Here is a 260,133-nt window from a genome sequence, read left to right as displayed (position 1 = left end):
TGGAGCAACTCGGGAAGGATTTGATTGGAGGCCAAGGCAGGGCAGGCGTCTAACTGTGTACACATGTGCATGTAAAGTGTTAGTGAGTTACAGATAGAACGAGTCTACAGTGAGTTCAGGATTCACTCTCGATTTGTTCTGCTGTTACTGCCTGTTATTGATGCCTGACACTGAAAAAGTTCTAATTATCATCATCTTTGTCCTGAGACTGCACACTTAGGCTGTTCCTCTCTGTAACATGGGCAATGAATGCAATTGAGCACAGACGTAAACTTCTTCGAATGTTCAAAAACAGCAACACTGTGATTGAAAGCAGTGGAAAAGGTCTGCACACTGAGTTTTAGCAATCAGTGTCAAATTTTTACTGATAGAAAATAAATGCATGTGATTCGACCTTGCCACAGTTCACATAGAAATGATAACAAAAAATAACAACTACTTGCCTTGAGCATAACTTCATCTGGAGTGAACCCCACCTTGTGACCCGAGTTGCCATGAGAAGCTCCAATCTTCTGCAACACTGGGAAAAAGCTGTTGTAAACTAGCGTGTAGTGGGAAATAATTACACATTAGCTAAACTTCTCAAATACTTGTATATTGTAGAAGTTGACAAGAGTACACAGATGGACATTTCCTGTAATATAACACCTAGTTACTTTATTGGGGGTTGAAATGTTTACTTTAATTGTTTACTCATATATTATTAATGTTCCTCTTAATCACGTTGAGCTTTTTTAAAGTTTACTTGAGTCGAGGAGCTTACATGAGTGCAGCTGTAATCTATGTTTTGTTTAGGCTGCACCCATGTGAACTGAAGAGTGCCTCTGATATACAGGCAATTAAAAAGTCACAAGGCAATTTAAGCCTGGTGAGTTGTGGCCGTATTGTTGATTTCATCTCATCTATAGATTAGCCAGATGTTAGGGTGTATGCAAGGTGCACCAACGACGGCACAGCAATATCTGAGAAGAATATATTAGATCATAAAAATAGGCTGTTGTGTTGAGATACAAAGCATGAATATAAGACTTTGAGGTTCAGCAACACTATGTGCCCAAAGAAAGAGATCAGCTGAACATCCTGAATGACCAGGTTATTCCATCAGTGGATTTCTTCTTCCCTGATGACTCGGGTATATTCCAAGATGATGATGCCAAGATTAAACAGGCTCATGTTGCGAAAGAGTGGTTCAGGGAGCATGAGACACCATTTTCACACATTCAGAGTCCAGATTTTAACCACATTGAGAATATTTGGGATGTGTGGTCACAGTGGTCACACTCTCCCTGCACCAATACAAGGTCTTGGTGAAAAATGAATATAACACTGGATCTTTTGACATTGCAGAAGCTTATTGAAACAATGCCATAGCAAATGCATGCTGTGATCAAAGTTAAAGGTGGTCCAACAAAATGTTTTGGTCAGGCAGTGTAATAATGTTGCTAACTCGGGCAGGGTCATATGGCCTAAAATCTATATCACGATATAAAAAAGAAATATCACAATAACAATATATTTGACAATATAATTGACCATGGAAAAATTACTTCAAAATCAAAGCCTTACGCCTATTGGGAAGATTAATTCAGTGATATTTTATTCTTTTTTTTATTAACAGCATGCTAATTTCCTCACAAATAGGATCTCCTAAAGCAGTTTACATCCTTCATTTCATTTGAGTCAGTGTTTATGCTGCTCTGATTGAGCTGAGCGTAACATAAATTATATCGTGTCCACGATATCATCAAAAATTACAACAATATAAAAAAATGATATCGCAATAACGATATGCGATACGACATGGCCCACCCCTACTGCTAACAACATTAGCATAATAAGTTCATTTGAGATATTTTCTTGCTTGTAGTGGACTTTAAATTATCAAAATAATTACAACCATTACAAATACTAGTTGCAACCATTGAATTAGCCAGTACACTTTCTTACACCCATAAAAGCAAGATCATTGTACAATTGATGATATCAGCCTTACACAAATTATGCAGCGGGATGTCAGCACAATCTCGTGACATCAGTCTGACATATTTGGCAAAAAGGGGAATCCCCAATGCTTTATTTAGGCACAAGTGCCAAGTAAAATGACAAGGAGATCTACCAATAGATTTCTTCCCTATTTTGAAGAAAACTCTGTGGTTGAGTAGAGCCACAGAAAATATGCCTGCGAGGCAGCAAACTGAGAAACTTTTTCCAATCTAAAAAGAGGGCGCTGCTCTAATGCATTACAAATACAAATAGGTATCGACCGAAGGAGACGGAGGAGGAGGGGGGAGGGAAGAATGATAAAGGTCGTCTCAGATGTGCTCTGCATTCACTTATACCTTTTGTTAAAGAGGCAAATATACTTTCCCTGCTTAACCACATTACTGCAGAACGGGGGGAGGGCAGAGCGACTGGATGCCATGAGAAACACTTCTGTCTCTTAATGCTGACAAACTATTCCCCAGCCCAAGGACAATCATTACCTAGGGGGAAAGAGGCTGCATATATGTGTGCGAGGGGAAGAGATGCTTACACCGGCGCTGATCTTGAAAGGGCCTGGCCAATCGATCGCATTAAGCTCCCTGCGAACGAGAGAAATCAATATGTTTTTAAAGGCGAAGCAGACAGCATGCGGTGTGTGCGTGTGGCCTTCATTGATACAACCAGACGCGTCCAGAGCCAAGCCGTTCCTGAAAAAGAACCATCACGTTTTGAGGTCAAGCGGTTTCATTTCCAATACTCACCTATAAAATCACCACACTCAGGAGCAATGCGGCGGACGTGTGGCTATTGTGTGGAGCGCACAGCCGCACAGTTTGGCTTCCCATTATCACAGCAGAGAACGTACAGTTAGAGAGGCAGGAATTACATTATGATGTGGGCAGACGATGGTTTTCTGATGGAGAAAGTAGTACAGAAGTTGTGAGGTTTTGAAAGCGGCACAAGCATGACTGAACAGAATAAAGCCAACTAAAGCAGGCCCAGTGACGGGGGGTAATAGCTGCAAGAGGGGCGGGAAAGGCACAAACAAAAAGTATATAGAAACTTGAATAATAGTAAACTGGGTATAAATATAAGTTACAGGTAATTAGAGACCACCATCAATGGGAACAAAATGTATTCAAATGAAGCTTCTAATTGATTCATAAAATTCTATTCCAAAGTTTTGGTCCCTAGAGCAACTCAATACGTCTTGTGGTGTAGTAACAGTTTCTCAGAAATTCTAAATGTTTAACTTTAATAAATTCCATTATAAATGAAATGGATCATCAGTAATGCTATTGTGAACCACTCAATTTCCTTCATGATAGGTGACGAGACTAATTACAGCATTGAGCATTTGTGGAGAAGACAAAAAAGATTGTTTTGGACTTTTGGAGAGCGCACATTCAACATGCTCATCTGAGCTCATCTGACCAAGTTCCTATATGTGCACATCACAGAGAACCTCTCCTAGTCAACAAACACTGATCAAGAAAGGATATCTCTACTTTCTCCATAAACTGAGAAAAGCCCATCATGTGCACCTTCTACGGAGGGAAAATAGAAAGCATCTTGACCAGCTGCATAACTGTGTGGTACGTTAGCCTGGGATCCAGAATAATCTCCGATGTTTTTTAATTAATAAACAGGAGACTAGTCTGGCGACCCTGTCGTAGAAAAGCTACTGCTTGAAGCGGGACTAATGTGGGACAACCGAAGCGCATAGCAGCCAATGAGAACATAGCGGATGTGACGACAGAAACAGCGACAAGAAAGTTGTCGTCATTCGGACATTAACAATGGCGCTACTGCCACACGGAGTTCAGTAAATGACTTCTGTCGTTTATGTCAGAAAGACGTAAGAATACAAGCAAACCGGAGCATTACGGGAAGTGGTTGCTTGTGTTGAAATCTACAAAACAAAGGCGCAACAACGTGACGCCCGTTCAGGGAGCTGCTCTGATTGGTCGGTAGGCTCCATATGGCTGCGTCACTTCCTTTGAAAGCGCGCAATGGAGTGTTGCCAGACCCTCTTCTGTAAAGAAGCGGAGTCTGGTAGGCGAGACTAGTGGTACGTTGCCATCACTGCATCCTGCTATGGGAGCCTTGAGCACATAGTGAGAGCAGCTGAGAGGATCATCGGTGTCCGTCTCCCCTCCATGCAGGACATTTACTCCCCCATCTCACCCGCAAAGACTCCAGATTTCAATTCCATTTCAATTTCTCTCTGACTTGACAATAAAATTATCTTAACCATTAAATACGATATCATAATTATGAAACAACAATTATCACACCACCTTAAAGGGTCAAAAAGTGTCATTATTAGAGGCCACCCCTCCAAAAATGGGAAAGTAAAGAGACAAACAGTCAAACATTGCAAATCAATACACACCACAAGTTGACGCTTCTGACCTCTGTGGTTTGACAGTACATACCTCTGATGTTCTCTCTGCCTTTCCACGGCTCTCATCAGCAAAAGTGGTGAAAATCCATCCTTGTACCTGATGCCGTACTAATGTTGAAGACACATAAAAAGGGTAATCATTGAAAATGTGACAAATTGTAATTCAAAACAGTGACATAAAAAATAAAGTACCTTCATAAAGCTCAAGTACTTACGACATAGTGACACAATGGAGCATAAATAAATATGGCTATGCACATCCAATTGTTTATTAAAAAGGAAAACCATTGCGCCCTCTATTGGTAGCAAATTAATATTGCACTAGAGTTAAATCTTCAAATAGTGTAGTATTCATTTACTGTATTTAAAGTTTTTGCTATTTGGCATTTATATCATAAGAAAAAATCTGGGCAGCAGTTTATTTTGTAAATGTAAAGTCAACATGGAGTGTATTCAAACCATCTATTTAAACTGAATATGCTTATGAAAACATGTTGTATTAATCTCACAGGCTCGTAAATCCTAAACACAAAAGAGAAAAAAAGGATTAATGTAAAGACAGTAGCACTACAGGTCTTGGACAGAGTGAGGGTGTGTTTCAGATGCTGTGAAATGCTGGTATTTATGGTTTCCTTATTGATTGATTGAGACTCTGACTCACTGCTTGTTATGGCTGGACCTCTGCAGCCTCGGTTCATGTCAACCTGGCAAGGCTCTTGCTCAGATCAGAAGAGTATATTACAGCCCGTGAGTCATCTAAGCAGAGAAGTGTTTGTAGGTATAGTCCTACTCTAACTACAGAGAAAAAAAAGTAATTTGTAGACTATACCAATCATCAAATCAATTTCAAATAGATAATATAATTAATATAATAGACAAACCGATTTTGGATTACAGGCTAAATCTAGGCTAGAGCGGGAAGTCCAAACTCCAGTGGTAGAAGCAGTACTCAATATTCTTACTTAAGTAAAAGTACAGATACAGGACCAAAAATGTACTTAATATAAGCAAAAGTATCTGATAAAATGTTAAGTAAAAGTATAAAAGTGCAGGTTTTTTTTTAATGATTTGAATCAAACCAGATCTAAAGGAGTAAACGACTAACTCAGGTCAAAAACAGGAACTAAATCAGTTCTAAACCCAGACTAAGCTAGGTCTAAACCAGGTCTTAACCAGATCTTAACACGGTCTAAAGGAGTAAACCACAAAACCAAGTCTAAACTAAGACTAAATCAGTTCATCGTAGAGAGGACACTGAAAATAAAAAACTTTTTATTTTAACCCAATTTAAAAAGTGGAGTAGAAAGTACAAATACAGGCTCTAAATGTAGTGAGGTAAAAGTAAAAAGCATTCATCATAAAATGTACTTAAGTAAAAGTACCTATCATTTGTACTTTTTACTTTGTTGCTTTCCACCACTGCCAAACTCTAAACAAATGCACCTTTATCTGAAAATAATGAACTACAGTAAGCTAATGTTTACAGATTTCACCTGATTTACATCAGTCTCGCCCTCCACGTGGCCCCAGGGCCCTTGCTAGGAGTTTCATGAAGGCTGTGTTTGGAGCTCAGGTTTCAGTCCTTTAGAAAACCTGTAACCACAGAGAGTCAAGTTAAGATAAATATTGTAAACAATAAAAAATACGACTTAAAAAGTAAGTAAACCGTTGCAAACAGGCAGGCCACTTCCGCAGACATCTCTAAGCAACGTGGTATTGCAGCAAAATTAGCAAGAAACTGGGGAAATTGACGCCCCAAAAAAAAAGGCCCTGAGTTTATGAAAGTTGGCTCTTGGGTTTAATAGCTTTTCAGTTTGCGCTTATTAATTTGATCTATAGCGTAGATGTTTGTAGTTTAATAAAGTTGTCATAATACACAGGTGAAACTACGGTTGCAAATGAACGTGAAACCCCCCACTCAGCTGTTTACCTTGAATGCCCATATATGGTCCGGGCGGGGTGACGCCAGGCTGAGTAAAGGAAGTGACTCACGCTGACGGTAATCGTGAGCGTGTTGCGTCCTCTCCGCTAGAGCGAGCAACTAGAGAGAACAAGGAAGCAACATGTGCTGACCACAATAACTCCAACACAGCAGCGGACACAAGACATTGCAGACGAAACGGGCAGAAGACAAGGACCGTCTCCGACTTTTTGGATACACACTCCACTGGACCACCATAAATCGTGAGTAGATTTGGATTTAAAATGCTTGAATGAGTTATGTCTTTATTTGTGAAAGTTTCGCTTTGAATTGTTTCACTTTGTGTACTGTTATCTGAGTGTATCCTAAGTTCAGTCTTGTGGTACTTCTTGAAAACGAGGTCAAATAAAGACACTTTGTTGCTACATTTTAGTGAAGCAACTTTTACGCACAGGAGAGATTACTTCACCTTTTACGCACTGTTTTCTTCCACTGCTACACTTCCAATGTATCTACTAAAATAAACAAAAGAGGGGACACAAAATACATTCAATATCCTAAAAAAGAAAGAACAATGTATCTATGTGTAATTACTTTTATTGGTATTCGTATGGGTATTCAGTTGGTGTTCCTCCTAACTTTCTGTATTTCCATCGGGGGGTTTCCATGCCGTCAGAGAACCAAAAATCGTTTTTGTTTTCGTTGTGGGTGATCTAGTATCGTTTATCATCACTTTGAAACAACTGCACATCGTTCTTATTTATTTGAACTCTAATTGTCACATTTTGTTCTCAGCAAAGACGAACTTTGCACAAACACGTGTCTTGGGCTTTGTTGGCTCTCCTTTGTCTTAAGCAGGCGTGTAAACAACTAGTTCTCTTTCCCTGGTAGCCTGTAGGCTTACAAGAAACCATGCAACTTAAAGGACCCAAGACTCCAATTAACAATCATAACAACTTTTTGAAGTTAGTGCTGGATAGTGGCACAGTGGCTTCACATTGCACCTCAATAACCTATTGCACATGTCCTTATGTAGCATGAATGGTATGTTCAATGCCTGAGGCGTGTAATACAACCTGTTGGGTTGTTTTCGAATGTTAATAATCAGGCACCAGTCTGCATTTCTTTTCTAATACACAGTTTTACAGTGTGCACGCAGGCTTTAAGGCAGAGGCCCATGTGGTGTTGCTTCTTCAATCAATATTGCCAGATTCGTCATTACTGGCACTGAAAAGTCTGTATGCTCTTTCTGTAGCAAGTCATTCTTGCTTGAGTGTAATGTGAGGCAATGCTGATAGTAGTTACAGTTATCAGAGGACACTGAATTGATAAAATATACTTGCTGTAGCACTGATCTAATCTTTTGGCCATGTACTATTTTCTTACCACACACTGAGGACTATTTGTTCAATACCAGTCTTCACATGATCAAAGTGTACGAATATAACAGTTGTATGATATGTTATCACTATTTTAGCTTTGGCTGTGATTGGGGTCTTGCAAAGACTAAATTGGGTTCAAAACATGCCTTCAGGTTAACCCAGAGAAATGTGACTTTAATGTTTGTGACATTTTCAACTCAGTTTTACGCAATTTTTTAAATGAGGAGAATGTGAGACTGGGGGAATTTCTCCAGAAAAACCTGATTTACTATAAATGTAGCACAGTAAACCTTAGCACTATGTGACAATTTTCTTAGTGATGACAAGCAAAATCATTTCAACAATGGGGACTATTTTGAAGAATGCATTTGCAATTTGACCCCTTTTACTAGATTATGCCTTGTTGCTTATTGCAAACTCTCCAGAAATAAGAAGGCTGCTCAAAATAGAAGTAGCAGAAAAACATTATTCTGAAGGATCAAATGTATGGGCACCTATGTCAAACGAGGTCATGGAAAATTACTATGGTTCATGTCCTTGTTTGTGACATTACAGACATGACAGTAAATGCTGATGCAACAGATGAACACTTTCTTCAACCACAACAACACAAATCAAAATTAAAGGTGTGACTTTCACAAACAGTCATAGTACTGTCAGTGCTTGAGCACAACTGGTTAAGTTGCTTTCCCAAACTCCATATTGCCTTGGCCTCCAGCTAACTCTGATCAGGCTGACATTGGCATCAAACCCAAAAAGAGACACTATCTCAAGATAAATAACACTGAGCTCATTAGATTTGCATGTCAGAAGGTCTTCCATGTGAAAACGGGAACACATTTGCATGTATACAAACTTTAGCCTTTAGTCAGTACAGAGCCAGAGTCCCTGAGGCTTGTATGCACTCAACATGTAGGCTGAACCTCATAAAAATAGAAGGCGTAAAGCCACTACACAGGGAAGTGTTGTTATCGGTATAGCTGAAGTTCCCTCTCCCCCACACGACACGAGTGAAAGGAAGTCATGGTCTGCAAGAGAAAAACACCCTATAAATCTCACTGAGTGAACAACAATAGAGATGGGATGGTTTGAGATAATGTCAGTGTGATAACCTTGGTCTAAAATCCATAGTATCCACATTGTCCTTGCTATTGCAGTTGATGTAACACTGTCTGCTTAACAACTGCTATTTTATTTTACATTGGTTGAAACTTTCAAATAGAAAAAAAAAGCAAAGCCAATAAAACACTTAAATGAGTCATATTTTTTTACTTATTTTGTAGTTATTTCTTACTTTTTTACTTATATTCTATTGACTTCTAAAATGTTAATGTTTTTCTATCATGATTTTGCAGACACCATGTTACGAGAGGTGAAAGCGGGGGTTGACTTCCTCAAGCGCTTGGTTGTGGCTCGTGGCAAACTTGAAGAAAACAAAGCAGGGTTATTTGCCGAGAAGCTCCAGCAGCATTTGTGTGACAGATACGATGACCACTGGTATCCGGAGAGCCCCAGCAAAGGACAGGCTTTCAGGTATTACTACTACTAACCTATACTAAACTACTATATTATCAGTTTTATGTTGATTGTATGTTCCATCTCCTAACCCTTCTTGGGTCAGAAAATGTAAGTATCACTAATGGTGCTGGCTTATCCGAAACCTACAATAATTGAAATAAACATTTATTTCAGTTATTAAAAAAACTTTTTTTTACACATATTATCACACTCACATAAGGATATCCAATTTATGGCATGAATTTCTATAAGATGGTGTCATAAAGGTAATTGAACTAAGAAATAAAATACTCTTTCTGCCTTTCCATAGCTTTGCAAAAATCTATCATTCTACACACCTAAACTGAGCACTTTTAATCTTCCAGGTGCATTCGGATAAACAATGGAGTGTTGTGCGACGAGGCGCTGCTAAAGGCATGTGCCGAGAGCAAGCTGAAACCTTCTGAGCTGGGCCTTCCTCGTGAGCTCACAATATGGATCGACCCGCTGGAGGTGTGCGCACGGTGAGTCACTGTCTGTCCCTGAAGGGACATAGACACCTCCTGTTATCTTTGGGTTACCTGACTAATGTTTTGCCAAGAATCGCCATGACTCATAAGAGTGGCTGCATGATATCACCAAAACATGCCATAGTAGCTGTTATTATGTTTGAATGAAGACAATTCACTACACACTGGGATTTTATGTCATACTTTGACTACATTCTTTTAATCACACTTCCTCGATTCACTTTCATGCATTTTGGGTTTGAATTTTCTAGTCATACAGCTGTTCCAAGCTCTGTAAAACATGTGTTCATTATAGCGATCGTGTAAACTTCCAAATTGAAACAGATCCTCATTAATGTCCTCTCTGCAGATCTGGAGAGAACAGCAGGCCTTTCACTGTAGCCGCCTTCACAGAACAGGAGGAGAGTCTCAAGGCCGACATGGAAGACTCGCTGTCAGATGAGTCTCTCAACCTGGACACCTCCGACTACCACTCTGCTACCTCATCAGACTGTGGCTCCACTGCGTCCAGCGACACAGAGGAGGAGGCGAAAGACGCCGAGGAGAAGGCAGAGCCCAAACAAGAAAAGGAGGCTGTTAAAAAGGATAAGGCAGAAGGAGACGCCTACACGATCGCTATGGTGCCCAGGATTCGGAGACGCCATGGAGAAGAGCTAAATAAAGTCAAATACATCAGCAATATGGTAATTATTTGTACTTCTTGTTACACATTGTAGGTGTGCGTTTATGGATGAATCCCTGGACCCTAACTGATGTATTAGTTACTCCTTTATACCCCCACAAATCTCTGAATCCCATTTATTGACAGTTATTTAAAACATTATCTTTTCTATTAGCAAAAGTTCAGCATAGACTCCTTCAGTAGGTTTCCCCCCTGGTCTTCTTGTTTGAATCAAGACTAGAAAGCCCCAAAAATCTTGCATGTAAAACTAAATATACTGGTGAATATAACAGAACGTCACCCAGTCACATTAAGTGGCTGGATTGTATACACGAGGGCTTGTGTAATAAATACAAACGAAACAACAACTAACAAATACCTATGAACCATTACATCAAATTCTAAGTGTTAATGTTGATATGTCTTTTCTCAGGTTCCTGCCAGTCTTCAGTACTTCTACCAACCGACGCAAGTTTGGCCTTCTTACAAAAAGCCCCCTCCCGTGTTCCTGTGTGCCCCCCCCCCTCCACCGCCGCCTCAGCCCCTCGTCGGATACTACATCCTGCCCCAGCCCTCCCCCCAGTTCATCCTGCCCCAGGCCACTCTGCAGCCGTGGGGGGCAGTGAAGGCCTAAACCTCTCAGGACCTAAAACGGGACGGTGCACTGGATACTCTTTTAACTGAGCCATGTCTTTGTTCAGCTAAACTTGGGCCAAAACTTCCTCTGTATGGCATTCTGTAAATCATTCTTCGCACAGACTGTATTTTCCCAGATTTCTCTATATTTATGGTAATGTGGCACCGATTTATTAAAAGTGGCGGGCGCTTAATTCTGAGTCAGTGTGCTCTGATGATATTTTGTACACATTTAAATGACAGCGATCACTGGGTGCTTGGACTTAACTCAGGAACCTACAGCAATATGTTTGATACCAAATGCTGAAATCAGGTGAAAGTTTTGCTTCTCTTTTTAAAGTTCTCGCTTGGACAGTCAAATGGCTTCTTTTGTAATTGATAATCACAATTATTTGTAAAGTATGATCTGTACCAAAATATTTTTTACTGAACTGCTTGTAAATAATACAGAGCCTGTATATGAATGTTTGAGGAACAATTTTACTTTTTTGTTGTAATTTATTTTTCCTTGCTGGCGCTATAATCACAGCTGATACATTTACAGAAATTGTATTTATTTTTATAAGCATTAACTGTTTTGTGTGCCTCACTGTCTGTTGCTTTGTTACTAGAAGGTGCAATGGTTTTTCACAGTCACAATGCTCTGTGTTCTATTTTACAAAGCTTTTAACACAAATGTCCTGTTTAAGTATGTCTATGCATTTACTATTATTTAATATTTCACTGTTTGATTAACTGGTCATCGACCCATGCATAATTGCTGAAAGCGCGAGTTGTATTTCACTTTAGAGCATTTATTTGTGCTGTCAAAGGCTAATCATGTACATGGAATAATAAACTCTCAGCCCACTGGTGGGGATTTTTTATTTTAATGTAAATAATTGAATTGTTGAAGGAAATACTTTGTTTCTAATAAACCTCAACCTTAAATATATTATTTGAGTCTGAAACTATAGTTCTTAATGCGTAGTAGCACCATAGACATATTACCCCCAAAACTAGTGTTTCCTTTGCACTACCTGAAACTGGTTCCAATTAGTTGGAAATATGTTACACCTTTACACTGGTCACACAACGGGATTAGAAATGAAAAGACCAGAGCGCGGACACAGCTCTCAGTTGACCACAAGAGGTCACTGTTCAGCCGTTTACACCGACATTAATCCATAAAACTAACAGTGCGATTATTAGTCTGGAATAGGCCTAATATTGATAATGATACAATAATAATCGTGCTTCATTTTAACCATACAACTTTATTGAGATGTAGTCCGTAAATAGACCAAACAAATCCTTTTGTGAACTTTAAAACTAGCACTATCACAAATGCTTCAGGACGCGCCATACGGGAGTGAAGCGATAGGCAAACAGCACAGAAAAGTTTTGTTATCAACATGACGCACGGCGCGAAAATAACAACTCATGCACAAAAAGAAACGCACAGATGGCATCAGCGTAACCACAGCGCGCTGGTGAGTAGGAGTGTTATGGTGATGATGTAGATCTACAGTCGAGGAAAACCGCTACTTCCATGAGCGACTCTCAAGAGAAAGGGATGATTCGGCGCGTCGTCCGACTATGCCTTATCCTATCCGGGAGAAGACCCACGTGAGAGCGCACTCACACGGGTGCGAGCACCGAGACAAAGCGCTGGAGTGCGCACTGGAGATGAACATGGTTAACCATAACGCACACAGAGCGTCCAAAATGGATTGTGTGAACTGCGAAGGTCTGATCAGTGGCAGCGGCGAGGATTCCGAGACATCTGTCCCGGTGTCAATCACAGGCAAGCGGACAAGTCCAATGGAGGGAGACGACCTGTACGGACTGCGCGACAGAAAGTTCCTGTTAGAAGACAAAAAGCGACTGTGCGCATTGGCCCTGGCCGCTGCTCTTCTTGGGATACTTCTCATGATCATCCACGCAGAAATGTGCCCTGCTGTCTACCAACCAGTAAGTAACCTATCATTATAGGCCATCTGTACTTTTGGTTTTGCAAATTTGACACTTCATAAAAGTGTCTCTATTCGGTACAAGCCTCATGCAGCCCGATCTATAACGTGTCAACGCTTATTGCATTGGATTCCCACAGACAAAATAGCATATAACATATTTTGTTACATATTCCCTTTATTAGGCTGTGATATAAATTGATCCTTTATAACAATCGGTAAAGATTTGCCATTTGTTGTTGTATTATTATTATTATTATTATTATTATTATTATTATTATTATTATTATTATTATTATTATTATTATTATTATTATGTATTACTATTGTTATTCCTTTTACTTTTTGTTATTATTATCATCGCCCATTTGTACAAATTTGTATCAAAATGTAAAACGGTTATTATTTCCAAGAGAAAATAATCCAAATCATTTACAACCTTTCTGAACAGTGTCCCTGCATCGTAACAACCGGCCCCTTAGCAGCCCCAGCTCAGCCTGCACCTGGGCTCTGACCCCCCCTGACCTGCTGATTACGGAGTCCATTTCCAGACACATTTGGTAGCACAGCCTCATGACATTAACATGCAGATCTCAGTGGATAACAATGCCGAGACCACATAATCAACAAATTATTAACTCCCCCTGACTTTCTACAGTGTGGCGCTTGCACATGTGGAAAAAAGTTCTCATGCATACCGGCAAAACTTCAGACCACCTCCAAGAGTGATTGATTACATTGTCAGGAGCTCAAACTGTCGAACTTGTATTATTTTATTTTTTTAAAGGAAACAAATGAACTTGACCCAGTCTGTTCTCAGGATTTATTGTGAAGAAACACATTTGGAAAAGTAACAGTGCAGACAACCATGACATAAGCGCTAGAGCTTAGAGAGAGCAACCAAGAACAGGTGTTTTCTGTCCGGGCCTTACTACAGGCATCCTGCTTTAGTGTTGTGTGTGGAAACGCTGATGCACTGGAAAAGACGTGGACAATGTTAGTTAGTAGAAGCTGCACTCCTAATTTAACTTTAGTGTGTGTAAAATTGCGTTCCCACTCTGCTGCGCCATATGGTTTTAGTATGACGGGGACTCACATGATGGAAGTGTGCTTGAGGATATTTTCACCTTCCCATAGCTACCTATCAGAGCCAGCCAAGAAAGTGATATTTTAGCATACCTTTTCATGTTTATGCTGGAAAACAAGGCTATTATTGGAACATTTTTCCACATTTCACCCCCTTCCCTTGAGCTAGATTGCTCTGAGTACTGCAGGCTATCTTTCCACATCATGTAGTGGATAATTAGGCTGTTTGCACGGGCTGTCCACCAGCCCTGCCTCATCCAGTTACATGCAGTACAAAAGATGCAGCACAACTTTACGCACTCTCAAAACACAGAATTGCATGAAATAAAAGCTTGGTGTGCTTTGGATTGTTCGGTGTAACCATTGATTTAACTTGTTTAGCTGGTGGCAGATTTGACCCCAGCCTGTTCACACACTGCTGTTCATGCTAACAAGGCTCACCCCAGTCTCACTAACGCTACCCCAACGGCATCAGGCATACAAGATCTACCAAATCACCTTATGTCATTATGTGATGTCATTATGGCTTGTTTATACTCACTACCATTCAAGCAAGTACATCTGTTTCATCCATAGCGTACAACCGGATCATTATAGAGTTGACGGGTAGATAATTTACTCAAAGTTGGACCAATACCAAGACTAAATGACAAAATACAAAGTTACAAAAGTAACCAAGAAAAAGAAGAAGATGAACTTTATTTGTGTAGCGCCTTTCACATAGTCACAAACCAGGTGTGGTACAAGTTGGTGCTTCTTATCTGGACAGTAACATGCTGTGTTTGACCAAGAGACAGGCATTTAGTGCTTCCAAATATTTATTTAATAGGTGTTTCATCTAAGCTGGAGAGCCTGAGATTACCTCACTATCAAACGGACCAACGCAGATTGTAGTGTGAAACTCAGACATCGTTTAACAACCTGCAGCCTCGTTTCTTCCTGTCCATAATTTAATGACAGGATACCTTTGTTTTATTGCTGACCCATAGCACAAGAATCTGTTTAAAAGCAACAAACTACAAAGTCTAATGAAACAAATTGGCAAAGTAAAGTCACATGCAAGACGGCAGTGGTTACTGGCCGCAGGTTTGATTCATGTAAAATGCCATTCAAAGGTTTGTTCTCTGTGTGCTTTCAGACTACTGTTTAGGGTTAACAGCTTAAGGCCCATAGTTGCTGGGATAGGCATAAGCCACAACTTGAAATAAGCAAATGTTGACGAATGGACAAAGCATACATGCAGTGGATTAGAACTTTATTGGTTCTCTTATGTTGTAAATGTGAAAAAGCTGGGATATATTTTGTTATGTTTTTAGATGTACATTTTCTAATCTGTCTGTATCATGTTGTAAATCTGGAGAAATGTTGCATTTTTGTGAGGCTCTAATTAGCTCTTGACACAGTGCAGAGAAGCAGTGGATGCTACGCCTGAGACTCTGGAAAACCAGTATACCTTGCCAACGGACGTCACTCCATACCACCTACACGCTCAAGTTTCCTCCCGTTAGAGAGTTTGTAATTATCTTTTTAACTGCTAACCACATGAAACCGCCTGTCCGTTTTCAAATCTTCCACTGAGGCTGTCAGCGGCTGTAAAACACAGTCTTCCAACCTGCCCAGTGAATGATGCTGGAAAAGACCAATAAGTTCTCAGTTTGTGAAATTATTCCAAGGGTTTCCAGATATAATAAATGTTTATGGTTAGTATGTCGGTCAAAAAGGTTAAGATTACCAAACAAAGGACTAAAGCTGCAATGTAATAGGTTTTACAGCATAATCTGTTTTCTGTTTAGGGCTCAAAAAGTGCATTGTTCATCAACGGTGCCATAAGCCTGTCCACTGGATGCCTTCTCGTCTTAATTATAGCTTTCCATTATAAAGACATTAAGGTGAGTTGTGCTTAGAAATATTGCCTATATAAAGATGTTTTTATTTATCATCTGCCATTGCTCAACATGGTTAACCTCAAATGCACAGTGTTCTAGTGTTCTGTAGTGCAGGGTTTGCAGCTTTTGTATCGTTCAGCATTCACACCAGTGACGAAACACTACATGTTTACAGTTGTGTGCCGCATGTCGGCCTCAGACAGGAGATGTTTCTGCAAATGTCAGATAGAGATAAGCAAGAGCAGAGGGGGCCTAACAACAGCAACAACTGCACTTCATGCTCTCAAGCCAGATATATAAAAAAGTGTTAATGTCATTGTTTATCATCCACAGAAGTGATTAAAGGCCCTTTATGATTTACATTTTAATCTGTTGTTGTGCTGTAGTCCAAACTCATTCATAGTTAACATCTAAAGCACATCTGGCAAGTTAAAGGACACTGACACAAGATTCACAATAAATAAAAAGGCATTATTTAGGTGCATTGAGTTGCCTTCTGTATGAAATGCATGGTATAAATAAAGTTGCCTTGCCATTATGATTAAATGCACAGCGCACAAGCCCTCCCCCACATATTTCTGCTTTAATAAAAAAAGAATATATATATATACACTGCCTGAATAACTTGGAGATATATTATGTTAATTAAAGAACATGAATAGAAGTTTGATTCTGTGGAATTGTTTTACTCATAATGGTCTATGCTTGATATTTAGTTGTGGAATGAATTATTTTTTTTCCATCAGTATAATGTAAAAGCCGACGTTTGAGAAAAAATACCTTTATATCTGACCTGTGTATCTAATCATATATAGCCTTTTGGTCGAGTAGGCCAGTTGTTGTTGATTTGGAGATAGGAAGGAATGAGGTTGGACCACAGCTAATCATTTGAAATGCACTTGCTCTCTGTTTTGCTAATGCTGTACTTTTGTTTATCCTTGACTGTTTGTTTTTATTTGTTTATTTCTTGATTCTGTTGTCCCTGTCAGCTGTTCATCATGGACCATAACCAGGTGGACTGGCGCATCGCTATGACCAGTCACCGGATGTTTGTGATCACCCTGGAGCTGCTGGTGTGTGCGGTGCATCCAGTGGGGGCTTACTGGGAGGTGAGACTGTCCTATAACACCTCGTCTGCAGCCCCTGGCCCTCTGTGTGTGACGGGACACTATGGACGTGCATTCATGAACCTGGAGCTGCTCTTGTCTGTGTTTATGTTCCTGCGTTTGTATCTGGTGCACCGGGCCATACTTCTGCACAGCAAAGTGCTTCTGAGCGCCTCCTACAGGAGCATCGGGTCACTGAACAACATCAACTTCACCTTCCGCTTCGTCCTCAAAGTGCTCATGAACAAGTACCCGGCCCGCACCCTCCTGGTCTTCATTCTGCTTTTCTGGCTCACTGCCTCCTGGATGCTCACCCTCTGTGAAAGGTGAGCTGCACTTGATAGTCACAAATATACACAGCCTGAGCACAGAAACAGTCAATACAAAAAGAGTTACACACTGTAATATTTCACTGGACCTTCTTTTGCTTTGTTTTAAAGAACTTCTGCAATGTTAAAAGATCCAGAGTTGCATTAATTTTTCACCAAGATCTTGATGATGGGAGAGTGTGACCACGGTGTAAAGCTTTCTTCAGCACATCCCAAAGATTCTCAATTAGGTTAATTCTGGATCTGGACTCTGTGGCGGCCAATCCATGTGTGAAAATGATATCTCATGCTCCCTGAACCACTCGTTCACAATATGAGCCGGATTAAACCTGGCATTGTGGGAACAGGGAAGAAGAAATCCACTGTTGGGTTAACCTGGTCATTCAGGATGTTTAGGTTCAGCTGATCTCTTCCTTTGGGCACATTGTGTCTTAGTTACATCCAGGCAGTGTACTACATAGCTCTACTCACATTACCACTTCACTAGACATCAATGGCCATTGTGGGTGAAGTGTTTCGCTTGAAGACACAATGATTGTCAATGACAGCTCTCTTTTGGTTGGACTGTTATTCTTTATTAGGTCAGTCTGTCAGTGAGTTAACACTTAAAAAAGTACAGGCATCGTAAAAACAACGGGCTAGTTAGTGTCTTTCCACGGCCCGGCTGAGGTGAGTACGAAGCTGGATCAGGCTCTCTTAGTTTTCACAGACAGTGCTTGTGTCTGTGACTCTCTGCTGTACGTTGGATTTGATTGTCTTACTACAAATGTCGATTGGTAATTCCTATTCCATCAATCCATTTTATCATTTGACCTACAATGGGCCATGACTAAAGTAAGTTTCTACGAGCCTTCTACTCTTTTTTTTAAATTCTTTTTTCACTTTTTTCTTGTCAGTGGTGTCTCTGTGATTGACGTCCAAATATGTGTTTACTTTCAACATTGTGCTCCATTTATCTGGGCTTGGAAACAGCACAAGATTGAATAAAAAGATCAAATTCGAAAAATATATAAACATATTCGAATTAATGTGTTAAATAGATGTGTGCAATATATCTGCCGGAGCTGATTTTGTCCATCTTCTTCCGCTTATCCCGGGCGCAGCAGGGACTCCATCAGCAGGGACTCCCAGACACTTGCAGTCATGGCCCCTGTGTTTTAAAACTGTGCTGTAGTTGTAATTCCTTTTCAATCCTTGATGGTCAATTTAAGTTTCCGCCTCCGAGTGGATTATAATAACAGTTGATCGTGATTATTTTCTGTTGTGTTTATGTCACAAATTGCTTTTTAATGTGAGCCAGCCCGACGACAGGCTGTTCACTGGGTCTGGCTGTTGAACCGTGTGAGGTCATTGTTCAACCTCTGGTTTGTCCAATTTGCGAAACGCATTTGTCATACAGTGAGTGGAAGGAAAGATCCAATTGTGAGATTAAGCAGCTATTATTTATTGGAGATGGAGGCTATGTTTTATGATTTTCTTCCTTTCGTCGATGGCTGACTCTGAAAAGGTTAAAATACTGTTGCAAACCAATGGTGCAATTGGCTTCAGTTGCCAAACACGGTATTATCTCTGTCATACTTTAAGATCTTGGAAATTTTGTTGCTTTTGTTCCATGAAAACTGGAATAATTTGTGACAGTGTTGCATTTATGAACAACTAGGGCGTGAAATAGTGGAATCACACAGATAAAATAGCAAACACATTAGGCCAAGTACGTTTTCTTAAAGGAACAGGCCACCATTTCTCTGAGATATGTTCTTACCTGAGCTTAGACGAGTTGATACGTACCTGTCTGGTCACAGACCGCAGATGTTGTTAGCATTTAGCCTCTCCTCCCCTCCTCATGGTCCCAAACGGGGGTGAAGTTAGAAGCGAACAAGCTCTTCCATGTTTCCCCTATTGAAACACGGTTACGTGAGTACTTGCACGATACAGTTACACAAAATTAAACATTTCGATTTTCTGTGCAGATAATAAGGGGTACTATATTGTAAGGCGTAATAATACCTTAGGAGCACTTCAACTTTACTACGCGGACATTGAAGTGCTCCTAAGGTATTATTACGCCTTACAATATAGTACCCCTTTTGGAGGCGAGGCTAAATGCTAACAACATCTTTGGTCTTTTTGCGTGACTGAGCGCATGAGTAAAGACCAGACAGGTACGCATCAACTCTGTTGATCAACTGTTCTTTTAAGTTAGTTAGCTTTCTAAATATGTGGTTACATCCCTGTGCCACTCTTTGTGTCGAGCATAAGCATAGTTTAGAAAAAAAAACAATAAACCAAACCTTCTAGATTTGGCTTTGCATCACATTATTCTCCACAGATCCTGTAGGACAATAAAGTGTGTCTTATCTCATATCTTAGGAGACATTTCTATTATCATTAAACAAATGCCAAGTCAGGGTTATGAGCCACACAAACGACTTAAAGGCAGATCATTTGTTGTGAAGGGAGAATAGCACAACAGAGAATATTATACTTTTATTATTTTACATCCTGGTCCTGTTCGACCCTTAAACTGTGTTTGTGCTTCTCAAGGTCTACGGTTTGGCCAAACGCCGTTCCTGTGGCCACTGCAACTTAATAAAGTAACAGAACTCAATGTTATTGCCACACCTTGCTAACACACATTTTAATACAAGAGAAATTATTGTAACATGCCCTTTTGCAGCAATTCAAGCAAGTGTTTCTCCCCTGCTACAGCTTGTCACTGAGATTATTATTTGTCACGTAACAATGTCCCTTTTTCGTGTGGTGTTAATGCCGGACTGTGAGTGTGGCCTAATGCCGTCTATGTCGTCCTGACAGGCAGACGACAGCAGCGGCCAACCACATGAACACGGCTCTGTGGCTCATCGCCATCACCTTCCTCACTGTGGGGTACGGAGACGTCTCCCCAAACACAGGCTGTGGCAAAGTGGTCTGTCTGCTCACCGGAGTCATGGTAACGGCCAAGAGCCAAGTGTATTCACTGTCTTCTGAAGTGTCGCAGTTGTGATGTGATTAGCAACTCATGTTTTATCCTATTATTGTTCCTTTTTTGCACATTTTCCTTGTTGTTTCTTGATTGCAAATTTTTCTGACTGAATGTCTCCGTTGTGAGATCCATATTATCTTATCCTGAATCGAGATTCCCTAGAAAGTCCATTTGAAGTTCATGCAAAGGAGCATTTGAACGAAGACTGAAGTATGAACTGCTAATCGAGTAAAAGAACATTTCAGAGCACGTTTGTATAGAACAACATGTTTGTATAGGTTCAGGCTACAGGGTTAGATTATTATACTGTAGATAATAAGACCCCATGAAGATAATTTGTAGTTTGCACTAACATAATAGCAGTCTTTACAATTTGCCCATTGCAACCATTCAAATTGCGTTTTGGAGGCTGTTTTGGATTTGAAAAATTGTTTAATCAGTTCAGATGAAATTGAAATGCTACACCAGATTCAGAATGGTTCTTTCTTATCTCAAAATTATATTGGTTCAGCAGTTTGTGTCCAAACAATTTGTCCTGTTATGTTCTTAATGTTTTGCGCCAACGCAGACTTTGTTGTTTCCCCTTTTGCTTTTTGAAGCGTGTTCTTCTGTGTGGGACATTGCTTTACTGATCCTTCTTATATTCAATGGCAATAATTATTATTATTATATTAAAACTAAACAACTACAATTACCTCAGATTTGGACACTTAGTTACCAGCATTTTGCGCCATCGTAAAGAATCAACAACTTTTAGCTTAGTTTTGAGAATTCTTAGTTATCAATCACTGTCTGTAGATTGAGGTTCACGGTGCAGTCATGTAGTGGGAGTGGAAGCGAGATAAAAGCAGACCACTCCTGTTTGAAGTTTACAGTATCGATATAAGGCTGGGCTTAAGGAAGCACAATCATGTAAGTCAGTAATACAGGAGCATGGCACATCTCAGTGGGCTGAGCTGCACAAAGTAAGACTTTTCTACCTCCCAATCTCCATCCTGTTTTTATAAGCTTCCCTTTCTTATAATGGGAAACTTTCCACCCAATCCATTTTTAGGTGCCCTATTGCGTTTGGCCGGATTACAAGTGAGGGCAGTGCCAACCTGTGCCCTCATGATGAGAGAAAGAAAGGAAAAAAAGTAACACACAAGCCACCATGAGTGTGGGATGTCCGAACATATAGTTGTCCTATATGATTGATCAGTCTGAGGGTTAGCTCTGTGTGTAGCTGTGTAGACCAGAGTTTCCAGCCTTATTGAGTCACAGGACCATAGTTTACATCAGAAAAATCACAAGGCAAAAAGTATGTTTATGTAATTATTATGAAAACTTACTCGGGGTGAAATCTGAGTCTGTTTTATTGAATACAAAGCTGATATTTTGGGAATTGAAGAAATACATGGCACGAACACAACATGGTAGGAATGTTGTCTGTGATGAACAAACAGGGATCACAATTTAGAAACCATTTTGTGATGCCACACGGTGGAAGGACTGACACCGACAACGCTTCAAACTTATCAGGCAGCGATCCATCACTTTGATTACACTATGGTCTATAGTGGTTAACCTCTGAGCTTAACTGAGCACATTTTCTCCAGTTCAGCTTTACCCACATCTTAAAGCTTCTCAACATGAAAGCTCACAGCTTATTGTTGCTTATTGTCAAGGTCAAGGTCAAATTTATTTATAGAGCACATTTACAAACAGCAGCCACTGCCCCAAAGTGCTGTACAGATTCATAAAATAAAACAATCAACATTTAATACAAATAGAATAATAAAAACAACATGAGAAAAATGCTCAGCTCAGCTCGTGCCGAAGGCCAGTGCAAAAAAAATGAGTCTTCAGCGAGAGCTTGAAACTCTCCAAAGATGTTACAGTTCTAATATGTAAAGGGAGAGAATTCCACATTGTAGTGCTTTTGGTTCCATGTCACATTTTCTTTGCATTTTTGTAACATTTTGGCTGCATTACGTTTTTAGTGTAAAGTAACTGTGACGAAACCACAAAAGTGAGACCAAAACGCAACAAAAATGTGACAAAAACGCAACAGAAATGTGATGAAAACGCAACGAAAACGACTAAAACTTGACCACAAAAAAAGGGAAGAAGCGTAGATGAGTTTTGTAGGCCTTAGCTTTCAAATTAGGCACTACACTGACGTTAGCATGCTACCGGTCCGCATTTAGCTTCAACAGCTCAGCTCTGACCTCTCCAAGAGAAAGCAAAGCCCTGAACCACACTCCAAACATCTTGCCTTGGATACGACATGTGACAGAGGTCAGAGCTGAGCTGTATTTCCTCTGTGTTCATAGATGTGAGGCACACATATGTTTTACTTGTTGAAGCCATTGACAGTTGATTGATGACAGTTGCTAACCAGTAGCATGCTAACATCTTGAGCAGCTTAAACACTGACTCAGACTGAGACTCTGTTGACATGACAAGCTGCAAAAATCACAGAGAAAGGTTTTCAGTTTCCTCTTTGATGTGTTAGTTTAGTCTTCAGAGTGAAGCAGGTCTTTAGTAAATCCTGCTGTAGCTCGACAGACAGAGCTGTTATGTCTGTGCCACATTCGCTGGTTATATCACATAAATGTGCGTCTCTGGGGCTGTGTTTTTACTGTTATCTTCTTGAGCAATGACTACAAGTAAATACCACTGTCAGTGGGCTTTCATTTTCATCCTGAGTAGAGATATTGTTACATGTTGTAGTACTGCGAAACTATGTGTGATGTCATTGGAAACGCATGTATAGGCTGTAAGCTCTCAGGTCAAGAAACTTTAAAATTGGGGTAAAACTGGAGAAAATTAGATTGGTTGGTGTTCAAAGATAAGGATGCAGTGAGCTAGCTTCTTTAGCAGTTTGCTGAACGTCTCTCCCTTCTCACGCTGAGCCGACCTGTCTGATGAAACCAAACATACCAAGAAAGTCTTAAAAACACCCGTGAAGTGTCTATTTATATTACTACTTTTGCTTCCATATCACTTCCTCTGCTATTGCTACGACTTAACCATTTATTATTGCTGCTCAGATTCATTACATCGACAATATTCGATACTATAAAGAACACACTGCAAACTGAGCCTTTTGTATTGCAATAACGGCCATTTTCTGCATTAACACTTTCTCTTCTCTGTTTCTAAAGCTTCACAAAAGGAAACAAGGTACATTAGTGAAGATGTTCTTTGGACAAACTATGTAACAGCCTGTTTTAGTCTGAAAGCTTTGGTGTTGAGTAAAAACAGTGTGTCCTCCTAATTTAGCCGTTGTGTTTCTGTGCTCAGGGCGTAGCTTGCACTGCCATGTTGGTCGCCGTCGTCACCAAGAAGCTGGCTCTAAATAAAGGAGAGAAGCATGTCCACTTTTTCATGCTGGACATACAGATCTCTAAAAGGGTAAGTGGCACTTTTCCTGCACAATGGTTTTCATACTCTGGGCTTCATTTGGTGGCCTTCAGACTATTATTATTGTGAGGAAATATATGACAATGATTTTATTCATGTACTAAGATGAGACCAGTCCTGTTTAGACTTGGCCTACAGCTTGAGGAAAAGGACGACAAATAGGAACGAAAGAAAATGTGTTGATGATCTGTGACTGAGGGTTTTCGGCTATTGTCGAAATCCTAATGTTCCTTTTGATGGCACTTGATCGCAGTTGCTACTCCCTTTGTTATTGTTTTAAACGAGGCTTGCGTGCGCTGATATCGCTGTAATGTCTGTTTGAAGATTTCGGACGGTGATAAGTTTCAGGGGGAAAAAATTATCCAGGAACGGAAGTCAGTTTGTGTCACTTCAGGACAATGGTCTCGGAAGAGATATTCACCAGTATTTGAGCAACAGAGAAAACTCTGAAGCATAGTCTTTAAAAATGTGACCAAGACTAGCTGTAAATTATACTGCAGTGTGTATTCTTGAAGTTGGTGTTATTGCTGTATACACTCACACTCCAACATTATTTAATCCAAGTTAGACAATTAAGGAATCAAAGTTTACATTTTTTTCATACCTAATAGTAAATCTGTTCTTGCTGGGCACAAGAAAGTGACAACAGAGTGTATAACTTTGAGCAGAAAAAAAAGGAAGGTTATTAAAGTTGGAAGAAAAAGCCACAACTAAACATTTATTGTTTGTTTATTTGGTTGGGACAGTGCATGTAATTTAACACTAAGAGGGTTAATCCAGGCTCTTGTCAGATCTTCCCAACTTAGTCCAACTCAAATATTTACCTTTGTACACCCTTAAAGCAATACTAAGTAACTTGTTTACCTTAATAAATCCTTTCCGTGGTCCCTCTGGGGGTAATACAAGTGTTAATGGGATGATTGGGGGGTCTTTTATCTCCCCCTGGTGTCTCTGGCCAGAAAACCACAAGTGCAGCTTTCCCTGTACCGGGTCAGAGCCACTAATACACACTAATCACGAAGAAGAAGCTAACAGGCTAACGGGCAAAGCTAACTGCGGGCTAGCGCCACTTAAACAGTATTTACAGTCAAGTTTGAGTGAAGAAAAAACTATCTCCATTGTGTAATTGGATGTACAATATCCCTCTTTACCTTTGTCTTTTCTGTCAGCATAGTGTTTACTCTCACGGACAATTAAAAAGTAAAAAATCGCAACATGCTACGACACCTGCAGTGGTGCTTATGGCCTCTAGGGGCATGAGGTTTCTTTTTCTTTTAGTAAATGTGCAAACGAACCGGCTTTTGCATTTGAATAGTTTTGGGCAGTTGAATAGAAATGAATGATTTTTTACTTGTCAGAGGAAATATCTTCATTATCAACAACTTTATTTCGATAATGTGTATTTTTAGTCTCCATTCACAAAAAATATTCCGCGACAAAATAAACACTGTCCCAATGCGGTAAAAGTGTGTCATAAAAGATGTAAATACGCAGTTCTTGGGAGGATACAACCGCTTCCCGTCCCTCTGTGGCTGCATCCTGTCCCGAGGAGCATCCTTACGCCTTGTCCCGACCTTGCTGCTCGGGGTCTGTGCATGTGTGTGTGAGGGTCAGCGGGCATCCGATGTTCACACTTACACTGGTGGGAACAGGGGAAGACATCTGGATGGGACTCTGGACAGGGCCCTATGAATAACCTGCAGTGACATCATCAGCAGGACAGTTACAGTGAAGGGGGCAGGAAGGTAAACAGACGCAAATAGAATCAAAGAGCACAGGTGAAGCGAAACTTAAAGGTTTTGTTAGTTTATGGCTTAGACAAATACAAGGCCTAGATATTGACTCAAAAACTTAACGTGTAAGACAGAAACTAAAGTTACTTGTCAAAATATAGACCAGCATCAACCTTACTGATATTGTTTTTCATTGATTGATAAATGGATGACCAATACAAAAAAGGTCAGACCTGATTTCTTAATGCCGTTCTAGGCATAAGCGACAAAGGCGGGTGCCGAGGATGCCATCTACTGGAGGAGGCGCAGAATTGCAAATGTATCTCAATTTTTATCTTCAGTTTAATAGTATTTTTTAATTGCTAGAACTTCAAGCCCCTACGATACAGTATACAGTAACTCAACATTATTCAACTGTTCAACAATGCTCCAGCTTTTAGTTTTATGTGGTTTGGCCCAGTAATTAAATGTGTTCAATGGCCTATGACATATATGACAGCCAAAGCTTTTTACTCTTGTGCAAATAAAGATAAAACGGAAACACTGTCTGTTTCTAATCATGACTTCCTGAAGTGACTGAAGAGATGGTCGGATCGATGTTGTTGTGTAATCAGTAAAAGTTTCCTGTGTTGAACGTGTCATCTGTAGATTCGTCATGCTGCTGCTAATGTGCTTCGAGAGTGCTGGCTGCTGCACCGCACCAACCTGAGCCAGGGCAACCGCAGGGAGCACCGCAGGCACCAGCGCTGTCTCCTGGAGGCCATCCGAGTGTGAGTTATCTACGCAACATCAACACTGTGTGGGGGTCAATAGATGTAAAATTAATTTATAAAATAAAGGATCAAGCACAAAAATAAGATCATGCATGTTTTGATTCAGTAACGTAATAATCATGATTGCAGCGTGAAAAATCAGCTGAAATGATCATCTAACTAAGTTTTCAATGTTTGTCACAACAGGTTTCGCCATTTACGACTCAAACAGAGAAAACTGAGAGACTATGCCAGTGAAATGGTGGATTTACCAAAGGTAACTTTCTGTTAGATTACCGGTAGATGAAAGCTTAAAATTCAATATACAATTTGATTCAGGAGCAAAAGAACTCAGAGCTTTTGAATCTATTATTCATCTTGTGTATGATGACATTTGTTAGTAATAAGATGATTATATAATATAAGTTTAGTGTCACTCACATGTTCTAACAGATGTTCACGGTTGAAGAAAGGCAGCATACTGTGGTACAATTTCTTCTCACTTACAGTATTGTTTTGCAGATGCAAATGATCATGTGTGATCTTAGTGCTAACTGGAATAACTCTTATCGGGAGCTGGAGCAGCGGATCCTGTCCATGGAGCAGAAGTTGGATGAACTCAACCACTGCTTCCAACAGACGTCTGAACTGCTTTCTCTTTTCCTTCGCCAGCGCACACCGGAGATTAGGTAAGCTCATTGTAGGAAATGGAAAGCCGAAAGTCTGTGGTACTGAGTATATTTCTTTAATTTCAGGTGACAGGGGTGACAATGTCTTTGGCAGACTCCACTTACTCTGAGAATGAGTGAGAAAAAGCTCAGCACACGGGCTGTAGACTCTGAACATGCTGAACCACTTGAAAGACTGGCATCACGACCAAAGATCTCATCTTCTGGCCCCGTGTTGAGCACACAGCACCATTACTCACCCCTGTAAAATTACACAGAGAATGATGAAGGAATCATGGGGCATTTGATCAATTTGGTGTGTGTTTTTAATCAGTTGTTCAAAGTTTTTGTGACTAAGCAAAACCTTTGTTGAGAACTGGCCTCTGCCGTCAGTTTTTGAGATTTGGGAAGCTTCAGGCGCCACAAGCGATTCTGTCTCTACCGTATTCCCATGGAATATTACTTTTTTCTTTTCTATTTTTACATTGTACAGAATATTTAACATGTTTGTCTGTTGAACAGTGTTACCAGTTGGGGTCAAGATTCACTTATTAGATCTGTAATGCAGGCAATGCAGAAGGTTAAAAAAATGTCTTAACATTAAACTGTCAAACAGGTCCCGTTTGCATCTGCTCCATTAGTCTGTTTTAGAAGACAAACTGTAGCCTACAGAAAATTAGGCCCACAGTACACTGCACAGTTTTGTCCTGCTTTATTGTGTTCTGCATAAAAGATGTTTTTGCCATTTGAAACACTTCAAACAGACGTATCCACTGGCCTGTGAAGTCAGAACAGAGGAGAACCATCCACAATGGCACCAGTCTCATAGGTGAACATGGGCACTGGATTATACACATTTACCTACATAGGTCTTTTTATTCACAGTCAATGAGCAGGGCCGGTTTCCTTTGGTTGTGTCCGGATAAGCAAGGGGAGGAGTTATTCACCTTTTCAGGGCAGTTGCTAACAGCAGCACGACCGAGGGAGATGGGCCTTATGTTTAAAAAATGTTTATTGGTCATAATGTGAAATGGGAACCTTGGGTTTTTAATAAATCAGGTCTGTTTCATTCATTAAAGAATGAATTGTCTGAGTGACAACAGGGACATCCATTCCAAAACTATTTCTGAGCTAGAGCTCTTCAAGACCCTTTTCTGCACCTTCTTCAAAAGGCTGATATTTTAAATGGCCGATATCCTCCCCCCAATAAACTAGCTACTCAATAAAGCTCCCAGAGATGTGGTGTCTATAGGGATATCTTTAAATGTTTGTAGAAACACAGAATTTGACATTTCACTATGATGTCTTGAACATGGGGTTTCAAGTTTTACTGCAGATGCGTTTTGAAATAACAGGCTCTAAGTTTCTGCATGTTTGTTGAAGAACATACAAACATACAAACGGACATACAAACTCCACACAGAAAGGCTCTGTCCAGGAATTGAACCAGGGACCTTCTTGCTGTGGGGCGCAAGATCTAACTGCTGCGCCACTGCAGATGGATGGAGAATGTGTGTTATCCATGTGTACAGAAAGTGAAACACTTGGAAAGTTGTGCTTCCGGTAGTGGTCAACACCTCTTGGTCTGAAATATGCACCGCACTCTCAACAGGCTGTGCCCTTCCTGTAAGACTTAATTCCTCATCACTGGATTCATTCACATAGAATCTGGAGTGTTCATTAGAAATTACTCAGAAACAACTCAGAAACATATTTCAGCTGATGACAATCTAACGTACTAGTACTAGGTATTTGTAGATAAAGTTACTTTGTGCTTACTTGAGATGGACTACTTAATGCAGGAAATTGTTTACTAATAGTATAAGACTTCACTACTCACTAGAAATTGTAAATAATTTTCAATAAACTTCGCTCAAATTTATTGTAAATGCACAACTGGAAAAGAACAGCGGATGTTATTGTTAAAGGTACATATAGATATTGTTGAACATAGGCTAAACATTTCAGGTATGAATTCAAAGTCATAGAGCACTGCTTTTGTAAGTTGGAGCTCATAGCAGTAATAAATAAACGATTGAAATTTTAAATTGATACATTTATGCAATATGATTTTAGTTCATGTGCTGTTATGTCTGTGTAAGCTCTCAGTCACCCAGGAGTTGTCCATCTTATATGAAAGTTCTTGAGTCATCTTCTGTGCTCTGTAGTTGAAGTGTCAACCTGTGGGTTGAGAGAATAGAAGAACCCCTTCCAGTGGTCTTTATCTAGTTGTGATGGCCAGTCTTTGTTCTTTTTTGTAGAGTAGATTGTAAGTCAAAAAATAGCCCACAAAGCACTCAAGGATCCAGTATGCAGGTTCAAACTATATTTATTGCACAAAGCAAAAGTATTCTCCGTGGTTGACAAATTGGGTTTTCTTTCTTTTAGTTTGGTTACAAAACAGTATCTCCTCTCCTCCTCACCTACTGACACATACAAACTGCCCACAGGTGAGCTGATAAGGCTGCCTGATTAGGAGGGCGGTCGGAAGTTATAAAAACAAAACATATTTAATTCCAAAACAAATAAACTGGCTCCAACTAGTCCGTGAGCTGGAAATTTTAGAGTCGCAGATGAAGCCTAGGATGAGAGGCGAAACGTCCTACACTTTGACAACAGAATACTCTCATATTCATGCTGTTATGTTTATGAAAATGATACAGTTATACAAGTATAGCAATAATGATAAACATGACATATTACATAACATTATATGCCGCAATAGACACACGGCCTGCAGCGCCTTAGCCTGCCAAGCTCATCTTAAAAACACCTATTGGAATAACATCCTCTATCTATGTCACTTCCTGTCAATCCAATAATGAATTGAAACTATAAAACATCACAGAAATGGTCAAACTAAAGAAAGCCAGGAAAATGTTTAGCAAAATCTTAAATATAATTGTATTAACTATGTGTTGACAAAAATTGTGTCTAATGTGTCATATGCACTTTAACAATCAGGGGAAAAAACACACTGGGCTGGGTGACTTTCACTACAACAATAATGCCACGAAGTCAATAAATGTTTTTTTCTTGATGAATTGGTTCCTGACTCTGCGCAACGCTTCAAACAAAGCAGTTCCAGATTAATACAAATTATTATTGGTTAACAACTTGAAATTATGAAGCAAATTAACCAATCCATTCAGTTTTTTTTTTTATGGCAGATAGGAACCATTGATAGCGTGTACACGTTTTCCTCGGTTATTTTAAAATGACGGACCAAATGCGTTTCATTCGTGACAAACGCTGATTTTAGACGGGCGGGGTCAGTTTTAACGAATGCAAAGTCAGTCCCCGCTCAACTGCGCAGTCCCAAGAGGGAAACCAAGTCACCTGAAGATCAGGCAATATTTACATCCTGTGCGAAGAAATAGCCAGTGATCTATGGCTTAAAAACACTGCTAAAACGTTCACTTTTCTCGAGCCCAGTCGTTTTTACGTGAATAGCACCTGTTTGTAGTTTACCATGTCGGAGTCAGGGCACAGTCAGCCCGGGATGTACGGCCCGGGGCGCAGGAGGAGACGTCGCCGTGGAGACAGAGATGTTGGCCCCCCTGGACAAAACCTGTCTGGGCCGAGCCGAGACCGAGAGTATCAACCCAGAGAGCGGAGGGTCAGTCGGTACCACTCAGTTTGAAGTCTGCAAACGCCGTAGATTAATGTTTGTTTGTCCACAGGACGGGAGTGAGGAACCGCCAGGTCCACTTATTCAGAAGACCCCAATTATTCTGGCAAAGCCCCCTGCAGAAAGGGTAAAAAGCACAATATTTCATATCCCATTAATGAATGCGATCAGGAATTGCATGCACTGTTGTACTTGGACAAAATTGTTCTTTTATTGAAAGTTCGGTTAACACAAAGGCTGTTAAAACACAATGTGTCAGTGTTTAATTGAGGAGTTTTGATGAGTCTGAAATTATTTTGGTTACTTTACACAAAATCTTACATCAGATAAGAGATAAATATCTTTTACTGTGTAACTATTGCTGAATGTGAAACATTGCTTCAGTTTGTTTTATTCAATCATTTTCAGGCTAAACCAACACAAAATGTCCCTCCTTCTGGGGGGCCTGTTCTTGAAAAGCCCATCATGCTAATGAAGGCCCGGGACGATGGGGGCAAACCTGGCACCGCTCCAGAAGCCGCAGCTCAGTCTCCTGGGGCAGGACCCTCTAAACTGGAGCGAGAGGGGCAGCGTCCCACTCAGCCTGTGTATCAGATCCAAAACCGAGGAATGGGTGGTTCTGCAACAAGTACTGCTGTAGACCGTGAGCTGAGCTCTTTTGTTACAGATGATAAGTACAAAAAATGTGTATGAAAAATTGAGCCCAATATTTTTTATTATTTTTCTTTTCAAAAGCCTTGGTTGGTCAAGCTAAACTCATTCCTCCTGAGAAGATGAAACACAGCATTAAACTAGTTGATGACCAGATGAACTGGTGCGACAATGCAATGGAGGTGAGGCAGTTGCTTTACCTACTGGAATTAGAAAAGCCTTAATTCTTATTTGACCTTATTGTCATAATGATGTGCCCTGTGTTGCAGTACCTCAGAGACCAGACGGACATGTTGGTGGTTGGAGTCATTGGTCTGCAAGGAACTGGTAAATCTACAATCATGTCCCTGTTGTCTGCAAACACCCCAGAGGAAGACTCAAGGTAAATGTGTCCAGGCATGAATATTATCAGAAACTGACATTGTAGTCACTCTTTATATTTAAACCAGTAGTTTAATGGTATAATGCTTGTCGAACAGGGGGTATGTATTCAGAGCCCAAACCCAGGAAATCAAGGAGAGAGGAGGAAACCAGAGCACAGGGGTGGATTTCTTTATTACACAAGAAAGAGTTATCTTTCTTGACACGCAGGTAAAACTACTACTAATGCTCCTAATATTAGCAGTATTAGTAGCATTGTAATTACTTCTGCTTCTTTACTGGTGTGGTTTTCCATTAGCCCATCCTCAGCCCCTCCATTCTTGACCACCTCATCAACAATGATCGGAAATTACCCCCAGAGTACAACCTTCCTCATACATATGTTGAAATGCAGGTATGTGACTGGCCAGAAGAGGGCAGTAGCGGAACAAACTATATATGCTTTTTTCCTTTAGTCCATCAAAAATGTGTATTTTTTGTCTCTAGTCTTTACAGATTGCGGCCTTTCTATTTACTGTGTGCCATGTTGTGATTGTAGTTCAAGATTGGTTTACGGATATAAACCTTTACCGGTACGTATGCCATAAGAGACGCTGCTGTACTTGAATTTGTTTCTCCGTATTAGGAGTGTTTTTGTGTCTTTGTCTTTAGGTTTTTGCAAAGTGCTGAGATGCTGAAACCTTCCACTCCCTCAGCATGCCATGACAGCTCCGGCTCCTCGGGCAAAGACGACGGGGCTGAATACTACCCACACATAGGTATAACGATCAGTGATCTGGTTTTCCCATGCAAGCAGATGTTTCTCATGTTATCTTATTAAAACAAGCTTTTCCTTTCCAGTATTTGTACAGAATAAGGCAAGACGAGATGATTTTTGCCCCAAAAATATGAAGAATATGCACACAGTGGTGGACAAATTAATGGCACACTCGCATCTAAAATACAAAGGTTTATTAAAACAACATGATTTCATAGTTCTAAACAAGCAATAGTAACAACGGTAAAACTGCTTTTGGTTGTTACCAGGTACATTGTCAATGCTCGACTGCAGTATCTTTCCTGGGTTGCGTCCGGACTATCTAGAAAGTGAAATCAACATGTTTTTACTTCCTATACAAGAGACGGAGGAAGATCATTTGACCAAAGCTGGTGAGTGTTTATATAATTGCATACATTTAATACGGTTTTGTAGCTTTCATCCATCTCATTACGTTGTTCTCATCAACAACATAAGAGCGTGAGTTGTGTTTGGTTTCATTCATTGCAGGTCTGGGAACATACCCGCTCTTCTCTCTACTTCCTGGATACAAAGGGCACCCGACTTTTTCCACAATGGTTTCCAAGCTCCGGAGTCAGATCCTGGCAATGCCTCGCTGTCAGCTGTCACACACTATCCTCACAGAGAAGAACTGGTAAAGGAAATAAATGGATTCTGGATTTGCATTTGTTACGCAGGGACATTAAATAGAATTTTCCACAGACCCAAATTAGCAATATAATTGAGAGCGATGGAATATCTGTGCTGTTTTTGCATTTATTCTGAGTAAATATTGCTTTGTCCTTTAGTTAAAAGCAGATATTTGTGCAAAAAGAAATCTGCGCACTGTGATTTGAATTATGAAGCCATTTCATCCATGGTAAACTGGCAGCTAGTGTTTGATATTACTGTGACAGAATACATTCATGAAAATTGTAAAACGTTTAAAACTCGCAAAAAAGAATTGGTATTTGGAAATTCACTTGCTCCCTTTTATAGGCTAATAAGCTTTTCTCTGTATTTTCGCCACTATTTCAATGGTACGGTAATCAGTGTAGTTTTTTACCAATAAACCTCTTAACCCCCTGAAGCACATTTTCTCCAGTTTGGCTTTACCCAAATCTAAAAGCTTCTTGAAAAGCGACAAAAACGTGACAAAAATTTGATGAAAATGAAACAAAAAAAGCATTAAAAAAGTCATTAAAAAAGTCAAAAGAGCGACAGAAACATGACAAAAAAACTATGAAAGGGTGACAAAAAAAGTGGCAAAAATGTGACAAAAAAAGCAAGCAATAAAAACCCTCTAAAATGCGGCAACAATGCAAGGAAAAAGATCAATTTATATAATTTTTGTATGTCTCAGCTTTCAAATGAGGCATTACACTGGCCTATAGGCCGTAAGCTCCAGGCCAGAAGCTTTTAGATTTAGGAAAAGCTGAACTGGAGAAAATGTGCTTAGTTAAGACGAGGATTAAGAGGTTAAAAGGTAATGTTTATAGTATTGTATTAGATTGAATAGATAAATATGAATCAATTAAAAAGGCATAACTCTTAACCCACTGTATGGACAAGAAATAACCAATTATTCATTTACATAAACACACTCCTGTGTGTGTTGTAGGTTCCATTACGCTGCTCGGATCTGGGACGGAGTGAAGAAGTCGTCTGCTCTTTCTGAATACAGTCGCCTTCTCTGCTAGTGGCTGTACACGTTTGGGACGTCCATTACTGAAAGAGCAGAGCAACATAAAACTGTCTGAAGAGAGGTTTTCTATTATGAAACCAACAGCACCACAGCTAAATGAACCCTATTGCCTAGGCTGATCATGGGACATATGTGACTATACACATGTCCAATCAAAATGACATCAGGTGGAATGCTATGTCAGAATGTGAAGTTTGTGCTGGTCCTTCTCACACTGTCTTTGTTCTGATTAAATGTTTCTTTGTTGAAGTAGTGTTGTTGTAAATTGCCAAGCTTAGGTAAATTCTCCATTGCCTTAAAGAGACTATAGGGAGTTTGTTAAATGAACCCAGACCTGTTCACCACTACTGGCTTCAAAATCCTGCACTGTCACTCGAAAAGCTGTCATTTCAGGTCAGAAGTGCCGTCATGCATGGGCTTAATATAGAAGGTGCAGTTACACATATGGCCTGAGGTGGCAGTAGTGAGCATAAAATGGCCAACTTGCATCCAGCCCCTTTAACTTGATGCATTTTCCCAGGGTTTCCACAGGGCATTAAAAAGTCATTACATTTATTTATCAAAGAATAAGCCTTGAATGTCTTAAAAAAGCATTAAATTAGATTCAAGTCCTCAAGTAAAATGTCACTCATTTTTACTTCTACTTGAGTAAAATTATTGTAAAGTACTGTACTTATTTTGGCTACTCTACCCACCTCTGCCACCAGTATACTGTCCTTGTTCCCTTGGGCATGACATTTCTCCTGCCTCCTTCAAGCATTCTGCAATCACTGTACACTTTAAAATTGTGTTAAATTTTAATATTGTTATGTAACAGCGACTCCCCGCAAAAAATCATCATGGGTTGGAAGAGTTATCGTTGCAGTCTTGCAGGAATCTGTGATGGGACCCAGAATTGCGATGGGGAAGAGAGTTCCTGCGCAGACAATGTAAACTGCCCTGAGCCATGTTTCTGTCTGCAGCACATTTCTTTTCATTAGAGCCAAGAATGTGATTGCAAAAATATGTATGGTATTTCAATTTTTTCAGCGAGGTTGTACGTACAAGGGATGTGCCAACAGGGCGAGCGTGTCCATCACTTTTATCAGCTGAAACACACAGGATGTGACGTGCTGAGGGGGACTGCTGTAACGGGGACAGCAACAAACACAGCAGCATCATTTAGGTGCCAGCTCAGTTCTTCTGCCACTGACCGTCTCATCTGCTAATCTTACTGTTTTTCTCAGTGAAACAAAAGCAGGGGAGTGCCCAGACGTTTTGTGGAGGCGACACATGAGGGGCCGTTGTATTTGCAAGATGGGCACCAGGGGTCATGTCTTTAGGACTTGAAGCAATAATGAACATTTACATTTCAACATTCTGGTAAAACTTTCAATATTTTTAACCAATTTTCTTACATTTGCTGTTAGTAAAATTGAATTGAACCTGTCATTGACCCAAAATTGAACTGTTATTGACTACCACAGCTCGTACGAGTGCTGGCCAATCAGATTGAGTGGCCTGTGCGACCTGTAGACCAGGGGTATCAATGTCAGACCCAGGGGCCAAATCCGGCCCTCCAGCATTGAACCTCTTTTCCCTCCATATTATTTTTGAGAAACATTATAATTAATTACAAATCAGACAGTACTTGGACATTTTTAGAGTTAAAGTTCTCTAAAAATGTGAGACATACTATCAATTACTTCAAAATGTCCAAAGAGAACACTCATTTAGGTGATTTTTTAAGATTAGCAGGTTCGGCCCTTGGTTTTATCACAATGAAGAAAATCAGCCATAATCTGCCTCCTCCTTTGATGCAGACTCCTGAACAAAAGGCATTACTACTGTATATGCTTAACATTTCACACTTTAAACTGCCTCTTCTTAAAGGCCTTTGTCCAAAAGGGCAATTTCTCAGAGAAATGTGAAAACGCATAACCTGTCCTGCACACTGCAGACTTTTTTCCAATAATATCAACTTAGCAAATATTTTGTGTTGACCCCGTACAATTTCTTGTTATTGTGGTTTAATCTACTTTTGTGAGTCAGTGTAAGGGCCAGACTTTGTGGAGCTGTTGCTTATTGGTAAAGGTTGTGTAATTTGTCTAAAACATGAAGTACTACATAGAGGAATTACAACTATAAACATAGAGGTTTAATGAATATCAATATGTGATCTAGCCAAGCATTGGAGAAATATTAAAATCACAAACATCTAATATTTCTGGTGAATTGGTAGACCAAATAAAAAGGCTAAACAGTCAAGTGGCCTTATAATTACTTGATACTTTTTGTGCTTCCTGAGTAGATAATACAGTTGGTGTTACGAAAAGATATTTAATAGAGTCGAATGTTTAATAGGTCACTTTCTACTTTCGGTTTAAATTAAACAATTTTTGTGCAACATTTGACAGAGACTGCGCATTCAGCAGTCTAAAGCCACAGCAATTTTGCAAGTTCCCTACAAATGTGCTTTTTGATTCGTTTCTGAAGAAAAGCAATTTCCCCGACCTCCAAAAACATACTGGTAAAACCTGAACACTATTTCATTCGTAAAGCAGTTACTTACTTACAATTGTTTCTCACAAAGCAACAGGTTGAAAAAGGGAGTGGTCTAAAGTTCATAAAATCATCCATCACAGACAGAGCGAGTGCACTGAAAACTTCACTTGTCTCCAACATGATGCTTCTGTATCCGCTGATCACTGGGATTCTACTTTTTCCACAAGGTAGGACTAACTTTTTGTATAATTGAAAATGGGAGCTGGTTAAACACTTTAAAGCCTTGGGAATTAAAACAACAAGACTGAGAAAGTCAGATTGCAGAAATGTCTTTTTACTGGTTTATTACAGAATCTTGATTTTCCTTATTGTATTGTCCAGGTATAGCACATTCTTGATTATTGTAACATTCCTGAACAAAAAAAAAAAAGACTTAACATATACAGTGCTCATTCAGCCGGTTTGCCCTGGTTTAGACCTGTCTTAGTCTTGCTCTGTGCATTTAACCCTTATTTTTTATGTTGTCATGATTCTAGTTTGTCCTTTTTGTGTGTATTTCCACAGCTCACAGTCTGACTTGTTACGAGTGTCCCTGGGGCTCACAAACCTGTCCTCAAAAGCAATGCTCAGCTGAAACAGATCAATGTGGAGCACTAAGATTAATCAACCATCATGGTATAATTTAACCGTCTCCACCTCCTTATCTTAGACAGTAAATTCATATAACGCACGTTCATGTTTTGCAGGAAATTCAAAGGTTGCAGATATTTGGTACAAGTCATGTATGCCATCTCAGGAATGCATGAGAGGTTCAATAAATATTGGAATTGCTAAGACAGTTTTAATGACTGAATGCTGCAGCTCAAACTTGTGCAACAACAACAATGCTCCAGGTATAATCTGTAATACTTTTAGACTCACTGTCTATTACTTTAACAATAATCTAGTCCAAAACATCTGCATTTTGATGTTAAAAGACAAATCTGACCAGTCCTACCTCAACATGGGCTTTTTAGAATGATGTCATGTTAATCATTAGATATACTGTATTATTGCTGTTGCTACTGATATGTGATGACGCTAATTTGTGATTCTAAATGTAAAATGAAGAGCCTCCAAAAGCCAAGCCTAATGGAAAGAAGTGTCACCGCTGCGATGAATCAGGAGACTGCAGTGGAATCCTGAACTGTGAAGGGGACGAGGACCACTGTGTCATAGGATCAGGTAATAACTCACTTATCCTCAGTAACACTATTCATTCAGCACTAAGCATAACGTGTTCTGTGTACTTCTGCTCATTTTGGATTGCATTTTGAAAGATCTAATCCATTTGGGTATTTGAGCCCCACATAACATTTTTCTTTAGGCTTAAAAAAACAAACATACAATTTGTCAAGAAATGTCATCTAATCAAAGTGTTAACATTATAGTGTGACGGTTTTGAGGTTTTCTGTGCTACCTGGGGATCTTTTTTCAGGGGTGCCAGCCAGGTATCCCTCCTGACAACTAGGATATTGTTTTTAGTTTTAGTTGAATGGTTACCGGTCACACAAGGACTCACATCAGCATGTATAAACCCTTTTCTTGTAAGCGAGGTGAATGACATTAAAGTAAACGGTCTGAACAAAGAATATAAAGTGTCCAGAAAGTGTATTTATAACTAGAAAAAGGGTCCACAGCAGTGAAATCTGTCCCCTCCCCCAAAGTTCTGGACAGGCAAACATTCGGTTTACTCCCCCCAAGGGTTGCTCCACAGCCCAAGCTTAGATAAAACATACAGAGATTCGATGAGGCGCTATATACAGGCAGAGCGGCATCACACACAAAGAAAGGTACAAACTCACATGTCACGTGAATATAATGTAAATATCTTTTTCATTCAATCATTTCTTTTAGTGACATTAAAGGAAAACACTGTCACAGTAAAGGGCTGTATCACCAGGAGTGTGTGTTCGTCCGGTAATGCGAGCATCCCGGGCCTCGGCGCCATCTCCTGCTGTGAAGGGAACTACTGCAATGGTGCCGATGGTGCAACTGTGAGTCTTCTGCTACTGGCCACAATGCTGATCTCAAACCTTTTCTTCGCCAACTAATCAGGCCATTATCTGATGTCAAAAGCTACTGATTTATGTGTTGGCTGCAACAACAGCAGCTGCATGTTCAGGCTGTAGATGTGTGTTTTATATAGGCTGCAGTGATAATGTTATCCTGGTGCACTTTGTGGTGCACCTCTGAATTAACCACTTCCTTCTTTGGTTCGAAAAAGTTTTGTTTTGCAACAGCTGCGGAAAGCAGAATTGGTCTTGTAATAAATTAGTATAAAACAATGTTTCTCCTGCTTCATTGTGAGTCTCTACTTGGATGTAACTCTGTGAGCATCATGTGAACGAAAGGGGGATGTCCAGAAAACGATGGTGACAGACAGACATTTTACTAAACATTGACAGATGATATGTATGTATCACAAGAGCAGAAATAACAATAGTGATCAGAAAGGCATGTTGTCTTCTGAAAGGTTTGACACACAGTCACTGGGACTCCTGTAATAGATCAGTATATCACAACCAAACATAGCATAAAAGCAGCAAATATCGAGGCCTTCCTGTGTGGTAATGACTCAGCACATCTCCCTCATGGCATAAGCGTCTCTGCGGCCACTGGTTCAAACATAAGCATTTAAACACAGCAAAAAATAATTATATATTTCACAAGAGACTATATAAACGTACTTTTTAGGTGAAGGACAATATGGTTTAGGTGTGTTTGTCTGCCAGTTTGGGACAGAACTGTGTCTAGAAAGAGATAAAAGAAAAAATTACTCCCACATTTCACTTCATGCTCAGCGTCACTTCATACGAGAGTTTGTAGTTTGTAGATTGAAACTGTAAGGGGCACATTCATAAAATGTTCTTGTAATGTACTTGTGTTCCTCTGTGTCAAAACGCTTAAATCTGCTCTACTCTGAAGAACAGCTCCCACTGAACAGGAAATCCTTAGTTTAACTTTGACTTTAACTTTAAATCAGATTTAATTACACTTAAAAGGCAAATAATGATAAATAAAATGTAATAATCATGATCAAATCTAATTAAAAGCAAGAGCATGATAGTCTTATGTCCCTTTTCTGAGTCAATTTGACTAAATGTTTAATCATAGGTTAATTATGAGATTCTATGTAAACTCTTTAGACTAGATCTGTGGATCTAGTCTAGAGAGAAAATGAGCAGAGAAAATGAGTATATCGCTCTTTTCTTTTATGTGAGCAATTTATTCACACCTACTTTTTTGTTTTCCTTATTTGCCAAGCTGCATGGCCATCTCCTCTTCTACAATGAAACACAACATATTATTGTACATCATGCAAATAAGATTTAGCATACCTGGAGAATCTTTGCCAAAATGATTTCCTTTGTGAAAAACACAACACGTATATAAACCACAGTGACTTTCTATTGTTGCACAAATGGAGAACATGGTTTGTGGTTGTACCGTTTTTCTGGTCTGGGAGGCCTGTCAGGTTCATCTTGGTCTCTAGCCCTAAAATGGAAAGAAACATTGGATAAAAGTATCCAATAAAATGAAACTATATGTCCTACCTGGTCAGTCTTTCAAATAGCGACCTCCTGTGTAGAACAAACAGTTAACAATTCTTTAGAGAGAATATCGATAAGAAAAAGATGAATGTAAACCAGCCTTTTTTCAGGGCGAGGTGGAGGTCTGAGTGAGTCATTGGATTTTCTTCTGTTGGTAAAAAGAATGAAAGAGTAAAACATAATTTCCAAAGCACAAATCAGGCAAAGAAAAAACCTCTACCTCTTTCTGCAAATGACGACTCCAACCACTACAGCAACAATAGCGACAATAAGGACCAGTGAGGCAGGAGCAGCTATTGGAGCAGATTTTCTCATTTGGTGAATCAGAGAACCTGAAGACGCAAAATACAGTGGGTTCAGGAGGTTCTCGTGCTCCTCTATGTCTGTGATATTATGTCGAAGTCTGATACTGAAAAACTAAAATATTTCTGTTAAATACTTGGGTTTATATAGAGGCTGTACCTTTCAGTTTCATGGCTATGGGCAGCATCCCTGATCAAGGGCAATGGAATGGATCAATAATGAAATATGTTTAACCTCTTACCCCCCACCTTAAAGACACACTGCGCAACATTTTAGGTTATACCGTTGTCAGCCACACAAAACATGATCTTAATGACCAGCTAGACACAAAAAAAACACGCTATTTTTGCAGTGGGTAATCAAAGAATGGATTTGGATGACGACCTAACTGATTTAAATCTCATATTTTGACATCTCCATGGAAACGAGCTGGAGACGTCCCCACTCCCAGTGTATTTACATTCAGGTCTTAGGAGACATGAGTCGCTAAAAACAAAAACCCATGTTTCTTGATCATTTCTTAAGCATTTTTCAATGATAAAAACAACTGTAATAAAACAAATGCTTGCATTTTTTTCTGTTATGCGCTGTGGCTTTAACTTAACTTGTCTATTTGTTGTGGGGTTTTGTCGTATTTTCATAGTGTTTTTGTTGCTTTTACACAGGGATTTTTTGTCATGGTTTCGCCACGTTTTTGTCCGATTTTTGTCACACATAAGTGTATTATTGGCGCTTCTCTGGCATGTTTTTGTTGCTTCTTTGTCGCTTTTGTTGTAAGCTTTTTTCAGAATTGTTTTATTGGCCATTGTTACTGAACAGGTTCACAAGTAGGAATGTTATGGGTTCAATTGTGCAACATGAAACATAAAACATAAAAAAAATGTTGTTGCTTTTTTGTTGCGTCTTCATCCTTGTTTTCGTTGCTGTTTTGATGCTTTTTTGAAAAGAAGCTTTTAAATTTGGGTAAAGTCAAACTGCAGAAAATGTGCTCGGTTCCGGTAGGGGTTAAGAAGTTAAAGTAAGACCCCCATGAGCACAATCAAGTTGTCGCTTTTCTTCCTGGAGTCCAACAAGATCTATCTCAATCTAAGATAATGTTTTTTAATCCAAAAGAAAATATGTTGCTTTCATGAGAGCACCAGACTCCTACATAATAATAATTAAAAAATGTTGAGGTGCAGTATACACACTATGGGGGTCATTTATCAAAGCAGTTACTAAATAGCGGATGCAAGCTGGAAAGTATTCTACTTGTTGCACTTAATGTACCATTTGATGTTGCCCATATTATAGTTTCAGGGCCCCAAATCTGATACGTAAATGAGAGAATGCTACGTGGGTAAAAGAAATGCATAACTGACTCTGTGCTGATCCACTTTTGCACGTGGTACTCACTTTGCACATGAGGAAATGTTTAGTAAATGACCCCCTAAGTCAATATTGTGAATAACCTTTAATGCTGAAATAGCTTGTGCTGGATTCATGTTTCTCCCGCCAGAAGTTGGCCGTACACGTCACACTGCTGGGCCCGTCTCCCTCAGGAACACTGAAGGAGATGTTGGAGGTGGTTTCCCAGAGTCCTACTGTGAGTGCGGCGTGAGTAACTTTATTGCTCAGAGTTGCGATGCTCCACACAAACTCTGGGGGGCGTGTTGGACACGTGTGCGTCACTGAGCAGGACACGGTTAGAACGGATCCAGCCTCGGCCTCTGAAGAGATGTTTGTCATCACAGGTTTGTCTGGCAATGCTAGAAACAAAATAGGAAAAATATGTGCAATTCAGTAAATCACATTGTTTTATCTATCTTCTAAAGGTATAAAATTACTGGGCTGTGAGCAGAGGTGGGTAGTGCTCAGTTACATTTACTCAAGTATATGCGCCTAAACCTTTTGAAGTAACTGTACTTTTGCAGTAGTTTTTTCATACAGTACATTTTACTTCTACTTGAGCAATATTGAGAAGTATCTGCTCTCTTACTTGAGTAGAAAATTCTTCATAATGATTTCTTTTATAAAGTTTTAGTTTTTTTCTCTGAAAATATTAAATTTATAATATTCCATGTTTTGTTTCTCATAGTTTATGTCACTATTGAAACATAATTCAGACTTTTACCCTCAAACATTTACTCAGTACTCACACCACTCAAGTCACATTTTCTCCAAGTACAGTTTTACTCTGACTTGAGTAAATATTTGGGCCACTGCTTTTAACTCTTGCCCCTAGAGGCCATAAGCGCAACTGCAGGTGTCGTAGCAAGATGCGATTTTTTAACTTATTAATTGTCCGTGAGAGTAAATTGTACGCTGACAGAAAAGGGAGAGAGGGATATTCTACATCCAATGACACAATGGATTTTTTTTTTCACTCAAACTTGGCTGTAAATACTGTTTAAGCAGCGTTAGCCCACAGTTAGCTTTGCCCGTTAGTCTGCTAGCTTCTTCTTCGTGATTCCATTAGTGTGTATTGGTTGCTCCGGTCCGGTGGCAGTCAAGTTGCAATTGACTCTGTGCATAACTTCAAATCGATCCAGCACGCCAAAATAAAAGCACACAGCTCGTCTTATTGATTAGTTGAGCAGGTACTTGCACCATTACAAGAAAATAATTAAATACACACATTTTTAGTGTTTTGTCTGTTAATAGTTGGGCAGAAAGAAAGTTGAACTAATTAATTTCTGAACTAATGAATAAGAAGATGGTGCTTTTATTTTGGTGTGCTGGACTGAAACAAGAAGTCACTTCTTGGGCACCATTATGACTTGACAAAGTCAAGGCCAAAGACACCAAGGGGAGATGAAAGACCCTCCAATCATCCCATTAACACTTGTATTACCCCCAGAGGGACTACGGAAAGGATTTAAGGTAAATACGCTACTTAGTATTGCTTTAAGCAATTTTTTTTTAAAGTAACGTTAGTCTTACTTGAGTATATACTGTGGCTACTAAACCTACCTCAAGTCAAATAAGCAGAGGCAGGTGGTTCTCCGTGACATTTGCTTGAACAACATATTGAAGTGCTTTATTTGTCATTGTACAATTGCGGTTATAGTTTTGTCACCCACACTTTTTTTTCACTTCTGCTTGATTAATATTATCTCAAAGTAATGGTAAAGCATTTGGTTATTATTTCTACTGTGATTATATATGTATATGTATAGGCCTAAGTGACTAAAGCTTCATGTTGACTTTTTATGGTGTACAGGTAATCTTTGGAAGTATCTTTACTTTTCATTGATTTTGTTTCAAGTAATCTTTTGGATGAGTTCTTTTTACCTCTACTTGAGAAAAAATATTTCACATCTACAGGGTAAAAAAAAAAAGCTGAAGCTCAATCTATAATTAAGAGCATATGTTGTAGTATATGATTGTAGTTGTATGTTGTAGTCCTACCCTTCATGAGCACAAATGCACAGCTGTTGTTGAATCTATATCTGGTGCTTCCTCTTTCCGCCGTGAAGCAAAACGGCCCGTTGTCAAAGGGTTTGATGTCGTCGATTTCCAGAGAGCAGTCTCCGTCGTGGAGATCGCCCACCATTCGAGTGCGGCCCCTGAAATGATCCAGGACGTGGCTGCGCCCGTTGTGATACACCACGCCCCCGGACTGTTTGGCCCAGATGCCCCGAGTTAGGAGTAGGTCGTGGGGGTTTTCATAGCTGCAAGGGATGACCACACAAGATCGGGACAGGGCGCTGACTCTGAATGGGACACTCGCAGGCAAGACTGCAACTGAAGACACATATATTTTACATTTCCATAATGGTGCTACACTAGATTTGAACATTCACAGACTTACAGTTTTCTTCAAAGGAGTTTTCTGGTTTCTCATATCCTTTAAAATGTTTTAAAAAAAAGTGGCGATAAATTGCAAGTGAGGCTACACACAATGTTGATTTCTTCATCAGCTAAACTCACTTGTTATACAGAGGGTTTCTGAGTCAGACGTCTTCCCTCCAGCAAAGTGAGCGGTGCAGGTGAGAGGTTTACCATGGTCACCCAGAGACCCAATGAAGGTGATGTTTGAGACGGTCTGGTAAGTATCTTTGGACAGCTGCTTTGTGTCTGTTTTGCTCTGCATATTTCCAAAGTTCCATGCAATATCGGGAGTATTTTTCTTGCACTTGTAGGAAACCGAACACGCGACATAAGTGGCCATCCCTTCGGTGAGATTCCCCGGCCTCTCAACCATTGTGATCTCTTCATGTGGACCTGTACAACACAGAGCGACCCGGCCCATTTTAGTTTGACCATTTGAAAACAAATGTAGGTTGAGATCAGAAGCAGGTTATATAGACTCAAGTGCATTTAATTTTTGGAGCATTCTGTTTTCACACTGTGACGTTAGGTGATAAAGCTTCATGTTGATATTTTAAAGTCTATAAAATGTTGTTTTTTATCTTTTATCTTAAGACCAAATTATTTTAATTACTTTGTATGGTGTATATCAGCGTTTCCCAACCAGTGGTACGGGACCCCTGGGGGGACTTGAGCAGTTAGCTGGGGGTACTTGGAATGACCTCAGATTTAAAGAGTGGAAGAGAGTGGGATTTCTATATCACTGTCAAAGGAAAGTTAGTTTAATGTTGTTTTTCTGTAAAACAAAAAGTTCAATTCGAGAGTGATTATTTTGGCTTTTTTATTTTTAAGACTTAAATATTTTGAAATGTTTTTAGCTGGTCACTGTGTAAAAATATTACCAGGATCTTTGAGGTCGGGGGTACTCTTGAGTGTAAATGAATGAGTCAAGGGGTACATGAGACAAAAAAGGTTGGGAACCACTGGTGTATATAAGGGTAAAAATACAAGGCAAAAGTTTCTAAGTATTCAAATATATCCACCAATTACTTTTACCTTGACTTGAGTAATCCTTTGGGTGACAATGGTTTACTCCTGCCAGAATGAATTGATAAAATGCAAAAGTTTTGACGACTCTGCCTGCCTCTGGTTGAGATATACAGGTACTTACATTCAGTGTTCAGTTCCGTCTCACTGGTGGCTTTCTGACCCCCAGGATAAGACACTGTGCAGCTCACTCTCCGATCGTGCTCTGACACCGTCCAAACTCGTTCCACTCGTTGCTCCCAGATCCCATCAGACAACATGGTGTGCTGAGTCTCATCCTCCCCATTTACCCCCGTCACAGTCAGTGCTGGAGGGGCAGAGATACAGGCGTGCTGCACACTGCAGGACACTCTGCTCTGCGCTCCAACCGTGGGGATGCCAGTGATGCTCAGCTGTGGTTCTTTTGCATAATCTGTGGCAATAAAATTCCAAGATGTAATTCACATAAAAGTGTGCGCATTGAAAGCGTATTTCTCACCTGAAACAATAATCTGAGTGGTTTTGTCATAAAATGAGTGCCCTATGGTGTGGTAGGATGTTATTGGGCTCTCGTCCACCCATGGGTACACTCTGTCCTCGTTGTGTGACATCTCCAGTCGCTCGATTTTGAGGCTACAGTTCCCATCATTCACAGATCCCATCAAACTGGCTCTGTTATTGTATTTAGTGAGCACCCCTTGTTTAGAGCCATAAACAGCTGGGTATCCTTTGCTGTCATACAAGTACCATATGACAGTTGGGTGCACTCGTCGGGGCGGAGTGTAAGTAAAAGAACAGGGGACAATGACACAGGAGCCAGCCATCCCTGACACACTGCGGGGGGCGCTGAAGGCCCAGCCTCGGGACAACATGTTTCCTGTCCAGAAACAGAGACAGTCATTAGTCATTGGACATGCTGCTTCACGCATTCTCAATACTTACTTTTAATATTCAGTGGAATGCTTGCTTCCTGCTTTTGGCCCCCTGTGAAGCGCGCATAGCATGTGAGAGATTTCCCCTGATCCTTAGCGGTAGATATGAATTTCACTGTAGATGTGGTCTCCCACTGAGCCTGTCCACTTCTGCGTGTGTCTGTGGAGGCCTCCATGGTGCCATAGTTCCATGTCAGAGTAGGTATGTGCTGGGCACAGGTGTACGACGCCGTGCATTTCACTTTGCTGGGAACTCCCTCCAGGAACTCAACAGCCGGGGGTGCGATGGACAGAGGTGAGAAAGAGCCTGGAACATAACAGCAATAATATACAGCAAGAGACTGAATACAAGTCTTGAAGAAGGAAACACTATGAAAAGCGTATTTTCATGTGATTTTAGGTTCGAAAGTGAACATAGGCTGCAACTGATTTGTTCTTACTTTAAATTACTTTGTTCTAACTTATTTCCTATAAACATATAGGAAAAAATCAGTTGTTTTGTTTGATTTGTATATTCGAGTTTATTATCAAAATTGAACTCAAATTGCCTGTAAGCTGGTCTTGCTGATTTAGTCCCTGACATTATTGTTGCTTCTTTAGGTCTATATTTGATAACATTATTTTCCAATACCTACACTTTGCATTGAGAGTCAGCGTCGCCGTCGCAGTAGCGCCCCCTGTGTGTCTAACCTCGCACTGCACGGTCTGCAGATCCCGCTCCACAAACATGACAGTGGAGAGCGTGGTTTTGGATGTGCCGTCGGTCAGGCTGCTGTGGCGCAGAGTGTGTCCTTTCAGCGGGATGTTGAGGCTCAGAGCGGGAGGGAAGGAGGGGCACGTGTGATACACGCTGCACTGCACCGTCACGGACCGGCCCACCTTCATATCCCCGGTCACCATCAGGTTTGGCTTTTGTGCACTTTCTAAACATGTAGGAATGTGAGTAGAAACAAACAAAAAACATAATAAACTGTACAGAAGAAATTAAATCATAGGTATCACCACATTATTCAAAGTGTCTTTTGACGAAAATGTCATTTAGTTTTAGTACAATAATTGTGCGTGAATTTAGTCAACTAAATCTTAGATGAATTTAGTCAGATTTGCATTTATAATATTTATTATAATCATATTTATATATCAAGGTCTTCTGCTTCTCCCTCATAAACAAAGCACAGAGCTGTTCCTTTGGTAGTGAATTGAAATTATATGAGGCTCTTTCAAACTGTCATTGGAAGTTTTGATGATTATTAGTCTTTTCTTATTCATTTTTATCTAGTCTTATTTTAGTCGACAGAAATATCTAGACATTTTCCTCATAGTTTTAGTCTCATTAACAATTTTTAGTTTCGTTTATTACTCTTTATTATTTATTACTATAACAAACACAGAGACACAAGAACAGAATTAACTGTATTTGTAAGAAGCAGTTTTTGTGTGTGTGTTTTAGTGAAAATCTCAAGGGGTTCCCGCGGGCCTAGTGACCCCTGGTCAATCTGAAGTTTGTGTAAGCTCTCAGTAGTACAGTGGCAGGGCAAGACGTTTTGCTTGAATCACCACACCCCTGTTTTCCATCGTAGACACAGGTTCATTATCATCACTCTGACTCTGTTGTTTTGCCTCTCTAAGCTCTAAGCAGCTCTTCTTCTTAGATGAGAGGCTAAACGTCCAGCACTTAAACTGCCGAGTACAGATGATGACTTAAGAGCCTTCACGTTAGACCATGTGCAACTTCAAGAGTAATGATTTTTCTGAACTGTCCGCAACAACAACAAAACATAACTATAAGCATAATGACTAAGCCAGTCCTTACCTTTAACCTCGACTGTGACGGTTGTATCATAGAAAGCAAAGGTGCCTTTGCCCACATTCTCAGGGTCGACCCAGGGGTAGAGCTTCTGTCTGTGGTGGGACCAAGTGACAGGGTAGATCAGCAGGGTGCAGCTTCTTCCATAAGTGGAGACTTGTGTCTTCCCTTTAAAGATACTGATAACACTGTCGGGGTGCAAGTCATCGTAGACCAGAGGATATCCACGTGACACATATTGGTACCACACTACTCGGTCTGGTTTGGCAGGGGGATTCTGGTAATAGTCAAATCTACACGGGATGACCAGACAGGAGCCTTTCAGAGCAACAATGTGACTGGGCATTTGCACATGCCATGCCAAGCAACTGATGCAGAGGCATCCTGAAAGAAGAGTGTTAGAATGAAACAGATGGAGAGATGCTAGTCAAAGCTAAATGGTGATAAAAGTGCCCCCTACCTGTGATACAAAGTGTCAGGAGAAAGTGGCCAAGCATCATTGTATGATAGCAACTAAAAATGAATAAAAATAATTGTCATTAGAATTTGGGATGAGTTAGTCAGCCTTATGTCACATTATTATTACAAGAGTTTGCAAAAATGCAGCAATGTCCATTGTCCAATAAATGTCAATCTGTAAATGTCTGTGCCACAATTGAAATAAAATAATAATAATAATTTAGAAGTTTAATTGAAAACGTTGAATTTAATTAGTTCTCACAGTGATGCTCGGATTATGATGAATTAAATAAAGGGTTTCACGTTGAAGTGTCACAATAATCATAACTCTAAAATCACATAGTGGAATACCCAATCACTTTTGTATTATTGTAAAATGTGAAAATTACAGTTGAACAGGATCAAATGAAGAGTTCATTTGCAAAAGCAGATATCTCCATTTTGGATATGTGTTACTTTACTCTACAGATCCCACTTTTGAAACTAAAGTTGCGTAAATGTGATTAAGAACTAGTGACTTTATATTTTTATGGCACTGAAACAGACCCAAAGCTATGTAAAGAGAAACTTGCAAACATCCGTATTTATACATAATCCACATTTATTCTAAAAGATATAAAAAATATATATAAAATTGTAAACTATAAGTAAATTAATGGAATAAAACTCACCTAATTCCTGGAAGACTTTAAGATGTCTGGGTTACTGCAGCGATAATGCACAGATGTGTTCACGCAGCATGACTCCTGTTTTCTATTTCTTTCTTTTAATAGACACTCCCCTCACACTATTATGACTTATGTTTTCCCATTGTTTGATCATTTAAGACCACGACAACGCTGTCAAAAAACCCCACACACTTTTTAGATTTATTCATCATTTAATTTCTTAGTTCACACAAGATCAGTTCTATCAAAACACAACATAATCAATCACATAATACAGTATGCACTCAAATTCCTTCAGCAATGTTTCCTGAAAGTTAAAAAAAAATCTGAATGTGGATATTAAAAGCTGGTTCAAGCTAACGGTTATATCAAGGAATAATCGCTTTCTGCTGCCTATATATGATCAAATAAAACACATCCTTTATTCTTAGAGATTTCCATAGACGTTCAGATCAGCTGTATTCATGTAGTCGTCACCATCGTCCTGCAACAGAAATGAAGTATTATGTAGAAGGAGACTAGACACATATCATAATATAACACAGGGAAGTTATGAGAATCATTATACCTCAGTGAAAGCGGATACTCTTGGCTTGCTAATTTCCGTAAAAAACAAAAAAGAAAGACAGAATAGTAATTTGGTTAGAATTCGATTTACAAGTAAACATATTATCTGTGTTGTACCTTTTTGGTGATGGAAAACGAGGTTTTGATATTGCCTTGTCACAGCTGTTTTTCGGCCTGTAGCGATTCATATTAATATTAATATTCACTGTTACATCATGTAGTTTGTGTTGGTTATTTGAATCAGTTTATTACCACAATACAAGTTACATGACAAGCTTATTTTTGTTGAACTTCTCTAAAACATTGATATCTTAAAATCACCATCTGCTCCTCTTTCTACTTCACAAAAATAGAAAGAGAAGTAAAACTCGAGGCAAATGAAAAAAAATGGAAGTTATGAACAAAAATGCAAAAAGGCAAAGGTTGAGGCAGCGAGGTGTGACCCACACGATACGTGCAATTACAAAAAATAAAATACTTTTGGTTTTTATTTCTGATAAGACACATAGCTCTTGTCTTGCCTTGGTCCAGAAGGGTTTTCTCGGGGGCTGCGGATCCTATTGAGAGAATAATATTACATTACAATCAACGGCTGTCTTGTTTACTCTAGGAGTTGACAGAAATGAACTGTTACCTTCGAGAAATCCTGGACAACCGGTTAAACAAGCTAAGCAACAATAAAGAAGATAAAAAGTTATAAAAATAAAATAACTACATCTAATTTTCTGTTTTTACTCACGTGCCGTCCTGACGTTGTAGTTCTTCAATGCGTTTCCTAAAGCAGATAGAACATCTTTAATGCATCCGCAGTGCAGCACTACATCGTTTAATGAGCCCCTAAATACATTACACATGCTTTTATCACAGAGAGATTTACTTCAACTTACAATTCAGTTCTACTTTAACAGCATTGGTTAATATCAGTGGTATAAGTGGGACGAGCTAGAATAGATTTGCCTTACCTGTACTTTTTCACCATGAGGAAACACAGTCCTCCAAAGATGGCTGCTGAACCCAGAGCCACTGCCACCGGGATGATGATGTGGTTGTAGTTTTCCGAGCCTGCAGTCACATAACATTTTATCACGACATAAACTAACTGCAATTTCCTTTTATTTCTGTCTTCTGGAAGCCTCTATATTATACAGGAAGGACACTGACGGTTGACTTGGGGCTGGTGGGGTCAGGCTGCTGGCACTTGTGAATTGTTTTTATGGTTATTATGAATATACAGAGCTGATCATTTATTGGACAGAGAGGAACAGACAGACAAAGCTTTAGTGGTGACTTTAATTCAGACATAATTAAAGTTTAGACCAAGATTAGTGGTACTTGGAGGGTCAAATATTTGTTTAAGGTGGCGCTTACTGTGAAAAGATTGTGAACCATTGTATTAAAGAGATCGTATTGTGTTACGTTTGACATAGAGGGTCATTTTGGAGCTGGACGTCGTCTCCCGTCCGTTGAATAGCGCCGTGCATGTGACCTCCTGGTAGTCGTCCTTTTCCTCAGGGATGAATGTCAGGACTGAACTGACTTCCCACAATCCCCGGTGTATTTCTCTGTGGCTCTCGGTGACATCATCTGCAGATCCCCTGCTCCACGTGACCGTAGGCTTGGCGGTGGGGCAGGTGTGCGTGACGGAGCAGGTGATGGTGAAGGGGCGCCCCTGAATGGGATCTTTGTGAGTCAGAGATGGGGCGTTTGGCTCAGCTGTTGGAAGGGAAGGAACAATCAATAATGCAGTAGATATTTTCAGGTCACACACTTTAGATTAACAATATTGCTAGGTCATATGAGTGCAGACAATAGGACTGTCTCTACTTTACTGATATTAATCCGTATTTGTCCGTGTTACCCATCACTTACACATCATATGCAGCGTGACACAGTCCTCCACAAATGAGAACTTGTCAACCGTTTGGGTGTCTGTCTCGGTCCGGGCCAGCTCGATGCGGAAACAGAAGGGCCCGTTGTCGTGGCTTTTGATGTCAGTCATTTCTAGCGAGCAGTTGCCTTTGCCCAGTTCCCCCAAGAGGCGAGTTCGGCCGCGGAAGTTCTCCAGGACCCGGGTGTTGTCCTCGTAGTAGATGAGTTGGTCTCTGTCTTTTGAACGGTGCCATTGGCCTCTGAGTCGGGCGGTGGGCAGGGTCTCCTTCGGGTGGCTGAAGGAACAGGGCACCACCACACAAGAGTGGACCAGAGCATCCATATTTCTGACCACGCTGGCTGTCCATTCTCCAGCGCCCACTGGAGGACTCACAACTGTTTCAGCGTAAACAGGAAAACATCGATGATTATTACAATTTTTTTTTACCTTTATTTAACCTGGAAAGCCTCACTAAGATCTTTTTCAGGGGATTGTGCACATTTTCTTTTGCAGTGTGGGGGAAGTTGCTTTAAATCTGAATCTGAATCTAAATATATTCTGTATTAGTAGTTACAGCTATAAAAATTTCATATGTAGTATTGCATTACATATTACTGTTTCAAAAATGTAGCTGACTTTTGAGTTATTTTTGGCAAAACGTAAACCAAAAATAGTAATAAGGCTACAGAGCAAAACTGCAGTCAAAGATTTGCCTTTCCTTCTCTTTCCCCATTCTCTCTGTTTCGTTTTGACGAGCCACACGCAACTGCACATCTTATACACCCGTTATTATTTTTTTCCATTCAAACATTTAAATTCATTTGAAACTCAAGTTACTTAAATTGTAATGACTAATATATTCCCGTATTTTGTTAAAGTAATATGTCACTTTCCTTAGTTACTGAAAAACTCTGTAACTCTTTTTTTGTTGTAATTTACCCCAAACACTGTTCTTTTGGTGTATTCAGTCTTCAGACACCTTTTGTTTTAATAGCAATCTCATTATAGAATATCGGATCAGATGCATTAATGAACACAAAAGAGTTGGGAAAACTAAGAAAATTATGAAGACATATATTGACATATTCAAACCCATGTCCATAGAATTTCAGTTTCTGTTCTCCTGCATCAACCTTTTGAGAACGTGAACTAGTAAAGTCATCCTCCTGACAGTGCATCCCAGGGCTGTAGTTTGTTTTATTTAAATTAAACACATCCATTATTACGACCAATTAATCAATCCATCATTTAATCTAGTTGATATATTCACGATGAAAAAGCTAATTTGAACAATAAAAGACAAACAGATGTTAGATTGCTCATATTAAAATATAAATCTAGAGATTGCGTAAAAGCTTGTGGGGACATGAGTGACATTCTCAGAAACAGAAAAGAATCACTTACCTCCCAAAATGAGGAGACAAAGTTTGAGAAAGATTTCGCCAGTCATTTTTCCTGTCGTGTACTATAAAATAAATAAACAATTTGACTCACATGCACATAAACACTTGTAACATGATAATATACTTGTCTCTCTTACTGGTTGATGGGTCTGACATGAAGTGAGAAACTTGATGCTTGAATGAACATATAAGCACTTGCAGATGAGGGAGGGGTCTGTGGTGTGATTGATGCGAAACATTGTGAATGGAATATGATGATGATTTACTGGTCATAATTAATTATACCCTGAAGTAGATTCTTACAGTATATAAGGTGATTTACAATAACCATTATTTTATTCAAAGCTATTTGCATAACATTTCACCCAATAGTATATAGTATATACAGTGCCTCTCGTAAGTATTCATACACCTTGAACTTTTGCACATTTTGTCATGTTTACAACCCTAAACATAAAGATTTTATTTTGATTTTTTTACTGAACGTTCACACACAAGTAACCGACAACTGTGAAGTGAAAGCTAAATGATACATGATTCTGTTATTTTTCAAAAAATAGAAAACTGAAAAGTGGGGCGTGCATAAGTATTCATACAGCATGAATTAATACTTTGTGGAACCCCCTTTTGCTGTAATAACAGCACAAGTCTTTTGGGGTTTGACTCTACAAGATTTGCATATGTAGAGGCTGACATTTTAGCCCATTCATCTTTACAAACCAACCCAAGCTCTGTCACATTAGAAGGAGAACGTTTGTGAACAGCAGTTTTCAGATTATTCCACAGATTTTCAATAGGATTTAGGTCATGACTGTGACTGGGCCATTCTAACACATTAATATGTTTTTATTAAACCATTCCATTGCAGATTTATCTTTGTGTTTAGGGTTATTGTCCTGCTGGAAGGTGAATCTCCGCCCCAGCCTCAGTTCTTTTGCTGACTCCAGCAGGTTTTCCTCTAAAATGTCTCTGTATTTGGCTCCATTCGTCTTCATAACTATTCTCACAATCTCCCCAGTCCCCGCTGAGGAAAAGCAGCCCCACAGCATGATGCCCCCCCCTGTATATTTTAAACTGGGGATGGTGCACTCAGGACGATGAGCAGTGTTAGGTTTGCTCCATACATAACGTTTTGCATTTGGGCCAAAAAGTTAAATTTTTCTCTCATCTGACCAAAGCTGTGTCCTCCATATGACTTCTAGCAAACTTTCTTATGGCCTCCTTTCAATAATGGCTTTCTTCTTCCACTCGTCCATGAAGGCCAGATTTGTGTAGATACGACTTATAGTTGTCCCATGTACAGATTCCCCCAGCTCAGCGGCAGGACTTCACAGCTCCTCCAGAGTTATCTTGGGGCACTTGGTTGTATATCTTACCAGTGTTCTTCTTGTTCGGTCTTTTAGTTTAGGTGAACGACCACGCCTTGGTAAGTTGGCAGTGGTGCTTTACTCTTTCCATTTCTGAATGATGGATTGAACAGTGCTCCGGGAGATGTTTAAATCTTGGGAAGTCTTTGTATAACTTAACGCTGCTTTAAACTTCTCCACAGCTTTATCCCTGACCTCTCTGGTGAGCTCCTTGGCCCTCATGATGTTGTTCAGTGACCAATACACTCCGACCACAGCTCTAAGGGCCTAAAAGAACAGCTGAAATTATACTGAGAGTAGATTACACACAGGTGGCCTCTATTTAACCGTTAGGGGGAGGTGTGAACATTCTGGAGTCATTATGAATGTTTTAAAGGCAATTTAATGCACTCAGAAAATGCTGTATGAATACTAATATAGGGTAAACATGACAAAATGTGCAAAAGTTCAAGGTGTATGAATACTTAGGAGAGGCACTGTGGCATATATATTGTCATAGTCAAGTATCTCGGTTTCCACAACAATCACTGGATCTTCACAACAAAACTGATCGATGATTGTGAAGTTGAAGGATGTCTGGCCTCACTATGGAGAGGAGTTTTGTGGTGAACACAGTCCACAATCTGATTGAGAATTGAGAAGACTCTCAGTGAAAAGTCTATGTCTAACCCAGAAACTGATGCAGACCAATGATGACACCATGAACATCACCCAACCTTACCTGGAATAAATGTGAAGGTGTGAACAGGATGTAGCAGCAGCCTGTGGGTGTTAAAATGCAGACAAAAAACACACCCATCTGCAATCGACTTGTTTAAACCGTGAGACCTATGTCTAATGTCCCTTTTATTTAACATCAGTCAATATGTGTAAATTTTTTAAAAAGCTGCTTGATTATTGAAAAAATAATAATCTCGATTATTTTAGTCATAATTGGAATCACGATTAATGAAATGATTATTTGATCTTTATTTTATTTATTTATTAATCAAAAAACTATGCTGAATATTTTATTTTTTCTGAACAGTCATAAAAGTACAAATGATTTCAAGTATGCCTCGATTGAGAAATCTGAAAAAATTTAATTAAAAAAAATGTAATCTTTTAGTGTAATCATTGAAACTGTAATTGAATTTTGATTAATTTCATAACCCTAGATTGTTGTGTGATTAAAAGAGAGAGAGAGATACAGCATTTCAGACAAAATCTTGTAAGACTAAAATGCTGGTGGTGGAATGTATGATGATGATTTACTGGTCATAATTAATTATACCCTGAAGTACAGCTATAAGGGCCTCTAACAAATGCTCTATTTGGATAACCATATGCCAGAATCAGACAATTTGAAGGAGAATTCAATCTATCTGTGAATTTTAAGAAATAGTGATTACACTAATACAATGTAAAATCAAACAAACTGAGGCACTCCGAAGGTAGAAATATTAAAAAGCCTTTATTTAAACATGGCTAGATAAGGTAAAATTGCCACCGCGTTTCGGCTCTAGGCCTTCCTCAGGGCAAGCTCGAGATGGCTGCCTCTGCACAGCTATAAGCTCACAGCATTGGTCACATGTCACAAGTGGGTTGGTCCAAGGTGGGTGTGTTCATAGTCACCTGGTTTGTAGAATACAAAACATTAAAATATGTACAATACACTGTTCTTTACAAAACCATAGAGAGAAATGCAAATAATTACAAAACCCATACATTTTACAAAAATACAGACAAATCTAATTCTCCATTGAGGCCAGGGTACTCCATAGCTTTGAGGGTATAGATCCAAAAGGATCATTAAAAAAGCTCCTTCAAAGGGAATCCTTTGATTTTTAGCTGAAACTGATCCCTGCACTGAACAGCACCCAAAAGACTAAACTTATACAACTTTTTACATCCGAGTAGCAGTCCATTCTCCCAATTTTTTCAACTAATACAATGTAATCGGCTTTGTAACAATCTGTTGTAACGTGTACCTATGTAGTACAGACTAGGGGTGGGCGATATGACGATATTAGACCGTCTTACGATCGCCAGAGCTGACGGTGTTTTTTTGGGGGGGGATTGTTTAATCACGATTCAAAGCACTTCTGCACAGTTGGCTCATGTCACGGTCAGTAAAGCAAACTCCCGTCCGTCATTGCGCAACGCTAATGCAAGCATTTAGCAGCGAGACGCTCCTCTGAAGTGTACATACACAACCAGGCTCCTCAATCTAGAGCTTTAAACCCAGCGTTCTGTCTCTCAGTGTCTTTCCCCCCTAACGCCACTGTTTCAGATCGTGTGGGTTTAATTTCTCTGGAGATTGTCAACACAGCTGGATTGTCAGCTGTATATAGTGTTGAATGTTGTTGTAAAGTCTGAAAACAGCATTCTAACGTAGGAGTCCTTTGTTTCAAGGTGAGTGAGGGCTGTATGAAGTGCAGTGGAGATGGCATCTTCAGTTGAGCGATTGGACCGATAAGCAAACTGGTATGGGCCCAGGGTGGGAGGGAGAACAGACTTGAGGTGGTTCATGACAAGCCACTCGAAGCACTTTATAAGAATTGGAGTAAGCGTTACTGGCCGGTAGTCGTTAAAGCAGGAAGGTGGTGACTTCTTTGGCATCAGAATGATGGTCTTTGAGGCATATTGGGACAACAGCTGCTGCAGAGACATGTTAAAAATGTCTGTGAAGACTTCAGTAAGTTCATCAGCACAACCTTTCAGTACACGACCTGGTATTATCTGGACCCGGTGCTTCTTGTCACCAGACTTGAAGGCAGCATCCCTGACCTTCATGAGCCTGAGGACTTCACCTGCAATCCAAGGTTTCTGGTTGGACCTGATAATGATGGTCTTAGAGTCTGTAACATCATCAGTGCACTTGGTGATGTAGGCAGTGACAGTCTCTGTATACTCCTAGAGATCAGTGATATTGTTGTGAGTGGCAGCCTGCTTGAACATATCCCAATCCGTTGTGTGAAAGCAGTCCTTGAGTTTCTCTATGGAGTCTTTACCCTGCAATTGAATCTGTTTCCAAACTGGTTTACATTTCTACTCTAGATACAACCTTTATTAGCCATATTTCCATTTTATTCCCTTTATTTAGCAGAAAATGCATTTCCGCCTGATTTTTGTCAGGTTCTATTATGTTTATTACAGTTCTATGACCCCACAGCGTATGATGTAAATATCAGCTATCCTGAAAACAAAGTTCAGTACATGTATAGCACTTGAAGGTGCATTGTAGGGGAATGTTTAATAAGCAATAAAACAAAACAAAAAAACAGGCGAGACAATTTGTTAAAAAAGAACAATCAGGAAACCCCAATAAGTTGCGTTTGATGTTTTTGTCAGAGTCTAACTTTGATGTGCAATGAGATTATTTCTGTTTGGCCTCTGCATCATATCTAAAACATACATATTATCATTATTTGCCTACACTTAATACGTTGAGAAGTTATCTGGACTAAATCTTTTCAGTTCCCTGTCAATATGCGTAAATTTTTCTCAGTTGGTTCCTCCTTTATTTCTAAATGTGAAAGACACAATTCGTACTTCCATATTTTCATATTAAAAACTCAGCTGATATATGTTAAATACGAAATATGCTGAGTCTGTCATAACAGTTAATGAACTTCTCCACCCCAATGTTCCCCAACAATTCTGTAAATGCAACATTTAAAAGGGAAATGAAAATAATTATAATAACCTGCAAGAATATAAGACACACATATATATATAATATATAACTTTAATGGAGTTGATTTTGGCCCTGTTCTCAAGGTCAAACACTGTCAAATCTCACAAAAATGTCTACACAGAGAACTGCACATGTCACATTCAACAGATGTAACCATACATTAATAATGCGCATTACTTAACATTTAGTTCTTTGACAAACTGCAATGGCACAAACTCAAGCTCTTTTACTTCAATGAAACGCGCATTGTTTTAGTCTGTATTAAAATAGCAATAAACATCTTGGATCTTACAGTTACTTGCCGGATTGATGTCAGAGTTGACCAGTCCCACGAAAACATTATGAACGGTGTTTTACGTATTTATATCAATGGGTTTTATTCACCTTATTCTGGAAGTTTGCATGGGCGCCACCATTATTTGTGCCTGCCCGTTCACTCCTAGTAGTTTACAAAGGACTGCACATGTCAAGAGAAAATCGGTTCCTACGGACACGGCCGCCCACAGAAACAGTGACTTGTTGAATCAACATTGGAAATTTTACACAAATCAATGTAAAAAACATTTTCCCTCGTTCTCTGCGTAATGAATGAACTTCGAATTCGCGGTCTACCAGAGGAGTCATGACAGCGGAAGTGGCAAAAAGAGGCTATAGTGGGCAAGCAAATTTCGCAACAAGCGGTAACATTAGCACTAGAACAGTTTATGACACAGTGGTCAGTGCATGATAATCCAAGGACCATTGAACAAACACATGTGCTGTCATCATCACTGCTTTAGTTTGCATAGTTAGGATTCATTCTTTCAGCCAGGACCTCATTTCAATCTGAAAAGACTCAGAGAAACAAAGCGGCATTTGATAAGTTTGAATGAATTGAGAAGTCTTCCCCCTGGAGTCTGGACACTGGTGGTGGTAAAGGATGAGATCTGAGGCAGCCAGTGGATGATGAGCACAGAGTAGAGGAGGGGTGGAGGAGGGTCCCAGCACAGATGGGAAAGAGTGGACGGAGGGGCTGACTTGAATGTGCTTCTGCTGTGATAGGCTGACACAGAGGTGCGGCTTGAGATGAAGTGATGAATTGATTGCTGCAGGTGGGTCTTCCAGATTGAATTTCATGACTCCATTGGCCTCTCTACAAACACTGTTTCCTCACCATGTGTCAGATATAGGTCTCGCTGAACTGTAGGTGGCAGATGGACTCATCGCTGGGGAAACTGGGGCTCTCATCCACGGTCAGATCCACATAACTGACCCTCTGAGGAATGTGAACTTTTTTCACCACAAAACTCGGCCTGCGGACGCTCCAGAGCTCCTCTTCGCGCTTGGTCAAGACATCCTCCAACTTCACAGTGTCATCCTCTGTGCGTTTGAAGAGCACTTTCCTGGACGTCTTCAAACATCTGGATGAAGAGTTTCCCATTTTGGCGTGTCTGAAAAACAAGCGTGATCAAGATTTGACCTAAAACCTTCACATTTAAACGAGTAATACAGACGTAAAAGTTAAATTCTTACCTGCTGGGCTGGACTTCCTTCTTCAGAGTAAGTGCAACTGTTGTATGTCAAGACTCCAGAGATCTCAGGATGCTCCCAGTTTATAAGGAAATGTCCTGGGTGCGGCTAATGGTTGTCATCAAAGCAAATATCTAATCCCATTTCGAAGAGTGAGATTGCAGAGAACGATGAGGAAGTATTCATCAGATGTGATTAAACGATCGAGCCATTGGTCTGAATCAGCTGCTTTCAATGGACTTATAGTGATTAATAACCACTTTCGTCAAATGGTTACTGATTTGACTACTCTCAAAATTATACTTTTCTTACTGGGCTTTGATAATACCTAACTTTACCAGTTACCAAAACTTGTGACGATTAGACTTTTGTTTTATCAGGGACATCTGAAATTAAAAATCTTATACAAGGGAGACCTAGCCCTGCCTCAAATCAATTACCCTCTTTTGTCGTTTTGGTGATGACTGTGATTGGTTTACGGTTTCACACGGACCTGATGTGTACAGGGCTTTAATTATAATGCTCAAATATGATCTCACGCTATGACATTAGCGAAGTGCTTCCCAAACCTTTTATTTGAAGCCGCCCCTGCACATGCACTACTTTCTCAGCCATATGATTGGATTTTTTTTTTTTACAATTTATTTGCTCATATAATATCTCCAATAACTTGAACCACCACCTCACCAGACAAAGCTCCAACTTTAATCATTTCCTTTTATATACTTAGTAAAATCATGTACAGTATATTGTAATAGTCAAATATCTCGGTTTCCACAACAATCACTGGATCTTCACAACAAAACTGATGATTCCCTTAATCATTGATAAATGCCTCCTCATCACTCTCTATAACCCCACTCTTCCTCATCACTCTCTATAACCCCACTCTTCCTGATGGGATTATTTTATTGCTTTGATCACAGGCAGTTGTGGATATAATCAAAGTGCAGGTGTTGTGAATTTATTTTTCAAGTGATGTGCAGTGGATGAATCTAAAGCTGCAGAATCTATAGAAACATCACAAAAATAAGCTTTGAAAACACCAGATATTTAACACAATTCTTTAGAAAAATGACACACATTTAACTATTTCAACAGATTTCAAAGTTTGTGTGGAATACTTTTACTTTTTACTTATAAAGTACATTCGAAAGTGGATACTTTTACAATTTTCATCAGATACTTTTACTCTTAAGCAAATGATATGATCGTTGTATGATCAAGACGTCCAGGAGAGTTTTCTTCAGACGCACAGAGGGAGATATTGTGCTGGACTCAGTATGAAGAGGAGTTTTGTGGTGAACAAAGTCCACAATCTGATTAAGGATGAGACCCTTCGCGAAAAGTCTTTGTCTAACCCAGAAACTGATGCAGACCAAAGACCAAATACATGTGAACGTGTGAACAGGATGTAACAGCAGCCTGTGGGTGTAAAAATACAAACAAAACACCCACATCGGCTTGTTTAAACTGTTAGACCTATGTCTAATGTCCCTTTTACTTACTTACTTATTTTACTTTTACTTACTTACTTATTTTAAAGAAGCCCTTCAGCCAAAATCTTGTGAGACTAAAGTGGTTTTAGGTTGGTTTATTAACAAATTAGTAAATTGGATATTTGGATATTTTTTTAGCAAACAAATGAAAGTTGTGCAGTGTAAAGTTTATAAAAGGCATACCATTTTACCCGCTTAATACAAAAGCTTTTTTTTTTTCATCACAGGTGTTTTTATATGTAAAAAATACCTCTGAAAACATTCCTGTGACCTGACTCTTAGCTTTGCCTGGAATGGGACATCACCAGCTGCTTTTACTTTGACTACAGGTTGTCTTAATTTAAGTTTGATACACTTAGTTTGACAACCTACTACAAACTACACTCTCTGGGTCAATTAGCATTAGGAGCATGTGTGTGTGTGTGTGTGTGTGTGTGTGTGTGCGTGCGTGCGTGTGTGTGTGTGTGTGTTTTTCAGTTTATGACTTTTACATTTAACTTTATACAATAATCTGGAATGTTGGACAGTGTGGCTTTAATTCTGCTCTATCTGCTTTTGGAAATGATGTCTTCTGTTCTGCCAACCACGTGTGAATGAGGCAGCAGCAGTGACAGGGGGTAAAGGATGTTGTTGATGTGTCCTTGTGCAAGGCACTTGTCCCCACTTGCCTCCAGTGTCAAACATGTAGCCCAATTTGTGTGTCTGAGTGAAACATGCTAATAGGACTAAGCACTTTTTTCGCAAATGGAGGTAGATAAGCCCTGCACATTGTTCTATTCAACTATTGATGCCTTTACAAAGCAAAGCGAAACGTCTTGCACTACAGCGTATAGAAGATGACTCAAGAACCTTATTTGAAGATGGACAACTCCTGTACGACTGAGAGCCCACACAGACATTTTACAAAACAGAAACAGAAAAACAGCTGGGCTAAAAAGAAGACAACTATGAATTAACCAACTGAATCTACCACAAGAAAAAGCTATAGCAAGGTGCCCAAACAGTTTACATTTTCTATATCACTGCTTTTCTAAGCATGAATAATCTTAGATATTTTAAGTGTAGCTGTGCTGAGGTGATCAAAATGTGAAGTCTAATAAAAGCAGAATGGAAACTTGGTCTGTCACATCTCACGAAAGGGAAATAACTGTGCCACCACATTCAAGGGGAAACATTTGCATGCTACACGTCCACCTGGCAAGATGTGTCTCTCCAAGTGCACTCTGTTTTTGAATTTCTGTTTATATTGTAAGCTTATTTTCACTATCCCGATTTATATGGCAGATTAACGACTTTAATTGTTGCCTTTTGTGTTTCAGTTTGCCAGTTTGCAGACTCTTTGTGGACGGTAGACCTCCCCGCCTCAGTGAAGGCTCTGGAGGGCTCTTGTGTGGCGATCCCCTGCTCTTTTGACTACCCGCCTCCAGGTGAAGGGGTCACACAGTTTACTGGCATTTGGACGGATGAAGGCGGCCACGTAATCTATCACCCAGACAAGAGGAAAGCCATGGCACAATATCGCAACAGGACAAATCTACTGGGAGACCTCCTCCACAAAGACTGCTCGCTCAAGATCGATCCTGTTCAAGCAAGTGATAAAGGACCCTACCATTTTAGGATAGAGATCGCAGATTTTGAAAAGTATTCTTACAAAGAGAAAACAGTCTCCATTACATCAACTAGTAAGTGCACACACAAGCACAAACAACATGCATTTGTTATTCCGAAAGTTCACCATTGGCTTAATTGTCCAACTTTTCCTTGGTCCGTGAGCCTCTTGAGATCTTTTATCTTCTAAAATGTATCAATTGAAAACGTTTAATAATACTCTTGATCATGATTTCAGCTTTATAGGCTTAGTCAATGCTTAAATGAACAAAAGAAATCTTATAGGAAATGTACTTTTTAGATTAAAACTGCAAAGTTTGATTGGAATGCATTTTCTTATTTGGGTTGTGGCTTGTCATTCTAAGGTGGGTCCCGATGCCATATTATACCAATGAGGAACCACTTTTAGGGACTAAGGGACCTGAGTTTGTGAATGCAAGGGGCAGCGGAGGGAGGGATGGCAGGAAAGCATAGAGTTTAGCTTCTTGATTTATTATTTGCACATACTACACGAATGAGAAATGTATAGAATATTTTATACAGTGAACTTTCCTATTATATTCTAACTCATTTATAAACAGATGATGAGAATTTGATTTCCAATGCCTGTCTCTGCGCTTGAGAATTATTTGTCTTGAATATATATATATATATTTGTATGACCAAAAGTATTTAAAGCTCATGTTAGAGTTACCCCTTTGAACCTGTATCGTTGCTTATTATGCTGTTGTTTGTGATGGCAGTGGATCTGGAGCCCGTCGAGTTTTCGGTGAAAGAGGAAGTGCTCCTGGATGACTCAGTGTCAGCGAAGTGCTCAGTGTCTCACTCTTGTCCTCCCTCACCGCCTCAAATCTCTTGGACTCACTCTGGACACGTGCAGGTCCAGCATCAGGAGATAGGGGGCGCTCTGTGGAAAACGACCTCAACAATCACTTTTCAGCCAACACGCACTGACCACAACAGGGAACTACAGTGCACTGTGACACACAGCGGAGGCAGGAAACAGAGTGCGAGCAAAGTTCTGTCTGTCAAGTGTAAGAGATATGAGTTATACCTTATACTGTATATACACTGCGTACAATGTCTCATACTGTGACAGTGCGTGTTAATGAACATACAGTGCAGGCCAAAAGTTTGGAAACGCTTTTATTATGTATTTGTTTTACCTTTAATTTCTATGGTAGATTCTCACCGAAGCTATTAATTTATGAGTGAACACATACAGAATCGTGTTTTAAACAAAAAGAATGTTGACCTAAATTCTTCCAAATTGCCGCCTGTGGCTTTGATTTCTGCTTTACACTTTCAGCATTTGCTCAGTTAGCTTCATGATGTCGTCACAGAAATGGTTTGGACTTCTCAAACATGTTGAAAACTATCTCAGAAAACGACCTCATGAAACTCATGGAGAAAATGCCAAGAATTAAGGGCGGCAATTTTGAAGAATTTAGAATATAAAACATATTTGGAGTTATTTCACCTGTTTTTGTTTCCTTCATAATCCCATGTGTTCATTCATAGTTTAACGCCTTCATTGAGAGTCGTATTGTGTCAATAATGTTGAAAATTAAGAAAAGCCAAGACATAAAAAGTGTGTCCAAACTTTTGGCCTGTACTGTACATGGACTCATGCAAGTAAATTCGCCACTTACAAACTTTCCACCCTAAATCACCCGCATTCCCATACCCACACACTTTTATAGCCTTCTAAATCTTAGAAAGCTTTTAACTCTTGTTTGTTATACCTCAGTTGCCCCGGAGATTAGAAACGCTTCGTCCTGTTACTACGAGGGCCATCATGTAAGGTGCATGTGCATCGCTGAGTCCAACCCTCCCAGTGACGTCCAGCTGCTGCTCTCCGACAGAGCGCTCCCCACCACCACTGAGCAGTACGGGCGGCTCACAGTCGTAACCCTGCAGACGGATGTAGGATTCTTCAGCTCTGTCAAGTGCACTGCCAACAACACTGTGGGCAAAGCAGACATCGTGCTGTCTTTACCGCTCAGTAAGTTATTATGATCATTTAAGTGTATGCAAAACACATGAACGGAGGATCAAAATAATAATTACTAATATTCTACAGGCAATCTTTATATTTACATTGGGGCCGGCCTTGGAGCAGTTGCACTTATTTTAATAATACTCCTGATCGTCGTAGTGGCAAGAAAATGGTACGTTGAACATAGATTTTATTTTTTTCATATAAATAATAAAAAACAAATTCACAACTATAACCTCCAGTCATGTTGTTATAACAGCTTGCTTAAAAGTGATTATGCTTTTTTCTCAGCTCTGGAAAAAGACATGAAAGCACTTTAGCTTCACATAAACACGACATAGGACTGGAGACTCCACAATATGTCGCAGCAACAAGGTAGAAGGCATAACTTCTTTTTTTGTCTTTTTTTAAAGTATTTTGTTCAGATGTGTGACTTTTTCTGCACTGTCCCAACAACAGGAAGCAACCCGTTGATGCCCATTACCCTGAGTCTTTCACGAGTGATCACACGTATGGTAACACAGAGGTAAGAAAGTCTCCTTTGACGGAGATTTCATATGTTAAGGAGTTCATTTTCTCTTATCTTCTTCACAGACGTTTGATCCTGATTATGATGCGGTGTACGCGAATGTCTAAGAAATCGAGAAGTGGTACAAGATCTTAAGTAAGACGTTTGGTCCAATGGAATGAAACAAACTGGCACAACAAGTGTAATCGAGCTTTGGCACAGACTTAAAGGAGCAGGCCACCGTTTTTCCATACTGAGATATGTTCTTACCTGAGTTTAGACGAGTTGATGTGTACCTGTCTGGTCTTTATGCAAACATGTTGTTAGCATTTAGCCTCTCCTCCTCTCCTCTATGGGGCCAAATGGGGGTGAAGTTAGAAGCGACCAAGCGCTTCCACGTTTTCCATATTTAGATACGGTTACGTGAGTAGTTACACGATCCATGTATAGCTACACAACATTAAACATGTTGATTTTCTAAGCGGATAAAAAGGGGAACTATATTGTAAGGCGTAATAAATAATACCTTAGGAGCACTTCGACTTTACTGCGCGGATGTTGAAGTGCCCCTTACAATATAGTTCCCTTTATATCCGCTTAGAATATCGACATGTTTAATTTTGTGTGACTATACCCATGGAACCCGTATTGAAATAGTGAAAACATGGATGGTCGCTCCTAACTTCACCCCCGTTTGGGTCCATTAGGAGAGGAGGAGAGGCTAAATGCCAACAACGTTCAGTGTTTTTGCATCACGCGTAAAGACCAGACAGGTAAGCATCAACTCGTCTAAGCTCAGGCAAGAACATATCACAAAACAGTGGCCTATTCCTTTAACCATAAAAACTGAGTTGTGACTCCAGGCCACCACAAGAGGGAGCTGTTCTCTGCAGAATCAGACTTGAAGCAGGAGCACTGTCCCCTGCATTGTTGAAGTCCTGGTGCCTTTCATTATTGTAATTCAGATCTAGACCCTGTACCAAAGACGCGATGGGATTGATTATTTACCTTTTTTGTGTGAGCAGAATAAATAAATGGGTAATAAACCTATAATACATCAATGGTAAATGGTCTCAACTTATATGGCGCGTTTCTACCTTCATTAGGCCCAGAGCGCTTTACAGCAAGGAACCAGTCACCCATTCACACTCTCATTCATGTACACTGGAGGCAAGTAGGGGAAAGTGTCTTGCCCAAGGACACAACGACAGTGTGCACCTTCAGGAGATGGGATTCAAACCCCCGACATTCTGATTATGAGACGACCCAAAAGATTTCTTGAGGCAGTGACTTTACTTTAATATTTTTTAATGAGAGAAAACAGAGGAAAATTAACATATATAAAGAAAAAAAACATGGTTGTGATTAAGTAAATGTGGAAAAACTCAAAGCGTAACAAAATAACAAAAATCATTATGCAACAAAGCGCTTATCTGTGAAATTCAGCACGCTCAACGAGATGGATCCAGTTGCTTCATGAGCTGCAGGGTTTCAAAGGGAAAGTGACGCATTTTGCTACATATTTCCAGTGCTAGAACAATGTCTTCCCATTAAAGGTGATACTGTTGCCATCTGTGCTGTTGTTTGGGAGTAGGCAGTCACATGAGGAGTAGCTCATGAGCCATAATCCCCTAATCTCACCCCGTCGGTATGCAGCAGAGTCATGGAAGAGAGGACTTCGTCTTTTCAGTTGGATAATAGACGCTAAGAAAAAATATATGGAAAAAGTTTGCATTTTAGGGCAAAACACAGTGAAAAAGCTCATGGGTTTGAGATAACGAAGGGAAATCATGGGTTTTGTCAATGTTGAGATGATCAATATTACATTTTTTGCTGGGACCAAACATTCTATTCTTTATTCTAAAATTTAAAGACACAGTATGAATGAGCAAGTTACTATTTTGCTGTGGCAATGACGTGTTATATTGCAAGAGTGACTTTAGCAGAAGTTACAAGTGTTGAATTTGTGTAATCAGAAATGCAAAGAACAGCTTACTTTTGACCACATTATTCAGGGTGATGGTCCAGTTTATTTATAAAACACATTTAAAAGTACCGCCTCTGCCCGCAGTGCTGTACACAGGCAAATTTTAACACATTTCAACACAAATCTAGACTTATAACAAACAATTACAAAACTATAGTCACTGTTTTTCGTAGAATGAATGAAAAACCTTGCGAATTACTTCTAATATCACTACTATGAAACTCATTGTAACAGTTTTAAAAGATTAGCTTGTACTGAATCAAAGTATTTTCTTTACACATTGGCGTATATACTCTCGTCTGCTTCCATGGGTGTGCTGAGCTGGCATGACAGCGCCTGTGAATACAAACCATCTTTATTGTAAGTACTTACAAAGCACATAAAGTTTAATATGTATTTATCATGTACCTGTAGGTTGTTGTACACTGGTTCATCATCAGTGACCTTCAATCTTGGATCCTCCCTGATGCCTTGGGCCAGTTCACTATAAATAAATAGATTAGGGCCGGGACATTTATTAATTACATGAGGGTTAATGCGATTGAAATATTAATCTAAATCACAGACACTTTTTCAGTTTCCTATTTTCTTGCAGCTTCGGGACAAACACCGCGTGAAGCCAAAAACAATTTTACTGCCATGTGAATTCACTCATGAGCTTTTTTAAAGAGATCAGTCTCCAATGTCTTTGGGCAGCACAAAAATGAATCAAACTGCTATTGTTGCTAAATGTTTGAAATAATCACACAGGCCTCACATCTCCTCTTAAAATAAGTTAAAATGTAGGATATCGTTTTGGATTAAGATGTTCTCATTAAATATTAATAAGCATTAGTAATCATTTTAGTGTTAGGGTCAGGGTTAAGGTTAAGGGTTGGCTATGAATACGTATTGTTAATGGCCTATTGTTGTTATTATTGTTTACAGTTAAAAGTATAATAAGCAGTGTGTTAATACTTTACAAGCATATTATTAATGCTTAAAAGTGCCTTATTAAAATGTAGCAAGCACACCTTAATATAAAGCGTTACCAAATGCAGGAAAATACAGAAGAAGAATCAAAAATGTACCTCTAAAAATGAATACAACCCCTAAATAAATGAGGCTTAAATGCAATTAATTCATAACAATGGCCATAATTCACTTGATTAAAACGTTTAATCAAGTCCCACCACAAAAACAAGTGAATTATTAATCATTTACCAAAAAAACGTCTTACATATTCAGTCGTCTAGCGTCATAACTAACCTTTTGGTTTGATTCTGCGTTTTTCGGCTATAATTGACATAGTAGCCAGATGAAGTTCTGTTTACAGGCCGCGACCTGTGAAGGAGATTGATTAATGATTTATGCAAAAAAGGAAATACAGCATTTAACATATTTTCAACAACTACATTTTATGAAATGTTTTACATTTTTTATGAATTGTTTTACAAAATGTTTTACATTTTGACCATAAGATGGCACGGTAGCGCAGCGGTTAGCGCCTCCGCTTCACAGCTAGAAGGTCCCGGGTTCAATTCCCACCAGGACGGGGCCTTTACCATGTAAGGTGCACATGCACCTTACATGATGGCACTCTGGATAACTAAGTCTCAATTACCTTCCATATTTTCGGTAGAGGACAAAAGCAGTGACAGAAGCGATCCCCACAATGAAGGTGGCAGCGATGGGAAGAGAGATGACGAGCAGCTGTTTTGTGTTTGACCTATGTGTTGTAGTTGCTGTAAAGAAACGGATGTCTTTATAATTCTCAGATGAGCAGCAGTTTTCACAGACTTCATTCCAGCTTACATTCACTGAGGCTCTCTGTTGTCGCATGGCCTGATGTTGTCATGACTTGAGCAGTGCTGATTTCAGCCACTAAATCAAAAAGCAGAAGAACATGAATATTGTTGTAGTTAAAATAGCATTTACATGTTCAAGTCAAAAAGTCATGAGGGCCAAACATTGTCACACCTTGTTGTGCCTCAACAGTATCTTAACACAAGTGTTAGGGGGTGATTTCTGTTACTTATCTCGTACTAGGTGTCAAAAGCAAGTCAGCTTTGGGCAAAAACTGTCAAAGAGGGAACTTTATAACAACTACACACCATTAAGCCTCTTTAACCCCCACCTTAACCGAATGTATTTTCTCCAGCTCAGCTTTACCCAAATCTAAAAGCGTTTTGACTGAGTTTACAGCCTCATTTGAAATCTAAGACCTACAAAACTGAGACTTTTTTTTGTCATGTTATCACTTTTTGGCATGTTTTCGTCTCTTTTTTTGTTTCGCTTTTGTCGATTTTTTTGGGGGTGCTTTTTCATCGCTTTTTTTCTTTTTTTTTTCCATACATTTCTTTATTAATTACAACAAAAATACAATAAAGGAAACGAGTGTTAAAATACAAATTTGGATTCCGTGGTCATAAGACCGTTGGAAGAGTTAAAAAATTAACTTACTTGGGCACTTTTTTGTTTTATTTGTTATTGTTATTTTTCCATCCATATTTTTGTCACATTTTTGTTGCGTTATTGTTTGCTTTCCTTGCGGCTTTTCCATCACTTTTTGGTTGTGTTTTTGCCGCTTGTTTATTGTGTTATTGCTGCTTTTTTTGTTGCGTTTCCATCCTTGTTTTCAACGTTATTTCCACGCTTTTCTCAAACCGCTTTTAGATTTGGGTACAGCCAAACTGGACAAAATAAGCCCGGTTTAGATGGGGGTTAAGAGGTTAAAGCACACGTAAATTAACAAAGCATTTCTCATCACTTCTTAATAAGTCATACTTGTAGAAGTGAATTATTCTAGAAAATGAGAAAGTATTTGGCCCTTTTAATTTCTATAATTTCTCACTTCTTTGTTGGACAGCACTTTTACTTTTACTTCAACTTTTACTTTGTGCTTCTTGGTTATTACTTTTCAGGTCTGATTTTTCTTTTTAAATGAACATTATACATCCCAAAAGTAATGAAGGCCATACCTGTCGGATTGTTCACTGCTGCTCCATCTTTGGCACCTGCTGATATCAACCATGGGATTAAATATTGCTGCGTGTCATAGATATCTACAATAACGTGAGATCTTACCAATTACTATAATGGAAACAGAGTGTTTGTAGAAACTGAACATGCCTCCCACGACAACTCTCAAATAGAGGTTGGAGTCGTCGTTTGTCATGTTCGTAATTTGAAGAGAGCAACTTCCATTGTTCACATTTCCAACCAGTGTGGTCCTTCCTCTGTAGTTTTCCAAAACTTTCGAAGTGTCCGGATTAAAAATGAATGGGTTTTCTATTTCTCTTCCTTTGCCTCTCTTTGTGCTGACATCCTTTTTCCAGAAAACCTGCACTTGATTTAAGTGGTACCTTGGTGGAAAGGTAAAACGGCATTGGATGAGGACATCTGCGCCAGGGGAAACATTAATGTGTCGCTGAACATCAGCTGTCCATTCCTCGTCTTTATATATATATAAAAAAAAAAAGATTTCAGTTTAGGTTTGTTACTAATCAGCTCAAGAATAAGAAGACTTACCATCAGAACCAGAAGTGATAGTTACTGCGAGTATTAATATAATCCATGTTTGCAGTGTGTCAGCCATTTAACTTTTCACCCTTAAGTGACTAAAAGTTAGTGTTGTCTTGAAGTGGGTGTGCTTTCCTGTTACTTAACTGTGAAAGGAAGTTAGTGTCCAGTAAAGTAGGTGCTACAAACTCCCCGGTAGTGTATGAATAGGTCTAATGTTTCAATTATTTCTCTCTAATGCAGTGGCCTATTTCCAAATTATTGCAGTTATGTAGATCATGGCAAATCAATCTGATCATGAACTTAATGCAAAAAAAATACAACAAGGCCTAGATCAAATTAGGACCAAATCAGGTTTTAAAAGGATCTGAAATAGGCCTAGATTGGACTGGAATTATATCGAATCTGGGTGTTAACCATATTATCCTAATAAAGCATAAATGAAATTATCTGTAGCCTAGTTAAAATGAATAAAGTCTAAATCTACAGATGACCCTGAAATTGCGCTCCTGGGATAAATAAAGTAATCTGAATATGAACTGATGTATTGTAGCCAATGTTTAGGTTGATGTTTTATCTTAAAATGATAAGTAAGGATTAAACAACGAGGAGCCGTGCATTAGACGGTTATAATGCACGACGCGGAGTCGAGAACACCACGACGCGCAGCGGAGTGGTGTTACTTCGCGAGGTGCACGAACTGAAACCCCACGAACGGAAACTTTTATGTTTGACTTTACTAATCCAGCCAAATATGCTTAAATGCTGGGATCATTTTATGTACGCCTGAAAATTATGAATAGTGCCTTAACCGTTTTCAATAGAAATGGAAAGCTCATTTTATTAACAGTAGGCTAACCTAGCTGCTCACTCTCCTCTACTTACCATTTATTAAATGTTTTGTTTTGGCCAAAAACGTTTAAATTAACCACAAAATCCATCTCATACGTTCCTGTCAGTCACTAATTACGCGTTTATCTGATTCAGCTGTGTCATGCGTTGCTATGGCGATGCCCACCACAGCGGAGTGATATCCCAGTGCTAAAAAGAGTGAAAAAATGTTTTTTCCCACTCTTTTTAGCCATTTTCTGGTGGAATATGAACTTATTTACCACAGACAAATAAAGTCAAGTCTAAATCGGGTCCATATGGATATTTTCTCACAGCAGAGTGTGCCATAGAAGTGAAAAAACAGCAGTCACAGCAAGCGCTAGCTAGCATTAGCACGCTGCTAACATGAAGCATTGTGTTAGCATTCTCCTTTATTTATGCATTTATGAGCTGTTGAACCACTTTGCTCCTCCTCTCCATGTCTTTGTATCTTTATTTGGTAGAAAACTATATTCATAATTCAGTATTTGTTAAAGTAGTTTTTGAATAATTAGAGAAAGTTTAGATTCTTCTCAAAATTTCCCCCTCAACTGTTTCAAACATGACCATATATGGGCGATTCCAGAGATGCCGTCTGTATCTATGGTATAAAGCCTAATATTGTGCCTACGACCATGTGTAAATGTACCTACACCATTTACTACACTGTGAAGTGGAGTACATTGTAAGTGGAGTACGGGCATCATAAAGCCGCTAGATGGCGTCAGTGTCTGCATCTGTCCAGAGCTCCACCTGGAATGTGGAGCCTCTAACTCGGATCCCAAGGTGCGGTCATATGACTAACAGCTGCTTCTTTAGCGCTCATCAAAGACACAATTCCTGCTGATAAACTCACAAAGTGTCTTCAGTTTTTAGGGCAGTGAAATCCTTTGAGCTCAGGGTTGTGTTTAACAGAATGTGTGCTTCGGGATAGGAAGTATTATGTGGGTTGGTAAAGGTACCTGTCCGCGCGCACATGGACCCGTCAGACGCAGGTGCGGGACAGGACGATGGAGCGGTCCAGAGCCCGGTGGCGGCGCTCAGCTGTCCGGCTCAGGCCACAGCAAGAATCAGCTTAACAGGAGTCATGGACGCTGAGGGGAGAGTGGACGAGTCAAGACTGAGGATGCATGTTTTCAAAAACGGTACGTGTTATTACGACTTCACTGTGATATTATTACTGTACTGTGTGCGCTACAGCAACAATGTAGGCTATTTCTCAACTTTTTGGGTAAAGTATAAAGTAAAGAAAAACTAAATTTAAAATCCTGTGTGTTCTCTTATAATACGGGTAACCCAAAGCAGTGTTGTGTGGGATAAAACAAGGAATGGTTAGAGAATAATTAACCGCTTAACCCCACCTGAATTGAGCACATTTCTCCAGTTTGGCTTTACCCAAATCTTCTTGAAAAAAAAAACATAAAAATAGCGACACTCAAAAATAATAATAATTAAAAAAAAGCCACAAAAACTTGAGAAAAAAGGCACAAAAAAATGTGACAAAAATGCAACAAATAAAGCCACAAAAGGGCAGCAAAAAAGTGATAAAGGAAGGGGAAAAAAAGACAACACCAAGGAAAAAAGATTTGTTTAGATCAGCTTTGTTGGTCTTAGCTTTCAAATGAAACATTACACGTGGCCAATAATAGCTCAAGAAACTTTTAGATTTGGGTAAGGTCGGCCCAACTGGAGAAAATGCGCTCGGTTCAGGTGGGGGTTAAGATGTTTATGTATGGTTGTGTTTTTCTTTTCTTTCTTATTTAGTTAACATTTTGCTAATTAGTATACACATGTACACGTAAGCAGGTAAATCGTTGTCGGTTTTTGTGGGGTGGGGAAAAAATACAAATATTGTGTTTATTAATGGAAATTTAATTCCATATTCCCTACATATTTGAATTGTAAAACCACACAATAAAGTGATAAAATACTGTATGTTATGGCCATTATTAAATAAACAATAAGTTATTATGGATATACCACCCTGCATGTAAACAAAATAGTCACACACTATTTTTTTTTTTTAGGTGTGCTGGGATTTAGTGTTTTAAACTATAAGAAATTAAGACTTCAATGAACCATACAGGCTTTATTGTGTATGTCCTACAGTAGTTTCCATGCTCAAATGCCAAATGTGAACGACTGCACACACTAGAGCAGGTCAAGTGATGCTTGAAATTCACAGAGCTACAGTGACACTATTCATCTTAAAACCCAACATTTTACCCCAAAACACAGACAGCATTTATGGGTTTGCTAGATTTCTCAGAAGCACAATTAAATCACGAGACTCAAAAGCCCCTCAAGGTGAAAACATGATGCCCATAGTTCATATGACCAGTCTAGTTGAATAGAGGCTCAAAATACACTGCAACTGTTTTTTACACTTATTTGTCACTTGGGTGGGATTATGTTAATGTATTATTCTATAGAAAAATGAAGTACTACCCTAATACCCCTAACCCACTAAATCTTTGTATTGGCCAACTTAATGAGTGCATATGTAACTGGCCTCTTCTTTTTGCCCAGCGGGTGTTCTGCCTCATGAGCGAAGCCTCGTGTGGCGCTTCCTGTTTGGGATGTACCCCTGCAGCTCCACCGCTCTGGAGCGCCCTCTGCTGCAGGAGCAGTTGGTTGTCCGTTACCAGGTCATGAAGGGAAAGTGGCAGCGCTTACTTCCTTCAGCTGTGAACATGCACGTCAATGGAACAGATGGTAATTATGATACTTTTATAACCAGAAATTGTAAGAATTACTCATGACTCATGTAATTATGCTTTGCAGCTTATGGTTTTTAACTGAGATATTTAGATTTTTGTCTTTGTGATTACAGTGGAATTTGTAGCTGCCATTGATCACTTCAACAAGAGACAGGCACAGGTCAAGCAACAGTCCCAGGAGCACAGTGAAGAGGTCAGAGAGAGGCTGGCCTTCTTAGAGCTCCAAGCACAGGTGTGATTTTGAATGGTAAATGGTCTCAACTGATAAAGCGCTTTTCCCCTTACATTAGGCACATTACATTACTCATCCATTCACACACCCACACATGCGGTGAAGTGTCTTGCCCAGGGACACAAAGACAGTGTGCGGGATTTTAACCACCGACCTTACGATCATGAGACGACCCGCTCTACCACCTGCGCCAGTGACACCCCAAGGGAATTGCTACTAAAGAAAACGATCTTATCTCAGTATGTGCCTTTGCTAAGGAATTAATGGCACGGTGGTTGAGTGATTATCGCTCTAGCCTCAAAGCTAGAAAGTCACGAGTTCAAGTCCCAGATCGTGTGGGCCTTTCTGTGTGGAGCTTGTATGTGTCCTCGGGTGCTCCGGTTTCTCCCATCACCCTAAAATCTTTCTGATTCTGGGTCGCCGGGCCCTGCACTGCTCCTAATGGCATTGAAGGATGGGTCAAATGTTGAGGGCAAATTTCCCTACGGGGACAAGAAAGTACACTTTAACGTGTTTCCTTACACTCTCCATCCATCCATTTTCTTCCGCTTTATCCGGGGCCGGGTCGCGGGGGCAGCAGTCTCAGCAGAGATGCCTAGACTTCCCGATCCACACACACCTCCTCCAGCTGGCCAGCTCGGAGAAATAGTCCCACCACCGTGTCCTGGGCCTTCCACGAGGCCTTGTCCCACTAGGACATGCCTGAAACACCTCCCGCGGGAGGCGGGCAGGAGGCATCCAGAACAGATGCCCGAGCCACCTCAGCTGGCTCCTTTCGACGTGAAGGAGCAGCGACTCTACTCCGAGCTCCTCCCGGGTAGCTGAGCTCCTCACCCAATCTCGAAGGGCGCGCCCAGCCACCCTGCGAAGGAAACTCATTTCGGCCGCCTGTATTCGCGATCTTGTCCTTTCGGTCATTACCCAAATCTCATGACCATAGGTGAGAGTGGGAACGTAGATCGATCGGTAAATCGAGAGCTTTGCCCCTGACTCAGCTCCCTCTTCACCACGACAGACCGATACAGCGACCGCATCACTGCTGACGCCGCACCGATCCGTCTATCGATCTCACGCTCCATCCGTCCCTCACTCGTGAACAAGACCCCGAGATACTTGAACTCCTCCACTTGAGGTAAGGACTCCCCACCGACCTGAAGAGGGGAAACCACCTTTTTCCGGTGGAGAACCATGGCCTCAGATTTCCTTAATTCAGGTTCCTTACACTCTTGGACTAGATAATGTATAGCTTCAGGCAGTTAACAGGATCTGCGGGGTCACGTTGACCTAGACTCTTTACTTTTGGTGTGGTGTGATGTTTAGTGTTTACTGTGCACACATTTCAGACTGTTTTCTTTTGTTTGTTTGTTTTCAAAGGTTGTCTTTGTTTTGTTTATGGGGACAGATCTTGTTTGAGCGAGTGACACTGGATCGAGAGGAGCTGCAGGAAGCGACAAGAATAATAGACAAAGATGTGCCGCGAACAAACCGATCCCTGAGCTACTACAAGTGAGTTTTGGGACACACATTCAACTTCCTGGCCCAAACCATTTCCTAACCTTTACTATTCCACGTTTCTAACACCGAAGTGTCCACCCTTATTTCACATGGAGGCTGTAAGTCTAATGGAAGACTTAAGACTTAACACCTTTGGGACCCAAAGTAGCGCTCACTTTTTCATTTTCATAATTTTTGTTTGGAATTAGGTCCTCAAAACCGGTGGCTAAACGTCTGCCCATCTGAAAATTATTACTACTTTTTTTAATGCTATCGTGGGAAGTGAGAAAAATGTTGTCAGAAAAGATATTTTGTCGTGTTGAAAATAATATTTTTATCATAGTATTTTTATCAATCTGCCACATGTGCCCAAGACGGAATTAAGCAGCTGCCAATTAGTTCTTGAAATTTTGCATTAATAATAATTTGTGATATTTGTGCTATGTCAAAATGACAGTTTTGGCCTGGCAAATCTTGTTATGTGTACAGAGATGACTTTGGTTGGATTTATGAATTTGGTCTAATGTGTCTGTGCAGAGGCCAGGGCTCAGGTAATCTCTTGGTTTTAAGAGACATCCTCATCACTTATGCTGCTTTTCATCCAGGTAAAGCTCACAAGTGCTCTCCTGTCCTGTTAGTAACTTGTTATACGCGTTATATAGGCGCATTGAGTTGCCTTGTGTATGAAATGCGTGGTATAAATAAAGTTGCCTTGCCTTATACAATATCTTTTACTTTACAGAAGTGAGTTATGCACAAGGAATGAATGACCTGTGTAGCCGCTTCTTGGAGGTTCTTGACTCTGAAGTGGACACTTTCTGGAGTTTCTCCTGCTACATGGAGAAGTTTTCAAAGGACTTCAGAGCTGACGGGCTGCACAGAAAAATAGGTAATCACATTACAGTTAAATGTTTAATACATTTACTGTGGGTTCAGATAAGAGTGTCCTCTAGTGGTTACCAGCATGAATGTAACATGTGGGACACAATAAACAAAAGGAATGCACTTACATGGGTTCTTTTCAAAGACTAAAGCAAACAATAAAGCGTATTTTTTTAAGCATGTATTTGCAGAAAAAAGATCTTTGTAGAAACACATATTTCACCATAATATTAACAAAAACGTATTGCAACAATTGTTTACTTTTATATATGAACAATTTGATGCAAATCTTCTATGTAATGCAATGTGACTTTGTTTGTTTTGAGAACTGGAAGCAGCCTTGCTAAAGGAGCTGGATCCACATCTCTATAGTCACCTAATGACTGACAACATGGAGAGCTTCACCTTTTGTCACAGGTATCCCCAGAGTGATATGTTTGTACAATAAACAGTGGTCACATGTGAAATGATTGGAGCTTTTTCTTTTCTGTGTAAGATGGCTGCTGCTGGGATTCCAAAGGGAATTTGAACACAACGAGGCCCTTCGGCTGTTTGAGATCCTGAGCTGTGACCACTTGGAACTGGTTTCTCAACAAGTGGAGCGCGCACGTTACCAGGAGAGGCTGGCACAGAGGAGGATCTCAGGTGAGTGCACTGTTCACTGCCTTTTGACAACTATTACATTCATGAGATAGGGATGCTAATGCACAGTTTTTGAGGTTAGTAATAAATGAATTGACATTAATGATAATATTTAAAACGCTTAGTGGAATATTTGCATGACTAAAAGTCTCTCTCCACTGTCCTGTGATGTTCAGACAGTGGCACACAAGAACATCGGCAAAGCATCAACCCAGACTTCACCTTTGAGCTGTTCATCTGCGCAGCGATTCTTCTGGAAAACAGGAGCTTTCTATTTGAGTGTCGCGATGATGTACAGCTTATACAGTTTGCAACAAGGTAAGGCTCTACCCAAGATTCTAGATTCTTAGACACTTACATTGAGGGTATGCACTTACGGTTGTGGAGAAAAAAAGCATCCAATTCATTACATATTTTGGTCCGGTCCAATATTAAAGGAGGGTACAGCACACGTTGTAACTTGCATTTTCTCTTTTCAGCCTTCAAGGAACTCTGGACCTAAACAACACTCTGAAGAAAGCCGAGCAACTGTTCTTTAACTACTGCAAACAGTGTTCATGGGATTATCTGAACAGACGGTGCAATCAGCCTGGCAACAACGAAGACCTTTTCTATCTGCTGCGCAATTTTTTTGTCTTGAAATGACTTTTATGTTTTTTCTGAAAATGTACTTTTTACAGTCAGGGATGTTGAATGCTGCTTTGATGCTACATGGGATTTATATTTATTATTTGTGGACCTTTTTACTGAAAAGTTGCAGTACTAGTCTGAAGAAGCAGTATGTTCACAAGGAAAGCACGTTGCGACACTTCAAATGTGAGGTGTTGCAATGGACTGCACTTCCGTTTACTACAAATATTGGATGTCACAATAAATACTAGGAAGCAGCACTGTACACTCACTATGTTTTATTTGAATACACACACACAGAACAAAACAAAGACGCAGCTCAGCAACACTTGAGTATGAAGAGGGAATGAATAACACATACATTTGTAATTCAAATGGCTCAGAACGCACTACACAAAGTTTTTAAATTATGATTTATCCAGACACATTTCTCTATAAAGGAAAGCAGAAGGGGTTTACAGCATTGTGGGTGGTGGGAGGACATGGCAAAAGAGAATCACATTTAAGTTTAGCCAACTCTGCAATGTGTACATGTTGTGTTCACATTTGATCCCAGATAAAGCCAGTGGGCACTTTACAGTACTAGTCTAGTAATTACATGGGAAGACAGACTTCAATTACTACTGTCTTAGGTGCTACTATTTCAAATGTGACTGTCGATGTCGCATTATCTGATCATTTCTGTGTTTTCTTTGAATTTTCTTTTGTACCCAAGCCAGCAGCTGTGTCTGCAGTGGTTCAGAAAAGACTCGTAAATGACAAAACAAGGTCACAGTTTATGGATATGATAACATTTGAAGATTCCCCCTGTTCAAATGTTGATCATTTGTTGAGCTCAGGAGTTTTAAATGTCTTGGACACCATAGCCCCTGTTAAGGTTAAAATGGTTAAAAATAAGCGCCATGGAGAAATTAAGATTCGGTCAGGGAACATAAAAGGGAGTGCCAGAGGGCAGAACGAGCATGGTACAAGTCAAAGCTCCTGGTTCCTTATGAAATTTACAAAGAAAAGTTATACGTGTTCAACCACACTTTGCAGTATTTCTTGGAAATAATGCTTCAAGAATTGATTTCTACATCTAAGTGCAATGAGTTTGCAACATTTTTTAGTGACAAGGTGCAAGCCATTAAAAACGCTACAAAACCAATAGGGTCCTAGAGCTCACATTTTTTGCATCGGTCACTAATGAAATAGTGGAAGATGTTATTTCTGATCAGAGAGTACATGCTGCCTGGATGAACTACCCTCTAGATTTTTAAAGTCTGTGCTGAGCAGTTTACCACAACTTGCACGTTTAGTTAAAACCTCCCTCCAGACTGGAGTTTTCCCAAAGGCCCTAAAAACAGCTCTCATTAAGCCACTGCTGAAGAAGAATGGTCTTGATTCTCTATTTCAAATCAGCCTTTTATAGGAAAAATCATGGAGAAAGAAGTTTACAGCCAACTTACTGAATTTCTTCTTGTAAATCATGTTTTTGATTTTTTCCAGTCGGGCTTTAGACCCTGTAACAGTACTGAGACAGCCTTCTTCAAGGTGACGAATGACATCAGGCTAAATACTAACGCCGGCAAGGTTACAGTTTTAGTTTTGCTGGATCATAGTTTTGCATTTGGCACAGTGGACCATGGGATTTTACTAGAGAGGTTAAAAACCTGGGTGGGTACCTCTGGAAAGGCTCTTGAGTGGTTCAGATCCTACCTCGAGTACTGAACTTACTATGTTGCGATGGGAAACAGTGTCTCAGACCAAAAAGCATTGACCTGTGGGGTTCCACAGGGGTCGATTCTGGGGCCCCTCTTGTTCAATGTGCACATGCTTCCATTGGGTCAATTAATATCCAGGAAACAATGTGTCCTTTCACAATTATGCAGACGATACTCAGATCTGTGTTTCACTGACAGTGGGTGAACATGGGCCTGTAGATACACTGTGTCGTTGTATCAAATAGATTAGTGTGTGGATGCAAAACAACTGCCTCCAGTCAAATACAGATTAAACTGAGATAATTGTCTTTGGCCCACAAAAACACTTAGAGGTTGTCGTTGGTCATCGTGAAACTCTTTCTCTAGAACAAAAAATCAAGTTAGAAATCTAGGAGTAATCATGGATATTACATATTAACCACTTAACGCCAAGTGTCACTAATTTACAACATACTTCTTCCTGCAATAATTTAGCATCAGCTTGAGAGCAAAAACACATTCAATCTCTGAGTGAGAGATGGGACATGGCCACACTGAAGACCCTCCAGAATATCCTGAAGGACAGTTCCTCTCCTCTGCACACCTTCATAACCAGCTCAGGTACCGAAGACCATATTAGTGGTCCAGTGCTCCGGTTTCTGCACTTCCTGTTGCTCAGAGAATAGAATTTAAAACAGCTCTGCTTGTGTATAAGTCTCTCCAATTCAATTTCACGCATCAAAAGTGTGGAACATCCTCAGAAAGGACGTGAGACCTCAACTCTGACTATGTTTAAGTCCAGGCTGAAAACATGCTCATTTACTGCTCCCTATAGCAACTGATTGTATTTTAACACAGATTTCTTTTTATTGCTTTTAATTGTATTTTTATTGTGATTGTGGGTTTTTGTGTTACAGTGAGGCGCATTGGGTTGTCTTGTGCCTGAAAGGTTTATTTGTTTGTTTTTGTTTGTATACTTTATTGTCCCCGTAGGGAAATTTGTCCTCTGCATTTAACCCATCCATACAACCCAGCCATACAAATAAACTTGCCTTGCCTATTATATGGTAATAAGGACTTGTCATAAGCCTAACCTTTATCCAGTATAAAAATGGAATCTACCCTGAAACGTGAAAAACTTTCTTGATAAAAATATGGAAACATTGCCGCAAAAATAGGTTGGTGGGAATCCCTTGTTATTCCTAGTCCTACTATGCTATTTATATGATATTACCACTTGCAGTTCTATAAGGTAAAGATTGACCAACCAGTATCTTCAGTATGCTACACATGGCTCTCGAAGTTTCTTTTCAGTCACCTGACACCCATGGGGTCCCCAAGTGTGGGCATATACTCTCAGGAACACAGGCAGTCGTCCTCTTAGTCTATCCGCCAGGGGAGAGAGCAGAGCTGGTGAAGAGGGAAGCCAGTGGCCTTGAGTGCTTTAAACCCAGTACAGTCTTGAACATCTGACAACTCAAGGTAACCCCATCTACATTAGGCCTGGCTTCAAGTTCTGTCTTATCTGTTGCTTTTTAATTATCTAGCTGCAAATCTAATTATCTGCATGGTACGCACATAAACAATAAGCTTCACTGAACAACCCATTTAACCATGGATTAAGCGAAGTAATTTCACAAACTAAACCAAATGCACCTGGACTTTGCATGTGGCAAGTATGAACAACAGGCTGAGAAATAATGAAGCAACACTCCTGTGTAAGCGCTATCCTGTGTTACACAACACTCACAAGTGAAAATTCAATAAGCAGTTTGTGTAATGTGTTTGGAAATCTCAAACTGGCAAGAGAATACTTTGGTTGACCCAACTGTACGATCAACACTAACGTGCATATATACACTAGGGGTATTATGACACTCAAGGTATTTTAATCCAGTTCAGAGCCCAATAACAGCAAGCTTATTTCAACATGTTGTTTCAGAAAACCATTGATAAATGCCCTCTGCCACTTCATCCACCTTCCATTCATTGCTGCCTGGCCACAGTAGATCTAATAATAGTCAAAGCACAGGCTATTTGGAGGCAGCTGTTGGAACATAGACAGTGATCTGAGTTTCAGTACATCACGTTACACTGGGATGACAGTGACACACCACACACAGGGGAATCAGACCAGAGCTGGTGAAAAGAGATCTGAGGGCCCCTGTGATATACTGTAGACCAGCTATTTAGCTTTAAGCCTTGTGTGGCGTCTGAACTGAAATAGGCTTGGTACACGTAAGCACATAGACCTGCAGCTATAGAAGCATTACATTCATGACTGACAACACCAGTGTGTCTAAAAACAACAAGGCATTTTAATATACTAAAGACCACCTAATTCTTGCGACTTTGTGTCTACAAGATGTCGAAAGGACCAGCAGTAGGCATTGATCTGGGCACCACATACTCCTGTGTGGGCATCTTCCAGCATGGCAAAGTAGAAATCATTGCCAATGACCAAGGAAACAGGACCACCCCGAGCTACGTGGCCTTCACAGACTCAGAGAGACTCATTGGAGACGCTGCCAAGAACCAAGTCGCCATGAATCCCTCCAACACTGTGTTTGGTAAAGCTTTAGAATCAAACAATCCGTTAACACTGATGTGAATTCTAATACATTACACTGTCTGTGTTTGTCAGATGCCAAGCGCCTCATCGGTCGTAAGTTTGATGATGCGGTGGTGCAGTCCGACATGAAACACTGGCCCTTTAAAATTGTCAATGACTCATCTAAACCCAAAGTAGAGGTTGAATACAAAGGCGAGATCAAGTCGTTCTTCCCTGAAGAGATTTCCTCAATGGTTCTCACCAAAATGAAGGAGATCTCGGAGGCCTATCTGGGCAAGGTAATTCAGAGATTGTACAAACAAAACAACACTGGAATTGAGTAAATATAATGAAATAATGTTAATATAATGTTTTACTTTTTCACAGCCTGTGAATAATGCAGTTGTAACTGTTCCTGCCTACTTCAACGACTCCCAGCGACAGGCGACCAAAGACGCCGGAGCCATTTCTGGCCTCAATGTGCTGCGTATCATCAATGAACCAACTGCAGCAGCCATTGCCTATGGACTGGACAAAAAGGTAGCAACAACAACAATAACAATAACAGTTAAGTAGCATGGCGTAATTCTTAATTTAACAATGATTAAAACTGTGTTTTAGGTTGGGAGTGAAAGAAACGTCCTGATCTTTGACCTTGGAGGTGGCACTTTTGATGTATCTATCTTAACCATTGAAGATGGCATTTTTGAGGTCAAATCCACAGCCGGAGACACTCACTTGGGAGGAGAGGACTTTGACAACCGCATGGTTAATCATTTTATTGCAGAGTTCAAGCGCAAGTTCAAAAAGGAAATCATCGACAACAAAAGAGCAGTGCGTCGCCTGCGCACGGCCTGTGAGCGGGCCAAGCGCACCCTCTCCAGCAGCACCCAGGCCAGCATTGAGATCGACTCGCTGTATGAAGGAGTGGACTTCTACACCTCTATCACAAGAGCCCGCTTTGAAGAACTCAATGCAGACCTTTTCCGTGGCACACTGGAGCCTGTGGAGAAATCCCTGAGGGATGCTAAAATGGACAAAGCCCAAATTCATGACATTGTCCTGGTCGGGGGCTCCACACGTATCCCCAAAATCCAAAAGTTGCTGCAAGACTTCTTCAATGGAAGAGATCTCAATAAGAGCATCAACCCTGACGAGGCAGTGGCCTATGGCGCTGGTAAGTGTTTACACAGGGTTTATCTGTGTACTTTCCCTGGAAACAGACTGACATTGAAAACTCTCCACAGCTGTGCAGGCGGCCATCTTGGCTGGAGATAAGTCTGAGAACGTCCAGGACCTGCTCCTGCTGGATGTCACGCCTCTGTCCCTGGGAATCGAGACTGCTGGAGGAGTCATGACGGTGCTTATCAAGAGGAACACCACAATTCCCACCAAACAAACACAGACCTTCACCACCTACTCTGACAACCAGCCCGGTGTGCTCATTCAGGTACACTGCTCTGGTCTTTAAACATTTATATTTTGATTAAAAGACTCAGGACACTAAACCTAGACGTTTTCAGGTGTATGAAGGCGAGAGAGCCATGACTAAAGACAACAACATCCTTGGAAAGTTTGAACTCACCGGCATTCCCCCTGCCCCAAGAGGTGTCCCCCAGATTGAGGTGACCTTTGACATTGACGCCAATGGTATTCTTAATGTATCAGCAGCGGACAAAAGCACTGGGAAAGAGAACAAGATCACAATCACCAATGATAAAGGTATACCACTTATTGCAAGTGACATTAAGACAAAAAGATACATAAAGACATTCAATTTTGTAACCAAATGTTATGAACCTTTAGGTCGCCTGAGCAAGGAGGATATTGAGCGCATGGTGCAGGAGGCAGAGCAGTTTAAGGCTGAAGACGACGTTCAAAGAGAAAAGGTTACGGCAAAGAACTCCCTCGAGTCTCTGGCATTCAACATGAAGAGCACAGTGGAGGACGAGAAGCTCCAGGATAAAATCAGCCCAGAAGATAAGAAGACCATTGTGGACAAGTGTAACGAGGTTATTGCCTGGCTGGACAAAAACCAGGTACAAATATGTGTCACTCATATGGCAACAGGATTATGGATAATGATCTTCTTATCTTGCATTATCCAATCACACCAAAATATTTCACAGTACAGGACAGTTATTTAACCTCAATGCCTGATTGTCTTACGTGCTTTATTTGCAGACGGCTGAAAAGGAAGAGTATGACCATCAGCAGAAGGAGCTGGAAAAAGTGTGCAACCCCATCATTACTAACCTGTACCAGGGAGCAGGCATGCCCGGCGGGATGCCTGGAGGAATGCCCGGGGGAATGCCGGGCGGCTTCCCTGGTGGAGCCGGGGGTGCAGGCTCCTCCTCTGGCCCAACTATTGAAGAAGTTGACTAGACTACAAATCCCAGCAGACATCCTACAGCAAAATCTACAACTGAACATTTAAGCAGAAAAGTCACTACCCGTTAACTGTAATAGCTTCTTCAAAAAACTCAAATTTAAATTCAATAAAGTGAACTGTTGGGAGTTGTCATGTGTTGTGAGATCTTTTACTTTTTAAATTGACTCTGTGCATAACTTCACATCATAACAACGCCGTCCAAGAAGTGACTTTGTGTTTTGATCGAGCACGCCAAAATAAAAGCACAGAGCTTGTCTCGTTGATTAGTTCTGCAGGTACTTGCAACATTACAAGAATATAATTCAATACACACATTTGAAGCGTTTTGTCTGTTAAAAGTTAGGCAGAAAGAAAGCTGAACTAAAGAATAAGATGGTGCTTCTATTTTGGTGTGCTGGATCGAAACAGGAAGTCACTTCTTGGGCGGCATTGTTTTTATTTGAAGTTATGTTTGATGATACAGAATAGGGTTTTATACATCAGTGTCCTGAAACAAGAAGCCAACATGCTCAAATCAGATTTGGGTTTTACTGATAAAAAAAACAACTGAATTGTTGATTTTTTTTTACAGTTTTTTGGCCAATAAGTTAGCCAATAAGAAATTTGAAAGAGCCCTACACTTAAGGTGCCAGCTCTTATGACTGAAAACAGAATTGAATAAGGGATTCTCTTCTCACTTCAACCAAGTCCGAATTAGTGCTAGTGCAGACTCCAGTAGTTAAAGCTCAGTGACTGAATTCTGTAGCTGAATTAATTGCTTGTGTTTATATAGGCTACTGCCTAAAGCAACCTAATATCCTTTGCAGTCGTCCATTTTAAAATCCAACATTGACAAATATTACCTTTAAATAGACATGGGAGTTACCCCCACTCAATATCATTACTTACAGACATCATAATTTGAAATATATTGCAGATTTCATTTTGGGCTATTTCTATGAAAATGCAATGGAATCAGCAGAAAACAATTGCCTTTTGCGCTTCACAATATAGTACCTGAAAACAACAACATGCTTGGTTACACATGACATCGTAACACTTTTTCACACCAGGCTAAAAAATGGCTTATTTTAAAACAAACTTGTTCCCATAATGTCCTGTAATTGGTGTGTGTGTAAGAGCGTGCAATCTAATGCTTTGAATGAATGAAGTGTGTGTTGTTTTTAATGCTGTTTTAGGGGAAATGTATTATTCTGTATTAGTATTTTTATGACTTTGTTGACATCAGTCTGCCCAGGGACTGCAGGTGGAAATTAGCACAAGTGCTATAACCTGGTACAATGCATCTCTCCCTTTGAGGTTAATGTATATTGTACACTGTCCCTGTCCAAATAAAAAAATAAAAAAATAAAAAATAAAACAAAACTTTCTAGTGGTAATGTGTAGAGTACTTCCCTTATTAAGTAGATTTTCCTTTTAGATATAAGCTTAGTAGTGCATAAAAGGGCTTCATGCCTGCAAGTGTTACATAATGATACTCTTGAATCTGAAAAACAACGGGTCAACAAGGAACTATCGTGCTTGCATCTGCAGCCATCAGCTCTTTAGTGAAAACCACAAACCAAACCATTTTTAATAGTATCTGAGTATCGTTTTTACAAAAAGACATGTTGACAATGACACCGAGATAATAAGTCGGCTACTTAGCTTATACCCCAAAGAGGCAGGAACTAAGTCTGAAAGGTAAGTAACAATGTAAAGTCATGCGCTGTGGCTAAATATATGCCTTTTCATCTGGTGTCCTTATAAATTCTGTCTGCACAGGAGTAAATCCAGTTCAGTGTGGTTTTCAAATTTTGTCATCTCAGGTGCTTATCAAGTTGTTTTCTCCCATTCTTATCAAAGAGAAAACCGGTTTGGGTCATGTGCAATATAAAAAGCCCATGATCCGATGTGAACAGTGGTTCACTTTGAGACACAGTCATGTTCTTGCTCATCAGCTGTTTGGCTCTTATAGCCTCCACTCTGGGTAAGACATTTTATCATGTAGGCTGGGGCTGCAACTAACGATTATTTTGGCAATCGATTAATCTACCGATTATTTTTACGATTAATCAATTAATTGCTTGGCCGTGAAAGGTGCATGGAAATTGTATTTCTTCTTTTTTTTTTATCACATAGAGCTAAAGTGGCGCCGCTTGAGGACATGTTGATGGAGTAAACTTAAAGTAAACATTTGTAGGAGGCTCTTTGTGCTCATTCTGCTTTCTGATTGGACGAGACAAAGCCAGATATTTATGAAATTTATAATGTACAAAACACTACAGACCCTAACTTTAAAAACAAAGTAGGTTTTCATCCAAAATACATAATTGTCATGTCTTTTTTGCTCTATTTTAGTCTGTGTTTCCTAGAAAACGATTAATTGATTACTGAAATAGTTGATAACTATTTTAGTAATCGATTAGTTGTCAATTAATCGATTAGTTGTGTCAGCCCTAATGTAGGCCCTAACTTGATGGTTTCAAGATATTTCACGATATCCAACACTCTTTAATTTAGTCGCAAGGAAGGCAAAGTGGGCTTTACTGGTTGATCCTCGCTTACAAAAAAAAGGGGGGGAAAGGTGATCAGGTAGCATAAGTGAATAAAACAAAAATGTTTATATTTTACAAATGTTTTTCTGGCTTTTAGGGTGTGGAGTTCCCTCCATTAAGCCCCAAGTGAGTGGATATAACAAAATCGTGAATGGAGAGAATGCAGTGTCTGGCTCCTGGCCCTGGCAGGTTTCTCTTCAGGTAAATCTATAGAAAATGCCTTTTTACCCTGACATAAATATTTCAAAACTTTGAAATCAAATCTATACTTAATAAGGACGGCAGTGGATTTCACTTCTGTGGGGGTTCCCTGATTAACCAGAACTGGGTTGTCACCGCTGCTCATTGCCGTGTGTCGTAAGTTTTAAACATACAGACATCGATACTATACATATTCTGTTGCCCAAATCACTTATTTTGGACTTTTCTTTTGTGCAGAACTTGGAATCACCGTGTGATCCTGGGAGAGCATGATCGCAATTACAACAGTGAGCCCATTCAGGTCAAACAAATCGCCAAGGTAAGTTATTCATCAAGTTCAATTAACTCCTCCAGCAGAAAAGAGATATCACCAATACATGATGAGGATGGCACATGCTACATATGTTTTGCTTGTTATTTCACATACTCAGACATACTCAGAGTGCCAAATATAATTATCAAATATGTTTCTTCTCTGATGTTTATATCAATATGTTTGTTGAGGAGGGTTCCTGAGTGGAAGTAACTGTGTCTGGAAATATTAAACACAAAGCTAAAAATGTTATTCCAGAAAGGTTGTGCCTTTCATTTACAGGGACAGTGCACGATTTAACATTAACCAAAAAGATTGCACTGTACCAGGTTATAGCAAAAACACTAATTTCCACCTGTAGTCCTTGGGCAGGGTGATGTTACAGTACAAAACTGATTCTAAATGAAGATGAGTATGTGACCATGGATTTTTAAATTGTATCATCACTGGCATCTAACATTTTCTAAATAATAATAAGACATTACTTTCTGTCTCTCCAGGCCATCACTCACCCCTACTACAACTCTGGCCAGAGCTTCAATAACGATATCACCCTCCTGAAGCTTTCCTCCCCGGTCCAGCTGACTAGCCGTATTGCCCCTGTGTGCCTGGCCAGCTCCTCCACCAGCATCCCCTCTGGAACCAGATGTGTCACCACAGGATGGGGTCGCACTGGATCAACCTGTAAGTGGCAAAGATACTATTTAGTGTGTGTTATTGTGAAAAGATAAATAAATAAAATGTGAGAAAAAATTACGTAACAGCACGAACAAATAATAACAAGTAACTAAACCAGTTCAAAACTAATTGTTACAGAGAGAATGATTTCAAACGTGCAAATTGCAGGGTTACAAAGATGGGAAGTCTTGGTGTACTGTGTACTGAATATACATCAACTGATTAAAAACCCTTATCTGTGTCATTTTGAACTGAAGACGTATTGTTGCTCATGCAAGAAGCTTCTTAAATGAAAAACGACACGTCTTCAATTTTACGTAGCCCAAAATAGATGACTATATTTGAAACAATAGAGCATTCCTGCACAACTGAGAGCTTACATACCTTTACAGGACCAGCATGCAATAAAGCTGTCCTGAGGGAGGTATAATCACTCTCCTGATTTTTTCTTTTTCGTCAGTGAAGTTACCAAAGGTGTCGGTTGATTCATATTGTGGATCGGTTAAGTGTCTCCCATTAAAATGCTGAGAAGTTACAGTCACATGAGGACAAAGGGATGAGTTGAAGAGCGAAGATCATTAGTGACGCACCTTTCATGGTCTCCAAATCAAAGAGTTTTAAATTATTTGCAAATGTTATAATTCCCTCACAAAGTTTTCAGTTTGAAAGAGGCGTTGTATACTGTAATAGATAGCCACATACAGTAAACAACAGACTACAGGAAATAAACAGGAAAAACTCAAAGTCAAATATCCACTCTGCAACTACTTTATTCACAACTCAACTTATGTAAATATAGTCTGTTTTTACTATAGTTTATTTTTACTGTGCACTATGTAACTGTATGGTGTTGTTCTTATTGCAGCGAGCCCCCGTTACCTCCAGCAGGTCGCGCTGCCTATGCTTAGCCCTGCTCAGTGCAAACAGTACTGGGGCCAGAACAGAATCACTGACGCCATGATCTGTGCTGGTGCATCTGGAGTGTCTTCCTGTCAGGTAACAAGAGCAAATTGTAACAAGTATAATCTGCGACCGATATTGCCCCTTTGACAGATAAAAAGCAAATATATATAAAAAATGGGACAATACTGGCTCAGTGGTTGGAGTCACACGTGTATACAAAGATTGACAATCTAATCCCTGCTCTGACTGGTGCTCTGTGTCTTTGAGCAAGACACTTCACCCAACTTGCCAGTCGTGGTCTTGGTGCATATTGGCATTTGAATTGAATTGACATTTCATGGAATTTTCATTCTCATTTTTGTGAATGAGCAGCAACTATTTATTGATGTTTGTGCACCTGTGTGTAGCCCCACCCACACCACAAAAGAGACCACTGTAACTGGGTCAAATTTAGAACACAACAATGACAACCGTGACTACAATGACGGCCCACTCAAATTACCAAGCCATTATTATAGTCATTATACAAACACAGCCAAAGGGATAGATACTGTGGCAACCTGTCTTCTGCATCTACCACAAAGCCTGCAAGACAACAGAACAGTCATAAACTGATTGCATCTGTTTCTAAATGGTGCAGTGGAGTACTCTGTACATGTTATAATGGTTCATCTTTGCTTGTTTCAGGGCGACTCTGGCGGTCCCCTTGTTTGTGAGAACGGTGGAGTGTGGTCTCAGGTGGGCATTGTGTCCTGGGGCACCTCCAACTGCAATGTGTACGCTCCTGCCGTGTACGCTCGTGTGTCCTACCTCCGCGGGTGGATTGACCAGACGATCTCTTACAACTAAGCACCAACCTAATAAAATTAAAAATCACATTCTCTACCACTCACACTCAATGTGAATAGTCTGGTTGTCATTGCTGAAGTTATTAAAGTTAAAATATCCTTCTGTGTTGATTTCAATTTAGATATTAAATTAGTATAGTACAGAATATATCCCCAAGGCTGGTGTTCATGTGATGTAATAATTTATGTTAAAGTACAAAACAACCTCCAGTAATTGTATATATTTCTTTAGTTATAGTTATTACACCATTTCCAAAGAAATGGTGGTGATGAACAGTGCATTAGGAAATGTTACACTGCCTCAGTAGCTGTGGCAACTAATGTGGTTTACCACCACTGAGTATGAAGTGAATAGATAATGCACACAACTGTAAAGCGAATTTGAGAGTCTGAAACAGCCCTAAATAAGACTAAGGCAAGAAAATGGCCCATGTGAGCTTAGATTTATAACCTCAATAAGTGATTATCAAAATTCTGTTTCTATCAGAGGTGCCATAATTGTGACGCAGTAAAAATTCACATCTTCAGTTTTGGAGTATTTTTAAGTTTTTTGTTAAGATTTTAGTTAACATTTAAAAGCATAAAACAGCATTCTTTTCTTATATTCATCATGGATGTCAATATCTCTTGAGGAACTACTTGGAATTTGTGAATTGTCTTTCCTGAAAGCAGAGTTTGTGGTTGAATCAGACAAAAACAAAGGAGACCTTATATGGGAACCAAGTGGGAGCGTAAAAAATATGTAAATAGGTTCTGAAGTTCTGAGAGAGAGAGAGAGACTGACTCTCAAGAAGAGGAAGCCAATCATAACTACACTCAAAGACGGAAAACAGCCACGAGACACTCGTGCTGCAGAAAAATGGGCAATGGTAAGAAACAATTCAATATTTTTTTTTATGTAAGGTAAAAACAAGAAAAGAAAAGAAAACTACATTTGACTATTTACCTCACATATTTAAACCATTTTCTGTAAAATATGAATAAATAGGTAAATTGCATGAAACAGTTATGGTTAGCACTAAGTAAATTGCATGATATACTGTACTGTAGAGTATATATATATATATAAATATACATATATATTATTTTTTCCCCCCCAGAATATCTAATACAACATTAACATTTGCTCAAAGCTGTGTCTGACACTAAACTAGATCTGCAGTTTTACAATAACTAACTAACTAAAACATTTAGGCTACAAAATGGCAAATAAAAGTATGAGTAAAAGTTGTAAAGTAAGGTAATAATCTTCTTGGACAGGTTCTACTACAGGGAAGGCCACCGGTTCAACCTGGATGGCAGACATGCACCTGATGTCACTGGTGTTCTACTGTGTGATCTTCGTGATGGGCACAATTGGCAATGGCCTGGTCATCTACGTGACAGGATTCAAGATGAAGCGCACAGTCAACTCAGTTTGGTTTCTCAACCTGGCCCTGGCTGACTTCCTCTTCACCACTTTCCTGATTTTCTCAATAATAAGTGTCTCGCAAAATTATCGGTGGGATATGGGCCGACTCATGTGCAAACTCAACACATTTGTGCTTACGGTCAACATGTTTGCCAGTGTGTTGATTCTGTTGGCCATCAGTGTGGATCGGTGTCTGGCCACACGAGTGGTTGTGTGGGCACAGAACAAGCGCACAGTCCCAAAAGCCAAACTTATCTGTCTGGTTATTTGGATCATTGCCATGGCCTGCAGTGTACCTTATGCCACATTTCGTGACATAAATGTATACAAGAACATTACTTACTGCGGTTATTCAGCGCAATTCAAAGAAATAAGGTTAACCCTTTCACTTTTTCGATTTATTGTTGGATTTTTAATTCCTTTTGTTGGAATCTCTGTTTCCTACGTGGCCATATACTGCCGTGCAAAGAGTTTGCAGAAAACAAGAAAGGGGAGATCTCGAAGAATTATAATAGCAGTCATTCTTGCCTTTTTCCTGTGTTGGCTGCCTTTCCACATCTGCCTGCTGTTTGAATTGTTCTCTAAAAACCCAAAGCACGTGGGGAATGCCGGAGCAATTGGTCCTGTGTTTGTGAGTCTAGCCTTTTTTAACAGCTGCCTCAACCCAATTCTGTATGTTTTTATGTGCGACGACTTCCAGAAGAAACTCAAACGGTCCATATGCCACGTCCTGGAGAGTGCCCTGGCTGAAGACCACATGTCTTTCATGTCCTCTCGCTCACTGTCGGCACATTTCTCAAGAATAACCCGCAGGTCCGAGTCTGCAACCCCCGGTGAGAATAAGGAAACAGCCAGTAGTTTGTGCCCTGAGGACAAAGGGGTGCTCCACTTTGAGGCTACTGACGGAAAAGACAATCCAAATAAGGACTGACATCCACCAGAAAACATTAAGTGATTTTTCATCCTCAAACTGTGCTTAATGTTGAAATGTATGTTTCCGCTAGAAAATATTGCATGAGTTACTCAATTGTAAATACTGCATTTTGTCTTCCCTTTTTGAGATTCATTAAACATTTAATATAAATTGTGTTTTTACTTCCAAACAGGATGTGTTAACGTCTCTTTGAGAAGACGAAAAGATCAATTGAATTGATAACTCACCACATCCACATGCACTGCAACACATGAACAACATTCTGCAACACATTTGCAGAATTATTGATCCAGGCATGTAGATGTTGCACCTAGACTGACTATAGCAGCAAAAGGGATCAATTCGTATTATACTAAATGATTTGTGAGAACGATGGATCTCTTACAACTAAGCACCAACCTAATCAAATTAAAAGCAAATTCTCTACCACTCACACTCAGTGTGAATAGTCAGGTAGTCATTGCTGAATTTATTAAAGTTAAAATATCCTGTGTTGATTTCAATCATACAGAATATATCCCCAAGGCTAGTGTTCATGTGATGTAATTTCATCATTTATGTAAAAGTACAATACAACCTCCTCACCCAAAGAGTAGCCTTGAATTAGTTGTGCAATTCTTCGTCCATCCCCCTGACAGCGCATTAGAAAATGTTACACTGCCTCAGTAGCTGCAGTAATTGTAGCAGTAGTAATTGTAAAGAGACTGAGAGTCTGAAATAGCACTAAATGAGACCGCGGCATGATTATACACACGTTTATAGACTATTTTTGTAGAGAAAATGGCCCATGTGAGCTTAGATTTATAACTCAATAAGTGATTATCAAAAGTCTGTTTCTATCAGAGCGAATAATTGTGACGCAGTAAAAAAAATCACATTTTCAGTTTTGGAGGATTTTTAAGTTATTTGTTGTTTTGCAGAGTGTTTTGTAAAGATTTTAGTTAACATTTAAAGGCATAAACAGTAAAGACTTTTACTTTTAACAGCATTCTTTTCTAATATTTATCAAGGATGTCAATAGATAGGGAACTATTTGGTATTTGTGAATTGTCTTTCCTGAAGCAAAATCTTGTTTTCTGGGAACAAAAAAGTGAAAATATATTTTTTTTGGCAGCTAATAAAGGACAAACTCTTCTTAAATCTCAACTCCAGTTAATAAATGGAATAAGTAAATCTCCATACATATACATGACTATGTTTTGTTAACCTCAGTTCTTAAGAATTTTTTTAATGAATACACACATTTCTTATTCAATAATTATTTAATTACTATCACGTCTATTTGTGTTTCAAATAGATTTGTAAAACAGAGGACTTATTGATAAAAACTTAGTTCACACAAACACGAGGTAAAAATATGCGCCAATGACACCTGTTTAGTGATCGTACAGGTCTTTCATATCCTTCAGGATCTTTATGCTCTCACTGTATCTCAGCTGATTCCTGTTGGAGCACTCCTTCCATCTATAGGAAAGGAAAGGCACATGTGTGAGAAAGTTCCACTTCAAAGTTTCCATAGGTCAGTGGCAAAAAGCAATGACAAATGTTCAGCAATTGTAAATAAAACCAGTAAATTCTGGTAAATGTAAAGTTCTGGAAGCATCAGTGGTTTATGCAATATCATTTGAGCATCATGTGACTATTATAAAAGACCAATAAAAAGCCATACTTTTGTCTGATCCTTTTCCAGCGCTCCATGTGGTCGGCTATACGAGGTCCAGGTGAAGGAAACTTATCTTTAGGCTGTGAACAAAGGGTAAATGGGACGTTATTGCTGTCAAACAAGTCCTGTTGAGCATTTTTGGTTGCAGGTGTTTGGTACTGAACCTTTGTGAGCACAGGTTTGTCAGTCAGTGGGATCCTGAGATTGACAGGTTCACCCGATGAGTTGACAGGACAAGGGGTCGGTGGAGGCAATCTGTGAACGTCCTGCTCGTTACCGTTCATATTGTCTGTGAGCTGAGAAAGAAAAAGCCCAGGTTTTTAATTAGCAGTGTATTTTAAATTAATATAAAGAAATAAATTCACCTTGTGTATTTGCTTACCTCCTCATCTGCAATGATGTGTGGGGAGCGGGGTGAAGGAGCTGGCTCTCGAAAAGATGGGTTATTTCTCATCCAGGCACGGCAAATAGGATACAAGGGTGTGTTGCTGTTAAACTGAGCTAAATCAACACTGCGGTCGAACAATTTAATAATATAAGCATCTGAAAAATATAATAGAAACAATCAGAACAGACTTGAAATCAACATGCTATTTTAGTACTGTGTGGTGAGTGTTTGACCACAGTTTGATAGAGAAATAATCTAAAAGAGTTTGGTTTTGGTTTTGTCACTGGAGGGTTCTATTTACTTTGCTTATGCTGATGTGTATCTGTTATGCTTTCATCCATTTCTTTTCGTTTCTTCCTTCTATGTTGAGGAAATCGTGACGGTGGCCTACACACAGAATATCAAAGGGTTATAAAAATACATGTTGCAGCATATAATTGTGGTATTAATTACTTATAGGTTAATTTAGTTTAAAAAAAAAACACCTACCTTTTGCCAGACAATGGAGATGAATCTCTATCAAAACAGAAGCATCAAATAAATAAAGCATCCTTTCATTTAAATGGGAACTTGAATAACACAAATAATAGTAATACACACTTATTTGACGCGTCGGCTGATGTTTTCCCAACTTCACTCTCATTTTGTTCCCTGGTGTAGAATAGTTAACACATGAATAGAGTTCGGGAATGTGATGTCATATCGCTATGCATTATGGGATTAGCAGCAATTGTAAACTAATGGAGATTTTAAAAGGTAAAATACTGGAGTTATTGTTCACATTAAAACACTTGGACACCCCACAGTGTGTTAGATGTATTTACCAGCAGTAACTCAGCAGCTAACGGAATTGTTCCACCTGTTTTTCTTCACTTTTTATACTGTTTTTTAGCAAATGTTAGTCAATGGAAATGTATGCTAACAGGTGCAAAGATGGCGATGGTAACTGTGGAATTTCCCGAATTTAATACAAGGAACCAGATAAGAACACGGGCTGTATTGCATCTGCTATTCATGTAAAAAAAACTACTATTAAATAACTTTAATATGTGCCCCTCTCCCCTTACGCTCATATGCTGTATGTCTGGAATGCAAAGTTACATTTTATGACCCCCTTTTTTGTTTTACCTTTCTGTTTCAGACTTTTCCACTAGCCCCTTCAACACAGCGTCCAGTTTGTTGCGTGCACCAGACCCATCCATGTCTGTGTTAAACATTATAATCCAAAAAATGATTTACAATGATTATTTTCAGACGGAATATGAGATGATGGGTAGACATGACAGTTTACCTGGTCTTTCGATCTTAATCTTGACGTGGTGCATGGTAAAACGATGTAAATACCGCTGTATATGATGACTTGAAATTGTAGATTTTAAATGTTATTATATTTTGAGTGAGCCTGGAAAAACATATAGCGCAAAGATACAGATGGGGAGTAAATGAATGTAGAGAAACACTGCCCCCCCTGACCTAACGTTTGTTTGTTAGCGTCGTCAGTTAGCTAGCATTAGCTAACAGTTAACGTTAAATTAGTTACCGACGCTTATAAACGATATTCCAGCTTGTACCGATGCATTCACGCGAAAACAGTTATGATCACAGAGACGTTTTTAAACACCTATTTCAGCTTATATTTAAGTATTTTGAACGATCATTAAAATGCGCTTACAGGGGCTTGTGGATGGTACAAGCTAAATGTATCTGCTAACTTAGCTTGTTTTGCACAGTTTCCTCTTCCGCGCGCTGCCCCTTCCTAGTGGCTCATTGGATATTTCTCATGTCATTCAACAAAACACGAGTCCTCACTGGCTCATGCCCTTGTTGTTAGTAAAACAGTCTGACCTAACCACGGAAACTATTCGCTGTGTCGTTGGTCTGCCCCGCACGGAATTGTACTTTTGACGTCTATTTTTTGTCGTCCTTATTTAGTGTTTTTGTGTCTCGTGGCCAAGTAACATTCTGTTCTGCATATGACACACTCTCTGGCACTGCAACGCGTCAAGTTTTGTCATTGCCACAGGTTTATTAGTTCTGATCTATTATTGTATGTGGAGCAAAGTGTTCCTCTGTGTTTGGATGCTTATGGAGGGGAGGTGAGGTTCTTCTGGTTTTGTCCTCAGATGTAAACACACATTGATTGACTGGCTTGCTTGCTGTTTTCAGTGGCACTTCATCCTCAAGACTCCAGTCCCTCAGAAAAGAATCATTGATGGGGAAAAACAACAGTTCTTCCCAGAGCCTCTCTCTGCCCAAGACAAAGAAAAAGGTGGTTTGTTTGAACTGCATACTGATTAATCTGCCACATTGACTGGCTTTCAAATAAACATAACACTCTGGGATTTCATTCAAAAACTCACATATATTGACACTTTGTAAGTTCAATATTTGAAGTCACTGGATGAATCTTAAAGGAACAGGCCACCGTTTATCCATACTGAGATTTCGTCTTACCTGAGCATAAACGAGTTGATACGTACTTGTCTGGTCTTTGTGCCTGTGAAAGAGCGCGGTGGCTTCCAACCTCACCCCCGTTTTGAAGCTATAGGAATATGCTGGGAGAGGCCAAATGCTAACAACATCTTTGGTCGTTGTGCGTGACTGAAGCGCACGCACAAAGACCAGACAGGTACACATCAACTCGTCTAAGCTCAGGTAAGAGCATATCTCAGTATGATAAAACGGTGGCCTGTTCCTGTAACTGGTTTATCTTTTGCCTCAACCCTATGAGATTTTTGAGTGCACCATTATCGCTTGTAGAGGTTATATATATATATATTGTACCTTCATTGCAGATGTCAAAGAAGGTCTCACCAATTTCAAAACGACAAGCATATTCAGAAAATCTGCAGCAGGATGGAAAGCAAGACCACAGCACTGATTCAGACCGAGATAGGCCCTCTATCTTCACAGAGATTTGGCCATCATCTGAACCTTCTTCTCCCAGTGACACATCTGACAAGAATGTACAAAAATCCTCAAGAATTAGGTCCTCTGAGATAGACGCGCCTCATAATTCAGTGCTGGCGAGGTGTGTTTGAATCGTCTTGCAATTATTATTTAGTAACTTTGGTAGATATATTAAACATCTGCTTACTTTTTAGGTATATGGATCGTTTTCGTCATGGTCAACCACAAAGTCGAGAAGAACGGCAGCAGAAGTCTTCTAATGATACAGAAGAACAACTGCCTTTTTGGTGGGCATCTTCTTCTTCATTGCCTCCTCATTTAATACGCGAAGACACAGGTACAAGTGTACAATATGAGTTGTTTTGTGTGTTTCTTGAGATGAAAGCAATCAAAAAGGATTTTATTTTAAGTATTTTTTTATTTTTTCTTACAGAACTTAACCTGGCCCATAATCCATGCAGAGGCTCCATAAATGTAATTTGATTATATTTTTTCTCTCCCTTAACTTTGAAATACGGACTGTTTTTAAGGTTCAATGATGAGTATTGCCTTGTCTTTAGATGTTGGACACCTCCCAGTGTGAATCTGAAATCTGGCAGCTACAGGAAAGAGCCAGCAGACTATTGCAGAAAGGGTAATGAGGCAACTTACTAATACTATTTCTATAGTAATAAATAATATACAGGAAATCGATTATTTATTTTAAAAAATGATGTATTTCTAGTGAATTTTGTCTTGAAGAAGATTCCCTCCCGGTGAGCTCAGACGGTGTAGGGTGCTCTGATTTCTCATCTCCAGTCAGTACAGACGAGCCTGTGAGAAGGCCCATGATTTCAAGTTTGCTTCAGTGCAATATTGGTGGGTCGTGTGTCAGTATCTGTTGTGGCAGCAGATTATTTAATACATTCTTAATCTTTATTGCATCGTATTTTTGTCTGAAGCAAAGGACCCGCCTCCTGTTGTTCCGCCTTTGGTTGCTCCAGTACGCCCGGAGGAGGACATACTGTTCCAGTGGCGCTTAAGGAGAAAGATGGAGCAAGCCAGAGAATGGACACTGGCTCAGCAGAGCTTAAATCCACACAACTTACACTCAGTACATCCAATTATGGTTTGTATTTATTTTTTAAATACAATATTAGGGCTCCATAATATATTGCTAACATTAGGATTAGGAGATATAGAAATATATATTTCACAAGATTACAACATTTTGCAAACAAAAAAATAGATTGTATCTTACAAATAAGCAAAACTTAAATTTTAGTCATATTTTTACCAGTTAACGCTTAAGACTTGTTTTGGTATTTTTATTCCTTAGTATTGTTTACGTTTTGTCTTGACATGAGTTGATGAAAAGCAAATAGCTTACTATTTTTGGTTAAATTTAACAGAACAAACAATAATATCATCAATATTCTAAACATTTCGTGTTGTTTGTAAAAAGTCATGAATTTCCAATTGTTTTTCAGACATTGCAAACTCTCCATACTCCAAATTTGCCACAAGGAACTAAGCACCAGCTGATCAGGGAACCTAATTTAGCCACTTCAGATCAACAGACCCAAGCAACTACTGCACCTACTAGGACTACTACTATGGATGCCAGTGGCTCTTTAGTTTCTCCACCACAGACTCTTGCCCATGTTCCCCGCCACATGCATTTACTTTGTGACATTTTGCCCTGTTCCAATCAGCATTCTCATCCTTGTGAGGAGAGTGTTTCACAAAGACTGGATTCACATGTTGCCATTCTACCTCAAAAAACACTAAACTCAATTACTAAATCTATGTCTTCCCAAAAAACTCCTATTACTGGAAGTGCGGAAAAAGATGCAAATGTATCTCGTTCAAAAAACATAGAGGGACCTAAGAAACAACCAGAGAGAAGTGAGAAGAATGCATCAGTTCTTTCCAAACAGCTCAAGAAATCAGCGGGGTGCGGTATATCCCAGATATGGACAATTTCACTTTTTCCGCATCAATGCTAACCTCTAGTTGTTCACATGTCTTTCTTTATAAACAGGGTTCACTCACGGCACAAAATTTCTCAGCAGCAAATGCAGAAATATGCTGAGGCTAACAAGAAGACCAGGGCTGAGGGAGCACCTTCTCCAATACATAGTACTTTGGGACAGGTCAACACATTTTGTGTTATACATCTGTAATGTATCATTTATAACGCTTTAATAGCTGTTAATGTCTCATTTATGTTCACCAGGTTGTTTCAGAAGTATTGTTTCCTTCAATGGATTCATCAATTGTACAAGAGCTTTCCCCAGCTGTTCCGTCCAGCCCTGTCTCAGCGCCACAATGTAATTCCCACAAATCTGGAGAAGTAATTTCACAACTGCTACAAGAGGCTGAAGGTGAGCTTTATTATTAAGAAGAAAGCTGCATTACTCTATTAATTACGTAGCATTTAAAAAATAATAATAAAATCCACATCTAATGTATTGTGATGATGTATAGATTCAGATGAAAAGGAGTTTGAAGATGACCCTTTACTCCAAGTCCTTCGAAAACAGAGAAAATGGGTAAAAGAACAAATCAAGTGAGTTTTTTTCTACATTACATTTTAATACAAATCAAAAAGATACATAATTACACAGTAAATAGTAATTTTGTAAATGTTTTCCCACAGTGAAGTGGACATATTGTTAACAGAATTCTCAGAACAACACAACATTTGATCACAAAACTATTTTTTAATATTAAATAAAGTGTATTATTATTATTAACAAATGTTCGTGTTGTGTATCTTTTGTGTGTTTCCCACAAAAAAAATTGATATCAACACAATATATTTACAATCCGTGTCATACAATGCTCTCCATTCATATTAGTGGCAACAAACAGGATTTTTCCTTCAATCATGGGCACCCTTTCAAATGGACATGAACAAAACACACACATATATTTCACTAAACCTTCGTGTCGAAAAGCAGAAATATATCAACTTGGACTAGAGAAAATTCATGAATTCAGTGGGATCTTGGGATCACCACAAATCTACTGTACTTAGTACTTCAATCAAGAATGGAAGACACTGCATTTCATTTTAGTTTGAAGTATGACACTAGCACAGAGCATTACTGTTCTCTGGCAGCAGAATAGGTGCAGATATGATGAGAATACCACTGGGAGATACTGCTGATTCCAAAGCCATTACATCCACTTCTTTTGGAACTCGATATCTGCGATTAAACTGCCGCGTTGTCAACCCACTTCCATTCTTCTAAAATCACAACATTGAAAACATTAAGTGTATTCTGTATTGTACTACGGGCACTTTGTCGCACAAAATACCAACCTGTTTCTCCTCGTGCTTTCCTCGCACTTCCACAAAGTCTCCAATAACTTTAACCAGTAGGTCCTCTGGTTTAAAGTGTTTAACATCAAGTTGAATTGTAAAGCCATTATCATCACAGTTCACCTGAAGAAAACAACAGTTAATCCAAGTCTAATTTGACATATTGACATATATTGAATCCTAAAATACCTACATAATAAAAATAAATGTCACTTCATGTACACTGAGTATTGTTTTTTTTTTTAATCACTTACCTCAGCAGAGCTGACATTTTCTGTTTCTGCAATAAGCAATTTTGGGGACCAGTTGTAATGTCCATAGGTTCCATTCAAGCGAGGAATAAGAGGAGGCAACACTTTCTCCCATTGGATACCATCAGCAGGGGTGGTGTGCGGTAAAACAAAATCCATGTATTTATTGTCTACTAAAAAAATAAAATACTTCAGGATTCACTGAAGTAATGTGCTTTCTCGCCACGAAAGGTAGATTTGCTTCTTCAATAACTGCTCTTCTTTAGCCTCGTCTTCAACTAGTTGCAGAAATAAATGAGTCACTGGGCTTGTGCCTGCAGCGGTAAGTTTTATATTCCAGTTGCATAATGAGCTGGGAATTCAGAGGGGCACCTTGCCTCGGTTTTGTCCCAGGACTTATGGGCCCTCCCCTTGAGAGATTTCAGAGTTATTCTGGATAAGAGAGCATTGTTTGAGGATGATGCAGCTGTCGCTGACTTTCGGACAATTAACATGTTCAGTACTCATTACTGAGAGTGAAGAATGGTCTTTATTCAATTTGCAGCATACACATGTGACTCAATACAAACATTCTTGTCAAGGAGGCCTCTAAAAATAAAACTGCTCAAAGGTTTAAATCTTGGCATCTGTCAGACAGACAGTGACAGCAGGCTTTGCAAAACACATGGCACTGCACGTGTACTAGGACAGCTGTATATTTTGCTTTCGATAGATAAACAATGTCACAAAACAATGTTGTTTTTTAGGTTTATTGTCTCAAGAAGTATGCCAATTGGAACAAATAATAGTAGTAATAATAATAATAATTAAAAAAAAAACATTATCAAAGAGATACAGTAATGGTCCCAATCTCAAACTCACTAGAAAAGAAATGATTTACTGATCATAGCCATCAGTGCTTAATTTTATCCTCCAATTTTCAGTTATTCAGGGTAAAGGATCCGGGAAATATTTAGGAGGATCCAGCAAAGATTTGATCTTATATAATGGTGTTTAATGAGAATGTTCCGGCAAATGTTTTGGCCTGTTCCGAATCCATCACATCAGACCAAAGGTGTTCCTGAAACTACTTTACAAATTAAGCACTGATAACCATTATAGATTTAAAACAATTCAGTTTGGTGGTTGAAATAACAACAATATATTGACAATTTTGGCTAAAATTTCTCAAGGAATTCCAAGGGGGATTGTGAAAGACAAATAGTCTCCCACTTCTCCCCATTCTGCACGGTACTGCTGAAATACTGTAATCCAGGCTGTTAGTATGACTGCCCATAAAAGCACCCCAAGTGCCGACCTCTGGACATCTAGACAGAAACACAATGAGGAATTAAAAAGATGACATATTTGTAAGACCAGCAAATCCCAAAACACCAGTATGCATGCATATATAGTGGCTAAAGTCATCTCTACGGACTAGTTCCTTAGTAATATAGGTATGGTACCAACAAGTAACATTTGTTGTGTTACTCACAGGTTTTCATTTGCATCTGTTCTGTGAAGGATGGTTTGAAATACACTTCTTTAAAAAACCAGACCACGTTCACAAGCCACAGAAATGGCAGGAGAGCAAACCCACCTGCAGAAATGGGAGGAAAAAGTTGATTTAGGTCAATTATACTGTAATACTGCAAAAACACAACACCTTTTTTAAAACAACGCTGTGCTATAAGGCACCGACGGCTTTAAAACATAAAGTTACTCCCAGACTGTTTTTGAAACAATGCAAGGTCAATATTGCTTAGCAACTTAATGTTTTAATGTTTGATAGTTCCCATCTGGGACGGATTGTGTGTAGCAATAGTGGATAAGCCTCATGACTTATGAATGTGTGTTAGGCGAAATAAATACTGCAATGTAGTCTTCATTGTCATCATAACCATATCAGCCACTTCACCCCGGGAGATGTAACTCCTGGTATATCCACTGTATGGCAGCAAAGACAGTACAATAAAGCTCGTATCTTTTTTTTTATCACTGTAAGCAGTGTCAAGTCATCATCCCTCCATTGCAGCAACATTTTTTGAAAGATCACCTAGAATTTTAGGTCACCATATGTTTTTTTTCTTACTTACCCAGGTAATACTTCCGACATAGGTTTAATTTCTCTTCATTGGGAAGTCTCTCAAGATTCATGGTGTCTGTTGATGAAAATGAAGTGTTATTGCATATTGATTTTGGAAATGTGTCTCTCAAATACGTGTAACATAACAACAGTGGTTAGCTAACTAGCTAGCTTGTGTTTTTTGTCTTTTTTACACAGCACTTGAAGCTGATTAACTTAACTTAGAAACAGTTGCAGATACCACTCCAAAAATAGTAAACACAATGTAAATCGCTTTAAGAAAGAATTTACCCGATAATTAAATCCGATTTTCCCAAGAACGACGAAGTAGAAACCAGTGGATAGTCTATTCTCCTTCTCCGTCCTTCTTCCTGGATTGATAATGAACACCAGCTCTCTATCGCCACCCAGCGTTATCGTACAAAGAGTAGCCAAGGCATCTTAATATTCTTTCAACGCCTCTTTTTTATATATATATTTTATGTTGCTTGTATTTGTCTGGCTGAATAGTTAAGAATAAATATAAATGAATATAATGAATAAATAAATTTAATATCAATATGCATATACATATTAGAATTATATATACATCATTATTATATACATTATTATTATAGTGTATATGACATGTAACGTGTTCTTCCTAAACGTACAAAAATAAAAAATAAAATAACTTTCACAAACAGTGACACAAAAACTCCCTTTCCCTTGCGGCTTTGCGGCGCACCCTCGCACTCCGCGCCTACCCTCTTGTCTCTGCGAGCTGCTAGCCTTCGGTGTATGTTGTTGTAGAAGCGATGATGGCGGCAGCGGGATGCGGATCAGCAACCGCGGCTGCCGTAGGAGGCCAGGGCGGCACTGTTACTGCAAGGGGACGTTTTCCCGGTCGGCCGTGGTCGTCTCGCAGTCGTTTGCGCTCAGAGAAGCGGTGGCAGCTTGGGCGATCAGGCTTAGAAGCTGATGATGTGACAAATGGAGGCCAAAGGCCCCAAAACCTGGTCCTATCGTTAAACGAAGACCAGTCCCACTTACGCTTACTTGGGATAGAAGCTAGCCATAAGACCCTTGGCCAGGCTGGCTACAGCTCTAGTGAGAGCGAAGAGGTGAGGTCCCAGTCCCACCCAGGAGTCAGTATCTTTATTTTATTTTTCATATTTTGCGTGAATGTTGAAACGTTCTGAATGAATGTTGTACACCGCAGCCTCCTGGATAGTGTCATGGAGAAATGTCAACATCCTATTGCTATGCTAGCTGTTTGCTAATGTTAGCCCATTTCGTGACATTTAATGATCAGCCATAACAAGACATGTCAATATCAGTAATCAAGTGGAATGCATACTCAATTTGAAGTCTTCTTTGCTTGTCACGGTCTAAAGTTTCCTATATAGCAAGAGCCATACTGTGGCATACCTGCAGTTGAGAAACATTTGTAAACAGCATTTATTTCATCCCTGGCGCAGTCACTGTACTGGGACAGAGTAGAAGCGAGCTAACGCTGGTAGCGAACACAAAGAAGGAAAGCGCTACCTCTACCGTAGCATTACGGCTAACGATAATGCTAACTTGTTATGTCCCCGTCCAAATTTGGACATATGGATAGGGCTGGAAACTATAGTCAGATATACAAACCTATAGTTTACAGAACGGATGTTTGTTGGTATTGTTTGGGAGTGTAACATCTGCTCTTGTTGGAAATTAATCTGTCCGTAAAATCAGTGCTAAATGTTAGCATGTTCACCCGGTTTTTAAAGAAGGTGTAATTAATTTGTGCATACAGTTATTACAACTGCATGTGTGCTTGTGCTCCAGTGGAAGTGTGGAAAGTCTTTTGGAGATAATGCCGGTGTAGTTACAGGCATGTTAACTGTTTTGATTTCTTCTGTGGTGTGGGCTGTGCAGTCACAATTTCAGAAAAGGGCACTGCATGTCTGCCAGCGTTAAATTTGCTCTTTATTGTCCATGGCATAACTCTTATTTTTTATTCCATTCATTATCCACTTCAGCAAAAGTTTTATTAAAATGATGTTAAACTTTAGTTCAACAGTTTGTGAGAGAGAATGACAGAAATTATATTCTCTGACATGACTTTTTAATAGAAAGAACTCATCGTGCTTTTTTATATTGAAGGCGGATGACTTCAGAGGCTTTGCAGCTGAGAAAAAGGGTTCCAAATCATTGCGACAAAACCTTTTTAGAGGTAAGAGTAATATTTTGTCCATTTATATATTTTAAAAAAAAAAGGTTAATGCTTCTTTCTTAGATTGTATAATGAGTTTCTAAATTCAAAAATTTGTGTCCTCAGGCGAGAGCTTCAAATCTAAAAGTCAAAGTGAGGAAGTACCTGCTTCAGCCACAATGGATACAGAACTTTCCTCTTGTGATCAATCTGAAGATGACAAAGGCTTGGTCCAAATGCTAGGTTCGTCTTCTCAAACAGAGCCTGCTAAAGACTGTAAAAAAGGATCAAAACGGAAAAACATGAAAGACCACCAGGCCACCAAGCCTGCTGCATCAGCGCCAAGGATTACCATAAAATTAGTGGCTAAAAAGAAAACCAAAACAGTAAAAGAGCTTCACAAGAAATCTTTGAAAAGTTCAAAAGAAAAAGAACTTAAAGATGTACCTGAAATAAAGGACTTTGTGGACGAGCAGATTTCAAGCGCACATGTAAAATTAAAACAAGAAAACGATAACACTGAAGATAAGAGGGAAGAGTGTGTACAAGTGAGAAGACGTGGAAGATCTGCTGCCAGACCTGCAGAAACAGCAAAAAAGAACACCAAAGTTGTGGCGAGTGAACAAACGACACCAACCATAGTTCAGACAGAATCTACTTGTGATGATGGAGCCACAGATCCAAAATTAACAACTGTAAAACACCAAGACAATGTGAGAGAGTCCAGTTCGGATGGTCATCAACCTAGTACTCGCAGAAGCACTAGAGTCAAACCCCCAATTTCTAAAAGCGTCTCAGGCACTGTGACTGAACCAGCTAACTCGGTCAGTTTAGAGGTTATTTCAACAGATTCAAAGATAAATGAAGAGCTCAAATCAACAACCCAAAACAATAATCGAAGGCAAAGTAAAAGGCTAAATAAGGATGTTCAGAATCCAGACATTCAGAATCCATTAACTGCAGATGTAAATGACACCACTGTGCAACCTACTGACTGTTTACAGTCTAAAGAAGAAACTGTTCCAAAATTGAAATTATTACGGATTAGGAATCCTAAATATGATGCACAGTCCAGTGAAAAGAATTTAACTAGAAAAAAGAAAAAAAGGAAAAGGTTCATATGGACTCTGGCATTAATAAAAACAGAAATGCAGATTAAGAGTGAAAAGATTGTTAAAGCAACAGAAAAGGCTGAAGTCTCTTCTGATCCTGCTGTCAGCAGGAATTTAAAACGATGTAAAAAATCATCACTGAATAAATCAAACTTGCAAAAAAGTAACCAGGATAATGGCAATGCTGAGAAGAGTTCCTCAAACAAAAGCGAAATCATCCAGAAATCTCCCCAAAAGCCATTACTAGAGGAAGTCGAGGTTGTACCAGAAAAGGAAACATCCAATCAGGAGAACACCAAACTGGATTGTGGTAAAATCCCCCCACTTCAGATTAAAAAGGTTTCATCCCCTGGTAAAAGTAAAAGTTCAAAGCCATCCTTTCTTGTACAGCAAGTTAGTCCAGGGTCTGAAAAGAAAGATGATGGTCCTAAAGGTCCAAATGAAAGCATTGTAGAAAAACCAGCACCTGAGGAAGACAAAATGACACCAACAAGGAGGCTGCGAAGAAGGACACCAAGTGTGGAATCTCCGCAAAAAACACCTGTTCAACAAAAGCAAGGGGTGCCTATTAAAAGAAATGCCAGGGTGAGTGCACCGAGGAAAGAAAGCCCTCAAAAACCCACTGTAGATGCATCTCAGGATTCAAACACACATGTTCTTCCTGAAAAGCCTTGTGAAGCATTGACTGCAGAATCTGTGGAGTTGACCGGTGTCGACACTTCTGACATTGCGGACAAGAATTGTTCAAAAGTCTTTGATTCTGCAGAGCAAGTGCCAGGTGAAATTTCCCCTCCAAAAATAGAAAACGAAGTACAACCACCCTCTGAAGAGGCCAAGCTATTACCTGTGCCTTCCAAACCCAAGCCTAAACCCAAACCTAGACGTAGAAATACTATTACAGGGAAAAAGAGGAGTGTGCAAAGGAAGAAGAAGCTTGTTTCCCCTGTTCAAGCAGCACTTGAGATGAATTCCGTATCTTCCATAGTAGAAGTTCCGGTTAACACTGATGCTGAACAAAAAGAAAACTGCCAGTCTTTATTAACAGAGGACGTGCCGAGTGAAACAAGAGTTCAGACTCAAGATGAAGTTATACCGGACAGTATAGCATTACAAGAAAGTCCACCGCAAACCCCAATGCTTGTTAAAGAAGAAAATGAAATCCAGCTAATCGATAATCGGCAACCTATGGTCTCAAATCAAGATTCAAAAATTTCAAGCCCTACAAAGAAATCTCTCAAGAAATTGAAAAAGAAGCGCAAGAATTTTATTGGGCAGCGACAGAAGCACAAGCAAAGAAACAGAGATGGCAAATTTTCACCAGCAGATCCGACTGGGTGCATAGTTAATGAAGAAAACAGTGAGATTCATAACAAGTTAGCAGTGCCTACATCCCGCTCAAACACCAAGCTTATTGGAGTGAATAAGAAGTTTAAAAAACGATCACAGGGCCTTCACATTTCAGCGTCGAAAAGATCTAAAGCGGCTAAAATTATTTCAAAGATTATGGAGATGGAAGAGAAAGCCAGTTTAAAGCAGGAGGAGAACGACACATTGGTTGATGGTTCACAGGGAGATGTGACCGATGCTCTACCAGGAAAATCCAAATTTGTAAAAAATATTAAACATTTTATTATGCCTGTTGTAAGTGCCAGATCTTCTCGTGTGATCAAAACTCCTCAAAGGTTTATGGACGACGCAGGAATGTCAGTATTGCCTCGTCGACACTCTCCGAAGAAGGGAGTCCAGTTAGGTTCTCCAGTGCGTCCAGTGAAGAGAAAGGAGGATGATATTATCAGGGCGATATCCCCAATTCTGCCCCTCGATGATGAGGACTTCTTAAATGAAGCGCAGTTGGATGTTGATCTGTTTTCTGCCCAGGAACTAGAAGATGCTACTTGCATATCTGACAGTCTTTTCTCTGAGAAAAAAAGTGGGAAAAAAGAAAAGACAAATTACCTAAAGAATTTCAAATGGCACATGCCTGACGAGTTTGGTGAGGATATCTATACACTGGACAAAGCACATGAAAACAAGTGTGAAGATTTGTTTCTAATTTCCCCAGTGGATAAACCCACAGAACCATCTGCTGACCTCCCTGAAGCGCAGAGAAAGAAATGTTCTCCCAAAGTAAACAGGCAAACGGATCACCTCAAGATTTATCAGAAACTTAAAAAGCTGAATACGGGACATCCAAAGAGTAAAGAAGTGGATATTAGCAAACCTCCTGCCCCTGTCGATTTGGCCGAAGGACTGGACGATGAAGTGATGAGCATCAGCCTAAGGCAGCGGCACACAGATGAAGAGAAGGAGAAAATAAAGCTCAAGATTGAAGATGTCGATGCTCCTGGAGTTGTGAGAAAAGTGTGCATAAAGAATTTGAACTTAAAAACGGTTGCAAAAGTATCAGAAAAGAAACCAACCAAAATGTTCTTTGGTAAGCTACGGTATCCTGTTGATTCATATAGTCAAAATAAATGTTTGAATAATTCTAAAGTTATTGCCACTAAATGTGCAGGTGAGAAAGAAAAGTCTTCACCTTCTGGTGATGGGGATTCTGCAACTGTGGAAAAGGGTGCTACACCAAAACCACGTCTCTCTGGGGCAAACAAAAGGATGTTTAACCTCCTCAAAAAAGCCAAGGTTCAGCTCATCAAAATTGACCAACAAAAGCAACTCAAAACAACCACAGTAAGACAATCAAGCTCTTTTCTTTATGTATTATGTAGGACTAACTTCATGTCACATTATTCTTATGCACATATACCATATATTGTACTATGTATGTGACAAACATAACTTATCTTTTTTCGCTCTGTAGCTTTTATCAGCTCCATCTGCTGCCAGGTCTAGAGATGTGACCGTGAAGAAACAAAGGCGGAGGCAGAAACTTCCGCCTGTTCCTGATGTTCCAGTCAAGACAGAGCCTCCACAAGTACAGGCAAGTGCCCTAAACGAATCTATCATGTTGATATTAGAGGTGGGAAGTATCGACAAAAACAAATGTTTGTTCTAGTTTCCTGATGTATATTAATATTGACTGCTAATGGTATTTTGTACCAGGGGTGTGCACACTGCACCCCTACACACTGGTTTATTTACGAAATGCAGAAATATCACATTATATCTTGGTCAATTTTTTTTTATGAGGATATTCTTAATGTTTTCATCAGTTCTATAAATGTTTATCTTGTTAATTTTCAGGTTCCAGTCACCTCACCTTTGTGCCAGGAGTTTCGTCATGCTGGAGGCCCTCGTATCAAACACGTGTGTCGGGCGGCATCAGTGGTGCTGGGGCAGCCGCGGGCATTGGTACCTGATGACATTCCCAGACTCAGCGCTTTGCCTCTCCATGAAAGAACTGGTATTTCCCCTTCCACAGACACTAAAGGTAGACACAATTTGATAGCGTTAGGGTAATTAGATTGACCTTGATAAACCTTTATTAATAGAAACATTGTTTTGCAGATAACGGGTCTCCATCAGAGTCAGACAGTCCTGGGGCATCTGAACAAAAAGTTACAAAAGTTAAGAAAGTATCAAGTTTGATCAAACGCAAAGGGCTTGGACCATTTGGATATCGCTCTCGGAGATGTGGAGTATGCAAAGGCTGTAACCATGAGGATGATTGTGGGGAATGCATTAACTGCTTGGACAAGCCCAAGTTTGGTGGACCCAATACCAAACGACAGTGCTGCGTGTACGTGGATGCCTCTCATTGTAAATGTGTTGTTAATCACTTTTTTTTAAATCCGTTTTTTGTTTTTTTGTCAAGGTATAAGAGGTGTGATCAAATTGAAGAGAGGAAAGCACGAAGAGTAACTGGAAGAGCAGTGCCCAAAGGTCTTTTCAGTCTAAAGTGTTATAAAATCATAACATCATGATAAGCGTGACACTTACTGTGTTTGTTACATTTGAAGGTACCTCCAAGCGACGCCGGGCCTCCTTTAGTGCTGGTTGTTCTAGTAATGATGAAGGAGCAGAGGGCACTGCAGACTCGCCCTCAGCTCAGGGGGACAGTCCCTCTGTCCGGAAGCAGCCAAAGCGTGTTGTAAAGCCCAAAGTCTACTTCGACCTGGTGGACTATGAGTCTGATGCAGACAGCAAAGGTGTCTCAAACGCTGCTTCTCCAGCAAGAAGAAGGGGCTCTGGACCACGTTTCAATGAAGGTAGTCTCTTCATTTTAGAGTGACACTGCTATCCGTGCAATTTCACCAGTAAGACTGATTGTACTAACAATATCCTTTGTTTGTTCAAGATTTTGTGTCATTAGATGGCTTCTTAGGGGATATCTCAGATGATGAAGTTCGACATCGCAAAACAAGTACACATCGTGTTCCAAGTGGAAAACGTAAACCTGAAAAAGTGAGTATTTCCAAAATATAGTGTCATTAAAAATTAGTTATGTGATCAAATATGCAGTTTATTTAAAGCTCAATTACACATACTGATAAAGGGGTCATCGCTGTTTTTTCCTAGGGTCCTTTAGAGGAGACTCCCCCTAGTGTGCTCGCTGCCTTGGCTCATGGGTTTGAAACAACTGAGAGAGAGTCTACTAAGCCTACTCACAAAATCAGGGTTGACTTTAAGGTATAGTCATTATTGCTTCTAATAACACATAAATAATTGATACCTTATTAACTTTATTTTAGTCATTTATAAAGTGGTTCTGATGACAGGCAAAAGTTTGAGTGTTTCTGTCTGAAAAAAATGCTTGTATTTAGGAGGACTGTACGTTTGAGAATGTCTGGAGTACAGGCGGCTTGAGTGTCCTGACCTCTGCACCCCTTACACCCTCATATGCGTGCTTCCTCTGTGCCAGTAAAGGACAGCATGAGGCAAGCTCTTGCAAAATGTCTTATCTACAACTATTTCAACATTGTATTTATTTAAATTGTATTAAAATGTTCTGTTTAGATGCTGCATTGCCAAGTATGCTGTGAGCCCTTCCACCAGTTCTGCCTTGACCCCTCAGAACGGCCCTCCAACGATAATAAGGAAAACTGGTGCTGTCGCAGATGCAAGTTTTGTCATGTGTGTGGTCGAAAAAACAAGCACTCTAAGGTTTTTATTTTACTTTTTTAAACAACCAAATGGATATGATCAAATGAAATCAGACATTAGAAATATTGCATTTTTTCTTCTCAGCCTTTGTTAGAATGTGAGCGTTGTCAGAACTGTTATCATACTTCCTGTTTGGGACCAAACTATCCCAAACAAAATAAAAAGAGGAAATCTTGGGTAATTCCATCATCAATTTCATTTCAATGCTCTTGTAAATTTATAACACAGTTCAGTTACCGATACCATGTTCCTACAGGTTTGCATGACATGCATAAGATGTAAAAGTTGTGGAGTCACACCAGGGAAGTGCTGGGACACCGATTGGAACCATGATCAAGGCCTCTGTCCTGATTGTGCAAAACTCTATGAACAGGGTAAGGCACAATCACACTAGCGACATCTCGTTATTTGTTTTGCAATTGAGTCTTATTTGTTCCCATTTGATTACCAATAGGTAACTACTGCCCAATCTGTTTCAAATGCTATGAGGATAATGACTATGACAGTCAAATGATGCAATGTGGCACATGCAACCATTGGGTCCATGCGAAGTGTGAAGATCTAACAGGTAATTTACCTGTAGGATTATTATGTCTGTTATGCATGATGCAAATGTTGGTAAATCTAAATATGTCGACTGATTTCAGATGAGCTGTATGAGATCCTCTCAAGTCTACCAGAAAGTGTGGTGTACTCGTGTCGGCCCTGCAGTGTGACTCAGCCCAGTGCCTGGAGAGAGCTGCTCTACATCGAGCTCAGGTCAGGGATAGAGAAAGTGCTGGCGTGTTTGCTCTCCTCTACCCTCACACAACACCTCGTCACCTGCTCACAGGTAGCTTTTCTTTTTACGTTAATCAAAAATTTGTCCTCATTATAAATAGTAAGCCGCTAACTTATCTTTCCCGCATCTATGACAGTGTCAGAAGTTGGTTGATCCCGATAATGGTATTGAAGGACAGCCCGCCTGTGACCTCCGAGCTGTGGGGAAAAAGTTTGACAAAGGCCTTTATACTACATTGGTAATTGTGCAACCATTATTTTATTATGTATACCTACATGCACGATGTAACTAAAAGTACAGAGTTTCTGCCTAGATAAACGCCAAGCCATTTTCACGTTTTTCATTAGTATGAATGCCGTTTTTCTTTCAGAAAATGTTCCATGAGGATGTAGTGCAAATGGTGAGGAAAAGGCTGCAGCTCGAGGATGATCTTCCGGAGGAACAGAGGCCGACTGCTCTGGCACGCTCCTACTACTTAAAGGTGACGCTCCAACTACTTAAAGACAATGAAATATGGAAATTGTTACTAAAGCAGAGTTTTTTCTTTCAGCTCCTTGAAGAAGTATTCAATTGGTTTAATGGTCAAGACTCAAAGGTGTGGAACCCAACTACCAAAGATCTACCATTGTGAGTAAACTCTTGCACTCTTTGCTTTGTTCTTTTGAAGTTTACAGCTTGGTTCTGAATTTAGAAAAGTCTAAATGCTGACTCTTTTGTAGAGGAATGCTGTCCAATGCCGTTCATCCACCTACAGTAGAACATGTTTATGCTCAATGGCAAGAGAGGGAGGTCCAGTCCAGGGTTCCTCTTGGACGCCTCCAAGAAGATAATGAACAAAACTTGAAAATAAAAGAAGAGCCTGTCACCACTGTATCAGAGGATCCACCTAACCATCACAAATCCACCAGAGCTGCAAGACTTAAATCAAAAGGTATATTTTCGTTATTTTATTTGGTGAAAAAGGTTTTCCTTAATAAACTTTGTATTTTGTGAACAGGAAAAAGAGGACGGTTGTCAAAAGCAGATCTAGACACTGGATGGACAGAGGAAGATAATAGGCAGTGCTCTTTGTGTCAAAAATATGGAGATCTCAAGCCAAATGTAAGTTTTCTGGAAAACACAGTTGATATCCAGACCTTTATAAAGTGGAAGATAAGGAGACTTACAAGTTAATCTTCATGCTTCTGCAGGAGGCTGGGAGGCTGCTTTATCTGGGACAGAATGAGTGGGCCCATTTGAACTGCTGTCTGTGGTCTGCTGAGGTGTTTGAGGAAGACAATGGCTCTCTACTCCATGTGCACAGCGCTGTCGCCAGAGGCCGACTTATGGTAGTTTAACCTAGAAGTCTAAAGGGTTTTGACATTTATTTGTGAATCTTTACCAATTTGAGTTGTTACACTTTTCTTCCCATAGCGATGTGAACGCTGCAACAAGACCGGTGCAACAGTTGGCTGCTGTCTTACCTCATGTCAAAGTAATTACCACTTCATGTGCGCCCGCTCCCGTCAGTGTGTGTTCCAGGATGACAAGAAAGTCTACTGTTATAAACACAGACATCTCATCAGTGGCAAAGTAAAGACTTTTTTCTAAAAACATATTTGTGCTTCCATCTGAACTCTTCTCATTGATATCCTTTATGTATTTGTTAAGATGGTAACTGGCCAAGAATTTGAAGTCAAGCGCAGGGTATACGTGGATTTTGAGGGCATCACTCTACGCAGAAAGTTCCTGACTGGAGTGGAGCCAGAACTAGTTAATGTTATCATAGGTAAGCTCTTACCTCCAATGCTCACTTTTGTATTAAACCTGTTCAAGTCACGTCATATCTGCCTTTTCTACAATAGGTTCCTTGCACATACACAAACTCGGTGTGCTAACAGAGCTTTCTGCACGAAAGGGGAGGCTGTTTCCTGTTGGATTTCAGTAAGTTTGAATACTTTTCATATATTAGTGTTTTTTTGTTTTGTTTTAATACAGTGCCTCCCACCCTCTTATATTTACTTAACAGTAGAGTCTATATGTATTAATATAATTGAACTAATCTTATCTTATTTTTTCACTTTGTTTTTGAAACCTTTTAAAATCCTGTGTTGCTTCATTCATAGATCTTCGCGCTGGTACTGGAGCACTGTGAATCCTCAGCGGCGGTGCAGATACACTTGCACAGTGAAAGAAGTTCGGCCCCTTATTCCTGAGAAACTTGTTGAGGAGATGCCTGACCAGGGGGAGAATCAGACCATTGCCCACAGCCCCTGCCCACTACAAGGTGAGAATCTGCCTGTGGTAAAATGTTCTATATTGTTTTAATGAAGGCAAATAATAATGATGCTAATGACCTCTTAGAATCGGAAACTCCTCGGACAGATGTAAGAGACCGCCAGTCCCAGATCAGGGAAATCCGAAAGGCAGATCATGGAACAAGGCCTAAATTACCCAGGAGACCAGCTGGAGGCATGTCCCGCCCACTGCCATGTCCAGGTATTACAGAAATAAATGCTGACAGTTTGCAGACTGAGCATAATGAGTAGGACTAATGGATCTTTCTGTTTATCCAAAGGTGTAACCACTTTGAAGCCGCACCACATTTTAACAATAAGTGATTTGGATGAAACACGAAAACCTCGTCGCAACAGTCCGCACTCACAAACCACAGGTCTTCATGGTCATATGTCTCCCCCTCTGCCTGGACCCATTACCCTGCGCTCTGGAAAGTCTTCCCAGCCCACATCTCCAATGTTTCCCCTTGGTGCCACTGATAACTCACCTCGTCCTGGAGCCGGCAGAAACACTTCCTCTCTCAGACATCATGGAAACGCAATGCCGCACGGAACTTCATCTTTTTTCCCTCAGTCCGCTTGGCAAGACAACGAAGCCAGCTTTCCCTCTCCAAGTCTGTCCTTCTCTCCAACAGTGCAACATTTACCCAGAAACCGACTGTCATTTGATTTGAGCCAGCCAGATTCAGTTGAGGTTCCACACAACTTCTTGGCTTCGCCGGAGCCTGAAGATCACTCTCCTACTAATGGTACACCAAGAGGTGACTCAGAGCAACCAAAAGATGAAGATAACTTTTCCTTCAATTCCTTTCACAAGGACTCTATCGTTACTTTGAGCCAGGATATGAGGACGGAGCTAGAAATCGAAGAAACACTCCTCAATGAAGGTGTTGCTATGAACTGTGGAGCGCAAATAGTGGTGGAGGGTGAAGATCCAGAGGAGTTTTGGGAGAAAACTCAAGAGGTACATAAGAGAAAGTCTCTTGTTGCCAAACTTCCTCATTCAGTTGCTTCAAAAAGAGAAGACTTTGGAAACACCTCATCTGATGAGGATATGGAGCATTATTTTGATTTCTCACGAACAATTGTCAGTCGGCCTGGGACAAAAGAGCATTGCAAGCCTCCTTCATCTTCTTCAAAAACAATGGCTCAGCTTGACGGAATAGATGATGGTACAGAAAGTGATGCTAGTATTGTCACAAATGACAATTCAGTAAATGACGATGGATCTGGTCAAAAAGTACCAAAAATTCAAAAGCATAAAACTGTTTGTGATGCAGAGTCTGAAAAGAATGTTGATCCCATTCCAAGTTCTACCTCTTCACATGAGCACATAGATTCATCATCGTCTCTAAATTCAAATGCCAAAAGCCCCGTCAATTCCCATCATTCCAGTCATTCAGATGAAGCCAAACATGCCTGTTTCTCAAGCAAAGAGTACAGCGCTAAGTCTCCTGTTGAAGTCAAAGACATTGTTCGTTCTCCTATTGTTAAAAATGAGCTGCCAAATGCATTGAGAAAGCTGCCTGAGACATCAAAAATGAAAGAACCATTCAATAGTCCGAGCTTCAGTTTCTCCTCTGAAGCTCGATTGATTCTCGAAAAATGTGACAGTGCCCCACATCAACAATCTGATGTTTTTTGTTGTAAGACTGGCAATGAAAATCTTTTATCCCCCGTGGAATCTACTCTGACTGTAGAGAATCACTTGGCGTCTAGCAAAGATGAGCGCACTGTTCAAGCCTCTATTGGCAGTCTGAAAGGTCCTCTTGACACTCCACCCCCAGCAACATCTGAGTCCCAGACACCAACAACGCACCAAACATCTGTACAAAGCATCTCAAATCCTGTGCAGATATATTCCTGTTTGCCAACCTTTAACCAGCCTCAGCTCGCCAGTATTACTCTTCAGCCTGTGACGTCACCACAGGAGTCAACCAGCACTCAACCAACAGACCCCTCGTCTACTAAACTGACCACTCTCACACCTGTCGATGTCACGCAGTCTTTGCTAAACGTTGTCTCTCAGAGTGATCCCGTGTTATCATCGTCCTTTTTGCCAACTGCGTCCACAGCGACTGTCTCTGTCCCCATGTACTCAGCACAAACGCAGCCTTTGAGTTCGACGTCTTTGACAATTGTCTCGTCTTCTGCCACACTGGCGTCTGCACCCGTGTCACTCCACACCACAGCAGCCCCAGTCATTCTAAATGGTTACGGCACTGCATCTCTTCAGAAAGAACCCACTGCAGGTCACAGCATTTCTATTAACTTTACTGCGCCCAGACCAGCGCTGGAACCTCACCAGACTGTGCTGCCCCAAGCCTTACCAGGGCATGCCATTTTAACAGTGAAGGAAGTCGGAGGTCCAAATGTAGATCCAACTCCTCATGTCCTCCTTGTTAATCGCCTAGGGCAGATCTTTGTGAAAAACCCAGAAAGCAACACTTTTCAGCTTCCGACTCCAAACTCCCCTTCGTTTAACTGTGTCACGCAAATTGCCAGTCTTTTACAAAGTAACGCACTGTCTGCCACCTTAGCAGCAGCAGGGAACTTGCCTGTGCCTCCATCTGCTGCAAGCATGACAGCAGCTTCTGTCACACCTGCCATTCAAAACCCTACCACAATTACACAGCTGCTTGCACACAGCAACAACGGTGCTGTGCCAACAGCTAGCTCTAAGAAACCCAAAAAAACGACTAAATCTAAAGATGAGGGTGTTTCAGAGTCCAAAAAGCCAAAGAAAAAAGAGTCAAATTCATCAAAGAAATCCAAGTCAGCCAAGCCTCCAGAGAATCCTGCCATGACTCCAGCAGAAAGTGCAGAGGCCATTATTAACCAAGCTATGGCAAGTAACTACACCCCGAAGTGGAGTGGTCTTCGTACCTTGAGTCCCTCCTCTTTAGTATTACCGCCTGGTCTGTTAATTGAACCGGAGCCCCCAGCATCACCACCCTCATCGCCGCCTGCCCCGCCTCCTCCCCCTGCGCTCCGCCCACGCACCCACGTCCGCATGAAGAGAGTGTCATCCCTGTCAGATCGCGTAGTCACCAAGAAATCTAAAGTAGACTTCCTTCCTCCAGAACCTCCCAATGCAGTTGAGGAACGACGCAAACCAAGCGTCTCAAACCGCAACTCGGGCGTTCGAATCAAGACTCCTACAGTAAAAGGAATCCTGAACCTCGACACACTCAAAGAGGACCACCTTAGCGATTCTGAGAGCTCTGGGTAAGTCCTGATTTGTTTGATACTTGAGTATGAGTAACATAAAGGCTAATGAAAATTTATGTTTTAGGTCTGAACCCTGGGATTGCTTGTCTAGAGGTGAACAAGGAAAACATCAACCTGGGGAGCTAGTGGAACACAGTACTGTGACCGACTGGAAGAAATACACAGGTATGCAAATTATTAGATAAATGTGCTCATGTGAAGGAGGCGGTGAATAAATTGGCAGACAATTAAATAAATGTGTGGATTTGTTTTTAGGGGCTTCATCAGGTTCAGAGGATGAGTCACCGCTGTCAGAGGATGAAGAGGAATATCCCAATAACAAAGAGCAACCACATCTGAAATTTGAAATAAAAAGTGATGATGGTTTTAGTGTTGAAGCAGACAGTATAGAGGGTGAGCTGTTCTTTATTTTTTAAGTATTTTCTAAAATCTCTAGTTTATTGGTATATTGATCAAAATGTTCCTTTGTGTTCAGTTGCTTGGAAAGCTGTTGTTGATGGGGTGCAGGAAGCGCGAGCCATTGCTAGACTGAGGCCTCTGACATTTCAGAAGATCACTGGGGACCGCATGCTGGGCTTTGTCCATGACACTGTGGTGTTTTTGCTTGAGCAACTATATGGAGCACATCACTGTCAGCGACACACTTTCCGTTTTTTCAAACAGTTTTCCCAAGATGACGACCTCCCAGTCAATCCCACGGGCTGTGCCCGTTCTGAGCTCTATGTCAGGTACGATGGGGAATGTTGAAATCGGATTGAGTAGTTGCATAATTTGTTTTCATGTTTGCTCACAAATGGTTTGTTTTTCTTTTTAACAGAAAATCGACATTTGATATGTTTAACTTCTTGGCATCTCAGCACAGACAACTTCCAGACATTGATCTATATGATGATGAAGAAGATGAAGTTCTTCTCAAATCCACAAGGTCAGGGACTTCCCTTCACCTAAGTTTATTTTTGTAATTTTAGGGCGTTTTTACACACGTTGGAGCGCTTTGTGGGTCCACCCAAGACTGCTATATGTTTTACTTCATTGTTAGTTCAGTCCCCATTCACCTGCTCTCCGAAGGTCACACCATCAGCCACACAACAATGATCAGCTGTTCGCCAAACTTATTCCCATGACAACAGTCATCAAGCGATCAAAGCGCTGTCATTGCTCCAACACACACGCACGCACACACACACGCACACACACTCGCACACTCACACACACACGTGTGCTTCCTTGATGTTATGTGGTGGTCATTTCTCTCTCATGGTTGATACGCGAGACAGAGGAAATGATCTTAAATTGTTGCATGGAGAAGAAAGCTTTACCGCAGAGAGAGAGAGAGAGAGGGGCAGAGAAGAGGCGTACCTCACTGATACAAATTTATCCTTTTGGCGTCATTAGAATAATTAACATACATCCAGTCATGCAGCGCACTTTCATTAAAAATAAGTCCTTTCTTTTCTAAAATTAAAATGGAAAGAAACAGAAAATATTTCAGCCTCAGGATGGCACACCACACCCGCTCCGCTGAGTGCGACTGGTTCGGGTCAAAGTGTCGCAGTTGGATTCACACTAACCCAAAACCACCAGTCTCAGGTCGACCTAACCAGAACGAAAGTGGGTGCTTAAAGGGGCTAGATGCAAGTTAGTCATTTTATGCTCACTACTGCCCCCTCAGGTCTTATTCGTAACTGCAGCTTCTATATTGAGCTCGTGCATGACGGCACTTCGGAACCGAAGTAACACCTTTTTCAGTGACAGTGCAGGATTTTAGAGGCAGTTGTGGTGAACAGGTCTGAGCTCATTCTACACATTAGGACATGGCTGGAACATGTCAGGGGAGGAAAATACTTAGTTTTAACATTTTTGAACTCTGTATAGTCCCTTTAAGGTTAAGCTTTGTTCATAGTTAAAAAAGAGCTAGGTGCTCTTAGAGACAGACTTTCTCACTCAGTTTCTTACTAGGATTTTCATTTCTTAAAAAAACATGAACCCAACATAATCTTTTCATGTTTATTTGTGATCTTGGTTGTAATTTAATGCGGATGCCTTTCTTCTATCTTCCAGACGGGCCACAAGTTTGGAGTTGCCGATGGCGATGCGCTTCAGACATCTGGAGAGAACCTCCAAAGAGGCTGTGGGCGTTTACAGGTCAGGAAAACAAATCCACGTAAATTGCATGACACAAAGTATTTGTTTTTATTTCCACGTGGGGAGCATTGTGCCGATTTATTGCCTGTTGTTGAGCCAAATTGGATTCTAAATAAATATTTCAGATATAGACAATGCTGTTCTGATTCATACCAATGTAGAGCGTTTTCATTGAGTTGAGCGACTTGATGATGCAGAGTCAAGGTCCAAGTCTGTGATACTATGTACTATGTGCCACAGGTCTGCTATCCATGGGCGAGGGCTTTTCTGCAAGAGGAACATTGAAGCTGGAGAGATGGTTATTGAATATGCAGGGATTGTCATCCGATCAGTGCTTACAGACAAAAGAGAAAAGTACTATGATGGCAAGGTTGGTAGATGGTCATAGCATTAGTCTTACATCAGTTTGAAAGTGTAAGAAAGTAAATATTTCTGGTTTTGAATTTTGCAGGGCATTGGGTGTTACATGTTCCGCATCGATGACTTTGATGTTGTGGATGCCACCATGCACGGGAATGCTGCCAGATTCATCAACCACTCGTGTGAACCCAACTGCTACTCCAGAGTCATCAACGTGGAAGGTCGGAAACATATTGTCATCTTTGCGTTAAGGAAGATCTACAGAGGAGAAGAGCTCACATATGATTACAAATTTCCAATTGAAGATGCCAGCAGCAAGCTCAACTGTAACTGTGGAGCACGGAGATGTCGGCGCTTCCTTAATTGACCCTTTCTCTCACAAATAGAGGGAAAACTTGTTTATGCCTTAAACTTAAATGGCACTGGATGCGTTTTGGAGATGTGGGAGGAAGGCCACAAAATGACAGAGGGGTTTGCCACTAGGAGAGCGGATCATACAGAAAAGACCATTCGATTTTTGCTCTATGGAGTAAAATGTTTAGGTGCAGTCGGACGAGACACCGTAAGAGCACTCAACAGGAACCTGGAACTACATGGCTGCAACATTTGATTTGTTTTATGTTTTTTCCAAAACACACATCTAGCCTTATCCATTTGAATCATTGTTAAACCCTAGTTTCTCTAGGTCTTGGGAGACTCATTTAGTTCAAAACTTTATTTTGGGTCGTTTTTTGGGTTGCCTTTTTTAATACACTTGTAATCATGATCGCTCCATCCTTCAGTGATGGGATCCTATTGCCCCATCTGCGCAGTCTTCACACGAGCCATACATACATCTCAATGTTTGTGTTTTACCTGAAGATTAATGCCCTGTGGTGTTTGTTTTTTCTTTCTTTCCTTACCGGTTTAAAAACAAAGGTGCTAAGTTTTGAAAGGCTCCCACTTCGTTTTATTTAACAAATAATTTCCTTCCTATTAGCAGTAATAGTTAACATTCTTTCTGACATCTTAATCTTGTGCGAACACAAGCAAGCTATTTATAACATGTCTTCTCAGTTTTAGAGCGGAGGCGTATTGCCACCCATTTCCCTTGTTGCATAGAAATACATTATGATGTAACCGTTTCATTAGCATCACCTCGTGTCATACTTGGAAAGACAGAAAAGTGTCTGTCAGATATTACTTTGGTTCATGTACAGTGTATGTAGCAAATACAGTACTTAAAGCCAAACCTGCAGTTGAAAGATCGAAAATAGTTTTTAATCTATTTTATTACCAGTATGGCAGATGCTTATCTATTGCAATAAGACTGCAGTTGCACATAATCATATTTGTATTTTTTCAATTTTCATTTTATTGTGAAATGTCCTACAGTTAGTCTCTTCAGGGAGAGCACTGTCAAAAGCATCGTCACTGAGTGTGCGTAGAGCTTCCACACCAAGCTTTGTTTTCTAAACTCTAGAGCGTCTTGACTAGAAGCCTGTCATGGAGCTGCGTGGTACACAGCACCTTAATTAATGTTGATGTTGTTCTTCGTTGATGTTCAGTGCTGTCATGATGAGGTTAAAAGCAAGTTCACTGTTTATATTATCGATAGTTCTATTTATTCCTGTTTGATTTATATTAACAGTAAAAGATTGTGCTTTGTATAAGAGGTGGTGGTCTAGTATATTTGGAGATCTCCCCATTCAAATAATTTTCTTCTACTGTGGTGCCCTATAACTTCTATTTGCTTGAAACTTATTTCTGGGGCTGCGTCATTTGTTTATTTTTATGTTATTTCCAAAGCAGGTTGTTTAATCGTCTATGATTTGACATAATAGTGACAACTGCAGGATTAGCAATGGCTTGTCCAATCCAGAATTCCCTTTTTAACTTTTGTTTTAAGCATTTTTTTTTTTTTGCATGTCCAATCACTGGGATGGAGCCCAGATTTACTTGTGTCAATCACCTAGAATCACGACCAGAGTCACTCCCCACTCCCTGCTGATTCTACCTCCGCTGTTTCGACAGATGTTTGGGAATACTGATGCAAAACGAGAGGATGATCATAATTTAAGAGTAGTTTTATTGTCCTGCAGAGCAGATACTGTCTGTTTATGTCTGTGGTGCGCGCGTGTGTGTGTGTGTGTGTGTTTGTTTGTTTGTGAACGTTTGCATTTGATAGATGCAAAGCAGACACAACTGATCATGACCATCTATCCCAAAATCTGTTCAGAAAGCTGTATGTTATATATAAAAAAAAAACACATATAAAGATGAGAATATATATATGGTAGGGTTATTTTAAAATGTAAAGTGTAAAAGCTATATGTGATCTTTAAATATGTCTTTGTTACGATGTACAAAAACCCTGAGTTTGTAAATATTTGTATACATATTTCTAAACCTGTTTAATTTTTCTATGCACTTTTTTATTTATAATGTTATTTGCCTAATAAAGTTGTTAAGATGTTCCAACATGTGATGGTTCAATGTCAACATTTTTACCAGCATCAGGATAATTGACAAGTCCCTTTTTGGCCAAATTAAGAGTTTAATTTTATTCTACTCATTAAAGTGACTCTACAGAGTTTAAAATAAAATTAATTATGTATTTTCCTCCCCCTACATGTTCCAGCCATGTCCTAATGTGTAGAATGAGCCCAGACCTGTTCACCACAACTGCCTCTAAAATCCTGCACTGTTACTCAAAAAGTTGTTACCTTGGTCCGAAACACCGTCATGCACAAGCTTAATATAGAAGGTGCAGTTACATGTATGACCTGAGGTGGCAGTACTGAGTATAAAATGGCCAACTTGCATCTAAACCCCTTTAAGCCCTATCCTCAAACTATAAAGCTTGTTTAAAAAAAAAAAACCTACACATCTTGCCTAATGAATACATACATTTTGTTGTGATGTATTATTGAAGTGATGGTCATGGGGTTGAGGTCAATGAAGAAAAGGCTCAGACTGCTTTGCTGCCATTTACTGTTTATCAAGCAAATGGATTGAACACCGCTGTGAAAACGTGTTCTAGCTATTAACAGAGAAAGAAAAGAAACATGGGGGGGGGGGTTCGGTTGGTAGACAATTATTGATTTGACAAATTTCATTCAAATAACACTTAAAAATATAGAATTAATACATTGTGAAATTTTACAAAAGGGTGTCATCATCGGAACAAAAAGCATGTGCTACCATGACGCTCCTCAGTAAGTCACAGTGAATCATTAGGTGGAATTGCTGATCAGACGCAGACACAAAGAAGCTTGAATTTTCTTTTCATGATGAACAGAACCCTCAACATTCAAAACTGAGGGGCAAAATCAAACAATGATGAAATTCGCTGCCCCTGAAAACAGAAAAATACAAATTTGCCACCTTTGCAGCTTAGGGGCCCAGAGCTCGCGCCTGCCTTGCCTGTGACGATGCTACACAGGTTAAATATCAATCCTAGCATCAAGTTTGTTTGGGTGGATCTTGCTCAGTGCCATGACTGCATCCATGCGCTCCATCTGACTGAGCAGCTCTGCCAGGCTGCCCACTGTCCACTCGGGGTGTCTGCAGGTGATCCCCTCGAGAAGGGCTTTCAGCGGGCTCTTGCTCTCCTTCAGAGAGTACGTGTAGGTCACCCAGCTTGAAGGGAAATTGCATAAAGATGCCAAATGCTTTGTGTTTTTTATGCCTTGGGTCTCAGGATCCAATAACACGATCAGCTCTTCCAGCACATCCAGGTCGTCCAAAACACACATGAGTGGTGCTGCCACGATGTCAGGGCCTGCACGATAAACTCACTGAGCTTCCACACTTTGGTGTACAGTTACTTCACAATGCTGCTTTTTATACACTGATGTGTGTACTCACTTAAGCTGTCTTTGAGCTGTGTGGTTTGGTGTAGTTCTACAGCATCGATAGGTGTGAACTGTACATCATCGCAAGGGGATTTTCTAAAACCTAAAAAAAAAAAAAAACTCAACTTTTGAGGCAGTTCTTTTTCACACTATATTCATACAAACCTTTTTTCCTGTAGATGAAAAGGCAAAATAAGAGTAGAAGTGCGGTGCAAATAAATGTCAATGGTAACACCCCTGTCAAAACATGCATTCAATATATTAGAATTTAATAGATTTTTCTGGTCATAGAAAACAGTTCTTCTTACATGATTCTGCTGGTAACTTAAAAATGCCCGGGTTCGTCTGAATTCATCAGAAAGCAGAAGAGAACGAGTTACTTCCTGTTACTTATGATATAAAAAGCATCTCACCATTTAGCCTAGATACATTGACTTCCTTAAGGTTACTGAAGGTCTACCTGTGCCGTCGGTGTTGCGCGCTGCCTGCAAACAAACAGAAACACAAACAAACAGAAACACAAACAAACAGAAACACAAACAAACAGAAACACAAACAAACAGTAAAAACAAAAACATTATTATATAGGTCTACATGTTTAAGGACGCGGGGAAAGTTCGCTCACTGTGTTGCGTGGCAGGTGGTGTCGGCGCTCACAGTGCATTTCTCTTCAGTGAACCCCGGTGGACAGGGACTACATGGTAGACAGAAGTAACCCGTGCCATCGTTAAACGTGTTGTTCAAACATCTCTTCATAGGGACTTCATGTCGTCCCCCGTCATCATCATAGCCACAGTTTGGGGTAATTCCATATCCCGGATCTTGATTATCACATATATGGAATTAATAAAGACAGTACAAGAATTTCTCAAACATGGGCAAAAGCTTACCTGGTTTCTGACAAGGCACACACTTTTCACTGCTGTAGAAGGTTGATGGGTTTGCACAACGGACAGAGTGTCCCATCTTCGCTCGTGTGATGTCCCAGTCTGTCAGTCTGTCAGAGACTCAGCCCTCTCTTAGGCAGAGCCGTTTTTTCCTATAGCCTACGCAAGTTACGCAAGGTGCGTATAGGGCCCCCGCAGCCGCAAGGGCCCCGGAACTCAGTCAAACTACGGTGTTGTTTCACTGATTAATCAACGCGTTGTTACGGGGACAGGCTCTTCCAGCGCGCACTCACTCTCCGCCGAGGCTACTTCGCCACATATAACACCAAACCGGAGCGAGAGACCGACCGCCTTCCCCCGGTCTCTTCCAAAGCGCGAGTGCTTCTCCGCTCGTGTCCCCCCTCGGCCGTCTGTCTCCCGGTGCTCCGCCTCGTGCGCGGCTCCTCCGCGGCTGCATCATGTCACCCGTGTCACGAGCGCTGCTCTCATGTTTTCTCTCTCTCACTTTAAACTCTCTTCTTATTGTGTCTGGTGGGTCTAGAGCAGGGGTGCCCAAACTTTTTGTCTCCGAGGGCCAAAATGAAAAAGTGCCTGTGAGTCGCGGGCCAAACACGGCGATCTCAAGTGTGAAACACACAACTGCAAATAATAAAAGTTACTTTATTTTCTTTTTTGGTAGGCTATACCTTTGCATTCAATCTATGCAATTAACCTCTTAACTCCCACCTGAACCGAGAGGATCTTTTTCCTCACGTCATCAGATTTTTTTTCCATCATTTTTTTGTTGGATATTTAACTCATTTTTGTAACTTTTTTGTCATTTTTTGGTCAATTTGTCATCAAATTTTTGTCATTTTTTGTCAATTTTTTATCATATTTTTGTTATTTTTTGTCACATTTTTGTCATTTTTTTGTCCATTTCTTGTGACATTTTAGTGACATTTTGGCCACTTTTTCATCAATTTTTTGTCACTTTTTTGTCACATTTCCATCATTGTTTTCGTCTCAGTTTTGTTGCTATTTTCACAGCTTTTTTCCAGAAGCTTTTGGATTGGGGTAAAGCCAAACTGGAGAAAATGTGCTCGGTTCAGGTGGGAGTTAAGGGGTTAACATGCAACAAAAGCCTAGTTTTAGTAGAACAAAATCAATTATTGTAGCAATATAGAGCAAAATGGAAACAACAGCACCACCTGAACCTGCAGTACCTACAGTGACTTTAGCTCATTCATTTCTTTAAGTCAAAGAAAATGCCATATTACATCATTTTGAAAGTGTCAGTTCAGCATAAATTCTTTTATAAGTCATAGATGTCAACGATTTTTGTTTCCTTAACTTTGTGAAAGGAGTGAAACAGCGCCCCCAATTTGACGCTGGTGGACAAAAAAGTGAACTGCATCTATATTTGCCATTGAGAATGAGCGGGAGAGAGAGTTATTGACCAGATGCGGCGCAAAAGTAGGTCACCCTCTGGCGGGCCAACCTAATTGTTCCGGCGGGCCAAATTTGGCCCGCGGGCCCCACTTTGGGCACCCCTGGTCTAGAGTATTGGGACAGTAGTTTGACCAGTACACGAGAGTAAAGCCGTGTCTGTGGCCTTTTTGTTGAGTTGAATCCACATGGTTCTCATGAGCACAGTAACTTACAGTAACTCTGGTTCTCTGAATGTGCACAGTCTAAAACGAATTGGGCGACTCACAGGCTAATTCTCAGTGGTAAGACAGAAATAACCGTCAGGTGCAGTTTACTGTTTTAAAAAGGGAAATAGACTTGTAGTCGTCCTAAATCCTAGTCTCACAGTGGCTTAGCAGTTAGTGGTTCTCACACAGAGGGGCAGGGCCTGAATTGAGGTCATTATGTTCCCCTTCTGCCCTGCACTACTGCACAGTGGAACCGTTTTTGACCATAAATGGATTCGCTCTTCGTCAAATAGCCATGGGATGTGTAGCTACTATAGGGCCCCGTGTGGATTTTTGCTTAGGGCCCCAGAAGGGCCAGCGTTATTACGAGCTCAGTGTTTCTTCATGGGTTAATGGAAAAACTGTCATTTTCTCACATTGTGGTGACAGTATTTCCACAGCAGAAGCACCTACAGACTTAAACATTTCCAGTCTTGGACTTAGCAATATTATGTTTTTTTCAGAGGGATTTTTTAATATCTAATTCCTAGCCTGATTTATTGAGTTTTGAATTTCAAAAAGACGAAATTGAATTTGTTTTACATATTTTGCTCCACTAAAAAAAAACCCTCTTATTTTAAAACTAAACAATAAAAAAAAAAAATAATAATAATAATAATAACAATAATTATGATAAATAAACAAACAAGATATCCAAAATAATATAAATAAATAAATAATAATAAATTGAATGTAAAGAACTCCTCCACAGTGCACCAATTTAAAAAACAGTTCAAATCAACAAACATCAACTCTTACACACTACTGTAAATATTAGATTTTAACTTTAAAAACAGTAGTACCTGTGTTGTTTATTCTATCTTATGGCTTAAAGAATAATACCTGCGAATCAGACCATTTATGTTTTTTTTGGTCTACTTTTTGTATTTGAAGAAAGGGGCACTTAGCATAAGCGTTGTCTTCATCGTGCTCCTTTTCAATCATGTATTAAAAAAAAAAAAAGATGTATAGTTGTTGAAATGTGAAAACATGTAACTAACGTGACTGAAATAAAAAAATAAAAAAATAAAATCCCCTCTGAAAAAGTCAATAAGCAAATATGTCAACAATATAAATTTAAACCAGGCTCCATTTTGGGCATATTGTTTTTTATATGAAAACATAAAATGACCAAAAACTTGCAATACATTTGTTCCTCATATTTATGTCAGTAATCTACAGCAAAGGTTTCAAATCAGTATCTCTAAATGAATAAAGAAAAGAAAAAAATCCCTATTCATCTGCAGTGTCTCCCCTTAAAGGAGCTATACCTGATTGTACAAAGACACAGGGTCACTCAAATTTCAAATTGTTATTTTCTGGTCCAAACTCATCTCAAATTTTCCTAATGCATTTACAACATCAAAATTCGTCACAGGGACTGAGTTTAAACCAGGTTTCAGGGAGGAAAACTGTCACTTCACTTTTAAAAACGCCTACTAGCCTGACATTTATGACTGTTAAAAAGTCTTTAAACCCAGTATTTTTGGGCTACATGTCTGCTTTTACCATATACTAAAGGACAAAACTAATTTTATTCCAATAACAGAAAATTTAAAAATCAAGGATAGCTCCTTTAAGGACAGAGTATCATTGCTTCTCCTATTGTACACCTTCTTCATTGCAGTTTTGTTTTATAGCCTGTACCACTGTTTTCTGCTCTGTGGAATCAAGAGCGTTTCACTGATTTTAGCCTTGGGCTTGTTTCCACCTGCAGACGTCCTCAAAGGTGGATAAAAAAGAAAATGTATACAATTAGCTATATCCAAGCACCAGAGGTGGGTGGTACATTTAGCTATACATAAGTCCTACATGTAGGCTACTTGAGTAACCTTTTGAAGTAACTGTACTTTTACAAACTTGTAATATAAAAGTGAAGTAGGCTATAGGTCCATTATAGTAGACCTATTATAGTAACTCGTACCATTGCTAGTAAATCTTTAAGCAATACATGTATTTTTCATTTTGTTTGCTTCATCGTGATGTTAATGTTTCTATGGTATTGAAAACACGCTATTACAATAATTATTCCATGTTTTGTTTCTCATAATTTATGTCGTAACTGAAACATGACTCACACTTTTTTGCTCAAACAGATTCTCACAGTACTCAAGTCAAAATTTCCCCAGGTAATCTTTTACTTGAGTACATTTGGCAATTACTTTTTACTTCGACTAGAGTGTAGAGTATTTTTTAAGCAACATTACTCTGCCGAGGACTAGGTATTACTGATGTGCAACATGTGAGTAACATGCACAGACAGCACAGCATAGGCCAACATGTGCAGAAAGTTACATGCACTGCTTGTATGGCTGCAACACTATTGATCTTTGAAACGATTGAGTAACCTAGAAATGACTACATTTTATTTAGAATTCACTGGGTGAGGACGGTCGGATTGTGCAAACACAGCTGAAGCTCTAGTTCCTGACGGCATAGGGATCTAACAGTTGACGTGACAAGGAGCTAGGATTAGGACATAGGAGATATTATGGGAGGAATTTGAAAGCAGCCATTGAGGTTTTCTCTGTAAGGTTGAACTTCCCAGTCATAAACTGTTTGACAAACCCAATTTAAAGTACTGTTCAATATAACTTTATTAAATACACACAGAAACAGAAATAAATGCCAATGATAAAAGTAACCAGAAATAAGCCTGACATTTGTTTGACATTTGTAGCCTCTGTCATAAAATATTGCCGCTTTTTATTTTATTTATAGCAAGGGTGTCCAGGCTTGCTGACCAAAAATGTGTGGTGGTAGAATCTTAGATAAAGTAGTCTTAGTAAAATATAGGCTGCTATTTTCAGTTATTTACAAACTTCTGAAACTTCTTTACACTGCCCTCGATGAAGAAAAAAATAAAAACACTGTAATAAGGCCCTGTAGTGAACAGTCCTCACATTAGTGTCCACCAGGGGGCGATATTTAGCCACGGTTTAGGCCCATTGTGAGGGATGAAATCTCGCTGCAGCAGCCTATACATTTGTCTGAATTTGCTGCTAGATTTTAGATATGCGAACGGTACATGTAGGTGCTGCCGATGCTCCAGTCCGTGGGGAACTCGTGCAGCGCGTGGCTCTTGATGTGCCTCTGCATGGCCACGAGACTGCTGCAATACTCAAGACACACAGTGCACTGATATGGAGCAGCGCCACCGTGCGTCCGCAGGTGCTTGATCATGGCCGAGTAGTCCCGAGAGCGCTGTCCACACAAGCGACACTCGAACGGTTTTTCCCCTAGAACAGAGAAGAAATGGCAAGTTCAGACTAAGAGCTACTTGAAACTAAGCCATGCGCCATTATTTATTTACGCAACCTGTGGAACGTCTGATAATGACACAGACTCGTGTAGGCCAATTATCCCATTCCTGTTGGTTATTTACAAAATGTATAAATAAACAACAATCCACAAGTAGTGGAATTGAATGTTTTCATTTTTGTGAAGGAGGACATTTGTGAAAAGACAACACTTTTTTCCCCGCAAAATTGTTTTTGGGTTATCGTGACAGTGATCCCGCAAAAGTGACCCTGAAAACTGTGAAACTGGCCCATAAACCTGTCCCTGTAAAGAGTTGGAATGTTAGAAATGCACTCCAAATGTTGAGAATGAGTTTAGACTTTTACAATTTACAATTTACAAACATTGAGCGAAAGCAAAATGATCAAAAACATGTGTTCTTGGGCCTGTAGGGCAGCACTCACCGGTGTGCACGCGGTGGTGAGTGTCCAGCTGGTGCTTCAGGCTGAACCTCTTGGAGCAGTGCTTGCACTGGTACGGTTTATCCATCCGCCGCTCTAGTTCATGTGAGTGACTACGAGGCTGTGTCAAGCCTTTTCCACAAGATCTACACACTGAATATTATTGAGGCTTTAGTATAAACAATGTATTACCATAATGACATAGTTTTACAAGTGTTTTACAATACATGTATTTTCTTCTCGATCACACTGTCGTAGTAAGCTACTTTTGTTGCATCATCGGCCTTGGGCAGAGCGACAGAAACTCTGCCTCTGACATTCTCTACGCAAATTAACAAAAGCCTGCACTGAACTGTAATCCCGGTCCTTGTGTAAGGTAGCACATTGAAATAAAGAATCAACCACTTCAAACTCAGGGCTCTAAAGCAACATAACACCTCTAGTTCACACCTGACAGATGTATTTCTACATTGACACTGTGCATCACCTGCTGGATGCACATGTTGCAAATATTCTTACTTTATGAATTACTAGTGATTATGCTGAAAAAGCTGTTTCCAAAACTGCACAAAATGTTCCACTGAGATAACGCTCATCTGATGCAGTTGTGATCAGGCAGATATTGGAAGCACAATGCTGTTCACTGCAGACTACGTTTGTAGTTACATTTAGGCTACTATTTTTAGACTAAACATAAACGGTACTGCAATACTGTATTCTATTTCAAATGAATTTGCATTTGTGTTATTGGGGTTTTTCTCTGCAGAACATACTGTACTGCATCTACGCTGCTGTAAGTCCTAACCACAAACTGCTCCAGCTACACTGTGTGCTCAAACCACAACCCTTTATCACTTTCCATTACGCTGCTCAGACCTGGAGCCTGGGCCAAGGGTCATGACAACAGTGTTCACTGTTAAACCTGTTAACTTTTTAATTGTACTCTGATGACATCTGTTACGTGTTACACACCTGACTCCTGAGGATGTGCAGAGCAATGCTGGCACTCTCGTCCTTTGTCTGCTTTGGCCACATCCATGTAACTGTAGAAGTGATCATAGTTATCAACTGTTCCTTTGGTACATAGAGTAAATATGCAACAACCGATATGAACATCAGTGGAATCACTAACGTATCAAACACAAAATGTACAGTATATGGATCAGTCTGTTTTGTACAGTAGGTGATATACTCAATTTTAAGAAAGGGGGAAATATGGGAGATCCCCTTCTTGTCAGACAGTTCACTATTTGACTAATAATCTCTCTATTGCGGAGAGCGTAACTGTGAAGATCATGCTAATGTGAGGTTAGCAGGTGAGACTGTATCTGGAAAGTGCAGGACCCATCTCTAGCATCTACGTAGACAGCTTTGAGTCAGGGACTGGGCTGCCTCCAAGGAACAACTGAGCACTGGGGGATGTGAAATGGCTCTGAGCGGAAAATTAGCTTTTGAAAAAAACAACTATTTTCCACACACTGACCTGCAGGACTGAGGAGTCAGAGAGACTGTCTTCTTCCTCTTCAGCAGCCCCTGTCTGATGAAGCCCCCCGCCCTGGGAACACCCGAGTAGTTGTGTGGGGAGTAAAGCGGATGTAAGTGCCCATAGCTCATGACAGAGGCCTGGGCAGGTCTTTGAAATGCCGATGACAGTAGAGGCAATACGTGAGTTGATACAGACAAGGGGCAGGTGATGGAGGGGTTTAGTGCCCTCTGTGCTGACATTAGAGTGGAGTAACTGTGAGTGATTTGTCTCAAAGTGTCCACTGAGTTCCACTTGTGAGCAGGTAACGCCCAGGGGGAAAAGTAGCTGCTGCTGGAGGTGATGACACTGTCTCTGTTACTCAGTGCTGGGACAGGAGACAGTCTGAACTTCTTCGGAGCAGTATATAAGTTATCGACACTGTCAGAAGCAACACTATTTTCCACCACAGTGCAGTCGTTTGGCTCCTCCGATGGAGCCTTTGAATCTAGAGCTTCATCCTTAACTTTCATGTCACTTTGTGTAGCTGGCTCATTATGCTGTGTACGGTCCAGAATGTCGTCTTTGTATTGGAGTGAGTTGAGCTGCTTCCTGCATTGCTCCTCTAGAGCTTCCATCTCTAAGCTCTGCGCGGCTCTGAGCAATAGTGGTAGATCCTGCTCAGACACCTCCAGGACTTGAGTGTAGGTAAAGTCCAGCACCTGTCTGAAGGTGTGCACAGAGAGCTCCAAAGGGCACTGTACCGGACTGTCCCGCTCCATCTGCCGAGCCAGGGTTCTGCTGGCACAAGCCAGCACCAGGCGGTGAGCGTGGAAGGTATGGTTGTCTACGGAGATGACAGCGTCACAGAGAGAGCGCGAGAGTCTCAGGGCATCGGCCCGTTGCAGGAAATGGAAGTACTGAGGGTTGTTGAGTCGGATCATTTTCTCAATCACAAACCTGCAAAGAAACATCCGGACGCCATTGTAAGTTTAATTTATAAAATCTTGTAAAATATGTATTAATTTCCCATACAATTAGATAATATCACAGATATATTTTTTAAATATAGTTTGGATTTGATCAAGTTGATGGATTACCAAAATTGATGTTTTGGAAATAGAAAAGTGTGGAATTAGTCTTTTAAAAAGTATTTGAAATTTTACGCTTTCATGCTTTTGCAAAAGCCACAAACCTGTTTATGAAACTATGAGTAATGACTGTACACATGCGTAAACTGGAGTAAAAGCCCAATGTCAATAACACAAGAAAATAGTGAGCAGTGCAGTGTAATGTTGGCCAACCTCTATTCGACATGTAAATGTGTGCATGTATAATGTGTATGAGCAAAGGTCACTGCGTTTAGCTTTCCTGTACTCTTTGAGTAACTTTCACTTAATGTATATGACCTTCATAAATGTGTCACCTTGGTTACTAATACTAATATACACTAATATATATAAATTTTTTCTTTATGTAAACAACATAATAAATAATGCTTATACTAACAAAGATATCAAGTATGCAGCCAGTTTATCTTTAGAGGATGACAGACTTAAACAGTAGTCAGGCGCATGTCTTACCTTTTCACTGGAGATGTGCCCACAGCCTGGACCTCTGCCTCAAGTCAGGCCTGTGATGACTGTGAGGAGCCGTGGCTTTCCTCTCCCTCTAGTCCCTCCTCTTCACCTTATCTCATAGTCATTGGCTCATTGATTACATCACTAAAGGCTGGGTTTTGGAGCACCAAAAACCTTCAATAGATATTTTTAATACACACCCAGTTAGCTGTATAATGCATATAAGAGAATGGTACAGTGAGTGATAGAAATGGGGCCAGTGGTTTTGGAGCATCATGTGTGCTCTAGTGGTGCTGCAGGGCCTGTAACTGGTCAATACATTAATAGGTCGTTCAGTTCAGAGACACAAACCACATCAAAGACAGGAAACATAGACAACAGACTGCTGGTACTGACAGCTCAAGTTAGACTCCTCTGAAACTACACTTCAAGCTCAAATACACATATATCGCAGAGGTGTCAAAATGTGTGAAAAATAGGTCAGTTTAAGCGTGTCTTCGCTGTATTGTTAAATGTCACCAACAAAGATGAAGTTGAGGTCTCAATCGGTAAATACAAAAGGAATGTGTGATTCGCCAACATGTTTTGAGCTGTAAGTTCATACGGTGTGTACAGATAGTCACCTCATCTCTTTTGTAATCGTACATGTGTGGAAACTATAATCTATCAAACCACAAATCTCGCTGAAAGTTTCAACATCACTTTCTTCAGTTCAGATCAACTGTATTTATTTATTTGTTTATTTATTTGTTTATTAGGTACAGAAAAGGTGCTACACTAAAGTGCACTAGTGACGTTCTTGTAATCAGATGTCAGTCAGATAGAATTACAGCAAGATATACTTTAGAATATCTTGCTGGACAATTTATAACAAGCAAATATAGATTGTCACATAACTAAAATTACCGCAGCTGAAGCAACAAAGGCTTCATAGAACAAGACAGCCTAAAACTGTATAAAATATTTAGGCAGAAATACAAGTCCACATGACAACTCTCTTCCTTTACTGTGTCCTGCCCAGGCCAAAACTATATGTTCTGTGGTAATCCAGTCATATACGGATCAAAATGTAACAGATTCCTCAACACTGGTTTAGTGTTACCCCTCTCCCACTGTGTACTTTGGTAAATAGGTGCCATAGTGATAAACTGTATATATTATGTTCTAATGTGATTACACCTGCTGAGGCTACACAGTGCGAATTGGCACCAATTTGCCATAGACTGCCTGGATTTGTTCTTAACTTGTGCTAAATTCCTGCATACAGCTGTGCACAGGCAATCAGAAGTTATCTTTTGGGGTTCTTATATTGCACCTTTGTGGATTTCTACGCCATTTTCTGTTACTATTATCTTGTTTTTTTGTTAGACGGAAATGTAATTCTTGTGTTTCACTCTCATTTATATTCTTCCAGTGGTTTACATGCAGAGTTACACCGCGAAACAGCAAACCCCAGGCCTCAGCTACATCTAGATCATCCATGTAGAGGACCATACGCAGGCTGAATAAACATGCTTTTGTATGGGTGTCTGGGTAATAGCTAATTTGCAGACCCGGCCCACAAAACAGAAAATGTCACATTAAAACATATACAGACCAACAAGAATAAATGCAAGATGGCTAATGTCCACACGCATTATTTGATGTTAGCCACCAAAGTGGTTCAGTTCTGCAAAGGCTTTCAGTTCAGTTTGTGGTCAGCTGCTATTTATGTGTACAGTTGTTTGTGTATGTAATGACATTGACAGCTTTAGTTTGATACTATTTCTATATAGCCTACATCTTAAAAATCTAAAATTAAGAACAAATAATGTGCAGTACATTGGGAATTCTTCATAAAATGTGCAATAGAAACAGCAGATGAAAAACAATATGTCCTATATAAAGTATTAAAGACATTCACTGTTCATTTGACACATAAATAGCACAGGTTCCTAGAGAAGGCTTGAACAGGATCAGAATGATTCACTAGTCAATAAAAATGTGATATTTTTATCTGAACGCCTTCTGTGAACACAGCTTTTTCTCTTGGACTGGAATATGCATGTAGTGTTAACCACAGCTGGTTTCTTAATAACTTTATCACACATCAGATCACGCCGTGCAGCACATTTTTCCTCTGCATTGTCTGATTACTGCAGAACTGTTTTCAAACCACTGGACTGAGCTCATACGCCCCTCTCCAAAAAACGATGGTATCTCTTAAATGTCATCTGTTACATGACTGCAGCACCTATGGTAATATCTGTAGTGTCAGCCCCCCCACTGCACCTTCTGCAGAGCTGTCTGACCCCTGATCTGTGCTTACTCACCCTGTGTCTGTGGAGGAAGACATCACTTATGATAAGTTTACGCCATCATTTGTTATGTATTCAGGCCCCCACACACTATGCCTAAAAATGATGCCATACACATATTTAAATCTGCTCAGTGCACGCAATGACATCTTTCACATACAAGGGAAGACTTTAATCTCCGCAGACAAAGAAGTTTCATATTGTTGTTTTGTTGAATGAATCAAAGTGCTACTGATCTACACAATGTGATACTGTGAGCATACCACAGCGGCGGTGAGTGAGCAACTGACATTAGAGGAACCACTCTCGGGATGACTGTGAGCGCTGTAAGCTTCACTGTACAGCCACTTCACAGGAACAGGGTGAGCAGGACTACCCGGCACTCCTGTGGTGTGTGTGGAACAAGTGAACCTGAGTCGGGCCTGAGGCTGGGGCTCGCTGCTTCTCAGCAATTTGTGGTGAGAACCTGCTCAAAGACTGAGAACTGTGTCAAGACCACGTCAAAGGTGGATTGATATTCAGCTACAGTGAGGGCAGATGTGTGATCACACATAAACAATAAAGTTGTGGGCTGAATCATTTACTGACAATGATAAAATCCTGTTTTTTTTGTTTCACAATAGTAAGATTATTCAGTATTTGTGTACTATATGTGTGTGTAAACCTTTCTCTTATTTGTTTGTAGGATTCATAGATGATACTATTGGTGTGTTATAGTAGTTCATTTAAGATTCTGCAAAAACTGGATTGCCATTTTGTGACTTTATTTATTTCACTTCCTTAATGGACATGGGCACACAAAACATAGACTCGTCCCGGTGCCGCCACACAGTACTATCCAGTTCTTGAAGTATTCCTATACCTGAAGACGATATTGTAAAAGAGTAGAGAGTAAATTACACAAAATAACAATAAATAAGCACAAATGTCATTAAACCAGATTTTTAACACCTTTTAGTTCATTTTCACAACCAGCACATATCTTTAATTGCATCTCTAAAAAATTACCTGTAGGTTTCTTTTTCCAGTGTATTCATTTGGGGAATTTGAGGAGCTAAAAAACTTCACTTTCCATTGTGAGTAAGCTGAAGAGTTTCCTGTCTCACCCCCATCTCAAGCTGTGAATGTTTCATGGTCACCAACTTAAAGAGTCCTTATCTGACATCACACAAGAGCGAGTGGTTACACAGGGCTGCACAATCTTAGGGAAAAACTTACATTCATTTGTAACGATGGATTTTATTGTTGTTTTTAAAGGACATTACAACATTATCTAAATCAGGGGTGTCCAAACTACGGCCCGCTTTTAATTGGCCCACTACAAATTCTAAAAATATAATTGAATGTTTTTGTATTTTTACATTTTTGCTTTAATTGAATATATACAAAATAAATGAAAATCCATTAATAGAAAGGTGTGATGAAGGATGTTTTTCTTTCACTTTAAGCATATTCAATTAAAAGCATAGTTAACATTTTAGTGAATTTGCTAACTTTAATACAATAGAGGTGAAGCTATATATCTGCTATATATCTTGTTTGTATATTATCTGTATGTGGCCCTCAGTGAAAAAAGTTTGGACACCCCTGATGATATATATAAATGATAAATGATTGTCGCCGATGCAATTTGCCAATAGCGATTTTACTGCCATTAATTGTGTAGCCCGACTCTCAAAGAACAACAGACACAGATTCTTATGGGTCATCTATTTTATTACTATTAACTAGCTTGACCAGTGTTATACTTCCGATTGCTTGCAAATACAGGTACACAACAGAGAACATTTTACCAAATTAGAATATCTGTCTGTCCCTTTGTTGATCGAAACCAAAAAAAAAAAGTAAATCGGTTTGTTTCATGATGCCGCTGATGCCTCTACGTCTAAAGCCGTTTACCATAATCAGACAGTGTCGATAAACGTGAACCACGTGAACACAAATGGAGAAATTTGTTTGTGCTTAGTGCCCGTATTACTTGTCAATTAGGCTGTATACACCATACAGGTAATTTTACATGATCAAATAAGTCAATTACGCAACAAGTTTCTAAAATTGCATTACAAGTGATCAAAAATATGACCCAAAATACAAATAAAATGTACAGAAAAATTACATCCAAAAAAACTGCATTAAAAAAGGCATTAATGCAGCAATCAAAATCCAGATTAACATTGTTTTAACTTGATTGGGGAGGGAATAACAGACATACAAACGTGGTCTGGTTACTATACCTCTCTATGTCCGTTTAATGCTGGTAGGAACCTTTTTAGTGTTTTGGTAGGAAAACATAGGCAAGCTTATTCTCTCTATGATTTCAGTAGTATCATTATACAAGATGGACCGGCTTACACTGTGAACATACAGGTTTTCATTCACTAGCTGTACAAATTATACACAGAGTGAGGCCTCTTTTTCTTTTTTCTTCTTTTTTTTTTTTTTTTAGAGCGTCTTAATACACCTTCCACCTGTCATTTTACGAGAGAAACACAAAATTGATGAGGATGATGATAAAAGGGCAGGAAAATGCGACAGGAAATGGTGCTGAAACCTCTTGTGTGTGATTATACATCGATCAGGTGTTAGCCCTATCACCACCTTTCTCTCACACACAGACAACAAGCTTCAATGCACTGGTTCATGTACTTCTTCGGTAATCTGTCCCACTATCAGGACAGCAGCGAGTGACTATTTAGACGACTAGTCAAGACGATTCATCGCGCCTTTGTGATTTTGTTTTTAACCAGAGCAGACCGAAGCTAATGTTTGAGCCTTTTTCACAGTAACAAGAAATAAACAAAAGCAACACGAAAAAAGCTATCAATGATCACCAAATTAGTCACACGCAATCCGATTAGTCGCGCTGCAGGAGCATGATAGTTACACTTCTCACATGCGTCTTATGTTTCTTCTTCACCACTGATTACTGCAGCAAACCAGAAAACCCCCAAAAGATGTGCAGCTACGTGCAGGCATCGACTCAAAAACCTCACTTGTCCACAGTCTTGTCTTTTTTTTTTTTTACGCAATAACAAAAAAAAAAAATGCTGCGTTTGCTGATAATCTCACCAGCAGCAATAATCCGGGGTTATCCACTTTTAACTTGTGGTCATAGTGTTTACGCCGTGATCGCTGCACAATAGAGACAAAGCCAAATTGTGGAAAAAGTAGTAAGTTCCTCACAGAAGCTCAAAGGTTACCCCTAAGAAAGGGGCCCTCCCTTTTTTCAAAACCGTGACGCACTACAATGAGCCAGACATGAAGAGAATAACCTAATTTGTTTGACAGTGCTAACATTCAAAAGTGGAGTCGTACATAGATAGCCTGGTCCTGCCTTGTGTGTTGTCAAAAAACACCCACTTAAAGCCACAAGCCACCGCTCCAAAAATGCACTGATATAAGAAAGAATGAGCAGGCTGCTACAGGAAGAGAGGGGCACTAGAGAGGTTCGGATACTAACTAGGGTTAACGATAGATTCACTGAAAAGAGAATGGAGTCTCTAAACCTTAAATACATTCAGAAAGAAGTACTGTGTCGTTGTCTTGTGCTGGTTTTTACAACAGTCCGTTTTCAATCAGCCATGTTAGGAAAATGTTTCTCCTCTTCGTAACAGCACAATGCACTATTTTTTTTTTTTAAATGTCTCGTTACACCACTGCAAATTAAGAACAGAAAGGTCTACAACTATCAGTAGTATATCGAACGGTATTTACAGTGTCCATTTTTGAAAACCGTGACATTTTTTTTCTTTTTTTTTTTTACCAACCCCCCGCTCTTGTTCAAAGCTATGATAGGAACAACACAAATAAATAGAGCAGCGTCATACACCGAGTAGTCATGCTTCCGTTTAAAAATTAAAACAGACTTCTGCTTTGTTTTACAGGTCTCTAGGTAGCAATCAAAACTTCACCAACAATATAGTAGTTTTAAGGAGGGCTTTCCTGCACTGCGGACACACAACTACAGTGTTCTCACATAAAGCCAGTGACCATAAAGCATAAAGAGAGGCGGATAGAACTGCGTTGGATTTGCTCAAGTACAGGTGTGAGAGTAACGTTGTAAAGTAATTGTAGTTTTATCACTCAGTCCTTTTGTATTTGAGTAATATTAGTTTGAAGTTGCGATACTCTTACTTAAAGCCACACTGTGTAGAATTTGACTCAATAAATTAAATTGAAATACAAGCATTTATTTCATGAGAGATATTTTCATTATTGAAAAATACCTCATAAATGCACAAACAAATATGAGCCTTTGCTGTGAGCGGCTCAGCTTACCTAAGACATGACTGTAGCTTTACTGGGAGAGGGTACGTCTCTAGTTCGTCTCCATGGAGATGTGACTAAAGTCAGTAGGATTTTAGAATCAAAAAGGTTATAGGTTCTCATCCAGATCCATCCTTTAATTACCCACTGCTCTGGAGCTGGTCATTACGAGCATGTTTTGTGTTGATGGCAACAGTATAGTCCAAAATGTTACGCAGTGTGCCTTTAACTAAACATAATGAGTTTCTCCAATGATTACGTGATGTAGGCTTTGTGTTATGATGAATAAAAAGGTACAGTTCCGGTATCTTTTGACTTTTTTCACATTTTTCCTGTTGTCAGAATTTCCACATCATTTTGTCATTCCTAAAACATAAGCTCTCTAACATTTACGCTCTGGACTCGAGTTGTATTTTCATCAATTACCTTTACACTCTTACTTGAGTAAATGTTGCGGCTACTCTACCCACCTCTGACCATAAACGCCTCACACATTCAAAGTAAAACATGTCCATTCTTAGTGTCCTAAATTATACAGTATTTTCCAATGGAGGGATATTCAAACTGAACAGATACTGAAGATGACCTCCACTGAGTGACAGCAGGATTCGGCTTGCAGTCATCTACATTGATATATAGGTCTATATCTAGCAGTGGTACGATTCAACAAAGATATTACTACTAAAAATAAATACTATAAAGCATTATGCAGCACTCAACTTTAGATTGTAGTGAACAACAGATCGAGTCATGCCACTGGAGTGATTTGGTTTCGAAAGACGGATGCTTTAGGGGCGTATGGAATGAAGTGGCACGCTAATGGGAGGGGGCAATGGCGGTGACGATGAGGGATCGGTAATATTCACATTCGGATATAGATGAGAGTTGGTTGGTCATTTACAATGGGTTTTGGGTCGCAGCCCGGACTTTAGCAGTTACTTTAAGTTGTTGTCAATCACAGAGAGAGAGAGAGAAAGAGAGAGACGGTGGTCTGGATGTGCCACCGCTGTGGAGGGCATGTCTCGCAGCATCACACAGGATTTGATACCTCAGTTCATCTGCTCGAAGAATTTGTAAGTGGGGTTTTCGTAGCCGTGGTTTTGCATTTTGTTGAGCTGTCTCTCCTCTGGTGTGAGCATGGGGTCGACCTGCAGCGAGAAAGACGAGAATCATTGCAATATAAGCCGCTAAATGTCACACACACATTTCGAAAGCACAAAACCCGGCTGAGAGGGTTGTGACTGTCGCATGACTAAAGCAGCATTTGTAACATACTTCTGTAACTACATACAGTTCTGTACATTTACTAAACCCATACATCACTTTTTTTGCTTTATTTTATACAACAAACATACAAACAAGACATCAAAGTGAAAGTACAAGCGACAACACAAACAAGTAAACCAAGTGTGAAGTGTGTGTGTCAAGGTGTGACGGGTGTATCAATGTAGTATTTGAGGCTGTAGTGATGAAGTTACGCTCGGTGTTAATGTAATGCGGCACAGCATGCATGGCATTGCATATTATAGGTTAGTACTTAGTATTAGTATTATTACACAATTTTACTTTTTCCAATAAGGTAATGATGAGTCTTGCACATTTGTATCGTACATGTACCTCATCTTTTCTTGTGTTTTGTAAGTGTGTTGAGTTTGGTGCATTAAAAATAGCATGTAGTGCATTGCAATGTGAGGTACATGTACATTGAGTTTGGACTTCAAGCTTAAAGAGAAAAAGTGTGAGGAAACAACAACAACAACAACAACAACAAAAAGTCTGTATCATCAATATAGTCAATTAGTATATTAATGATACACTGACTATATTGATAGTCAATTAGTGACTATCAAAATAGTCACTAATTGACTATATTGACTATAGATACAGCCCACTGAAGATACAGTAGCTGTATCTTCCTCATGCACAGAGGATACTGAATAATAAATCATAAAACTCCCTCCAAACACTGGAGTGAGAAATAAGATGAAGATTTTCAATGGAGATATAATCATTTAAGAGATTTTTCCCATGTGTAATGTTTATGTTGGCCCTTGATTTCCAGTTCATGAGGACAGTTTTCAAGGAGGATGGGATTATGGGACATTGGATATGTAGTAAGCAAAGTGATGGGAAAATTATCACACATCACATTTTTATTTAACCTTTGTTGGAGTTCACTTGTGTTTATGTGCCCTCAAATTATTTAAATATCAAAGCGCATAAGAAATATCAAAGCGCATAAGAAGTACCTCCTTCAAATTCAAAATAAAGACAACAATCAATAGATTCTGTATTACACAAATAATACAGAATATTATTGATCTAATTGTCCCTGTTTCAATGAACAAGTAAAGTGGATGTTTATTCAGTTCTTATTTTGTTAAGTTTAATTCTTATTTCTGTTTCCTCTCTGCTGAATGAAAGCATCTTGTTATATTAAACACACATGAGGCGGCTGGAGACGCACCTCGACAATGCCGTGGCTGATGGTGCCGTAGGGTTTCCTGCGCACCAGCAGCAGACTGATCACCATCACCATGGCGATGGCCACTGCTACGACGAGCAGCCCCACCATCGCCCCGCGGTTAAACGTCTCCAGGGCATCGGGCTGCTGTGAGGGCGAGAAAAACGTCAGCCACAAAACATCTCTGGAGGTAAATTATAGTTATCATTTTAGAAGCGAGTTTTCAGAGTAATAAGTAATTTCTGTATTTTAGTGGCTCATTTTGCACTCAGTACTTTTTTGTATTGAGCACAACCAAATATAAAGTTATTATGAAGGAATTTCCCCTCAGGGATCAATAAAGTTATCTCTATTAGACCGTGTTCAGGTTGTTTAGTACCACACACAGATATTCTCTCCAATGCTGTCAACAGCCAACAACAATACAGCAGTGTTCAGCTCTTACTAGTTCATCTCTCTCAATCTCTGGCGGCTTGGAGTCCAGGAGCTTGAGTTCAGCAGACGTGTTGCTCTAACACAAAGTCACAAGGAGAATTCTCATTAACAGAACATACAACATACATTTTAGAGACAAAAATCTGAAAATGTGCTGTACCTTTTCTTCATATTCGTAGTTAGCGCCTCTCTCAGATGTGCTGTCGTCATATTCATCAACTGAACACAAACATGGTTATAAAGCAGACGATGAAACGTTATTTAAAAATGGTTTACTTGTGCGTTAAAAGATATATATAAATAAAAATATGAGAACTGAAATTAGGAGTGTGTTGGTCAGTTTGCAGAACCTTATTAAGCCATAAGGAGAACTTTTAATTCTGATTCTTCTCTACTAGATTGGTGCAAGTATTATAGAATAATTTGTAGTTTACCTTTCTTATTAGACTGCAGATCTGTGAATAGACAGAAAAATTGTTACAAAATCAATATCATTTCTTTTTTATCATCAAAAAGCGCTCTCAAAGACTGACAAGTAAAATAAAATGTATATGTAAAAAAAATAAGAGCAAAGTCTTGGAACACTGTGTATGTACCGATGCGTGGGGGGTAGGGCCTGTTTTGGAAAGCCGCCTCCTCCTCAGCCTCATCGTCCTTCACCTCCTCGCTCTCGGCCGGCAGCAGCTCCTCGGTGGTGCGGGTCTCGGAGAACGAGGTGGTCATGAGCTCGCTGATGTCCCCAAGCTCTGCCTTTACCATCTCCTCTGCAAGAAAAAGAGATAGAAAAAATTAAAAAATGAGCCCACAACACTATTTCAAATTGGGCTGAATATCGGAGTCAAAGCAAAAGCACAGTTTGAAGAGTTTGAACATATGTGTGTGGGTGTATGAAGGCTCTACAAAGTTTAGCACATTTCCACAATCTCTCAAATATAAATGTTTATGCACATGTGTATAATGTGAATTGAGCTTTGAATTTAATAAAAAATATTGCAAATCAAACCATAATTGTTTTTGTTTTTTCCCCTGTATCATTCAGTGCTGTTTTGAATCACATATATAGAAGGCTCAAGTGAGTAATTTTTTCCTCACGAATGTCGCTGTGCAGCTCTTTGGCCAGTGTGGGGTCTTTGTAGAGCAGCGCTAGACTCTGATTCATCCTCTCTTCGATGACATGGAGATGTGTGTAGACCTGAAACAAGAAGTTTGACCAAGTGTTACAAATCGGGGGCAGAAAATTAGTCAACAAAATGAGATAGTTTACAAGAAAAGCAATGAAAATGCTGTCCCCGAAAGCTTCAATATATGAGTTAACAAAGTGGGATTTTGGTCCCCTCTAAAAGAACAATGAAATTATGAATGATATCAGTGATAACTTACATTGACAAAGTATTTTTCATTATTTGGTTGTCACAAGATTATAGGACCAACCTGAAATTTCATCTGCTCTGCCTTCTGAGGGTCCACGGCCACAATATGGCGGTAGTGCCTGAGAGTGTGTCTGCGGTCCTTCTGCTCTGCGGCGATGTATCGCTTAAGGGCCTGCAGTACTCGCTCTGGCTGCGAGACAAACAGGAAAGTGGCACATACTGAGAAACTGTTCCTTAAATACAACAAAGAGGGACTTTTGAATGCAGTAATGGGCCCATGTCTGTTAGTGCTTGTACCTGAGGAGGGTCAGACTGCACTGCTGTGAGATAATTCTCCAGCGCTAGACGGCGGTTGTTGTTTAAGATCGCCTCGACCCGAGCGAGATGAGTCTCAACGAGCCTCTGCCTCTCTCCAGCAACCTGCTCCTCCAACGTCTGCAGAACGGACTGGAAGTGCTGGAAATAAGATGGTCAATTTATGACATTTGTAGGGTTTGAAATAAAATCTAAAATTATTGTACAGCTCAATCATAATGAACTAGTGTGACACATTTCCCTAAATGAAAATATATCCAGGTCACTCATTTTAAATATTGGTTCTGCCATATACCCATCACTTCCTTATCCATTATAGTTTTAAAGATGAAATTGTATGTTAGATGATAAATGTCACATTACCTCATTGAGGGCCTGTCGCTCAGATTTAGGCAGGTTCTTTGACTGGTTGTCTGCCTCAGCCCATTCTTTCATGATCTAAAAAAACACAATTACAATTTATTAGATAATTCTAACTGAATGATTCGCTGAAATACAATCTTCTTAGCAACACTGAACTTTAAGACATGCCTCCGAGTCCTAGTGTGACACTTATAAAGATATGTGAATCTTTTGATCTGCTTCCCCGACTGCACCATGTACAAGCCAGTGGCTATGTCATTCAGGAAATTAGATTTGAGGAGAATGAACGTGTAGCTCTCATAGAAGATGAATGAATGGACTGTCAAGTCTGAGACCAGTCAACTGTTCAGAGCCCACCTCATTGATACGCTTCATTCTTCGCTCCTCCAGATCAGTTTTAGCCCGGAGGAAGTTAGCATGCTCAGTCTCATCCACAGGCTTCTCAAAGTACACATCAACTCCATCGGTGGGGCGAGGGGTGATCACTGAACACAGAACAGAGACAATTGTCATGCAGAAGGCTGTGATTAAAAGCACTGATCTGCAAAACGCTGTGAGGGACATGTGTCTATGATATATATTATACACACAGCTTTAATACACATTTTGAATAGGACTGTCAATTGATGTCCTTACTGTTTAGTGTCTGACTGAATAAGACATTTATCTCCATCAGACCTGGTGGGCTGAAGTTTATCACAGATATGACAGCACACACCATATCCTAATCCTAATCTTAATTTTCGGGTGGATAAGGGTGAATACATATAATTTGCTTTGGCGGGAACTAGAAGACAAACAGTTTACCTTTTAATCAAGAGGCAAACCAATGAAGGCTTCAAATAGGTTTAGTTAAAGTATTTATTATTGAGCTATGTGCTGCATAAATAAATCTAACCTTGACCATTTGTGAACATTATGTCCCCTCAGCCTGACTGTACAGGGAGTGAACCATAGTGGAGACACTCACAGCGGGCCTCCCTGCTCAGAGGCGCTGAAGGAGTGGGTTTGTGGCTTTTGTCACTGTAGAAAAAGTCCAGTTTGTTGGACATCTGGTACGCACCTGAGTCTATGGGGTACTCGTCGTACTCCTCTGGGTCTTTGACAGCTCCCTCTTCATCATCCTCTTCTTCATCCTCCTCTTCATCATTGTCATCCACATCTTCGTCATCCTCCACCTCCTCTTCCTCCTCCATCACCTCTTCCTCTTCTTCCTCTTCTTCCTCCTCCAGGTCAGGGTCAGGAGAGGGGCTCAGCGTGGGTACTTTTACACTAAAACACAACAACAAACTGCATCATAATGCTGAAAATGGCAGACATTGGCTGGGTTTCAGATCACAACACAGCGACGGTCTCAATTTACTCCTCCTTTTACATCAAGGAACCACTCACCCACTCACCCATTCACACTCTCAATCATACAGCAGTGTACGCAGACACTAGAGGCAAGGTGGGTCAAGTTTATTGTCCAAAGACACGATGTGTGGATGAATGCTTAAACTATTGAGCCATTGGCGCTGCAGTATCTATACAGTATATATACTTAAGATATAGTTTCTTCTAATAGAAGGACTGTATGCTTAGCTACATTTTGATGAGCCATATGTTTGTGTTTTCATAGTTACCCAGGGTTGACTTTTCCTCCACTCTGGGATGTGATGATCTCAGGCAGAGCATGGGCCTCTCCAGCCTCCACCTCCAGTTTGTTTGAGGTGGTCCGGCCTGGGCAGCACACGTACTCGACTCCCCGGAAGTGGTCTCCACATGGGAGCAGCATCCCATAGCTGTGGAGCTCCAGGCTGTCTGCAGTGCAGGCCTGGTACATAAAAAAATCAGAAATAAAAAAAATATATATAAAAAAAATCTGTCAATGGCTGAGACATGAAGTTACATATCTATATAACTGCAGAAATGCTTTAAAAAATGTATGAAAAACTATGTGTTTTTTGACAATTGTGATTAGACTTTGATTTATTTAAGAACATGCATGTATGAAAATTAAGGTTCAGTTCACAGTGTCATTTTTAAACATGTCCACAAACATTTCCATTTGACAGACCAAAGTATTAACCGCTAAACCAAAATAATAATAAGATGCTTTTTAGTTTGTACAGATCGAAACTGTAAAGCAGGTTGTGATACAGCGTGTTACTTGTGTATCATGCCATTTCAACCTGCTCTGAGGCTATTTTTCTGACAAAGTGTTCAATTCCGTGGATACCTGTTACGTTGCCCGAGTGTACACATTGCCTTGCCCTGATCTCTCTCACCTCTTTGGCGATGTTGTGCCAGTAGACGTAGCTCTCACAAATGTCCATCTGCTCCTTGTGCAGGAATCGGCAGCGGTCGGGCACCAGCAGGGCCTCGCTCACATACTCCCCCTCTGCACAGTCCAACATACAGCACGATGTGAAAGGAGATTCTAAGCAAAACACTTCACTCAAGGATGCTCAGAACAAAGAGCAAGACTACAGCTGTATTTGTAAATGTTGAGTGTAAATCTTTGGCCTATTTCTTTTTTGCAGGTTTTATATATGTTATATTTCTGTCTTCACACATCAGTACTTGCCCCTTATGGAAGACATAGACAGTCAGACCAACAGAGAGGCAGAGAGACACCACACACTGCATTGTTGGCCTATCTGTCCCTCTAGTGGCCATATGTTGACACAGCAACAAGGCTTTATCTGTCTGTTATAATATGCTGCATATTTAGGAATCAAACACATGCGAGTGATGTATAATAGATGCCGTGGCGGCAGTTCTGCTGTAGAGACACAGTACAAATATTCCTTTGCTCTGACACAGACAATGTTTTATTTAATTCATTATGTAAGCAGCAATGGGGCTAGCTTTGATCCCTCAGAATCACAATGCCAATGTGCTGTACTCTTTCACGACAATGTTACACTCAAGTCTGTCTGTCACAACTCTAACACACCTAACACCTAAATGGAGGCATGTGCCACATTTGCACTCAATACTAGTCATCTAAAAATCTCCGTCTACGACCTGACTTTTCATTGTGACCAGTGTGGTGTGATGCTCTTACCCATGCAGCGGTAAGGCACTACGATAGGGGCACGGTTCTGACAGTGGCCCCAGCCTTTCTTACACCACTGCGGGATGGTGACGGGTTTGTTTGCCTCCTCAGCTTTGGAAATTTGAAGATTGGGGTACATCTGGAGGTTCATGCACAGAATGTAGAGACAGGAGCAAGGGACAGAACACAGGGTCAAAGGGTGAGGGTCGAGCAGAGGAAGTTCTTGAAGTCACTCAGAGGCAGACAGAAGGCACATGTATAGGTAACATATCACAAAAATGACAGAATTCAGAACAAGTTGCGTAAAGTAGATTTGTCTACAGCTGGCTGATTTTCTGTTTTGGTTCCATACCAATACTTAAAGCAGTACTAAGTAACTCATGCCCCAAGAGGCCATAAGCGCCACTGCAGGTGTCGTAGCATGTTACGTTTTTTTACTCATTAATTGTCCGTGAGAGTAAATACTACGCTGACAGAAAAGACAAAGAGAAAGAGGGATATTGTACATCCAATGACACAATGGAAATATTTTTTTTCACTCAAACTTGGCTGTAAATACTGTTTAAGCCGCAGTTAGCTTTGCCCGTTAGCCTGTTAGCTTCTTCTTCGTATTCTATATCTATTATTATCGTATCTATTAATGTGTATTGGGGCCTCTGACCCGGTGCAGGAAAGCTGCAAGTGTGGTTTTCTGGCCAGAGACACCAGGAGGAGATGAAAGACCCCCCAATCATCCCATTAACACTTGTATTACCCCCAGGGGGCCCACAAAAAGAATTTATTAAGGTAAACGAGTTACTTAGTACTGCTTTAATATCCAAACAATCCTTTTTTTTTTAGTACATAATGCTACAATTTTCATTATCTAGTGCAATAAAACAGAACAAATAATCATTGATGGTATTTAAACTGGGAGTCGGGTTGTACCACATCAAAACTTGGTCACATTATTTTCAGTACCAATCAATACCTTTTAGCAGAAAGACCCAAATTTGACAAGTTTATAGTTTTGCTTTGAAGATCCAGATCATTTACTTATTTCAAGGCATATCTGATTTCACAATGTTTTGGTGGTAAGACTTCATAGTAAGCTTCATATTAAGAAGGTCCTGGGTACGATTTCCACAAACATGCAGGTGGCCCATAGTGGTGATTGCACTCAGTGATTCCTCCCTGATCTAGCGAGCGCTCAAAGTGACCTTCTCAATTAACCAAGGTATATTCTGAATTCAAGCCATTTTAAGCCATGTAGAAATTCCTTTCATGTCGTACATACAGGAATATACTGTCAGTGTGCATAAGGAAAAGTCATGCAACATTTTGTCTTTTTCACTATTCGGAAGCTAAGAGCGGTTTAGCTTCTAGATTGACTGCTTTCATTTCAAATCCAGGCCAAAAATGGAAGCACAAATCCATTATATTGGGGTTGCAACACAGAGAAAGGAAAGTGACCGCAGTCCAGAGATGGCTTTCCTTTACAAAAGTCGGGCAAAATTGAAGGATTTTGTCTGAAAGCCTTTGCAGACGCATAATGTAGCAGTTAATCCTATTACAGTCTATTGAGGTTATTAATGTCACTCCGGCGTGTTATGTGCTGTTTGACCTGCAGAGGGCGAAAGAATCCTCTTTTTACAGTTTTATATTTGACATGGAGTATTCACAGGAACATACAGTGCAGTGAGAAATAGTGTACCACTTAGAGATCACACAGACTCGATACCATTGTGATGTTAGAGGGATGCGAGAAGCGTTTTTAATAATCCCAAATAGTATTAATTATTTTCCATGTCTTCTGGTAAGCCAAATGTTTATAATGTGTCGGTAATGTACCAAGAATGTCTAAAAAGGACTGAAACACTCAGAGCAGGTAATCACCCTCTGAAAACACAAGCTATTATTTGTAAGTAATCTCTTTATCACAGTGAAGCCTGTGTGTAAGGATTTAGTCACTCTCAATGGTCTAAAACTTTATGGTTTCAGACTAGGTTTCAACTGATATGCTGTAACCCTTTTAACAGAGGACCTTGTTTTTCAATATACAGTCTCAGTAAGTGACTGTTTGTGATGTGTTTGTGCAATGTTCTGCTATGAGGTTTGCGACAAATTAATTGCCCTTTGGGACCAATAAGGTTTTCTGAATCTGAATCTGATGTGTGATGGATTAGTTTTGGTGTCTTTGGATCTTGCGTCATTTATTATTGTGAAAGCAATATTTCGCAAATACAATGTGCATTGCTAGCTTGTGTATGAGAGTGCTTCTCTCACCTCCTGGCAGTAGGACAGGACCTGGCTGTGCTCGGTGAAGCAGCCCAGTCTCCCCTGGGGGTCGGCCTCCCACTGTCCCGTCTGTGTGTTCATGTAGAGCAGCACGCGGCCGCAGTACATGGCAATCTGAGGCTGTGGCTCCGACAGGCCCGGGCCGCTCATCTCGTTCATCGCTAGAGCCTGGAAACACAAAGAAAGACACATAGACAGGGTTTATACAAGTCAAATTTAATGCTTTTTAATGCAATTTTAATGCCTCAATACTATATTTCAGTGCCACACGCATAAAAATCAGCGCATATTTCATTTCTTAAGATTAGCAAACATTTCATCAAATAGAAGAAAGAGAACTGGACAAAACGCAAAAAAAGTAGTACATTTCAAACCAAAGTGCAACTGAATATGTATAGTCAAGATGTAGTTATTGTGCTTAATTGTTTAATCTGTCTATTTGTTTATTTTTATTACTTATATTTCGAAATGTTTTAATGGTTGGTATCTTATTTTTTAACATGGAATTGTATGGCTGACTGCTAGTCTGCAAATATCCATAAGGAACTCCACAAATAAAAGTTACACGTGCCAAATTATTTTACTATACAGCATGTGCGTGAGGGAAAGGAGTTGCTAAGATACTATCATTAGCAACCATAGCAACCAGATTGGCCATGACCTAAATGTAGGCTTGGACATTCATACTTTACAAACAACAGATTTCAGTAATATATCTGAGTTTGGTTTGTCTACTTTTTCCCTATAGCTACACTTAAGTAACTCCAAGTGGCTCACTCGCATAAACCGCACGCTGTTCTTTAGCGTTCTTAAGTACCACACTGGTCAATGTTAAACCGCTGCTGGGCTGAGATCACAGAGGACTCCGGGCACGGTCCATAAAAAGAAGGTACGTAAAAGACAGCTTCCCCCCCCTGCGCTGCCTCCTCCTTTGGCCTTCTAGGATGTTGTTATTGATCACAGGATATGTTGCTGAGCGCAGGAGGCCCCCACGGGAGCCCACACACAGGAACAAACAGCAGAAGAGCCCGGAGTCAGGTGTTAATACGGGCTCATTGACCGGTCAGCCACTTCACTACATTAACAGTGCGCAGAGACTGGAGGGAAGACAGAATAATGTGTATGACGGATGCAACTGCAGGTTTTCTGTTAAAAATTGGGATCAGATTTGCGGTGCATTAGCGGTTGCAAGATGACTGAACTCTGAGCTGCAAAACTAATAAGAATCCCACGCATTTTATTGTCAAGTCAACTACAGGGTCGACAGGTTTTCCCCTTTAATAAAAACACATTCTGTTGTCTTCAATGGAAATTATTTGCGATTTGTCTAATAGCTGCCACTGGCAAAATGGTGCACAGGTTTTCAGGTTAGAAAAGATATCGAAATACTCAGGCCGGTTATGTTCCAAGTAGAGAGCAAATCTTCTCTAGTTTCCCCAAAGAATAAATGTCTCCCCTTCTGACAGGTACATTTGGGGGGTTGAAAGTACGTGTAATTTGAACTTTTTAACCCCGAAACCCCCTTAATGACGAGCGAAGCCTGGAGCCATGGTGTACTGTAGCTGTGTGCTTTCAAGTGCTCCGACAGACGAGAGATACGTAGAGCCACCGACGACACATAAGACGCTGCTGAGCCAATTACTGCTGTGGAATGAGCGCGCCTGAAGGGAACAGTGTCGAGCAGAAATATGTGAAGTCATCAAAGAAAAGGCACGCCAAACAACTGCTGTGGCGCTTATTTGAAGTTTTAATTAAAACTACTCTCAAATATTATTCTGCGTGTGCTGTAATTGAACAAAAATAATTACACAGGTTGCATTAAATGTACTTTTTATAGCAATACGGAATTCTTACTGATTACTGCAGAGTTTAACAATAGCATTTGGGCGTCCCACAGTGGTGAGCATTTCACGTACAGTAGATTGAGAGAGTGGCAGGAGACAGTCTGGACGTCTTGAGCAGGAGACTATCCCCATCAGTACAAGTCTCTGACAAGTCTAGCTATTTTCCCATGAGGTTTATCATAACTTAAGGTTCACAGGTCATAGAGTTATCACAGAAACATCAAGAGTGGAATTGCAAGTGGCCTTAAAAAGTGCAGAGAATGGGAAATTCCCTGTCAAGTTTTACCCAGAAAAACATTTAATGTAGTAATGTAATCTCAAATAATTGTGACTGTGAAGGTGAAATGTTGATCATCAGCCCGGTCACTACAGGAGCTCAGCTAACATGTATATAGTTATCTGTTTGACTCAGAGAAGGTCAGTAGCACAAAGAAAAACAAACTTCCGGATATTTGAGCAGATAACCTGGCAGCTCCCTCTGGCCCTGCGCTCTCATTCTGCTGCTCTTCACTACTGCATTTGCAGAAAATCAATGGTGAGCGACTGCAACTGTATCGCCACGTTCTGCTAAATCAATAGAAGTCCATCAGGAGCCCACGGCTCTGACCTCCAGCTCTCCAAGGCTACCCTCCCATCTACTGTCTGATGGGACCAGATTGTATGTCCCTCCTGTGATAACACCAATAAGAAACATTGTTTTAAGATCACACTCCTGCACCCATGCAGCACGTCCATGGTCACAGACAGCAGACTACACAGAACAAAGTCATTATTGTAATAGGCAAAATTCTTAATCTCCTTTGGAGCTTCGGCAGCGGTTCTACAAACTGTGATATTCAAAACTCCTGACTGTATGTCCATTATATCCTCACTGTTATGGAGGGAGTCCCCCAGGTGCTCGCAGAAAAAACAACTCTACATTTTTTTTTGCCGCCATTTCTCATTGTAAAAGAGATAAATGCAGAAAAATATAAAAGATTATCTTAAAATGCTTATGATTCATTTATAATGGTTACCTTTGTATCACTAATGTAGCAGAAAGAGACGACAGTTGATGAATTATTGAGGAAAAACATGGTGGACAAAGCCATGTATGTTTGCAGTATGTGTATAGACAGCGTAATATTTTGTTTCATGTTATGCAGTGTTGTCAATAGGACAGACGTTACACATTATTGCTAGAATAAAACAAATAAAAGACCAAAATCATCCTACAGCAGTGCAGAGCTCCTAAGTCAGTCTGTTTGCAGTGGAGCCACATTTCATGTCCCGGTGCTGAGGAGGCAGAGTGCTTTGGTCCTGGCAGCTGCCCACTGCAGAAAACGGCTCCATTAATAACAAACTGGTGATATAAAGCTGCAGACATTGATTGGCTTTTTGGTCCTTTCACCGCCTGCTTTTCCTCTTGGCCTCTGTGATGTATTATCTTGGGGCTTGCCAAGTTTTCTGTTTAGGCTGTACTTTGGAGGGTACACTATCATATGAGCATATCTAACAGAATGATTCTGGATCCTGTAGAGTGAGGCTGGAGCCCTTAACCGGCCCGGTGCAGATGAAAAATACATAATCCAGTATTTATCAACAAATGTTATCAGTGGTTCCCAATGTTTTCCTGTTTGTGACCCCTATTTTACCAATGGATGCACAACCACAACCCTTCCTCACTTGACAAACCACTGCATTTTAAGAGGAATTAAGGTCATTCATATGGTTTCAATGACAAAATAAACACATTCTCGAACAAAACAGTAAAATGCCATCTCTTTGTATTTTGAAGCATATAACATATTTCTATCACCCTTGTTTGGAGTTCCCTTGGGCATTTTGTTGACCCCAATTTGACGCCACAGCCCCAAAGTTGGGAATCACAGTTTTATCGCTTTTGTCTGTGCTCTGTTGCTGTGACATGGATTTAATTTCTCAGTAAATAGAGTATTTACCCAATTTGATTTTGGCTCGGATTGTCGTTCTACATGTCCCAACAACTCCATCCGCCCTGGCCTAATTAAATTTTCAGCACCTGTTCCACCCTTATGTTGCAGCATGACTTCATCCCATAATGATGCAATCTCTTGGCCCTGTCAGGCAAGTATAAAGCAGGGAGCTGGAGCAGAGGGGAGGAGCCCACCAATCATTTGTCAACCTACGAGTGGCTGGCGAAGTGCGATTCGACTAATGCTCGCAAGTACTTCAAAAAGGGAAGAGCAGTGCCATCACATGGTACAGCGGCTTTGATACGACATAAAACACCGCATTGATCTTCAATTCTGTTTCATCCTGCATTTGTTGCGGCAATTTGTCCAATGTTCACGCGCTGGAAGTCACTGTGGGGCCAAAGGATGGGTGCAGGTACAAGAAAAAGCCTTGAAAAAACAACAGCATGAAGGAGACAAGCAGTTCCCACAGTAATAATTTGTATTTCACTCTCTTCCACAAAGAATATTTCATAAAAATAAAAATGCAAATGATTTCAAGTATGCCTCGATTGAGGAGTCTCTGCTGGCCAGCTCTCACACCTGCACAAGTAAAATGAGCAGCGCGGCCTGATGACATCATCACACAGAGCTGTTTGTTTTTATATCAGGCAAAAGCATGAGCCATGGCACGTGAAATGTGAAGGGAAAATAATCGCAGCAGCATGAAATAATGCAAGTTTGCTTTGCTTCGTGAGATCGCTTGGGATGGACAAGCGTGAGGGCATCCTTAATAATCGTTTTTTTCTATAATAAGTTAAAGTGCTGTGTTGTCTGTCTCGTCAAGACTGTTGTCTACTGTATTTTGTGTTGTTTTGTAATCCTGGCTTGGTGCTGGTTTGTCAAATGTATTGCGACTGTTGAAATTGTCACGTATTGTTTGTTTGTCTTTGTTCATCTTTTTGAATAATTAAATGATCCCGATTATGCTAATTAAGCAATCGTTTGGTTTAATAATCAAAATCGTAATCGAATTTCGATTAACTGCACAGTCCTACTTGCTCCCCTCAATACCAGCGATTAACCATCAAACTAGTGCATACTGATTCATTTTGCATTTGGGAAAAGATGTCTTCTATTTATCTGGGCTTGGTACAAACAGTCTGCTCCAGTGTGTTATGAGTAGGTAGACGATGAATGAAAATGCAAACACTCACAATGTGTTGTTGGTAACACATAAGCTGTGAATTAGTCTTATGTAAAGCTGATTTAAATGGCCCGTTGCCAGAGCCACAGCAGTGAAATTACAAAACACAGCCCAAAGCTAAACTGCCCTGTTGTGATACTGTATCTCTCTGCCTCAATGCGGCACAGATGGCGGAGAAGTGAGAGTCTTCCTGAGGGCGCCTGCTTCTCTCCTCTGCCCTTATTCAAAGTTACATTTAATCCATCATCCGCCTCATAATTCAGATAACCTGTTGTTTCTCTCCCAAACAGCACTGATGCAACGCCTGATACTGTGCGGCTCCTTCCTCCTGCCTCTGGCCAGTGCTAAATGGCCAGAGAGATTGGGGCGCATTCATCATTGTAATCATATTATTTAATTATTCATAGGTTCCATCAAGCCTCTTCCTGGTGTGGCGTGTCTTTATTAGCGAGAGGCAACATTAGTCTGTGGGCAGGCTCCTGAAGCAGAGGGGACAGAGCAGGATGGAGCAGGTTAGCGCTGCAGATCAACACTCATTACTATATATCCCCCGCTAATGGCTAATTGAAGACATTCATTTTTCGATTCAAAGGAAACTGATGCACAAAGTGGAAATGACTTCATTGGGTTTTAGCAGCCTATTAGCCTACAGCGCCATGCAGAGTTGTAAACCAATGTACTAAGCTGAATATCTTGTTTTAATATTTAATTAGCAGCCATTATGGTAGAGGCTGCTGTTTGAAGATGCTGCCGTCTCTAAGTCAAGCCTCATCGGTCCAGATTACAGCAGTGCACTGCGGGCAGCTGGCCCCGTAATCACCAGGCTTTATCTAATTCTCTAACAGCAGACAATACCAGCCCCCGAAATGCTATTCAGTTGGAATCTGTGAATCAGGTTGTGTTGCATAGAATTGGATAGCAGGACCGTCGAGTGAATTTACACAAAATTATCATTGTTCCTTTGTATCTAATGAATTATTTATTATTATGATTCATGTAAAGAAAGTAGAGAAGTAGAGAAGTAAAGAAAAATAATAATAATAACAATAAAATAAAAAGGAATAAATATATAAAAAATTCTATGATTGCATTAAAGCAGTGCTAAGTAACTCATGCCCCTAGAGGCCATAAGCGCCCCTGCAGGTGTCGTAGCATGTTTTTTTACTCATTAATTGTCCGTAAGAGTAAATACTACACTGACAGAAAAGACAAAGGGAAAGAGGGATATTGTACATCCAATGACACAATGGAGATATTTTTTTTTACTCAAACTTCTTGTGATTCTATTAGTGTGTTTTGAAGCCTCCGACCCGTAGGCAGGAAAGCTGCAATTGTGGTTTTCTGGCCAGAGACACCAGTGGTAGATGAAAGACCCCTCAATAATCCCATCAACAGTTGTTTTACCCCCAGAGGGACTACGGAAAGGATTTATTAGAATAAACAAGTTACTTAGTACTGTGTGTTATATATATGTATAAGCAAAAGTGGGTGTGAGAGTAATTAATGAACTATTGTGAAGCCACAGGGCTTGTATGGATGAGAAAATGCAACGAATAAGAAAGCCTCCACATTTTTGTTTTTGTTTATTATTCTCTTTTTGTTTATTTCTTCTTTTTTAATTTCATTCATAATTGTTGTTAATCTTAATTTGTACAAATGTGTTTGTCTGTTCTATGTATGATTTTGTTTTGTTTTTTCTGTGCTTAATAAAATTACAAATCACCCAAAAAAATGGTTTGTTTGTTTGTGTTTTCCTTTCTATTTATCCTTCAAATTGAGTACCTGGTATCCAGCAGAGGTCTCTAAACACATTTGTGTAACTAAGGTTGCCAGAGAATCATTATCACTACGAGGGTTTGATCGAGGGGGGTTTAACTAATCAAAGAAACGCACGGTCCATCCATCATGATGATTTAGCCGAGTACGAAAACATTGAAAATAACAATCAATATCACACTGAAAATTGCCACCTTCGGTCAAATGAACACGCACAGTTCTGCACTGCTTTAGAGAGAGAAGCTATAAAGTTTGTTCAGAATGAAACACAATGATTTATGTCTTCTTTGAGTGACATGTTACAAACTTGCATTTGTGATAAAAAGCAGTTTTTGTATTGGCTGCTCCTGCTTTTGTACAGAAACCAGAAGGGGCTGGCTGGCCATGGCTGGTTGGAAACCCTCTGTGTAACTGTGCGACTGAGGTGGAGTTCACCCTGGAGAAATTAGCCAAGATAATAATTCAACAGTTAAGGAAAATGGCTGTGATGCTTTGTGACTGAACATGAAACAGTTTAATTTTCTAATATTGGTGAAAAAACCCCCCACCAAAACTTGTTCAGTAGTTAGTAACAGAAAGCTACATAACAGCAAAACTGTGTGAGAAAGAACACACTATTTACTGTATGCTCCTTAGTTTTAACTTCCTGCTGTCATCCTGTCACATGAACACGCTTCATGTCGTCAAACAGTTTGTAGGAAGGCGTTTGGGAGAAGTGTTTGGCACTATTATGATAGTTGTGATGAGCAGGTCCACGCACGTCTGCCTCTCCATCACACCCACTGCTAAACGAATGCTAATTTTGAGTCACTGTGACGCACGGCCCTGAGCGTTCTGTTCTCAAACGGCTACAAGGCAATGCGGAACTTTGGTCATTTTGCAATTCTTCCTTTGAGATACAAAAAAAGATTACAGTATGCATACAGTATACTGCAGAAACCATTGTTACTTAAACCAGTTCAGCCTAACATCTTAAACACTATTATTAGCCATGACCTATGCGCATCAACTGTTATTCTTTCACCACTGACTCCTATTTACGTTATTCACAACTATAAAGCAGTGACGCCCCAAAAGATCTGAAACTTTCTGTCGTTTTGCACCACAGTGTTGCCTTTCGGGGGTAATAAAGACTCTTTGAACCTTATCAAGGCCATTTTGTTTGTGGATAAAATACATGCTGCTATGTTCATCCCACCCACGATCACGCGCTTACACAGAGACAGAATCTGTAATTCACTTCGACTGATCGGTGATTCATGGTCATAACGTTAACTGCCTGGTAGCTGGTTGTATCTAACGTTGTTTTGGTGACAGAAACATAAAGGGTGTTCTTTGTAGTGTGTCATCGAGCATGGAGTTATGTAACAACACGGCTAAACCTCCTTCACATTTACCACACATGGGGATGGCAGCCTGTTAATACTGAGCAGTGCAGGGATACCTTAGCGGATTGGTGGACTCAGGGGCTTAAGGGCGATTTGAGCAGGTCGGTCTGAAGCATTGAACAAACGCAATCGTCACTGAATATGGGACTTTCTGCTGCTCATAACAACAGGGATAAACGTTTATTTCTCTAAAACAATAAACCAAGTGATTATTTATCAAATTTTACTGACATTTAAAGGGACTATACAGAGTTTAAACACAACACATCACAACTGCCTCTATAATCCTGCACTGTTACTCAAAAAGTTGTTACCTCTGGTCCGAAACCGTCATGCACGAGTTTAATATAGAAGGTGCAGTTACACGTATGACCTGAGGTGGCAGTAGTGAGTATAAAATGGCCAACTTGCATCTAGCCCCTTTAAAGGTGGAATTAAGTTACAGTCACGGAGTATACAGTCCAAACATTACCTTTGAGCTATTCATTCCTCTCGATATAACGGAGATAATAAAGATACATTGACCCACTACAATCAGTCATCAAATAATTTTGGGGGACAAAGGCCTGACTGTATTTAAAAGTGTATTTTTAGGAACCATTAGTTCAGTGTCATGTGCTGTGGATGTGCAGCTCTCATCAATCAAAGCTGGCACTTCATGTCACATGACTTCTGCCGAGGGAGAAGTGAGGATAAAAGGCAAACCAATTTAGAGCCGGACAGCCCTGAATGATATGGTGTACTATATTCTTGAAGTAAATAAATATTTGACATCCATTTCACATATTTTGACAGGGTTTGTTGGTGTATGAGGTGATTTTTAATTCATAGCCATGTTTGGGTCAGAATAGTCGACTCCAAAAAGGGGTAAATTGTACAGTTTTATTTCGTGACGCGCCTCCCCTGAGGTTGTGATGCTTGTCTCCAAACACATACAGCGCCTCAAACGTGTCAAAACAAGTCATGGGATCGGTTTCATTATCGCCTCCAACTGAGTTTAAACATCTACAATTTGGTGATCTCCATTTCTATTTCTCTGTATGCGCTGTTTAGCACTCTATTTGTTCAATACTTCCCTATTACGCCAGTGTGTCAATTAACTAGGGGTTTGAGTTTGCCTAATAAACGAGGATGACCTGGATTTACTGCAGCAACAAGGCAATAAATAACCATGTTGAGAGTGTTTCTGTGAAGTGGAGCTGGGGAAGACTGAGCTGCTCCTAGAGCCCTCAGAGATGATAGAAAGCAGGGTTAAAACATTCATCTGTCTCTTTCCCTGTCTCTTATTCATGCACATAAATAAATTTGATCACATCGTGCCAACTCCCATGGGAGCTGTCTAACAGATGAATCTTATGGAAATGAGGCTTTGGGGTTATATATACATACTACAGAGGCAGGTTGTCTGAACGCAAAGACAACAAAATTGTACGCAAGATTGTGTTGTGACAGTTTGCACATTTTTTGCATCTTTTTGGGGGCAACACAACATAAAAACATTAAAAAAAATTGAAAATGTTGTAACAAAATATGTGGCATTGACTGTGGTAAAATCTCACTTCAAGTCACTGTCAGACTGAACAAAAATACTTCCATATCAACTACACAGGATACACTTTTTTTTTTTTTTTTACCTTTGTTCTGTACCAGTTCTTTATCAGTATTTTTTTAAGCTTCACAGCATACTGTTGTATTTATGCTACATTTCCATTATTCATGATCTAGATTCTGCTTCTGCCTTGCCCTCCTCTCTGCCACGTGCAGGATCAGTACGAGCACTGCATTTTACTTCACCTGTCTGTTAAATTCAACAACTTGTTAAATCCTTGTTATGGTGAATCCAAATGTACCTATGATAACTTATAATAGGCCTTTATACAACAGCACACTTAAAACTCAGAAAATATGTGTTAAAATGCACAAATGCACAGAACAAAGGGGGAAAAAGTATTTTATCAGATATAAATGGAGTATTTTATGCCTTCCTTCTCAGTTATTTAATAAAATGTATAACCACCTCTTTTTTGTCCCAACCAGTGTTTTATTAATTTGATTTAATATTGAGTCAACTTTGCATTTATAACATTCATTATAATCATATTTCCTCAAAGGTCCTCTGCTTCATGAAGTAAAGGTGCTATATTTGTCATTACACAATTACACAATGGAAGTGCGTATCAGATGGTGGGTTGAGTCACATTTCTTCTCCCACATGAACAATGCACAGCCCTGTTCCTTTGACAATGAATTTAAATGATATGAGGCTCTTTCAAACTGTCATTGGAGGGTTTGATGATTTTTGTCTCTTCTTTTCATTTTTATTTTGTCATGTTTTAGTCGACAATAATATCTGGGAATTTTAGTCATAGTTTTAGTCTCATAAACAACTTTTAGTTTAGTTTAATTTTAGTTTAATCTAGTTTTGTAAAATTAGACAGTAGCAATAATAAAAGCAGTTTAACTTGCCAATATTACCAAGACATTTTTGCTTTCCTTTTTTTTTAATCATTATAGAGCAAGAGCAAGTGACTGTTTCATAACATAGAGTGGTGATAGTTCAAGATACTAAAATCCTTATGGGTGGTACTTCGGCTGAAAAGTTTGAAAACCATAAATCTAGGACAATTTAACAACAACAAAAATGAAACAAAAACAGTTTTAATCATGTAGTTGCCTAAATTGTATTTTTCTCCCCAGTGTTCCTACTAGTTTTTGCTACAACATTGTATTCGATACCTGTAGTATATTTACTTTCATTGTTTAGTGAAAGTGTTTAATTTCAGCACATCCTGTTTTCCCGTTAAACTTGTTTCTCTCACACCCATAAACAATACACACAGTTTTTAAGCCCTTTACTCTGCATTTTTCTCTGTCTCAGCATCCGTTGGCCATGGAGGGCGGTTGCCGTGGATACGCCGCCCACAGGAGCCAGTTACCGTAGCAACCGGTTCCCTACAGAATTTTCTGTGTGTCACTCATGGTCCACGGTCCTCTCACTGTGCCGCTCATTACCAGCACCCCTCGCTCGCCCGCCCGCCCTGTGAAACACCTGATTAGACCGGGCTTTGAGTGAGGGGGATTTAAGGCGCAAACACGAGACAGGCTTCCCTCGATAGAAACATCAAATAATCTCATGCAGCCTCACACAAATGGGGCGTGGCCTCACCGAGGGGGAAGATAGCCTCTCATGGGAATCACAGTTTTTCCCTATTTTTAACCCTTTTCTGACGTACTATATACATATTCATCATACACCAATAACGTCAAACAAAAGCTGGTCCATATGGGTGTTTTTACACAGCAAATCTGGCAACATCTTACCAAATCTTGCTTCTTTTAACGCATAGACCAGGACACATTGAAATATACTCACAGATGACAAAACATTTAAGACACACAAGAAGGAAACTATATGTTTATATATGCACATACTGTCCATGTACAGGCATATATAAATATGGCAATGATGGTTCTATATGGGGCAGTATCAGATGGCAGCAATAACCTGCTACCATTCGATGTTTAAGAACTTCTAAACCCGATTCTATACATCAGAAGACTATGTAAACTTATTTCCTATGTTTGATTATGGTTATGTCTCTATATCCTAAACTATGTGTTGATTATGATTATGTATATCTTAATTGTACCATAATGAGCTGATTTCAGAGAACAAACCGGAATGTAAACAAACTGCAGTTGTAAAGTTAGTATAAGTTGAATGGGGTAGGCAAAAATAAGCATTGTTTGCTTCAGCCTACTCCCTTTTGGGCATTATTGTGTTTCTTTCTTTGTCTAGCAACTTGGAACTTGGAATTGCTCAAATAAATGAATAAATCTCAAATCTCAAATTGTTCAGTAGCAAAACAGTTTCAGGCCTTTGTTTCTAACGTTAGCATATGCAGCATGAAGCTAACGTAGCTTCATGGTTAGCATTGTCCGTTTCTTAAGTATTTATGGCCTGTTGAACCATTTTGCGCCTTTCCTTGTCTTTGTATCCTTATGTAGTATAAAACTATATTCATAATTCAATATTTGTTAAAGAAATGGTGGAGTAATATGAGAATGTTTAAATTTTCCCTCTGGCTGGTTCGAACATGACCATATATGGGAAATTACAAAGATGTCATCTGTATCTATAATCAATCTGGCCTATTTTACAACACAATGAACCACCTACAAACAATAGAAGAGAAAAGCCTCTCAATGATAATTAAAAAGTGTAATCTATTAGTCCTAGAAAAATTCACAGCATAGGCCAATGCTCTCATGTCAAAACCAATTACCTCCCATTTAATAGTTAAATGGAGGATCAAACTGTTGCACTTTTGATTATTGTGTGAGCTGCTTTTCCTGGCTGAGAGAGAGAGAGAGAGACGCATAAAAATGACCCAAAACTGAACTACGGAAAGGAAAAATACAGCTATAGCTTGTTGTGACCAAGTGTGTCTCAAGAGATGTACGGTTTAGCCTGTCTCAGCAAACGCGCAAAGAAGGAAAGGTCAGCACACAGTCCTGAAGCATTGTACTTTGTTATATCCTCACGAATGTTCTGCATATCTGTGTATCAGTTAGTCAGTGGTTTGTCACTTTGTTAATTCCATTGTCCCAACAGTGCTAACCAAATGATCTTCATGAAATCATTGCAATATAGCCTATTGTATACTGCACCGGTTGATGTGCACTGTCATGTCATTCTGCATACACATACACCTTTTAGAGACATTTTAGACTGTAAGCTGAAAAAAAACAATAAGAAAAACCGATGGGTTTGGAACTATCTCAAAGCAGTATACGGATTTGCAGTAGCCTTTTTCCACAGTGAACAAGTAAAATACTGAAGTTATTGTTCATAATAAAGCATTGGACATTACAATGTGTTAGTGACTCAGAGGCAAACCGAGCTGTTCCAAGGCTATTTTCTTTATACTGTTTTTAGCTTTGGACATTGACTAGTACCCACAAACATGGCGGATTTCCATGGTAACAGTGAATTTACAACATTCCAAAATCTATATGCAAGTATAAAATTGCATATAGAGACTTCAGCTATTGTGACAATACCAAATACACGACCCTGCATGTTGTGTCGCAGCTGAGCTTTTATAGTTTTTAACTCTACCAATGCAGGACTCTTGACCAGTTCCAAATATTAACCTCTGTTCTGCTTTACCCAAATCCATAAGGTCACAGCCTAATCTAAATCAAGCTTCGCTTTTTGAACATGTTTTTCTCAAATCTCCATTACTGTTTTGACTCTTTTTTCAAGAGGCTTTTAGATTTGGGTAAAGCCAAACTGGAGAAAATGTGCTTCAGTTCAGGTGGGGGGTTAGGAGGTTAATGCTGCAGGATGTGTTTTTGCATACTGAACTGAATCACTTTCAAAACACAAATTAAGTTGTAGGTCCATGATTGTGCACATATAGGCTCTTAAACACTGACTGATCTGAATACATGCAATTGAAATAATATCAGCAGGTACGATTCTGTTTCTATCTATTCCCTTAAATATTTGCTATGGCCACTGTCCCCGTTTGTCCTCATTTTCTACCCATGAATAAATGCAGAGAAATAATTCAAATCTAAGCTCGAGAGAGTTGAGCGTTGATTGACTGAGGTTGTCAGACTGACGTGTCATGACTGGCTTCAGACTTGAGAGTGTAATTTTAAACCAGACCTCTGCAGCAACAACATCAGGCTGGCTGTGTAGTCTGCAGATTTGTGCAGCTCAGTGGATTAAATAATAGCCTTGTGAGATTTCCACTGGCCTTAAAATCAATACAGACGGCCCAATCTTCAACGGATGTATAGCTAGCTACTGTATCTTTCTTCTTTCATCTTTATTGTGTCTTTGTGGACTGCTTTCTGGCCTTGGACACCAACTGAGGAAAACAATAGATAGCGATTCAACCACTCAGACGGCCATGAACGCCACACCTGAGACTCCAGGTCATTATTCCCATGTGCAGCCATCACAAAAGGCAAAAGCGAGATGCTAAATCTGTGCCTAAGAACCACCAATTAGATCTCCAGGGAAGGCTGGACAAGATCAGAGATAGGCTAAGTGCTTTTCTTCTTTCTATTCCACATGATGACTACATACCAAGTAACCTCAGGGAACATTTCTATATATAGAGAACATATCAAATATTCAACAACATTCAAATGCTGTAGAGTTCTTGTTACTGCCCGACTTAAGCAAGCTAGTTACAGGAGAAAATGCAGCGTATGTGACCTGTGTCTAGTATTAAAGCCTGGGCCAGTTCATGAATCAATCTTCATACAAGAAAAAAAATGAAGAGGCATGAATTATGAAATGCATCGGAAAGGATACAAGGGATTCTGTATCGTTCGAGCTCTTTGGACAAAGCAGGGGGTTAAGAGCTGAAGGATGGAGGGGCTGGGGGAGGGAGTGGTCCTGGGATGTGGCAGCTGAACAGACAGCAGACACAACAATGAGGGGGGGCAAGATGAATGAGAGGTAAGAGACAGCCATCCTTTGTGAACCCTGGAGGAAGGTGGGGTCTTCAGACGGCATAGCTTCTACTCAAAATAGATAAATGCACACGTAAATTGAATATTTAATTTATATCCCACATGTTCTGTATCATGTAGCCAGTTTGATTCTTGAGAAGACGATAATACATGATCATTAGTTAGGGCAACAGAACACATCAGCCATTCTACTTTATTTCATGGTAATAAAAGTTCAAAGTTTTATCGCTGAAGACTTTAAATTACAAGGGAACAGTGTGTATTTTCTTGGCTGCAAATTGCTCTTATCCCTCGTTACCCCAGAAACAACGCTATTTCCATCCTGTTACCAGGCTACAACAGTGCTGTAAAGTCCAACCAGAAGATCTATGTCTAGAATTGTAATTGCAAACTTGAACGTGTCATATATGGCATAAATGTCAACCATGTATTGATGGATGATGATCTTCCACTCCATCACAACAATGGCTGAACATTCCAACAAATGGAATGGTCAGCCTCAATTATCAGAATGGTGCTTTTGGAGCAGCTACGGAGCAGCTGAACTGTAAAACAAATTTTAGATCTTCTCATCTGACAATAAAGTATTTATCTATCCATCTATCTATCTATTTTGTTTCTTGGTTTGTTTCAGTTTGCTCCACTGGTGGTTTGAGCCAATTGTGTCACAAAATTGCAGTGAATGGGCAGATTTTACATTTATCGACAACAACGAGGACCTTTATATATATACTTATCTACTTGAAGGAATAGACCACTGGTATTATTACGCCTTACAATGTAGTTCCCCTTTTTATCCACATTGTTTCATTTTGTGTAATTATACTTTGTAGTGCAACACTTCACGTATGCATATTTAAATAGGGAAAACGTTCTATCTTCACCTCGTTTGGAGCTATAGAGGAGAGGAGGAGAGGCTAAATGCTAACGCCGTCTGTGCTGTGTTTATGTGACTGAAGACCAGACAGGTACAAATGAACTCGTCTAAGCTAAGGTAAGAACTTATCTCAGTATGTAAAAACGGTGGCCTATTCCTTTAAGTAAGTAAGTAATTGCTTTTATTTGTCATTGTACAAGCGTACAACAAAACAGTGTTCAGGTGTTAGTCCTGAGCCGCCGTGACCAAGCAGTGTCACCACTGCGGGCCGAGCAGACCCGGAGGCAGGGGAAACCATAGCGCCTGGAGGAAACCTGGCTGGCTGCCCTCAGTGCTCCCCTGAAACGGTGCAGTGCTTCATGGGCCCGTCCATGCCCCAGAGCGCGGCGCCCTGCACTGGCCAGCTCCTCCTCCTTCCTCTTCCTGCTGCGCAGCTCCCTTTTTTGTTTCCATTAGCGCCTCTTGTGAAGCCTCCACTATGCTGCAAGTGCTCTCAGTGTTTCAGAAGAAGAAATCTGTAGGTCTCAAATGGCTTTAGCTGATAAGCTAGCTGTTTGTTTACTTTTAAAAAGCTGATTTCTTCAGGACCATTAAGGACTCTTTGCAGTAAAAAAAAACACTGAACCTCACATAAACACGGCAAAGATGTACAAAAGCATCCAGTAAAACAACGACCAACAGAGAAATCACAAATGCAGCTCGCCGAAAAAGGAAAAAAACACAGCCGGACGAAGAGAGAGAGAGGTCGCATTGTTAGTAACACTGTGACACCAACAACATGTAAGGTATGAAGCTACACATTTACACACCAAAACCAACACCAAAATGATCATAGGGTCTTTGCTCCATCTGTGATATAGGATCAAGCTCATGGAGTTCCGGCCAATCAGCTGCAAAGGCTCTGCAAAAAGTCCATCCTCTTCACAAACCTGATTGACAAAGCCAATGTTTGCATTGTAATATCAATATGGCTTTTGATAGGTAATTTGCTAGGTCACCTATTTGCATTAGCCTATTTAGTAAAGCCTATACATATCTGTTTTTATTTGGAAAAGCAAAAAATGATGAAATAATGAGCCTGGTTCAACAAAGGCACAGACGAGAGAAAAGAGTTATCCATCATTTCCTTACTGCTCTTAATGATCACCCTCAATAGCACAGGTGGTGAGCACTGCACTTTTAGCTCTGAATAAAAAGTGCGTGACAAGCACCAAAAACGCATCTGAGGAGCCCGAGCCAGACCTTTCTGTGTCCTTTAATAATTAATGCTCCTTCTCCATCACTGTGCCGTCTTTTTAAAGCTGCCAGTGACGAATGTTCAGCTGAGATGTCAGTGGAGGAACACCAATGACTTACAGAGGTCGACTTTTGTGTTTCCTGTTACAGCTGTTTGTGCCACTTCCAAACATGGATGTAAATGGAGGGTGATGGTTAGGAAGGGCATCCCATGTGGTGCCTCAATAGGTGCTGGCAGAAGCAGAATTTGGCAAGGAAGAAAGTGAACAGAATAGTGGTCTATGATGTGATGTATATTCACATACAGTAGTATCCTCTATAGTTTTACCACAAGTAAAAAAGATGAGTGCACTTTCATGGAGTTAAAAACATGCCAGCAATACATGGTTGCATCACTTCCAGGACTGGTAAAATGGTGAGGCATTCAGGAAGACAAACAACAAAATAAATATGCTCCTCAAGAGAAAAACAGTACACCATTTAAAGCAGTGCTAAGTAACTTATTTACCTTAATAAATCCTTTTCGTAGTCCCTCTGGGGGTAATATAAGTGTTAGTGAGGAGATTGGGGGGTCTTTCATCTCCCCCGGTGTCTCTGGCCAGAAAACAACAATTGCAACTTCGCTGTCTCCGGGTAGGAGCCACCAATACCCATTATGAAAATGAAATCACGAAGAAGAAGCTAACAGGCTAACGCGCAAAGCTAACTGTGGGCTAGCGCCACTTAAACAGTATTTGCAGCCAAGTTTGAGTGAAAAAAAAAAGTGCTCCATTGTGTAATTGGATGTGCAATATCCCTCTCTCCCTTTGTCTTTTCTATCAGTGTAGTATTTACTCTCACTGACAATTAATGAATACACCTGCACCTGCAGTGGCGCTTATGGCCTCTAGGGGCATGAGTTACTGCTTAAACAGAAGCAAATTTCACTATTTTCCCTATACACTACTAGACTTTCAAATCAGGACTGAACTGAGTCTATAAAGGCTCTAAAGTTGGAGCAAACCATGTATGAACCAGCAACACCTGAACTTCAACTTGAATGCACATTCATCACCAAAGCATACATTAAATTACCTCAAATTGATAAAAGTCTAATTCTTCAGGTGATGCTTAAGATGATTCTGAGTATCACTGGAAGAAGCTGAAGTATCACAAATAACACATGTACCTCAGTTTGATAAATAATGGAGATTTAAAACCAACACTGGTTCGGGGTTCCTTAACATGCTTTTTATCTTTATTGTTAACGGTTTAAGCTGATGATAATATCTTTAGCAAAGGCACATCCTGTTAGTTTCTAGAGCACTTATAAGCTTCATAATGAAACCTTTGTGTTTTATTCTTATTCTTAGTGTGTATAGTCTGGTGTTTTATCAATGTTTAACTACTTTTTCTCAGAATTGCAAGACAGATTTAACTACGGGTACAAATAAAGTAACCTAACCAACCTAGTAGAATATACTGTATATATACTGTAGCACTACTAAGGTAAAAGCCACTCACTACATCAACTTGCACTCCGCCTTTCAGTCCACATCAAATTCTACACACTGTCTATCACACTCTCCATTTTCCAACTCATTTGTGGTGCCAGGACTGTGCCCCTCACTTCCCCCCTGTAAACATGGAAGACTTGTGTTATCGCACTCTGCAGATGTTTGGGACAGAACCAGACCCTCCCACCACCGCTGGCACTAAACATGGCGCTCTGCTCTGCCATTTAACTTATACAGCACGAAATCAGGGACCATTTCACTTGCAGAGGCATTTCTGCTGCAGAGAAGACCTTGGGGTGCCGAATAGCTGTATATCTTCATTTAACGATTCAAAAAGGAGATAGAGGTATTGAGTGTGCTCCAGATTACATGGCCAATTGTGTCTGTAGTCTGTACGCACTTTGGCAATGCATTACTTCGCAATGAGTTACAAAACAGTTCAAAAAGCAGTTCAAAATGTAGTTATGAGAGAAATCACACTGTATTTTGCGGAGTCACACAGAGACCTGAGTATGGAGGTATCTGACAGGAGAGGTCAGCAATCAAACCCCTCACAAAAGCTGGTTTTAGATTTAGCCATTTGGCACAGAGGTTAATTTAAAAGAATATTTCTAATACAATGTGTTTGCATGAGTGGCTATTTGAATGCCCTGAAGTTACTGAGAAAAAAACAAAAGCTCTTCCTTCCAATAATTTATTGCTGCGATCTCAAGAACGTTCCCTTCACAGACAGTAAATTAATAGCCTTCTGAGAAATATGAGATGCCAATACTTCACAATTCAGTGCCTGAATATAAAGTGCAAATATAAGTATGAAAGCTTGCATTTTTTTGGGGGGGAAAAAAAGCAATTAGCAATACAAGGATGTCATGCATTTCAGAAAGATGTTAAGAGATCCAAAATACAGGGTCAGCAAATCTAAGACATGATAAAACCCCATGGAGACAAGATAGTTTGTTAATTGTAAAGATCATTAGCTTATTAGATTCCAGATTCTTTTGCTCCACTCCCCATTCTCACTCAGTTTATGGAGTTATAGGCACGTGACTTCCAAGAACATGTGGAAAAACACTTTCTGAAACACACTACGCCACTTTAAGATTTATTGATATTTTGTAAATAAATGTTAGAGCTGATATGGCAGGTTTTCGATTCAATTAAATTTTTTCATGATAAAAATTAAATACATGTAGCCAATTCATGAACTTAGACAGACCTTTCATACAAACCTCAGCTCGAACAGAAACAAATGCTTTAATTTAACCATAAATGTCATTCATTGTCTCATCCAAACTTCAAAACTAGGTGCTGTTTCTGCCAAAGAATTGTCTGTAAACCTGATAATCATAAAGTCCCAAGACCATTATTGAGATTGACCGTAGTAGGGGTTGCGATTTCGATTAATTGCCCAGCCCTAATGCATATCCTGTTAAAAGTGCACTCCATCTAAATGGTGGTAATCAGGGAGCTTCCTCGCGGCTTCCTTTGGTGACTAGGATGCCCCAAACAATGTCGGGGCATCCTTCGCACAGCTCTTTCCCAGGTGTGCGACAGCTGGTAACGCTCCTTGCGCGCGCGAATAGTGCACCCCGAGGATACAATCTCGAAGGGTAGAAAAGCAGGGATAGTTTATGCAATTAAGGGCAGTAGAGGGTTGTAACAGGAGGTACATTGGGGAGACATTGCAGCTATTTGAGAAGCTCCTCTATCTACACCACCGTGAAACACTTCTGAGCTTAGACTGTGTTGTGTATCTGCTCATGAGTCAATGAGATGGGGCACTCTTTTGATGCCCGGGGGATGCTCCCGCTGGATCAAGACCCACGGTGGTTTGAAAGAGGAAGGCTTTTATGAAAGATATATAAGCCTTGGTTATGGAAGACTCAGCCTCCAGCTGTCGCACACCTGGGATAGATTTGTGCAAAGGAAGGAACATTGTTTGATGGCATCACTAAGATGTCACAACCTTATATCCGGCAGATGTGGCCATCACCAAAACTAGCCCTGGATGGCGAGTGAAACACCACCTGGATGACAGAGAGTCAAAATCGTTATAAAATGGTAGGTCTGTTAGTAATAAGGAAAGAATAAGTGACTCAATAAAATGATAGCATTCATGTCCACTGGCACATGTGGCCTTTATGGAGCCAAGCGAGCGCGCAGGAATCCATTAGTACAACGCGATTATCTCTGGCTCTAAAATTAATTAAGTGAGTTGAGCGCAGTGAGTGTGTGTATACAGAGGTCTCGCTGTCCTGATCTATTTCCATTCTCCTTTTTTTTTTTTTTTTACCAAATCCTCTTGTCCCGCTCCAAGAGGCAGATGGTGATGTGGATTGGGAACAGGCCCACAGCTATTACAACACTGTAGGTTGTCGTGAGCTGCGGGCAATTTCATGACTCACTTTTGCAAGGTTTTATAAGGCCCGAGCCAGGACAAAGTCCTGGTAAGGGACTATTGTTCTTCCCCGGTTTCTTGTTATTATTATTAGAAGATCCGGTTTTTCAGTGCCTTCCCGTGGAAAAGCACACGCGGAAATTGGCTGTTCGCCCCCAGTTTCTTGTCATGGTACCACCTCTAAGATCCTGTTTTTCAGTGCCTTCCCGTTAGGGCTGAATGATATGGACAAAATTCCATATCTCAATATTCATGCCAGATATCTTGATATCGATATAACTATGGGTTTAGGTGAAAACCAAGCATTTGTCTCGATATCGATACGATAACAATATATCTTTCAGCCCTACTTCCAGTGCAAAAGTAGACGCAAAAATTGGCACAGTGATTAGAGTCGCTGAAAATTGTGTGCGGTATTCAACCCCTATGTGTTTTGGTACATGCATTGTTTGGCGTAGGCCAATCCCCTTTGGCACAGTGATAGAGCACATGGAGACAGTCATAAGACATAACTATAGCGCCGCCCTCTGACCAACAGGAAGTCGGCCATATTGGATTGAAATCCTGGAGACGATTTTGCTCACCGGATGTTCAAATGTACTAGTCCTTGTTTTTTCTGCAGAATAAGCTCACACCTGACACCTTTTTTTGGATAATGTTTACCTTTGACAACACCTCGCAGGCATACGCTCTATCCAATCTGGATCATATTTGGCTGACATAAGGCCACTCACGGTCTGAACAGATAGAGCTCAATAACTGCACAGTGCTCACCACTATAGCGCCCCCTATCTATACCATGAAAATTGCAGTTTGGATGTTTTATCTCACACTTTACAGGTATATTCTACACAATAAACCAAACCAAAAATTATATTGTTTCTATTCACGCACGGACAGCGTGGTCAGGTGCAGGGCGCAGAACAAGGGAGAGGAAGAAAAGTCAGTCTAGCTAAAGATCACTTAACTGTTTACCTGTTTAATTAATACATATTACAGTTGCAGTTGTAATGCCTTTACTGATAGGGAGTTTAATGTCATCATTACCCTTGTTCAAATATATAACTACATGCACTACAGGTTAATACTCAGAAATGACCGTAAACAGAATTGATAAAGAAGGGGAATAAGGGGATTTGTTAATGACACCGATAAGTCAAATCTTATCCATGCCAGTTTGTTTGTTAATATTGTTACACACAACACAATACAAAGGAAAATATTGGCTCAATATAATGGAAACATAAGAACAAAATGTTGTTTATTTTGGAAATTATGCAAAAATCTTGTCTCGTTCTCGTGGGACTTGTATCTTGACGCTCCACTATTTGGCACATGTTGTACAAGGCTACTGATTCTACGGAGAGGAGAGTAGCACTAAGTTACATTTACTGAAGTACAAGGATTTATACCTCGACTTGAGTAATATTGTAATGAAGTATCTTTACTCTGACTTGAGTTTAAACAAATAAGTTGCTTGTGCCACTGAGTGAATTTAAAAGTTACTAAATCTTCAATCACGACTTTTTACTTGTTGTACGTGAGTGAAATTATTTCACAGGTACATTTTTACTTGAGTAACTATTTTGCCTACTCTACCCACCTCTGCTTCTATGTCATATCTGCTGCCGTGAACTTCTTATGGATGACTGTCTGCACGGTCTGTGAGGCTGGGGACGGAAAACAGCCTGACCGTTAGAGGCAGTGGGTGATTCCGGGACCACTGAGGCCGGGGTGGGAGTGAGGCCAGGCCGAGAGCACACAGGGGCGGTCACACAGGAGCGGCGGTCGCGTAGGAGGGAGTTGTGTGCCGGGGCGAGGGCCTACATCGCCACTTGCGGCTTTAATCTAAAATTTCACCGAATACCGATTCAGAGTCATGCTCTCACGTTCATGTTCTTATGTAAAGAGAGTGGGAGAAGACAGTCTATGTTCTCTCCGAACCCAAATGTTTTTGCCTCCACTTATTATCAATCCATAAAACAATCCAACTGTATAATCCAGACGAAAGCCTCGCATGGAAATGGAAAGACCTGAGTCAGAAAGCACATCCTATTTAAAACAAATGCCAAGTGGTTAGAAGGGACAGTGGTTTGGTCCTAGATCTGCCCAGAATACTGCAAGCTTCTTTGAATAAGACACTCCATCCGTCTAATGTTTGTGTCGAGATGAAGAAGAAATGTCTACAGCAGGGAAACCACCTGTCAATCAACTTTGAAGAACAAATCAGAAATCATTGCATATTTCATAGTTTGCATATTCACCCACAGTGGACAATTAGATGATCAAATTAACCCATTTGAAGGAGGTGATTTATTAGAGGTCTCTTACAGCATTATTAGGCCTAATGCGACAGCCTAATCCAGCAGAGCCACCCTTCTTCTGCAGTAATCTTCAGTGTAAACCTTCTCGAGCAGGTTTCCTTGTGTGAAGCTAAAGCCCATTGCTAGTGCATCACAGTAATCCCACTAAGGCTCTTATGGAGGAGATGAATTTCAGTATGAAAAAGGGAGAGTGGGTTAGAGCTGCCACTGACTTCCACAAAGAAGAAGCTCACTAATAAATAAACATCTACAAATCCTCTTAAGGGGGAAAGCTCCTAACTTACAATAATGTATATATGTTTTTCCCCTTAAAGTCCTCTGCATTTGACCCAACTTACAATGCTGCAGGTTCGACATGTCAGGAGAAAAAGGCCGCCTGGGGACCTGGACTACCAAGTCACGGAGGATATCTATTGTTCACGTTTCAGCCTGATCAATGAGAGCACCCAGAGGACAGTCACCTAAACACAGGAATAACACGCAACCTCAGCAGGAACCCGGGACCTTCTTGATATAATCACCAATGTGGCGCACCATTCACTCAGTACAGTACAAAGTGTGCCATTGTTTATGCTTTTAACTGTAAACGTGCAGTTGGTTTGACACGAGCACGTTTGTGAAACATGTAAATGATGCTCCAGTCTGGTCCACTGCAGACTGTAAGGTCACAGAGATACAGTAGGCAGAGACAGAAGCAGCTGGTGCCACATTGATCTGTCCTTAAGGCATTTGCATAACAGTTCACATATAGCAATAAAACAAGTTTGGGATTGGGATTCTCCTCATTGAACTCATCAATGACCCATGATACTGTATGTCAAAGTCACAACTGCACAATACCAGGCAACAAACCTCACCGAGCGAACTGCGATGTTGTCTTATCGTAATAGCCAACTAGATTATTTGGATCCAGCTGTAAAAAGAAAGAAAGAGAGAGAGAGAGAAAAGGGACGGTATCCACTGAAGATAAATTTGATCTCCATCTTCCAACAGACCCAAGCAAGGCCCATATATAACATTTCTCATGACAAGACACAGGCCCGGGCTTGACGCAGCGGCCGAAAAGCACACAGAAAAACTGAGACTTTTGCAAAGCGCACGACCCCGCGGATACGCCAGTGCAAATGCAGAATACGTGCGTCGTTTCTTTTGATGATGATGATGATGATGGCACACTGCATATTTAATGGAGCAGAGCGTTCATACCTCAGAGTCAGCAAGATATAAGAGAGATGCGTTTCAAATCTCTGGACGTTTTTTTTTTTTTTTTTGCGACACGAGATGCGCAGAAATCCATTTAATCCCACACAGAAGCGTCGCCATTTGTCGAAATAGAAATAATTCTTACCTCGACGCTGTTTCCCCACACGAAGCAGGACAATACAGCCATCAGTATAGGTACCGCAGTATCTCCCATTTTTTCCCCCCCTCCTTTGGTTGGTGTCACTCGTATATGCGTCCCTGGGAGTAACAATTCTCAGATAAAACGACTCGGGCGCGCGTCGTTTCGTTACATCAGCGGCTGTGATGGATGCTTCCTTATGAGGTATCCTTCCTGTGTCTGTCTGTGTGATCACTGTGCGCGCTCGCTCTCCCTCTCTCACCGCTGTGTTCTGTGCAAGTGGATGTAGTCTGAACCAAGCCCTGTTTCTGCGGCGATTTCCACCACACGCTCCGCTCCTCTTCGCCCGCTGTGCCCCGGCTTGGTGAAGGGAGGCATCTGGTGGTGAAAAAGGTGTATTGCAGAAATACGCACCAATCGCCTTTTTTTCTTCTTTTTATTATCCCACGCACCCGTTGAGGCATTGATTTATATTCAGAGTACCACCTAACAGAGTAACACCTACATTGCGTTGTATAGTTGTATAATGGCAAATAAAGCACCTGAACCTTAAAGGTGCATAATGCAACTTTTTATGCAAAAAAAAAAATAATAAAATAAAAAGATATTTGTGCGTATAGACCTTGTAGTGACCCAGTGGCTGTAAGAGTGGTCAGCCAGGCACCTTTACTTTTGATCATGGTGGTCTCTGGGACGCTCCAGGATTACTTGTTTTCTGGTGAGAGGCTCCGTCTGCAGAGAAAACCCTTCAAACACTTGGTCCTGGAGCGTCATAGCGACCACTGTGATGGAAAGTAAAAGTGCCATGCTGAACTACTCATACAGTCGCTGGGTCGCTACAAGGTCAAACACGCACAAATATCAACTTGTGCTAACAACATCTTAGGTCTTTTTGCGTGACTGAGGGCACGCACAATGACCAGACAGGTACATATCAACTCGTCTAAGCCAGTGGTTCTCAACCTTTTGGAGCCGTGACCCCCATTATAAAGTAAAGGGGTTCGTGACCCCCCGCCCGGGTCACACCGTGAGAAAAAGGAACATTAGCCTACATAATTCTTAAAAAACAAAGAAAAAAAAAACCAAATGGCTGAAATAAAATTCATGATAAAATTCAACTACGAACAAATAATGGCACTCTGGTACAATAGCAAACACATGCCACAATAAAACATTACATTATTTGCTAATGAAAATATGTGTATTTTTAGATAAGTGATCTGGCGACCCCACAAATTGGGGTCCCGGCCCTCAGGTTGAGAACCACTGGTCTAAGCTCAGGTATGAACATATCTCCGTATGAAAAAACGGTGGCCTGTTCTTTTAATCTGAGGTCATCCAAGGCACCCCCCTGCCAAGTGCCTGTCCCCCTGTTGGGAAACACTGCACAGGCTATAAAAAGGCAATCTTTTAATTGGGAGTGTCCTATTACAAAATGTTTGAAACGACCTGTGCGTCAGAGTGTTTCCAGACATCTTTTATGCAATTTATTATGTGGGCACTTTGACACTGATTTCACTTATTATTAAATTTAGTTTGAAAACAAATAATTTGAACATTTTCAGCATCAACTTTCATAACAACAGAAATGATAAAACAAGTGGCATTTTATTTCATTTGATTGTATTTTATCTTATTTATTTTATTTTATGACGTAGTCGAGTATAAAAGAGGTCAGTCTTTGTGTTGCTTAAATACAACTATGCAACTGTCATAGCTGCATTTCTCCACACGTTGTCTCCCTTGAAATGTGGCCTACATTTCCCTTGCCTGACAGGTGACGGTGCAGGTATCTGGGCGTGGTTTAGTGAGGAAGACCCGCATTCAAGTAGTTTGTATCATTCCAGACGGCGATCGCACAGCCAGAGAAACAACATTTATTTATTTTTTTCTACCGCCACCCACTTTGAAGTTTCTCCGGAGGACACTAGAGAAACCTGTGGAGAAAGGTGTACCGGAAGTAAAGCAAGGTGTCGCCTGAGTCTCGGTGGACCTTCCCTGAGCTGCTGCAAGATGCAGTCCGCCAGATATGGATACGATGTAAGTTTGGTTTTGCTGGAGCACTTCCACAAACGACAGTGACTTGACTTGGGTCGTATTTGAGCATTTCTGAGCTAAATGTAAAGCTGATTTTAATTTGTAATGAGCTGAAACAGGGGAACTCAGGCCTAGGCTTGATAGAAGACCTGTCAAACATCAAATCGTTTAGGCTTATGTCACTTACCCTCCCTGTAGTTTTAAGCAATAACTTTTGTATTAAATTACAAATCATATGCCAATTTATTCAGAGAATTGTTGCAAACTGCCTTTACTTTCATTTTTTCAATTTTCTATAATCAATGAGTTATCCATTACCTGCCTGATTGGTTATAGCCTACTCTAAGCTCATTTTTATAGAGTCTTTTCAAAACTTTACTCAAAAGGAAGTGTAGATGTCTCTGGGAACAAATATGAGCCCCTGCCTATGAATATGACACCTATCACCTATTCGATTCATTATCCCCACCTGACTCGGAGGTGTGGGAACAACAGTTTTTAACTCTAACATTTGTACCAAAAGTTAATTCTTTGTCATTGTTGTATGCAGATGGTAACTGTATTTGAAAAATGACATTGGCTACTTTGTATTTGTTGGAGTAACTGTATTGTCATGTTTCTCAAGTGTTGTTAACGTGCCACACATAGTTTAATGTTTAACTGTATTAACTCGTTTGTAGGAAGACACTGCCCCATGCTTTTGCCCTCTGAGAGGATTTTGAGCTGAACCGCTTCATACATGGGGCAGTTAAGTGCACCAGAATGGCACTGATCTGAGCGGCTCTTTGTGCCACTGCCACTCTCTGTGGTCTGTGTTGACAGAGTACTTTAACATTAGAGCTTAACAGGAACAGCTTGAAGTTGGCCTTTATCCTCATTCAAACAAGAGTTCAGATAGTGTTGCAATACTGCCACCTACTTCTGCAATAATGGAAATGCATAAAGGATTGATTGCCAGTATTAGATGGGACGTAAAGCACTTTTAGTGCCTACTGTCGGTGGAGAAGTGCTGTACAAGTTGAGACCATTTACCGCTTTATCATATATTTGATTTCAATTGATTTGGAAAATGAAAAGTGCTCTTGAAAAGTTAACAAATGTTTTGTATTTTCAATAGAAAATATTTTATTTGAAAAATAATATTTTGTTTTCTAATATCCAGTGCTTTCCACAGACCTCATGTCAGTAATTCCCTCCTGGTCTGACTGGTTCAGCTACTTGCAATCACCTGCAGTCAAATGTCTACTTCTAAATTATCACTTGTCATGTATTTTCTTCTGTGCCTAAAACCACAGTTCAGAAAACCTTCATAGTGGTTCAACTGTATGAAGTTGTGCAAACTTTTTTCCTCTTGGCCCCCGGTCGATTTTATCCAAACTGAGTTCCGAGACCTCAAGTGCAGCTGAACATTAGGTATTCAACTGAAGACAAATGCCAATTCTGATGCATTCTTGTAATTTCTGATAAATATACACATACTTAGTTTTGCAGATTTTCATACATCGCTGAATGTTTTGTAAAAAAAAAAGTACCCCCTGCTAAGTCCTCGTGTAGCACCAGCGGCCCCTATGCCCTTTGTGGGGAAACGCTGATGGAAGTGTCGGGCTGCGCTCTCATGGAAAGGCCTCTGTTGAAGAGCGTGTAATGGCTTTATTAGGCTGTGATCTGGGTGACTGATAGAGACAAACCCGGGAGCACTTGCTGACCCCATCTCTAATGATTCTCTCCATTCTGGCCTATGATTGCTGTTAAAGATTCCAATTAGAAAACATGTGTGAAGGCCCGGGCTGGATAAGAATAGCCCTTAATTGCCATGAGTTATCATCTGGACTCGTGTAATTTAGCCTCCATCTTAAGGGGCAGCATATCTGACAAATTGATTTAATACCAAAGTGATTTTCCATCCCTAATGGCACTCGGGCTTCTTCACTCACAAGCTGCAGCCACTGAATTCATTGTATGTTGATTACTAACTGGCCTGAAACCTTTCTCTTCTCCAGTCCACCTACTTGAGAGAGCTTGGCACGCATGCATTATTGACACACTTGCATGCTTATAATGGCTGGAATAAATCTCTTAGCGCTAACGCGTGCGCTGAATGTACACATGTGCAAGAGCAGGGGCTGTGACACAAACAGGTTGCACCAGTTCAGCTGCCGTCAGGTGAAGCCACATGTTGGGACCTGTCGCTGTAGTAAAATACTACAAGTCCCACAGTCTCTATTTGGACGGTGACTCATTTTGGTGAAGGTCAGCTGTTCTGTCTTAGTAGTTTCTCCCTGCTAAAGCCTGCCCACCTGGTCTTCCCCGATAACAATGAGTCAGCGGCTCCATGAGCCAGATTAGTCAGGGTATCGTACAAAAAAAAAGAAAAATCCCCAAATGAGGAGCAACATTACAATAGTCTTGGAAAACTGTAGCGTTTGGAAAATTGATCTGTATTAAAGGGATATTTCAGAGACTCATTTCCTAGTTATCCAGAGTGTTGTTGATTTGTGGTTATATATATATATATATATATATATATATATATATATATATATATATATATATATATATATATATATATATATATATGCAGTCCTTATATTTTAAGAGTTTAGTGGTGCTAGGCTAGTGCTAGCTAGCGCATGTCTATGGTAACTATTAGCCTGCATTAAAAACAGTCTAACCCAAGCTCAGTGCACCTGAGGCAAATCACATATAACACCAGACTACCGATATAAATGTCTGTGTTGCCTGAATAATTTTTGAACTATAACCATTTTGCATTTAAAAGAACTTATATTTGAGCAGCATCAGCTTCCTGGTTGTAAGTTACACAGCGGCGGATTGATCTGCTCGGTTACTGGATCTGCAGTAGTTTGTTTACCTGCGGCCGGCATTACTACACGTGGAATTCACAAAGGAGCTTTCTGCAAATCAGATGTGGCAACGTTTGGAGGACTACCTGATGATTTTGAAGAGATGTTTAATGCAGGCTACTAGTTACCATAGACATGCACTAGCCTAGCACTAGCCTAGCACCACTAAACTCTTCAAATACTGTATACGGACTGCATGAATGAAAAACAAAAATGTCCAGAAATCAACAACACTCTGGATAACTAGGAAATGAGGCCCTATGTCAAAAATACTGAAATATCCCTTATAGGACTTGCTGTGCTTGATCAGTGATTCTGATTACGTATATCAAAGTATTTTCCAGCATAAGAGATTCTCTGCATGTTTAATGTTGAAAACTACACAACTGGTTATTTATTTTTTGACAAAGACTCAACAAAAAACATTTTAACAGACCACAGAATCTAACCATAAAGCCAATTTGTTGTTGAATGCTGCATAAATATCCGCTTCAATCCTAAACACTCTCACACTTGACTCTTGTCTTTCGTCTCTAGGGGCGCCAACATGAGCGGATTGACTTTGTAACAGGCAAGGAGAAGGTTCCATCAAAAAAGAAGACGGGCATCATCATCGGCGTCATTGTAGCAGTTCTTGTTGTGGCAGCTGTAGCAGCTTTTCTTATTTGGCTTTTTGCCTGTAAGTATGAGCTCTGTCTACTGCAGATCCCTAAACACAGTTAACAAGGACTGATCAATTCAATTCAGGGAACAGTGTTTGGACATTTTAATATGGAAATGTTGTAAGTTTCTAGACATAAGTGGTTGCATTTCTGTCAAGTCTTGTATAAAGTGGTTCATTTAGACTCTGTTTGAAGCTTCTGTCCTTTGAAATCAAACTCCCTTATGTGTTTGGACACCAGTGTTTCCCATTAGTATTAGACTTTTTTGAAAGCTTTGACTTGCAAAGAAAAAAGCTGTAGTTGGCTCAAATTTCTGGCTTACTCTGATCATTAAACAAACATGCCGTAACTGTCCCTTTTTAGAAATTCAACAGTAACTCTCTATCTATGCTCATTAAAAGTTGAACTCTCCCCTATTAATCTCTTACAGTTAAAGATGACTCAGACCCGACTTTGAGCTCCCATCTTAAGCCAGCAATCCAGGTTTTCAGCGGTCACATGACGTTAGAGGGCCAACGCTATGACCAGGAGTTAGAAGACACAACCAGCACTCAGTTTAAGGATCTGGGACGCAAGCTGGAGGAACAGGTGGATATCTCAGTTTGTTCTATAATTAGTTCTTTCACCAGCATTTATATTCAACATATCAACATGAACATTTGGGTGTTTGGACAGCCATACCTGCCCGACGGAATTGCGTGAACCATGATGTACAAAGATAGAGTAGATTTAGGTTGAGTCAGGTATGCGATGAAAACTGCTCAGGGTGCCACTCCTAGTCGACCAAAACTGCTTGAGGCATATCTGTGGTGATGAAGGTGAACGGTTATTCCCTCAAGTTGCTGATCACAAATGCTGTATATAATCACAAGAAGGTCTAGAAAAGAAGCAATGTACAATGGTAAAATGGTACAACAAAATTGCATAGATCAGAGTGTCCTCCTATGTGTACAATATTCAATCGCCATTTTATGGATGTAAAAAACAACAACATTTGACCATATATTCATAGCTGTGCCATGATTTAGCAATTGGAAGAGAAAACATAGACATAGAGATTTAGAGTTTAGTTTTTTTTCTGTTCAATAATATCGTTGCGATAGTTTCCTGCCTCCTTACTGAATACCTTTTCAGTATTATATTTTCTTTGATAAACTGAATGCTGCTCTTCTGTTTCTTGCAAATGGATTATCCATCTAATTGTAACTTGTGTTGCACAGCTAAAGAGCAACTACCAGAAGGATGAAATCCTGCAGCAGTACTACTCCAAGTCAGCCATTATAGCTTTCAGGTGGGTTTGTCATTTAGTTGTTTTTTTTAGCCGTGGCATTTACTTGAAAGTGATGATATTGATATTGTACAATTACTTTGTATGTATATATGTTTGTATGTATTTCTCATAACTAAAGCTAGACCTGTTGGAAGAGTGGGGGAAAACTCCAAATTACGATTGGATTTAATGTAATGATGTCACCCGCCACTAGCTGAATAGCAAAATATGCAAGAAATGTGACAAAATACAGAGTAAATCCAATTGTGGTATTGAGGACATTTTCTTTATCATTTTCTTCTCTTGTCCTCTTCTGTGCCGTCAGTGAGGGTGTGATTGCCTACTACTGGTCTCAGTTTGAGGTCCCTGTCGATGACCTGGAGATGGTCCCAGAGTTATCAGAGGAGCGCGTCCTGGAGGCTTTAGAGGCTGGGATTCAGGCGTCTCGCACCATACAGCCGACGGCCATCAAGATCAGCGAAATCACTGCATCACGTAGGTACCATGCAATTTTAGCAGGTTTTTCAGATTGGCTGACCTGGAATGGACCCTCAAAAAGCTTGTGCAATGTAAATTAGCATCAAACATTGCTGGCATTAAATCTGGATTCATTGGAAAGATGGTCTAAAGATCATGGTCTAAAACATATTCGGTTGCAGTTTTGGTCGAAATTGCTTTTCTTTGCTCAAAAGTTGCCCGTCTTGCCCAATTCTCTTTCCTCTGTTTGATGAAATGTTTGCAAGGGAAATATGCAGCCATTTATTTTCTGCGTTAGTGGCATTAAAATATAGTGTTTGGGCATTAAAAGAGCATTAAAGCATTACATTTAGCTCGCTTCTGCATACTCTGATATTTTAAGCTATACAGCTACTGCAACTCTGTAACATTTAAACATCGAGTTCTTGTGTGGCATGGTATCTCCTCCTTGAGTCTAAAGCTCGAGTGACCATTCACAATGCAGAACGTATTGTGACATTTGGATTCAAAAAGATAGAAGGCCGTTTGAATATAGATCTGCGAAAGGTCATTGTCGGCTCATATCACTGTTGGTATTCCATCATTTTTCTATTTAGAGTGTAGCGGCCTGTGCTGATAAGATGACAGCACGCAGGCCAGGCCTCTGTGCTCCTGCTGCATTTGAAAGTGCACATTTTATGCTTCTTGAATCCTCTAATGATATTAGCTCAGCCTTAACCTGGCGCGAGACAGTGCTTTCTCCTCTTCTGTCCTCTCAGCATTCTCGTGGCATTTGTCTATTTCCTGGCCAGTCGCCGGAAGGCCATCCCCATGACTCAGCCTTTTTCACAAGTCCTCAAATTTATGTTTGTGCTTTGATTTCCCATGTAGCACGACTGCAAGTTTAGACACAACTGAATGTAAATCACAATTTCAATTTTTATTATCCATGTGAAGTGCTATACTGTACAGTCCACAACAACTACTACACTAATGCTGTTCTTTTAACCACAAAGATGCAACTCGTGTTTCAGTCTCGTGCATCAATCAGATCCAACCTTTCAAGTTTAGTGACCTTTCCTTACCTTTTCTCCTCTTTTTAAATCTGCTTTTATGTGTGTCCAGACACGGATGCGCGGATGGCCAGGAACCCTGATGCCCGTGAGTACAGCATGTCCCACTTCAATCTCACACAGTAGTAATTTTCCAGCTGGCCACCTCTCAGTCACAGCCTTTAACAGATGACCGCTCCAGCCCGCACTGTAGACGCATCGCCCCCACTCTGACCAGCACTTTGCGCACTCACTGTAAAATGTATTCAGAATGGTGTGCCTTCTGTAGTTATTTATACTTGGACGTCAACAGATCATAATATTGTAGAACAGTATTGTATTTAGAGATGCACCGATCCAGCCTTTTGCTACTGATACCGATACTGGGGTTTGATTATCTGCCGATATCCGATATTTGCCGATACCAAGAGACTTTCTTAAAAGTGTCTTTCTCTGAGTGAAAAAATGAATTGACTTTTCTCTCATTTTAAGATAAATAAAGTCATGTTTTATTGTCATGATGTTACAGATCAATTATATCAAATATATCTATTGATAAACTCAACTAAACATTCAACAAGGATCACTGGACTTTTCCATATGGAATATCCTTGGGTAAATGACAGGCTTTATGTTACATTAATATAAACAACTCCCATTAAGTGATCTGATCATTACATATATGTTAAATATGCATAAATATGTTAGATCAGTTATTTCTCAAACTAAAATACTAAAATACAATACAAACACTTTGCTTCAGCAGTGGTTATTTTATTGTATTAGGCTCCTTTTAGGTATTTCTATCATAGTTTCGGACCCAGCCTTGATTTGTCTTTGTTAGCATTAGCATGCTCCCACTAGCTTTAGCATGCTATTGCTAGCGAGGTATTTTGCACAGCGATTACCATTAATTCCCCAGGTTCTGAGCTTCAAAATGAGGTACAGTATGTTCATATTCACTTAGATTTAGGTGGTAAAAGTTGTGTTTTTAAAGCGTTGAGAGCCAAAACTGATATCGGTTCAGTATCGGATATGTAGCGGCCCCAATATCCGATACCAGTATCAGATCAGTGTATCCCTAATTGTATTGTAAACCTTGGACAGTTAGTAGCCAAGTTAATAGTATAATCGCTGCCTCTTTTGTAACCAAGTGTAGACCAGAGTATTATGTACAGTATAACACAATTTCGATTGATTTTGTTGCAGAAGATTGTTTCTCCACTTTGGAAGCCACTGCAGATGAACAGGAATTCACCTCTCCCGGTTATCCTACGGCGTACCCTTCCAAATCCAGGTGTCAGTGGCAAATCCGGGCCTCTGAGAATAACGTCATCTCTGTCAGTTTCCCTTTTTTCCACGTTGAAGACGACTGCACTGACGACTTTGTGGCCATCTACGACTCACTCAGTCCAGACGACTCTCAAGCCATCACAGAGTAAGCTGTCATATCTATGAATCGTGTAAAGAAACCTTAAAAGAAAATGAGAATGTTAGATTACCCACAAGGGACCTAAACTGCCCCGCCGCTCGTCAAATAAAATTACGTGTTTTTTAAAATTCCAGCTCTGCCCCAAACATTCTTCAGATCTTTGTTGACAGGGTTAAACCAACACACTTTGTCATTTATTTTGCCTTGAAGATCAGAGAGAGGAGAAATATTCTTGAACAGCATTCCCGGAGGACTACTGCTAGAAACCACTTTGTGCTTGAATGAAATGTTGCACAGGGAGTTTGGAGTAAAAGCAGTTTTGATGTGGCTTGAAAAAAACGCCCCACTTCGCTCCTTTTTACTACGTTTGTGATTATGACTCCCCCCCCCCCCCCCCCCTGCTTTCCTGGCCCCGCGGCTTTTAGCGCAGCACATCTCATTTTATTGTTAACATTGGAGACCTCTGCGAGATTGAGTTGGCTCAGAAAGACCTTTAACGTGTGCTGGGTCCCAGGCTGAAGTCTACTGCACCGCTGTGTGTGATTGCGCTGTGTCAAGGAGGGAAATACAGACCTCAATGCAACATCAGCTGTAGCTCCGGGCTGTTCCCGAAACCACTGCCAAACACATCGGAGTTAGCAAGTGATGCATAACGCTTTTATAATGCTATGGAGTGATCAACTTTATCCAAGGTGACATGGAGTTTATGAGAGCCATAATATAATACAATATAATTACATTATTCTAGTGGAGTTAGACGTTAGTGCTCTTGCAGTGTCATTCACACCTCCGCAGCTCTGCCTCCAGCCGCGCGCAAACTTTTACAAATGGGCCCCGTGTTTGACTTTGAAACTGCACTCAGTTTTCAGTGCTGGTGTGACATATCCCTCCACTCATACTGTATGGCCACCACATTTCCAGTGCACGTTGACTGCTTCGAACATCAGATGAATTATTAAAAATAGATTAATTCTTCTGCCTCTAGATTTAAAAAAACTGTTCATGCTAAAAGTGAAGTTTGCTCAGACTTTTAAAACTAGACCCACTGTTAAGCAGCTTAGCTCCACACACAGCACAAACATAATTCCATTTCCTCTTTCTTTTTTTCCCCCTGCAGGAAGTGTGGTCAGCGTCCCCCGTCGAACCCACTGGCGGTGGTGTCATCGGGCAACATTATGTTGATCAACTTGATCACTGATACAGAGGTCCAGCGACCAGGCTTTAAGGCAGTCTATAAAACCATACCCAAGTCTGTCGGTAAGTACACACATGATGGCAGAAGCTGACATTTGTTTATATTCTTAATAGTTTTTTTCATCCGGAGTGGCTGAATTGATGAAACTTGATTGCTATTGTGTAGTCGTTTTTTGTGAAATCTTTTGTAGGGTTAAATAGCACATCGTTTTGGATTTTATTTATTGCGTACGTTGTTTTTAGTGAGTGATGTGCTTTATTTTTCAGCTTTGAGATGCGGCGGTGTCCTCACTGATAACAAGGGAGTGATCCGATCTCCGCAGCACCCCAGCTTCTACCCCCCTGCCACCGACTGCAAATGGACCATCAAGGTTTGTTCCACTGCTCCTCTCCTTTATTGGCAAAACTCCCTGCTTCCCACACACACACACGCACCCCACCCCACTTCACTCCTCCCATCCTTATCCTGCCATGAGAGGAGTGCTGAGGCTGCAGTATAGAAGCCAAGCTGTTCAGTACCTCTTCTATCTTCATATGTCAGGCTGCTTTTACTGCTGCAGCCCTTTGCTTGGCCGCACTCTGTTGTGTGTAGTGTGTGTTGCAATGTTAAAAAAACACATCATACATTTCCATTTTCGATGTCTGGATGTTTTACGTGCACATAGATGATTCGGTGCGGTTGTTGAGGGGTGACTTGCATTGTAAATAAGGCTTTGACAAACTCATATCTACCCGCTCTCTTTTGAAGGTTCCATCTGGGCAAAAAGTGCGGCTGAAATTCCGCATGTTCCGCATGAAAGAACCTGGCGTGGACGTCCGAAAGTGCCACAAAGACTATGTGGAGGTGATGGGTGTCAAGTAAGGACCAAAAATATTGTTATTTGTTGCCTCTCTCAAACAGGGATGTCAAGTACTGAAGTAACGAACCCTGACAAATGGTAAATGGTCTCAACTTATATAGCGCTTTTCCACCTACATTAGACACTCAAAGCTCTTTGCAGTTAAGACCTACTCACACATTCATGCACCAATGTACGCAGACACTGGAGAATATAGATACATCATACATAGAAGGGGGCGTGGCTTTGCTGAGGGGGAAAATAGAATCTTTTGAGAAACACAATTTTTCATTGCTTTTAGAAATTTTCTGGTGAAGTCTGAACTTTTTTATCACATACAAATAAAGTCAAGTCTAAATCGGGTCTATATGGATATTTATTCACAGCAGATTGTTCAGTAGAAGCGAAAAAACGGCATAGCTAGCACCTGCTAGCGTTAGAATTAGCACAATGCTAACATGTAGCATCATGTTAGCATTCTCTGTTGTTTATGTATTTATGGGCTGTTGAACCACTTTGCGCCTCCACATGGCTTTGTCTCTTTATTTAGTAGAAAACTATATTCAAGTAGTTTTGGAATAATTAGAGAAAGTTTAGATTTTTATCTCAGTTGTTTTCCCCCTTAACTGTTTTCAAACCATATATGGGTAAATCCAGAGATGCCGTCTGTATCTATGAGGGTAAAGTGTCTTGCCCAGTGTGTACCTGCAGGAGCCGGCATTCGAACCTGGGACTTGTGACGTGACTCGGACATCCCACTGCATAAAGCAATCTAGTAATAAAAAAACTTGAACCGAGGACTTTGGACTCGACTTGAACTTGCAAGAAGCAATGACTCGTCGTGACTCAGAGGAGGGTCCTTTGAGTGGACACTGCAGGGAAAATAGTGAGAAAACTATATTTGAACGGCCTGGACTTGTGCTGACAATAAGAAGACATTTTGCAGTCTGTGGCGTTTTGCTTTTGTAGTACAGTGGTCTGCTTCACCTTGCTGATGTGCCAAAATTACAGTCGGTTTGAGAAATTGGGAAAACATTTGTTGTCACCGATGCAGAAATGCTGAAAATGTTGTCTGACATTTTTATGAAATTCTGAGGCAGTGGCTGAAGCAGCACTCAAAAGCTGATATGAAGGGACGCTTGACTTCAAAAATATTATTGGTCAAGTAAAATTGTTCAAAATTGTAAAAAAAAAAAAAAAGGGCCATTAGCTGAAACATTTCCTGAGCCTGGTACCTCTTCTACTGCGAGTGCAATTGCTACTGCCACTCTAAAACTGACATTATTGGCATCCATGAGACACAAGAGCTAAAATAATGAATTAAGAAATCAATAGCTTGCATACACGCGACACCACAACATTCTAAAGAGCCCATAGTTTAAAATTAAGGTGGAGGGCAAATGGAAATGTAATTTGATGGCAGTAACTATGTAACTATGGCGAACTGCAGATTTGGTCTTTTTAGTTTTTGGTTTATATCTCAGTCATTACTGGAAGAATCCATAGGAAACAAAAAGAGTCTGAAAGCTCATTGTCTTCTCTGTCAGCACATATGAACCAATGTAATTATTTTCTCTGAAAGGCGTCCAAAAGTGGTGACAGTATTCAAAAACATTGGATCTTGTCCAATAGGAAGGACTCAGAGACATAACAATAATATGTCAGGTTTGTGAATCCAATCACTGTCAAATACTGAGGAGGAAATTTCTTGTTTTAATTTTCATTTTAGAGATTTCTTACAAAAACTGTATTTCTCCCATGGAGCCCTCCATCTGACTTTATGACATAATCACATTCTAAATCATGAACCCCACCTATTTAGACAATGTGCCAAGTGCTTTTGATAGTTCTTTTTAGTCTGTTCTTGACATTTATCATCACTTTTTGGCTGCTATATACTTTCATATACTGACATTCAGCAGCAGCTACTGACACGCACCTTTTGCAGGTATTGTGGGGAGATGACCTCCCTGACGTTGACCAGCTCCACCAATGAGCTCACCGTTTTGTTCCACTCAGACGAGTCCTACACTGACAAAGGCTTCAAGGCGGAGTACAGCGCCTACGATCCCGAAAACCGTGAGTACAGACCCTGCCTATTGCACATTTGTTCGAATTTTCCTGAGATCAAGTTCTGACACTGAAACTCACGCAGGGTCTCATTACAAATAAAGTAGTGGCTCACAGGGAGTACATGACTGACAGTAAAATATAGCGGTTCAGTTTGGAAATTGCTGAAGTGACAACTGAGTGCTTTATGAATCAGGCGAGATTGTATTTATTGGACCCACTACGCTGCTGTCTGTCACCCAAACTTCATTCTCAAACATCTGTACACTTTCAGCCAGTCGACAGCTCAATCTTTAGTACAATGTTACTCTATAATCTGGCTATTGTTTTAGATGAAATTTGAGCTGGTGCTTCTCCGGAAAAGTTGTAATTAACATTCAGTCTGCTCTACATGGTGTAATTTAAGCGAAATCAAAAAGCTGTAATTAGGTTATCAGTCCAATATAAGTTTAGCATATGTAGAACTTTGGAGAATGCCATTTTATCATCAATTTTATGAGTCAATAAACAGACAAATAAAGTCCTTCTGTTCCTTTGGTGTTTATTTTCAGCTTGTCCCAATGAGTTTGCCTGTTTCTCCGGCATGTGCATCTCCAAACAACTGCAGTGCGATGGCTGGAACGACTGTGGTGATATGGGCGACGAGATGAAATGCAGTAAGTCCCTCTAAGGCCTCTTGTATTTGTGACATTAACTTACTGTTCCCAACTTGATGACTCATTTTTATCCCAGGTTGTGAAAAGGAGCAGTTTGCTTGCCGCAACGGCTTGTGCAAACCAAAAATCTGGGTGTGCGATCGAGTCAATGATTGTGGAGACAACAGTGACGAGGAAGCCTGCAGTAAGTGATTTTGGTTTGCCCGTGGTTCAAGTAGAAGTGAAAAATAGTCATCCAATTTCTGTTTGTTACTGCTACCTTTGTTACACCGATTTTGTGACTTATTTTATTTCTGCAAGATGCAAATGCAGGTGATTTTTTTTTTAACGTCTGATTGCTCTCAGGCTGTCAGGACACCGAGTGGCGCTGTGGGAACGGGGTGTGTATGCCCCAGGACGTTGTGTGCGATGGTAACCAGGACTGCGAGGATGGCAGTGACGAGGCCTCCTGCAAAACGTGTAAGGGTCTACACTTTTGTGTCTTGATTTAAGAGCCAGATTTTACAATACAAACATGAGCTATTCACAGAAAATTCTACTGTGGTTTTGGGACTTATTCATACTCCACTGTTTATTCCTGAGTTATGTTTGAGATTTTTAATTTGAAGATAAGATACAACTTTAGTGATCTCACAAGGGGAAAATCACTTGCTACAACAGCTTTCAAGAACACTCGGGAGTACAAATAGTCAGGACAATGTGCAATCAAAAAAGAACAGGATAATGTTCAAACAAGTGATAGTATATAGCTGTCTTTTATAAGATAAGATAATCCGGGGTGTCGAAGACCTGTCCTAGGTCTTCTTCCAGACCTCCTCCTAATATGCCTGTACGACCAGGAGACATCCAGAATAGATGCCCGTGCCACCTCAGCTGGCTCCTTTCCACGTGAAGGAGCAGCGACTCTACTCCGAGCTCCTCACCCAATCTCGAAGGGTGCGCCCAGCCACCCCGCGAAGGAAACTCATTTTATCCACGATCTCGTCATTTCAGTCATTACCCAGATCTCACAAGCTTAGGTGAGGGTAGGAACGTAGATCGATCGGTAAATCGAGAGCTTTGCCCTCAGACTCAGCTCCCTTTTCACCACAACAGTCCGATACAATTATTTAAAAATAATTATAATAATTCTAATAATAATACTAATGTATGGGTTTTACGTAGCGTTTTTTTGGACACTCAAAGACGCTTTACACTGCACTATTCAGTCACTCCATACTTGGTGGTGGAAAGCTACTATTGTAGCCACAGCTGCCCTGGGGTAGACTGACGGAACATGGCAACCAGTCTGCGCCAATCGGCCCCTTCCACCACTACCAACCACTCGCACTACATTCGCTAGGCTTCCTTGTGTTCCCAAACGGTCTCCCATCCAAGTACTGACCAGCTGCTGCTTAGCTTCCAAGGTCTGACGGGATCAGGCAGAACAAAGGCGGAATGGCCACAAATAAAGTTAAAATGAAGGAAAACAGAAAAAAGATATTAAAGATAGGATATTAAAAGCATGAAAATGTCATATGTCTTTCTGTATCATGGGCCTTACAACATCAGTTTCGTGTTGCTGTGATCGAGATGGGTCTGCATCTTTAAATGTATTTGTCTTTACCAATAGAAACTTAATGTGTATGATTATTGTATCGGACTGGAAAAGGTGTGAAAATGCTGTTTTTCTCTCTGCCGTCTTGGTGTGTATCTATTTCCCTCTTTCTCCCTCTGAACGCTCACTTGCATTTCCGTTTGATTTTCACTTCTGTGAGTAAAGAGGGATATTAGACCTCAACCTCAATCAATACGCCCCAATCAATGCAATCCGCTCCTCAATCACTACGCATTGTGCATTCAAGCCTGACTTTGAAGCACGGCTGATTATGTGCTGTTTTACTGGTTAAACTTGGCAAATGCTCTAACGCTATGATTGGAACAAGTCACGATTTTTATATTTTCCTGTTGTTGTTTTTTTCTTATGCAGCTCCTGGGATTTGCTCAGACTTCAGCTTCAAGTGTAACAACGGAGACTGTGTCAACAAGGTCAACGCTGAGTGCGACCGTGTCAAAGACTGTTCGGATGGATCTGACGAGGCCAATTGTTGTAAGTAAATTTCAACATCATGGATAGAATTAGGGTTGGTGGTCAGCACATTCGAACATTCAACTGGGTATATTTAAGAGAGGTTTAAACCGTGTCCCACACCTTTATTTAGGCTTGGAGCTAGAGGTCAAATAGCGGGCCGATATTTTGGAATTTTTCATTGTCGGCCGATCTAATGCAGATAAACAGATGGTCTTATGCCCTTAATAAAATGCCCCCTGCTGTCTCAGTTCAATACGTTTTATATACAGGATTATAGACAAGAAATTTAGAATAATCTGTCAAAAATATCGGCCGTGCGTATCGGCGTCGGCCAATTAAAATCCCAAATAATCGGCATCGGCCTTAGAAAAACCCATATCGGAACCATAATGTTAGCTCTGTCTCACAATAAATGCTACTTTTTGAGGTTGTGTGCAATTATTAAGATTGCCGTAAAAAAGTACCATTTCTGGTGATGTGTGCCAATAAAACAAGAAGCTCGAGGGCCACCAAAAATTGTTCTGAAGGCCGCATTTGGCCCATGGGCCGCACATTAGACATGCCTAGTTTTAGTCTAAACTGCAGGTTAGCTGGTTTTATACACATGCAACCAGTCATATTGCAATTTTCGATTTAATTCAGATTAATTGTTCAGCTTGTGGGAGAATCTTTTTAAATCTGTGATTATTTTCACTGCAGATGAAAGTGGATCTAATCTCCTCTGAGGCTTTCAAACTAGATTATGAAACGTCTGTATTGAGAAGCATGTTGGACTGTCTGTTAGAAAGAGCCCCGGGCCTTCACTGTTAAATTTATTTATTTCTTCTTTGAAAGCATTTCTTGTCATCTCTGATGTTTTTGTTTTTTCCTCATTTGAACCCCCAGGCTCCTCTCTCTGTTCCCTTTATTGTGATCAGCTAATATGCCAGCACCCCATATTAGTATTCAAGAGTTCTATTTTTTACACTCGATGTCACAATGACTTCAACTCAACCTACTTTTCCCTCTCTTGATTTCTGTGTGATCAGTCATGCCAGTCTTTGACACCCTCTGTTCTCATTTCCTCCATGAATAATGGTAGACTGCGGAACGAGGCCTTACAAGCTGAACCGGATCGTTGGTGGGCAGAACGCAGAGATGGGCGAGTGGCCATGGCAGGTTTCCCTCCACTTTCAAAACAATGGACATACATGCGGAGCCTCTATTCTGTCCCCCAACTGGCTTCTTACTGCCGCTCACTGCTTTGTCTCCTACAGGAATCAGGAGTAAGTAATGCAATACACTGTGTACTGATAATCAATCAGTTTTAATCAGTGACACATTCATAATGTTATTAGAAATGCACAGTTTCAAATTAGGCATTAGAGGTGCTACCAGGAGATTGTGCCTCCTTTTATTTGGGAGTGTAGGTACTCTGTTGCCCTCTAGGTGGCACACTGACCATTGTGTTTGAACGTCAGCCACTGTATGTATCATCTCAAACTGCTCTGCAAATAACTAAGAATAGGAGAAAGAAACATTGGAACATGGACTTTTAGACCTGTGTTCATAATTTGAATTTGCCATAAACATTCACATTGTGGTCAGTTTGCTCTTTGAGAAAATCCCCCAATATTAAATCTCATTGCTTTTTGTTTGGACACAGGGTCCATGTTAACCATATGAATCTTGTTGCTTGATATCCTTTCAATGATGATAACCCCATGACCAAATACCCATCCAAAACATCTGCATTTTTCAGTAAAACAAATATAAAACTATAAAGCTCGGTTTTACTGGAGTCATTGTGATCATTCAAAGCATTTGGAAATATACGATTTGTTTACCAGAGGCTGGGTTTTCTGCAGCTCTATTCTGCACTTTTTAATAGTTTTTATGGACAGTGTTTGCCAGTAAGAAATAGGGATTTTTTTGGTCTTCATTAATTTATGCCATTAGATCCTGAATTTTATATGGTCTTAACAATAGGACTGGGACAACATATCGTTTTTGTGATATATCGTGACACGTTTTTGATGTGATATGAGTATTGTCTCACAAGCGGTTGCGATACTTTAATGCAGAAGTGGGCAAACTAATCCAACATATGGCCCATTCAGCTTTTTAATCACACGTCACAAAGCATCTAAACAAGCAGTCCAGATCAGGTCTGAGAAATAACCACGACTGAACTGATACCACGCTTAAATGCACTGCTAAAAAGGCTGTAGTTCAGGCAGTAGTAGTACTGTTTTTCCCCCAGCATCCTAGTCACTGTTTTTGTCTCACCCTTCTCACTCTGTGTGTTTTACATGGCAGTAACCTTATTGCTGCTAACTGGCAGAGCTACAGTGGCATGCAGGACCAGTACAAGCACGATGGTGTGGAGAGGCGCTCCATTCGCCGGATCATCCCGCACCCGGATTACAATCAAATGACCTTTGACTATGACATCGCTCTGCTGGAGCTCAGCGAGCCGCTGGAGTTCACCAACACTATCCAGCCCATCTGCTTACCCTCGTCCTCCCACGTCTTCCCCGCAGGCATTAGCTGTTGGATCACGGGTTGGGGCGCCATGCGAGAAGGAGGTACATGAGGGCTTGCAGCTTCTATATAACTTATCATTTCATTATTTGATTGACTGCGGAATTCTTCCGCAGTCAATTATTGGTTTTCATGTTCTTTATTATTATTCCTCTTCCATCTTTTTCCCGATTTTCTAGAGCTTTCAGCACCTTCATGCTTTGTGCAATTTATGCAAGTTATGCATCAAAACGTTCCGCATGTTGAGGAGAAGGTGCTATTACTTTTGGGACTTCTGCAATTTACAGTTTTTCCGCAATCGGCCAAAATGTTGGAGATTTTTCCCATTGACTTATAATGGGGCTGCCGCAAATCCATGCTTTTCTGCACTTTTTTCTGCATTTTCTGCAATTTCTGCACTTTGTGCATGTTCAGCTTCTGCAACTTGTGGGTTTTGAGAACAAATTGGCAGTTTTGCAGTTTTCCAGTTTTCTTATACGAGAGTTTGAAATTTTTGCATTGGTGTGTATGGGGGAATCCAGCCAATGGGGAGACTCCAGGCCTTTCAGCCATTTGTGCAGCTTCTGCCAATCAAGCACTTTCAACAGTTTGACCAGTTTATGGAATATAAAAGTATATGCAATATTAACAATTTATGCAAATTAACCACTTTAAGCATTTTAAACCGTTTATGCAACTTAAGAGTTTATGCCATTTAGGATTTATGAATTTTAAAGAGTTTATGCAATTTACATAATTTATGCAAATTAACCCATTCATGCATTTTACCACTTTATGCAGTTTATACAGTTTATGCAAAATGACATTTTATGCATTTTACCAGTTTATGCAAATTTGATTATGCAATTTGAAGAGTTTATGCAATTTCTGCATTCGCTTCCCGCATTTCCGCAGTCAATCGCAATGGCGCAGCCATTGCATTTTTTGGATTTGTTATTTGTCAAAACAGACAAGACAAAGCTGATTTGCAATAATTGTAAAAAAAAAAAAAAACTGTTTGGAAGAAGACCAGGCATATATTCCGGGCTGGCCCTGGCCATAGGTGGAGGGGGTAATGATTTTAGGACTTTTTGAATGGAAAGAGATGGAGACTTGCATTCTTTTGAGGAAACTAGAGATTTACAATTTTCAAAGAGTTCTCCATGGTCCCCCTACACTGGATCTGATATCACCAAGAGTCCAGGGCCAATGTCAAAGTTGTTTGCCCAGGACCAATGTTAGGGTTAGGGTTTGACTGGCTGTAACATTTTCTCCTGGGCAAACAACTTTACATTGGCCCTGGACTCTTAACTACTTGGTGATATCAGATCGACCATCCTCCTACACTTCAGGTGAAGCAGTGCTTGGTTTGCTATGAAAAGTAAATTTACATCAATAGTGGACGCTCCCCGCTCTAACAAAGTGTGGGTTGCAACAAAACTGTTCAGAACATATTTAATGATCGCTCATCTTCCGATAAACAAAACTAGGCTTTTCCATAAAAATGGCCACAAAATCTATGAAAAATAAAGAGACAAACAAATTTCAGAAAATCTTTGTCCATGTCTGCGTGTGCTAAGGAAACACCACTTCCAGCAAACCTATGAGTCAGGTGTGGGGAGATTCGAGCCTGCACATAGAGGTCCTGTGCTCGTGTGTTGTTTTATCAGGTCTTTCAGTTCTCTGCTGGCCTTTGTTTTGAGTAATTCAACTCCAAACCGTCTTCATCTCATCCTCATTTCACCGTCCGCTTCCATGTCTTTAATGTCCCACTGATTCCTCCTGCCTCGCCCCCGCCGTGACACACTTCTTCTGCGCTCACAACCCTCCCTCCCTGTTTCCTCTCATCTTTTTCTAATCTTCTCTATTCCATTAAGCCCGTCCCATATCCATATATCAAGACAGACACGGGCTCTCCTGGGAAGGCCTTTAAACCTTCATTAGCTAACACTAATCCAGACCATTAATGCCTTTGATGTTGGTGATGAACAGTGAGGTAACATGACCCTTTTGTATGGTTGGTCCTCACAGCTGCAGCAGCGCAGTTGCTCCAAAAGGCCTCGGTGAAGATCATAAACGATTCAGTCTGTAATACAGTGACAGAGGGACAGGTCACTTCCAGGATGATGTGCAGCGGCTTCTTGGCTGGAGGAGTTGACGCGTGCCAGGTGAATAGAGTGTGGACTTATTTTTTGACATGCTTGTAATACGTTGCATTCTTTTGTGCCTATAGTTTAATGTTCCTTTGTATCCACCTTGCTGCCCCTTTACCAATTCTTTTCATGTAATGGAATTAAACTTGTTCTGTTGAATTGAAGCGTCCCAGGTGATGAGCATCCATGTAATAACAGGGTGTGTGGTCAGATCAGGTCTCTGAATCAGCTGTGCAGAATTATTATGTAGCTTCTTTCTCTCACACAAAATGGCAAGGAAAAGGCTGAGGAAGACTCCGCACACCCGGGTGGTGACAGGTGCGTAGAAGGCAGGTCGATTATGCAAAAATGAACAAAAGCTCCCGTACACTGGAAGGAAAAGATATCTGTTAGACCATAAAAAGTCAGAAACATTTGAAAGATTGTCAGAGGGATTCAACTGTCTTGAAATTTCAAAAACATTGGGACAGGATCACAGAACCATAAAACGTTGGGTTATTGATGGCCAATAAGGACTCAAGGAGCAAATTCATATACAGAAAACGAAAAACACATGGTGTTCAGTGCTGAGAGACTTTGTCAATAGTAATCGGGGTTTACACTTTTCTCACACTGGCAAAGACACATAAGCTGAAATGTTTAGACGATTCCAGGAATTATCTTAAGACAGTTTACAAGGGTTTAATGGACTGATAAGATGACCGTATCTCTGTATGGACTTGATGGATGGATCAGTAAAGGGCATAAAGCTCCACTCTGACTTGCCAGCAGGGTTGAGGAGAGGTACTGGTTTGGGCATGTATTATTTAAGAGTTAGTTGGACAATTTTGGTTTGAAGATGGACTGAGACTCGACTCCCAAACCTACTGCTAGTTTTTTAAGGATGGTTCTTTAAGTTCTTCTTCAGACCCCAAGAAGAATAGCCACAGGTCTGCTTTACAGGAAACAGTCTCAGAGTCACTCTAAGCAGTTCACAAAACCTTTGAAAGATCTGTCTTTAGATCATTCTGGGCCCAGTCTAAACATCTCAGCTTATGTATCTTGTTCGGTCACAGTCGGGTTTCCATTTTTCTCTCTTTGGCAATGTCTCTGAGCACTGAACACCTTACAGTTCACTTCTGGACACTTCAGGTCGGTTTAGGTTTTTGCTGCTGAAAATGGCAGCACTGGTAGATAATGGATTTCTGGGAGCTCCAGTCGCTCCACGCTTATTTCTCTTCAGTGAATTTTCTGTAAACTTGCTTCTTGTGACCTTGTCGGCTTTTGACAACAAAACGTTTGTTGGTTCTGTAGTCCCATCCTAATATTTCTTATCCTAATAGATCTCAAGAGGGCTTCATCCCTTTGACACGCTCTCAACAGTTTTGGACTTTTCAGTGTCTGCCATCTTCTCCTGACTGTTTTGTGTGAGAGAAAGAAAGTGCTTAATAATTCTGCATACCTGATTCAGAGACTTCTCTCATTACACGGATGGCCATCACCCAACAGCCTTTCAGTTTTACACTTTGAAGGTCAAAAAACTCACTTGTGTTATAATTATGCACGCACTGTATACTGAAGGACAAAACCAGAAGACTGTGGAAGAAATCACTTAAATTGTCATATTGCAGATTATTTGGCCTAGGTTTTTGTATTACTAGACCGATCCACAAAAAACACAAAACACACTGTCACAAAGTGTAGCCTCTTCTGTCAGCCAAAATGATTGACTGGAGCAACATCTTTTGGGTTTTGCACAGGATCATTGAGTTATCAGGAACGTCGTGAACACAACACGTTGCCCCGGTAACACGTCGAAGCCTGTGTAATAACCGTTGTGACGTGGCTTTGTGTCTCAGGGCGACTCCGGTGGACCCCTGGTGTGTTTTGAGGAAAGTGGGAAGTGGTTCCAGGCCGGGATCGTGAGCTGGGGCGAAGGCTGCGCGCGTCGCATGAAGCCTGGTGTCTACACGCGCACCACCAAATTCCGGGAATGGATCAGGAAGGAGATCAACGTCTGAACTAGAAACGGTGGAGAGAGAGAAGGCAGAGGCATCCGGAGCAGGCGCATTGTGCCAAAACATAAGGAGATGAACATTTGGTTAAGTCTCTCCCTGAACTATACATCCAGCATCACTTGAACTAAGGACTTATTTGGATGGACCTGTTTTCTGCCTTTTTTTTTAATATCTTTTTAAGAGAAATCTCCACCAGTGATGATCTTTGCCTAGTGTACATGATGCTATGAATAAGAAGTCTATTTTATTTTTATTTTTGTAAAGCACTCAAGCTCATTTTATTCCCTTTTAAACTAAACCACCAATACTGCTGGCAACAAACACAGCCTGAGTCTAGGTTTTTACGCTAATTAAAGCTTTTTATTTTCCAAATTGTCAGGACTATTTGTCTTTTATGAGCAAAAAACAACAGTAAATTCCAGCAGAATTAATTTATCGCTTCAAACAGGAATTAATCTGCACAAAGACGATATATATTTCTGGAAAGGCGCCAGTTGTGTTTCTAAGACTTGACTCCATGGTTACTCAAAAGTGCTGATGCTGAAATGCTGCACTTTGGACTGCACTTGAGTGTTTTACACGTTCTCCATCGCCTTGCTTGGTTTGTGAAGCATATGACAAAATGTAAGTGGAAATTGGGAGCAGAGTGTTAAGAGTGAGATTAGCCCGGTTTGAATTTGCAGGTGAATTTTGATCATGGTTCCTGGTCACAAATACCTGAGAGTAAAAACAAATCACTGAGGCTTTTCTTGTTTGCACTTTTTTGCCAAAGAAATTAATTCCAAAGATTCACCTCACACTATATATTGAGGTGCATAGAGTTTATTTTTTACTCTGCAGAAGGCATGTAAATGGATTGTGATGTGGTTTTACGGGCTTTTTTTTAAATGTGCTGTGATGCTGAATGTTTTTTATATATCAGACCTGGGATAATAGACATCTTTTATTTGATACCCAACAGTCTAATTGCATTATCTGTGATTTGTCTGGGTGTCACTTTGCATCTTGTTGTGCATAATAAATGCGTGTGTTATGAGACCTTGTCCCTTCTTTCAAAATCACTGTAATGAGCATGTTGCGCTCCTCCCCGCAGCGACTACCTACAGAACAGCGGTGACACTGCCGACTCATATTGGAGAATACCTGTCTTTGTCTCTCTCTATTACCCTACGAGATGGGCATGTGCGCTGCTGCCGTGCAGTGGGGGTTCCTCAGTCTCATCTGTCTTCATTAAAAATGCGGCACCACTGGGAGAATAGAAAATCAACATAGACAGTGGTGCTAATTTATGTATTCATCATTGTTGCGACATGGGAGGCTTTGTTTGTTGCTGTGCCCTAAACACAGCGAGACTTTGGCACTCCACATGAATCTGTCCCCAGGATTCACACCAGACTGTTATCGGAAATGATTTTATTTAAATATAAATATGTGTACAAAGGTACAAGCAACAATAGCTCATTATAGCAAATAAAGTTCTTAATACAATATTAAAACAATACAAACAGATGGCAATTAGTTGTGAACCAGAAAAGCATATTAATTGCATTGAATGATGGACAACAGAATCAATAAACCAAAAATAAATGAACAGATAGATGTATATAAAGATAATTTACAGTTTAGCAGCTTGCACGCTGTACATTAAGGCTCATATAAAATATAAAAATAAAGACAAGCGATGACTTTACTCTCTCACTTTAGTGTCACTGTTCTCTTGTTGGCTGTCTGCAACAGCATTCAGACAAATGGCAGTACAGGCATTCATACAGAAATGTCCAGAAAGTGGATCAGGCCATGTGCTGAAACCCATGGCTCAAACATGAAATGTTAATGAAGATAAACGCTGAAGAGTTTCACTAGACACATCATTAGCATGCAACAGAGAAAAAGTATGGTCTCAGCCATTTGTACACATGATATTCAGTGTTCCAGGGTAGTACTGTTTTTGTAAACATGTCAGAGATTTAGTAGTGCGAGGTTCACCTTTGGACTGCCTCACACCTCTTTACCATGAGCCTGGTGATGCTGCTTTCAATCTTCTCTTAATCATCTTAATTTAAGATTGCCAACAATTTTTAAACCTTCATTTTTGATTGTTCCATACAAGCAATTTCTTTGTTTCTCCTTCAGGCTACGCCTCTATACAGTCAACACCACCTTTGGGTTCTGTGACCCCTCCTTTGCCCTTCTTAGTACAATACAAACATCAAACACTTTGTCTTGCGACAAAATGCCAGCTAAATTACACATTCTCCTCATTTCTCCAAACTCAAGTGTCTAAAACCACGTCAGGTGTTATCCATTGACCAGCCCTGACCTCAGGCTCCAGCTCTGATTGGATGCATCAGAGTTGAGTGCCATTAGCAGTGGTTGGTCACTAGAGCTAGCCTTTTGTGCAGAATCCTACAGTCAGTCTTTGTGGTTAGCTAACTCCTTTGTTGATGATAGACACAAATGTGCTTAGAATTCCTTTTGCATGCCAACAAAACATCTAATGGCAGACAACAGTAAATGTGTGTTTCTTCTTGAACATCTTGTAGCTTCTTAGTAGTTTCTTCATTCAAGAAATTAGAGGCCATAGCTGACATTTAGTAAACTCTGGAATGCTAATAAACAGCTCCCAGTCGATCAGCCATTCATATTCATTAGAGTCCATGTTGGCCCTTGCACTGGCTGAATATCTCCACAGTCTGATTGTGGGGATAACTCAATGAGGTATCGCACTTATTTAGAAGCTGACTCCAAAACACAGTCTGTTGATTGCTCCAGCTTCATCTTTGTTCCCGCAATAGAATGAGTTGGTTATTCCATAACCAAAATGACTTTTTCCAAATTGTTCAAAAACATCCATGAAAAAACCATCCAAGTAGAGAAAGTCATAGTTATGTTAGTCCACACAGCGGGTATCCAGTATCTGTCTAGTGATTAGTCCATCAGACGTGAGTCTGCATTCGCTGTGAGGGCCGCCCATAGTCAGACTGCTGGGAAGACACCTGTGATGAAGCGTAAGAGAAGCGAGAGGAGCTGGACACCTTGCTGGCCTGGTCCGACTGGTCGTATGCATCCACCTTCTCGTAGGAGGCAGGTTTGACGTAGCTGGTGAAGGCACGGCTGTAGGGCGCGGGCAGGTAAGCTGAGCCACTGTACACAGGGTCAGTGGGGTACATGTTTCCCTGCTGCGCAGGCTGCTGCTGCGTGGGCTGCTGCTCGTAGGAGGAGCGGCTAACAGTGTTGGTGGCGTATCTGTGGGCGAACTCGTAGATCCGTGGCTGGGTGCCATGCTGACCGTACACTGGGCTCGGAGAGGGCAGCTGCTGGGAGGGAGTGTAGACAGGACGAGAGTTTGGGACATACTCCGAAAATCCACTGCCTCGAATGTGCCGGTCATCGTGTCCACGCACATTATAGTATCCATTGGTTGGATCCTAATGGTAAAAAAACAAAATAAAGAGAAACAAAGTGAGCATTTTGTAGTAAATATGCACGTTGCCATCACTGTGTACATTACATTTGGCATTTGATGAGTATATAAAATATGCACTTAGCACCTTAATGTCTGATCGCTCATCCTCCTCTTCCTCCAGCAGATCACTGTGTTCTGTGCGGGACGTCCCGGGAGACTCGCTACTGTTTGGCGCCTGAGGGAAGACCATGCATTCACAGGCATTACTGAGATGAACCTCATTTGAATAAGAGCAAAACATTACAGTGTTGTTGTCAGATGGAAATATCAGCCGTTATTAAAGTTATGAGAAAGAACAAAACTAAAAAGCCGTGTTTACCATGGGCTCTTTGACGTCCTCTTCATCATCATTGCCTCGGGTTGCATTGTGATCACTGTGAACTATCTGAACTCTGATATCACTCTTTGAAAGACGGGTGCATCTTTTGCCTGTTGACATAGAATGAAAATGAGTTCCAATGCTTATTTTATGTACATGTAGTTTTTGTATTAGAAATGTATTAGAACTGGTAGCTCATACTAACCGTTGAGCTCACCTTTTCCTGTGTGTCTGCAGCAGAGAGACACCAAAGTAATGACACAGATGAGCAACACACAGCCTCCACCGACAGCTCCGCCCACAATGATCAGCATCGGCAGTGCTTCTGTAACGGACAGAGTAATATGGTAAGGATCACAGAAGAGTCAACAATTAAAGAATAAGGAAAACCAATGGCACAAAATGTGACATCCAAATGACTAAAAAATCCATTGATCTGTCTTGCTAATCATTCCGAGTCTGTATTATTTCATCAAGCCCTGTTCCTCTCACTGCGGGCATATGCTGCTGCCGCCACTCTGAGATCACGCTGCCTGGCCTTTGTCTGTAATCTCAGTGAGAGGAGGGTAATAAGGCCTGACATGCAATGAAGCAATAGACAGTAATCTAATTAGAGATTCCAGTAGATACCACTGGCCATTTCTCCTGAGACCCCACTCCGCTGCCTTGATGCAAATTATGGCTGAAGACCTTTTTTTGGTGTCCGCCGCAACAAAGGCTCATCCTACAACGGTGCGTAGTATCAGTTGCTAATTCTCACATGACCCAATGAGGCAGAGATGCTGAGTTTGGCGCTGTTACAGTGATACAGAATATGAGCTTGACCGCAAACACGTGTGGTTTCCTCTAATTGACTTTTGTCCCTAATCAATATCTATGTTATGGGGCAAACATATTCATTAAAGAAGCCATCTGCTGATTAGATCAAATCGATTAGAAGGATATAATTAAGATAAGCACAGGACGAGGCTGCTGCTTCCACTTAATCTGCCCTCTTCGCCACACTGACTATTAGTAAAACAGATAGGGTGATGTACCTTGCTCCTTTAGTGTAACCAGAGCTGTGTCGGTGCCAAATCGGTTCCACGCAGTGCAGTTGTAGCGCATCTGGAAGTCCTGCGCTTGTGTCTCGGACAGCACGAGCGTGGACACCACACCCACGCTGCTGGTCACCGTGTGCACTGAGTAACGGCCAGAAGAGCCAGAGGACAGAGTCATGTCGCCGAAGCTCCACACCTGCAGACAACAGCAACAGGGAGTTAGCCATATCTTAAAGCAACAATATCATGAGTTTAAGGCAAATAAAGTGAATGTTTATCTTTGCATCCTTAGCGAGCATCACTTTCTCTCTGCTCTCACTCTGCTGACCTCCCAGCTGCTCTGTGGCTGACATAGCTCACGGGCTCGTGTTTAAGCTGCCTCCCACGTCTGCCCTGTGGGTGAGGCCTACGGAGAGTTAGCTCGCTGCCGTATGAAATAAGGCTGCTGTGCTCAGTCTCTAGCTCAGGGCCAGCAGGGCACCTGTCTCTCACTCCTCCTCACACCCTAATTATCCTCTCTCAGCCCAGTGTATGCTCAGCAGTTCAGTGAGGTCAACCGAGTGATGCCTCTTGGGCCGCTAATTGAATGCGCTTTGGCTGCAACCTGCTGGAACCACGGTCTCCTGCAGCTCTCCTTAGCACTGCTATCTTTTCAGCGCAAGTTAGCACAATTAGAGTTGGGGATAAGAGTGTGTTTGGTAGCAGGTGAGATGTGAAGGTAAGGTCAGGGTTAAAACAACAGAGTGGCTTATTTAGATGTGATGGGGCAGTGATGCGCAGGCCTCCCTTCATAATGTAAACGACTGAGGAAATAAAAAGATGAAGATCACGCCACAAGAGAGGTTCACTTACAATCTTATCCGGTGGGGGGCTGCTTCCCACCCGGCACTCCAGCTTGCCCTTGGAGTGCTTGATGGCCTGCTGTGTGGCATCTGCTGTGATGATAGGTGGGCCTGGTGTGAAGAACAAAGCGAATAGCAGAACAGTGAAAACCCTATTAATATTACACATTGCTCACAAGTGAATTCCTGCGAAAAACAAACGACACCAACCATTCACAGTCAGGGTGACGTCCCGCTCGGCGACTCCGATTCGCGGCACGATGGCCTTGCACGTGTAAATCCCCGCGTCCTCTTGGGTAACAGCCTTCAACTGCAAGGTGTTGCTGTTACTGAGAACCTGGCGAGACAAGCACGAGACAGGAGAGAAGTGAAAAAGGTGCGGGGACGAGCAGGAACAAAGCTAATCTAAGACATGAGGACGTCTACAGCGTGTACTGGACGTAATCATAACTCTCAGCTTATCCTTAAGTAGGGCTGGGTACCGTTAAACGACACCAGTCTGGTATCGAAGAAAAGGTTTAGGCACTACTAGTGTCTTCATCAAAGTTTGAAAGAAAAAAAGAAAGGGAAAAAACATGAATGAGGGTGCGGGCATAAATAAATCCACATTATTAATCTGTTTTATGGTTCTATGACAAATAATTTAGTATAGGTATCGGAAAAAGTATCGTTCAAGTATTGGTAGAGAAAACCAAGTATCTTTAAAGTACCGATATAAAAGAAATTGTAACAGTACCCAGCTCTATCCTTAAGTGATGATGTTGAAGTCTGATTATCATTATTACTAAACGCTCAAAACAGCTGTTATGATAGAAAGGTGTACAATTTCATTTACCAACAGAAAAGAAATGTATATGATTATGATATAAAAATGCTTCCAGAACCCACGGTATATCTGTATTTGCTTCAGTATAGGGAGGATGAGGGGGTCGGGCCAATGTAACTAATGCTAGTGGTTTTGAGTTTAATTTCATTGTGAAGAGCCTTAATCAGAGCATTAGGCACTCGAGCCTCCACAGAGCGATCGTGCTGCTGGGGAGATTGTTGTAATTAAACAGTGGGGACGGATTGGCGCGTAGCGTGATGTGAGTGGGCCTTAGCCTTTGGAATCGCCGCACTTGCTCACTGCTCCTTAGTTCATTGATCCTGCCATTCCATCATGCTGTGATTAATCCACTTACCCCCCACCACACACAGCCCCGTGCCCCGTCCCGCCACTCCTGCCCACTCACGTCACATCGCTCCCACTCTTCAATTTTTTATTTCAACACACTTATGGAGTAACCCAATTAATCCATTACTTGTGGAGAAGTGAGGGACAGTGGCAGTAGGCGGATTAGAAAAAAAAAAAAAAAAGGCTCCCGTGATTTTCTCAGAAAGGCTAAAAGCTTTCACTCTTGACAGCATCGCTTACGCCATCTTTTTTTTTTTTACTGGGGTGTTTACTCCAGCAGCACCTAAGAAATTATATTAGGAGCCCCTCTGATGTTCTCACTGATGGGGGCTAGCTAAGAGACTTTTATCGGATGATGTAAAGCAGCGGTGGAAACGTCCAATCTGCTTTTTCCACCAAATTGATTTAGAGTGAATTAATGCTCAAGTGTCTAATGTGCTGCAGGAGAAGATAGCAAACTGTGAGACGTGATGCAAAATAACTGGTGCAGTGATTTATAGGAGTGGGAAAAATACTGACTGTAAATACTGTCACAGCATATTAGTATCTCTATGTATATCAGAGTACAGTGCATACTATTACTACCAGGGATTTAATTTTGGATTTGTAAAGCGACAACAGTTTCTACAGGGTATATGCAAGCATGTAAGACCTTTTAAAGACTGTAAGACCCTCACAAAATAATTGTAAGACTTTGTGCCACATGGCTAGATTAGTCATTAATGAACTAGTACAAAAAACTGCTGCTGTTTGTCACTGTAATAAATGCTACATCCAGAGGCTACTCTGCTGGAGTAGCCAAGTATTTGTTTTTACAGGATTATAGACCAGACATTTGGGAAAATCGACCAAAAATATCGGCCAAAAGTATTGTCTGAGCATCAGAATCATCCAATAAAAATCCTAAAAAAATTGCCATCGGCCTTAAAAAAACCCATATCGGTCGACCTTAAGTTACATCCCACTTTGAAATAAAACAATTATTCAGGCATGAGAAGTATTTTCTTTTGTTTCACATTACGTAAAAATGTTGCTCTAAGATTTACTCCAAAGAGAACTTATACAGGAGCCAAATGAGTATCGGTGTTGAGTTATTGTTTGGACACATTTTGTTTCGAGTAAAACTCATCAAGCGCAATAAATTCAAATGTCTTTATGTTTAATGTGAGTCTAGGCATCTTGTTACTTTTCCACACGGGTTTGGATTAATGATAGATGAAGAAATGGCGATGCTGCATGAGTATGTCACTGGACAGTTTTCTGCCAGAGGCTCTCAGCCCTGGGGGAGAGGGGCGAGAGGAGGTGTTGAAGCCTGGGCAACACCAGAGTGTGATGGGGAAGTGTGAGGGATTCATGCCTCAAGGCCGCACATTTCTCTGGGGGGAACGGTGTTGAAGCCTGGTGTTGAAGGGACTTTGCTACCTAAAGGAAGGTGGGTCAAGTCATATTTTTATCAACTGTTTGTATTGAGTCCAATTTTAGTCATTACGTTGTTTAATTTTGGTTTTATATACGTACAACCCTGTCCTTGAGCTACTTAGAGGGGTAAATGCGTTCTTCCTTACCACATTAGAGCCCTGCTTTGTCCAGGCCAGCGTCAGAGGAGGGTTCCCGGTCCAGGCACAAGTGAAGGCAGCATCCATCCCCATGTCCACGATCATTGGCTTGGGCTCTGACAGCAGTTTGGGGCCGACTGGGGTGAAGCAACACGGGGCAACAACCAATCAATACGGGCTGGCTTTGAAAAACAACATCAACAGAATATCACGGAGCAACAAAAGAAAACTTACACTGTACGTCCACCAGGGTGCTAACGTTGGTGCTGCCCACGGAGTTGGACACCTCACAGGAGACGGGGTCTGTGAAGTAGGAGTAGTCCACCGTCACCTCCAGGCTGTCCCCGTTTGCCTCTGCAATGGGGACTCCTCCTTTGGACCACCTGGGACACGCCAATAATCACATTAGACGCTCGCATTAGTTCGGGGAAGGCACTTAGCCAGGCATGACAAAGTGCCTATTAGCTGATTCATGGTTTGTGTCAATCTCAATCAAACTCTGCCAATCAAACGGGCCACTTCCCTTCTCCTTCACAACATCACACGGTTCAAACGCTCCCCTATCTACTCCAGGCATGAACATTAAAGGCACATCTGCTGCTTACGTGGCATACAGTATCTCTGTGTTTACCTGTATCCGGTGATCTCCGGGTTGGCCGAGGCAGCGCAGATAAAGAGGACCTTGGCTCCTTCTGTCACTGTCTGTGGCTGGACTGATAGTGTCACGGCGGGAGGGTCTGGAGTGAAGAAAGGGAAGAAAAAATACAACAGTAAGGTAAAATGCTGCACAGGCTTTCACGGTACTGTTTATTAGGGCGATCATTTTGAAATCGCATTATAAAGGATGCAATTAGCAGATCGCAAAAGCTATCCTCAATTTGCTTTTTTTTTGTTTTCTTCATTGCAGTAAGAGTAATCTCTGCTTTTTGCCAGTCCCTCTCAAGTTTCTCGCTCACTCCAGATTTTACCGTTATTTAAATTTGTTGTGGTACAGTAAGCGAAAATAAAAAAACGTGATTTAATAGATTTTGATATATAAGTCGCACCTGAGTATAAGTCGCTCCCCCAGCCAAACCATGAAAAAATATGGTATTCTTTTAATATCGTTTATTAGTTACGTTATGCTCCTTGACATGCTACGAATGTGCACCGTAGTCTGAATCTAATCAAAACATGGGACTCGTTACTCAAATATCACGGCGCTGTACTCACGCTGGACATTGATGGTGATGGAGGTCTGGCGTCCCGCGGGGGCTGCTTGGTTGAGGACCCGGCAGGTGTAGGTGCGTCCCGAGTCGCTGTCCTCCGGGACGATCGGAAGCATACTCAAAGCGGTCTCTCGCTTCCCATCCTCCATCGGCGTCTGCAAAAACAACAATAAAAAACACTTAATAACGGTGCCTGCGGGGTTTACGGGCCAGACACATTGCCAATATCAAGCAAAGCTAAGAGGGGCGGCACAACACAGTCAGATGCGATTTGCAAAAGCATTCGGAGAGATCTCGGCGACACCAACGAGTCCTATTTTTTAAGCGCAATGTATTAAAATTGCCATCCCCTTCCTTTGACGTGGCTGTTAAATCATATACTTTACGACGCAGCGGGGAATATTGTGCTGTTCCCACAGTTCTGAAAGTGTTCCCCGTCAGCGCTCCTTGTTTGTCATCATCTTTTAAATCTATTTACTGCGCTCCGAAATCAATACACCAAAGTGAGGAAAGGTGTAGATTCCCAAGATATGGCTTACAGCTGGGCCACTCTTTCACTAACACGCACACGCACACACATAGGCATATAAAAGTGTGAAAGCCTCTCATAGCCCTTATAGAGGAGCTATTTGGGCCCACATGGTTGAGAAAAGCGCGGGCAAGCTGAGCCTTCTCCCTGGACGGCCACATCACTGAACCCTTTCCCTACCACAGCTGGACACTGAAAGCGTTTTTATGCTAGATTAAATCACATCACTTCCTGTCACCACCTCGCATGCAGAGTGCTTTCTGTAACCTTCGCTCTTGAATGTTTTCAACGTTGCTATCACGCATCACTATTCCCCCCCCCCCCACCCCTTCCTCCTCCTCCCTCCTTCCACTCATCCCCCTCCATCCTCCTTGTCTTTTTTCTCGTCTTCTGCTCTCCTCGGCGCGAGCTTCCTAAATGTACCGTTTAGCGTCGTTTAGCGTGGTCAGGGAGCATGAAAAATGTGACACTTTTCCCAGCCGTGGCAAGCCGTACGCTCCGGCGCACCCCCATTGTGTTCCTGCATTGTTGTGGCTGATTTTCTCCTCCGCAGAAAACCCTATACTGTATGAAACACTCATGCCTGTCTGAGCTTTGGCATGCTCCAGTTGTGCTCTAGTGTCGCTGCATTACTGAGCAGGGGGGGGGGGAGCAGAGAGAGAGAGAGCAAGAGATTTGGGATGGGGAGGGGGGGTGTTGGGTGGGGGTGCTGAGAGAGAGAGAGAGAGAGAGAGAAAGGGGGGTGCGGGGTGAGATTGAAAGAGGGGGGTCAGGCTAGAGCACACACAGGAGGGGGACTGCAGTGAGCGGGCAAATCTTGTGAGCGAGAGGTGGCAAAATGTAAGAGAAATATCAAAGGCCATTAATGGTAGATTGAAAAACTCTGGAGTGATTTTGAATGCAAAGACCCATGGATTGGTCATCTATACTGACTCTCTTATTTAATTTCATCACTTTGTTTTTTTACTCATCGTTTAATTTGTCTCGTCTTTGAACGAGAAAGAACATCTTCTAACCTTTTGTATTTCCCTGATTGAAATTTCTCGCTCCTACATCAGCTTGCTGGATTGAATGACAGTGAGCTGGTGTGAAACATTTAGGCAAAAAACAAAAACAAACTGGATGTTCTATGTTTCCTCATTGTGAGTTCGTACCTTGGCGTAAATGGCAGTCTCCATCACCTCTCCGTCTCTGTACCAGGTGATTTCGGCGGCGGGTTTGGCCCCCGATGCTCTGCAGGTGAGGTTGTGAGGAGTGTGGGCTTTCAGACGCACCACCGGACCGCCGTCCACCACAGGGTCTGTTGGGGGAACTAAAAAAGAAACACATGATAAAGAATAAGTCAACAAAGAAACACTTAGAACAAAAACTCATTCCCGCTCCGGGCTTTGTGCACGCTCTGACTGATATTGAGCTGGATTTGCTCTTAGCTCAGCATCAATATATATCGCTACGGCAACAAGAAAAAACATTTCCTCATTTTTTTGTTTCTTAACAGGGCGCAGAGTTAAATGAACAAACAATAGTCCTTTATCAAACAACAAATGGCAAATAAACGTAAAGTCAGCTCTATTTCCTTTCTTGGGACCAGCATTATTGCCCTATTTGCTTTTACTGTTGCAGAGAGATGTTTCAAGCGAATTGCTTATTTGTTCATTTATTTGCATGGTTTCGCACGCACCATTGGCAAGCCAAGCATGCCACCCCTGATGAAGGCGTCTATCTCCCCGACCAATAAGAGAAGGCGTAAACACAGAGTTTGTGCTGGCCTTTCTCGCTCTCTCTGCCGAACCAATTTCACTGTGTGTATCTGAATTGTCAGAGGTCCTTCCGCTGCCTCGCTACGGACACTAATGGAATCCGAGAGCTAGGTGATTTTAATTTCCATGCCGATTCCCCTGACTGCACTCCTGCGCTCACTCCTTTGACTGTGCCGGATTGCTTTGGTGTCGTCTGGCCACATTGATTCGCACACACACTAAACAGCCCCTCGCAACCCCTCTGTCCACGCACAAACATGAGGTCCAAAGCAATGCACCCCATTTATTTTATGTAGATGTAACATTTAGGCAGGCCCGGCTTTTACAGTGCATCTAATAGGATTTTAAGTGGCATTATCAACTTTTGTTCCAACCTCCGCGCGCCGCATCTTTGACTCATTGCGTGGGCGGCGATGACCAGGCCGCCTCAGGACCTTTGCTGTTTGCGGTGACACTAGACTTATGAAAGGTGGGCAGCCTCGAATGAGCCGACAAAGCCTGTTATCACAAACGACTCGTCTTTCCATGGCAACCCCATCTGTGGCACTCATCTCTGACTAAATGAACTGGCACCTTAATGCCAATAGCTCGACTCAAGGACAACACTCTCCGCTATAAGAGCTTAGTAATTCCTCTGAGTGTACCCCTCGTCGCGCTCATAAGCAAATATAAACACAACTGACAGGTTTAATTAATAGACTGATGTTCCTTTGCATGCCAGTAGATGCCAGCAGTGCTATGCCATCCGTCTCCCAAAGGACCCTCCCCCCCCCTCCCCCCGTCCCTCCCCCTCCCTCTTTGGAAGTCCCACATGAAGAAGTAGATCACTCACATCATGTTAATGTAAAAAGCGCAGTGCAGTTGACAAATGTTGTGGCTCATTGTAAAATGTGCTAACAGTGCAAACCCTGACTTTCAAGTGACGAGGCGAGTCATTTGTGACTGCGGCAATCACATTATCCCGGACGTCCACACCGCCATCATTATCACTTCTGAGGCGCAGGGACCGGCCATATTTTCTCCTGAATCTCCTGGCTAAGCATTAATATGGGGCATTAGGGGCGTGAACTACGACGCTGTATTTGTCATGTGTCTTTGTTGATTCAGCGGTAAATAGACTGGTGTTAATTATGAAATCTAGATTGTTTACGATGTACCAACGTGAGACACAATTTGCGTCTCACATTGGTACATCATAAACTAGTGTTTCCCAAACTTTTGACGCGAGTATCTAAACTATACCAGGCCTGAAGGAGGACTGAGCCAGATACGAAATAGGACCAAGCCATGACCAAAGTAGTTCTAAACCAATAACACCAAAGGATTAGAAAGACATAAGTAAGTTTGTAGATGACTGGGAGTACCACCAGAAGAAGCCCAAAGCCCATAGATACAGACGGCATCTCTGGAAATGTCCATATATGGTCATGTTTGAAAACAGTTAAGGGGGAAAACAATTTGGAGAAAAATGTAAACTTTCTCTAATTATTCAAAAACTGCTTTAACAAATGCTGAATTATGAATATAGTTTTCTACTAAATAAAGATACAAAGACAGGGAGAGGAGCAAAGTGGTTCAACAGCCCATAAATACATAAATAAAGGAGTGCTTCATGTTAGCATCGTGCTAATGCTAACGCTAGCTAGTGTTAGCTACGACTGCCGGTTTTTTGCTTCTACTGAACAATCTGCCGCGAAAAAATATCCATATGGACCCGATTTAGACTTGACTTTATTTGTATGTAATAAATACGTTTATATTTCACCTGAAATGACTAAAAATAGTGAGACTGTATCTATAGTCAACAAACTACCAAACCATTTCTTCCTTTAATGAGCAAAATTACCATCTAAAACTGGATTCTACACTACATTCTCGACAACATTACAATAAAAAGATGCTGTATTTACTTTGGTATTCATATCATATATCATATATTTTCCACACCTCGCTATGGGCAGTGGGCCTTGTCGATTCCCTTGTTTACTGTAATGAAGACACTCCCCTGATTGGCTGCCTGTCCTGCTACAGAGGCTTGCTGCGGTGGATCATGTATCTTACCTAGTACAGTGAGCTTGGCACGGTGGGAGCGCAGTCCTGCCTGTGTAGCCTGACACTCATACACCGCGTCATCCAGCAACTCGGCCGAATCGATCAGCAAGCTGTGCTCGCCTGATAGCGGGTCGCCCATTAAGGAGTAGCGTGTCCAGCCTGCATGAAGCCAAGACAGAGAGAATAGCATTAGGGAGGCAGACAAACCATAATAAACATACATAAGGAGCTGACGCGTGCCTCGGGAAAAAAAAGTGGAGACAAATGTGGAAAAAGCTGTTTAGTGTGGCATTATGTGCTAGAATACGCAATAAAGACAGGTATCTAAGGTCAAGAGGAGGCTTCCATACCTGCTCTCCGCTTATCAACGCATTTAAATGTCAGGGTGTGACAAGAAACCATTGATTATCTCCCTTCTTACAAGACCCTTAAAATGCTAAACAACAAATTAAAGTTTGATATGTGCAGCTGTGGCCCGTCTGAATGCACCACATTGTTCTTTCTATTCATTTGTGTAAAACCTGAACAGTTGACAGAGGAGGCAGTGTTTCTAATGAGATCTGGCATCGATTGTAACAAGACAGGGGGAGACGGGGAAAGCAATAACACCGGTGTAGTGAAGACAAACGTTGCAGCGCAGTACCTGGTAGGTCTCTCTCTCCTCCCAACGCCAGGCCGTCTTTGGTCCACTGCACCATTCCTCTGTAGCCCACGATGACGCAGGGAAGAGTCACCGACTGGCCAGAGACGACCACCTGGTCCTGGGGCTGCTGGGAGAAGTAGGCTGCTTTGGAGGCTCCTGGAAGGAAGAGAAGAGTCAAAACGTCAATATAACATGAACAACTAGGGCACAGTGAGTGATACATGCAATTGATGGTACATACAGTATATTCAACAACACTGTACAGATGACAACTTTTTGACAGTTTTAATAACACTGAAAAGCTCCTGTATAACTGTGAGCTCATACAAACACATGGGGATTTAAAATTTCTTAAGGTATGATGGTATTTCTCGACATACCCACAAGGGTCGGCAAAGTTCACCACATATTAAGTATGGGCTGATGTTCACACAGCCTGAGACGCATAAGAAAATACACCATGACAGATTCTAACACGCTCCGACAGAGTGGATGTAGCCGAACATGTGAAAACTGTGGCGTCTTGAGTCAGCAGCGACTCATAACTTATTTAACTCTTTTTCCTCAACACCATATGGTTATCTGCGTGTTGGCATGGAGCAAACACTCATCTCTGGAGGAAAATCTGCCTGTCGTTCTTGCGCCTGTGCTTTTTAGTAAAAATGGATGTTAAACAATCAAAACTCCATTAAAGTTCCCCCGGGATCCATCCGTTTGAGGCTGCTCGGAAAACTCGGCGGAGAGACGCACCTGCCGCTGCTTAGGCGCCGTGTTTAAGTGCGCTGTGCAGTGGAGCCTTGGCGGATTGGTTGGTCTGGCTTCACACATAAAGGAACAAGGAACGCAGCGTGAATTCGGATCTGCCGCTCCAACTGTTTGCGCCTCTATATGCTAAAGATTGAACATTACAAACCCTGCTGGCGGGGGGAATATGGCAACGCTCCAGAGGTAACTAATCCACACGGGGAAGGTAGAAGGAGCTGCTGGTTGGTTATCTAAGTGGGCTGTCTGTATGAGCCTGTTGGGGGGGGGACTTAAACTCTCCTCTTTTTTTACTTCTTTGTTGCGCGGTGGAGAATGGTGGGGAAGCGGGACGGAGAAAGATAAAGAGCGTTCTATTCAGGCGGTGTTAAGCCTCCCTCCCTCCTTGGCTTCCCTTGGTGGGAGCGCTTAAACAGACAGGCTTGGACCCCCCCTCCCCTTTCTCCCCTCCCGCTCCTGATCCAAGCAAAAGAAAGCTGTTGAAAAGGAGGGCAACATACGGCGGCCAGAGACGCGCTATTGTCCCCTTGTCCCACTCTTTTAATAGGCCTCTTCATTTCTAATCAATCCTGCTAAATGCAAGTTTAATAGCTTTTCAATAGGAGCTTTTCCCCCCAGAGGGGAGCTGGGATTTTCTCTCGCGCTTCCCTCACCCATTCCCAGCTCTGCCCCCCTCTTCCTTATACTATTCTCCTCAGTTTTCCTTGGTTTACAAAAGTGCACATGCGGGGGGGTCTTTGAAAGGTTGTTGGTGGAGTTTATTCCAGACTCAATTATCCACTTCATCTCGGGGCGCACCATGAACTTAACCCTGCCCCGCGCCTTCACAACCCCCTGAACCCCACACCCTCCGCATGGCAGAAACAATACATGAACTTATGAAACCAATACCTATTTTTAACAACAGATCTCATAGATTTACAAACAGCTTTACAACACAGCTTTTCTTAGAATTGATTCCATATTCCTTTCAGTATCATGTTCAAAAGGAAGCAGACTACATTTCCTTTATATCCATCAAAAGAGACCCATTTTGAGAACTTCAATGAGGACTGAACCAGGCGATTACACGTTTAGCCGAGGCTGCCGTTTTCCCCCCTCACAGCCGGAGAAGAGCTGTGTCTTCAGTCTCAGTTCATCTTTGGGGATTTACACACTTTTTACCCACAAAAAAGGCACAACATCAATTGCAATTAAGTATGCCGCCTGGAGTCTCTAAATGTTTACAATGATAATAATAACTCCGCTGTATCGGCTGATTGTTTTGATGGATTACATGCCCAGAATTGTTGTCTCTGCGTCACCCACGTGCAATTTTGCATGCTCACATATGGCAATTATCATCGCTCACAGTCTGATGCATACGTCATGTCGCAAATATAAAGCACCCGGTTACACAGCGTACATCCGTTGGCGCTCTTATTGAAAATGCTCCACAGAACATCTCCACTGGCTAATGACTCATGCCAGATTCCTTAATTCCGCCTTGCTGAATTAGACAATTCTTTGACGGTGTATTAGCAGCTTAATTACATGAATACATTTTTCAGATGGAGGGAGAGGGAGCGAGGGAGGGGAGTGGAACAGAAAGAAGGCGATGGAAAAGTGGAGGAGAATAAATGGGGGGGAAATGTGGGTGTGAAGAGACGTGGCGTGCTGCAGGAAAGTACACAAACACAGATTTGGATGCACCGGCAGCACTGATATGAGGAGCTCCTGTTGGCTCAGAATGAATGTATCAGGAAAGAACAGCAATCCTCTCGAAATTCACATATTTTTCCCCTGTTTAATTTTATTGACTATAGCTTGGCTTTATTTAGAATATGATCTCTATGAATGCATCGGCTAATATGCTTAATTTGAGCCTAAGGAATGGCGTGGTGAATACAGTTAAAGGTGTAAGAGGTCATGGTTTAAACTGCTTAAAGTGCATTATGACAGGTTTAAATGTTTTTCAAAATATGACTTATTTAGAAAGATAACATCCGTCGCATAATTATCATTTTGTTTCACTGAAGCAGCAATTTTAATGAAGAAATGTTGGGCAGAAAAGGTATTTTTATTTGCATTTTTAAGCTGCGGACAGTGACAAAGAAGAAGGTAACATTCCAAAGCAGTTTGACTCATTTCCCATTGACTTTACAGGGTTGGCACGGCAACAGTTTAAAATCGTTTACCTTCTTCTATGTCACTTCCTGTCGGTGTCCAATAAGGAGATGAAACTGTAAACATCACAAATATGGCCAAACTAAGGAAAGCTGGGTACAATCTTTAAAATCTTAAATATAGTGGTGTTAACTATGTTTTAGCAAACAATGTGTCTAATGTGTCATATGCACTTTAATAGTGAGGCAATAAGGTAGTTCTTATATCTAATGTGGAGTTGGTGGATGTTTTCCAACTTGGTCCTGTTGACTACTGTTGAAAATGACTGGACGACTATGGCTGGCTCGAGCAATGGTTCTTTGTTGTTTTTTACCTTTAATGTTTATTTGGTTGTGTCTGATCATGTACGAGCATTAAGCTCTTACCCCCCGCCATAACTGAGTGCATTTTCTCCAGGTCAGCTTTACCCAAATCGAAAAGCTTCTCGACTGGAGCTTACAGCCTCTAGGCCAGAGTAACGCCTCATTTGAAAAGACCAACAAAACTGATTGTGACTTTTTTGTCGCCGAATGTTTGTGTCATTTCTGAAGAATTTTTGTGTCTTTCTCTGAGACTTTTTTCCCTGGCTTTTTGTCACTTTTTAGTCATGTTTTTGTTGCTTTACCGGTACGTTTTTGTTGCTTCTTAGTGGCATCACTTTTTGTATTTTAATTTTCCTCATTTTCATCGCTGTTTTGATGCTTTTTTCAAGGAAGTCTTAGATTTAGGCAAAGGCGAAACTGGAGATAAAGTGCTCAGTTCTCGGTTAATCGTGACTCAAAATTATAATTTCTCTATTTTCCCAACAAAGGAAGGAACTGACATTCTTTTAACCATAGCATGTGTGAATCCTTCCCTGTCAAGTCGGTGCATTTAGGTCCATTTCGTAAAGCAGTGTAGATTCTAACCGCTGCCGACTGTTGGGAGCATTGTATTTTCTCATCACAAAACTCCTTACCTTCCTCGGAGCGGGCGTATGCATTTCTATCCCCCCAGTAACAAGGTCAAAACTTTCGGCCGGATGCATTTTAATCCGGATTTCTCAAAGTGGAATATCATTTCACGCCGACGGTGCACACGGCGGGGCTACGTTTGCCTAAATGTGTGTGCGCTTATGCTTTATAGCGAAAGCTGAGTCTGCAAGTCCGGTTGGTTTAGTACAGCCATGTGTGTTGCATTTGCATGAGTCAATGAGCGCACATAGCAGGGGCGAATTAAACATACTCTAAAAAGGTGCTATATTGAGGTACGATTACTGTTAAATACTTCACTACCAGTGGGTGTTTCTATTTCCTGTTACTAAGTTGTTGTAGAAGTTTTTTTCTCATAAACACAGCCTTGTAAAGGAGTGATTTATAAATGTTATTAGTTGTTGAAGGACTCAGAGATGTAGCCTATGTTTTATGCAGGAATCCCTTTACAACAAATTTCATTACATTGCCAATGAGCATAAAACATGTCAGTAAGAAGAGCGGGTTTATCTGGCCTCTGTGACGCACTGGCTTCACCGCTCAGTCACATGGCTGGAGCTAAGTGCAAACCGGGACTTGGGCATAACCTATTAAAGAGCTTTTACAACTACACAACCTCCCCCCTCCATCCCGCGCTCGCTTCCCTCCGTCCCCGACCGATAGAGCGGCATCGGGAAGGATCAGGCGGAGACGGACAGATGTCAGCAATGATCCGTCCACCGCTGCACATCTGCCTCCTGAGAATTAGATTGAAACAGTCACTCCGCATGTGTGCGACGGGGCTAAACCCGGAGAGAGATAGTGCCACTACGGCTGACCTTTGGATAGAAATGTGGATTTAACATGCAAACTTCTCATGGCTGTGGTGGGCAGATGGGCGGTCTGTGATGTCGCAGGAAAGTATTCTGATTAGATGTGCTGTTTATTTGAGTTCAAAACAAGATTCAGTTCACAATGTTTTTGTGCGGGACACAGCCTGAACCAATAACATTTGAGACTGAAATATGAACATCTAAACCAATTCAACAAGTATGTGTTTCAGAATGTGTTTACAATCTGCTAATTGGGACTGCAATATTGATAAGATTGAGGTTAGTCTTGCAGCCTTACAGTCGCTGTCCATTTTAGCTTGCTTTACAATAGCACTTCACCATACTTAAAGGGATGTTTCAGGATTTTTGACATAGGGACTAATTCCCTAGTTATCCTGAGTGTTATTGATTTTGGAGATTATAGTTTTTTTTAATTCATGCAGTCCTTATATTTGAAGAGTCGAGTTGTGCTAGGCTAATGCTAGGCTAGCGCATGTCTATGGTAGCTAGTAGCCTGCATTAAAAACCTCTTCAAAATCATGGGGTAGTCCTCCAAACGTTGCCACATCTGATTTGTAGAAAGCTCCTTTGTGAATTCCACGTGTTGTAATGCCGGCCACAAGTAAAGAAACCTCTGTAGATCCGGTAACCTAGCAGATCACTCAACCAGGAAGCTGATGCTGCTCAAACATAAGTTCTTTTAAATACAAAATGGTTATATTTCAAAAATTATCCTGTCAACACGGACATTTATATGGGTAGTCTGGTGTTATAAGTGATTTGCCTCAGGTGCGCTGTGCTTGGGTCAGACTGTTTTTAATGCAGGCTACTGGTTACCATGGACATGCGCTACCCTAGCACTAGCCTATCACCACTAAACTCTTCAAATATAAGGACTGCGTGAATTAAACAAATATATATCTCCAGAAAAGAAATCCACAACACTCTGGATAACTCGGAGATGAGGCCCTATGTCAAAAATCCTGAAATATCCCTTTAACCCTATAGCTTCAGAAGAGATTGCTTTACTTCACTGTCTCCATTCCCGTACAGCCAAAGAGAAGAAACATTCAATCCTGTGGGGTCTATAAATATGAGTGCACTCGACTCAACTGGACAATTTGCTTCATGCAGGAATAATTTAAAAAGGAAAAGAAAAAAAAATAACCCTGGCAGTTGGTTTCCGCTATTGGTGAGGGGAATCGGGTGCCCAGCTGCTGTGACTTCTCCACAATGAGAGAGGGGAGAAAATGAGCAGGAGAAAGGGAGGGGGGGGGAAAACAACAACACAAAACAATTGGCAAAAAAGTGTCAAGCTTGGAATAAACAACCCCTTTCCCCAAATGCCATCCATTGTGCCTTGTCTCGATAAGGCTTCTAAATCGGGCTGGAAAATGCGTGCACCCTTTCTCTCTGTATGGAATTATTATCCCTTTGTTTTGAGCCGGCCTCTTTTGTCTTCCCTCTCTGCGCGTGCATTTACACAAACAGATAAAGTATTGCTGAGGTAGTTGTACTAGAGTCCCCAGGGGGAGTCTTAGTTTGCGCCCGTCTCAGAATTGTTCAGATCTGTCTCATTAGCACGACTCCTGATGAACTTCTAGAGCTTCAAAGACAAGACCTTCTCTCCAAAACTTGTGGCCAACACATGCTTTACGCGTGATTATGCAGCTCCATACCTTCATGACAATCATCCCACGCTCCAAAAACCCAGCCACCCACGTTCACTATCTTTTTTCCCCCTCCATTCTGTGCCCAAATTGCAGCCTAACAGCTTTTAAAGAGCTGTTTGCCGCGGTATAATCCTACAAGCCTCCCCTCTCAGCCTTTATTCCATTGTGAAAATCTTGGCTCAGACCGCGACCCTTTTTACAGACTGGACCCGCTCATCCTCCCGTACCCCTTCCACTCTCTGCCCACCACCCCACCCCAAGCTTTCTCCACTCAATCCTTCTCCATTCTTTTGGCCATGATCCTCCAAATCAACCACACACAGGCTACCGCAAACCCTCCCTGTTACTAATTGTTGATTTGCTTTCTCGTGCCGCCTGCTTTTTTTTTTTTCCCAGACTTGCAGTCGGCTGTCATCTCATGCCAAGCCTCTCCTTTTTGCACTTCACTATCCACTGTCCTCATTTTTTTTTTCTTTCTTCCTTGTTCTCTCCCTCTCTGCAACCCCCGGTGTGAAAATCACAGGGGTTTGTGTCAGCTTGTCAACACAACACTCAGGAAAGCACGGCACAGAGATGGAAGAGGGAGAAGAAAAAGGAAGAGAGAAAAAAAAATAGTAAGAAAGGAGCCACTACATGTTCGAGCGACCGGAAAAGTGAGGTATGGTAAAAATGGAAAAAGTGGGTTCCTGTCAGCTCCCAATTGCCAAGAGCCAGAGAGGGGATTGATGGAACGGTGTAATCAGCCCGTCTGCTGGCCTGTCACCACAAGTTTTTTTTAAGAATATTTTCCTTAGTGCACATCGGGGGCACCGTCGCATGGCTGAGCAAGCGTGTCCCGTCTCCCCGGGTAGCCGCTAGAACGGATGCGCTGGATGGGGTAATAGAGTGGTATGCATACACAAGCCAAGTGAAAGGGAGAAAGTGCACGGGGCCCCCTTGACGACTTGCTGATTTGACACAGCGAATATCCAATATTACAGTATGAAACGCTTTCAACCAGTCGCGGGCCTTTTGCTGAGCATATCCGCGGCTTTTCCCCATCTCACACGCGCGCGCCTTCACAGTCCCATATCTGGAGGGGGGTCTTGTGTGTTGCACGGTGTAATGCCACCCCCTCACCCCCTTCTCCACTCTCCCTTCTCTGAGGCCACGAGGCAAAGGGCTGCGAGCCGACTCTGTGCGTAGACAGATAGCAAGTGACTGGGCTTTGCTGGCAGGAAGACAGGGACTCAAAAAGACATATACATATATAAAGAAGAAGAAGGGGAAAAAAAAGGGGTGGATCGGGAAGGAGGAGGTGGCAGTATGAAATTGTCTGTACACATCGGGCCGCCGTGTTGACAAGATGTTGATTGAGCTCCGTCTTGTCATTTCGCCCGCACTTACCCCCCGGTGTTTTAACTGCCAGACAGATGCTAGCTGGATCTGTGTCATGGCTCCCAACCCTTTTTTCCCTGTCCTAGCCCTGCTCCTTCCCCTCCCCTGCCTCTCGCTGTCACTTCTCCCCCCCTCCCTCCCCTACCGTCTCCCACTCCCTCCCTAGCTTCTTTTCCACCACTGTTTGGACAGATAGAAGGGCTTCCAGTGTAATTTACCATGTTTTTAAATCATTAACTTCTTGTGATGTTTTGTCAATGCCCCCCCCCCTCCCTCGCTCTAGTGTGTTTGCGAGAAAGAAAACTGCTATAACATTTGAGTGAGTGAGTGAGTGAGTGAGTGGCAGCACACAAAAAAAACAGGACGTGAATATGAAAAAGTGGATCATTTGAGTCCCAAGTCGCCGACGACACGACAAGTAAACAAACAACAAATAAATAACTGATGAAAAACCCATACCACAATGAGGAGTGAATGCAAAAATTGCTGCAATATCTCGCCTTTTCTGAGAGATGGTGAGGGATGGGGGGGGAAACAAAGGGGTTCCCTACATAGATTTGGTGCTGGGACTCTGGCTCAAAGCCCTGGGGTGTCAATTAATCCAGTCTGGGGATTTCAGGGCTACACTTGCTAATTGAGCCCAGTGGAGACCCCCTTAGCTTTTCACAATAGGAAGCGGCGTGTTTTATAATGAATACTTCTCTCTTGCTTTATTATTATTATTATTTAATTAGGGCATAATGCTGTAAATGCACGCATCTCATTAGGCCTCTCTCTATTGTTGCACTGTTGCTGGAGAGATGGAGGTTCACGTGGAGTATAGCACCGATGGCACACTCAAGTCACTGCTGTGCTTTTGTGTGCGACCATAAAACACCGCACGCTCTATGGGAGTCTCATTAGTGTTGTTAATATGTGTGCGTTTTAAAGCTTAGAGGTTAATGCCCGACTTGCCTCCATTGCACTGGAGCTGCCTTTAATTTGAGGCATAATTCTTCTTTGTCAACGCTCCGACGAGATCGTTCTTCAGAGCATCCAGCCGGGCACCCCCGTCCTCAACCCCAACACAAAAACACTTTTAATTAAATCCTGCTTGTTTTTTTTTTCCTCCCTCACAAGCACACTTCCCTTTGCACAAGATATATCTGAAATGTTTTTGGTCTTGCAATTGCTCCGTCCCGAAAAAAAAAACATAACTCACACCTCGATTAAACAAATTACCTGCGGTCCCAGGAGAGCCGCGGCGCATCTGAGCAAACAATAAGACGGTGATTCACGGCGGCTGACACCTCTCTGAGCACAAACACTAAACACTGGACATTTATTCATCAATGCCCGACGCTTTGTCTAACGCTAACTTGTACAACTTTTCATCCCACATCAATTTCCCCCTTGCTCTTGAGAATTACTGACTAAGAGCTTCCCTTCTCGTTCAAAAGGCAGGAGGAACAAAAGCGCTACCTGCAGACCCCAACACAGTACAAACTGCTTGGAGGGAAGAAAAAAAAAAGGAAAACGGGGAAAACTAATTTCCTGAAACTCCATTTCTTAAGCGTTGATTAGTAAAGGAGCATAATTAGAGTGAAATGTGAAGTCAGGCTTTTTTTTTTCAGATTGCGCTGCTTCCTCAGAAAAATCAGGCCATGATTAACGAATCAATGATTAATGAGCACACTAATTAATCAATTAATTATTAAACAAGCACTCGGAACAAGAAATGGGAAAGATAGCTCTCAACAGTGGATATAAGGGATCGTTTGGAAGTGTGTTTTGAGAAGAAAGGATTTGGAATATTCCGCTTTGTTTGTTCAGTCGGTTTGTTTGGTCTTCGTTTACAGGGGGAGATGTCGGCTGGTTTATTTCTTGGTTTAAAATTCTCAACTCGAAAGCTCATCAACAACCTGACCTCGAAATAGCCCTGGACACCAATCATCCAAATTACACCTAATTATTCTTCAAATAATTAGTGAAAAGTGAACACAGATATTCTCTAGTTTTGTGTGAGGTGTGCCCTTCTGTAGTGGTCAGTACCTATCAGAAGTGGTTCAAAGAGGAAACAATGGGGATAACATGACGACATACCGTAATGCGCTGCCTTGTGTGGTCTTGCATTACCGTTTGTTGCATGAGACTGCATATCATTATGACGCTCATTATACAAGCAGATGGCTGTGGAGTTGTGCCACGGTCGGTGCCCGAACTTTTGCATATTTCTATCCAGATACAGTGATGTTTGAAGAATGTCAGCCCCTTTTACAGAAAGTCTCCCAAAAAAAAAGCGCTGAGGGCAACACTTAGCACCCCGCTCCAGTCTCTTCCCCTGTCTTTAAGTAGGACGCCCCCATCAATCTTTGATAATGTGCCGTGTGGGCCTCTCTCCGGTGCGACCAGGCAGACGGGACATCACAGCACCGACTGATGTATGAAACGCAATGCTACCGATGTAACTGTGATATACTGGACCCGTTCGAGTCAAGTCTGACCTTTTTTTTTTTTCTTCTCCTCACTCCCCCCCCCCTTCTTTCAGATATTAATCGCTGCGGTGAAAGAATATACGTGTGATGCATCCCTCCCTCTGGATCTCCGCGCACGACTTTCCCCCTTAAACCTTTTTACAAGTCGAATAACGGGGTAAAGGGGCTTCTCTTTTCCCGGCGCCCAAAATCCCTGGAGCGGTGGCACAACAACAGGATATGGGACATGAAATATGACTTTAAAAGCAGCCCGGTTTATTGTTTCTATTAAAATGCGGCATTACTTCATAAAGATGTGTTTTCCCCCTGACACCCGGAAGCGCAACCTCAAAGTGGCAGACAAGAGAGAGGGATCTTTTAAAGCTTTCCCTGGCCTTATTAACAAGTGCATGAGTGACAGACGGAGTCTCGGAAGGCTTTCAAAAGGGGGACTTGCGAAAAGCTAAGGGCAAGATCACGCTTTTCAAACTTTTTTTTGGTTTTGTTTTGTCTCCGATCCCCCCACCTACCGCACAATACCTTCCCCTCTGACAACTAGTGACTTAGCTAGTGGTGCATTCTCCCCATAAGGACCGTGGCCATGCAGATTCCCCTTTTGTGCTGGAGGCTAACTTGGCTCATTGACTGTGAAAACTTGGGACATATGGCGCCTGGTGTGTTGAAATGGATCGTCCCGGAGAATGCGCCTGGGCCGGGCTGCCGACCCCCCGACCTTTAGCACTTAAGCATTTACAGCGTGATGAACTTAAAACACCTCATTGTGCGCCAGGTCCGTGGGTGTTAAAGAATGTAACGTGGCCCAATAGGAACAGATGGGAGCAATGTGACTTGTTTTAGCAATTCCTCAGCACGCGCCCGACGGATTGAGTGTGAGACTCTGTGGATGAGCTGAATGTATGAATGAGAGGCAGTGGGCTTTGGAGGGGCTGGAGAGATAATATCAAAGTGGCTTGAAAAGGATTCCGGAGTCATTTTCTGCGTATTTAGAATTGATTTCAGTCAGGAAACTCCGGCCAAAGTCACAGGGGTAAGTGGATTCATAAACAAAATCTAACTAGAGGCACAGAGCAGGACTGTTGACCTCCAGAAGAGTAAAAGTTGTCTGTACAAAAGAGCACAAGGTTGGAATTTAAACAATAAAATAATGACTTTTTGATAAGAGGCTGGGAGCTTGGCGCACGCTTCCCTCTCCAAATGTTTTCTCAGTCCACAATTTCACTACCCGGGCTTCAGATGCTAAGATATTGAGCTGCTCTTTTAAGGCGTGCTGTGTCCTCGTGTGATAAAACTGTACAGTAAATGCATTAAAAGTGTTATATCTACAGCCCAATAAAGTACAGTAAAAGTAAACTTTATGAAAAAAAAAATGAAAAAAACACATCCACAGTGAAGTGTGAAAACTAAGTGAGTGCAGGTCACAGGGCTGAGGTTTGTGCTGCGATAAACAGCGGTGCGCTGCAGCCTCTTAAGCTGATCTGGTGTGATGATCGATCATTAGACGCAGTGAGGAGATAAGTCCCCGTGGCTGCCTGCTGGCTACTGCTGATCCCATATCACCCGCACAGGATACGCTATGAATCACAGGAAGTTGAGATCAATCTATATAGATTGTACCGCTTGATTACAAATGAAAAAAATCCCATTTGGCTTAGCCTCTCAAATACCTCCGAGTCTGACTGCAAAAGTGTGAATGTGTAGGTGTCTGCTCAGCTTAGATTGTGTGCATTAAATAATAGCGTCTTATTCTCCCAGTGATTTCTGATATTTGTTGAGCTCTCTCTCAACAACCTGTCCTGCCGTCTCTCATTTACTCTGCTCAGCCGGTCCTGCGCTTAAATCTGCCTTCTTGAGGGAGTCGTCTTTTAAATCTTAATTAAAACAGACTCCCGGAGCCCCCCGCCCTCCCAGGGGCTGGCTGAAAGCAGCTTAGAACAATCAAGAGGATGGATTAGAAGTGAGAAGAAAAGAGGAGAAGCAGGAGAGGAGGGGGAAAGAACAACAATGCAGAGAAAATATTGAGAGGAGCGAGAGATGACCCCCTTCCTTCATCCTGCTGATCCTCTACACTTCTCTGCTGTACGCGCGGCCTGGAGTCTGACCTGACCTATTGACATGCAGCTTCTCAGCAGATTAAGCCCAGAATGAAGCCTGTGGAAAAGGGTAAACACGCTGGAGGAACAATGACCAACAGGCTGCACCTTATTGGATTGTAATTAAGTGCCAGGAGAGACGGCTCAGGGCGCGTTAAAGTGCTGTGGGACACAAGTTACAGCAGCACAACTCCCATCATCTGCCTTCTCCTACACAATGCCCTATTTCTTACCTATCTGCCTCTATTATTATCTCCTTCTGTCTGTGTGTGGCCACTATTCCCACATGATCCTCGGAGGACCGTTTTCCGTTAACAAGCCACTCGTCCCCTAGAGGAGACCGTTTGAGCAATAAGGTGGAGGGAAAATACAAGATGAAAAACTGGGGAGAGATTATTTGATATAGAACAGTTTTGGATTATGTGAAGGTGAGAGAAATTATCTTTTTTCCAAGCCTCCCTGAGGAGAAGAGCTTGTGGTGGCAATGGAGTGAGGCGGCAAAAAACCGATCACAAATCTTTTCTTCCCAATTACGGCTAATTTAAGGCAGGTCCTCTCTGTACGTGTGAACTTTCCCACTATGGCAGCAGCGCTTCTCTGAGAGCTCCCCTGGTTATAGAGCCACACACAATGGCCACTGCGCCTGCCTTTCTGGTTCGGACTCCTGTATGGAAGCACTAATTAGAGCGATCTCATTAATGAGTTGGCGCGAAGAGAGAAGGGGCCATCATAACCCAACATGGAAAGGAAGGGGAAGGGAGGAGGGGGGGGGGATGAAAAATAGAGAAGCCCCAGTAGAGACAGGCCATTGCCACCTCAGCAGGCACATAAAGCCATTCATTAATTGGTGTGAAAGCGCACACATGCAAAGAGCCACAGCTGACCAAAGCACACACTGTCGCGCCTCGGCTGGAGCAGACACACATCATAATGCTATGGGTAGTGCAAGAGCCGGCGGCCTGTTAGTGCGTTACCTGGGATCAAAGGGGGCGAGAGCTCACAGCACACAAGCCATGGAGCACTCTCTTATTTGTCAAGGCAAATTGAGGCCTACTGTTGTGTTTGTCCTTTGGCAGACTGTGGTTTTGCAGTGAATCTGCTTTCCGCCATCATGTGAGGCTCTTTGAAAACCTCCAAAGACTTTTTTTTCTCCTTCCAATTTGAACTTTCCGTTGTGATTCGGGCCCTTGAGCAATATTATAGCGATCCACATGACCACTGTCCATTTCCACAGCATTGCGGCAACGGTCACGGCTCTGAAAGGTTTTTTTGAATTGTGCCATTGATTCCTACACCCGAAAATCCCACACCAGTTTCGATACAAGCCCCGCTCTTTTATCACATGCTCAGAGATGACGCACACAGAACCAAAATGAGGAAAAAAAGGCGCACGTCCCCCCCCCCCCTTTAACCAACACAATATGGAGCCAGCTTGAGTTCCTTGGGGGGTTAAACAAAGGGATAAGGTCTAAATTGTCTTTTAAAGAACTCCTCAGCACAATAACAGTGAATAGGCTGGTGTGTCAGGGGCTTGTTTAGAGAAAGAAGGGGCAGTTAGTGACGCGGTGAATGGTTTATCTTGAAGCGTAACGGCTCAAAAGCTTGGCCCCCTAAAAAAAAACGGGGAAAAAAGCCTTCAATGACTCCTTCTCTCAATCCAGGCCTCCTCCAGCTCTCACACATCGGTCAGTGGTTTAAACATGATGGTGATTGAGTGGATTCATTAAGCACCTATTTATCTTTTTCCACAATCGCAGGTCCCCCGAAAGAGCGCTGACATGTTCAACACACCCACGCGCCGCCCACACGGCAACCTGAGCAGATGCACGCACGGGAACATCAAGTGGCGCTGAATAACAATGCGATTAAAATGTTGTTTTTTTCATAGAGCACAAACAGTACCGTGGCTGACAACACTGGGAAGATATCTAATTGCAGTCTCAGAACTTGTTAATAGAGGTCTGCGCTACTGTAAAGCGGGGTTTGTGTGCAACTCTTGCCTAAAGAACCTCAGCTTTTGCACTTTGATAATTGCCATCATTCAAAAATTGCAACTTTGATTTGGTTGTCAATCATCAAAACTTTGAACAGTACGGATAGTTCTGCTGCTGTTAGTCCATCAGCCGCACAGATATACAGCTTTCAAGAGTCCGTGTTCAAAAAAAATATGCCAAATCAATCAATGACCCCCACACGCTCACATTCACCTATCCCTTTCAGACGCAGCAGACAGGGGAATACTTCAAAGCAGCCGCCTCATTCCAAAACATTGCTTTGATTTTGGACTGTAAGAACTCACAGTACAAAACGTGTCCCGACAACTAAGTTCATTTGTTCAATCAACACGCCAGGTTCTGCTTGTTAAAGATGAAAAATATATGTCTTTTGGGTTTAGATTGTGTCAGGAGAATGCTCTTAGATTGCCCCTCGAATGTCACGGTCCTGCTGTATCTTGCAATTACCTTGACATCCCTTCCCACTGAACACCATCAAACATCTGTAGAAAAAGGCTCCTTGTGGGTGGTGGCCTGTGGCGAAAAGCCGTGTGCGCCACCTTTGACCCTTCAAAAAGCCCCTCCCAAACAAGCCACAACAAACTGCCTTTGATGTAACCAATCAGTGCCGGGATCTGCCTCCTTCCCACCATCCTCACGTGAGTCCATCCTCTCCCACCGAGCAGGTGCATTAAATGAAGCCACTCTTTAGCGGCAGCGGGCCACACCTCAAAGTGCACTCTGAAGAGGGCTTTCCTCCGCACCTCTCTCATCTTTTATCCCTGCGATCACCCTTCCCTCCCTTTATTACACTTTCATGTGAAATCGAGAAAGCTTTTTAGGTTCATCCACACTTTTTTGTCTCTAAATGAGCATCTCTCCCTGAGCCTTTTGTCTATTTCACTATACGTCTAATTATGCTGTCTCACTTATGTAATTAGAGCAAAAATAGATGGCGGCTGTAGCTGTGTAGCTCCTCGCTCACCCCCCCGTTAGCGAGCTTGAAGAAAACAAATTATGGAGAACAATAGGTACAAATGGCTTCTGCACCAAACCACATGATGGATGCAGCACAGGTTCCTGCATCTCACCCCTTGCTTTTTTCCCCCTCCCTGCTCTTGACTCTCTCTCCCTTCTCCATTATCTCTTGCTCTATACGTCTGTGTTTGGAAACAGGGGAGGACTTGAGCACTCTCACACCCAACTAGCCTATCATTGTAGGGCTGCATCATCTGTCTTCCCTTCCTGACTCTGACACTATATTCACACTGACATCATATTAGGCAAGGTCCTTTTCTTTCTTACGTTCGTTCGTTCGTTTGTTCTTTCTGTCTTTCTTTCTTTCAGCACTCTCTTTTCACTACTGGCACTCTCTTCTCCCTATCCCCCAGAGTCTTCTGTACGCCGTGGCTGCAAAGCAAACGCCTGGGACTTTCCAAAGCAAACAGGCAGCATCCTGTGTGCCGCAGCCCCATCTGTGGATAGTCTGAAGAGGGAACAATCGGTCCCTCTTCTCCTCTCTCCTCGTTCTCGTTCTGCCCCCCTGGGAGGTGGGACGCCGCACTGAGATGGGTGCAGTGTGCTGGAACAATGGCCCGAACGCTTTCTCCAACAGAGGTGTTAGGTTCACCTCGCAACCGCGTCTATCTGTCTTTGTGAGCACATGGAGCCCCTTATCCAAAACTTTATCCTAGATTGTGCTTGGGTAGCATTATGTTGGCTTTCTCCCTCTAAGGCTTTTGTTATTCTTATAATACCACTAACAAAACTATGTGCCCACACGTCCAAGTGCACACCGGAGACCTCATGTTTAGCTGGAGGTGTTGGGATATCATGTTTCTATTAATCCCCTTCAGAGTTGCCGCTGTTACACCTTTGTTGTTTCTTCACCTCTCCCTCGCTGCAAGAGAAAGATGAGCGGGTATGGCTTTCACCAACACAAGCATATCCATTACCTGAAAGGCACGGCTTCTGGCGCTAAATCCCTTTGACCTCTCCGCCTGGCTTTGCTTTCCTTTCCTCTGTTCTCACATCCAGCCCGTTGGCATCTCTGTTAACCAGAGATGGGCCGCACCTTCAGCTTCCCCGCTTGTCCAAATACCTACCGCACACCCATGTATTCATCACATCCTGGGAGATCAATAGTATTAACATGTTTTGCATCGAGGAAGCAGCCGCTAACAGTGCGATCAATTCACTTTGACTGACAGCGCTCAGTTGATAGCAAATGAGCTGCCTCTTCAAACAGACCTATAAATACAAGACTTGTGATTTACAATACCTGGTCATGACCTCTTCCTGTCACTGGACATCATTGTAAGGATTTTTGAATTGTCCCCCATGTATATCCCGAGACCTAATCCTCAAGTGGTTGACCAACTACAATCACACATATCCCCGGCTGTTTAAATGGTAAAGGGTGGTGGTGCCCCAGCGTACGTAGGCTCTAGTTAGTTAAGGACATGACATATTGAGGGAGATTGAGCTTCATTAATTAGACAGTTGGACTTTGACTAATCCGCGCAGAAAGGGCAAACAGACCCGGAGACACCACACAGTCATCCACTCACCTCTGACTCCTCCCCTTTGACCTCCTGCTCCTGGTGACTCACTCCTGTATGATGCGTGTATGTCATAACAAATTAAAACATCATCAACAGCGGTGGAGGTTATAGGGTTATTGCTATAATTCCACTTGCTGTTTTATATGTAATTGGGTTCAGCTCTATGCTAGAGACTATGAGCTGCCGTACTTTCCAGAATATGTCGCTCCATATAACATATATGAGTTACTCCGGAATATAAGTCTTGGCAACTACTTGAGCATGGACCGTTTACAAGTCTAAAGCCTAGAACGCCCTCTAATTGTTATCAGTATGAAAATAACAAACACGTGAAATTATATCTTTTGATATAGAAGTCGCACCTGAGTATAAGTCGCACCCCTATCTATCTATCTATCTATCTATCTATCTATCTATCTATCTATCTATCTATCTATCTATCTATCTATCTATCTATCTATCTATCTATCTATCTATCTATCTATCTATCTATCTATCTATCTATCTATCTATCCATCTATCCATCTATCTATCAATCAAGTGGCAACAGGAACATGACTTTTAGTAGACTTCTAACAAATACTACAATGCTGTATAAAATGGCACTAAAAGTACAGCCCTTCTTTCTGCTTTAATCCGTCGTTTAGCAAAAAAGAAGAAGGAAAAAAAAAGCAACTGACAGTCAAGTTGCAATCAGTGTACCATTCCCATCTCCACAAAAAAAAAAAAAACAGCTTAAATGTAAGGTTAAGGAACACGGCTGCTGTAGTGAACATGGCAACAGATATTGCCGCAACACTGAAGATGAATTTCAATTTGTGGATGGTTTCTGTGTCTTGGCAAGAGATATGAAAACCCTATCTTGCGGGATGGGAATTGATTGGAAAATAAAAGCGTAATGGTAGTCGCCAGTATCTCCAATTTTTCTACTTTGCTGATTTCTGAAATACAACGTTTTTTTTTTGTGACTCTTGAGTTTCGAGGGGCAATAAACGCAATCCAAGGATTTCCTAAATAGCTTCATGTGAAGATGACTGTTTACCTCGGGGGGACTGACTTAATGACATGCACCAAATTAATCCTTCCTCTTTGCTTTTTACAGTAGTGCGCTTGCAGAAATGAAACAACACATTGTATACTGGGTCGCCCACCAGTCTGTATGCAGATGATACCGCCTCAAGAGCTCAAACTAGGGGGGAAGAATAAGCTGAAGAAGACTCCAGGCAGTGGCAGGAAGCTGACACAGCCCTCCATTGTCCTATTCCTTGTCATTTCCTCCAACCGGATCCTCGCAGTGCCCTCAGAGGAAGACAAGGTGACAATGTGCGTGTGCGAGACAGGCGGCCAGGAGAAGGCAGAAGACAAAAAGCGGAAATGGCAGACTTGGGTTGAAAAAAAAAGAAGAAAAAAATAGGCTAAAGTCGCATCCTTAGTTTTAAAGCTAAGGCTACTTCCCCTGTGGAGCCAAACCTCAGAAGACATCCCGTTAAATCAGTAGGAGCTGATAACGATGCTTCAGGACACAGTGCCAAGTTCTTTATCTTTGTTTACCTGCGTGGCAGAGCTGATTAGGAGCAGGCAATAATATGAAACTCTTTTGTTTTCATTCAGTCTTTAGGGCAAGCGTGTATGAATATACAGTAACAACTTTGACTGCTTTTATGTGTTCAATAGTGTACACATTTCTACAGCCTTTACCAGCTCACACACCCATTTTTGGAAAATTGTTGCAACCACAAAAGAGCAAAATATTTGAGTTTCAAGTTCTGTAGAGCTTTATTAAGAATGGTAGATTGATAGATAGACTTTTATTTTAGGTTTCCATTCTTAGTATGAGCAACAGGCTTGGGCAGGACGACTTGTAAGGAGGATTTAGCCCATTGTGCATGTTTATTTAAGTAAGTGTGCACACCTTTTTACCGAAGCAGCAAATGTAGATCTGTATTGTTTAGGGTTGTTGATGAGGAGCTGATCAATACAGAGGTTATCAGGTGACAAACCAGACAATAGGTGGGTTTGTTGAGAGAGGCATCACCACAAGGATGTACGACGGAAAGTGGATTAATCGAGCCGACTCTAAGCACAAATCCGCTCTTTAACTGATTTAAGTACGGAGCAGCTCCAATATAAATCATAGCATTAGCCGCTATCCACAGAGTGAATCTTAAAAATTCTGCTACAATGTTCAATAAAACACTCGAGCAGCTGAACTATTACTTGGCTCCCATATAGACAGGAAATCAAAGTAGGCCAAAATTCATCTATATCTTTGCCATGACTGTGTCTCCTAAATAATGCACGACACTTCTGTTCGGGACTCGGCTCTGTTCAGTTTCTGCTGTGTCGGCAACTACTGTGCACATCGTTGCTTGCCGCTTGGCTGGGGTTCCTGCCTCGCAACTTTATGTCTCCTACTCACTTATTGCTAAAGGCTTAATATTAGAGAGGTGTAGCGAGAAAATTGGATATTTGTTTGTGAGACAGAAGGTATGCGGCGCTGTGTAAATGTTTATAAAAATGGCACTGAACAAAGAAAGATATTAATGCACTGGAATTCACAAAGTCTATGGGCGCCTAAACCTCTGCCAAGGCAGCTATAGAGGGGAATGCGAGTGATGTCACAGCATAGCAACAGATTGGCAGGTCTGTGCTGTTATTGTTTGATTTTGTCACTGAACGTTGAGATGTTTAGAACCAAAATGATGTTTGTGCATACCCTCTTTTCATATGCCATAAATCTAATGCTTTTGGAGATAAATATACTTAAGAGAAAAGACAAAGTGGCCAAATGTGACTTCATAAGAACTTAAAGGCGGTTTAAAGGTAAATGAAATGTTTTTTTCCTTTGCCAAGTAAATGCAATTAGTACCAAATCCCTCCACACTTCTTGTCTAATGGACCTGCACTATAATTAATCATTTTGTCCTTGACTATTACTGACCTTTCTTCTGTAATATACTGCATTAAATACATACATTTCGGTATTTATTATAAAAAAGACTCAGCAGCCTTTCCCTTATCCACAGCACAGTACTGTAGTAGAGATTTACTGTTTTGGAGTTTGATTATGGAACCATTTGTGCAACATCTGAGTATTTTCTGCTTGGTGTGACTCTGTTGGCCTCAAAGAACAGTGGTTCCTAAAATATGCACAGCTGCCCAAAACAAACCTCAGGGGTGAATCTGCCCCTGTGTCCAAAAACATATCAGTGCGTCACTAAAGAGACGCAAATGTGTGGTAATGGGGGTAAGAGGAGATGACGGGGCTGAAGTAACTCGTGATCTTGTGTACCGTGTTTGTTTGTATGCCTGTAAACGTATAATCTGCCAAATAACTTTGGCCTATTAAACAGATACTCTCCCGCCCCTGTAGCCCCCTAAGAGGGCAAACAGACTTGTGAGGAGCAGCAAGGTGGATCATTTCTGTGGCGTTACACTATGCAGTGAGACAGGAGAGGCGACGCGACTTAAGAGGAAAAGCAGAGAAACTTGTAATCTCCACTCGCAGCCTTTGAACTTGGCCCGATGAGAAGCAAGCGACCCAAAGCAAAAGGTTTCCAAAGAGGAGCTCACTGAAGATTACTCGGAATACTGATGCAGTGTGGAATCCAATTCCTCTGGGAGCCCAGGGGACTTTGTGAGAGAGTAAATTATCTGTGTAGCATGGCGCCACACAGGCCTACTTGTGGGTGAACTCTGTGCCTAACACTAAGTTTAAAAAGGCGACCCTTTAAAACTGCAGATGTGTTTGTGAATGCAGCCAATTTAGAGCATCGGTGGCTCAATGTGCGACTGTGCCACAATAAATGAGGCCTAGGGTCTCTCAGGCTCTAATTAGGGCAGCTGTTAGGTTCCCATTATGTGTGTGTGTGTAAGAGGGGTGTGTTAGTATAGGACCCTTCTCATCCAGCTGTTGTTAGTGCACCAGGGAGCAGAGGTCCACTGGTGTCAAATCCCACCCCCTGCGGCTTTCAATAACGACAAAACCATGCAGAACTGAGACTAAAAGGTAAAGTTGTACTGACAACAGCAAATGGTGGAGTTGACTTTGCCATTTGTGAGTCTGTTTTGAGTATGAGAAAGTGTGTGATAAAAAGCAAAAGCTACAGGCAGTCTAAAACAATCACAGACTATATTATTCTCTCTTTTGTCTCCCCCTCAGAAGATTTCAAACTGTGCCCACTCTCTGCCATGCTGAATTCAAAGTGATTCCTCTGCATTGGTTTATTTCGGTGTCTGATCACTTAGCAGGCTTGCAATTAATTGCAGAGTGCTTTTTGTATTTGCAACATGACATTTGAAGCTCTAAATTATTCAGCTAAACCAGTAGATCAGAACCTTGACACAGTATAATGGGGTTATTTATGCTGGATGGAAATTATGTTTTGGTTTCCTAAAACTATCTCTTTCATACAGGCTAGAGGTAAAAAAAAGAAAAAAAGAAAAAAAAAAGAAAAGGAACTAATAAAGAAATCATGCAGCTTGAACCACAAACAACCACATCTGGAAGATTTGCTTTTCTGTACTTTTTGTTATATGAAAAGAATGCGTTGTGGATACTTTTAAAGCTCTCTATTGAAAGTTGAGACAGGTGCGCTTAAGTCCGGGGCATTTCAAAGGCAATGCTCACTTTTCTTTCTCCCCTTAACAAAATCACATGCCCGTGAGGCAGAACACGCCTGAGCTCCAACCTGGCACAGTAAACTCACCGTTACGCACAGATTCTATTCATCACGACATCGTCAAACCGAGCAATACGAGACAATATATAACAGGACCAAACAGTACAGCGCGTAAAACCATCCACTTTGCATAAATCCCACTTTAGTTGTGAATATACAGTAACGTCTCTCGTGGAGCGGGACGCATGCCCTCCGTTCCAAGCCGCGACACCACTTCAGCCCGCGCGGATGCTCAACAGTTTAATTGCGTTTCGCTCACAATTGCAAACTGCACATTTGAATCATGCAGGACACCAAAGCCCATGCTGTTGACAAAATAATGGAAACTGTACCGCTATTTCCCCCCAGAAACCGAACTTTACGCCATGCGCACACGTTTCACATTACCATGATGAACCGCGCTACTCACTAAATGTCCGCATCGCACCGACTCTGTAGACACACAAACTCTACTTTAAAGGCAAAACTCAAACTACTATTTAATGACAAATACATTTCAGCAGTACTGTAGCACTGCACCACACGCGCAGCCCCTCAACCTCCTGATAATTACTTGACGCAGCGCGCTGGAGTGGACAGTATAGTTCAACATTTAGATATGTACTCCATATGAGTAAACAGCGGATCAAAAGACGTACCTGTGGCCATAAGGCTGAAGACAAGGAACAGGCTGAACATGTTGCGTGGTGCTGCGGCCGCTCGGTGACTTGTGGAAGGCTTCGCTCTCCGCTCCGATGCGACTGTGCTGCTACGGTCCACCACGGCACCACAGTCTCTCATTCGCCGGACGCTCAAAAAGGCGCAGTCTGCAGTACAATCCAGTGTAAAGAAAAGAAAGAAAAAAAATGTCTCCGGACACTTGGCAAACTGTTATTGATACATCTCCATAGTTGGTAACTTTCCTCCGCATCCGCTTTTTTCAGTCTCGTTCAATTGCCACGGTCCACTCTCGAACCTGCGTGCGCGTACTGAGCTCCGTACACAGCGGTCTCTCCTCTATCCACAGTGAGTGAAGTGAAGTTCCTCTCTCGCTCACACCCCGCTCCTCTCTCCTCTTTTCGCTCTACTCTTTCCAACAGGGGAGATGCGCGCTGACTGTCATCTGCTAAAAAGCGGGGTGCACTAAAATCTGGCACGGGCTGAGTCTGTCTGATGCGTGCAACGGGAGGAGGGGGGTTACACACAGCGACCCCCCCTTCCCTCCGCCTCTGGGGTCCCACCATTGGCTGAGAGGGTGTCACGGGGAGGGCATTTAAAACACTTTTTTCCCCCTAACCCCGGACCTTAATGGAACGCGCCGAAGAGCAGGGTTTTTCTTTTTTTCACGGAGCAAATACGCAGTGGTATCCATCAACAAAGTGTGATGTGATGATGGACGTGAGTGGTCAGGGCTTTGTTGTGGATTGTCACCATACTGTCACCACGCTGCGGCAATCTGGTGAGAGAAAGGGAGCGCGTTTTGTGTGGGGGAGCGCAGATGGTGCCACTGCTGATGTTAACACAAAACATACTGTAAACTTCAACATCAACAAAGTTTGCATTATTTTACCTGTAATGCAGATATCAAAGAGAACTTACCTTTGTGCAACTACAACTGAACTAAAGTTGGACTTTTGCATGTTAAAAAAAAAAAGTATTGTTGTCCCAACCAGGAGTACGGGAACCTTGAGCACTTGGCAGCAGTGTTAGGGGTAACATATTACAAAAGTAAGTTACAAAATAAATTACTTTTTTCAGTAATTATGGAACTATGGATTACTTAAACAAAATACGGGAACATATTAATCACTACAATTCAAGTAACTCGAGTTACAAGTGCAATTAAATGGTTTGTATTGAAATGCCAAACTGCCCCCAAATAAAAGCAGTATGCTAAATCTAGTTGGATAATATTATAAGACTTAATGTTGTCAAAACAAAACAGGGAAGGCGAAGGAAAAGGAAATCTTTGACTGCACTTTTGCTCGGTTGCATTATTTCAGTTTATAGTTTGCCAACTTAGAAGTAACTCAGAAGTAACTCAGAAGTAACTCAAAAGTAACTCAGAAGTAACATAAAAGTAACTCAGAAGTAACATAAAGTAGTGTAACTCAGCTACATTTTTGTAACAGTAATATGTAATACAAACAATTTAAATTTGGTATAACGGGAACTACTAATATAGAATATATTACAAATTTAAAACTTGCCCAACACTGCTTGGCAGAGGGTACTTGGAATGACCTCAGATGAAATAAAAGGTGAACTTGAGTAGAATTTCAATATTAAGTAGTTTTAATCTTAATTTGATTTAAAATGTATTGATTTAATCTATGGTTAGTTGCTCAGCTTGTTTAAATGTTGGCAGGATCCTCGAGTTAATAAGTATAATAAGTTAATGCGTCAAGAGGTATGTGAGACAAAAAAGGTTGGGACCCACTGTGATACCAGTGGTTTCCAAAAACATGTGCGCATGCAAAATCATATCACAGCCGAAATGTGCCAACGATTGCGTCAGGAATGACATCTGGCAGAAAACCTATGCCAAGTCAGTATGCAAATTGTTGCAAGCTATAAGACAGTTGATTTAGTGAGACGACCACAGAACTCAAAATGCCAACAGATGGGTTTACACTGCTTATTACTCTGACAACAAATGCTGATTTATGTGCAGATTGTGTGTTTTGTGATTTTGTAAAACATATTATTAAATGTCATTTGTGTACAGCAATCAAAACAATAAAACCAATCCATTGATTTGTTTCCCTTTCTTAGCTTTATAGAGTGTGGTCCCATGAGAGCTGTAATGCCACAAGCGGCCACTGGGTGAAACAGGCAACACTTCAATACACATTCACCACCGATTCATGCTTAATCCAACTGGGGTCACAATACACGTAATACCCAATCTGATTAACAGATCTTTGTTGCATGCTGATATGCATGTTAACAGTTTATTTCCTTGTGTGAAAAAAAAAGTCTTTTTACCAGGCTACAGTGATCTTCTGCTTTGAATGATGACTCTTCAAAATGTGTATCCTGTTTAATTCGTTTCCAGATTTGGGGGAATTAATTAAGGTGATTTATGTGTAAGCATTTGCCTTAGAGCGTGGATTAGCCGCAGATGTTTTGCCAAATGGTGTAATTATCACTTTACTCACTCTGTCCCAACTTGTAACAGAAAACATCATAGATCAAGTAGCATCGCTGCCATCATTCACAGACATATTTACCCAATCGCCTGCTTTGTTAGATGCACATCAATCCAGACTGCGTCACAAAATACAGAGCAGTGGAAATCTACTGCAATATAACTTATTAGAGAGACTTTTCACAATGATTCTCGGGCCTGGCGTATACACACACATGAAAATAAGTGCATCCTTACCACTTCTGTTAAGTGATTTCATGGCTCAACCAGACCATCAAATCTTAAAATCGAGATTGATTGGTCTCTTTTCAGAACAGTGGGTTATTTTTTTTTTTCAATATTGTAACAGCCTTTTTGTTGGGGCGAAAGACTTTCACGTCCTGGAGGATATATCTTCCTACCATATAAATCTTCTCCAAATGTAGATATGCCAGGAAAAGTTGGATGTGAGAAAACCTATCATACAGTATGTATTACACTAAAGCCAGGAGGAGAAATCATTACCATGTTTCAACAAAAGGATTCTCTGAAGAGGTGAGAGGAGCGCAGTCTGCCGCTGGCCCGTGGCTGTTTACATGCACTCGCTTTGATGTTCTTCATTAGTTATTCAAGGAGCTATTGATTAACTAAAATAATAGGCCATCATCTGGTTAATCAGTCTTTCACTTGTATATTGTGGCGAGACGCAGCTTAATCTAATCTTAACACAAGCCCCTCCTCCTCCTCCTCTGTTCTCTCAGCCCCCCTACCTTCTTCACAAAAACACACAGCCCATGTCAGAACTAAGCCAGGTGGCAAGTGCTGCAAAGGATGGTGAAAAATTCATCAAAGTGCATAGAGGCGGTTTCAGAGGACCTTGTTTAGATTCCACACAAAAACAGTGAGGTTTTTCTTCATTTAATTAAGGGTTACTGTGTGATTAGGGCCCACTCCTCACACGGGCATGCCCCCCACCCCCCCCCTTCTAAACAGTAGTTCTTAAACACTGTGGGGACGGCCTTCCTGTTTATTGCCTCCCTGTAATGGAAACATAAGGGTCTCCTGCTAGTAAACACATGTTGATGGGAGAAACAGCTTGCGCAGCTGGGAAGCCAAGGCTCGGTTAGTGCGAGCGAGCACATGGGCAAACTGTCGATGTGTGCGTGAGACATGAAAGACGGGCATAGTATTTGTACGCCGCAATTTTGGACCGTTTGGAGAGCGATAGGCAGTGGAAAGATTGAAGAAGGAACAGTGCGCGCGTCTGTGTCCCAGATTGTGTGAAGGCATCAATGGGGTGACTAAAGGCAGGAGCTGGGGTGAGCAGTAAAACAGCGGGGGGGGCTGCCGACAGTTGTGTTGTGATAATAAAATCAACAAGCTTTGTGCTAAGTCTGTCACCAGGCATGAGGCTGCGATTGAAATGCATGATCTCCTATGGCTCCACAGATGGAGATAGCAGGCACACAAACATGCTAACTTTGCATAGGTTTCTTCCAATAGAATTAATTATGCCAGTCTCGGTGGTATCGAATGGAGGGCGCCATGCTCCCTGAGCTTTTGAGCCCGTGAATAATTTATACATAAAAGTGGAGTTTTCAGCTGTGCAGGGGTTATTAATAATAAATATGGTTTGATATTTACTAAACTGTTCAGAGGGAGCACGGGGTGACACTGAAGATGACGTTTGCATGGTAATTGTAGAGGTCATAAATAAGGCATGAAATAGCAATATATGGAAATACGATTCGCAGCTAAATGAGAATAATTAAACTAAATATTGTCCCAGTCGCTGTTTGACCCTGGGTCAATTAAAGCGCCGGTGTCTGTCATGATACAAAGGCGCCAAGTCTTCATCGGACAACTGTCCCGTCTACCTCCTGTCCGGCCTCAAAACGCATCTGAAATGAAGTAACCTACTGAAACTGATGGGAAACATGTGGTTAAGTCAAAAGATTTTCAAACAAAATATAATACGGGCTCATTTTCACAAGAAGAGACACTCAGTCCAAGGTTGTGTTGAGAAAACACGCAATGGAAGTCAAGGAATGTGAGTATTGTTTTCATTCTAAACTGTGCCAGTGTTTTTGGAAAGATTCACCAAAACACTCGGTGTGCATCGCATGTTGAGCGTTTCGTATTGGCTTACAAAATGATAATACTGCATTTGGAAAACAAACAGATACAATATACATATTTCCTGCCTAATTAGATTAACAGAAACAGCTAGGAATCTTAGTTTACTATGCATGCTCTAGCTGTATAAACTTCACACGCAGCGCAGCTGAATTACATACTTCATATTCAATTCATTTCATGTTAAAGTACGGGTATTTAGGTTCATTCAGGGGTCTGGCAGTTCACTTTGCTACCACATGGGTAACATTACACTAACGGCTTTTACTATAATCGTCATATCGAATGTTGGCTGATCTGTGTCACCCATAACACTTAACATCATTCATAAGGACATATATGTTTGCTGGTATATCCATCTATTCCTCTTGCAGCCCTTTCCAACTTGTCTCCTCTTACCCCTTCCAATAATATGACGTCAAGCCACTGCACTGCTTGGAAATTTTTGCAATTAAGCATTTTTCTGTACGTGTGATTGACGAGCAGAGGGGGGACCATTATCGAAGAGCGGAGAGTGGTGAAGCAGCCTACCTCCCCTCCCTCCCTTTCCTCTCCCTCCCTTCCTCACTCACTCACTGCAGTGGTCCGGCGCACTATTCCCAGACTGGGATCAAATCCATGTCCTCTGCCCTAATATCAGAATACGACTCTGGCCACCCATGGCTGTGTTTTTGGTCTGTAATGAAAGTCTCTCCGGGGATGGGCTTGGAGGATTCTTTTCCTCTGGGGTCAAGGAGAGGTCTAGGCTTCTGGTTCACGCTGCGCTTGGAAAAGGGTGTGGATTACAGGAATGTGCCTGTTGAACTGCACAAATATATAGAAAAGATCTGCAGTCTGACATTACGCTGGTCATTACAGCCGGGGCTCAGAGGTATGGGCTGACAATATGATAGCACAGTCAGTACAGGGGAGGACAGGAAGGCTACAGTCTGATGCTTTAAAGCACATAAGAGTGTAAAGAAATCTGCCTTTCACTTTACTGGGCAGAGGTATAAAGTGCATAGTACAGTTCTTATTATTACTGGATAAATTCACTAAATATGCATGAGTCTGGTGTTTGTAAGCCAAGGGAAGGTTAATGTAGAATTAAAAAAAGAAAAAGGAAAATAGCATATAAAAATGAGGACACTCTTTGTACCTCTATCTCAGCAGACATTTCACAATACAAGGTTAATACCATTGTCTACAACACTATTCATTTTGAGCTTAGATTTTACATTATGTTTTCACACTGCACATAAGGATGGTAAAAAAGCATCAACATTTGATCAAAAATTGAGGTGCAAACTGCTGTACAAATATTAATCTCAAAACATGAGGGTTTGACTCTGATGGTTGGGAGTTTTTAATGCATAAGACTTAATGGAGACAAGGAGTTTTGTTGTTTACTAGGAATATTGTTCCTAGTTCCTGGTCCCTAAATACCTGCATATCTAGTTAATAATAATTTCACTGTTTGTTTTTACAAAGCTTACAAGCTTTACAAGTTAGTGACTCTGCAATTGCTTGATGTTTTCTCCACTCCTTTTTGGGCTCAGATTAAGTGTGATTGGGCCGAGCCTGGCAGACTCTTCAATGGTGAAAACCGCAGTAAACTGTCTGAAATATTGATGCACTGATGCGAAGCTCTTGTCCCTCGATAGGGCTTGCCATGTGCAACATCTGTTCCTGATGTCATGCATATCACTGAGAGCCAGAAATGCCCTGATGGCGTCCACGCCATATTTATACTAAGCCACATCCAGACACACAGCGCAGCACTCACACACAATATTAAAAGATACAAGACAACTGTGATAATATCGGCATTCTTATGATGTTTTCTCACAGGAGCCACTGCTGTCCAACACTATTATCAACAAAAGACCTGTATTTGCATGCACAGAATACATAGCTACACTGTGTGTGTTTATATCTTATTCTTTTATATCTTTAAGGTTTTCAGTTTAAACTGTGTAGGAGAAGGCAGCTAGTGTGGTAGAGTATGGGAGAAACATTCAGTCAACAGTGCTGAAATCCACAATAATAACAACACACAATTCATTGCTTTGTTTCAATTCAGAGCTTTGTATTACCTTCACCAGGCAAAAGCAGGTAATTCAATGTTACATGTACTGAGATGCATTTCCTGATTGTTGGGGTGAAAAACTCACGATCTATTAATGTTTACCGATGTCATGTTGCATAACGATCTATAACAAACTAATGCGAGAGTCTCCCCCACACAATGAACACATTTGCTTCAGTCATAATCCAAATGATGTCGAACAAGCATTAAAACACAACAACTTCACTGTAATATTGTCATTATTACTATTTTCATCAATAGATGGAACAAAAGGGTCATATTTAGTGATTTATGTGCAAAAGAGAGGCTAATACTAGTTTTTCTATCATTTCTTTTCAATCGACCACTTTCCGCACTAATAAATTGTTAAACGTGATGGTATGAAGTAAACAAATATAACCTAATCAATTGGACAGGACAAGTTGCTTATATCAAAAGCCTAATACACGCACACACCCTCAGCGGGACATTTTCCTGAGAATGTCAGGATTTTTGAAAGAAATACATTTGAAATCCATTGTCCTGTGGAACACACACATGTGAATTCGTTCATTATCTTGCATTTGGATTTCATTTGATAATGATTTCATATTAAGGTCAGTGCCTTGCAGCAAGATACTGTAAATAACTATAACAAACATGAACTGATAAACTCATGTATTTCCATTACATGTGTCCCTGTAAGAAGAGAGCAGGTTCCACCCCTTGGTCAGAACCAGGCACCTCACCATGGTGTAAACATTGTCCCATGGTCCCCAACAGAGCAGCGGTGGTGTCCCTCAGCATCGGGCCCTCTTGGCTGTATGCTGACAGTCACACGAATAGGCCACGACTGGCTGCTTGTTTGGTGCCATGATCCCTTGCTGCTCAGGCTGCTTGGGAAAATAAATAACTCCGCTCCGTTCAACTATAAATAATGGATGACTCGTCCACTGTCACTTTTCATAGCATGTCAAGCCACGGCCCGGTCATTATTAGGGTCTGTCCTCTTCCCCTCTTCTGCTTCTGACTTCGCTTTTGTTATTGTTGTGCTCAACTTGTCTGCACACCTCTTCAGCGGGTCGCCTGTCAGTCTCTCTCTCTTGCTTCAAGCGCCTGATGGTTGCAAGAGAGTAGAAAGGGGTGCTGTGGGGGAACTGAGAGGAGACGGGTGATAGACATGCAAACCTAGTGCCGGAGAAGTAACAGTTCAAAACTCACCTGCACCTGCTAAATGGAGCTAAATTCTTTTGCTAAGACACAGAGTGATCTATGTTCTCTTGTAGGTTCAACACTGAATTACGTGTGTTGTGCTGTTTCATCTGGGGTTGCTGCTGTGAACCGGTGAAATATTTTTTACAGTTTGTTATGCGGGAGTTTGTGGTCAGGCAGGACAGTCCCACTCATACTTCACCTGTTGCTTAACACAAGCAGCTCCTGTGCTAATGGAGTGCATGTGATTTTGTGTTTTAGATTGTGTCTTTTAATGAACAACAAAAACAAAAAGTAAACTAACCTGTGTACATTTTCTAAATTGGTCTTAAAGCAGAACTAAGTAACGTATGCAACTAGAGGCCAGAAGCGCCACTGCAAGTGTCGTAGCATGTTGCGTTTTTTTTTTACTCATTAATTGTCTGTGAGAGTAAATACTATGCTGACAGAAAAGACAAAGGGAGAGAGGGATATTGTACATTGTGCCTCAACTCAATGACACAATGGAGATAATTACTTTCAATCAAACTTGGCTGTAAATACTGCTAATGTGGTGCTAGCCCACAGTTAGTTTTGTCTGTTAGCTTTTTCTTCGCGATTCTATTAGTATGTATTGGTGGCATATACCCGGAGGCAGCAAAGTTGCAATTGTGGTTTTCTGTTCTTCTTGAAGATAGGACATTAAAATCCAAACAATTTCCCAAACGGACAGTTCCAGTATTTTCCTCCATTGACATCTTTCTTTGGTTATATCCATTTCTCAAGAACTTACTACAAGATAAAATGAAGATCTAGATGGGATTTTCTGTGGCCCGCACATGAATGTCTGTCTATCATGGTGAAAAACAGGTCCCCCCATGGAGTAAAAAGACAGGTCTGTGTTCCTTAGACACACAATATGCCACGATCCACCCATCCAACTGGAGAAGCCATTGGTTATTTACATATACAGCTGCGTCTGGGAAAAATGAATGAGGAACATCTGGCTGGAGGGAAACAGAGCGAGCTGTGAGAGAGACTTAGTCATTTGGCCTGTGTAACTCCAGTGCGCGGCTGTTTTGAGGAATCTGAGAGGGATGTTGTTTGAGACGAGATACAGTGAGAGCGAACAGTTTGCACTCACTATTAGTTCAAAAGTCTCCACAAAACCTGACCCGAGGCAAGTGTTGTCCACAAGTATTTGACCTATTTCCTCAGAATAATAGCGTCCGATCACGGGCCGCGACATACAAACACTGACAGATCTCCTCATTTCAGATTCACTTTGGGACAGCTGCAGTGCCATCCCCAACAGTGGGACAGAGACTGGGATCCAGCCCCGGCTAATGTATGCAGAGTGTGAGCGCGTCCTGCATGACAGCAACACGGGCGCTTGTCACCGGAGACATCACTTCTACTTAGTCACAGCGCTGCAGGCCAATACCATACGACTTCAGCTCTGTGCGAACTCTATTAATAGTTATCTACCTTTCAGGAGTCATTATGCTGAGTGGGGGATGACAGAGAAATATAATTGAAGAAGTCCCAAATGAGAGAAAAAGGGAACAGCGTCAGTGGAGCGTCTTTTGGAACTCACAACCTAATAATATCTTGCTGTTTTTCTCATTGTTTCTGCATGGGCAGCTCAGTGCCAGTGACACACTTTAAACAAGGCAGGCAAAAAATGCGGATTGGTGATAGGCAAAGGGGAGCGCTGCGCAGAACTAAAAAAGGAAGATGAGCAGGAGACTTGTTTGAAAATCAAGGTCTTGAGTTGTTTAATTTTTCATCCCACTTTAAATTAAAAATGTGAGCGGTCATCACTTATTTGTCAAATTGTCTTAAAGCTTAAAGAGAGCACGTCACATTGAGTTTGTGCGAGGTCAGTGGGAGCCGGCAGAGAGGCAGGATGGGAGTGGATCAAGCGGAGTGCTGATCCCTCCAAATGCTCTGTAAAACTACCTTGTTTAAGGGGCATTTACTCTAAATGCACTTCACAGACAGTCACTCTGAGTGGAGATGACATGATTTAACATGGAACATCTGGAACGGCTTTGGCACACTTATTTGACATACCTTCATGGCCACAGTGAATAGATCCCTGATGCAAACAAAATATACCACAGCGTACTTATATCCCCTACTTAAGCCTAAAAAGCCTGTAAGTTAATACCGTGTTTTAAATCAATAGCACGTTCCCTTCACTGGGCGCATAAATATACGTCTTATGTTTCCTGCGATTATCATAACTACTCATATTTGCCGAAACCATCTCCAGACGCTGGCAGGATATTTCTGACATGCTTTAATGCAAACTGAGTGCATCAGAATACTAAAGATTATTGGACTGGCTTTAGCTTCTATCAGTGCTTTGGCTGCTTCCTTGTTTGTAAAAATAAAACTCCAAGGCATCATTTTCTGTGAAGCTACAGCTAAAGGTTAAAAGAGTAGTTTATCTAGGTCCTGAACTAAGTGTTTTGTTACCCCTCGCCTGCATTTTCTCCAGTTCGGCTTTACCCAAATCTTAAAGCTTCTGGACTGGAGAGCAACAGTGTAATGCCTAATTTGTAAGCTACGCCTATAAAGATATTGTAACATTTTAGTTGCCTTGTCGCCGCATTATTATCACATTTTTGTCTGTTCTTTCTGTCGCTTTTCATTGCTTTTTTCCTTTTTTGTTGCGTTTTTGTCCCGCATTTGTTGCTTTTTGGTTGCGTTTTGTCATTTTTGACCCATTTTTGTTGCATTTTCTTTTAGTTTTTGACGCTGTTTTGATGCTTTTTTTCCCAAGAAGCTTTTACATTTGGGTAAAGTAAACTGGAGAAAATGTGATCGGTTCAGGTGGGGGTTAAGAGGTTAAAGGTTGAAGAGAACGTCTTCCACAAAAACAACACAAAACATTGAATAGAGCAGACAGAAATGTTGAAATCAGAGTAACATTACTTTCAAAATAATTTTACTCAAGTAGAAGTGAAAAGTAGTGGCCCAGTAAAAAGTAAAAAGTGAGTAAAAAGTTCTTTAGTAAAAAGTTCTCGAGTACTTTGAATACTGAGTAACTGCTGAAAAAGTTTGTTTCAGTGGGGACATAAATGATGAGAAACAAAACTTGAAATACTGTGAAAACGGTAATACCACAGTAATATATAAAAACAAACAAAATAATGGATTGCTTTGTATATTTGGTCGGGACAGTGCGTGTTAATGAACATACATGGGTCTCATGATCTTTAAAGTGCAACAGTGGCCAATCTCATCTTCTTCCCACTAACTTTTAGGGGGCTCCTTTTTTGTGCCACTGCCGAAAATAAATGAATAAATGAAAAAATAAAATGAAGCTATTGTATGTGCTAACTACTGCCCAGAGCGGATGATCATTTGCGAGAAGGAAATAACTAAATACAGTAAATTGCAGTTTATTTTTGTTTTAAAGTTTAAAATTGTGTGTTTTATGTCCATCAGTTATAACATAGTTGATTAGCTGCTAAAGTCCATTTAAACCCTTAATATTATTTTTTCAAATTGTCTATGGATTCCAGCAAAAAACGACATACCGGTATACATTTTTTTTTTTTAAATCAGTTTGTTGTTTTGAGACTTGGTTGTGATTGGCTAAAATGAGGTGCGCTTGGTCCAATCAGCAGTAAATTATCAGCAGACAGTGCATCCCCTTCATAAACAATTTAAACAGGAGCCTTTCCTGATATCCACTATCACTGAGCAATGCGATTTGTACTTCAATGCTGAATTAATCAGGGTTTTGCCAAGATATGTGCAAATGCTTTCCTGCACATCCTTTAAAATGACAAAGGAAAAGAAAACTAAAAGCTGGATGTGGATGTGAGTGCTTGCTCAGCTCACAGCTGCCAGCCAATGGAGAGACAGGCACACAAAGGTCCCTTGTGTGCACTGCTAAAGAGCAGCTAAGGAAGCGAGCTAAAGATGTCCTCGTGTACGTCTGCTGTTCCAGGGGTCAATACACCCTTCCTCTGCACTAAATGAGCTCCTCAGCCTCCATTTCGCCACAGAGAGACTGAGTTGTCAAATCAATGTGCTGGAAGACTACAAATATTGGATTGCATCTCTCCAATGTGAACTCTTTGAATTCCACTGTTCAACAGAAGCTGCCAGTCAAAGCCATATGTGCACTTCAACTTAGGAATTAAAATGAAAAAGTATATTTAAGAATGAAAAATGTCCAAACATATCAGTCAAATAAAGCACAGTGCAATGAACAAAGCAAAGCTCAATAGTAGAGGAAGTGCCCAAATATTGGAATAACTAACCCAGCTGTTGGCAAGGCATGAAAAACAGAGTGGGCAATTGTCAATTCATTCAATTCATACACAAAAATAAAAAGTGAATAAACATAAGTAAGTTACAGATACATGTGTTATGTGGCCGATAGACAATAGTTCATGTGAAAGAAAACGCTCTATTCAAAAATAAGGAAATATTAATATTTCATAACTTGTTTTCTTCCCTTTTTTCCTTTTTTTTGTTATCTGTAAAAATGAGTGGAAATGGTGTTGCCTCATGTCTCCATAAGAGTCTCAAGATTATAGTTGGCACCAGTAAAACAAAAACAAGTTTAAGTGTTTAAACCAGCTCAACCGCTAAGACCATTAGCTTTGTTTTGCCGGCACACATCTGGAAATAGGCTTCCTTCTGCTCCACTGCTTCAGGTTCAATCCTTTTGGATATAGGCTCTGGATAAGCATCTGTTTCATGGGGACAGGGGAGGGGACAGGGGCGCTCTAGCAGATTGTGAAAGAGGATGAGGGAAAGGCGAAAGAGTGTTTTTCTTTTCCAGTAGTCCTTCACAACAGTAGTATGATGGAAATATGTAAGGTACCTAAAAGTGCAATAACATTCTGGTGATTATATGGAAACAGGATATGCACACTTACTTTTACTTTAGGTTATTTGATTAATCAACCCAAAGACTAAACCAATGAAGGACATTAAGAGTGATTTGAAGATTGTGTCAGAGGCTCAAACACTGACACTAAACATTAAAATACCATCGCCAACAATGGTCAACATGACTGAAAACATAAAGGGCCATTACCTTGAAAAGAACAAAAGAGATTCACCCATGTCTCACCCAATGTGAATTTGTGAATGAGACAATAAAGCGTCGCCGGGCAGCAGATCCGCGATGAGGAACAGTCACAGAGGAAAAGAGGGATGGAAATAAAATGGGAGTGAAAAAACATCAGTGATAAAAATGGCTTGAACATTGTATTTTTTCCTGGATAATGCAGGCGTCACCAGAGTGTGTGTCATTTCTGCACAGAACAGATCCCTTAGCAAAAAAAAAAGGAGAATTACTAGAACGATTTGTCAGGGGGAAAGAATCATTGTGGACTTAACCGGATACTCCTGCCTACAAAATGTATCATCATGATTGGTTTAACATGATAGATAAGCGGATTAGCTGTTAGTTAAAGAATCTCGCAAATGTAATAATGCTTTGAATATTTCTGCTTAAGCGTACTGCTCTGGGGCTGCTGCTGTCAAATGCAAATTGCAAGGCCAGTTTCCTGTGAGACCGGCATTAAAGCAGTTAGCCGTTATTGTTTGGGTTACACTGCTCTCTTATCAGCACTGTTATTAGCCGGCCACTCGCTCCCTGCAGCCGCCTTCCTTCCAGGATTTCCTGATTACATTTTTCATCCGTGCCTCAAACCAACTTCTGAACGTCCTGTGTACTTTCTCTGGCTGTCCCGTTTTTTTTTCTGATGCTACATCCGCTGCATCGTTAGAACAAAAGGGAAAAAAATGCATGCAAGGATGTCCGGTCATCATTACTACAGTTCAAAACCTTTGCTCGCACACGCCTTAACTCCCTTACCAGTAAAAGTGATGATCTCCACAAGAGGATGTGAGCCATAGCCGTCCTATACCCGGAGTCTGGCAGACACAGCAAGTGCTCCTTGTTTTCACTTCCCAATCCAAAATGAATAATGAAAGAAATGAGGGATTTTCAACCCTATGCAAATATTGGTGTTATTATTTCATGGTTTGGATAGAATTACCTCCCAAGTGACACACACACCTTCTGGATCAAATTCGCCGAGCTGAAACGCCGGCGGAAAATATCACTCGGAGGTACGACTGTTCCACAAAACACGTGTTGTATCATAATGCTCAAATGACTCAATGAATTGGATTAAAAAAGGAGCCCCTTTTGAGAGAAGAGAGATTAACTTTGCTGATAGACAAAAACTTGAAAGCTGAGATATTTTGAGTAACAGAAAAAAACTGATTTCTATCTTCTAAAATGTTGTCCTGGGGGTGCTCTTTAAGAGGGTGGGGGATACGCTGATTTGCATGCATCAAAGTGCCCTACGGTCTTCCTTTGTGACTCTTGTGTTTATACGGTATAATCTCATTTAGCTTAGTCAAATAACTCAAAGAGCGGTCTGACAATACATTTTCAGTTTGTTTTATGTGATTCTCAACTGGGTTGGCTCGGGAGCCAAGAGTGGGTCGCAGGACAATTTAAAGGGACTGAATATACAGAGATTAAAATGTTAAAATTATGTATTTTCCTCCCCCTACATGTTCCAGCAATGTCCTAAAGTGTAGAATGAGCCCAGACCTACTCACCACAACTGCCTCTAAAATGCTGTGCTGTCACTCAAAAAATTGTTACTTCGGGTCCGAATTGCCATCATGCATGAGCTTAACATAAAAGGTGCAGTTACACGTATGCGTTTTCCAAAAATGATGTATGAAGGGTTGAATCGTCATCTGACTTCATGACCATCTCCCAATTTGTTGGGATCATTATATCGTGATTTACTGCTGTTTCTGTGGGATGCAACAACACATGCAGTCTCCTTTTTTACCACATGCTACTCCAATCAACCTCTGCCATGAGAGAGTGACAGGTGGATTTAACAAATCACAGTGAAGTGTGAACTCTCAGAAGATGCACATAATAAATAAAGCCGCTATTATGATCATATCACCCACCCCCAAATAGATAGAGTCAAACAGCAAAAAGATTTTCACTTGGGTCATAGCTTGCCAGGATTGTAACCTGAGCCTACACAGACCCCACTATTTTATGTTCCATGTGTTTTCACAGTGAACATTTAATAACAGTATATTTAACACGCATCCCTGTGGTCCCATTCATTATTGTTGTAACGCTGGCTCAAGTACCTCTGTGGAAAATAAGAAATTGTGGTTCCCCTCAACCAAAACTAGCTCATTATTGGCCATGTGAACAGCTTGTCTGATTCATTAAGCCTTTGCCTGCTCTGTGCGCTCTAGAGACAGGCAAAGTAAAGAGAAGAGGAAGTGCGGCGGGGAACGCGGAGCCGTGGCCGCTTGTGGTCTGGTCCGGGCGTGCTTTAAGTGAAATATGACTGATTAGTGCAGTGTTGGCTTGACATGCCTTCACTGCAGCCGAAACCTGTGAGAGCGAAGTGAGGAGAGAGCGGGCTAAACACACAGTCCAACCTGTAGTGACCGCCACAGGGCAAATATTATAGTTGGCTGGCCCGCTGCAGCTCAAGTGTGGCTGGGTAGATATAAACAAACCGTGGTGCTGATTGATTGCGTGTGGTGTGACACTGCATGCCCATGTTCGGCGTGTGCATACGCCAGCGTGCACTTGTGTTTGCGTTCAGGGTGAGGCACAAGAGAACGGGATGAGCCGCATTTCCTTCTGTGGATGACACGGAACATAATACAACATGACAGAGGCTGAGTGTTCCTCAACATCTGTTTGCACGATTTAAACAAACATGGCATTGTGCATATCTGACCAGGGACACTGCCTGCTACCTCCCACAGCGAGCCCACTGAGGGAGTGTAGCAACGCGCAGGAACACACGGGATCACACTTGCTGTGCTCACATACACATCCATTTTTAAGGCTTGCAGCCACAAATGGATTCAGCATCATTAGAAAGAATTTTTGTCTGAATTTTGTTCTGTCCAACTTATTGTCAAGCCAAAATGTGGTCAGTGTAGGTTTTTGTATTTCGTGTAGTTTTAGCCATGCCATGAAACACTGCACCAATACATAGAATGATATATTAAAATGACATTGTGATTAAGCATGGTTGTTGGTGAAAATACTGTGCCTCTTACGTAGGACATCAATGTGTAGGTTTTTTGTATACATCCTCTGGCAAAACTATTTTTGAAAGTTCCAAAGCTCCCAAAAATATTTTTTTTTGTTGGCCATTAGGAGCATGTTTGATGTCGCTGACATGTTTTGTCTTGGTTTCTAAACCTCTTAAAGGAACAAACCACTTTGTCCATTCTGTGATGTGTTCTTACCTGAGCTCAGACGTGTTGATACGTACCTGTCTGGTCTTTGTGCCCGTGGAAGAGCTTGATCGCTTCAAACTTCACCCCGTTTGGAGCCATAGGAATATGCTGGGAGAGGCTAAATGCTACAACATCTTTGGTCTTTTTGCGTGACTGAGGGCACACAGTTTTTCCATACTGTGATATGTTCTTGCCTGAGCTTAGACATATAGATATGTACCTGTCTGGTCTTTATGCGTGCCTGTGAAAGAGCTTGGTCGCTTCAAACTTCACCCCGTTTGGAGCCATAGGAATATGCTGGGAGAGGCTAAATGCTAACATCTTTGGTCGTTTTGCATGACTGAGTGCACGCACAAAGACCAGACAGGTACGTATCAACTCGTCTAAGCTCAGATAAGAACATATCTCAGTATGTAAAAACGGTGGCCTGTTCCTTTAACCTCTTAACCCCCCCAACATGACCCGAGCACATTTTCTCCAGTTTGGCATTACCCAAGTCTAAAAGCAAAAAGTGACCAAAACGCCCCCCCCCCCCAAAAAAAAAAAAACTAGGAAAACACGACAAAAATGCTTAAAAAATGCGACAAAAACATGGCAACAAAAAAAGGTTTGATCAGTTTAGAAGGCCTTAGCTTTCAAATGAGGCATCACACTGGTCTGTAGGCTTTAAAGGGACTAGATAGAAGTTGATCATTTATATACTCACATTTGCCACCTCAGGTCTTGCGCGTAACTGCAGCTTCTATATTAATCTCGTGCATGACGGCACTTCGGACCCGAATTAACACCTTTATGAATGACGGTGCAGGATTTTAGAGGCAGTTGTGGTGAATAGGCCACATTTACTGTGAATCATCTTTGTTGGATCACCATGACAAATAGGTCTTTCTCTTTCAATAATCCCAAACAAGTTAATATGGATTTAACGCAAGACGGCAAAAGGTCAGATTGGATCAATTCTCGGTGTGGCCCGGTGCTGGCGAGGTGGGGGAGCACAATGAGTGACGCAGTGTGATGAGCGGGTGCCATCTCATCTGTCCGCGGCCATTAACGCTCACATCAAAGTCTCAATGAAATCACAGTCTTGCTGAGAGCTATCATTATAGAGCCGTGCGAGTGTGAGCGGGGCCAAGGTTTAGATCCACGTCAATACCCCAGTGCTCAATGGGGACCAATCGCTTCTCCACACCAACTGCCACCTCTTCCACCGGGCCGCGTTCACACCTGTTCTGCTGCCTCTAATTACGGAGGAGAAAAGAGGAGCCTTTATGTCGTATTTCATTCTCTTTCTAATAAGCATTTCTTCTGCTCCCATCTCCAGGACTCCATTTGTGGTGTCGTGGTGCAAGAGTGGACCATATTGTAAAAACTCAATCTTCACAGTCACAGTTGAGAAGTCCTTCTTCAAGGCGTTGTTATGGTTTTGAAAGAAGTGAGGCAGATTTGATCAAAAGTGAGACAATTAAACAAATACTGTACAACCACTTCTGACTTTTTCCCTTTTCGCTTCTGCTTACACGTTTCAAAACAGTAATAAAAAATATTAAATGTATAATTTCCAGAGTCGGGATGTGCATTCACAGATTTATTTCATAGTCACTGCCAACACCCAATTGCAGGACTTGAACCACAGCCAGCCTCTCCACACAGCTGCGTCCATCTTGGCTCTGTGTGGTCGGAGACGGAGGACAATCACAGTAATCTGTGGCTGCAGAGGAAACAGGAGCTCACCAGGAGTTGACTGTTGCCGGAGTCTGTGCCTGACAGGCTCACACTTAAAAAATCCCTGTGAGCCACTGTCCTCACTGTTATCTGCTCCCCTCAGCTACACTGCACATACAGACATCTCCTCAGCATCACACAATGCTGTGCTGCTACAACTGTCTCCTTCGGCCACCTCTGTTCCCTGCCCACTCAGGGAAGATGACATGAGCTTGATGGCCAAAATCATCAAATCAAATTCTTGCTGCTGCCTGTCTCTGAGCTCTGGCCTGGGGCTTCAGGGATATGAGTGTCTGGCATGTTTGAACTGCTGCCTGCCTTCATAAGACATTAATAGAGCCGATATGTTGCTTTGTTTGTTGCTTTGTGTGTCATTCTTAATTAGCTCCTTGGACCAACAGTTACACTGTGCCCCTCCGAGCTGCTGCGACTAATCAGTGATGCTGAGTAGTCAGATATATGAGGGAAGCTGACCTCAAAATGTCAGCTGGGGTTGGCTTTTGTACTCTCTTATGCCCATCTCATGTTTGATGTGCATTCTTATGGTGAGCCTTTGTCAATGTGATCCTTAAGAATTATGGAGTATAATATTTAGGGTAAAAAGCCTGTGGCTTTTTGTTGAGGGGATGGAAGCTCATTATGAAGAAACGGGCTGAACCTTGACTGCCCACGGCATTCATTTGGAGAGCCACGAGGCTCATTATCCTTTTGGAGGGAGTACGGGTCAGGGCATCATAACCTGCCCTTGGCAATCGCCACAGCAACAAGCCACAAACCTCCAGTGTGACGTGCGGCCCTGCTGTGATTGTACGCATGCGTCATCTGCTGCGGAAGGTTTTACAACTGTCAGTCAGAGTAAGCAGTGATGGATGAACATCTGTATCAAATCTACTACAACCTGCAAAAAATACTAGATTTAAAAAAGCTTTAACCTCACAACACCAAACTTCACAGAAGCTACACTGATGAACCAAATTCTCAAGGAATATTCATTTGGCTGATTGAACTCTGGGGATGATATTTAGGGAGTCCACTGTAGGTTTTCAGGTATGCTGATCTGTATTTACAGTGCTCTGTAATCTACACTATCCCAATGGAGATGAACTTTAATTAACATGCAATTTTACAAAGATATGATCAATTTTGTCAGAAAACCAAATCCACCATTCAAATTTGTAAAATTGTGTAATTTGTGAACACCTGCCTGAAGCAAAGCTCAAATAATAAGCCGTTTGGAGCCACTTTGTAAGCAGTAATAACCTGTCGTGTCCTTGGGTTAAATAAATCAGGAAAGGAGTTATGCCATGGGCACCAGCTGTTTTTTTCTGGTTGTTGCTATTGGAAATGATGGTACTTGGACTCAAGGGCCCTTCCTTAGCCTTGATGGAGCTGGCTATCTATTCTGAGCCTCTTGGCTCTTTCTGGAGCCCAGCTAACAGGATAGACACAATATGCCCTTATCACTAACCCCACCATGGCCCCTGTTTGAGTCTGGCTAAAGGGAAAGCAAGGAGGGAATCTGTGGTCGGTATAATGTTTATGATTCCGGCTCCTGCTCCCACCTCCCGCTCCGGAGTCCCATGGCTGAGCGATAATGGAACAAAGCTGTGGTCCACTCATCTGTATGTGTCACATGTCCTGCAGTCGGCCTTTGGTTCTGGTGAATCATGAGCAGTAAGTGGAGCAGACTCACTCGTCCCCATGGCAGTGCGCTGCAGTGAAGGAGTTGCAGGAGGAGCAGTAGAGTGGTCAGTGCACAGCTCCCTCTCCCTGGAGCTCCAGGATGTCCCTCTGTGCTGTTTGCTCTTAATTGAGTTGCTCACTCAGCTGCTGACCCTTGGGATACCTCTCTGTCACTTCCTATGATTAACCTAAATATCAGCATGTGCCCAGGACGCTGCCAAATCTGGTGAGGCCAAGACGTATGGGTTGAGACAACCATGATAACAGCAAGCAGACATAGTGAGCACAAGGCCAAGGTAAGATATAATAATGATGACAGAATGAAGCCGGCCAGTAATGCACATATCTCTGGCACACAAGTGAGTTTGAAGATCATTAAAATTCCAGGTGAAACCGGACCAATTCCCTGTCTCAGCAAAATGTACAGTATTGATGCTGCACAGTTGGTATTGAACTGGTCAAGTGGATTTAAAATTGGCCTTTAGTCAGTTCCATTAAACAGCACTGGTGTGTGGACCAATTTGGGCTTTTTAGCCTTGGCCTGACTCCAGGGGATAGGACAATAATATATGGGGCTTTCTCTGCCTTGTTTTAGCTGGCCTGCTCATTTCCACAGTAAGTAGCACAGATCAAAGGCAGTGAGCGAAGATCTACACTGGGCCAATCAGACCTTTCATTTATTGGCACGCGACGAACCCGTATAAATCATGTCAACCAGAATCGACCACGGCCTTAGTCATGAACAGCAGCCCACAACAACACATGGATTTGCTGCTGTCTTTGATCAATGAGAAGTTATTTAACAGCTTTGATGCCTGAGCGTCGACAAGAAGCATTGTTTTGCTATTTGAGTTTCGCAGCTTTGCCTTGTGCTCATTTTGCTTGTTTTCCCTTGCACATGCTTCCTTTTTCATGCCTGTTTTGTTTTCCAAACACTTGTGTGCGTCGGCAGCCTGCTCCCTGCCAAGGCGCTCATGGTGAAGTGATGGGCATGGGGAGTCTGTGGGCCAGCAACCATGAAATAAATATGGATGGTCATAAGTGAGATGAGCGAGGATCATCTGTTTTGCCATCTGCTTGTGCGCGAGCGTGGATGTAATGACTGTAGTCCTGCCTAGCCCAGCGAGCCTCCCTTTCTGGATAGGTGCTTGACAGAATTATACATTCCCTGGCTCTCTGGCAAAGTCAAACAAAAACACAGGTTTACTCAAGCATTCACTGCATAAGCACAAACTCATAATGTATCGAGACAATTTCACCCCTCAGAGGAGACAGGGCACGGTTTAGTCCCTATAGGCGCAGGTAAAGAGAGGGGCTGCTGAGTTGGTGACTGGTCCAATGTGACCATTAAGAATGACAGGCTGACTATTTCCAGGCAGGATTGGTGTTGGTGATTGTACAGCTGGCACAGTCCAACCACGTGTCAGTCTGGTACTGTCTCTGTTCGAAGAAAACGACATGGGACTTGTATTCACTCTGCTCCAGGCATTGTGGGAAATCATCAGAGAAAATAATCCAACTTCCCCTCCATCAGCCGTAACTACCGACAGGCCAGTGTTTTCCACAGCCTTCTCCACACCTTTGTGACATTTCTAGATGGACATGTAGCACCAAAGGAAAGAAACTGCTTTACGTATTAATAATTCACACACAGTTTATTAACCTATTTAAAACATATAATAATAAACATGGCCTTAGACAAATGTGGAAAAACTTAAAGCAAAAAAATTATAATGATTTATTGTATGTGTAAGAATGGGTCATCCCAAACAATGTGCCGGTAGGGATTTAAAATCAAAACAAATATAAAAAGGAGCTGCTTACCCTGAAAGGTGCTTTAATGGTCTTTTCAAACTACTTCTTTGCAGTATTTAAAGTTAAAAATATGGTCTGTCTGCAAGTTTCTTTCTCCTTAATATATTTTTTATCTTTAAAGGCTGGTAATAGTCTGAGTGTATGTTTATAAAAAGAAAAGCAGGCTGATGAATTATACATATTCCTTATGGAGGGTAACACAGTACGAGCTCTCCGAATCAATCTTGATGCTTGGATGGAATCACAGAGCGCAGAGAAAATGGCAAACATTGCTGTGGCTCAATGGCCTGATGCTCTCATAAATATGTTTTTATGGTCCTGAATGAGCCGGGCCACGGAGGTGTGTGCTGCTCATAAAGGTGGATGTGTTCCTCTACTGTATAATGCTGCGATCTGGAGGTCATAAAACACTCCTAATTTAATTAGCTTATACGCTATGAGAATCAATACTGTGTCAATTGTCAGTGCGCCATGAATCACAGCAGGAAAAGAAGTTGACTGCTGACGCTGTGTTGTTTGTTTGACTGCCTCACCACGGATGCTATTACGACATACTATATTGACCATTTGCACAACAAAGTTACAAATGCGTCCAAGGCAACACAACACTCTCAAATCAAATCCCGTCTCATTTAGCACATTCTCGGTGGGGAAATTGAACATTCTGCTGCCTCCGATTTTTCATCCATCCTTTGGGTTAAGTGTTGTCTTGGGAACTCGAAGAAAAGCAGTTGGCTGGGGGTGGATCGGGGTGAGGGAGACTGTTAAGAGGCTCTTGAACTATAGTCTACTGTCAGTGGAGAGTGCTGAATGAGAAAACTGTCCAAGTGGAGAAAAGAGCGGCGGGAGAAGCAACAGATTCATGGCTGGGATGATTTGTTTTGCTGGTCTACACCTTTTGAAGCTGCCAGCCTGCTTTCCCAATGCAGCCCTCTACAGTAAATCACATCAAAGCCCTGTACCATGTGCTTAGTCATTGGATGGGTTAAGTTGAAGCAGATTTAGCACATAGCCTCTTGTCTTTACTGTCAGCTTGTTTTGGTCTGATTTCACAACGCTGTATTTGGTGCAACAGCTCTCCCAGTTGCAGTTATTCCTGCTCAGCTATGATGTTTTTCTCCCCCATCCAGTTTGAAGCTTGACCAGCTGGCACATGCTGGCTGAATTTTCTTTTCCTTTTTTCATGTTGGGCTGGCATTTAAGCTGCCAATTCACTTTTTTAGGCTAGTGGCTCAGAAAAAAATGAAAATAAGTAACTGTACCCATTTATGTTGACGTGTGGACAGTGATCCTAGAACATAGGTTGATCTTTTGGGTGTTTGTTATTTCATGGCACAGTTGCTCACAAACTGTACACTATCCAGTAAAAAAAAATACATAGAAAATCTACCTAAGTCTCTCATAGTCATGTGATGGTTTGGACATTTGAACTTGTCCATGCCCAACCTGTCCTCATTTTAGCCTTTTGATAAGCTGACCTACCATGCTTCATTTTAAGCAATGGCTTATGGTAACAAGTTCTGTACATAAATAGCACGAAATTGTGGCAGCAGCTGCATTAGTCTGCCCACATAAGGCTGGAAATAGCCAAAGATTTGGCCCAAAACGTCACAGGGAAATTTGGATTAAGTTCAGCTTGATGTAGCCCATCGCTGCTGCCCAGCTTTCCACTTTCCCAGCATCCTCGGCGGCACTCTCACATCTTTGTGGGTCAGATCACAGAATTCCTGTCATGAAGGGCGTGGGGTTTTAGCGTCAGGGACTGTGATATCTCCTCAAACCCTTCTCGTGCCCTCTTTCCTTCTACCGATAACAGCTAATCCTGCCTCACATTAAACTGTGACCAAGATCAATTAAAGCCCAGATAGTGATCTTCCTCAGCAGCAGCAGCAGCCGCTGGTGACATTAGTTTGTGTGCGTACAGTGGTGCGTGCTTGAGCGACTGTGTGTGTGTCAAAGGAGCCATAACCCAGAGCCGTCTTCATCCATTTCACTTGGGTGCAGTGAGTGCCAAGCCGCAGGGAAAGCTTGCCATTGATTTTCATCGCCTCTTAACAGAGATGAAAGACAATAAAAAAACAATAACAGTGATGATCACAACACTCTGGCCATGTATGGCTTGAGTGATTACCCACTTTCTAATTAGCATTCTTTCCTTTTGTTGTAATTATTTTTACTTGGCACAGGCGTTGTTGTGGAAAATAAATTTGGCTAGCCTCATTTTTATATATTCAGTGTTGCTCTGATTTCTGGACTGGCTCAGGGGAGATATCTCCACAAAGAGGACACTCCCCGCCTACCGTTTTATTTAGAAAGTTCAGTATGAGTGGGCAGTGTTTTGTGTTGCACGCGTTGTGCCAGATCCACGTTACCGTTTCCAAAACCATTGGCATCACAAGCAGGCTGGCTGGCTGAAATTGGAAGGCTTTGGTCCTGGGGTGCCAAATGTGCCTTAGCGTGTGAGCGCTGGGAGGAGGGATGGGTAGCGGGACACATGAGTTGCTGTGGCGAGGAGGAAGGACATGGGTGGGAACACGGGCGGAGTGGTGTCCCAGGCGAGCATGAGCGCCTGCCAAAGTGACTGTCACGTCTTCTACTGGGACAGGCGGCAGCGGGCCTCAGGTTGTTTTGGTGTGTGCTTCAAAAGGACAGGCTGTGAACATGAAAACTCATTTTTTCCTCATCTATCCCATCTCTCACGGCTGCGGCGCCAGAGCTCTTCTCTCTTGCTCTTGGGCTCTGCTTTAGCATGTGCTTCCCCAGGAGGGGCCCATCCAAGGTGCGGCAACGTCTTTGAGCTCAGGAGGAGAGACAGTGTGCCCGCAGGGTTGCCACGACAAAGTGCATCAGAGACCCAAAAGGATAGGAGACAGAAGTGTGGAAGAAGAGGTGATGGCAGTTGCAAAGTTTTATGTGCAACTTCATACTAAGCTATCAGTCTGGACCAAGCAGCCCATAAATGTGAAAAATGTGAGGGATCGAGGGTGAAATGTCACACATGGTTTTATAGAGCGAGGTACAAAGTTAAATGTCTGCAGAACCAATCACAATAAAAAATAAGAATTGCACCGCTGTTTTGGCCAATCTAATCATAAAATAGAAGAAAAGTTGAACAGACCGAATTGTCATCACTAAGCAAAATGCATGCTCAAGTGTAAAAGAGACAAAGTAAGGTAAAAACATTTCTCCATGCATCAAGAGCCAAAGAGAAGGACCATCTGCTGCCATTTTTCTCTGCCTTCACCGGAGCCTGTGTTTTATCTTTACCACTGCCGTCAGCACTGTTTCAATTACATCCTGCAGATATGAGAATAGTGGATTAGCGCAACCAGGCAGTGGGTTGACTCCTGTTGGTTTCAGTATACAAGCTCCTTTCTGCTTTTTATAGCCTCTGCTGAAGACAACGGTGTTCTTGGCCTCAAGTTGTGGATGAACCAAATTCACAACAAAGGCTTCCAAACAAGATTCATTTGTGTTGTTTATGTCACAATTCATCTTTTATTTCACCCCACATATTTTATTTTTAGCAATTGGTGGTGTTACGCAACAATTTTTCACAACCTTGTTATAGCCTTGATACAGTAGGTGCTTCTATTTCAATTATGGACAATCAATTGGATGTGTCTTTTAGTTTATCTTTATCTCCCCCTATCTCCCCCGATGCCTCTGGCCAGAAAACCACAATTGCAACGTTCACTGCCACCAGTTCCGAGACGCAATACACACTAATGGAATCACGAAGAAGAAGCTAACAGGCTAACGGGCAAAGCTAACTGTGGGCTTGCGCCACTTAAACAGTATTTACAGCCAAGTTTGATTGAAAAAAAATATCTCCATTGAGTAATTGGATGTAGAATATCCCTCTTTCCCCTTGTCTTTCTTGTCTTTCCTGTCAGCGTAGTATTTACTCTCACGGACAATTAATGAGTAAAAGACGTAACATGCTACGACACCTGCAGTTGCGCTTATGGCCTCTAGGGACACAAGTTACTTATTACTGCTTTAACCCCCACCTAACACACTAAAAAAACTTCAAAACAACACAACAAAAAAGTTACCTTCAGCTTTGTAATCGACAAGCTTTTAGATTTGGGTAAAGCTGAGCTGAAGAAAATGCGCTTGTTTAAAGGAACAGGCTACAGTTTTTCCATACTGAGATATGTTCTTACCTGAGCTTAGACGAGTTGATGTGTACCTGTCTAGTCTTTGTGCGTGCCTGTGGAAGAG

At 41.1% G+C, this 260,133-nt stretch overlaps 21 protein-coding genes across 27 annotated transcripts; 11 read left to right on the top strand and 10 right to left on the bottom strand.

Annotated features, from left to right (window-relative positions):
* Nucleotides 1-6,417: 6,417 nt before the first annotated feature.
* Nucleotides 6,418-11,019, top strand: LOC306966146 (maternal B9.15 protein). Its single transcript, XM_079560798.1, has 5 exons — nt 6,418-6,574; nt 9,049-9,226; nt 9,577-9,714; nt 10,070-10,403; nt 10,815-11,019. Exons 2-5 carry the CDS (start codon nt 9,054-9,056, stop codon nt 11,013-11,015), a joined length of 846 nt encoding a protein of 281 aa, XP_079416924.1. The 5' UTR covers nt 6,418-6,574; nt 9,049-9,053; the 3' UTR covers nt 11,016-11,019.
* A 1,441-nt stretch (nt 11,020-12,460) lies between these two features.
* kcnn4 (potassium intermediate/small conductance calcium-activated channel, subfamily N, member 4) lies at nt 12,461-27,403 on the top strand. Its single transcript, XM_079560785.1, has 9 exons — nt 12,461-12,970; nt 15,849-15,944; nt 16,931-17,373; nt 20,191-20,326; nt 23,648-23,758; nt 26,149-26,270; nt 26,460-26,529; nt 26,775-26,941; nt 27,008-27,403. Exons 1-9 carry the CDS (start codon nt 12,596-12,598, stop codon nt 27,009-27,011), a joined length of 1,524 nt encoding a protein of 507 aa, XP_079416911.1. The 5' UTR covers nt 12,461-12,595; the 3' UTR covers nt 27,012-27,403.
* A 2,839-nt stretch (nt 27,404-30,242) lies between these two features.
* smg9 (SMG9 nonsense mediated mRNA decay factor) lies at nt 30,243-34,152 on the top strand. The gene is made up of 13 exons (XM_079560784.1): nt 30,243-30,539; nt 30,604-30,678; nt 30,960-31,194; nt 31,287-31,384; nt 31,472-31,584; nt 31,682-31,793; nt 31,882-31,977; nt 32,070-32,155; nt 32,235-32,341; nt 32,424-32,531; nt 32,610-32,732; nt 32,851-32,995; nt 33,962-34,152. Exons 1-13 carry the CDS (start codon nt 30,393-30,395, stop codon nt 34,038-34,040), a joined length of 1,524 nt encoding a protein of 507 aa, XP_079416910.1. The 5' UTR covers nt 30,243-30,392; the 3' UTR covers nt 34,041-34,152.
* A 4,979-nt stretch (nt 34,153-39,131) lies between these two features.
* On the bottom strand, nt 39,132-48,491 carry LOC306966121 (uncharacterized protein). Of its 2 annotated transcripts, XM_079560771.1 has the most exons (16): nt 48,443-48,491; nt 47,989-48,366; nt 46,811-47,098; nt 46,186-46,482; nt 45,743-46,120; nt 45,389-45,676; nt 44,338-44,631; nt 44,219-44,254; nt 43,816-44,151; nt 41,877-42,173; nt 40,343-40,454; nt 40,219-40,270; nt 40,126-40,149; nt 40,019-40,066; nt 39,259-39,321; nt 39,132-39,186 (listed from the first exon to the last, which is right to left on the bottom strand). In XM_079560771.1, exons 1-13 carry the CDS (start codon nt 48,480-48,482, stop codon nt 40,138-40,140), a joined length of 2,808 nt encoding a protein of 935 aa, XP_079416897.1. In that variant the 5' UTR covers nt 48,483-48,491; the 3' UTR covers nt 39,132-39,186; nt 39,259-39,321; nt 40,019-40,066; nt 40,126-40,137. The 2 variants fall into 2 exon arrangements, with proteins under 2 accessions (XP_079416897.1, XP_079416896.1); XM_079560770.1 differs by having other exon boundaries at nt 40,126-40,270.
* Nucleotides 48,492-50,163: 1,672 nt separating this feature from the next.
* LOC306966144 (sialic acid-binding Ig-like lectin 13) lies at nt 50,164-53,076 on the bottom strand (the record flags this gene model as incomplete). The annotated part of the gene is made up of 7 exons (XM_079560796.1): nt 52,951-53,076; nt 51,546-51,941; nt 51,093-51,389; nt 50,639-50,738; nt 50,416-50,451; nt 50,311-50,343; nt 50,164-50,233 (listed from the first exon to the last, which is right to left on the bottom strand). Exons 1-7 carry the CDS (start codon nt 52,994-52,996, stop codon nt 50,164-50,166), a joined length of 978 nt encoding a protein of 325 aa, XP_079416922.1. The 5' UTR covers nt 52,997-53,076.
* A 9,090-nt stretch (nt 53,077-62,166) lies between these two features.
* On the top strand, nt 62,167-65,373 carry LOC306966139 (myelin-associated glycoprotein-like). Of its 2 annotated transcripts, none has more exons than XM_079560791.1 (8): nt 62,167-62,219; nt 62,323-62,685; nt 63,355-63,645; nt 64,362-64,616; nt 64,695-64,782; nt 64,902-64,985; nt 65,070-65,136; nt 65,205-65,373. In XM_079560791.1, exons 1-8 carry the CDS (start codon nt 62,183-62,185, stop codon nt 65,244-65,246), a joined length of 1,227 nt encoding a protein of 408 aa, XP_079416917.1. In that variant the 5' UTR covers nt 62,167-62,182; the 3' UTR covers nt 65,247-65,373. The 2 variants fall into 2 exon arrangements, with proteins under 2 accessions (XP_079416917.1, XP_079416916.1); XM_079560790.1 differs by having other exon boundaries at nt 62,178-62,251.
* Nucleotides 65,374-67,298: 1,925 nt separating this feature from the next.
* LOC306966148 (uncharacterized protein) lies at nt 67,299-68,947 on the bottom strand. The gene is made up of 5 exons (XM_079560802.1): nt 68,900-68,947; nt 68,709-68,829; nt 68,354-68,428; nt 67,514-67,589; nt 67,299-67,441 (listed from the first exon to the last, which is right to left on the bottom strand). The coding sequence occupies exons 1-5, from the start codon at nt 68,940-68,942 to the stop codon at nt 67,379-67,381; spliced, it is 378 nt and encodes a 125-aa protein (XP_079416928.1). The 5' UTR covers nt 68,943-68,947; the 3' UTR covers nt 67,299-67,378.
* A 3,355-nt stretch (nt 68,948-72,302) lies between these two features.
* LOC306966138 (TBC1 domain family member 15) lies at nt 72,303-78,154 on the top strand. Its single transcript, XM_079560789.1, has 10 exons — nt 72,303-72,621; nt 74,006-74,191; nt 74,310-74,428; nt 75,831-75,934; nt 76,460-76,527; nt 76,665-76,811; nt 77,131-77,221; nt 77,301-77,449; nt 77,623-77,764; nt 77,926-78,154. Exons 1-10 carry the CDS (start codon nt 72,453-72,455, stop codon nt 78,089-78,091), a joined length of 1,341 nt encoding a protein of 446 aa, XP_079416915.1. The 5' UTR covers nt 72,303-72,452; the 3' UTR covers nt 78,092-78,154.
* Nucleotides 78,155-81,145: 2,991 nt separating this feature from the next.
* LOC306966126 (heat shock cognate 70 kDa protein-like) lies at nt 81,146-84,821 on the top strand. Its single transcript, XM_079560776.1, has 9 exons — nt 81,146-81,240; nt 82,124-82,328; nt 82,403-82,608; nt 82,697-82,849; nt 82,931-83,486; nt 83,557-83,759; nt 83,833-84,031; nt 84,116-84,348; nt 84,494-84,821. Exons 2-9 carry the CDS (start codon nt 82,124-82,126, stop codon nt 84,692-84,694), a joined length of 1,956 nt encoding a protein of 651 aa, XP_079416902.1. The 5' UTR covers nt 81,146-81,240; the 3' UTR covers nt 84,695-84,821.
* A 1,780-nt stretch (nt 84,822-86,601) lies between these two features.
* LOC306966149 (chymotrypsin-like protease CTRL-1) lies at nt 86,602-90,189 on the top strand. The gene is made up of 7 exons (XM_079560803.1): nt 86,602-86,670; nt 87,336-87,439; nt 87,516-87,595; nt 87,677-87,758; nt 88,253-88,436; nt 89,296-89,426; nt 90,021-90,189. Exons 1-7 carry the CDS (start codon nt 86,625-86,627, stop codon nt 90,180-90,182), a joined length of 789 nt encoding a protein of 262 aa, XP_079416929.1. The 5' UTR covers nt 86,602-86,624; the 3' UTR covers nt 90,183-90,189.
* Nucleotides 90,190-91,453: 1,264 nt separating this feature from the next.
* On the top strand, nt 91,454-92,608 carry LOC306966143 (C3a anaphylatoxin chemotactic receptor-like). Its single transcript, XM_079560795.1, has one exon. The coding sequence runs from the start codon at nt 91,477-91,479 to the stop codon at nt 92,521-92,523; it is 1,047 nt and encodes a 348-aa protein (XP_079416921.1). The 5' UTR covers nt 91,454-91,476; the 3' UTR covers nt 92,524-92,608.
* A 1,242-nt stretch (nt 92,609-93,850) lies between these two features.
* Nucleotides 93,851-96,446, bottom strand: lin37 (lin-37 DREAM MuvB core complex component). 3 transcript variants are annotated; one of them, XM_079560799.1, is made up of 9 exons: nt 96,250-96,446; nt 95,869-95,979; nt 95,706-95,781; nt 95,178-95,228; nt 95,067-95,093; nt 94,879-94,964; nt 94,572-94,732; nt 94,196-94,485; nt 93,851-93,990 (listed from the first exon to the last, which is right to left on the bottom strand). In XM_079560799.1, the coding sequence occupies exons 2-9, from the start codon at nt 95,900-95,902 to the stop codon at nt 93,903-93,905; spliced, it is 813 nt and encodes a 270-aa protein (XP_079416925.1). In that variant the 5' UTR covers nt 95,903-95,979; nt 96,250-96,446; the 3' UTR covers nt 93,851-93,902. The 3 variants fall into 3 exon arrangements, with proteins under 3 accessions (XP_079416925.1, XP_079416926.1, XP_079416927.1); XM_079560800.1 differs by lacking the exon at nt 96,250-96,446 and having other exon boundaries at nt 94,196-94,269; nt 94,354-94,485; nt 95,869-96,230; XM_079560801.1 differs by lacking the exon at nt 96,250-96,446 and having other exon boundaries at nt 95,063-95,093; nt 95,869-96,239.
* A 216-nt stretch (nt 96,447-96,662) lies between these two features.
* On the top strand, nt 96,663-100,262 carry proser3 (proline and serine rich 3). The gene is made up of 12 exons (XM_079560779.1): nt 96,663-96,849; nt 97,373-97,608; nt 97,682-97,824; nt 97,921-97,961; nt 98,048-98,121; nt 98,212-98,345; nt 98,429-98,595; nt 98,957-99,423; nt 99,511-99,622; nt 99,706-99,853; nt 99,957-100,038; nt 100,129-100,262. Exons 1-12 carry the CDS (start codon nt 96,790-96,792, stop codon nt 100,175-100,177), a joined length of 1,713 nt encoding a protein of 570 aa, XP_079416905.1. The 5' UTR covers nt 96,663-96,789; the 3' UTR covers nt 100,178-100,262.
* Nucleotides 100,263-100,304: 42 nt separating this feature from the next.
* hspb6 (heat shock protein, alpha-crystallin-related, b6) lies at nt 100,305-101,416 on the bottom strand. The gene is made up of 3 exons (XM_079560811.1): nt 101,052-101,416; nt 100,798-100,920; nt 100,305-100,722 (listed from the first exon to the last, which is right to left on the bottom strand). Exons 1-3 carry the CDS (start codon nt 101,205-101,207, stop codon nt 100,564-100,566), a joined length of 438 nt encoding a protein of 145 aa, XP_079416937.1. The 5' UTR covers nt 101,208-101,416; the 3' UTR covers nt 100,305-100,563.
* Nucleotides 101,417-102,017: 601 nt separating this feature from the next.
* psenen (presenilin enhancer, gamma-secretase subunit) lies at nt 102,018-103,501 on the bottom strand. The gene is made up of 4 exons (XM_079560812.1): nt 103,405-103,501; nt 103,124-103,189; nt 102,523-102,627; nt 102,018-102,355 (listed from the first exon to the last, which is right to left on the bottom strand). The coding sequence occupies exons 2-4, from the start codon at nt 103,182-103,184 to the stop codon at nt 102,216-102,218; spliced, it is 306 nt and encodes a 101-aa protein (XP_079416938.1). The 5' UTR covers nt 103,185-103,189; nt 103,405-103,501; the 3' UTR covers nt 102,018-102,215.
* A 352-nt stretch (nt 103,502-103,853) lies between these two features.
* kmt2bb (lysine (K)-specific methyltransferase 2Bb) lies at nt 103,854-122,659 on the top strand. The gene is made up of 36 exons (XM_079560809.1): nt 103,854-104,240; nt 105,241-105,310; nt 105,416-108,835; nt 108,917-109,089; nt 109,220-109,339; nt 109,603-109,789; nt 109,867-110,098; nt 110,174-110,241; nt 110,319-110,567; nt 110,657-110,763; nt 110,878-110,988; nt 111,123-111,236; nt 111,316-111,462; nt 111,547-111,639; nt 111,719-111,836; nt 111,917-112,030; nt 112,110-112,294; nt 112,380-112,481; nt 112,614-112,724; nt 112,794-112,870; nt 112,963-113,174; nt 113,241-113,344; nt 113,434-113,571; nt 113,657-113,815; nt 113,894-114,011; nt 114,088-114,166; nt 114,349-114,509; nt 114,587-114,721; nt 114,801-117,747; nt 117,815-117,915; nt 118,006-118,143; nt 118,226-118,478; nt 118,568-118,675; nt 119,812-119,895; nt 120,136-120,265; nt 120,347-122,659. Exons 1-36 carry the CDS (start codon nt 103,911-103,913, stop codon nt 120,620-120,622), a joined length of 11,271 nt encoding a protein of 3,756 aa, XP_079416935.1. The 5' UTR covers nt 103,854-103,910; the 3' UTR covers nt 120,623-122,659.
* Nucleotides 122,660-123,680: 1,021 nt separating this feature from the next.
* igflr1 (IGF-like family receptor 1) lies at nt 123,681-125,079 on the bottom strand (the record flags this gene model as incomplete). Its single annotated transcript, XM_079560664.1, has 6 exons — nt 124,982-125,079; nt 124,725-124,912; nt 124,552-124,576; nt 124,257-124,328; nt 124,105-124,194; nt 123,681-124,018 (listed from the first exon to the last, which is right to left on the bottom strand). The coding sequence occupies exons 1-6, from the start codon at nt 125,055-125,057 to the stop codon at nt 123,681-123,683; spliced, it is 789 nt and encodes a 262-aa protein (XP_079416790.1). The 5' UTR covers nt 125,058-125,079.
* A 4,361-nt stretch (nt 125,080-129,440) lies between these two features.
* On the bottom strand, nt 129,441-134,117 carry zbtb32 (zinc finger and BTB domain containing 32). Of its 2 annotated transcripts, XM_079560787.1 has the most exons (5): nt 133,401-134,117; nt 131,839-132,777; nt 131,328-131,398; nt 130,359-130,508; nt 129,441-129,893 (listed from the first exon to the last, which is right to left on the bottom strand). In XM_079560787.1, the coding sequence occupies exons 2-5, from the start codon at nt 132,759-132,761 to the stop codon at nt 129,664-129,666; spliced, it is 1,374 nt and encodes a 457-aa protein (XP_079416913.1). In that variant the 5' UTR covers nt 132,762-132,777; nt 133,401-134,117; the 3' UTR covers nt 129,441-129,663. The 2 variants fall into 2 exon arrangements, with proteins under 2 accessions (XP_079416913.1, XP_079416912.1); XM_079560786.1 differs by lacking the exon at nt 133,401-134,117 and having other exon boundaries at nt 131,839-133,256.
* Nucleotides 134,118-140,119: 6,002 nt separating this feature from the next.
* On the bottom strand, nt 140,120-174,825 carry aplp1 (amyloid beta (A4) precursor-like protein 1). The gene is made up of 17 exons (XM_079560775.1): nt 174,530-174,825; nt 150,216-150,395; nt 147,960-148,089; nt 147,178-147,290; nt 146,533-146,723; nt 145,971-146,179; nt 145,265-145,392; nt 144,908-144,982; nt 144,527-144,685; nt 144,291-144,419; nt 143,952-144,051; nt 143,456-143,623; nt 143,294-143,314; nt 143,020-143,078; nt 142,870-142,935; nt 142,428-142,571; nt 140,120-141,108 (listed from the first exon to the last, which is right to left on the bottom strand). The coding sequence occupies exons 1-17, from the start codon at nt 174,596-174,598 to the stop codon at nt 141,010-141,012; spliced, it is 2,040 nt and encodes a 679-aa protein (XP_079416901.1). The 5' UTR covers nt 174,599-174,825; the 3' UTR covers nt 140,120-141,009.
* A 1,604-nt stretch (nt 174,826-176,429) lies between these two features.
* Nucleotides 176,430-198,557, top strand: st14 (ST14 transmembrane serine protease matriptase). The gene is made up of 19 exons (XM_079560810.1): nt 176,430-176,563; nt 179,962-180,103; nt 180,517-180,674; nt 181,307-181,377; nt 181,682-181,851; nt 182,938-182,973; nt 184,074-184,302; nt 185,414-185,553; nt 185,758-185,861; nt 186,239-186,348; nt 188,278-188,408; nt 188,951-189,055; nt 189,132-189,239; nt 189,401-189,514; nt 191,025-191,144; nt 192,208-192,391; nt 193,425-193,693; nt 195,660-195,796; nt 197,620-198,557. The coding sequence occupies exons 1-19, from the start codon at nt 176,537-176,539 to the stop codon at nt 197,779-197,781; spliced, it is 2,517 nt and encodes an 838-aa protein (XP_079416936.1). The 5' UTR covers nt 176,430-176,536; the 3' UTR covers nt 197,782-198,557.
* A 695-nt stretch (nt 198,558-199,252) lies between these two features.
* Nucleotides 199,253-235,063, bottom strand: kirrel3l (kirre like nephrin family adhesion molecule 3, like). Of its 2 annotated transcripts, none has more exons than XM_079560838.1 (15): nt 234,550-235,063; nt 212,368-212,523; nt 211,734-211,883; nt 209,067-209,224; nt 207,388-207,538; nt 206,807-206,912; nt 206,410-206,558; nt 206,185-206,312; nt 203,656-203,782; nt 203,456-203,556; nt 202,601-202,799; nt 201,769-201,888; nt 201,564-201,673; nt 201,330-201,419; nt 199,253-201,206 (listed from the first exon to the last, which is right to left on the bottom strand). In XM_079560838.1, the coding sequence occupies exons 1-15, from the start codon at nt 234,689-234,691 to the stop codon at nt 200,715-200,717; spliced, it is 2,379 nt and encodes a 792-aa protein (XP_079416964.1). In that variant the 5' UTR covers nt 234,692-235,063; the 3' UTR covers nt 199,253-200,714. The 2 variants fall into 2 exon arrangements, with proteins under 2 accessions (XP_079416964.1, XP_079416965.1); XM_079560839.1 differs by having other exon boundaries at nt 201,781-201,888.
* Between the last annotated feature and the right edge of the window lie 25,070 nt (nt 235,064-260,133).

This window comes from Gobius niger (assembly GCF_951799975.1).
Source record: "Gobius niger genome assembly, chromosome: 8".
NCBI classification, from domain to species: Eukaryota; Metazoa; Chordata; class Actinopteri; order Gobiiformes; family Gobiidae; genus Gobius; species Gobius niger.
The sequence above is the reverse complement of the archived record's forward strand: the minus strand, read 5'-3'. Positions and strand labels throughout refer to the sequence as shown.

What these genes read in the sequence shown, in the direction of transcription:
- LOC306966146 (XM_079560798.1), top strand. Translation starts at nt 9,054, where the DNA reads ATGTTACGAGAGGTGAAAGCGGGGGTTGACTTCCTCAAGCGCTTGGTT. An exon ending in AGCAAAGGACAGGCTTTCAG is followed by an intron (nt 9,227 to 9,576) that starts GTATTACTACTA and finishes TTAATCTTCCAG; the next exon opens with GTGCATTCGGATAAACAATG. An exon ending in TCAAATACATCAGCAATATG is followed by an intron (nt 10,404 to 10,814) that starts GTAATTATTTGT and finishes GTCTTTTCTCAG; the next exon opens with GTTCCTGCCAGTCTTCAGTA.
- kcnn4 (XM_079560785.1), top strand. Translation starts at nt 12,596, where the DNA reads ATGCCTTATCCTATCCGGGAGAAGACCCACGTGAGAGCGCACTCACAC. An exon ending in ATGCTCACCCTCTGTGAAAG is followed by an intron (nt 17,374 to 20,190) that starts GTGAGCTGCACT and finishes TCGTCCTGACAG; the next exon opens with GCAGACGACAGCAGCGGCCA. An exon ending in CTCCTGGAGGCCATCCGAGT is followed by an intron (nt 26,271 to 26,459) that starts GTGAGTTATCTA and finishes TTGTCACAACAG; the next exon opens with GTTTCGCCATTTACGACTCA.
- smg9 (XM_079560784.1), top strand. Translation starts at nt 30,393, where the DNA reads ATGTCGGAGTCAGGGCACAGTCAGCCCGGGATGTACGGCCCGGGGCGC. An exon ending in GGTGCGACAATGCAATGGAG is followed by an intron (nt 31,385 to 31,471) that starts GTGAGGCAGTTG and finishes CCTGTGTTGCAG; the next exon opens with TACCTCAGAGACCAGACGGA. An exon ending in ATACATATGTTGAAATGCAG is followed by an intron (nt 31,978 to 32,069) that starts GTATGTGACTGG and finishes TTTTGTCTCTAG; the next exon opens with TCTTTACAGATTGCGGCCTT.
- LOC306966121 (XM_079560770.1), bottom strand. Translation starts at nt 48,482, where the DNA reads ATGATGCTTGGCCACTTTCTCCTGACACTTTGTATCACAG. An exon ending in CCTGACACTTTGTATCACAG is followed by an intron (nt 48,367 to 48,442) that starts GTAGGGGGCACT and finishes CTCTTCTTTCAG; the next exon opens with GATGCCTCTGCATCAGTTGC. An exon ending in CATTCCACTGAATATTAAAA is followed by an intron (nt 46,121 to 46,185) that starts GTAAGTATTGAG and finishes GTTTCTGGACAG; the next exon opens with GAAACATGTTGTCCCGAGGC.
- LOC306966139 (XM_079560790.1), top strand. Translation starts at nt 62,206, where the DNA reads ATGTGTCTCTCCAAGTGCACTCTGTTTTTGAATTTCTGTTTATATT. An exon ending in CAAAGTTCTGTCTGTCAAGT is followed by an intron (nt 63,646 to 64,361) that starts GTAAGAGATATG and finishes GTTATACCTCAG; the next exon opens with TTGCCCCGGAGATTAGAAAC. An exon ending in CGTGCTGTCTTTACCGCTCA is followed by an intron (nt 64,617 to 64,694) that starts GTAAGTTATTAT and finishes AATATTCTACAG; the next exon opens with GCAATCTTTATATTTACATT.
- LOC306966148 (XM_079560802.1), bottom strand. Translation starts at nt 68,942, where the DNA reads ATGACAACATCAGGCCATGCGACAACAGAGAGCCTCAGTGAAT. An exon ending in AACAGAGAGCCTCAGTGAAT is followed by an intron (nt 68,830 to 68,899) that starts GTAAGCTGGAAT and finishes GTTTCTTTACAG; the next exon opens with CAACTACAACACATAGGTCA. An exon ending in ACGCAGAATCAAACCAAAAG is followed by an intron (nt 67,590 to 68,353) that starts GTTAGTTATGAC and finishes ATTTATTTATAG; the next exon opens with TGAACTGGCCCAAGGCATCA.
- LOC306966138 (XM_079560789.1), top strand. Translation starts at nt 72,453, where the DNA reads ATGGACCCGTCAGACGCAGGTGCGGGACAGGACGATGGAGCGGTCCAG. An exon ending in GATGCATGTTTTCAAAAACG is followed by an intron (nt 72,622 to 74,005) that starts GTACGTGTTATT and finishes CTTTTTGCCCAG; the next exon opens with CGGGTGTTCTGCCTCATGAG. An exon ending in GCACGTCAATGGAACAGATG is followed by an intron (nt 74,192 to 74,309) that starts GTAATTATGATA and finishes TTGTGATTACAG; the next exon opens with TGGAATTTGTAGCTGCCATT.
- LOC306966126 (XM_079560776.1), top strand. Translation starts at nt 82,124, where the DNA reads ATGTCGAAAGGACCAGCAGTAGGCATTGATCTGGGCACCACATACTCC. An exon ending in AGCCCGGTGTGCTCATTCAG is followed by an intron (nt 83,760 to 83,832) that starts GTACACTGCTCT and finishes AGACGTTTTCAG; the next exon opens with GTGTATGAAGGCGAGAGAGC. An exon ending in CCTGGCTGGACAAAAACCAG is followed by an intron (nt 84,349 to 84,493) that starts GTACAAATATGT and finishes CTTTATTTGCAG; the next exon opens with ACGGCTGAAAAGGAAGAGTA.
- LOC306966149 (XM_079560803.1), top strand. Translation starts at nt 86,625, where the DNA reads ATGTTCTTGCTCATCAGCTGTTTGGCTCTTATAGCCTCCACTCTGG. An exon ending in GGGTCGCACTGGATCAACCT is followed by an intron (nt 88,437 to 89,295) that starts GTAAGTGGCAAA and finishes TTCTTATTGCAG; the next exon opens with CGAGCCCCCGTTACCTCCAG. An exon ending in CTGGAGTGTCTTCCTGTCAG is followed by an intron (nt 89,427 to 90,020) that starts GTAACAAGAGCA and finishes TGCTTGTTTCAG; the next exon opens with GGCGACTCTGGCGGTCCCCT.
- LOC306966143 (XM_079560795.1), top strand. Translation starts at nt 91,477, where the DNA reads ATGGCAGACATGCACCTGATGTCACTGGTGTTCTACTGTGTGATCTTC.
- lin37 (XM_079560799.1), bottom strand. Translation starts at nt 95,902, where the DNA reads ATGCACCACGTCAAGATTAAGATCGAAAGACCAG. An exon ending in GATTAAGATCGAAAGACCAG is followed by an intron (nt 95,782 to 95,868) that starts GTAAACTGTCAT and finishes TGTTTAACACAG; the next exon opens with ACATGGATGGGTCTGGTGCA. An exon ending in TCTCCATTGTCTGGCAAAAG is followed by an intron (nt 94,965 to 95,066) that starts GTAGGTGTTTTT and finishes TTCTGTGTGTAG; the next exon opens with GCCACCGTCACGATTTCCTC.
- proser3 (XM_079560779.1), top strand. Translation starts at nt 96,790, where the DNA reads ATGGGGAAAAACAACAGTTCTTCCCAGAGCCTCTCTCTGCCCAAGACA. An exon ending in CCAAGACAAAGAAAAAGGTG is followed by an intron (nt 96,850 to 97,372) that starts GTTTGTTTGAAC and finishes CCTTCATTGCAG; the next exon opens with ATGTCAAAGAAGGTCTCACC. An exon ending in TACATAGTACTTTGGGACAG is followed by an intron (nt 99,623 to 99,705) that starts GTCAACACATTT and finishes TATGTTCACCAG; the next exon opens with GTTGTTTCAGAAGTATTGTT.
- hspb6 (XM_079560811.1), bottom strand. Translation starts at nt 101,207, where the DNA reads ATGGATTTTGTTTTACCGCACACCACCCCTGCTGATGGTATCCAATGG. An exon ending in AAAATGTCAGCTCTGCTGAG is followed by an intron (nt 100,921 to 101,051) that starts GTAAGTGATTAA and finishes TGTTTTCTTCAG; the next exon opens with GTGAACTGTGATGATAATGG. An exon ending in GAAAGCACGAGGAGAAACAG is followed by an intron (nt 100,723 to 100,797) that starts GTTGGTATTTTG and finishes TTGTGATTTTAG; the next exon opens with AAGAATGGAAGTGGGTTGAC.
- psenen (XM_079560812.1), bottom strand. Translation starts at nt 103,184, where the DNA reads ATGAATCTTGAGAGACTTCCCAATGAAGAGAAATTAAACCTATGTCGG. An exon ending in ATGTCGGAAGTATTACCTGG is followed by an intron (nt 102,628 to 103,123) that starts GTAAGTAAGAAA and finishes CCATTTCTGCAG; the next exon opens with GTGGGTTTGCTCTCCTGCCA. An exon ending in ACAGATGCAAATGAAAACCT is followed by an intron (nt 102,356 to 102,522) that starts GTGAGTAACACA and finishes GTTTCTGTCTAG; the next exon opens with ATGTCCAGAGGTCGGCACTT.
- kmt2bb (XM_079560809.1), top strand. Translation starts at nt 103,911, where the DNA reads ATGATGGCGGCAGCGGGATGCGGATCAGCAACCGCGGCTGCCGTAGGA. An exon ending in CAGAGCCTCCACAAGTACAG is followed by an intron (nt 109,340 to 109,602) that starts GCAAGTGCCCTA and finishes GTTAATTTTCAG; the next exon opens with GTTCCAGTCACCTCACCTTT. An exon ending in GAGGCTGTGGGCGTTTACAG is followed by an intron (nt 119,896 to 120,135) that starts GTCAGGAAAACA and finishes TATGTGCCACAG; the next exon opens with GTCTGCTATCCATGGGCGAG.
- zbtb32 (XM_079560786.1), bottom strand. Translation starts at nt 132,791, where the DNA reads ATGTTTCTTTGCAGGTTTGTGATTGAGAAAATGATCCGACTCAACAAC. An exon ending in CTGACTCCTCAGTCCTGCAG is followed by an intron (nt 131,399 to 131,838) that starts GTCAGTGTGTGG and finishes TCACTTCTACAG; the next exon opens with TTACATGGATGTGGCCAAAG. An exon ending in TCACCACCGCGTGCACACCG is followed by an intron (nt 129,894 to 130,358) that starts GTGAGTGCTGCC and finishes TCTCTGTTCTAG; the next exon opens with GGGAAAAACCGTTCGAGTGT.
- aplp1 (XM_079560775.1), bottom strand. Translation starts at nt 174,598, where the DNA reads ATGGGAGATACTGCGGTACCTATACTGATGGCTGTATTGTCCTGCTTC. An exon ending in GCCCTACCCCCCACGCATCG is followed by an intron (nt 143,315 to 143,455) that starts GTACATACACAG and finishes GTCTATTCACAG; the next exon opens with ATCTGCAGTCTAATAAGAAA. An exon ending in TCTGCAGTCTAATAAGAAAG is followed by an intron (nt 143,079 to 143,293) that starts GTAAACTACAAA and finishes GTTTGTGTTCAG; the next exon opens with TTGATGAATATGACGACAGC.
- st14 (XM_079560810.1), top strand. Translation starts at nt 176,537, where the DNA reads ATGCAGTCCGCCAGATATGGATACGAT. An exon ending in GACTCTCAAGCCATCACAGA is followed by an intron (nt 184,303 to 185,413) that starts GTAAGCTGTCAT and finishes TTCCCCCTGCAG; the next exon opens with GAAGTGTGGTCAGCGTCCCC. An exon ending in GGGCGACGAGATGAAATGCA is followed by an intron (nt 189,056 to 189,131) that starts GTAAGTCCCTCT and finishes TTTTTATCCCAG; the next exon opens with GTTGTGAAAAGGAGCAGTTT.
- kirrel3l (XM_079560838.1), bottom strand. Translation starts at nt 234,691, where the DNA reads ATGAGAGACTGTGGTGCCGTGGTGGACCGTAGCAGCACAGTCGCATCG. An exon ending in CGTCACCCTGACTGTGAATG is followed by an intron (nt 203,557 to 203,655) that starts GTTGGTGTCGTT and finishes TCTTCACACCAG; the next exon opens with GCCCACCTATCATCACAGCA. An exon ending in ATGAGCGATCAGACATTAAG is followed by an intron (nt 201,207 to 201,329) that starts GTGCTAAGTGCA and finishes TTTTACCATTAG; the next exon opens with GATCCAACCAATGGATACTA.